Source organism: Manis javanica, chromosome 5 (genome assembly GCF_040802235.1).
Source record: "Manis javanica isolate MJ-LG chromosome 5, MJ_LKY, whole genome shotgun sequence".
NCBI lineage: Eukaryota > Metazoa > Chordata > Mammalia > Pholidota > Manidae > Manis > Manis javanica.
The window spans coordinates 7,320,200-7,594,777 of record NC_133160.1 but is presented as its reverse complement, the minus strand read 5'-3'; the positions used below and the strand labels follow the sequence as shown (position 1 = coordinate 7,594,777).

Below are 274,578 nucleotides of genomic sequence, written 5' to 3'. Positions count from 1 at the left end.
TAGACTTTAGGATGTCGGGGCACCCCCACGTGACAGCTTGTTATTTGGGTAAACTTCCCCACTGCACACAGAGAACAGTTCTTCCATCTCCTTGGTTTTATTTTTATAACCCTTTGCACACAGTAGATTCTGGGTTTTTTTTTTTCCGTTTACTTGTTTAACTGTGAGGCCTCAAACTGAGTCGAATTCGCTTTTGTGGGTTATGATCATTCATGCCAACATTATATATTTCTCAGTTTAGATCCTCTGTAATTAATCTCGGAATGGAGTGTTTCGTTTGTTTTATTTTTAAAAGACTTCTTGTAGGGTAATTTGGACACATATCCTTAAAGCTTTTGGAGCTTGAAAATTTATTTAAAGAAGAGCATTTCAGGTTTGCTGTATTTCTGGAATTTTCCGTGAAAGATTAAATTTGGAATGAGACGTTCGGGAGCTATCATTGCATTTAGGTATGTTTAGGTGTAAGCTAAGATTCTTAAAATGCCATTTCTGTTTTGCAGAAAGTAGGTCTTCCTAGCCAAACAAGGGTTTGCAAAGTCGGGGTTAGGTACTAAGACTTGCTGTTTACAAGGTTGGAGGAGCGGTGGACCCCAAACATATGAAAATTGAGAAAGGACGAGACTAGGCCTACCCAAGCTTGGGGAAAAGCAGCGGTTCTCACACGACTATTAGCATTTATCAGGACGGAAATTTTGACATGTTCGTCCTCTGGGCCCACAGGAGGGGAGAAATAAGAGGAAGTTACCGGATTGTCCCCTACTTGAAGGAAGCAGAGCCTCAGCTGTGCGAAAAAGTTTTCAGTTAAAAAAAAATGGTAGCCCAGGCATTCAGCCAGTTGTGGACCAGAACTGAGAATTTAGTGTCAGGATGCTGGTGCTTATACTTGTACACTTACCACCCTGTTCCCTTACCCTGTCTTTAAACATGTCTGAGGATGACATCCATTGATTAGTTTCAGGTGCCCCTTATGAGATCCATTTTTTCCATAAACCTTTCACTGTACAGTGATTTGTTTTACAATCAGAATGATTACTACAGAGTTAACATTATTTTTTAAACTGTATCCTTGACAAATAAATCCAAAGACTCTAAATTTCTTTAACACCTCTCTTTTCAAAACAACCCCCACCCCCCGAAGTTAGATCAAAAGTTGAGTTGGTCTCTTTGACCTTTACTTGCCTTAAAAAAACAAAGTAAACAAACTGCTTTTTTGGAATGTCCCTTGCAAAATGATAAATCATAACTTGATCAACTTCCCCAGGGGCCTTCAGAACAAAAGAAAAAAATTCAGCTACGTTCAACTGCTCTATAAACTCATCCTAGAGGGTAGCATTTTCCCTGCGACGGGTTTTGTTCTCAGGGCAGCATTTCAACGACGGGGAAACCCGCTTTACTTTTTGATGCTGAGTGAGGATTCCCAGTCTGCGGGACAGGGGCCGGCGGCAGCAGGGGCCAGGGATCGCCCCAGCTTCGCGTCCGGCTTCTTTGATTGCCCAGCTGAAGCCTGCTCTGTGTTGAGTGATCAAGAATTAAGAGTTGCCAATTTCGGGAAGCAGTAGACTCATTTCCAAGAGTCGTCTCCCCAAATTACTCCTGCTGCTAAATATGGAAGCTTCCTTTGTTTCTCAGTGCGTTTAGCATTTTCCCAGTCTACAAACGACAAAATTTCCCAGTCTCTCCCCTCTTCTCTCTTAATAATCCGAAGTACTTGAGAGCTCATTAATACTCAAGAGGGTTTTGTAGTTTACTTTGTAAAACGTCGAGAATGTCAAGAAGGGAGAGTTCCTCCAATAACATTATGGACATTTTCTGCCTCTTTTTAAAACCTCCCTGAATCCTATTTCTGACTTCTTTTCTGATTAATCACTTGGCTCACAAGATTATTCAGGAACCACGGTCTAGTGGCAGTGAACTATCTTTAGGAGACGAATTTGCTAGAATTCACTCTGTTTTATTACTTAGGTTTGCCTGTCGCGGCAGTTTCTTTTCTTATAAAATCTAGAGAGATTTCAATCCTTGCAATGAAATAGTGAGGTGGATTTAAAAAAAAAATCCAAAACACTATTTTCCCGTATCTTTCTAATCATTTTCATTTTATCTCAAAAATGGAGAATTTAAAATCTCCAGAAATATCTGGCTTCCCTTTTTTTTTTCTTACATCCTTAGTAGGTCAAAAAAACCCCACATGTAGTAAGTGATTACATTAGACAAATGTTTAAAAAATTCTGTCATGTGCAAATCATTTCAACTTGAATCCTTAAAACTTTGCTCCTATAGAACTTTTTATTGAAGTGTAATATTGTTATATATATGTGTATATTTATATATGTTTATATATACATAAATACTTAGGCAAGTGAGATTATTGAGAAAGAAGATCTGGAACCAAGATACTAAAACCACAGTGCTTGCGAACTGGAAAACATACAGTTTTGTTTATCCCAGCTCTTTGATTTTAGGGAAATGTAGGCCGAGAAAACTATTGAGCTTACCTTAGGGTTGTTTGGCTCTGGACCTGGATATGCCATATAATTTTTCACTGAACTGTAGGGACTTCTTTTCCTCATCTGTAAAATGGGTCCATTGGGAGACCTGATTTTTAAGTTATTAAATGTGTACAATTTTGTGAGCACAGGATTTGGGTCATGTGAGCACAGGATTCCATGTGACCAGTCAGCCTGGCCTTTTCACCAACGCCTAGGTTCATTTTAGCCTTGAATAGACATTCGCCATCCTTAACCCAAAGGCTGGGTACTGTCAGCTGGGGTTTTCTGCCCATTTGGGTCTGTACACTTTCATCAGCTTTTGACTCTGAAGAATCCACTTAGAGTTGATTCCTTTTGTGCAAGTGGCAGCAGATACTAGAATATCCAGAATTGTCAGAATCTCATTTCTTGCTTCCCCCAGCATCCCTGTCTCATTTTTGCATAGTTTTCAGCTTTGCTAAAAAGGGTCCATGTTGTACTTTTGGGAATTTCCTCAACCACTCACCATTTCAGGCCGAACATTAATGATTTACCCAGCAAGAGTTATTAAAATGGACGGTGGTCTCTGAAGAAGGGATATTTTGTCAAACCTACATCTTCAGACTAATTGGATACATCTTGCATGAATTGTGATTAATGCAAGGTAATTTCAGAGGATGGCTTTTACTAATTAATAAATCAATCACATTGACTCATTCTGGCGATCTAAACTTTCAAAGTTCATTATTGACTTGTTCAAAACCGGGATCCTATACGTACATAGTTTGAGTGGTTTAAGGTATTTCTTAAGAAAGCCGGCAGATTGAGCAATACATAATTCAGAAATAAGTTGCTCAATGTGGGTCCTCTGCAAATAACAAGGCTGAGAGAGGGAAACTATAAAACAAAGGCACTACACTAATGTATTCTCTGCTTCTTGACTGATTTCACATTTAACAACAAAGCTCACATTATTATAAAGGATTTGGAAAGGTCAGCGGGAAGCATCTTACTACCCGTAGAAGGATTTCTAAATAGTCTGAGGCTCCAAATTAACTTAAAACAACAAAATAAAGAGAAGCGTTACCTGTTGTTGTGTATGACTCTAAAAGTCTACAGAGCTTATAAAATAAATGCAGGTGAATTTTTTTTTCCTTCTGCCCACGGAAGAGTTTAGTTACTTAGAAAGGCACTAGAGTTATGTTTTGCAGAAAGGAAAATGAAATGGTTCGTATTTTTCTTATCATGTCCTTTCACAGAAAGCAGGAAAGGGCCTTTCAAGAACGTCTCCCTGGACCTAATGGCAGTTGGGGTCTGAATCAGGTAGTGACACACACCTAGAAGCTTTTAGGATAAAAAAGAAAGGAAGAAAGAGGAAATAGTCAATTCAGTTCCTGTGTGAATTAAACCTAAAATGCCTTTCTCAAAGAGTAATTTCTGTTTTCTGTTACTAGAGTATTTAAACAATTTCTCCATTGAGGAACAGGTACTTAATGAATGCCCTTATCAAAAGAAGGCAAAGCCTGGGGCCGAGCCCTGGAGGGGTTACCAACCACATAAACACTTGCAGAACCACAATTCTGCCCTTCTAGAATATTCACTGCAGTAGACCTCAGTGACTCTGGACCCAGGATCTTACAGACTTCTGCCAGGCCTTTCTGGATGGGGAGGCAGGGGTCAGCGAGTGAGCACAGCTGCCTAAGGTGTGCGTGGGGTTACGAGAGGTGGGGCAGAGATGAATCTAGAAGGATCCAGAGCCTCAAGAATATCTATCCACACCTGCCCTGAAGAGCTGTTGCTCACGTGATTTCTTCTGCCTTTGGCATGACAATGTGCTCTTCACAGCCAATCAGGTTCTCTGAGTGGATTACCATTTGGTCAGTCATTTTGCTTGGGGGAGGAGGAGGCAGAAAAGAGGGAGAGAGAAGAAAATGAATTTCCTTTTAATTAAAAGAAGGAAGAAATAGAGTAATAATAACAATATTGGTTAATGATCATGGCAGCTAATTCGTGTGGATGTTTCTGAGGTACCAGGCCTGGGCTAAGCACAAGCTTTCTATTCTTAATTCCTTAAACCTCCGGTTAGGTGAACCTCACCCTAGCTGACACTCCCTCAGTTTCCTAAAATCATTTAGTCATTTTCCCTGAGGGCATTTGATGTTTTTCCTACCTGAAACTCCCATTCTTGCTGAGGCCGTCTATGTAAGACAGGTACACTGTCCAGGGTGAAGTTATAAGGTTCCTAATTAAAATGTGACAAGGGAAGAAATCACTAGATTCTTCTGTGATGTCATGTCCAGGCTCCGATACCCTAAACAGTCTAGCTTTTTTTCACAAGAGTCTCCATTCTGCTACTCGAAGCTGTGTGACCTTGGGCAACCTCAGTATTGCCATCTATAAACTGGGGGTATAATAATCAAGACCTAAGCATCCTTATGAGGGCAAAATACATTAATGAGTGTGTCTGAAACGGCCCTAAGTATAGGCTGGCCATCATCTTTTTGTGGTTGTGTTTGGCTTGTCTGCTAAGAAATTACCAATCGTGTTCATGTAGAGACTTTCTTCAGCCTGGAATTGGATGAACTAATTAGCCTATAAAGAAAATATTATAAATCAGTGGTTCTTGAGAAAATTTATCTCATCAATATCAATTTACTCTCTATGAAAGCTGCCAAAAGGTAAATTAATTTCTAAACGACCCATGTTTAGAAATGAAATTCTAGATACTTGGATGCACCTTGTCTCGTAAGAATATAGTAATTCCATGAGAGAAGGAACTGCGCCCCACCACAGTTTTCTGCAGTGGGCATTTATTGAATACTGCATTGACCAAGCAGTTATGCAAAAGTAATACTTCAGGTGGAAACGGAATGCCTGATGGGCTAACTTCAGTTCTTCATTTCTTTCCCTTGACAAAGGTAGGTTTTTCCAGCCAAAGGCACATAATAGTGCCTCAGATTTTTAAAAGTGTGCTCTCTGCATGTAGTGATATGTTTTCTTTCCTTGATGGTGTTTGTAAGTGCTTTTTTCTCACTCATTCCTGCCAACAGCAATCTGTCTCGATTTTATTGGACTTTGCAAAGGACCAGTGATTGATATTAGCTGCTTTTTAAAATTCACGTCACAATTTTCTGCTTTCAAGTTTACTGATTGCTTTCTTCTACTTACATTTATAGATATTATCCATACCTACATCATCTGGAAGGTACAGAGCACATTGAGAATAGCACTTGGGATGGAAGAATAGAGAGGAGGGAGAAAATTGGAAAAGGCACTTCACAGATCAGTTCACCCTGAACAGAAATGGTTTTGTTTTGCTCTGATATTACTTTTTTACAAGAAGAATATATTCACGTATTACTTGAATTCAAGTAATACACCAACACCCTGCAAACACCCTGAGGTATCTTAACCGTCTGCTGCCTACTGGGCTCACCTGCCAGGTGGAAGTAACAGGAAGCCGGAGAGGGGCAGCCGGAGAGCGTGGAAGGGGGCGGCTGGGGCGGGAGGAAGCAGCGGCTCAGGCTGTCTTAGGGCACCTTGTTCCCAGCCTTTTTCTGTGTCCCCCACCCACGGATTTCCCCAAAGGGTGCAAGGTCCTGCGCATCTCAAAATGCCGCAGCGCCCACGATGACTGTGTGAAAGTTGGTGCACAGCCTGGGTGGGAAGAGAAAGAGACACACAGGCAGAGAGACACACACACACACACATATACAGAGGGAGACAGAGAGAGAGAGAGAGAGAGAGAGAGAGAGAAAGAGAGAGGTGGGCAGAGGGTTTAGAAATCACTGGTGATTTTCTGGACCGCACACTCACCTGTTTATTTTGATTCTTTCTTCAGTCAACTTATTCCCAAAATGTACTGGGTGAATCGGAAAGGGTGAGTTCAGTCACATTTCACTGGAAAGGGTCACTTCTTAAGTTCACATGAACTCACTCTTCGATCCTCCCTCACTGCTCTTAAGATTTACTTCTCTTTCAAATCCAATAACTTGTTTCTCATTCTGAGAAACGCTTTCTAGATGTGATTTCCTTTTTGAAAGAAAGACTTTGAAGTCTTTCTCTAGCACATCCTTTCCTAAAGGGATATGGTAAGAGGAGACAGGCTTTTGGGTCCAGAGCATTTAAAAAAAGTCACTTTCCAAGTACTCTGTCTTCCCATTAAGAGTCTTGAATTGAAACCGCCCAGCTGCTGGAAGACGTTTCCAAATGCATCTCTGTGGCTGGAACACCTCTGCTTCCATGAGCGGCTCCCAAACTTCTCTCTTTGGACTGTGGGGGCTGGGGGAATGCGAAGGTGGGCGGAGCAGAAGGGAAGTGCACTTTCATTTTTGAGTAAAGCCACTTCCATGCAAGGGCTATTGGCTTTGAATTAGCAAGGAATCTTAAATTTATTTAGTCCTGGTCTCCTAGGACTTCAAGGCAGCAACAGCCAAAATCCAGCGCTGTACATTTCCTGGGGTGTGTAGACTTCAGGCTTCTGGTCTGTGGAGTATTACCTTAATCCTGTCTGGAGAATCTATGCGGACGCTGCCAGGTTGAGCACCTGCCCCACAGTGGCCAAACGTGTAGACAGCAGTTCAAGCCTCTCAGTGCAGAATGAGATGTCTGTACACGAAGTGACCTTTAATTGTGTCTTAGAAACTCCTGTGAGATCTACATGTGGTTTCACTTATTCATCAGAGGTTATTATATTTCAAGCTGTTTTGTGTTAGTTTTCAGCCTTTAAATGAAACATTTTCTCTTTCATATATTTGATGTGGCTCAAAGAAGCTTGCTTTTTTTTTTCCTCATAGATTTTATTGTTTGATTAAATCTTTTTGCAAGTCTGATCAAGGATAGCTTTTCTTTCTTTAGGAGAGATCTTTTCTTAAATCAACAGAGCGGATTCCACAGTAAAGAGGGATTTTATTTAAAAGATTTCAAAAAGGGAAAAGATTTCAATGGGAGTGAAAAAGAGATGTTTTCATTTTTGCATTGTCTGTCAGAAAGTTCGGTGGAAGTAAATACGCAGGCATTCTAAAGTTCGGATTTACGATGGACAGACTTTTGCGGTTTCAGCTAGATAGACATTCCGTTACAGAAAACACTTACTTAGCATTTTATGATTTGGGAATATCAAAGAGTTAGTACCTACCTCTCCCCACTCTTGCCTTTAATATCGATAGATGCTGGCCTGCTGGTGTTTGCTCATGATGTTCCAGCCTCCTGGAATGTCCTTTCCGTGTGTCTTTGTTGGACAAGCTCCTTCTTATACTTCAAGAGGAAACTCAGCAGTTTCCAGAAAGCATCCCTGCTCCCACAGCAACCTGGAGTTACCTCTGTCAAGGGCCTGCCAAGTTGTACTGAAATTATGTATTTATTTGGTGGCCCTGCTATGCCTCCAGGGCAGGAAATGTGTGTTGCCCTTTGTCCCTCTCCCCTCCTTGTACTAACTGGAACTTCACATATGCCTGTCACCCCAAACGGAGCAAAGACAAAAATGTGGTCAGTATTCACTTCACTAGAAAAAAGGACGATGAGGATTATATTGGGAGTAGTTAGTAAATAACATCACACAGTAAATAACATCTGTCAGACATACAACATGGACTATATGGATGCTCCTACATAGGATGTATTATGATCTCAGACGATATGTACTTTTCTAATTTACTGCATTAATTAACATTTCACTTTAAAATGTCTGCTCCACCTCCACATTGCTAATCATCAGGGAAATGCAAATTAAAACCACAATGAGATATCACCTCACACCAGTAAGGATGGCCAGCATCCAAAAGACAAACAACAATAAATGCTGGGAAGGACGTGGAGAAAGGGGAACCCTCCTACACTGCTGGTGGGAACGTAAATTAGTTCAACCATGTGGAAAGCAGTATGGAGGTTCCTCAAAAAACTCAAAATAGAAATACCATTTGACATAGGAATTCCTCTCCTAGGAATTTACCCTAAGAAAATAGGATCATAGATTCAAAAAGACATATGCACCCCTATGTTTATCGCAGCACTATTTACAACAGCCAAGAAATGGAAGCAACTCAAGTGTCCATCAGTAGATGAATAGATAAAGAAGATGTGGTACATATACACAATAGAATATTATTCAGCCATAAGAAGAAAACAAATCCTACCATTTGCAACAACATGGATGGAGCTAGAGGGTATTATGCTCAGTGAAATGTGCCAGGTAGAGAAAGATATATACCAAATGAATTCACCTATTTATTGAGCATAACAAGCAAAAACTGAAGGAACAAAACAGCAGTAGATTCACAGACTCCAAGAAGGAACTAGCAGTTACCAAAGGGAAGGGGTGGGAAGGGAGGAAGAAGGGGATTATGGGACATTATGATTAGCACATATAATGTAGGGGGGGCACGGGGAGGGAAGTAGGGCACAGAGAAGACAAGTAGTGACTCTGTAGCATCTTACTATGCTGATGGACAGTGACTGTAATGGGGTGTGGGGGGGACTTGATAATAGAGGGAATGTAGTAACCACAGGGTTGCTCATGTGAAACCTGAGCATAAGGTTGTATATCAATGATACCTTAATTAAAAACATAATAGTGTCTGCTCCACGAGGGCAGGACTTTTGTCTTGATTTCTTTGCTGCTGTATCCCCAGGACTCAGAACAACACATTGAGATATAGTAATAGCGCAAAAATTATTTGTTGAAGGAATGAAATAATCTGTACCTCATTATCCCCCACTTCTGGTCATGATGATGGGGGAAACTGAGACAGTTCTCTAAATAATCCAAAGATTGCTAAGTAAGTGCTGGGGATGAGATGTACTGCATGGTGACTATAGTTAATCATACTGCATCGTATATTTGAAAGTTGCTGAGAGTAGATCTTCAAAGCTTTTATCATGAAAAAAACATTTTGTAACTGTATGGTGGTGGAAGTTCAGTTGACTTACTGTGCTGACTGTTTTGCAATGTACACATATATTGAATCACTATGTTGTACACTTGAAACTAATGTTACATAGATGTCAGTTATAGCTCAATTAAAAAAAATTCTCTTTTATCAGCATGTGAGGGACTTCAGTTATGTGGCTGGTGGTTACAATTCTCCAGTTGCACTGAATGTGAGGTTCAGCCTTAGGTGGCCAAATAGTACATCATGCGGTTGATGCGTCTCCTACGTGTCAAACAGTATATTCTTTTTTCATTCACAAAATCAGGCAATTCGATGAAAAAAAGATAAATCAGGAAAATGCATTATTCAGTGTCATGAAGAATTGCCAAAACTAAATTTTAAAATACTCTTTTGCTCACCTCTCCCCCAGGATTCTTCAAAGGGAAGGTGCTTATAGAACTTTCTTAACTTGACCCCAACCAAGGAAATTAAAAGTCAAAGCATTTGGTGTTTAAAACACATACTCTGATCCCAAGAACCAGCTAGGCTGTGTTCTGTAGTATGCCATCCTTTACTAGTAGAATGACTAGCACATAATAGCTGATCAAGAACTGTGCTGATGGATGAATGAATGAATGAACAAACGAACGAATAGTCTATCTCCGCTGCTGTTGTATAGATTGAACTTCAGGCACTGTGTGAGATGGTGAAAAGTTGTATAAGAAATTTCCCCTGCATTTACAATGTAGTGGTTGAATGGTTAGCCATTTAATTTGAACATTTAAGTGGCCACTTGAACGCCCAATTAAAAGTTTCCAACCACAGTTTTGCCTGTGTACACATTGCCGGTGTAATTAACCATGTGGGTAAAATACATTAGGTTTTTTGGTAATAGAAGAAATAAGAAGGAAATATATACACCTTTGGAAGCAAGATGAGCATGAAAGGAATTCTAGGAGTGAAAAACAACAGAAAAAATTAAAGCAGTTAGATAATATTTTTTCCTTCTTTACAGCATGCCCTGGCCAAAAGTAAATAAGTAAGTAAATAAATAAATTTATAAGGCCAATGCAAGGTCTGGCCACCTAAATATCTTTAATCAGTATATCAGCTAACTTTTTCTGTGTAACAAACCACCCTAAAATGTTGCACCTTAAAGCAGGCAACTGTTTAAAAAAAACTATTTTAAGATTGTATTTTTTTAGAGCAGTTTTAGGTTCACAGCAAAACTGAGAGGAAGGTACAGAGATTCCCTGTATACTCGTTCCCAGACATGCACAGCTTCCCCCAACCATTTTTTTTCTAGGTCACATTTTTCTAGATTAAACCAAATAGCTGCTGGATATTGTAGGATGTTCTTTCTCACCTGTTTGCAGGCCATGCTACTGGGTAGTCTAGGAGGCCTAGGCTGGCATGGCTTGTGTCTGTTCCATGGGGTCATTCATGCTCCATCAGGGCAGCTCCAACTTCTTCCCCTGATGGTCTCAAGGTCCCAAAGGGCAAGAAAAGTGAAATACATGTGTCTTGAGGCCTGGGCTCAGGCCCTGTGCCATATTATCAGGGCTTGGAGTTAATGCTAATAAAGTATTACTACTGGGGTAAACTGGTTTAGGTAAAACTAAGTCACATATTTAGTAAATCGACTCAATCTGGCAGACATAAACCACTGAATAGCCAACGCAGAAGAGAGGATATCACTGCTGGGGTTGCTGCATTTAGCAAAGCAATATTAGCATGCCATAGTTGGGCCATACTTTTACTAAATAATTATTGGTTGTTTATCTGAAAGTCAAATTTAACTGGGCATCCTATATATATTTTTGGCAACCCTAATGTTAACTGCCTCCACCCCATGTTGTGTTATCTTTACTTTTCCTTCAAGATGTCCAGAACTGACTGCATGACAAATGATCAAATGACCAACAGACAGGGTGGGGCAGGCATGGATCAATTGTATATCAAATAATAGTCAAGCTTAAGACCTTTCTTATTATTTTAATATAAGATATGAATAGAAAAGGAAGTTTTAATATTTTCTTTTGCTACCCAGTGGATCACCTGGCACCAAAAACTACATTTTCTACTTTGGAGACAAAGACATGCTATATTCTAAGCTTTTAAAGGCTCTTGCATTTCCATGGCTAGTTATGAGTTCCTGACAGACCATATGACCTCACACAAATATTTTAAATCTTCTCTCAGTCTCCTCATCTATTAGTGAAGTTAATAAAAGTACCTACCTCATAAAGCCATGTGAAGATCATATGTATAGTACATGTAAAATGCCCAGCACATGTCAGACACATGTAGACCCTCATTACATGTTAGCTATTATTAGTCTTACTTTCGCTCTCATTGTTATTGGCAATTGTGACTGCTCAATTCTACTACAAGAAAAACTGTTATAACAGTTTTAAAAAGGAATCCTGAAATTATTTTCGAACTCCATATGTATTTTCTAAAAAGATATCTAATGCAACCAAACATACATATAAATTGGTATTCTGAACACAGTAGGAATTTACTTATATTTCAAACTTAGCATTAAGTGGAGGTCTTAGAGCATTTTCAGTATATACATCCCACAGCCTTGAAAATGTATCTTGGACCCATTAAATTTGTAAGGAGGAGATAACACCCCAACCAACTGGAAGTATTGGGGGATTGACATGCGGCAGTAATGATAACAGGAAGGTCTTGCTTACACCTGGGTCAAGATCACTGACTGTGTGACCTTGTGCAAGTTACTTTGCCTCTCTGTGCCTTATTTCACATCTTACTTCCCTCTATGACTTAAGAGAGCTACATACACATTGTAGCTCTCTTGTAAGGATATTATTTTAAAGTTCAGTGTGCTACTCACACATTATTAAAAATTATACCTAAGAAGCATTTACTTCTTCTGAGGCTGCAGAGTATACATGCTTTCGAACTCCATATGTATTTTCTAAAAAGATATCTAATGCAACCAAACATACATAAAATTGGTATTCTGAACACAGTAGGAATTTACTTATATTTCAGACTTAGCATTGAAGTGGAGGTCTTAGAGCATTTTCAGTATATACATCCCACAGCCTTGGAAATGTATATTGGACCCATTAAATTTGTAAGGAGGAGATAACACCCCAACCAACAGGAGGTATTGGGGGATTTTCAGACCCCAAAGGATCCATTAGAATTATTCCCAAGTTTATGGTTGAAAATCTAACAAACACCTTACCTAATCTTATATCCCAGCTTCTTTTAATCGTAACGTTTTGATTATCATTGATGTGCATGAGTGAGCCTTGTGGGCTGAACACAGTACCTAGTGGACCCAATACCTAGCTTTTCGTAGGTACTCAAGGTACAGTTGCTGATGAAGAAATGAATTCATGGCTGCTTCGGGATGTCCTGAGGAAATGGACACACTTTAGGGTGGAGAAGATCCTGCCCATGTTTACAGGGTTAATTTCACTACTGCAGGTTGTTATAAGCCTGTGCTCTGTTCAGCTCCTTCCTGAGGTCCTTATAGGTGAGGCTGAAGTTCAATCTAGCCCAGAGAACCACTCCCTGAAATAAAGCAGGTAGCACACATAAGCATAATAAGAGCTGCCAAGAAAGTTTTTGTTTTGTGCCGGGCCAGGGGACTATGTTCATTGAAAGTTTTACTGGTTGAGTTTGAACTCCTGGGTGAGATGATTTGGGTTTTGCTGCTTCACACTGTTTACTACTGTGTGACTTTGTGCAATCTTCTCCCTTTGGAAATCCACAGCCCAAGTTTATGTGTTAAAGGAGTTAAGAAGTTCTGTCGGAAAGAACACAGTTTGACTTCTCTCTAGTCCAGCATTTCCTATGCTGATTTGATCACAGGAATTTTTGTTGTTCAGGGTTCATTCTATTGCTTATTAACATCGTGGCACATGGTCTGGAAACTTCCGGCACCTTGCTATGTCTACAGGAAACCCAAGCAAACACTGCGTATGCTCACCCGACTGCAAAGGTGGCTTCGCGCGAGCTGTGGGTTAGAATCCAGAGGGCACGGCAGGCCAAGGAGCAGCTCAATTCGTTTGTCAACTTGTTCCTGGGGGTGTGCACTTGTGGTTTCAAAAGCTGAATCACAAACGGCAGACCTGATGCAGAGCCGCCAGAGCTGGGACGGCAAAAGGAAAAGTGCTGTTTGTGCTTGAGAGTGTGACAGAGGCACCCTGGCCCTTCATTCTTTCAGCCAGCACCCTCCCCCACCCCCCCACGCGGGGTAATGCTGTGGCAGCAAGCTGAGGTGTGCAGGGCAGACCTGCCAGGTGCCAAGGGATGCCTTGTTCGGAGTGAGAGCTGGTCTGACCTCAGAAATCACAGTCACGACTGTTCCTCAATTTCCGGTCACCACTATCCGTTCATGGAGAAAGTTATTTATTTATTCAGCCTTCTTATTTTATGCTTCTTTGTTTCTTCTCATTCCCACTCAGCACTAAGTCCTTTCTTGACTTGATACATCGCTAATGCTTTGAAAAAGATTTGGTTGTTGTTTACGTCTCCTGTGTTCAACTTTAAGGGAAGTCCAAAGTGAAAATCATTAAAATTCTACCACATTTGGGCCCTCCTAACATTTGAGGAACACCATTCTTGACTCCTCCTACGCACATGGGAGTTTTACATAAATTCTGTGCTTTACGTCCTACACCTTATCCTGCAATGATGAACACAGGTGAACATTATCTTTTCTAAAGGCTGAAAATATTCCATTGCGTTTATTTTATGCGATCCTTTTGCCTGTTGCTTAGGGACATTCTGGTGGTTTGCAATCTATCATCATTCCAAACCCGGCCTTGTGCAAACGACCTTGTATAATTCAGCTTTTCACATCTGAGAGACAGTCTCCTTAAGGTCAATCTCCAAAGGTGGGATATCGGTAGCAGAATCTACCCACATCTTGTATTTGGTTCCATGTTGCCAAATTGCCCTCCGGAAAGGTTATACCAAATGATCCTCACACTAAACGGGCAAAAAATTGCTTTTGATATCTGCAATTTTTAAACCATTTACAGGCCTGCTCTTGGTCTCCACTTGAACACGCTACTATTCCCTAGGGAAAAAGACTACGTCTGTTGTAAAGTAGATCACTTCCGAGAAAAAAAACCGGCGACACAAAAACCAGTTAATTTCCCATTTGTCCACATACTGCCAAAAGACTAAGGGGAATGTCCCTTTCAGGGAATTACTAGCGTTGTAAGCAGGACAGAGATAAAACGTGGGCTCCATACTATAATACAAACACAGATAAGAAAAGTTTCAGCTTTTCTAAGGCCTGGGAAACCCTTAATGAGTATCTTTAAGTAGATACGAATCTATTAAATCAAATATTTAATTACTTCATGTGCAATACAAACCCTGCGAATTTAAGAGAAAATACTGCCTTTCAAACCAGCTTTAGGTAACTTCCCTGGAATTATTTCTTGGAATTATTGAATTAAAAGATCAAGGTTCTAATGCTGGATTTCCCTTGAGACAAGAGCACTCCATACAGTGCCTAGTTCCTGGCACATAGTAAATATTCAGTAAAACACAGCTGAATGAGTACATGGCATATGACAAAGATAAGAAGTAACATGTGCATCCTATCAGTCAGGATCTGTCCAATCAGACAGAGCTATTCAGGAAGGATTAGCAAGGAACTGGTAGGTGTTAAGTGCTTGCTCGGAGCAGCCTTCCTGGATTCCATGCGGACTGTAAGTGGGGGGAGCAAACTGGCGGGCACTAGCTCACCCTCACGGTTTTCTGTTTTTGTTTTGGCTGAGATAGTATTTCAACATTTTGAAATAGTTGCCAACATTTCTCAAGTAAGCTTTTCAAAACAAATCTGGATTTCTGGGTTTCCTTGACAAAACGTGAGCTCGGGCCACACCGAGTCTGAACTCCCAGCCCCGTGGCAGTGTTGCCAGGGCGGGGAGATGAGGGGTATCTTCCCCCATCCCGCCGTCCCCGGCACCCCCACCGCCCAAGGCCCCCGCCAGGCGTCTGGCTTACCCTCTCTCCCTGCCTGGCCTCTGTAGGTACCCTGATTTTGTCATACCTTTATATATTTTTAAAGTTTGGAATGTGTACCTTGGTGATTTGCTTATCTTAGATTACTCCCCCAATTCAAAGACATTTACTTGCCCCGTCTCCTCCTGATTTTTAAGACCTTGCTATTCCTGAACCTTCCCTGATAGCCTGTATTTTGTTCTTTGTCGTCATCAGACTAGCAGGGACAACTCTCCAGAGAGATTTGTCTCCCAGCAAACTCTCCACCGTAGGTTGATGGCAATCAAAGACACTGGAATACTTTCTCTCTTGCACATGGGGTGGGGGAGGGGAGACGGGCAGAAGGGGAGAGACACAAAGATTACGCAGGGTTATTGCACAACTTCCTGTCCTCGGCCAGTCCCGGCTGTCAGATGAACCCCAGCAAGACATTTACTTGAAATGTGTATATATTGTGGGGGACAGAGGGGCAGAAATCTTGATTCTGCTGTGCTTTGAGGAAAAAAAAAAAACTGTTGCCTTTCTGTTATATAATTAGACATCAAAATACAGAGAAACAGCCTTAACATTTTGCTCTTAGAAGAGCATTTTAAACAATGCAGATTACATACCAGATAAACCCATTACCCATTCCCCTCCTTCTCTCCAAATAATGTGAGAATAAATGCCAAACTTCTATTACCAATTCATAGGTAGTCTGAATGGGTTTTATTTTCTCCTCCAACAGTAGGTGTTTGGTGTCAATGTACATTTTTTCTACCACGATGTTTCCTTTCCCAAACTATTAATTTTGTTTTTATGAATAATACAGTATGTGCCGGTGATTATTTAGTTTGATTGTATGCTCGCCTCATGCTCTGCATTTTAATCTAAGTGTAACTGCTCAGGAAAAATGCAAATCTCTCCTATTCAAAATCAAAAGAAAATAAATGGATTTTTTATGGCCTAAAGGATCTATTCATTACCAAATCATTTATCTTTTCAGAAAGAACAGTTTATATATCCAGTATGCTCTAGTGCTATCTTTATTTTCTTCATTTTTTTCCTCCTTTGATAAATATGCTAGCTCTTTCAAATCTCCCTTGAATCTCTGCCGACAGGGGCAGTTTATAGCGGACTGAACAAGAATATAATTAATAGCATGAAGCAGAAAGCAAAGGTTGCATGGAAAGCTAGAACATACTGGCTATTAAAAATAATAATAATAATAAGCAAATCTAAAACTTAGATTGCCGTGTTTAAAAAAAAAAAGAAAGATACATGCCTGGCCTCATTAAAGCAAAATGACATAAAGGGGGTGGGAGAAGAGAGAAGTATTTGTCTTTTTAAACCGACTAGCTTTTCTCGAATCTTGCTGCTGATATCTTAAGAGCCAGGAACACTAATGTGGGCTCTGATTTTGCTTCTAACATTATCTGCTATTAGAAGTTTGGCATTTTGAGTGTCAGGCAGTATTTTTATTGAACACTGGTTTATATTTATATCCTGATTAAGGGAAACCAGTTTAGAGAGCATGGCTTCTGGGAGGGTGTCGGAATACACAAACAGCTGTGATTCACAAAGCGATTTCGGCTAAATACCTTTTGCTGGAGCAGCTTGAATGGCTTCTTGCTGAATTAGGAAGGCCCCTAAGTGAGAAATAGTAACGGCAAGTGTGAGTTTATGGTTTTTTTTTTTTTTTAGACATTTGCCTTTCTCTGGTGTATGGCCTTGAAAAATAATATGATTGCGTTAAAGTTACCCAGAACGTTGACTTTGTCCATTCACGTTTATGTATTAAATCGGATTCCAGGGCAAACTGAATGGATTTCTTTGTTCTGACTAGATTAAGTCCAGATAGATAATCTGGTTTGGTTATGGCTACATTGTTTAAACAGAGCCAATTATAGTGTTTACAGCACAATGGCAGAGGGGTGGTTTAAATGTTCATTTTGAAGAAAGAACAAAAAGTCATATGCTAAGCTCTAAAATATATAGTCACTCATTTCGCACCCTGAAGGCCCATTTAGACTGGTCTTTGAAGAACCGTTTACCTTGAAATTCTTACACAGCAGCCGTGCTTCCGAACACGCAGCCTGGGCATAGATCCACAGTGATCTTGGTTTTGAGTCTTAACACAGAGTGGAGCTGTGATTTCAGACGGGCCAGCAAGGGCTGCTCAGCACACACCCTCCGGAAGGGAAGGAGCAGGGTGAGACCATCCCCGCCACAGACCAGAGGGCCCTTTTTGACTGAAGGCTTCCCAAATAAAGGAGGGGGATGGTTCAGAGAGATGAAAGAAGAGGTATTTGAGGGAAGGACTGATTGAGCTGGTATTAGCAGGCCCGGGGGCAGAGCCATCCAGAGAACATCTGATAGCTAACTCCTGAAGAGACAAAAATAAATCAGGGTTTCATGAGGTGCTTTTATTAAGTGCTGTGTATTTCCTATAAAGAGAAATTATGGGATCAGGAAAGAAAGGGAAATAGAAGTAAATGTTTACCTAGGCTACTTCTTTCTAAATTTCAGGGATTGGCTCCCCAACTGTCCTCCATTTCAGGATTTATTTGGGAAATTCCTGCGGTGGGAGCAAAGGGTATATCAAGGTCTTGGCACCTCCAACTAAAACAAATAACACATTGGAATATATTTAGCAGATGATAATGCAGAACACAGAAAAACAGGTCAGGGGTGATTAAAAAGAAATAAATAGCACCGTTCTGACCTAAGAGTGATGGAATACCGAAGGCAAGACACAGGTTATTTAGGGAATGCATGTGGAATTTTTCTCTATAAATCACCTATCACCCAGGGTCTACATGACTATACGAGGTGGATAGAAATACAGCCCCTCTTGGAAAGAAAAGCCATGAGAATCCCTGGGACAAGCGAGAGCTCTCTTGTTTTTTAATGTGTCACAAACAGTAATACAGATAATACATTCTGCTTTAAAAAAAAAAAATGGGTGCCACCTATGAATAGGATCCTGAATCAGGTTTAAACACGTTTTTTTTCCGTAAAGGACATTAATAGGGCAATAGGCAAAATGCAAGTACGTTTGTAGATTAAATAATGGTACTAGATCCATGATAATTTTATGATTTTGATAATTATCCTGTGATAAGAGTAATGTCATTTTTAGACAAAAAATACACACCAAAAAGGGGACAAACAAAAAAAACCCTGGGAATGTGGGAAGAGGATTAACTTTTGTCTGTCGCCGAATTTCGTGGACTCGTGCATGACTGGAGACTACTGTGATTTCAGGAAAGAGAATAGTTTTGGAAAGGAAAGTCACCTGGCTGCTCAACTGTTGGGCTGACCTGCTTTGCTGTTCAAGATCCTGGGCAAGCATTTCCCTAAGCTAGAAAATGGGTTTCATGGTAATCCATCCCATTTAGTTGTTGCAAGGATTTGAGGACATGATGCGCATAGAACATTCAACTGGCACCTGGCTCAAGGCAGATGTCAGGAGTTGTCTCGTTTATGGCCACAATTATGCTTAAAATCATTTCTGTAGCTTCTATTTTGATGAGTTGGCTTTTGTGTGTTTGGTAATAACCGAAAATAGAATGGCTTGCCTATAAAGCCAGGTACTGGGAAAACGTTCACATGCTTTAGAAAACACAGGATTTGGAAGCTGGACTTAATTCTTACTAAGATAAACACGTTTATAGTTACATGGTTCTGCTCTCTCCTTGTGGAAAAATATTTTAGGAAAAGCCTATAAACTTGGGCTTGGAAGAATGAAGTTATACTGGTGATAGCGAGTAGTGGCTGTTTTTCGTGTGTGTGAGAAGAAAGGGGAAATTTGTCCAAAAATAGACACTCGAGAGTCATAGTAACAAGTGCCAGAATTTGAGGAGGGAGCACAGCACCAATTCCTAATCTTTGCTATAACCTTGAGGGGAAAGTTCTGGAAGTTTTACAGTTTCACCTAATTTTTTACAATCTTTATTTTTGGGGCATTGAGAAGGGGGAAAGAACATCACAAGATAATGAAACTACTCCAAATCCAAGTTTATCCTTTACTTTTTTGCCTTCTTTTGATCATAAACATACCATATGTTCAGTGCAGAAAACTGGGGAAGAGCTACAATCAACAGTATCAAGTAGAACAGGAAAAATTCTCCATAACCCTCCACCCAGATGTGTCAGCATTTTTGGCTGTTTGTTGAACCAACCAACTGACCAGTTTCCTGACTATCTACTTATCTACTTGGTGCACTTCAGGGTCATTTGAGGACAGAAGAAACACCATGGCCCTTGCTGCGCCGGGGGCACATCTCTGCAGAAGCAGCCATCCGTACTCGGAGTCACTGGAATATCAGATGCTATGAAAAGGTGGTTGGCAGAGAGGGACAGATAAGGTCTAGAAAGGACCAAGCAGGCACAGGGCTGGCAGGCAAGAAGACTTAAAAGGTCAAAAGTGGCAAGAGTGCTAACCAAAGATATTATCAACCTATGTAGCTGTTAAGAATGTGAACTTAAAATTCACCAGCCTTATGAAGGTGTCCTGACTGTCGGTATTTACAAGCTACGTGGCCTTGAGCAGCCGGTTAGGGTTTGGAAGTTTGCATTTTCGAATATGCAACATGAGATGATAATGGTATCTTCCTAATAGGTGACAAAACGATGGAATGAGAGAAAATGAATGTGCAATACCCCTGAGAAAGGACCACAGCTGTTTATATGATGACTGTTATTTACCAGTGTGGGGAGCCTGGGTGGGGTAGGGGCTGCAGACTGAGGAACAGTTCACCACCCTGGGGGCCAGATCACGCTAGCAGCCATGCTGTGTTTGGCTCCCTGAGTATTTCATCATTTTTGCAAGGAGGTGGATTCATGTACACATGCAGATATTCCCTAGAAAAGGAGGAAAGTCAGGCGACTCGAGGTCCACATTCCCCGCATGACAAAAATAGCTAAGTAACAACTTACTTTGATCCGCATGAACTTTGCTGGAATCCTTCTCCAGGAGCTCCAGGATTCTTCCCGCCCTTGAGTTTGAAACTCTTGAATTAACTTCTTTTCTCTAATACTTGCATTAAAGGTAACTGATGTCAACACAGAGGATACCAGTGGTGGAATTTCTGGCACCTCTACGAATGCATTTTGGGGTGGGCTGGTGGGCTGGGGATTCCTCTTCAACGTCCTCAGGACACAGAGCAGGGGCTTTCAGACTCTAGCCTGTACCAGAATCCCCTGGAGGGCTTGTTAAAGTGCAGGTTGCTGGACCCCACACCTGAGTTTCAGATTCAGTAGGTGTGGGGCGGGGCTTAAATATCTGCATTTCTATCAAGTTCCCAGATGAGGGTGCTTCTGCTGGTCTGGAATCCACACTTTAACATCCACGGACCTAGAAAATATAGATCTTTGTTTGGCTTTATTTGCAAAAGTGACATTTGTTTACCTTAATAAAATGCGGACAATTCAGAAAGGTATGAAGTGAAAATCTGCTGTTTTCCTACTAGGTAATTACAGTCAACAGTTACTTTCTACCCTTCTAGTAGAATTAAGAAAAAAGTTAATTAAATAATCTTTTCTTTATCAGCTGTTTATTTAGAAACTGATGTGATAAAGCCCATACCATATTTTGTTTTTCTTTTCTAGGTTGGCCTGAAGGTAGAACAAATTAAACAGAATAAATATGAAGGGCAGAAGAAAGGTAAAATGAGCACTAATGTAGACACTCATCACATATGTAAAGCTGTGCTCGGTGAACAGCTCATTTAACCCCCAGAGCAGGGTAGCATGGCTGGTCCTAGTTATTATGCTCCTTTTACAGATGAGGAAATAGAGGCTTCACAATGTGAGTGACTCATAAGCTCACACAGCTAGTGACAGCGGAGTTGGGATGTGAACGTGAGCAACTTCCATCAAGGCTATTTGCTCTCCTACCCACTCACCCACTCCTACCTACCTTTGCCAGGTAGCATTTACTGATTGTCCATTAGATGCCAGACACCATGCTAAGTGCTGGTAAATACAGAGGTCTCAGAAAACCTGGTACAGTGAGTGGCTCTAAGTCCCTGTTTTTGTAATCATGGATTCTCTATGAACCATTTTCCCAGAAAAGGCCCACAAACACATGTAGTGCACAATTTCAGGGGTTTCATAGACATCCCCCAAGCTTATTTATGAATCTCCTAGCCTCTATAGCTAAGGACACCTGACATGTAGCATAATTGCCAAATTGTATCCCATGGGCTCATAGAATTATGTGACCTGTGCATGGGATGTAGCTGAGGCCTTGATTCTGTTTAATGTCTTGTACCATTTGAGTGAGCATGCTGGCCTCAGTATTCTCATGTCTAGTATATGGAATTATCAGACACAGGGCTGGCTTCTCAGGCATGGATCCTGGGTAACCACATGGCACCATGCTCAGAAGGGCCCCAAACTTGGCATAATGTCATCTTGAAATTCTAAAAATTTGAACAAGGGGCCTTGCATTTTCTTTCTGCACTGGTTCCTGTCAATTATGTAGCAGGTCCTTATTAGACACTATGGTACCCAAAAGGGACCCACAGAGGACTGGACACTTGAAAGTAATAGTTCCTGGGTAGATATCAGTTCACTTCACTGTCACAGTGACGCAGTGTGATGGATTCTAGTTTCAGCCCCATTTTGCAGGCAAGGAAAGCATTTTGTAAATGCAGTCATTCCCTGAAATATCTAATGTTTAGTGATCAGTGAGCCTTATTAGTGAGTAATGAGTCTTAAATTTGCCTATTTGTATAAATTTCCCATCTATTTTAAGCACAAAGAAGTTGAATCTCTGGGGACCTTGCCCAGCTGCACAGATCCTTTCTTTCTGAAAACACTGAGTTGTTATCTGCAGTGTCCTCCGGCTAATTCAGGACCCACTTTGATCTTGATTCATCTACTGATCACGTCAAAATCCAGCTCCCAATAATAATGAATGTGATTAGAATCCCCCAAACTGGGCGGGTCTGCAGGCTGCTTGTTCAGCCACTGATGGCTGTGATGTGTCTGTTAGGGGTTGCCGGGGGGGTGGAGGGCCTGTGGTTTCTCACAGCTGGGAGGAGGTGGCCTTCGGGTGAGGAGGCTGTCCTTTCCGCAGCGTGTGGGCATCTCTTGTTCATGACCAGTTCTGTAAGGAAACTGGTGTATCAGGCCAGCGTGTAGAAATTCAGACTTCACCTTTACATGCCATTTACCCCAAGTCCCTTCACTGCCTGGATACCTGTGCATGGCTGAATTGGGATTATTTAAAAACAATACGGATTGTTAACTCAAAAGAGAACTGAAAGTTTTCTATTTTTACACTAAAAAAAGAAGAAAAAACCCCAATGTGTGGTACCTTTAAGTGCTAAAAGAAATACTATGTTTCCTAATTTTCTCCAATAAAATACTTTTTACAGTCTTCTGCGACAAATGGTATATTGTTCCTATAACCACTTGACTAAAAAGGAAAGAAGTTTTTTGAAAGCCATAGTATTATAATATTAGAAATGAAATTATACCTGACATTCCATGTTCTTGCCTATGGTGCTTTTGACCTTTCGCATTATAACAATTTTTTCCTTCTTTCTGTGGGAAATCCCTGTGGTCTTTCCTTCTTTCTTTTTCCCTACATCCTTCCCTCCTATGCTATCTTTCTCTCCTCTTTCTTTCTTTGAAAAGCAATAAATTGGTTCTCATTTTCATATGATATGTGTTGTTTACAATATAATTTGGAGTATGAGCTGGCATTCTCTCTTGAGTAATTCATTAATAACAGTAACACACTGCATTAAAAAATACATCTAAATATTATAATTGAGCTTGATTGCTTTAAAGATAACTTGAAGGCTGGACATTGAAATAAGTTCCCGAGTATGTTTTTAAACACCCAAATGCTACCTAGGTTTTATGACAGACACTGAACACTGAGATGATGAAAACCCAGTTTGAAAAATTACTACTTCATTCTTAACATTTATTGAAGTCCTGTGCTAAGACGTTTACATGGTTTATTTCATTTAATCCTCATGACCATCCAGGGGGATAATATTATGATCCTTCACCCATGAGAAAAGCCCAGAGAAGTAAAATGACTTGCCCAAGGATACACAGCTATTAAATAGTGGTGCTGGCTATAAAACCAGATCAGCATATCTTAAATGACTTACATCTTTTTCTCCCTGGAAATAAAACTAAAAACATGATGTCTTTTGATTTGATTCTATTTATTTTGGTCTTCAAAGAAAGAGCACGTGCTTGTTTCGAAACACTGAAGCTGTGGCATTGAACTGGGTATGTTTGGAATTGAGTCCTAATCCTAACCAGCCATGTGGATGTGTGCAGGTCAGTTCACTTTTCGGAGGCTCAGTTTCCCACTCGTGAAAATAGGGATAACACTCATGATCTCCTTAATGATGTTGTGAGGATTAAATGAGAAGATCCATGTAAAATGTATATAGAAACCGGTGGCTGTCTTGTTACACTCATGAGCTCTGCTTGATCATTGAAATTTTTTAAAAAGTTGACATATGTAATAATTAGGAGGTAGATTTATTTTTTAAGTTCTTTAAATGCCTAGCTTTTTTAAAGCAGTTTAAGTTCACAGCAAAATTGAGTGGAAGGTACAGAGATTTCCCATAGACCTTTGGACCCCACACATGCACAGCTTCCCTCATTGTCAACATCCTGCACTGTATGTTATAACTGATGAACCTACAGTGACACATCATTATCACACAATTTCTGTAGTTTACATTGTGATTCACTCCTGCTGTTGTACATTCTATGGGTTTGGACAAATGTGTAATGACATGTATCCACCATTATAGTGTCATGAAGAATATTTTTTCTGCCCTAAAAGTCCTCTGTGCACCACAGATTCATCCCTTTCCCTCCACACCACATCTGTTTTTTTTTTTAAGTCCTAAAGTTCTGGCTTCCAACATTTTATACTTGTTGAAATGAAAGAAGAAATGGACTTTCAAGAAGTAATCGGAAGATGAAATTCAGAATGCATGGATAAGGAAGAGGCGAACCAGGGTGAGAAGAAAGCGTACGAGGAAAGTCATGGAGTTTGTGTGGGTATCTTTAGATAGCACCAACTAGTTTAGAAATAACAGTGGTGGTTTATAAACAGGTTACAGAGGATCTTGAATAAATACCAAGGTTTGGGAAGCAGGAATCTGTGGCAGGGTTTTGAGCACAGATGTGGCATGATTCAACTGGTATTCTAGTTAGAATCAATTAGGGATTTACTACTGACTATTTACATTTTTACTACAGGCCAGCCACCTAGCAGGGTACCTTGGGGAAATAATGATGAGTCAAAATAGACATGGTCACTGTGATGGGCAGCCTCCAAGATGGCTCTATGACCCCACCTCCTGGTGTTCACACCCATGGGTGTGAGCTGAACCCAGGGACGCAGTTTCAGTGAACAGACTATGACAAGAGTGAGGGGATGTCATTTCCAAGGCTAGGTTACACACAGACTGATTTCCATCTTGCTTGCCTGCTTGCTCGTGGCTTGCTTGCACGGAGGGAAACCAGCTTCCATGTTGTGAGCTGCCCTCTAGGGTGGTTCACTTGGCAGGAACTGAGCAAGGTCCCAGCCAAGAGCCAGAGAAGAACTGTGTCCATCAGCCCTGCAGGCCCTGAGAAACTGACTTACTGGGCTGGAAGCAGATCCTTCCCCAGTCAAGCCTTTGCAGGAGCCTGCATCCCCAGCCGACTTCCGTTTCCACCTTGAATTAGAAGCATCCACTGAAGCCGCTTCCAGATTCCTGATTCACAGTAATACTAACTGCAGTACTGTCTGTTGTTTAAGCTGCTATGTTTTAGGATACTGCGTTATTCAGCAGTAGAAAACTAATACAGTTTCTGTCCTTACGGAGTTTACAGCCTACTGGGGATGAAAGACGTCAGTTAAATGTGATACTAGTTGGTGTGACATTACAGCTGTGCCAGGTGCAGTGGGAGTGAAACTAACAAACCACACCACCGAGCAGCCGGATTTCCTGATTTCCCAGGAAGGCAGTGAAGGCTTTCCTGGGAAATGATGGTTAAGCTGAGCTCTGAAGAGTACATTGCATTGACTTCAGATGAGAAGAGCGTTTCTGGCGGTAGGAATAAACATGCGCAAATGTCTCCTGAGAGGAGGGAACCTGAAGCATGTGGAGAACTGAAACAATAGTGGAGGCCAGGCCGGAGCCCAGATGAGGCTGGGGAGGCACTGGGTCCTGTAGCATCTTGTAGGTCATAGTAAGGAGTTTGGTCTTTATTCTCAGCCCAGTGAGAAGCGTTCTGGTGGGGTCATGCTCACACTTTCAGTTTTAACCTTTACTCACGCAGTGGAGTAGGGGGAACGGATTGTCCGAGGACAGGGGAAGACGCAGCAGGGCAGCAGTTTGCAGGCGCTGCAGTTGTTTAATCTAAGAAGGCGGAGTGGATGGGTGTCAGCGGGGAGAGGAAGATGTGTGGACAGTCTTGAGAAATTCCTAGGCAGCAAAATTGGTAGGACTTGATGATTTGGGCCAGGAGGGTGAGGAGGAAGTCCTCAAGACTGACTCACAGTGTTTTTAACTAGGGTGGCAGGAGAGACAGGAAGGAGAGAAGCTATTCAGTTATCTAGGTGAGAGGTCATGAGCTCACAAAGTCACTGACAGTAGGACTGGCAGAGGGATCCCCAGGGCATTGCAGAAAAAAAAAATCGGTAGGATTTAGCAGCTGATTGGCTGTTGGGTGAAGGCCTTGTGGGAAAAGGAAGACGCTAGAAGGATATCATCCCCAAGTGTTTTTCCTGTCTCGTAGAGAATGATTATGAATATATATCATAGGAAATACCATCAAATCTGTCCATTTACACAGAAGTAAGCTGCTCTGTGAATGGTTAGAGGGAAGCAGCACAAAAAAGAGAATAATAGAGCTTTTCAACATCAACAAAGTATTATTCTTAAAGCCAAAGGAAAAAAAAATACTGGTTTAATGGAACCATTAGACGTGCTTTGGGACTTACTGCAGCCGTAGAAACTGACCTGTGCTGGTTTCAACTCACTGCCCTATATTGTTGTTGAGACAAATTAAACTTGTAAATAACTGGGCAATTTTAACAACAAATAAAGGGCCTTCAGGCTGTTTTTGAGCTGAGAAAGATGGCCCAGTCCAGGAGGGACAATTGGTCAGCTCCTAACCCGTCTCTCTGGTCCGCTGTTGCCCTCCCGCAATCCGTCCCCCTCATGGCAGGTGCAGTGATCTTTTCAACAAGTAAATCAGATCATGTCACTCTGTCTACAAACATTCTACAGTAGCTTCCACCTGATGTGAAACAAAACCCAAGCTCCTTACAATGGCCTTGGAGCCTTTGCGAACGGGACCCCTGCCTGCCTCTTTCTCCATCTCTGGCCTCACTTCTTCCCCTGCTCACGCCCAAACCGAACCAGCTTCCTCTCTATACCTTCACATGTTAAGCCTGTCTCTGCCACAGGGTCTTTGCAACTGCTGTTCTGTCTGCCAGGAAAATGGTTTCCTTAGAGTTTCTGGCTGGCTTCTTGTCTAGGAACCACATCTGAGGTTCCTTCCTACTCCTCCGGCCCTGTCTTCTCTTACAGTCTTGTATAACCACAGGAGAACTTTCAACATTCTCTGGTATTATCTTATTTAGCTGTAAGTGAGAACTGGTTTTTGGCTGTCCTCTCACCTGGCTGCCATATCTGAAGGGGCCATGTCCACTGCAGTTTCCTTCATTGCTCTGTCTCCAGATTCTATGACCCTGCTTGGCACTTTATAGGGAGGGACTCAAATTTTTTTTTGAAATGGATTGGCCTGAGCCCCTCTGAGTGTGAAAGGCTAGCTCTGGGTGCGTCACAGCGACTGTGCTCCAGGTCAAGCTTTTAGCATATTCAAATTCATTGCTACAAGCAGAAACCATGCCACACAAAGAGAACCACATGGTGACAGGCAACTTAGCCTATGAGTCAACGGGCTTGGCGCTTGGCGGGAGAGCAGTTAGTTATGTATCGTATAGTACTGGTCATCCAACTCCTCCCAAGGAATAAGTTAGCTATTTAAGAAATAGTTTTATTGAGGTATAATTCACATACAGACTCACCTATTTGAAGTATACAATTTAAAGGTTTTTCGTATATTCACAGAGTTGTGCAATCATCACCACTATCTAATTCCAGAACATTTTTATCATTAAAAAAAATTTAGCCATTAGCAACCATTCTCCATTTTCCCCCAATTCTACTTCCCTCTAATCCTAGGGAATCACAATTCTACCTATGAATTTGCCAATTCTGCACATTTCATATAGACAAAAGTGTACACTATGTGTTCCTTTGTGCCTGCCTTTTACATAGCATTTTGTTTCCGAGGTCCATCCTGTTGCAGCATGCATCTGTACTCTATCCCTTTTTATTGCCAAATATTCCATTTTATGTTTCCATTCATCTGTGGGTGGACATTAGGGTTATTTAAATTTGGAGGTATTATGAATATATGCTTTCAGTCATCTTGGGTCTGTAGCCAGGAGTGGAATTGCTGGTCATCTGGTAAGTCTATGTTTATCCTTTTGAGGAACTGCCTGTTTTCCAAAGTGACTATGCCATCTTACAATGGTGCATTAGCTCCTGAGAGCCAGCCAACTTAGTCAGAAACCAGCATGCCCCAAACACCAGGCTGGTGTAGAATGCTCACAGGCACTGGTAAAGGAAATGGTCCCTACTTATTCTTGTAGTGTGAGTGGAGATTTGATGATATAATAAAATGTGTTTTCCTGTTTGTGGTCTGGGAGAGGATTTTAGTGGTACAGGGACAAGGCACCTACCCCAGAGAATATCAGAGTGGGAACATAATGCCTTTTTCATTGACGGGTCCATCCTTCCGATGAGTCAGAGAGAATCTCAGCGTGAAATGCTAGCAAGCCTTCAGCACCTCCCCAACACTTGCCCATCTCCCTTTGGAACCAAGAGAGCAGGTCACTGGCTCCTCGGGGGCCTTCACTAGGCAATGCTGTATGGCTGGAATTTGGCATTTATTATTATTTGTGCATTAAAAAATGGTTACCTTCTATTTATGGAATATGATATTGATTTCTCATTTAAAGCAGTGATAGAGATTCCCTTAAAATGTTATTTGAAGTGGAAAACTATTTTTTAAAAAGCCATGCTAATAATCTGATGAGGTCCATGAGGGCATTCAAAAACAATAAAGGCTATTAGCAGAATAATAACTGAGTGTTTTTGATCTCTTTACTGTGTGATAATCACAGTTTGAAGACTTTTACCAATGAAATTTATTCAGTACTCACACTGCTCCTCCTATGGATGAGGAGATTAAGGCACAGAAAGGCTAAGTAACTTGCTTAGAGTCACACAGCTAGGAAGTGGCAGAGCTTTGGTATGTACCCAGGCAGGTGGTAGTGCCCTCCTGTTATGAAGGTGGCATGTGAATGACTGAGGGTAGGAAGGCCCAGGCTTCGTGATGCAGTTTGGAATGCCACCAGCTCAGAATGACTCCCTGCCTCCTTCCCCCAACCCCTTCCACGGAGCGGGTCCCAGCCACCTGGCGTGAACGGAAATACCCTGCTCTCCCAGCTGTGTTTAATGAAACAGGGGCACAACTTGATCCTGGCAGGGCAAATCCAACTTCCAGAGACTTCCACCTCTTTATCCTGGTCCTTCCTGATGCCACGTCAGGCTGTGCCCCAGGCCTTTAGTCCTGGAGTCACCTGTATCCTTTGACAAATGTCCCCTTTCAGCCTAAGCTGGTTAGAATGGGTTTCTGCTTTGCTTCATACAAATAATTCTTAATAAGAAATGCAAACTCTATGTGGAAGCAAAAAGGGGAAGTAGGGAATTCAAGATTTTCAGGGAGAGCTTTCAGGAAACGAAATGAGTACCTCAAGAGTAGGTCATTCACTCATTCATTCATTCATCCCAGCTAGTGCGTACTGAGCCCCTCTCACATGCCGGGAACTCTTCGTGACCCTGGTGACCCAGTGGCCAATGTGATAGAAAGGCCTCTAGTCTCATGCAGCCTATCTCCTGGGGGGTTATAGACTCTTGAAGATCATAGAGTTGCTTTGGCAACAGGAAACCACCTTAGGTTTTCAGCAAGAAAATGCTTTGATCAGGCTTCCATTTTAGGAGAATGATTCTGGCAGGGATGTTTACAAGAAACGGAGACGACACCAGGCCAGGGGCAGGAAAACTGGGCAGATTCTCATCAGAGGTGGAGGAGCCCTCCAACCCCGGCGCATCTCATCAGAGGCAGCAGGGTAGCACTAGCATTTATGGAATCATTATTATGTGCCAGGCACTATGCTAAGGATTTTACTTTTATTATTTCAATTGAGCCTCTCAACACCTCTGTGAGGCAGAGATGATTATTATCCATATCTCAAATACATTCTCCAGTTAAACAGGAAGTCAAAATGGAAGTTACAGTTAGAACTGAACAATGGGAACCTGGGGGATGAGGACAGAGCAGGATTTAGAGGGGAATGTAGAGCTTCAAAATACATTTGCCCCCAAATAAAAAAAGCATAGCTAATTAACATTTTTACTCCAGGAACTTGGAAAGTATAAAAAAAATAATAATAAAAAAAATAATAAGTCAAATGTAAAGATTGATAAAATAGAAACCAAAAATAAAAAGGGGTGAGGAAAGTTTGATCATTTTACAGATGAAGCAGCCAAAGCTCAGGCTGGTTCAATGGCTTGTCCAAGGCTGCCAGTTAGCGAGGGGCAAGGGAATTGGGGCTTGAAATTAGATCTGTTTCGATTCCAGAGCCTGAGTTCTTAACTACATTGGGTTCGTATTCTAAGGGTTCTCAGATGCTGACGATTCTTATGAGTTTGGCAGAAAATGCACTTCATTTGGCTCCAGATGGCCCCTTCAGCCAGCCCTGGCACATGTGAAATAAATACTGAGGTAGGACTTCTATGAGGGGGAGCTCATTCTGCTCAGCCAGCCTAACCTGGGGAGGTAACCAGACTGTACCATGAAGGGTTGCCCACACTTCTGCACAGAAAGGAGAACTCCTGGACTGTGAGCCACCTCCTGAACTCCCAGGGGGACCAGCTGCTTCCAACTCATTTGGGACTTTCTCAGTTTTAGCACTGAAATTTCCATGTCCCGGCAAAACCCTCAGTCCTTAGCAAACGGGGGGGTTGGTCCACCTTAGCAGATTGCCCCTAATACTTGGGAATTCCAGAATGTTCTCATGGTAGAGTCCCAAAATTCTGGGCCAGTAGTCCTCAAGGGCAGACTAAGACTGAACCACATGTGCATACCTCTCCAAACCCTCCCCCATGGTGACCACTAGTCACTTCTCAGTGTCTATTTGTCTACTGCTGTTTTGTTCATTCTGTTTTGCTTTGTTTTTATATTCCACAAACAAGTGAAATCATATGGTACTTGTTTTTCTTCACCTCATTCATTTCACTTAGCATAATACCCTCCAGGTCCATCCATGTCATCACAAATGATAGGATTTCATTCTTTTTTAGGGCTGAATAATATTCCACTGCATATATGTACCACTTCTTCTTTATCCATTTCTCTACTGGTGGACATTCTGGTTGCTTCCATATCTCGGCTATCGTAAATAATGTGGCAATACATATAGGGGTGCATATATCTTTTCAAACCAGGGATTTTATATGGGTAAATGACTACAAGTGGAATTACTGAATTGTATGGTGTTTCTATTTTTAGTTTTTTTAGGAACCTCCATACTGCTTTCCACAATGGCTGCACCAATTTACATTCTCACCAACAGTGTAGGAGGGTTCCCTTTTCTCCACATCCTTGCCAACACTTGTTATTTCTTATCTTTTGCATAGTGGCCATTCCAACTGGTGTGAGGTGATACTCAGTTTTCTTATGTATTAAATGGGGGATAATTAAAAGATACAATATACACAAAGCTCCTGGCATCTAGTAAATGCCTGATCCATTTCAGTTCCCTTCCTTCAATTTTGGTGAGAATCGTTATACGAAACAGCCATAGAAAGCAATTCTGTATGTGTAGAAACTGTTTTTTAGAATATTTTCCCATTATAACCCAATTAAAAAAACAAATTTCCCATGAAGTATCTTTCAGAATTTAGCATCTGAAAAATAAAGTCTTTCCCCAGCTCCCCAGGAATTCATCTTGTTCCCTTCCAGATTTCTCTTCTTTGGCTCTAAGAAAGCTCAGTGGAACACTGAAAAGGTAAGTGTTTTAAAAACGAATCTTGAGTAGCACATATTTGTCTAGAGTTCTTTTTAATAGACTCAATATCTATTGAATTGTTCTTCTTGCATACACATTATTGATCTTCTTAATTTTTCATGTGGAAATAACTGTAGTTGTCCAGGAAGTTGCCAGGTTAGCAGGAATAGCACGTACCCTTCACCCAGTTCCCTTTGGTTACATCTTGCATTACTATCGGACAAACCTGGCAATTGCCTGCAGCCCACTGTGTGCATGTAGAGTTCCGGGCTGCTTTGTCATGTGAGTGGCCACTGTGTCAATCAAGATACAGAACTGTTCCATCACCACAAAGACCTCCCTCATGCCACCCCTTTTAATCATACCCATACCACTCCTCCTGACCCTTGGCAACCACTACCTTATTCCCCATTTTTATAATTTTGCCATTTCGAGAGGGTTATGTAACAGAAGCACACAGTGTAATCTTTTGAGATGGGCTTTCTTCCATTCAAAGTCTTGAGATCCCCCCAAGGTGTTGAGTGTATCCATAGTTGGTTCCTTTTCATTGCTCAGCAGTACTCCACACATTATTATTATTCTATAGAATATTTTAAGTGTTATATTATTTAAATCATACCCAAATCATATCCAAAGGTGAAGTGATGACTAGGATATTTTACCAGAGTCCTCTACCTGCGACTGTGCCACGCAGTGTTCACACACTGACTCAATGGATCCTCAAAACAGCTCTGTGAGTTATTATTTATCTCCCTTTTGTAGATAAGGAAAGTGAGGCCCAGAGAGGATAAGACACTTGGCTAAGGACACAAAGCCAGGCAGTCTGGCTGAGAGTCTAGGCTTTCAACCATGACCCCAGCTGCCTGCACTGCTGTTCACTTCAACTCATCTCCACACCTCCAAGCACACCCTGTAGGACTGGCTGTCCTGGGGGACTGTCAGTGCCACAACCTTCCAAGCAGATGTGACCTAACATATTTAAACCAAGCAGTAAGAGTCCCATTCCTCAGACTTACTTTCTTGACTAAAGATCATGTATGTGGATAGAATACCACACGCTAGATAATAAAAATTAAACTTTTGAGACTCACAGAACCAAAGGTGGGTGGAAGCAAGATGAAATATGTCACTCTTATGGGTACCATCTCTTTTCACATGGAAGATAGTAGATTCAATTTTTTATAGTATCTTTTTAAAAAAGATTTCTTATTATCATAAATTATATAGAACCTAAAGTTAGCCACTTTTAACCTTTAAGTGTACAATTCAGTTACCTTAATTACACTGACAATGTTGTACAGCCATCACCGCTATTTCGAAAATTTTTCATCACCCTAAACAGAAACTTTGTACTCATTAAGCAATAACTCCCATTCCTGCAGCCCCTGGTAACCTCTATTCTACTTTCTGTTTCTATGAATTTGACTGTAAGTGGAATCATACTTTGATTTCCTGTAAGTGGAATCATACCATATTTATCATTTGGTGTCTGGTTTCTTTCATTTAGCTTAATGTTTTCAAGGTTCATCCATGTGGTAGCCTGTATCAGAACTTTTGTCCTTTTAAGGGTTGTATAATATTCCATTGTATGTATAGACATTTTGTTTATCTGTTCATTTGTTGATGGACACTTAGGTTGTTTCCACCTTTTGGCTATTGTGACTAGTGCTGCAATGAACATTGCTATAGAAGTTTCTGTTTGAGTACCTGTTTTCAATTCTTTTGGGTTCTACTTAGCAGTAGCACCGCTGGGTCATTTGGTAATTCTATGTTTAACTTTTTGAGGAACCACCTGATTCAATTTTTCAACAGAATGTATCCAAAAAGGAGGAGAAGAGGTAGACAAAAAAACAAGAAACCACACCTAAACCTCACAGCCTAGCTCATAATAGGTGTTTTGCATTTGATTATGTCTTTTTCCCTTTCCTATCAGGCATTCCATCTGTAATTCTGCTAGTTAACATTCAGAAAGAGAGACTCAGAAAAATAGTTTGGGGTTTTTCTGTTAAGGTAAATCTTTTCTTCAGAAGTCCTGATAAAATAAAATTTCTCTGGAACTTGAAACTGTATTTTAAGACCGTGCTTGATACTCAAGCCAAAACAAGTCTCTTTTTTCTGAGTATATTTATTTTAATGTTTGAGCATACACATGATTAATTGTACACAGTTGCACATGCTAGACTGACATTAGGCAAACTGCAGTGAGGCATCTCTTTCCTCAAAGATGTGTTTCCTTGAATTGTCAAACTTTCTGGCTAGATCACAATTAGTAAGTCAGTTTTCCACATGAGACCTCACTTTATAAGTTGGCAAGTTTCTAACTATGTTAAATATGCAACATTTGGTTTCACCACATATGTGACTTTTCTAAGACTGAAAGTCAGCCACTGAGGCATAATCAATGGAGGAAAAAATTCTTTAGGCAACTCAAAATATTTCAGGAATCTTAAATATTCTATTTACAGACATGGTTAAATATGTATTCAATCCATGGAACCAGAGCATGTTGTAAACACAATTTCCTGAAGAAGAGGAAGAAGAAGAAAAAAATCCATCCTGCTTTTACACACTGTGCACTTTACCGTATGTATGTTGTGGAATTAAAAGTTCCTCTCTCCCAGTTCTGAGAAGCAATTTGTCATTTTCCTCTAAACCCCTTAGTTGTGGCAAGAGTTTCTTGCCAGCTGATTGAGTCCATTGCAAGAATGTGCTTGCGTGATATTTAATCCTTTACAGGGAGCCCAGATAGAGTTTCTTGCCAGAACTAGAAATTGCCTCTTACCAATTCTCCTTTTGAAGTAAGCTATGATAACCCACATTTGGGGCTGGTGGCACCCTATCAGTGCATTTTTAAACAAGAGAAAAGGGCTCCATGTTGTATCATAAATTTTAGTAACATTGTTTCTAACCACGAAGTACTGTTCACATGAGCAGAGACAATCATTTTCAGGGATCAGCAGAGACGTCTAATAGAACCACTGGGCAGCTGTGAGATCGGCGGCATGCGGGTAGACCGGCTCAGGGAGGTCGGGGGGTGAGGGAGTCAGGATATTCGTGTTTGTCAGTTTCCGTGGTGTAAATTCTCCTATGCCTGATTTCAGGCTTCTGACCTGATGTCACTAAAGGTAAAGTTGGGAGGATATGTGGAGTTCAGCTCTGCAGAGCCAGTACAAGGGATTCCCATTCACCACCCTCTCAAGCCCTCCTTTGACTTCGTCACACCCATTATCTCCGTCTCCATCACAAAATCTCAGGGGCTCAGCTAATTCTTTCCAAGTAACAGAATTTACTTAAATTGTTCCAAAGTTAATATTAAACCTCAACCACTGTTCCAATCTACAGATAAGCATCCTGAGAAAGCAAATAATTTTTGTATTAAAAAACAAAACAAAACATCCCATTAGCACCTCCCTGATGTGGAACTAATCCCTTTTAAAAATAATCATCACATGTCCTTCAGGACTGGAGTTATTTTAACAAAATGTTCTTGTCATGTTGATGTCATTCTAATGACATGCAATTGGTATTATTGCTCTCAAAATGTGGATGTCTCCCAGGAAACTGACCAGTGGGAAGGAAGGTGGGTGGGGAAGTGAAAGTGTGTCAGAAAACTGCAACTCCTCTAACTTAGTTTCAAGGGTGATTAACATTTTCTAGGGAGGAAGAACTTTCTGATTTCTTATGACCATCAAAACCCCTTCTCTGGGATCCTCTGGGCCAATCTCTGTGTCACATTTATGTAGGGTTTCCCCACACAGGATTGGTGCTATTAATTTCTCTCCTTATTCAAATAGGTTAGACTTCATCAAATGGCTGGCTTGTCTCTCTGGTACTCTCCAGTGCCCAGAAAAGCATCTGGGTTTGTTTTCAGAATGAGGGACATGAATTATTTTCAAAACCAGAGGATGCTATTGGGCTTTCAAGATTCTCACGGACTCATCTTCATGAAGTCATCCCCCACACACAGTTGAGTCCCCTTTACGCCTACTACCATTAAGGATTTCTTTAGCAACCAGGTCTACTGCAAGTTGCATAAGAGGTGGTGGTTTTTGCAAATGGCTTAAGCAAATGACAAGGTGCTGGTGCATGGATTAAGGTAGTAGGTTAATGGTGTGGGGAGACAGCCAGGATGTGGGGTTGAATCACAGCTTTGTCACTCACCGCTGAGAAAGGGACTTAATGGTTCTGAGCTTCGGTTTGTTCATCTGCAAACTGGGATCAGATCTAATGTTTAAGGGTGTTGTAAAGATGAAATGAAATAATGTATGTAGGACGGAACAGACTGACTGGTCCAGAGTAAGCTTCACTCAGTGAAAGTGGTTCCTGTTCCTCCCCTCTTCCCTCTTCCCTCCTCCCCTCCCCCTTAACTTCCAGCTTATTTTTAAAATTGTGGCAAAATATACATATTCAGAGGGTACCCCCCATCTAAAAGAGCCCCCGTGGTCACTCTTCAGCCTTCACTTAGCTTTATTTTTCTCTTGAGAGTCATCTCACTTTATTTTCTCATGAGAGTCACCTTAGGTATCCATCTGTTTATTACCTCTCTCCAGGGACCACCGTGCAAATTCCAGGAGGGCAGGGATTGGCCTCAGCTGTATTCCAACTCTTAGTACAATGCCTGCCATACAGTAGATGCTCAATAAAAAGATGCTGAATGGCTAAATACAACTGGCTGCCTTACCTCTGCTGTCTACCACCCACAACCTCTGGACCACAGGTGGCCCCCCGCCCAGTTCAAGAACCATGTCTACAAGTTGGGTGAGAGAATCAGGCATTCCTGCCCCACAGTTACTTCCCAGACACCCGTGCGGGCACTGGGGCCAGAGGCACGAGCCAAGCTTTTGAATCCTTGGTCATCTTGAACAATCCAGGTGGAGAACTGCTGACTCTCTGCCTTGCTCTTCCCAGGAGTTGGTCTGACACATGGCCTCGATCCCCAAGGTCCGGACCCAGCTCTGACTCATGCTTGCTGACAAAGGTAAGGCCTCAGAGGGGACAGTATGACACGTGACAGTTTCATTTCAAAACAAACTGACCTCATCTGCTTGCTCCCATTGTTTTAAGCAAAAACATTGCCTCGTGGTGTCTGTTGGCTCGGCTGAGTTCATTGGGAACTTTTCTGTCTGTCTGTCTCTCTTGCCTGTTCTGGAGTTTCACAAGATCCTCAGCTGCCTGTGTCCCGACTGGCTGCAGCCAGCAGCGGGAAAACCCTGCCTCCCTCAGGTGCTTAGCAAAGCAGAAAGCCCCAGGGAGTGGCTGGGATGGGAAGTGAGCCCCAGGGCACTTCACTTAGTCCCTAACTTTGTCCTGGGGGAAAGGGGCAAAACCAGTGTCCTTTGCCAGCTCAAAAATGTACTTACTATTTGGCATCGTTTCTACTAGTTTTTGCGTGTTAGAAATGACCCGTCTACCTGCTCCCCACCTCACTGTGTGAACTTGAGCCTCTGGGCCTTGGTGTCCTCATTTCTAGAACAAGCAGCTGTGTTAACAATAATAATAATAAAAAAAAGCAGCCAGAAGAAAAAATGTGTGTCATGAGCATGGATATAACACCCATGAGCATGAATTCGGTAGAAGTCACTCTGGAAGGGGGCTTTGCAGGGAACACCCAGACGTCCCAGCCTTGCTAAAATGTTCTCTGCTGCAGCGCTGCAAGAGCTCCCAGATCCACTCGGATACCGGAAGCCAGGACGTGCAGGATCTTAGAGGTGGGGAAATCGGAGGGCAGCTTACACTCAGGCTTACACTAAGTTCTCAGGGGGCATTTGCTCCCCACCCACCAAACCCCCTGGGGTGTGTGGCAATGTCTGGAAACGATTTGGTTGCTCAGCCTGGGCGGGGAGTTGCTAAGGGCATGTAGTGGGTAAAGGCCGAGATGGTGCTAAATAGTCCACAATGCACAGGGCAGCCCCACGACAGAGAATTACCCTCGGATATGGTATTTGAACTGACTGTGTCTCGGTTTCCTCCTCCGTAAAAATGGGGGAAATCACTGTCCCTGCCTTTGAGGATTTTGGGAAGGTTGACTGAGTGAATACATATAAAGTGCTCAGAGTAGTGTCTGGTGCAAAAGGGCTTGTTACTGTTCATATTTCTTTTCTCTTCTGGGGGTACCCCTCAAGATAAGAGCCTGTTTGGCTTCCTGTCCCATAAGCTGTGGATTACTGTGTTTGTTCAGAGCTCAAGACACTCCACCCATGTCTGCTTCTCCTCATTCATCCACACCGGGCTTCATCTCACCCCATCTCGTCCTTGACCCCCTGTTAGACAAGAGAGGGCCTGTGTATGGAAACTTTGCAGAAAACGCAGCCTTTTCTCCCAAGGAGCACAACACAATGTCATGAAAACTGACTCCAAGACATTTTGTTTGGCCTTCCTGGGCAGAACTGGCTTCACGGGCATACGTCCTGGGCAGGCCCCACATTCGTTCTAATGCTCTGCTGTCAATGTCTTGAAACCCTTAATAATCTTGAACCAGGGGCTCTGCATATTCAACTCACACTGAGCCCTACAGATCATGAAGTGGTTTACAAGGATGGCTGTCCCAGCTACTACTTCTTATAAAGTGTTTAACTGCATTTAAAAACGGGGAGATTTTAGCTCTTCTGAAGACACCAGCAAGCCTGGCAACGCTGAGCTGGCATTTCTGCACAGCAGAAACCTACCTGGAGCTGAGCATCGTTTTCCCCACCGCACCTCCTGTGGTCTTCAGGTCTTCAGGGCGCTGTCCCCGCTGGTGGGTTCTGGAGCCCGTGCCCCCAGCTCTTTGCAATGCTCACGCGAGCCACTCTGCAGGACGGAATGGTGTGCAAGGTGCCCCAGGCACAGAGTTCCGGCTTTCCATTAGAACCACAACTGCTCTCCGTGTGGCCCACGCACCGGCAGGTCTGCCAGCTGTTGCCTATTTTTGAGGAGCGAAGTGCAGAAATTGAGTCATTCCAGTGAAACTTTTATAGGAATTTGATACATGAACTTCATATCTATTGAGTCCAGTACAAAGTTGTACTCGTACCTCATAGGTCTTTTCTTTTTTGTGCTATTTTTTTAGCATTCAGTTCCTACTGGATTTTACAAAGGTGTCTGCAACAAATTGGAAAATTAAAAGAACCTGGTGCTGCAGCTCAGCTAGTTCAGTTCCGTATCTTTCCCGGCATCATGCTCCTCTCTGACTTTCCACCTGGGCTCCCTTCCCGTTCTAGCCACCTGCATAGGGTTACACTCAACAAACAAACGAACCACAATCTTTTGTAGACTGTGTTTTAAATGTGTTGATAACCATACCTCCATAGACTTGGCTTCCTTTGTACTCCTACTTATTTTATGTTCTGTATTAAAAAACATGATCCTGAGAAGGGGCTAATATCTGCCAAATGGCAAATAAGAAGTGATTATGGCACTAAAGAGTGTTGAGAACCTTTGTATTTAGTGTGAAACAAGGGTGGGTGGGTGACCAGTTGTGACTGGGTGGACATAGAAGGTGCCCCGGAGCTTCATGTAGTTGGGATCTCAATGTAGAGAAGGACCCAGCTACGCAGAGAGCCCGCGGAGGGTGCCTTCCTGCGGGGAAGAAGCGGCAGGGTCACGGGCCCAGGAGGAGCTCTGCGAGGACCCGCTGTGCTGGGTTCTGGCTGCAGCTGTGCCCAGACACGAATGAATGTCCTCACTGCAAAATCAAAGCAGCTCCTTCCCCTCCAGCTCTTCCTATTGGCTGCCGGTGGAGCCAATAATATAATTATTGACAGCCCCTTGACTGTCATGGATTGTAGGAGATGGAGACAGGAAGACAGTGCAATGTGACATCTTGGATAAGATCCTGGAACGGAATAAGGGCATTAGTAGGAAGGCTGGTGAAATCAGAAAACAGTATGGTTTAGTGAAAAGCATTGCATCAGTGTCAGATTTCTTCATTTTGAGAAATGAACTATGGTTCTGTAAGATATTAATAATGGGAAGTTGAGTGAAGACTACACAAGCATCCTTTGTACTACCTGTGCAGCTATTCTGTAAATCTCAAATTATTTCTATATAAAAAATACCAAAGGGGGTGCAGGAATAAAGGAAAACAGTATAATTTAGACTGTTTCCTACCCATCAAGATATATCAGTATTGTGATAATCATATATTTTACTTTGGAGGCTATGATTTAAACTTTTAAATCATAAAATCATTTTTAAGCACCCTATTTATTTCAAAAGAGCAGTACTTGCCATGATACCAAGTTCATCAGGTACTAAAGGTCGTTAATTTCCTGCTAAACCTTGTCCCAAGTGAGCCAATTCCCTTCCTTGGAGAAAACCTATCTTACAAGTTTCTCAGGTATCTTTCCAGAATTAGTCCATGAATATACAAATAATCTCTATGCTGTGAGCACTTCTGTTTGTTTGTATTTCACAGCATATTTCGGAGATTGCATCATAGCTGTGAAGTACTTCCTCTTTTCTATTGCTGCCTAGTATTCCATTTAATTAATTTATGGAGCTGGTCTACCCTGGATGAGCACTTAAATCCCTTCTGCTCCTTTGCCCTTACAATCAGTGCTGTAGTACATAGCCTTGCATGCTATTTCATGTGTGGAAAGACATCTGAGGAATAAATTCCTAGGAGTTATGCATGCATTTTAGAGGAAAGGAAAAGCAAATCTCTGCCAAATTTTCCCAATCAAGACTTGAGGAGCGAGAGAACATATTCTCGAGCAGCAGCATTTTATTTTGGAAATGCCATGTTCAAGGAAAGTCTTCATTCTGCAGCAGAAGAGGCAGGAGGTCTTGCTTCAAATGGCTAATTTGGCAAATAATAACCTCCCGACTGCAGAGAGGCAGACCTGTAGCACCAATAGTTTATTTACACAGTTGAGAAATGAAAATAACTGGGGCGTGTAGCAATCTGCTTGGTTCTTTCTTTCAAAAGTAAATATATTTGTGCTCCCCAGGCACCAGGGGAGCCCCATGTTGGCATCAGCAACAATCAGCATGCTCCCTCTTTCTAGGGGCTGTGGCAGGAGGTTGTGTGTTTCCCTTAAATCTCTCATATTCATCTCTGGGCTGAACTAGCCTTGAAGAAAGATGCTTTCCTACCTTTCCCTCTGCTGATGGGAGAACATGGCTTGTTTTCCTTGGGAGCTTTTAAAAATGTTCTGAAAAATCTTTTCCATGGTTTGTGAAATCCAATTTTTCATTTCACCTGGAAAGAAAGACTTTATTTCATCAGCTCACAAGCTTTGTCTATCAGTCCCACCTAGGGGTAACTGCTGTTCACGTGTCTGTTCTACAAAGCCCAGGGTGAGGACCCTGCCACCAGAAGAGATATGATAAGTAATAATGATAATAAAATGATGGCACTTACCATGTTTTGAGAATTTATTGTTTTAGATGCATTGTAAAATTTTAATTCTATAACGACCTTATGAGATAAAAACTGTTATGTACATATTCCAGAAAGAAAACTCAGGCCTGCAAGGGTTAAATTATGGCTAAGTTCTCACAGTAAATAGAGAGAACCTGGATCTCTGTCCAAAACAAATTCTCTGGAACATACTATAACAGGGATTCCCAACCAGGGGTGGTCTGCCTCCCAGGAGACACTTGACAATATCTGGAGATACTAGCTGTCTGAAGCATGCCTCTTGCCTCTGTTCTGCGGCACAATGAAGCCTTTCCTTGAATATGGCATTTCCAAAACAAAATGCTGGTGCTCGAGAATATGTTTTATTGCCCCTCAAGTTTTGAATGGGAAAATCTGGCTGAGATTCAGTTGTCACAACGAGGTGCGGAGATGTTACTGGTATCTCTGGATAGAGGCCAGGGATGCCGCTAAACATCCGACAGGGCCCAGGGCAGCACCCCCCACAGCAAAGATTTTTCCAGGCCCCAACTGTCAAAAGTGCAATGTTTGAGAAATCCTATGGTGTAAGGACAGGTAGTTTGATCCAAAGCTCTTCAGGTCAATATTTGTATCCTTTGTCTTTCTGGGATCCGTAAGTTCAAATTTAAAACAATGTGATCAACATAATGAAAACTTGAATTATATGAATGTAAAATAATGCTATGATACTAAAATATTAAAAATGTCTGACCACAAAATGTGATATATCGTAAATTTCCTCTCAAATTACAAATTGATCAACACCATTTTGGAGTGAGCTATATAAGTGTGGATATGGTATAGCCACATGACAGCGCCAGTAAGTTGGCAGACAGAAATGTTTTGAATTATGAGTTATTCAGGTGCAAAATCCCTTGCAGAAAATATATATATCTGCTCTGTATCGAGAACTGAGTGAAGGAATAGTGTGCAAATTTTTATGTGCCTGTAGGTACATAAGTATTTTTTATTGGTCTCAATCTATAGAGATTTGCTATAAAATTTTCTTTAACCAATACTCTAGACTTGTGCATAATTCTCACAGAAATTATTCCTCAGATAATTTGCACTTATCAAAACTCATAATTATTCTAACACACACGAAGTTGTGTTTGAATGAGACTATTTCCATAGCGTACAAAGCTGGATAATTTTAGATCGTCCCCATGTATGAGTCTCCCGGGATGTCTGTGGGCATCTGGAGGCAAAAAGCATGTTTCTTCTTTAGTGTGAATGACTGCCATTGTCGTGACAGATGCTGGAAGATGGAATCGAATCGCTCAGACCTTGCAGCAGATGCCAGTGGAAATGCCTCTTCAAACTCAGATGTTCCTTGAATGTCTTGGTTAAGTGGAGATGCAGCAGGAATGATGCAGAGACACTGAAGTCATGACAGGGGACTGCTTAGTGGCTCGCCGACTGTATTTGGGCCTATTTCATTTTGGGGAATGAGTCACACCGAGGGACAATGTGTTTTTTCCAAAGATAAAAAGGGAGAGAGTAAACAGGTTGGCAAACTTCTTCTGTAAAGGGCCAGATATTAACTATTTTAGGCTTTGGGGGCTAGAGGGCCTCTGTTGCAGCTACTAAATTCTGCCCTGTGGTATGAAAGCAGCCATAGACAATAGGTAACTGAATAACCATGCTGTTTTCCAATAAAGCCTCATCCACAAAAGCAGGCAGTGGGCCTCGTTTGTCAACCCCAGGAATAAAGCATAAATATTTAAAGACATAGACAGAAACAGATATAAACAGATATTTGAAGTGTAGCAGAGAATGTGACTGCCTGTTCAGCACCCTTTGCCCCCTTTTTAAGAGCAGAACCTCCATAGTCTTGAGACTCAATCTCCAGGTACATATATCTATATCCTAGTCTATCTTGTCAACGGGGTGCTTTTTGAAGTGAAAGCAGAAAATACCGAAGGGACGGACGTCTGGGAATGCTCTGTCAAGAGAGCTCATCAAGCTCTTATCTAGCCTTCTCCCTTTCTCTTTGGTTCCTGCCTGGAATGTGAGAATGATTGCCAGAATGCAAGTGGCCATTTTGTGACTGAGAGGCCAAGAACACGTCAGAAACCTCAGCTTGTCCGTCCTTGCGCCAACGAACCAAAGGCGGCAGCAGCTGACCTCCGGACTTCTTGCTCTGTGGAAGAAACAATCCTCACATGCTTAAGCCACTGTTGGAGTCAGGTCTCTTCTTGTCGCATAACTAGAATTCTGATAACATGTTGATAAGGATAACAGATGTATAGCTAGCTTGGAAATACTAGAAGCAGTAGTAAGTTAAGGCTATGTTCACTATGAAGACACATTTTAAGACCGAATTTATCCTATCTGGGGGCTGATCCTGGCTCTGGATAATTACTCTCTCCATGCCTCATTTTCCTCCCCTGCAAAATAGGGATAATAATATTATATAACTTACGGAATTATTGAAAGACTTAAAAGGGATAATGTATGTATAAACTGACTCGCACAAAGTGCTCACAAAATATGAGTTAATATTATGGTTACCATTACTATTATTAGTTTGTTATATAATGACCTTTCACTGCTTTGAAAGAAGGATGTAGATGAGAACAGTTCATGATGACATTGCTCTTCCCTCCACTTTTCAGACCTCCCCTTCATTATTAGAACAATACATGGAAATCCACCTGCAATGTCTGGGTTTGTAACAGTCATTACAGGTCTGGCGAGTGCTGGGTTCTGGGAGTTCCAAGATGAATAAGACACTTCCTGTCTGCAGTGGGGCAGGGACAACCTGGAAAACAATATAAAAGAAGTGTTGACTGGATGATAGAAATATGAATGGGGTACAGTTGGGAGAAACAAAGAAGGGGTTGGGTTCTACATTGTTGTGGGATATAGTCTAAACATATAAAGGCACTGGAATCTAAAATATGAGTATTGTAGAGGGTTTTTTTTTGTGTGTGTGTGGTTTTTAATATTATCTGTTATTAATAGCCAATAATAATGATTAAGAGGAATAATTTAAAAATCAGAGGTGATATATTATATTCTTCCCCCTTTCTACCTCCCAACATTCTCGCTGTAGCTTTGTGAGAAGGGACAAAGGAAGTGAGTTCTGGAGGTGAAATGGGAGTAGAGGTTGGAGGGCGGGAAAGAGCGAGCATCCTAACCTGGGGAAAACAAAGCACCTGAGCAAAGGTCCTGTGGCAGGAGGCAGCCTGGACTATTTGGAAAAGGCCTGTTTGAATGGAGCCAAAAGAAAAGACATAGAGTGGAGGGTGGGAAGTGCAGAGAGGGAGGGGGGGGTGGTCTGGCTAGGCAGGGTCTCAAAGGCTATTATGGGTTGAATTATGTCCCTTCAAAGAAATATATTGAAGTCCTAGCCCCCAATGTCTCAGAATGTGACCTTATTTGGAAATACTGTGGCTGCAGATGTAATGAGTTAGATGAGGTCATACTGCAGCGGGTGGAGCCTAATCCATAGAGCTGGTATCCTTCATGAAGGTACAGACACACAGGGAGGCGGCCATGTGAGGACAGAGGCAGAGACTGGAGTGATGCCACTCCAAGCCGAGGAATGTGGAGGATCGGAGGCCAGCAAGGAAGAGGCAGGATTCTCCACTGCAGCTCTCAGAGGGAACATGGTCCTGCGGACACCTTGATTTTGGACTTCCAGCCTCGAGAACTTTCAGGCAATATGCTTCTGTTTTTACCACCTAGTTTGCTGTGCATTTGCTACAACGTCTGTGGGAAACTACTAGAAAAGCTGCTATAGGATTTGGGTGTTTGTCCCAAGAGCAATGGGGCAGCATGGCAAGCATTTAACAAGTTGGGAGGGGCACGAGTGCATGCAGGGAGACTGGTTAGGCAACTGAGAACAACTAGTGAAGAGGGGGCATGGAGACTAGTTAGGAATTTGATGTGGTTGCCCAGGGAAGAGATGAGGGTAGCTTGGAACAAGATTGGGGGTTAAAGATGAAGCCAAATGAATGGATTTTGGATTCCTTATGGTGAGTGAGAGACACAAGCGTGTCTACAATGGCTCCTAGGCTTCTGGCATGCTCTCCTGGATGGATGGTCATGCCAATCACTGAGCAAGCAAACTCCAAGGAAGGCCAGACTCCACTTAGGATCTGACAGTCAACAGATCGAAGTTCAATACAGCAAAGCAAATACATACATAGTGAAGCCCTTTTTATTTCTATAAGTAAATACATTCTGCAATGCCTTTATTTTTACAAATAATATTTCTGGGTGCCCAGTACAAATCAGCACATGGAAATTGACCTATTTCTTACTAAAGATGGCCTGATAATCCATTGAATGGATGTACCTTCATTTATTGACACAATTGCAGTCACTGTCCATCAGTGTAGTAAGATGCCACAGAGTTCAGTACTCGTACAAGCGCAGTACGAGACAGTCCTTGTCTTCTCTGTGCTACACCGTCTTCCCCGTGACCCCCACACACACCATGCACACACACTCATTTATGTAGCAAAAAGTTTTACAAAACAAAAATTTTTCCTATGTTTGCATGACAGCAAAGAGTGATAGGTGGGATCCACTAAATTCTCACCACCTATTGACGGGTTACAACCTGCAGTTTGAAAACCACTTGCAGTGAATATTTATTAAATGACAAGGGAAAAGTGCTTCCTTATACTCTGAACATTTTATAAATAACTTACTTAATCCTTACAAAGTCTCAGCAGGGTAGGAATTTTTATTCTCCCCATTTCCCGAAATCAAAATGGAGGCACAGAGAGGTGGAACAAATGGCCCAAGGTCACATGCATGCTTCAAACCCAGGGAGTCTGCCACATTGTGTGCTGTTAACCATCAGCCCATGGTACTTCCTCGAGCCTTGGGAATTGTGGGACCAACTACCTGGAGTTCTAAATAGTCTCATTCAGTATTTCAATCATGCCTCATTCAGGGGATATTCCTTTACAAGATATTCAAAAGGAACATGACATGTGTGCGCTACTATTTGATACCTTGACGACTATGGAAGCTAAACAAAGACTCCAAAATTTACCAGCCTCCTCCAGGACCTCAGCCTTAGTAACACACACACACTCCCAAGCTCCCAAGCCCTCAGCCCCCCACATAATCAGTGGTGCCCGCTGTCAGTGTTGGACTTAACAATATTACAGAGGCATTTTTTATTCAGAGGCAGTAAGGAGTTTCCCCTTATTTATTGATTTCCCCCCAAAGTTATCAAGTTCTAAACCCTAATGATTGGTGTCATAGTTAGCCGAGATGTTGGGAGGATTGTAAACCCGTTTGGCTAATGCGCGGCATATGTCGGAGGGATTCAGCTAATTCACGTATCTGTCTGCACTATTAATAGAGGAGGTTACATGCCAATTATCCCGGCTTCCATCAGCCTGTTTGGATACAATAGAGGCAGTGTTCACACACTTGATGTGCCACATTCCTTCCTGACATCAGAAGCAGCTGGTCCAGATAAAGACCACTGGGGTTTTGATATTTAGGAATCACGGCCGTGGAAGACCTGGGACTGGAACTTGGTTGCTGCATCGACTGCAGGTATCTTTAACCTGAATTCTTCTAGAAAATGCCTAGTGGGGCAGTTCCCTGGTCTTGAAACGGCTTCCTGCTCAGACTTGTGTGGGTGGGTGAAGGTGCTGAGGAAGAGGAGAGACACAAAGGCACAAATAGCTTCAATGACAAAGGAGAGAATAATGGAATCGGGTGAATGGATTCCAATAGCATAAAGAACCCGCGCACGTTCTTGTTCCCAGTTTCGGAGCCAAACAGTCTAAAAACATTTCCCCCTAAGATTTCAAACTTGGGCGTTGGAAAAACAACAGCAACAAAAATGTGTGTGTGTGTTTTACCTCCATGTTTTCTTGTGTTACCCTTTCATACATGTTTTTCTCTGCTTCAGAAATTGCACTGGAAGTCCTGCTATCTCCTCGGGAAATGCTGCCTCCGGTAGTATTTTAAACCGGGAACAGAAGCAGGAGTGTCTGGGAACACCCGGGAAAGCCCCACCCTCCTGAGAGCTGGTCTCAAGTTTTGCTGGCGCCGAGCACTGGAGCAGCGATCCGGGAGTTAAAATGGCAGATGCGGGGGAGTTTCCTGGGGAAGGGAAGGCAATACCTGAGACTAGCGATTCTTCCTCCCCTTCCCTTTGCTACCGCATCTCAGATCATATAGTATTAAAACAGATCTGCTGCCCACGTACTTGCCTCGGTTCGCACAGCCCCACAGCGGCACAACTATCAACAGTTCCAAACAGCCAGTCCCAGGTCCTGCCTTCCGGATGTCCTTCCCCTTCTGACATTACCCAAATAGTGCAGCAGACCGGGAGACCCTCACAAAAATCACCAGCAGCTAACAGACAACAGGCCGATGCAACGTGCTAAGCCGTTGTTGGGTGCCGTTTCAGCGCACTATTTTTTTTTCCCACCCTCCCAGATGAAAATACAGTAATTAACTCCATGCAGAAGGGGGATGGGAAGGAAACTCTTCCTCCCCACCCACCCAAGACTTGAAAAGAAATTCTGGCAGATAATTTGGCTGAACATGAAAAGAGAGAGGCTGCTTACAGCCGCCCAAATAAAGTGCTAGGTTGGTGAGGCTCCGAGGGCTGAGTTAGTTATTTCACCGCATGAAAAGCAGACATTTATCTGTTCCCATGGAGATTCGTTTTCTACTAGTCAATCAGGTCAGACAATAGCTGGTAGATCCTTCTTTCATCCCGAGAGACAGTCAAGTCCCTTTTTTTTTAAACAGGTCTCCTCAATTTAAAGGAATCTAAAGGATGTCTCTGATATACCTGTAGACGCAGCCATTAGAATTTCAAGGGGTCCAAATTAACAAGAAAGTCCAGCTGCCCGCAAGGAAGACGGGCATGACAGATCCCCAGCCCCCTTCCAATTTCAAGTAATAGGTTGTTCAGTTACAATCCTTATTTGCATAAACTTGGCTACCCAACCTGACCCCTCCCTCCTGAATAAAATAATTAAAAAGGTCGTACGTGAAATGTTGACCATTTCCAAACGACAGTTGGGGAGTGAGCCGGGGCCCTCCAAACCCCCGGGGCCCTCCAAACAAACGTGATGGTAGCAGGAAACAGCTGCCCCAGGAGGGGGATCACAATCCCACCCTGTTGAAGTTGGATCGGTTGTAAACTCTGGCAGCTCCTTGCCTGAAAAGTGCACGCGCAGAAATGATTAGGGCTGCTATTTAACCTCAGGTGTTCATTATCAATCCCAGAAAACACATCCTGGCCGTTTGCAGATTATGTTTATTTCAGTAGGCGAATTGCAGTGCCTGGAAACTGGGACTCACATAAAGACTTTTTAAACTATCTTCTTTCAAGTGTGTCTTTTGCTACATCATTTTTGCACATGCCTAAGGCAGAAGAAAATGTAACAGCTTCCTAGAGCTAACTGAGAAGGGAGAGGGTATTTTCACGGGATTACATTGGAGGCCAACTATCAAATACGACTTAAATGGAAGCCCATTCATAAAGCAGCAAGGTAACAGAGAACAGCAGAGAGTCAAAGTCAGGATTTTATCATTAAGCAACTTCATTCTCCTTGATTGAGTCATTGAAGTGCAGCTGAACTGCAAGCAGGAAAGTAAATACAGGTATGACTCCTGCACACAGCAAGCCCAGCCTTTCCCGGCTTGCCCAGCCTTTCCCGGCTCTGCGCTTCCACCTCCCTGAAGGCAGAGGTTCCTGCTTCTCCAGGCAGGGTGGCTGGGACAGAGCCCCCCACTGGGCCACCTCCGAAAGCGATTTGGAGCAGTCCCAACAAACAGCGTTCAGGGGAAGGGCAGAAACTCCAGGAGACCTCCTCTCGTATGATATCCCACTGTGAAGGGGGCAAGGGACGGATTTACCTGGAAGGTTTTGGGGAGTTCAATTTCCCTGAAAAAATAGGGCCTGAATTTCTCATGTATTGTCAGTCAGTATTTGACTATTTCCTTCTTATTTCCTCATTTCAGTTTTTAAGATTTTAAATAGGAGTCTTATGTAATCTCTCCCAAAGATTCAAACAGCATAAAATCAAGGAAAAAGAGTTAAAGTTCCTCGTTCTCTACACTCACCCCTACGAGCTCATGATCTTGCTAGAGAGAGCTAATAACTACTTGTAACAGTGTGACACATATCCTACAGGCATGTTCCATGAATATGCAAGTACATAGACATCGTGTGTACACACACACACACACACATGCTTTGTTTTAAATATACCACTAGAGTCATATTTATAGACACTATTATACAACCTGTGTTTTTTTATATATATATATAATGGGCAATTTTCTATGTCTATATGTATTTTTTAAAAATTAGCTATAAATTTGGGGGAAAACATAATACAAGCTTTTTTGTGTGTGGGGGGGCGGGTAGGAGGTTGGGAGTTGGAATTCAAATCAAGGAGCTTGTGGGGAAGGGTGTTTCCCTCGTCCACAATCACTGGAAGCAGTTTATAGTGTATCATTCCAGAAATAGTCTCTGCATAGATCAGCATATATGTATATCAAATGCTCACACCTTTCTTTTTCTTTACCAAGCATCTTTCACCTTGCATTTTTCACTTAGATCTCCTGGAGAACATTTCATGTTAGAAAAAACTGACGTTTTAAATGGCGGTGTAATCTTTCTTTGAGTGGTGTTCCTTAGTGAATTCCATTTGTCTTTTCTGATGGACTTTGGGGGGCTTTCGGTCTTTGCTTCTATAGTGCTGCAGTAAATACTCCAGTCTGGTGCCCACCCAGGGATTCTCTGTGCAAACCCACTCACTCTTTTCTGTAAGCAACTCCTTTGCTCCACCCACACCTGTCCTCAAATCGCCTGGATCAAAAAGAAGAAATGATTGAACTAATTTCTTTAAAAATGTGGGTTTAAAAGAAAGTATTAATAACCCACTAAAAATCTATTATGAATAGTGCCTTTCCTGTAGTTTTTAAATCTTTCCTCCAGCTTGAGAGAGAGAAGCTCATGAAAAAGAAAAAAAATAGTTACATTTCCCTTCTAGCCCCCAGACCCCCACCCAGCAGTCAGCCATGCCAACATCATTGCGTTAGCATCCCACGCCTGCTTATTAGGAAGGCCTGCTACATACTGAGTAATTCTTTCCCATCCACTGCCTTTCATCCTAGGCTCAGAGAAAGATCGAAGCTCACTTTTAAAACTTAGGTGCAGCTTCTTGCTCTTCTTGGTGTGCAAGAGGGAAGTCATGGGGGATTTGGAACAAAGTGAGCCCTCGGAAAGAAGTGGGTGGGATCTTGTGCGTGCAGTGGTTGGGCAGGGCGCTCCCCTCCTGGGAGAGGAGTCTGATTTCATTATACAGTTGGAAACCTGGTGTAATCATGTAGACAACGGAATCTTTTTTGCTCAGCTCTTGAGGTCTGTTTGTTCTTTGTCTTGCAGTGTGTACAGCATATTTCTGTTTCGCCTGGGAAGAAGGAAATTTGAGTTAAAGAGGAGGGCAGCTTCATACGCCTTGTAATAAGCAAGGTAATTGAAACATTCAACTCAGGAAGAGATGCAGCAAGGCCAAAATGAAAGAGGAACTGGGCTTGCCAATGTTCAGAGCAGGAAAACCAAAGAAGTTACTATCTCCAAGTTAAAAGTGATGGGGGGAGGGAATATATCGCCTGCTGTACTCGTCATTGAAATTCACAGTCTTGTTTGCTGTTTATCTCCAGGCTTGGAGAGCTCTCCTGCTGGTTAGGAATAAAGAGGTGAGGTCCAGGAAGAAATGCTAGTAATAAAAAGGGAGGTATTAGAAACGCCACAAAGAATGGAGGGTGTAAATAAAAACGGGCATTTGATAGCACAAAGAAATGAGGGCAAGCCAGTTGCCCGATGCCAGAGGTCCTCAAAACTTAAGTGGGAAACACAGTCACAAGGAAAATGTCCCAAAGAAAAACAGAAAATGAAATCCTAGGAGATTTTTTTTTCCTCTGTGATGTGGTCCAATGGAGTGAAGAAGGTTGGTTTTGCCAGGATGCCCGCATGAGTGATGCTTTTGGCAAAGGAACCGGCTTCACGATATGCCTTCAAAGGCTCTCTCCAGACTAGTTTGAGCCGTAGGACAAGATGGGGCCAACCCAGGGCACAGTTTCCCTCCAGAAAGGAGCTGAGACTGGGGCATAAGGAGCCTGTCCCCAAAGAGCCCGATCTGTTTGATCACCTGCATCGCTGGGCTTCTCTCTTTTTTTTTCCTCCCAGGACTCTACCTTGAATGGAATTGCTTAGGAAAGAGAGAAAAGGCATTTTTAGCCCAAAGCCAAGTCTAAGATGTCAGAAATAAATAAAAGTTATTGGAGAACTGACTTTGTTCGGGGCCCAAGAATATTAAAAGCAAGAAACAAACCAAACCAAACTTTCCATCCTTTTCCTTTTGTCTCAAAATTTGCAAGTACTTATAGCCTAAATTTAAAACAAGCAAAAAAACCCTTCATTGTCTATTAGTTGGTCATGGGGATGGTAGTACAGCATGGAGAATATAGTCACTGATTCTGAAATATCTGGCTACACTGGTAGACGGTACCCACGCTAGAGGGGGTGAGGATTTAATAATATGGGTAACTGTTGAACCATTGCATTGTATGTTTGAAACCAACATAAGATTGTATATCAACAATACTTCAATTAAAACAAAAACACAACAGACCTTCATTGTCTTACCAGCTGTATCAAACTGCATACAAACATTTATCTAAAAACCTGTATTTGTAGGGTAATTTTCAAACTAATGAAGAAACAAAATACAGTTTTCCAGGAGACATACACTTTTTTTCCATGTATCTTATTTTCAAAACTACAGGTAAAATAAATTGTTAAAGCAAGAAATATACCAATACCAACTCTTGGCATTTGGAACTTAGTTTATAAATATAAACATTATGTAACCAAAGGGGAGTGAAAACTAAGGGCAGTTGGTGTTCCTTACCCAACAGTTATTTTCTCCTCTTCTAATAACAGAAATTGGAGATCTTGGAAATTGATTTGCATTGTCATATGAGCTAAGCTTTTCAATGTTACAATAGTAGCTTAGTTTTTCCTAGGTCTCTGTGACTGATGAGTGTAGCTATATATCCAGATTTTTAAAAAATATTTGTGCACAAAATTAACAGTAGTGACCTTCTATGTCTCCTACATGCCAGGTGCTATGGGCTGGGAGTTCTCTATATGCGGTGCTAAGTTCTCCTGATAACTGTACAGGAGAGGTGCTGTTGTTTTTATTTTCTAGATGAGGACACTGAGGTCCAGGTGTTCCAGCTAATACATGACCGAATGACCTCAACATGCTGTCCCTCACCCCTGCAGTTCCATACTCTTTCCTCTCTCAGAAGAAGTCCATCATTGTTCATTCTTGCATTCAATCAGTTCTGACCTGCTCTGGTGTCCACCACATGTCAGGCTCTGCACTTGATTCCGGGGATTCAGCAGTGACCAAAGCAGAGAACTAAGTCAACACGTCCCCAAACAGGATACTTTCAGATGATGAGGAATGCTAGGAAGGGAATTAAACAAGACAGGATGGGGAATGTCACAGGTTGGGAGCAGCAACATGGGGTGGGGAGGCCAAGGAAGGGAGTGGAACAACGAGATGCCACAAGGTAAAGGTCTAGATTCGGAAAGAAAGTTCCACGCAGAGGAAACAGCAAAGACACAGTCCTTGAGATGGGAAAGACCTTGGTACGCTGAGCAGTTAGGCTGTCTCTCTCTCTGGCCTTCACCAACTCAGCAGTTGCCAGGGCCTGTCTGAGTTGGAAGGTGCAGGGTGCTACCTTATGGGTGCAGGGTTAGTGGAGGGTGCATCCTTAGATGCAAGATATTTGGCTCTGATTTCCCAACCCTTCTGTCTCCTTCCCCTTGTCAGACAGGGGAGCAAGATGCCCCTCATTCGTCAAGTATTATTATTTGACAGGAAATAATAACATGTATATGACTGGAAAGAAGAATAATGGTTGTCAGTTCCTGAGTACCTGCTGTGTGTTACATGAACTGCTTAACTGTATTACCTCATTTCATTGGCAAAGCAGCCCAGTGAAATATTGTAGGACAGTCTAGAAGCAGGAATGTGCTGCACTGATCATTCTAAGGGAATCCATTTCTAGAATTTACTTTCATTCACTGATTCCTAAAACTGCCTGGGAATGCTCCTAAATTCACAATAACCTTTTTCCTACATTACAGAGAAGTGTGTGGAGGGGACTACTCCAGCCAGCATCTTTATGGAACATTGAGGCGGGAGAGGCTGTGATAATCTTCAAGGTAACAAAGAGATTAAACAGAATATTGGTTTTAGGAAACTCTCCTTAAGTGATTAATCAAGGCATTGACATGTGAACACCTTATATTACTTCATCTTACATGCGTTTCTAGGGAGCTCTTAGAACAACCACAGAAGTATAATACTGTTGATTCTTATAAATGTAACTGGAATGTTTTCTAGAACTATCAAATATTTTAGGGTACACTGGACATGCCTCAGAATAAAAATTTTGTATGGTTCTCTTTTAGATTTAGTGCCTGCTAGTCAATACATTAATTACAACTAGTTAGAATCATGTAATGATTTCATATAAAGGCATCAGCTTAAAAATATGCAAGGGACTATGTATTTTTTCTCAAAATTATGTAAGAAAAAAATGAGATTAGTTTAACAGATCCTGAGCTACATACTTTTAATTGCCTATTATTTTCTTTGCTGATAGAATTCAACTTACACACACACACACATACATATATATTTAATTTTAGTTTTTTACAAATTGCTATATGCTTCAGGGAAATCTGGCCCTTTGACAATCCCAGGGAGTGGAGTTTTGATTAGTCAATATCAGTGGCTATCAACCAGGCCACAAAATCAGATCATCTTCAGAGCTTTTAAAAATTGTCAATGCCTGGACTCCACCCCCAGCTATTGTGATTAAATTAGTCTAAGCAGTTCACATGATTTTATTTCTGTTGCTAATAATTGCTTAAGGAATTTGGTATGTGACATAATTCTGACCAATGATAGGTGAAGTAAATGTGATGAGGTCATGTTCCTGGAAAATTATCCTTGCTCTTGAAAATGTAAACAAGAGAAGGAATCTTCTCTCTTTCAATTTTTAGATTTTTTGTGTGTGAATATATGCCATCCGGTGCTGTGGTAGCCACTTTGTGGCCTTGAGAGGCAAACCTAAAGTTCAAAGCCAGTGCACTGAGGTGGGCAGAACAAGATCAAAAGGACCTGGGACTAGAGTCATTGAATTAACCAGTCCTGGAGCTGCCCTATGAAGGAGGACATTTATGACATTTATAGATGGGTTCTCTGTTTCCAGAAGGTCTAAACATTTTCAATTTTACAAAATAAGGAAACTAAAATACAGAAAGGCTAAACTGTCTGTCTATAGTCACACAGTTGGGAAGTGGCAAAGCCAAGGCTTGAATTTGGCCTTAGCTCTGAGGCTTTTAGTGACTACTAACATGTAGAACAGGGATTGGCCAACAATGGCTTGTGGCCCAAACCCCACCCACCACCTGTTTTTGTAAATAAGCTTTTATTGGAACACCGCCAGAACCATTAGTTTATGCATTGTTTGTGGCTGCTTTCACACTCCTATGGGAGGGAGTACTTGTGAGAGGCATTGTATGGTGTGCAAAGTCTACAATATTTACTGTCTGGCTCATCACAGACAATGTTTGCCAACCCCTGCTGGTCTAAGCCAATCATGGTAATCCTATCGTTCTTTCTCTGTGATTGTCTAGGGGTGCTGATGTAAACCAGTGTTGGCCAATGAGATTTAGGCAAAATTCTGTTGGGGATAGGACTGAGAAAGAAGTTCCATTCAGCCCATCAAAAGAGGTGTGAGGAAAGCACCTGCCTCCCTTTTTCCTGCCTCTTTTATGCATCTGCTCCATAGACCACATCTGACTAGCACTGTTCTATACTTTCTCTGTAATGGGACAGATAGTAAATATTTTAGGTTTTGTGGGCCATATAATCTCTGCTGCACTGACTCAATTCTGCTATTGTAGCAGCTTGAAAGCGGCCACAGACGACACATAAATGAGTGGGTGTGGCTGTGTTTCAATAAAACTTTATTTACAAACAAAAAGGTGGCTGCCAGATTTCACTAGTTTGCTGAGTGCTGGTTTAGTCTAATCATGGTTCATTTCTTGGTCCTGGGCCCATCTTCTTTGAATACATTGCTGACTAAAAGCCAATCCAATAGGGGTTCTTTTAGGAAGGGAGACATGGATGATGGCTGTTGGGTACCAGATAAACTGTTGTGGTCTAAGCCAGCTTGGCATGGAACAAATCTTGGGTTATTCTGGGGATAAGTGAGAGTTACTAATGCCCCGCAACCTAGCTGCAGGTTACCATAAAATCTAGACCATCCGAATTCTGCTACTCACAGCTGACCAGTTCATACTACCTGTTATGGAAGCTCTGTGTAAACCCTAGCACTCTGGTCTGACTGATATCCTCTTCACACCCTGAAAGAGAGGGTCACTCCAGGCAGGCACAATGACATCCCGAAAGCGGGATTCTGTGCTCACTGGTTAGCACGATGCAATCAGAGATCCTCCCAAACCAGTGGCTGGACACTGGATCAACTAGGGAAGCGGGAAAGGTACAGGTGAAGGATATCCTATAATGTATTCTGGTCAAGCCACATGTCATGAATGCCTTTAATCTCCCCAATGCAAATCTATTTCTAATATCATCATGTTAATTAACTAGTTTTTGGGGGAGTTATAAAGATTACAGTGGTGCTCACTAACTGCTCGCAGTGTAAAGCCTCGTTCTGTGGAAGAAGCAGGTAGATGAGGGCAGCACCTCTCACCCGGTACCATGCACACGGATCACCTGGAGACCTTGTTCAATGCGCATTCCGACTCAGCCGGTCGGGAGTGGGCCTGGGACTCCGCGTTTCTATCGTGCTCCCAGGGGTGCCTGGTCCCCACCCACACAGTGGAGAAATGCTGTTCTCGGGAAAACCTTCTGAGAGCTTTTCAGTTCTCATCTAGTTTCAATATCAATTTCAACTGCCAGCTTCTTTTCCCTTTTTCTTTCTTTTGCTGCATTTTGTGCCCCCATTTTTCCTAACCTAGGTTCCTCTGATCCTAACTGATCTCCCCACCTTCATTCCTTGTTGAATAAAGTTGAATCAAGCCCCTACTACATGCAGGGCCATTTTGAGGCTTGGCCCTCCAGGCTGGGGACTTCCTCGAGTTTTCTTTTAAAGAGCAATCTGGTTAAAGACTTTGGGAGCTTCCCATTACTGTTAGGATCAAGTCCAAACTCCATGCCTGGTTAAAAAACCTTGCTGGGCCTGGCTGATGGAGGCAGGGAGGGCCAGGGGTGGGATGGAGGAGGGGACTGTCCGTCTCCTGCTGCATGGTATGAGGCTCAGGGGAGGTAACACCTGTAATGCCTGTAGCTTAGCACTAGACACAGAGTAGGGGAACACCTGGGAGCTCTGTGTGGTTGAGACCCTCCTTGGATCTGCCGGGAGTCAGGAGTCTAGATGGGTAGATGGCTACCCAGTGGTTCTCAACCAGGGTTGTGGGGGGGCCGTGATTTTGTGCCCCAGGCACACTGGCAATGTCTGGAGAATTTCTGGCTGTCACTATGCAGGGGAGGTGTTACTGGCATCTAGAGGCTGGAGGCCAGGCTTGGAGCTGAATGTCCTACAATATCCAGGACAGCTTCTTCCGTCCCCACCCACCCCTCGCCCCATGACAAAGAATTATCTGGTCCAAAATGTTGGTAGTACTGAGGTTTAGAAATTGGATGAGGCCACCAGGAAGAACTCTCCAAAGCCTTGACCCTCCCTCTTTACATCCCAGATCAAGTCCACCACCATTTCCTATTTCTCTCCATCCTACTGCCGTCTCTCCCTCGAGCCTGCTGGCCGCCACCTCTGTCCTTTTGCGGCCCTGCTTCAATGGCTGGTTCCTGTTCATCCATCAGGGCTGGCTCAGATGTCTCCTCTCCAGGGAGCCTTCTTTGACCCCCTTGTGCAAAGCTGCTCCTGGCCCCCTGGTTCTCCCCTATTAGGCAGCCTGTTTATTTCCTCCTAATGTCTGTCATTATCAGGTGGGACACTTATTTTATTAGGTGATTCACTGATTGTCTCCTGCACTTGAATGTGAGCATCACTAAGTGCTAGAGTCCTGTCTGTCTTGACCAGGGGTTTGAACCACAGCCCCTGGGCCAACTTTGGCCCTTTATCTCTTTTTTTTTTTTTTTTTTGAGAGGGCATCTCTCATATTTATTGATCAAATGGTTGTTAACAACAATAAAATTCAGTATAGGGGGGTCAATGCTCAATGTACAATCATTAATCCATCTCAAGTCTAATTCTCGTCAGTCTCCAATCTTCTGAAGCATAACGAACAAGTTCTTACATGGTGAACGAATTCTTACATAGTGAATAAGTTCTTACATGGTGAACAGTACAAGGGCAGTCATCACAGAAACTTTCGGTTTTGATCACGCATTATGACCTATAAACAATCAGGTCAAATATGAATATTCGTTTGATTTTTGTACTTGATTTTTATGTTGATCCCACATTTCTCCCTTTATTATTATTATTATTTTTATTTTTAATAAAATGCTGAAGTGGTAGGTAGATGCAAGATAAAGGTAGAAAACAGTTTAGTGCTGTAAGAGGGCAAATGTAGATGATCAGATGATCAGGTGTGTGCCTATGGACTAAGTATTAATGCAGGCTAGACAAGGGCAGCAAGACATCCACGGATGCAGAAGATTTCTCTCGAAGCAGGGGGGGTGAGGTTCTGAGCCTCACCTCTGTTGATCCCCAAATTCTCACCTGATGGCCCCCCTGCGACTGTGCCTGTCTTAGGTTGTTCCTCCCTTGAGGAATCTTACCCGTCTCTGGCTAACCAGTCATCTTCCGGGGCCATACAGGGAAATGTAAAGTTGGTAAGTGAGAGAGAAGCCATATTGTTTGAAAACTTTATCTCTTTTTGTAAATAAAGTTTTATTGGAATACAGCCATGCCCATTGTTTCATGTATCACCCATGGGTGCTTTTGCTCTACAACAACAGTGTTAAGTAGCTGTGATAGAGGTCGTATAGCCAAGAAAGTGAAGATATTTACTCTCTTCAGAAAACATGAGCCACCCCTGATTGTGCTGCTTTGTCACCCACTCAGTACAGTGCCTGGCACATAGTGGACGCTCAGCAAATGCTTACTGAGTATTTGCTAAGTGCACTTTACAGGTATCATCCCATTTACTCCTCTTTACCTTCCACGAGGTAGATACTATCAAAGGTCCATAAACCTGAAACTCTAAAACCATCCTTTTAAAAAACAAATTTGGCAACAAAACCTGATCTGATCTGACCCAACTTGTTTGGCTGCAAAATACGACTTGAACGACTGTGAGGCCATTGACTGCCTACCTTTACCTCACTAATTCCACCCTTGTATGTCTCTCTGCAGACACTCTGATGAAGCAGATTACAGGCACTGCCACATGACATTTCTAAAATCTGAACACTCCGAATTCCAAAGCATATTCGGCCGCAAAGATTTGGATAAGAGATTTGTATTTTTCCTTATTTTAAAGCTGAATAATAATGGCAGTGAGTGGCAGAGCTCGGATCTGAATCCAGGAAGCTGAGGCCTGAACTGTGTCTGTAACCACTAGGCTATCTTGGAGGAGGGGGCTGGTGCCTGCTGACTGGATAAATGAAGGGGTAAGTGAAGCTGACTGGGTTGGTTTATTCCCACCCCCCGGGCTGGTTTGCCTGTTGCTGGGGAGATTCCTGCCTTCATCTGTCAAGAGTACCTTTCCAGGCCAAGCACCACCGCTGTAAAATACTCTTAGAAAACGTGCACGCACATGCATACGCGCACACACACACGCACACACACACCTCAGAACGGACTGCATATATACCACAGACTATTATATTTTCCGGAGCTTTGTAGATGACAGTTGTTTTCAGCAAGCTCATTTTTATGAATCAGGTGACAAAACCCACTAGTAACCAGGCAGGGGAAAGAAAGCAGGTGCTTTTCCAGCCAGGCAGGATTGAGCTGAGCAGTTTCTCATTGTTAAACCCCTGCCTCCGTCAAGGAACAGCACCTTGTAAAAAATTACCGTTTTCTCTCTCTAGCTTCGGGAGCTGCTCTGGTCCTGAAAACCCAAAGCCGCAGCTAACAGGAAAAGTGTAATTTGTCTGGGGGTAACTCAGATGAGAACAGAGCAATGGGGAACAGGAATGCTGCTTCTGAAAGCACGAAGCATTATTTCCTCCCATCAAGAGGGGAAGTGAGCCTCCCCTCGAGGGTTTGAAAGCTTCCTGGAGAAGATCTGAAGTTGCCTCTAGGAGACAGTGGAAAATTAACGTGGTTTTAAGTGAACAGTAGCGCCTTCAAAAAGGCTCAGAGGAGTGAAATGGATATAAATTGGCACAGGGCTGATACTATGGATTAAAAACCCGGTTGTAGATGGGTGAATACTATATGATTTCCTCTGTGTTTAAAAAAAAGGCCTGTATCTAGATGTGTGTGTGTGTGTGTGAAAATATAGAGAAAGGATGAGAAGAATGCACTCACCATTAAGACAGGAAGTAAATCAGAAACAGGCGGGGGTGGAGGAAGGTGCGTGTGTCCGGGAGAGAGAAGGGTAACTTTCCATTTTCAGTCACACACGCTTCAGCATTCTCCCTTAGCTTGTGTGACCTTAAAATAAAGAAAAACTAATAAAATTAATTTGCAGCAACAAACAAACAAACAAAATCCTCAAGGAATCAGCTTCCTAATAAGCAGAAAGCCTTTTAACTTTTAAGAATTAGGAAGCTCCAGGCACAAAAGACCGATGCGTCCTGGTTTGGGGAATTCCTAGTTAAATCATGTTTGGAAGCCAACTTAGAATTCTACTGCATCGTGGAACCAGGTAGGTTATTTAAAACCATTACTGAAACTTCCTGTAACAAAAGGGAAATGTTCGGGTCCCTCTCTCTCATACAGCTGATTAAAATTAGTAACACTTCTTTTTTTTTTTTCAAGAGATAGGAAGCATTCAAAATGACTGATGATTTTTATAATTTATCCTTTAAAATACACACCCTATGAGATTAAGGCTTCAAATCATACCTTTGAATATTAAAAAGAAAAGCATATGTAAAAACCCAACCCTTCTCAGAGACTAAGAAAGGGATGCTATAGATCCTGGAGCATCCTTTAGATCACGTGCAAAAGAATTTTAGTCTTTGTTTAATCTAGTGTAAAACACTACAGTTGCCTTCTTATTTTCAGATTATATTTTAGTTGAAGTTTCGCTAGATCGTCGGTTACGTTTATTTAATTCATGCCCTGTAAGTCCTTAAACAGAAAATAGGAAATGAAGGATCCAGAGGAGTGTGATGATGGTGACCCCAAATGGGCTCCGCACCCACCCCATCCATCCATCTCTGCACGAATACCAGGAATTCAACAAAATGGTGGCTGCTGGTGAGCCACGTGTAGCAGCTTTTCCAGCTCTGAATCTGCAACTGGCTTCATTTAGGAGACAGTATGCTTAATTCCTGGAGTTTTCCTTGTATGCACTGAATTCCTTGTATGCACTGAAAGAATAAATATTCAGCATGGATGAATCTTAAGATTTGTGAAGTGGGCAAATTATTTTCCCAAGGCTGGGATTTTTTACTTCACAGGATGCACCGCTGGTTGGCAAAAATTTGTCAGTATCCCTGAGGTTTTCAGACTTACCGAATTGTGTTAGGACAAGTCTATTTGCACCCACCTTTTAGAAATGTTTTTTCTATTAAGTGAGGGTCATGCAAGACGTTTTGTTTTCATTGATCAAGTGAGATAAAGAAATGGTCCTTTGAAAGCTTGATTCAAACATTAGATTTTGGTACCATCCTTTTCAAAACACTATTATCATATCATACCCTATGTGATCCTCCTAGCAACTTGGAGGCTGTCATAGTAAGCAGCCTCCATATTATGGATGAGGAAAGGGAGGCATAAAAGGTTAACTCATGCATGTAAACAATTGGCCAGAGAGTGCTTGGCATTCCCAGTCTCTTTTGCTCAACCTTTTCAGTGAAGGCAGGGATAGTTTTTATCAGGTTTTATTTAGGTGGAGTTCAGGCATTTCCTGGGTTGTCTTGGGCTATAAGGTTCTGGAAAAATCCCAAGAAGAGGTTTATTTAGGCATGATTCACTCCAAAATGCCTACTTCAGACTTTGGGGAAGGGACTTATTTTACCTTTGTCATCAGGTACACACCAGGACCTTTTACAAGCCCTGCCCGGAGCTTGTCTATTTTTGTTTTGTTTATACCCGACGTGATTGTACAGGTGTTGATCTCAGCAGACCACATGAGATTGCTGGGAGTGGGTGGTGACGTGATTCTCGAGACATGGTTAATTATCCTAGACAATCGCAGGCTCCCTTTTACTTGAGGGGTGTGCCCCTTCATGTATAGATGTACAGAAAGGAAAACTGAATCATGGAATGGAAAACAGCTATGACACAGCAGGGCTCGAGCAGGAAACAAAAGACAGACTTTGATTGTCATTTCCTGCTTAACTTTTACCCTAAGTTGTCTTAAAGGCAGAGGTCGATCCCAAACTTGAGTCCTTTTTCATGGCAACTGTAACTTAAAAGGCAGTACCGAGATGTCTACATAGATGATCTGCTGGTTTTTGCTTAAGGGAAAACAAGTACAAATAACCTGGTCCAAATGCAAAATTTGCGACTCGGGAATTTAGTGGGGAGCGTTGGGGGTGAGCAGGAAATAGGTTTGAAACGTTACCAAAGCCATGTAAAAGTAACAGTGATAATAAAACTACTAACTAGTAATCATAGCTCACTTACAGCTTTATGTCAGGCACTGCCTTAGGTCCTTTGCAAATGTTAATGTATTTAATACGTCAACCCAATAACGTGGATGCAATCATTATCTCCACCTGACCGTTGAGAAAACTGAAGTACAGAGAGGCTAAGAAACTTGTCCAAGGAGGTAATGAAGGAAAACCTCAGTCCCCTTTTCTTGCCCTGGTGATGATTATGGACACAGGTTTAGGCACCTAGTAACTCAGTCTGACTTGACCCCACCAACACAACTCCATTTGGGACCTTTCTGCTAATTAGAAAAAGGTGCTCCCTCGGGGCAGGGAGTGATCTTCAGGGACTCTGTGTGGAAAGTGGAGGAGTTTCAGCTGACACTCAGTTCTCTGCCCCAGGTGACTTTGTGCAGGGCCACCCTTCACTTCCGCGGCGCCGTGGCTCCCACATGCACTAGTTCTGAGACTTGAGGTGGCGTCCTCCCCATCTTTGAGTCTTTGGTTCCTCAGTTAAAAATCAAGGTGCTGCTGCTGGCCTCAGACAGAGGCTTGTGGTGTGGATTAAGCACTGAATTTCTTTGGCACACAGGAAGCGGTAAGAAGGCAAAATCAAACACGAAATAGTTGCATTGGGTGTCTTGCTGGGTCATAAAGTCCTGGGAGACTAGAAGTGGTCATTTAGACACTCATCTGGAAATGCCACGGACTCCCTATCACAGAAGAGGCACTGGCCACTTTATCAGCAATAGGTTGTGGCTTCCATTCTTATCATCAAAAGATGTTGGTGCTTGACTAGCTTGTACAATTAAGCTATGTTCTCGAACTCTTCTCCTTGGGGTGCTCTCCTGAGAGGACTATATTGAAATAAACAGAGTTGATACCACTAACTTTGGGGATCGCCTCCAGACTGCCTCTCACTGAGTTTGCACAGGCTCACAGATAGTATGTGTGATGTTAAACATGCTGGGGTGGAGGATCAGGCAGCCCGTCCGAGGCTTCCAGAGCTGCCACTTAAAGTGGGGGACTTTGGACACATTTCTTAGCCATGCTCCACGTTAGTTTACTCTTCTATAAAATGCGGATAACAACAGCAACTTGCTAGAGATTTGTGAAGTGTAAATGAGAAAAATCCATATAAAATATGTTGCAGCATCCCTGGCAAATAGTAAGTGCCCCCAAAATGTTAGCTGGCTTCGTTCATGGATGACGATTATTCAATAGAATGCGGCCCTAAGGGCAGCACTGGTATTTTCTGATTCTCCTACGTTCTCTAAGTTTGGCCTTATGGTAAATTGTACTTGAGAAATCTGTGTGAAAGAATTGACCTGTGTTGTCTCTCCTGCCTTCTTAGAGGATGCAGTATTTCTTCTTCAGCCACTAGATGAGTGTAAAGTTTAGCTCCAGACTTGTGAGTTTCTGTTGGTTGGAAGACACTCAAGGGCAGATGACCACTTGGCACCTTTGATTGCTTAGTTGCCAGGATGAGGGTTTGGGGAAGCCCAAAGGCCAAGGACACATGTTTTTTTTAGCTTTTTGGCTATGGCTCTTCTTTTCTGGATGCATGAAAGACCAAAGTCTAGTTTGAACTTGGAAGACTGATAAAAGCTAGTAAAGGGATTTCTCTTTCCCTCTGCTTATTTGGTTGGCTAAATGCATGAGCGATGCAACTCCACTATATACTTTTGTCCATTAAGAGGGAGATTTCCCCCCGAGCTCTGTCGAGGTAAGTGGATTAGAGAAGGTCACTTGAAGGGCTTCTCATGTGGAACGTCCAGGCACCTCTGTGTTGCAGACGCTACCGGTTGCCTAGCAACAGGCTGGCGTGGCTGCATGTAGGCAGAACTACCCAACAGTGGGTTCACCAACAGGATTTTTTTTTCCCCTTCACATAAATAAGAAGTCTTAGATTCCAGGAAGTCACCCAGGACTCAAACTCCTGCATTCCTGGTCCACCTTCCTTTGCACATGGCCCTGTGCTTCATGATACCATGATGGCTGCTCCATTGCCAGCAGGAGGACATACTCTACATGGGAAGAAGAGGAGAAGGTAGCAAAGGCGCTAACAGAATCGATGCCTTTTTATCAAGGAAAAAAAATTCTGCAAGGGACTTGAGGAAATCAAGTTTGTTTTTTTTAAGCTAGGCTTAATGACACCTTGAATAATTCTAGGATTCTGATAGGAATAAAAAGGATATTTGATGAGCAACTAACAGTGTCTACCAATTACCACCTGACTATTCCCATTTCCCTAGCTGATAATCTGTACTCCTTAGGGTGGCCATATGCTTCAGAGAATATTTGTACCAGCTCCAAGAGGGGACTCTGATTAGTTTAAGCTATTCAGGTTGATCCCTTTCCTCTTATCAATAATTAATATATGTACTGATATGTGACATCATTTTGGGCAATGAGATTGGAAGGAATGGGTGCTAAGGAAAAGGCTCTTCTTCCCAAAGAGAGAGTTAAAGAACTGAAGAGTTAGTTTTCTGCCTCTGGGAGTTGTTGTGTGAAGATGTGAAGGCTGGAGCTGTGCAGTGATACTGCAAACATGAGGGGAGCTAGCCTTGTAGGACAAGGCCTATATGCTGGAAAGATGGCAAAAACGCATGTTTCATGCAGCTTCTGAATTAGTCGGAGCTCCTTTTCTTCCAGATTTTTTTGTTCTGTGAGATGATAACATCCCTTATGGTTTAAAGCTCTTTTGTGTTGGATTTTCTGCTTCTTGCACCCAAAGGGATTCTAACTGATATTTTTGCATGATGAGACTGGTAGAATGGGTCAATCCTTTGTGTGTGAACATACCTTTAAATAACAGAAATAACTCTTTGCTCCTGTTCTTACAAGGACCCCAGAGAATATTTGTACCATCTCCAAGAGAAGGCCCAGGCCAGCATACTTGTGCTATTCCCTCTGTGTGAATTCCCTCTGCTTTCTTCCCAAATAGCCAGTTAGCTTCATCCATCACTTTAGCCCATCTCTACTCAAATACCCCATGATCAGAAAGGCTTCCCTGAGCACCGTATCCAAAGTATAACTCACTCCCCTCCCTGCCCTGCCATCTCGCTCTGCTTTGTTCTTCTTCACAGACCTTCTCCTCCGTGGACAGCACGTTGGCTCGTCTCTGCCTCGAACATCTCTTACCCACCTGCTGCGGAAGGTGCGTGAGAGCAAGCGCTTCTTTGTTGTGAACAGCTAGATCCAGTCCCTCCTCTAGTGCCTGGTACATAGTGGTCTCTTAATATACATCCAATGAATATATAGAAAAGTGTGTTCAAAGCTTCACCTCTAGAACTTTGATTTCACCAGAGGCCACATACTGAGAAGATTAAGAACTCAGGGTCTAGAGTGAAACACAACCGACTTGGCCCTCTGGCTGTGCCACTGCTGCCTCTATGGACCTGGTCAAGGTGCTGAAGCTCCGCTCCTTTCTCAATAAAATGGTTTTAAAAAAAGATATCTCGTCTACGTGCCATTAGAGACAAATAGATCTGGAGGCACCAAGGATATGCTGTGTGAGGTTCCCGGAAGCGGTCGGGGCTGTCACAGCAAAGCAGTAAAGGCAGTTGCCCGGGCAGCTGTGCGCACGAGCCCAGGACTTCACTTTTCCCAGGTGAGTGCTTCGAAACAGAGGCTGGAAATAATTCACCAGGCAAAATGGTGGGGCAATTGTGAAACATACAAAACTAAACAGAAATCTCAAAACGGCTGTCTGGTAAGAAAACGAGGACACTCTGCAATAAGCAGATGTTAGTAAAGATGATGTTTGCCAGAGCGTGGGATCACAAGCCATCTGCCACGGCAAATCCTCCCGCATTCCTTTGAAGAAAAGCACTATTTCCTCCTCCTTCGTACCCAGGTTGACCAGCATAAATACTCCTAAGAGCAATAAGGTGAAAGAATGACCCCACTTAGCTATTTTTAGCTTTCCCTTGAAGTCTTATATTTCACATTTTAAGTTTGTTTTCAAAGTTCTCTTCCAACCTAAATAAACCGAGTCTCAGAAATGAAAGGAGGTGGTTATTACTTTCTGATTCTCTGGGGAGTAGGCACTGAGGCCAACTTTCCGTGGAACGTTAGTCCAGTGTGTCTGCCTCGGAGAGGATCCTGCAGGTCACGTAAGCACGTGGCCACCTGCGGTGCTTCTAACACGGTTAGATCCTCCAGCCGTCTCCTGACAGCGGGCCCGGCTTCCTCTGACCTTTCCCAATAATCCACTAATACGTGATCTTTCAGGATTTTCTAATCAGATTCTGTAAACCCTTCTGTTTGGATTCCCCCATCTCCTGCTGTGTACATTACTGCCCTACTTAGGGAGGAAGCATGCCATTTTCACTCATTCATTCATTCAACAAATAATTATTAGATGCCTACTGCATGCTAAGTACTCAGAAGTCCCTGCCCTCAGGGTATTTCTTTTCTAGTAGGGGAGTGAGTAAAGCACTAATAAATAAAAAATTAATGAATTCATAAATCCATACAGGATCGAATACTGTTATATTTACTGTCATTATAATTAATAAAATAATCATATATATGAATATACCACAATCTCTGATAAAGTACTTACTACATGCAGGTAGCATCCCAAGCTCTTTATACAGGAACTCCTTAAATGCTTCCCTGTTTCACAAAAGGAGAGACTGAAAAACCAAAATGTCTTTTAAAAGTCCCACAGCTGGTTAAGAACCCCTTGGGATTTGAAGGCCGGCCATGTGGATTTTAGAGTGTGTCTTGTAACCGTATAACGGTCCTCTGCATGGTGTCTAAGATGGTCAGCAAACAGGTGGACAAGGTCAGGTCAGGAGCTGACAAGTCACAAAGGAGGGTAAGCTGGGTGATGGGGAGCAGGGAGACCCTCCGGTGGGGAGCAGCCACTCTCAGGACGGGTTGGCCAGGCAGAGACTGGGTCGGCAATCTGGGAAAAGCCCCGTAGGTTGAGAAGGCAAACAGCAAGCGCAACAGCCTGAGGCGGGAAGGAGTGTGGCGCATTACAGGGACAGGGAAAGGGCCTGAGGCACTGGGACACACTGCACTGTGGGGCGTGGAGGGTGCAAATGTAGGGGGATAGGTCTTTGGCGTTTTTTTTTTTTTTTGAGAGGGCATCTCTCATATTTATTGATCAAATGGTTGTTAACAACAATAAAATTCTGTATAGGGGACTCAATGCACAGTCATTAATCAACCCCAAGCCTATATCTCAACAGTCTCCAATCTTCTGAAGCATAACGAACAGGTTCTTACATGGTGAACAAGTTCTTACATAGTGAATAAGTTCTTACATGGTGAACAGTGCAAGGGCAGTCATCACAGAAACTTTCAGTTTTGATCATGCATCATGAACTATAAACAATCAAGTCAGACATGATTATTCGTTTGATTTTTATACTTGATTTATATGTGAATCCCACATTTCTCCCTTATTATTATTATTATTATTTTTAATAAAATGCTGAAGTGGTAGGTAGATGCAAGATAAAGGTAGAAAACATAGTTTAGTGCTGTAAGAGGGCAAATGTAGATGATCAGGTCTGTGCCTATAGACTAAGTATTAATCCAAGCTAGACAAGGGCAACACAACATCCACGGATGCAGAAGATTTCTCTCAAAACAGGGGGTGAGGTTCTAAGCCTCCCCTCTGTTGATCCCCAATTTCTCACCTGATGGCTCCCCTGTGACTGTGCCTGTCTTAGGTTGTTCCTCCCTTGAGGAATCTTACCCGTCTCTGGCTAACCAGTTATCTTCCGGGCCATACAGGGAAATGTAAAGTTGGCAAGTGAGAGAGAAGCAATATTCTTTGAAAAGGTTAGCTTTTTACTTCTTTGCAGATTTATGCCCTGTGGCTTCTATGCCCAGAATTTGTCTTGAGGTATCTTTACCACTTGGAAGAATTATGATACTCGGTAATTTTCAATATGAGGCACTAATTCTACTAAAGGGTTGTAATTAGGAAGGAAGAAGAAAAGCTATAGAAGTAGCAGACGGAAGAAAACATGGGAAGATTGAGTATTTCTTTGACATATCTTCTTATAGAGTAACATAAGCATGTATAGGTTTTAAACTACTAATTAAATTGCACACATGTATTAACATAATAGGAATACAGCTACATAACAAAAGCAGACCTACAATTACCAGCCATATCCAGTGAAACCAAGAAAACCAGTTAGGTACCCTAGGCATTTGTGAAAAATTATCAATGATATGATGGATGTTATCTAACCGAATTTGAATAGTTTGAGAAAAATCAGACAAATTAAAACAACACATTCCTGGGAACTGTTCATATCCCATGTGTTCTTTTAACAGTAGATAGTCTGTAGTCGCAAGATTTTGGAGCACTGCCACTTGCACTTCTCCTAATTCTTGGTTGAGTTCCGACAGTATAGATCCAGTCAAATTTGTTGTGTTACTGTATGCACAGGCCAGCTTAGATATCTCCTTCTTCATTCCAATGGCAAGTCCAGGAACCGGTGGGATGGATGCAGCTACAACTGCAGCAGTGCCAGGATCTTTGTTGAAGTTTTTTGATGATCATCTTCTGGAATGACTCTTCCAGAGAATGTTGATGTTGGAAGTTCTTCATATCGTATCTTAATTCATTTTCTGGGTAGCCAAATTAGGCTTTGATCCTCTGTATAAACTCAAACAAACCCTTTGCCCACACTTTGATATGACCTTTATACCATTGTGAAGAACCGATTGGAGATCACCACACAAGAACTGCTTTTTTTTTTTTAAGAGAAAGGAATATTATCAGAAAAATGTACTTCCATAGCTGTGGTCTTGTGGCTTTTGATTCAAATACCATTAAAAAAAGAAAATTGCTCCATGAAGTTTCTTACTCAGGGTTTTGCAGGAACTTGTGGGGTTGGCATTTGTCACAGAGCTCAGGATATGCAGAAAACCTATTTCATATCATCCCTGTGGCTGAAAGTTGTGCATTTTTGAACCTTTAAGCCTTTTTAAATCTTTCCTTCTTTACTGAGTCTCTGAACATAATTGAATTTCTCTGAGACTATTGGTGGTCTGACCTGGGTTACAACCCTGGACCCAGTGGCCCATGTTTAGCTCCAATGAACTTGTAACAACTTGAGTGGCACTTAAACTAACCTCAAGACTTCCCTGAACTGGTGTTTCCCCCCTTGTGGTTTAAAAATAAATTCTGAATATTATTAGGTCATTTTCCTACAATTCACATGACTTTAAAAAATGGGGCACAGAGGCCAAAAATAGGGAAAAAAGGTGGGCTTTAGGCAATCGGTTTCAGTGAATCGAGATTTGACTGTCTTTTGTGCAGCTTCTACAGTGGGGACTCTTTCTGGACTTACGGCTTTGGCAGGTCAATAAAAGGCTTGAGTTAAGGAACAATAAATAGCCTGGCCAATGATCAAATATATTGCAACAAAAATTTATGCACTGGCACCTCTCAAAATTGATGCAGTTGGTCAACAATCTGAGTAGAACAGTCAGAACACATGCACGGTCCTGATAGTTAAAGCACATTCGACTCATTTGCCCCTGTAAGGAGCAAGGGAAGCCCATTTTGATTGCTCTTCAGAGGGTAATGCTTGGGGATTTTCACCAAACATTCAAGAGGAAATGAAGAGCTCAGGCAGCCTGAATTAGAATCTCCAAATTCCTGATTCCTTGAGTGTGACCTTGGAAAAGTTACTTAACCTCTCTGAGTTTAATCCATATCTGCACAATGGACATAAAAAGGGCACCTACTTTGCAGGGTTCTCCTGAGGATAATTGAGACATCAATTCATAATTGATTAAAAGGATGAAAGAAGTTCGCCGAGAGCTAGGTGTGAGTAAGGACTCAGGAAACACTGCCATGTTTCTTTTCCCATCATACCCTTTCCAGCCTTTTGTGGCCCCAGCACTGCTGTCCCAGAGCACATCTCTGCATGACCTCAGGAGGGCATAGAGTGGGTACATCAAGGTCCACAGGGTAGCAGAGGGAGAAACTACCCCTGGCAGGTATGGCAGGACACCCTGCAGAGAACCTGCCCCTTACAAATGAGCGTTTTGCTCTATGGCATGGTTTCTTCTGGGACAGATTGTTCTCTGTTGTGGGGGACAGTCCTGTGCTCCGTAGGGTGTTTGGAAGCATCCGCCAGTAGTACCCACTCTTCTCCCTCCAACAGCTGGGACAAACAACAATATTTCTGGACATTGTTGAATGTCCCCTAGTGGACAAACTGCATGGTACATTTTAATTTATTGTTTAAAAAAATCTTCAACTAAATTACATACCCTCATTGCTGGGGAAAGAAAGAGACGAGGGGGAGGAAAAGGAAGGATGAAAGACACCATGCACACGGATGCACGGAGCAAAACCCAACCCCACAAGAACCAAACGCTCCTATCTATCCCTACTGAAGTTTTATAAAATATCCCTGAAAACTGGTTTTCCTAGGTGAGGATTTATAGATCAAAAAATCGGACGCAGATGTTGAGAACAGAGTCTCCTAGATAAGAAAACGATGGGTTGGGATCTCAGCCCCACCTCTCAGGTCCAAGCTGCTGCGCGTCCCCAGGCCTCAGTTCCCTCAGCAGTAAATGAGAACCATCCCAGTACCCAGCTCAGAACAGTGCCTGAAGCGTTTGCTTGCCACGGGCTCTTACTATTTGCAGAAATATGCATAGCATATGCCACGTGCCAAACACAGTCCATAAATGAACACATATACTGATCAAATAACCCCCAGAAATCACTGTGATTTTGTTTGCGTTTTGTAGGTAATGAACCTGAGGTTTAGAGAGTAACTTGTTGGGGGTCTCCCCGCTGGGAGGTGGAAAAGCAGGCGAACAGCAGAGCAGTTTGTACTCTCAACTGTGGGTTCGTCCTGCTTCCTCGGTACTGGTATTGCTCAGAATTCTAAAACCTTCCCAAACCAGAGGCGAAGAAAGTTCCATCTCTCTCCGTTGCGGGGATCTTCTTGCCTGGGAATAATCCAGGAATCTTAGGGCGCTTCCTCCATCGATAGGGACAGTTATTTCTGTTGTGTCCTGCTGAAAACAGGCCATTCAGGAAATCTACGAAAATATCCCCAAATTCAAAAAGGGGGCCTTTTTCCATCCCTGAGACCACTGCAATGCCTTTAATGACCTCATCCAGGAAGTGACATCCTATCACTTCTGTGTGTTCTGTCGCCACAGAGACCAAACCTGGGAAGACAGGAGGGAATTACACAAAGATGTGAGTTCCAACAGGCTGACGTCCGTCTCAGAGGCTGGCTACCACACCAACTCTGCTATGTAGAAAATTCTTAAAAGAAGACAGACTTTGACTGGAAGATCAGTTTTTATGAAAGAGTTAACCTCACATTGTGATGATTAGTTCACTTGGAAAGATGCCCCTTGGAAATACTACAAACCCCTTTCATATAAAAGGTAAGAAGCAGGATATATAAGGACAGCCTTTTTTTAAAAATTTAGATCTTGAAAAGTGAATTAGCTAGAAACCTGGACTTGGATGAACAGATAATCAAAGTGATCATATGTGGTTCTGGAATTTAATATATGTCTAAGAAAACAGACAATTAATAATTATTTGCATATCTAAATCCTTTAAAAGTATATGTTTGGCCAACCTTTTAGCTTCATTAGTATGGCCAGGATTAGAGATTAGATGTGTACTTTTTGAACATTACACTTATTTTTTCATACACTATTTTTAACCACAAGGCTTTATATGATTTGGCTGCTGCTTGGTGGTGAGATGTAATCACATCCACCACAGCCAAGCTACACTGGGTGATGTTCTGATTCTCAAATACTAGCCCTTTCCTACCTCAGGACCTTTGCACTTACTTTCCCTCTGCCTCTACCTGGAATTCCAGTGCTGCAGACTGCCCGTCGGCAGCCCGGCCTCCTTGAATTTCTATACATTTGTAATTTCTTCAGACAGGACTTCTTCCATTCCTATCCTTTTCATGATCTGGTTTTGTTCTTTGCAGCACTTACCACAACCTGATTTATCTTTATTTTTAAAAACACTCATCTGCCCCTCACAATACAAGCTCCTTGTCCAACATGTTCGATTGTCCATCCCCAGTACCCTAGCACAATATCTTCCACCTAGTAGGTGCTATATAAACCAAAGGGTTGCCCTTATTTGGGATGATGACACCAAAACATTTGCTCTCATGCACCGTGTGTGAGGCTGAAATGTCAGGGCACACCAGACACAGAAACAGTCATGGCAGCTCTTTAAACACACAAACATAGTAAACATGTACCTGGCTTATAGGGAATTCTGTCTGTGACGCGTGACAAGTTGGGGTTTACTGTTAAAGTCCACTTACCAAATATTTATGCTACAACGCCCTCTCCTTTGTTTCCTGTAAGTATAGCTTCATGCTCTGCCTGGATCTGAGGTCATAGAAACATGAGGAGGCTGTTAACATATCAATGGAAAGTATCTCTTTGGAATCCAGAATTGGGAATAATATTTGCATCTCAAGCTCAGAAGCTGCCCAGGCAAGCCTGTTTATTGATTGTCTTTATTTTCCTCCTTAAACCAGCGTCTGTTTCTGAATAAAAGATTAATAGAGGAGTCCTCCGTTTGTCTGGTGATTTATATGCCTTTCCATTCTGAAGAGCGCCGCACACATGTCCCCACCCCTGGGATGGTAGGATTCAGTTCCTCAAGAAAAATAGCTGCTGGGCACCCAAGCCTGCAGCTTAATTGAATTTGCCTTTGTCCACTTAATCTTCATGCTTACAAGAAGTGGAGTGGTGGGATTCATACAGAAGGACATACCTGAAAACGACAGACGATCGCTAGGAGAATGGGCTGAGGAAAGACACAAAATGCCCTGTGAAAAATGAACATGGAGTGTCATTTAGAACACCACACTGAGCTACTCTTTGCTTTAGGAACGAACAGATACAGCAGGATCGCCCCACTGTAAACACAGGGACCTGAAAAGTAAACCGTTGCACCAGCCTGAAGCAGGTCTATCATTTTTGTCTTGGCTGCAAACTTCTGTTTCCTTTTGGGGAAGAAAAAAAACCCTGAAAGGAAAGTGAGGATTTCTGTTTTGTGTAAAGTTTGGAAACCTCTTTCCAGAAGTGAATGGTTGTTAATAATAATAACATCAATAATAGCAATCATTCATCAAGCATTTTTTTTTTTTAGCCATTGTACTAAATGCTTTCTACTCTCTATTTCCTTCTATCTTGGCTCCAACACTGTAAGAGGGCCTATTAACAGTCCCCTGCAGACAGGGCTTGGAGAGGTGCAGGGAGCCGCCTGATTTTGTAAAGTGACAGATTTTGAAGTTGGGTGTATTTGACTCAAAATCCAAGCCTGCAATCCCATCAAGAGAAGTGCATCCATGTGGGGTTCCCTCTATGTCCATTTATTTCTTTGGCGGGAGGATGGGGGGATGTATGAGCTTTGCAGTTAGGCAGCCAGTTAGGACCAGAAGCCTTGAGTTGCGAAGCCTACGTCTGTCTCCTACCACCTGGACTTAACCACTAGGCAGTATCATCCCCCTTGGCCAAGTGAGATTCCCGGAGAGAGCTTTCTTCCAATGGGTTGTTGACCCTGGTCATTCTACTTATTCCCTTTCAATGTGAGTGACTTATGATGCTGCAGAGATGCAGGGAGAAAGGCTGGGTGAGTAAGTATCGGAATACGACAGTGTCTCTGCACAGAAAGTCCTCTCACCCCCGACAGGGAGGATTACATCCCAGGCACTGATAAGGGGAATGGCTAAAAGTGAATGCGCCTGCTTTCTGGTTTGGGGTAATGATCCCTTATTTCCTTGACTCTGTGACTCTCCACCTGCTCACTTACCTCTGCGATCATGACTTTACTGCCTCATACAAACAAGAAGTAAAGCCAAAGATACGGGTGGAGCACTAATTTTGGGCAGAGTCTGTCATAGGTGCCAGGCCTGAAGTAGTACACAAAACAAAGTTCTTACAAATAGTTAAAAACTGTTAAAAGGAGACACACACTGAGCAAATAATTCTACAAATCATAATTTAACTACCATTTTGATACTTGCTATGAAAAGAAATGAACATAGGATGCAACGAGGCTATTTGAGCTGTATCTGACTTTGGGCATCCCCCCTGTTCCCCTGTGATTCTCTGCTGCAATGTGATGGCTGAGCCTGTAGAAGCCACGCAGGGGCTTCAGCTCCTATATCATCACTTAGTGGCTGAGCGACCTTGAAAAAGTTACTGAACCTATCTGAGCCTTAGCTGTAGAATGAAAACTAATAGAAGTACTTGCTTGTAGAGTTACCCTTAGAATCCGATCAGATGATCTAGGTAGAGCGTTTAGCCTTAGACTAACGCTCAGCAGGTGCTCAGTTATGTCTAGTTTTTTTATTAGTCTCTGAAAGTGGTATCTACACTGCCAAATGGCACCGGACGGTTTGCTCAAGATGTGACAAGGAGTATGGTTTGGGGAGTAATTTATCAGGGTCAGAAGTCTGAGCACTGCTCAATAGCTGTGTGTCTTGAGCAATTCAGGTGACCTTTCTGGACTCCATTTTCTTCATCTACAATGGGAAAATCATAAATTCATTGAGAATCAGAGTTGATGCACATAAGACTGATTGCTAAAGGGCAGCAGCTGCTGTTACTATCTAATCATTATTTTTCTGACTCCGTTAAAAACATAGTTATCCCTAACTATGCTTTTTAATCCCATAGTTGAGTGGTGTTTATGCATCACCAGGAATTCTGAAAGTCTGTCTCTGTAGAGTGAAGTGTCTTTATCCCCTACATTTCTCCTGACAGCTCTCATTTGGTGAGTAAATTTATAAGAGGGGTGGAAGATAAGGGATTTTGTCCTTAAAACACTTCTTTAATCCCCACAGTTGCTGTGGAATTTGTGTCATTTTTGCTTGGGTGATCAGATTTTGTTTCATTAACAATATCTCTTATGTTTAAAAATCTTTAAACAGCCACTTGTAAGTGACTTGCTGTGGGCTACAGTTAATGCCTTGTTTGACTTGGGTCTTCAACTGTCTATGGGGCTGACGATCAACTGTTTATGCTGCTGTCAGACTCCTAAGTAGAGACTTACATTTTTTAGAATATCCTTTTCTTATTTGAAATGGTTCCTTAGTTTTCTGATCTCCAACAGTAGGATTTCAGTACATCGATGTCCCTTGTAACCCTTCCAAATTTTGGAATTCTGGCTGCATTTTTGGATTTCGTATTATCCCTGAGAGTCCCCTATAGTTTTCTTCACCCAGAACAAAGTAAAAATGGCCAGCTCACTCTGACCCTTCATCACCCTGAGGCGAGCGGGGAGAACTGGATATTGTATATTACATGCCTGAATTTGTTTTTAGCTACATCTTAGTTTTCAGATCGAGGGAGTAAAACTCCCCTGGCTTACTGGCGCTCCTGTTTACGGGCTGCTCCTAAGTGTGACTTGCTTGATCTGTGCCGTCCAATTGATTCTCTTCTCCACAGAGTTCTAGTGGGTTCTACCTCCAAAACATACCTCGGGTCATTTCACTAGTGCCTGCCCACCCCTGCTGCCTACCCTCTGCGGCAACCTCTTCTCACAGTGATGGCACATCTCATGGCTCTGCCCCTTCATTCTTGTCCTCCTTCCATCCATTGTTCATAGAGCGGCCAAAATGGCTTTTAAAAATGCACAGTGAATCGAGCTGGCTCCCTATTTAAAATCTTTCCATGGATTCCCACTGTGCTTCCAACAAAATTAAAATCTTCTCTCAGGGCTGTCTGGGCCCTGCTTCCCCTACACATGGGCTCCAACCACCTCTCTTTCCTCTGTTTGAGCCATGCCCCCTTCCTCCTCTTTCCTGGACAAGCTGAGCCTATCCTGGCCTCAGGGCCTTTGCACCAGCTCTTCTCCCACCTCTGGGGTTCTTCTCCCAGACGTGAGTTTCCCAAGCTCCTTCCTAACTGTTCGTGTCCTTCAAACATGTTGTGTCCTCAGAAAACCTCTGTGACACCCTCTAGTCTTGCTCTGACCCACACAGCAACCCAGGTGCCTGTCCTTCTTCCTGCTGAGCTATATCTAGAATTGTCTTTCATTTGTTTACTCTAAGTGGCCTTTCTTTTTCCTTCTGGAACAGGGTAAAGCAGGAGCTCTGAGCCCCAGACTACTGACATTTAGGGTCGGATAACTTGTTGTTGTGGGGGCCGTGCTGTAGGCCATTCAGCTCCATCACTGGTCTCTACCCACTAGATGCCAACTGCATCTTCCCCTGCCCCCTGAGTTGCAACAACTAAAAGTGTCACCAGACACTGCCAAGTGTCTCTGGGGAGCAAATTGCTCTGCTCTAAAATCTAAGGTTTTTCTCAGCCTAACACAGTGCCTGGTGCATAATTAGCAGTTAACAGTTCACTTGTTGAAGGCCTGCGTGAGCTCCCCTGTGCATAGGCGCTGTCATCCCCATTACCCAGAGCTACTGAGGCTCTCGAATTGACATGACCTGCTCGGGGAGACACAGCCAGAGTACAGGAGCTGGATTCCATCAGATCGGTCTGAAATCCAAGTTTAACCTCTTTACTTTAGGACACAGTGATATACAGAGAAAGCATTGAAAATGCTCCCTAAGTGCTTTCCTTATTGGACACTTCCTTTGAGTATTTCACTGCCACTGTGAAGGGCTTCAATTGATACTACATTCTTTGCAGGAGGTGCCAGTCTATGCACACTATTTAGCCAATTTCATGTAATTTTTACATAGTGTAGGAAATAAAAACATTATTTTAACATCTAGTAGCAATATCCTCTTAGAGAATTATCATTGTTCTAAACACCTTGATAGCTTCTTTAAAAAATTCAAGGTTTTGAATAGTTAATGCAATCACATGGTTTGAAAAGAAAGGGCTAGAATATAGTGAGAAGTCATCTTTCTGTTTCCAGTGGACCCATTACTACTTCCGTAGATCCCTTTTTATTTGTTTCTTGGATGTCCTCTCAGAGTTTTCTTCTGTGCATGAAGCGTACACACATACCTTTTCTTCTTCAATCTTTCTTTCACTTTCTTAAGACAAACTGGCATGCCACATATCCTCAGCATCCTGCTGTTTTCACTTGACTTATCCTGGGTGTCTTACCATGGCAGTGCCACCGAGAGCTTCTCCCTTCATTCTTACAGCTGCAAAATAGTCCACTTTCTGATCACACTCAAATGTAGTCAACGGGTTCCCTTTGCTGCATATTTGGGTTGTTTCCTCCCTGTCTATTACAACCAGTGTTGGCATGAATAGCCTCCATGTGCATTTCTCTCCTGAAGCTATCAGAGACGAAATCCTCATTTGATATAGGATTGCTGGGGTCAATAAGACAGTGCTATGGACAGATACTGTGATAGCTTTGAGTAGAAGTGTCCCACATCTAGCCATGGTAAGGGGGGGCGGGCGTGCAGGGAGAGGGAAAACTGATGAGGATTGGTCAGAATAATGGAATGAGAAGAAGGTAGAATTTCAAGGTGAGCAGAAGTCTCTCCAAGCTGGGTGAGAGGAAGATAGGAGAAGAGGTGAGAGATGGGAGGGTGGGGAGGTGGAGTGGTGAGAGGTAGGGTAACGAGGACCACAAATACCTAATGAAAAAGCTCCAGGGGCAGAGATTGGTGAGGGGCTTCTGGAACCACCTTCATTTCCTCTAGATGCTTGGTGAATTTCTGCTACATTCGATTGCCTTGCAGTGGTGGGTGGGGGGATCTGCAAGGTTGGGGAAATTGAGGACATCTGGTGGTATGTATAACAACACTAATGAGGTAGGTTCTATTTGTATTCCCATTTCACAGATGAGGAAAGTGAAATTCAGAGAAATTGGATTGACTCCACAGTTGCATATCTACCAAAACTTTGGAGTTGAAATTTACATGGAGATCTGTCTGATGTTAGCTGTCTCTTAAGCACTCTGCCATAGCACAACTGTCAAAGGCTATTAGGCAACAAATAAATCTTATTTTAGCATTAAAAAATACAAATAAACCTGATAAAAGATGTCTGGGTTTCCACTACTGCTACCTATGTCTTTTTGTGCACTTAAAACCAGCCAAATTTTACTGTTTATATTTACTCTGTTTCCAAAGGCTAAAGCTTGCCACCAAACAGTTTGCCTGAAGACTGTTAGCACTGAGAAACATAAGGTTAAGCTGGCCAGAGGTTTATATTATAGCCTTTCCTGCAAAATGCCCAGTGAAAATTCCAAGTATTTGCATTTCCTATTAGCAAGGGATGCATCTCTGGAAACAGCAGCCTTCCCCACTAAATGACTGTTTTGTTCTTTTCGAGTTGCTTGAGTTCATGTTAGAGCTCTGGTCCTATTTCTTCCACCTGCTCTTCAAAATTGTGAGTGACTTCTTCCCTGGCTGCCATGATGGTCATGAACCCTTTTTCCTACCCACAGGATTATCATGCCTGAATCAATCTTCCCTGTCTGCTTCCCAGGCTGTTTCCTTGCATTCTAATTTCCAGGAGAACACTCTTTTGTCTTTCTTTTTTAAATGCATGTGAAAGGACAAATGGAACTCTGGCTTGGGACAGCACTTGGGGCTGCGTCATGGAATGCTAAAATGCCCTGGCTGGAGGGGACCAGCATGGTCACTAGGAAGCTGAGATGACAAGCCAGGACTCCGCGCATGGGGAGGTGTGTGTGTGTGTGTGTGTGTGTGTGTGTGTGTGTGTGTGTGCGCACGTGCAAGTGAGCATACATGGGCATGCATTAGATTGTTAAGAATTTCTTTTGGGCATTTGTAGGAAGAGCTATAAAAACAAACAGCCTCACAAGAAATTAAATGCATCTCAGGGCAGCACTAAATAGGAGATGAGTGAATCTTTATGTATTTTTTAAAATTAAAGTTTCATTGATATACAATCTTATGTTGGTTTCAAGAATCTTTAAGTACTTTGAAAGGGATCAGTCCTGCTGGCTCAGGCTCTGATCTACGTTTAGCCAAGAGCTCAAGGTGCTTCCGTGAACTACATAAACCCACCAAATCAGAAGGCATGATGGTTGAGCTGGGTCAGCAAGCTATGATCCATGGGCCAAATCCAGTTTTTGTTTTTTTAATGTTTAGTTTTGTAATTTAAAGATCATGTTCAAGCTGCATATTTGAGTACGATTTTACCATGAAGATTTGGAAGGAAGAGCATTCTAGTATGGGCTGGGGAAGTAGAATCCATGGGCCAAATCGGGCATACCGCCTGTTTTTGTAAATAAAGTTTTATTTGAACACAGTCACAGTTTTTATATATTGTCTAAGTTGCCTTCACCCTACAAGGCAGAGACTATAAGGTCCCTAAAGGCTAAAATATTTACTATTTGGCCCTCTACAGAAAAGAATTGCCTACCCTTGGTGTTGGAATTACAAGTTAGGCTATAAATCAACAGCCTGTGGTCAAATTACTTCTGTGTAATCTTAGTTACATGCCTATAAAGTGGGAATACGGCCACTTCTGAGATGGTGTGAGAAGTGCGTGCCTACTCCGTGATACTATGACTCATGTTAATTAAAGATTTTCAGAGGTTTTCCCATATTCTTGATGCCCTAGATCATAATCATACTGAGTCTTTCCTGTTCTTATGAAAATTAAACATCAAAAATATTTGAGGAATTTGGAAAGCCACCTTCCTGTTCCAGGAATAAAAGATCATAAAATGCTTGCAGCATGTTTTCAGTATATTTGCATTGATTAGTAGAGCCATGGTGACTTAGGAATTGTCCACTGGTATGCCGTGGGGCACTGTCTTTTTGGTCTATTCTGGATATCATTTTGGTCCGGCACTGAAAAATTAAGGTATACAGATGAAATTTCTAGGAGTCCAAAAATTGGTCTGATAGAATCAAGATTCACAATTGTCTCCATAGTGTCAAATGAAGGGTTGGAAGAAATAAGAGAATATTTACCAGGGATTGATGTGGATTCTGGCATCAATTATTTAAGTCTGGGAATGGGGAGACTTGGCCAGACAGCGGTCCCTGGAAAGTAGATCTGGGGCTTCTAGTTGACCACACGTTCAATTTGAGCCAGATGTACACAGCTGCCAAAGAAATGGTCTTAAGCTGCATTAACAGATTCAGTATATGCCTTGTAGGTCCATGGAAAGTGAAGCAAGTAAATAATTTAAATGAGCTAGACAGCCTGCATTTGGAGAAGGGAGGTTAGTTATAGAGACAAATCACAAATTTGAATGGGGATGTTGCCAAAGTTGTGTAGGCTGAACGGGAAAAGGAAGGGAATAGTCAGGTCGATGAGTCATCTGGGAACTGTCACGAGGAGTGATTGACGGATCTGGGGAAATTCCCAGGAAAGAGGTAACCCCAAGGGAAGAGAGAGCTTTTTAAAAACTCTGATGTTCTTCCCTGTGGGAGAAGCTGCCTCATTATCTCTGTTGCTTTTTTAGCAAACCTCAGGGAAATAGATGTGCGGCTCTCACCTTTGTGGGTATCAGCTCAGTTCAACCTTCCTCCACCCTCCTCTGCGCCCCCGGTTTCATGTGAGGCGAGTCCCTGGAAGCCATATGTGCCCCTCACAACCCTGCCTTCCTGGTCATGCTGATCGGACAAGGGTGGGATGCCTGCTGGGAGCCAGAACATTAGATTCTCTCTCTCTGGATTTGCCGTGGGGACTGCAAGTTTGTCTGTTCACGTGATTGGATCTGTGAGTGTAGATTTGGAGCACATGGACCGCCATTGGTCACCATGATGATGGAGTTGCAGAGAAACTCAATCTACAGAGAGCGAAGAATGAGGCCGAGATGCAGAGCAGCGCAGGGGGAAGACAGGGGGTCTTGCCCGGCTGGATTCTTTTCAGCTTCCCATTTCCTGGTTTCAGTTCTTCCTGAAGCCTCACTGCCTTCCTGGACACGGGCCTCCCAAGATATTGGTGTGTCTTTGTTATAATCCCCCCTTTTTCCTTCTGCTAGTTCAACTGGCACTTCATTTGCAACTAAGTGTCTTTAACTATTTCAGAGCACAGCAGAAAGCAGTTCAGCATAAGAAAGACAAAATGATGTATCATGTTCAGACTTCAAAGAGTAGCCCCAGTAAGTAAGGATATTTCTGTTTCTGGAGTTAATTCAAGTAGAGTCTGACCCCAGATAACTGGGAGGCATAAGGACAGAGCCTGGACATGGGTTTCAGAATCACTTGGGGCTGACTCTGGGCTCTGCCACCTTCTCACAGTGGAGCATTCAGCAATGTTCCTTATGTTTACTGAGCTGACTTCTGCAGGGTGGGGAGGATGCACATTCTCCATGGAACTGTTGTAAGGACGAAACAGCCTAATGCATGAGTTTCCCATTGCTGCTGTGAGAAATTTCCACAAACTTGGTGACTTCAAACAGGACAAATCCATTACCTTCTGGTTATAGAGGTCAGAAATGCAACATGGGTTTCACTGGGCAAAGGTCAGGGTGTCGGCAGGGCTTGGCCACACGGACTCTAGAGGAGAACCCACTTCCTTGGCTTTTCCAGCTGCTAGAGACTATGTGGCTCCCTTGACTTGTGGTCCCTTCTGCTCTCTTCAAAGTACATTGTTTCAACCTTTGCTTTCGTCACATCTCCTGAGACATAGACCCCCCTGCCTCCTCTTTCACTTACAAGGACCCTGTGATTACACTGGACCCCCCTGGAGAATCAAAGATCATCTCTCCAGTTACACAGCCTTCACTTCATCACATCTACATAATGTCTTTTGTCATATAAGGTGCTGTATTCACAGGTTCCAAGGATTAAGGTGTAGACATCTTAGGGGGGACATGATCCTGTCTCCCACAGCTAATGAGAGGAAGAGCTCGCCTTTACTGGAGGTGGTCTATACATTAGGCACTGTGCTACATGCTTTTATGCAGATTGTTTTATTGAAGCACTGCCACATTTCTGGGAGACGGCCTCAGAAGGGTGTAGGGATTTCCCCTAGGCCACCCAGCTCGGCAGAGCCATGCCAAGACCCGACACTGTCATTTCACTCCAGAGTCCTCTCTTAACACCCAGTGAGAGATGGCAGACCCACAGGCCTTACTTCAGGCAAGGAAAGAGTCTGTGGTGAACCAGCTTGGACTCATGCTGTCTTATGGGGACAGTGGCTCCATGGCTCCAACCCATATGTGCCAGTTTTCCAACAGATGCCATACATCTGGATTATTCATGTGAAATGTCCCAGTTTTGAAATGTTGGAAACCAATTCAAATGTTTAAAGAACGTTATGCAGCCAAATAATATAAGCTGGTAGGTACATTTTACCCCTCTACTACCGACTTAAGATATCCACAATCTTACACTATTTTTTGTATATTTGAAGATATCTGGCTACCGTAATGGCTACGTTATGCCACGATGCTACATGCTTTAGTGTGGTATCTCACTCACTAGTATGTTCTTAATTAAGAATTTAATTCCCTAGTTGGGAAGTTATTTTCATTTTTATAGGATTCTCATTGCCAAGCATAAGACTTCCATGAAGGGTCTTATAGAGTAAAAGACCCAGTTGATTTGTGGTTTCCAAACCTATGTGGTGACTGTGTGATGGTGGGCAAGTTTCTGTGCCCCTCTGAAGCTATTTCCTCACCTGTAAAGTTTGTTCATTTTTCTGGCAGGGTTTCTGTGAGGGTATGATTGCAGGTGGAAGCACTTTCCAAAGACCATACAAACATTTCTTGTGATTCACAGATAACTCACCAAAAAGACTGAATCGGCTGGGAAACCGCACAGGGACTGTGGCCCATGCCATTCATATGAGCTTGAGATTAGATGCAAAGTTTGCAGCTAGAACTGATCACATGTCAGGTCTTCGGGCTATAGGGGCACGCCCATTACTCAACTTCAGGGGTCCTGGAGCAAAGACGGACATTTACCGGCTGGGAACAGCTCTAGTTCTGTCTAGGATTTATGGGCATTACCTTCTTGAATTTTTAATTCATCATAAAAATAAAGATCTGCTTTCTACAGTACAGACACGCTCAAAGTGGCAGCAAAGTCAGGGGCTTCAGGGGGTGTGGGTGCTAATTGTAGATGGGTCACTAATAATATGGGCTTCAGGCTTTTTCCTCTTCTTGACTCAGTTTTCCCACCTGGCAAAGGGGCAAATTAGATGAGATCACCTAGTCTATGATCTATTTTGTTATGTTACAATATGGACTGCTCAACACATCTCCTCGGGCAAGGGAAACAAAAGCAAAAATGAGCAAATGGGACTACATCAAACTAAAAAGCTTCTGTACAGCAAAGGACACCATCAGTAGAACAAAAAGGCACCCTTCAGTATGGGAGAATATATTTGTAAATGACATATCCAACATATATTTGGGTTACCATCCAAAATATATAAAGAACTCACATGCCTACAACATCCAAAAACTAAATAACCGTATTAAAAAATGGGAAGAGGATCTGAACAGACACTTCTCCAAAGAAGAAAGTCAAATGGTCAAAAGGCACAGGAAAAGATGCTCCACATCCTTAATTATCAGGGAAATGCAAATTAAAACCACTATGAGGTATCACCTCACACCAGTTAGGATGGCCAACATCTAAAAGACAAGAAACAACAAATGCTGGCAAGGATGTGGAGAAAAGGGAACCCTTCTATACTGTTGGTGGGAATGTGAATTAGTTCAACCATTGTGGAAAGCAGTATGGAGGCTCCTCAAAAAACTAAAAATAGAAATACCATTTGACCAGGAATTCCACTCCTAGGAATTTACCTGAAGAAAACAAAGTCCCAGACTCAAAAAGACAGATGCATCCCTATGTTTATCACAGCACTATTTACAATAGCCAAGATAGGGAAGCAACCTAAGTGTCCTTCAGTAGATGAATGGATAAAGAAGATGTGGTACATATGCACAATGGAAAATTATTCAGCCATAAGAAGAAAACAAATCCTACCATTTGCAACAACATGGATGGAGCTAGAGGGTATTATGCTCAGTGAAATAAGCCAGGTGGAGAAAGCTAAGTGCCAAATGATTTCCCTCACTGTGGAGCATAACAACAAAGAAAAACTGAAGCGACAAAACAGCAGCAGACTCACAGAACCCAGGAAGAGAGGAGTGGTTACCAAAGGGGAGGGGAGGGGAGGGTGGTTGGGGAGGGAGATAAAGGGGAATAAGGGGCATTATGATTAGCACACATGATGTGGGGGGTCATGGGGAAGGCAGTACAGCATGGAGAAGACAAGTAGTGACTCTACAGCATTTTGCTACGCTGATGGACAGTGACTGCAGTGGAGTATATGGGGGGACTTGATAATATGGGTGAATGTTGTAACCACAGTGTTGCTCATGTGAAACCTTCATCAGATTGTATATCAGTGATACCTTAATTTAAAAAAATGGACTGAAAAGAGACAAGGGAATTCCTTGCCAGTGTATCTTAGAACTTTTCTCATTTTCCTAAGTGGTTTCTGTTCTTGGGAGTAGAATGGTGGTTACTGGGGCTGGTGGGGATGAAGAATACGAGAGATGTTTAAGGCACAAACTTGCATCTAGTAAAGGAGTAAATCCTGGCGATCTAATGCACAGCATCATGACTATAGACAACAACAATCGACATTTCATACACCCTAAATTTACACAATGTTATATGTTAAATATATTTCAATTGTAAAAAAGTGGTTTCTGTTTTGAAAGCATATGGGCATTGGAAAAAATGTAAATGAAACTTTTACAACATTTATGTTTTAAAAATTAAAAGTTCAAACAGGTTAAAATAAAGTTTCCCTTCCTTTTCTGGGCATTGGTCTCCTCATTTGTATTTTCAAAGAAAACCACAGTTACAGGTTTCTAGTATGTTCTTCCAGAGATATTCTTTGCCAGTGGTTCTGAACTGGGGGTGATTTTGACTCTAGGGGATATTAGCAATATCTGGAAACATTTTTGGTCACATCTGAGGGAAGGGTGCCAGTGGCATCTGATGGGCAGAGGCTGGAGATCTTATGATGCCCAGGACAGCCGACCCATAGCAAAGAGTTATCTGGCCCAAAATGTCAACAGTGCTGCAGGTGAGAAACCTTGTTATAAGCATATATTAGCAAATACAAGCATACATGTACACACAAACACCCACACATGCACACCCTTTTTATATACAAGCAGTAGATATATCACACACTTTCCTTCATCTTATCCTTTCACTTCATCATGGAGATTGTTCTGTATCTGTACAAATAGATCTTTTCAAGATGCAGAAAATCCTGCTGCATAGATGGATCATTTATTTATTCAGTCCTCTATTGAGAGACATTTAGATTGTTTCCAGCTTCTCCAAACAACATTACTATGATTTTTCTTGTTCACAAATGCCCATATACTAGTGTGTCTGATAATTCCTCCAAGTGGCATAACCACGTGGCTTTAAACTGATGATAGGTGTTACCGAAGATCATCCGAAGACAACTCATTTACATTCTCAACACCTTTACCAACAGAATATGGCTATTCTGCTTGTAGTTGACTTAAGCTTCAAGTAATGATACATGTATAAAACCAATTGTAATTTCCAACCACTCATTTTTCAGCAAATATTTATTCTTTGTGTTAGGCACCAGGCAGGGTGGGGAGGGAGAAGAATAAGTCCTAGTATCTAGCCTCAAATATGCCCCTAGTCCGTTAGAGGGACTGAGACAAGCCTACGCGGTCTATACTACAGGGTGATCGATTCTGTGATGTAGACCAACACGGAAATGCATGGTATCCAGCTTTTTCTTCACATGCGGGTCCAGGGTGTGTCCAATCCTCTACCTTTCTGAGAAATGCCTGAAAATTAGATTTTTATATGACAGCTCCTCCTTTTGAAATACTGATCAAAAAATTCAAGTACTTTAAAATTATTCTGAAGGTCAAAGAAATCAGATCTCACCTATGGTCTGCCAAGTCTCCATCTCTGATGTTCAATGCACTTACTGCTTTTCAAGGAGACCAATGGATGCAAAGCCCTTCTCCACAGGCACCAAGGCTGTGGTATACATGGTTGCATGCAATCTTACCTTTTAAGGATAAATTCTCAGAAGTGGGCTTGCTCAATGAAATAAAATAAAAGGTTCCAGGATATTTGATATATACTGCCAACCTGGCTCCCAGAAAACTATGCTAATTTATACTTTTGCCATCAGTATTAACAGTGGGTATTAACTGTTGCCAACACTGGGTATTAACAGTGAAAACTTTCTTCTGCCAACTTTATGGTTCAAAAAATTCTCATTGTTATATTACTTTATTATTTGTGATATTCTCAGCTACTTAAAATAGTGAAGTTACCAAGGATTGTAGAAAATGTAGAAGAACTGGAACACTGACATATCAGTGGTAGGAATGCAAAATGGTACAACCACTTTGGAAAATAGTTTGTCAGTTAATTAAAATGTTAAACATACAGCTAATCTATAATCTTGCCATTCCATATCTAGGTGTTTATCCAAGAGAAAAGGAAATGCATGAAGTTTTGTGTACAAATGTTTATAATGGCTTTAACTACAAGAGTCCCAAACTGAAAATAACCCACATGCCCATCAGCAGATGAATGGATAAATACCCAATGGTATATCCATACAATGGCATACTACTTGATAGTGAAAAAGAATGAGCTATGTATAGATGTGCTAATAAGGACGAGTCTTAAAATCATTATGCTGAAAGGTGCCAGACCAGAAAAGAGTATATACTGTACAATTCCATTTAAATAAAACTCTAGGAAGTATACACTAAATGTGTAGTGACAGAAAGCAGATTTGGTTGCCTGGGGATGGGGGTTGTGGGAGGAGTGGAAGGGACAGATTACAAAGTAACATTAGTAATAAAGGATATGATCGCTAAAGTGGTGGTGACATTTTCACAGGTATATAAAAAGGACAGAACATAGCAATTTGTATTCTTTAAATATGGGCAGTGTATTGGATGTCTGTTGTAAGTAAATAAAGCTGCTTTTAAAAAATCCTCCCAATATTACAATATTTTGTTATTTCAGTTGATATGATGGTTGTTTACTGAGCAGGGATACGGAGTATGGTCAGACTGGCTGCAAACCCCGCAATTCTGGGAGGGCAGTCCAAACGGAGTAGGGTGTGAACACCACTCCTGGAAGTGTGCAATGGATTCAGCAGCCTTACGGATGCGCTGAACCTCATTGCACTCACTATTTCTTCGTATGGGTGTTGCCTTTTAAAAATCATCTGTAAGCTCTCTTTATATATTAAGGCTATTAGATGAGTGTCTTTCATATGAATTGCAAAGGTGCTTTCCAGCTTTGTAACTTGGAGCTGAGTTTTGACGCTGATGAACCAGTGACATTTGCTTGTGATCCGATCAATTATTTCTCGGCAAAGCACAGCCTTGTGAATTCCTGGCTTGGCACCTGTGATCATCGCTGCAGCACTTGTTAGTTTAGAAAGCAGGACTGTTGGGACACTTGTTTTTGTGATATTCTTTGTGATTTGTTTGATCGAGCCTATTATCTCTGAAGTAGGGGTGCTGCTTGCTTACAAGTCAAACGCATTAGGCTTTGATGGATATTCTGAGATACTTACCCAAACCCCCAACTCTTAATAAAATAGCTGTCAAAAGTGCTTTTCCTCCATTTTTCTTTTCTTTCAGTTATAGTGACTGTCATCATTTATGGAGTATTCACCATATCTCACCACGTGTCTGTACGTAGCTTTCCCATCTAATTCTTATAACCCTACAACCTAGGAACTGTTAACTTCATATTTTCATATAAGGAAACCAACTTTTGGAGAAATAAAATATTTTATCCAGGCTTGCATAGGGTGAGGAAATTGAGTTTTGAACACATATGGGTCAGATTCTAAAACTCAAGACTATCTCCCACTTATCACCCTGGATTTCAATAAATTGCTTCTGAGTTTGTCTTTCTTTGTCTTAAAAGATGAAGTTAGACACATGCTTCACCTTTTAACCCTATTAACAAACCTAAGATTTTGTACACTGTAGGCCTTGAGATCTATCGGGTTGAAGAGGAAAAATAACAGCCTATGTGGGGTGGAGGGAGGGGATGGGCTGAGGAGGTGTTTCTAAAAATGTTTTCAGTCTCCCACGCAAAGCTAAGATGGATCAAATAGAAGTAAGACAAGACTCACTGTCGCACACTCCTCGGCAGTCAGATTGTACGTAATGGCACGACGAACAGAGTTTCTCAAGCGAGACACTGTTGATGTTTGGGGCGGATCATTCTCTGGGGTGAGGCCTGTGCTGTGCATTCTAAGATGTTTAGCAGTCCCCTGGCCCTCAAGTTGCCTTGTTGTGACAATCAACAATGTCTCCAGACATTGCCAAGCATCCCCTGGAAGGAAGGGGCAGCTCTGGTAGAGACCACTGGTTTATGAAGAGCAAAGGCTTAACAATGACTTCTGGAGCTTCAGAAAGATACCTTTAGATTGCAGGGCCAGTCAGAGCACACTGGGACATTTATTTCTCTCCCTCTCTCTCTCTATGAGCAGAACTTCCTAGTGGAAGCTAACTGTTTGATTAGCACGCATAGATGCTCAAGAAATGTTTGCTTAGGCATGTGGTTGATTGAAAGAAAACATTTTTATCATCCATTTCTCATTACAGATGACACCTACTGAACTCAAAATATCTGCCAGTCTCAATGTTAAGGCCCTTAATGTGTCTTACCTCATTTAATACTCACAGCCTTTAAAAATAGGCCTAAACATTATCTCCATTTTACCGACAAGGAATCAGAGATCTAGAAAGATTAAATTACTTTGTCAAGGTCACTCAGAAAAATTGGTGCAGTTGGGATTGCCCCAGATGCACCATACTGATTTACAAAAATAATATTCATTCACAGTAGGACATTAAAAAGTCTAAGAACGAAAAGAAAAAAATAAAATCATGACTAATCTCATTACCTAGCAATTACTAGTGTTGACATTTTGTTATGAATCTATCCAGTCTTTTTTTTTTTTTCTCTCTGCCTTTAAAAACGTACTTTAGAAAAGATGGGACATGTTTAATATTCTACTTTTTCTCTTGATATTTGGGACTACTTTCCATTATGATGTTCAATATTCTTCACTAGCATCATTTAAAAGGGCTATATATAGCCTATTCTGATGTATCACATATATTAGATTATGTGCCCCATAATCTAGTGAGACATGTTTAAACTATTTCCCATCATCAAACATTCTGGTTGTATTTTTTTTCCTTCCATCCCTTCCTCTCTTCTCTCTGTTATTTACTCGAAATAACTTCCTGGAAGTTGAAGGCTGGAGTAGTATACTTTTAAGACTCATGATGCCTGCTGTCCAGTTGCAAAAAGTTGTATTGGTTTTCATTTGACCTGCACTGTATGGATGGATATATTTGTTGCTTCCAAGAAACTCAGGGCTTTAACTTAAATCCCTCGTGCACACACACATATGCACTTGCAGATACCATCGAGGAAATATTTGTTTTTTTTGTTTACATTTCTTTGACTACTAGTAAGTCTGAAATTTTTTTATGAAGCCTCTGAGAAACTTATTCAAAAAAAAAATAGCGAACCACGGTGTTGACAGATTCTCTGAAATATGAGGGATATCCAGACCCATTTTGAGGGAAAAACATCTTGTGGACGCCAAATGTTAACAAGTACATTTAATTGCATGCCATGCAAGAGAGAAGGCTTATACTCCTTACACTCATGGCTCTTAAAGAGTCCTAAGATCAAAGCAGGTTTGCAAATGAACACTGTACAAACAATACTATGAAAACTATTAAGCCCAAATTGGCAGCAATAATTTAATATGGTGGATGAAACAACCGCACAGAAGTGAAATCTGGAAATCTCTGCAGGCAGCACGGCCAGTCCCGGGGCTGACGCTGCAGGGACTCAGCCCGCCCACCGATTTTCTCTCGGACCAGAGAGAAACAAAGCCTTCCAGAGACACCAATGTGTCCTGTACGTGTGTCGCCTGCCTCTCTTTTCTTCCCGTTCACTCCACAATCAAAACAGTGAGGCCAATAATTGTAAATGCCCGTGCGGGAGCGAGGAAGAATCTCAGAGAGAATATGGTATGATTATTTTCAGATTATTTGCAAAAGGGAACATAAAATACAAACTATTTTTTTATGGGTACCTCAACAGCTGCACTTTACTAAATTGAAAGCGTAGAGCCAGGATCAACAGGCTATGAGCATAGTCGGAGCCACCATTTTCTCATCTGTAAAATGGAGCAAATAGTAATGACCCTCAGGCTGGGTGGGTGCGGATGGGGTAAGAGTGACTCAGGAAGGCGGTTCAAAACATGCAAACACGGAGTGAAACCTGTCCTCGGTTCCTCATTTGGTTTCTGAGGAATCCCAAAACGACTGAGACTGTTGGCTAACGTGAACTTCTGCGTTCCAAACGGGACCATGAGTTATTTAAAACAAAAAAAAAGGTTCCCCAAAGCAAAGATCCATGTTCCATGGTCCCCACTTCACCGTGCTTGGCTTAGGAGTTTTATGGTTCCTCACCAAGATCTGTGCTCATTTTCACTGGTGCATTTCCATTTGAGCAGAACACTCCTAGCTTCCCTGTTCAAATGAATGCATTCGGAGTGATTTTGTAAGCAAGGGAATTGTTGGCTTCTGTGCAGCATAAACACTCCGAACCTGATTCACAACTTTCTGCGTGAGGTCTGACTCCTGCACAAGGCGCCCGCGGATCTTGACTCTCCTTCCTGCCATCTGACCCCAGGATGGCATCTAAGCCTCCTCCAGCCAGCCGACTCCCGGGAAAATAAAGCTGGTTTCACTTAAGGCAAAGCCCCATAAGCCCAGCTAGCTGCCATGAATCTATGTGCATGTTTTGTTGATGTTTCTTGCATGTCCCTTGAAAACGTAAATGAATTATCCTGCTTTCTACAGTAGCAGGATCAGGTGAAGGCACATTTAATGTTTACACGCTTCCCTAATTTTGTGACTCATGGAGTCTCATGCTCCATGCCAGTTCCTCCAAACCTTTCCATGAAAGCCTTTGGAGGCCTGACTTTATTATTCTTATTATTAATTGGGGTCTAATTTGCATATAATAAATCGTTAAGATTTTTAATTCAGTTTTATAGTTTCGACAGATGTCTACAACCTTGTAACCACCACCCTAATCGATACAGAACCTTCCACAGTCCCAGTGTCCTCTCTCACTTCTTCCTGGTAATAACCTGCCCACCCGCGTGGTCTTGATTTCTATCCCCAGGGCTCAGGTTTGCCAAATGCCAGAGCTTCATAAAAATGGAACCAGACAAAATGGACACTTCGTGTCTGGCTGCTTTCAGTATTACAATGTTTTTTAAATGCATTCATGTTGTTGTGTACACCCTTAGTTCATTTTTAAATTATTCTGGGGTCACAGTCCATTGTGTGGATATCCAGCATTTTGTTTATCCATTCCTGTGTTGTAATTTGTTATCCAGTTTTTGGCTACTATGAACAAAGCTGCAGTGGGTCCATCTGTGTAACTCTTGGGGGCATGTATGTTTACTTCTCTTGGGTATATACCTGGGGATGGGATGCCATACTACAGAAGGTATGTTTAATGTATTATGGGAAACTGCCAACTCTCCTTCAAAGTAAAGCATTTACTTGGTTTTGAGATTCCTGATTAAACGATGCGCTTCGTTATCTACCCTTTGGTAACCAAATAGCTTGGTTCTTTCTTTGTCTGGTTAGACTGGTTGCAAAAAAAGGCTGTGCCTCTTTACACGACCTGAAATCTATGCAATGTCACTGTGTAGGCCTTCCATCAAGACGTGGGGTCTATTTCCCACTCCTTGAATATCAGTTGGATTCCTGTCTTGCTATGTCCACAAAATACAGTGGAAATAACCAGCCTATACCTCGAGGACTTCAGGTACCTCATCTGGAAAATGGGAATTGTAATGCTAACTTTACAAAATTGTTTTGAGGATTCAATGATTAACTGAAATGAAGGAACATAACAGCATCTAGTTGATAATATATACTCAATAAGTTCTTGCTATAATGATAATGATTTTTTTAAAAATTGCTTTTTGCCTCAGGACATTGTCTTGTAGCAGAATGTTCTTCCATGATCTTAGAAATAGAAGGGACATTCCCAAGATTTGTTCTTCCAGGGCTGAATAAGAGGACACTTTTTTTTTTCATAAGACATTTCATGGTCACATGATACAGTTAAGCTGTTCATTTTCACTGTTTGAGAAAAACCTAATGGCAAATGCATAATTGTAGATTCTCAAGTGCTTTTGCAGTGGATTTGTAGTTTGGGAAATTACAATAGCATTGGCAATACATTTAACACCTAGTGGTACACGACATATGAGATGCATGTGTTAAGTTGACAGACACTATTTTGTGTATGTACCAAATCATGAGATCTTTATAATTTTGTATGTTTACAGATCCATCAGTTTCCACTACCTCTGAGGATCATGGGCCAAAGTTTGGAAACCAATGATAATGATCAACAGTGGCCTATAATACAAGGTCCTGTGTGGACGAAGTTTTCCTGAAGCTTGCTTAATTCTGGCCCTTTTCATGCCTCTAAGTTCACCTACTGCCAGTATCATTTTGCTCCATCCATGCTAGCCTCTGGCTGTTTCTTAATCAGGCAAAATTCATTCTTCCCTCTTTTGCTATTATTGCCTCTGTCTGGAAATCTTCTGTCTCAGTTCCCTATACAGCCAGCTCATCCTTCCATTCTGACCAATGCTCAAATTATCACCTCCGGGAAGAGACCCTCCCTGGCCCTCCATGTAAAGTGACCCTCCTTCCACTTTGTTTCTCTCCTGTTTCCTCTCGCTTTGTTTTCTTCATGCACTTCTCCAGTTTTTATTTCGATGGCTTATTTCTTTCTCCTTGTCTTAACTTGCACCCTGCTACACCATAACCATCACAAGAAAAGGCAAGGGCTGTACCATGCCTGACACATAGTAGTATGTAGTGAATTTTAGTTTAGTATCATTTGCACATTGTGATGAAGATGTCTGGGAAGAGAATTCCAGGAAGAGGGAACAGCAACTGCAAAGGCCCAGGGGAGGAATGGGCTTTGTGAACAGGGAAAAGGCCAGTGCCTGCAGCAAAGGGCACAAGGGGAAGCAGAAGGTATAGGGGATTAGTTTGGAGTGTACGTACAGGCCAGATTGTATAGGACATCATAGCCACAATAAGGACTTTGGGTTTTAAGTGAGATGGAATAAATTTATTCCATTAAATATATAATGGAAGGTGATTATATATTACTTCCCTTAATCTTTGTAATAAAATACTATCTTACTGAATCCTTGTAATACTACTGTGGGGTGGCGTAAATATTGCTATCCCAACTGGGACACTCGGAAAGTAAGGATCAGAGAGAAAAAAAAACTTATCCAGGGTCACACGAATGGCAAACAGTAGAGTCACAATTTGGTTCCAGATAGTTTGCCCAAGTCCCCTGATATGCCCAGGACTGGTCCAGATTTAGCACTGCCAGCCTGGCATCTTGGGAAGCCTCTCCACCTCAGGCAAACCACTCTAATTCCAGGTTCCTTTGCCTCCAAGGCAAATGCAATAATGATGGCGAAGCCCTGAAGGGCAGGACCAGAACCCCGGCAGCACCGGGTTTCCTTCTGAATTCGGCCAAGGAGAAAAAAGGTATCACATTGATGGTCTCCTCGAGAGAATCTCACTGGGGGCTCAGAAGTTAAGAGAGAAGGGTGGTCCTTACCTGCTGTGACCATCTAATATATCACCCAAACTGGGATGTTTTTATGAGTGAAAAGGATGCTATTAATAAAGGACTTTGAGCATTAGTCAGGACAATCCTGGGCAAATGGGCCGGAAGCTTTGCAGTCTGCATCTTTGCACAATCTGGAGGGTGGATCTCATCAGGAGGATCTGGCACTTGTGTACGTTTCTTTTAAGCTTTTAGCTCTAGGAACTCTGATCAAAGTATTTTTCTGATAAGAAGCTCAAAGTTCTCTAAGGAGAGTCAGTTGAGATAAATGGGTCATCTGCTCTGTGTCTGTTAGAGTTTTTAAGCTTCAGTACTTGCAGGGATGGAATCTCTTTAAGTCACTCATGAACCATTTTGATGAGCTTTCACAGCTCAAAAAGAACAGTCAAAAGTAATATAGAAATAATAGCTATTATTTTCTGAGTATCAGTTACATATTGCAGGTCTACATCATTTAAGCATCAGAATATCCTATGGTGGTGGCAGCTGTTAGCCCCATTTTACATATGAGGACACGTGGGCACAGAGTGGTTAAGGAACTTGTTCAAGGCCACACAGCCTTTAAGAAGCAGACATAAAAATCTGAATCTGGGAATAGCTATTATCTAGATAGACTGGCTCTTCATCTGTATGGGTTGGTAGACTTCCCAAGCAATCCCTTGGTAGATTTCAGGATAAACACACACACACACTAACCTGAACTTTATCATTTTTCAGTATAGGCAAACCACAGTAGTATTAGCAGTACTTGAAAATCAGGTATTTGTCACCAGTGGAAATCAGATATTTTCATAGCACCTCGGAGTTACAGATGATTTGAAATATCATTTATAGTTATTGCCATTTCAAAATGATAGTTGTTCATAGATTTCCCACTGGAGCTTGTCACTTAATGTGTTAATAAAAAACACATGCATTACCATATTAAACATTCGGTTAAAATTTTTTTTTATGACTATGTTTTAATATGATTGGTTTTCTTTGCAAGTCTCTGCATTTTTTATGTATTCCACAACAATTCTGAGAAGGGGATCTCAGCAACTCTAGACTCCCAACAGGGTCTGTGGTACATAAAAGATTAAGCTCCTGCAAAGAGCTGGGAAGCAGGCCATTTATTTAATAAATGGTTCATTCTTTGGGCGCACAATTTGACATAATTTCTCCATAGTGTTACCACAATTGTGCATGGAAGTAGAGAAAGCCTTCATGGAAATATCTCATTCATTCACTGCTTAAACAAACATTAAATGGGCATCTACTGTGTACCAGGCCCTATGAGACAGGACAGATCAGAACCCTTTCATGGAGCTGATGTGTAAAGGGTCAACAACAGTGAAACGATAATCACACACATGATTAGCTAACACAAGTGTGACGAGGCCTGCGTTGGGATGCCTGGAGAACTCCCTGACCAAGTACTGCTTAGGTGAGATCTGAAGGATGGGTAGGTGACAGCTAGGCAAAGCGGAGGTGGAGAAGTCCAGGCTCAGACCACGGCGAGTGGGCACCAGCTCACACAGGCTCCTGAGAACTGGCTGTTACATTTCCAGGAGTTTTGTGAGCTGGTTGTTAAACACGGCCATTGTTAAAAATTAGGTTATGTAAATTCATAATCACATAAATTATATTAAAAACAAAGGATATCAATACTTCCAACACGGCCCTAGAAGTTGTAACAGGTGGGGCCTCACCCAGGGGTGCAAGTTCAGGCTAACTTGAACACACACTTCCTCCTTCACACTATTTATTCTCAGGTACTTTCATAATAAACAACCACAATGGTAAGATCACAATGCTAATATGGCCAGTTTCTCCCTAATTCTGGACAACTTCACCCTTTCTTCTGTTCAGCATGTGGATTGTATTTCAGGGCCACATTGCCCCGATTTTCCATACCTTGAAGAAGAGGTAAGATGACCCCACCATGCGGGGTGGGAAGGAACCGGGGCCCACCGAGGAGACCCCGGCTCACTGCTGGTCTTATGCCCACTGATGAAATAATCCTACCCTGAGACCACGTTCCTTAAGTCTTCTCCCTCCTGCTTCTGCCCCTCTTCCACCTGGAGTGTAATTTAGTGTGAGCACTTTCTATGGTGTGATTCCAAAGCATCAATGTTTTTTTGCACAATGATTCATTGTAATGTTTATCTGCTTCAGACAGCTACTCCAAGATGTGGGTCCTATTATCTTCTCTACTTTTAGAGAAGGAAACCCCTATAAATCTTAGAGAGATAAAGTCACCTGCCTAAGGTCACCAGCCAAGTTTACCATGTCCTTGAGGGCAGAAGCCAAAGTCTAGAAAATGGCCAGGCAAAGTCTCTCCCTTCCTTCCCCCCATTGCCCTCTGGCCTCATCTCCTCTCCCTGCCTGCTCACTGTCCTACAGCTGCCTCGCTGGCCCCTCAGCCTTTGCACTGACCCTCTGTGGGGGATGCTCTCACTTAGACCTTCACTGGCTCCCGTCTACTCCTTCAGGTCTTTGTGCAAACGTCACCTTCCCATTGAGACTCCTCAGACCCCCTGCCCATCTAATACTATACTGCAACTCCCTATTTCTGTGTGGTGCTTTCTTTACTTTCCCTGCAGTTTTGCTCATCTCTAATATATTACATCATTTGATTTTTCACTTTCTGTCTTTACCACTCTAAGGTTAAACTTCAGGAGGGCAAGGATTTTTTTTTTCTTTTTCTAGTTTCCTTCCCTGCCATGTCTCTAGTTCTAGAACTGTGCCTGGCATAGAAGAGGCCTCAGTAAACTTGTTGGGTGCATGAATGCTGGATTTGCACACTTGTTAGGTGTTGACGGATGATTTTAAAGTCTGTTTCCTCAACCACCATCCCTTACCTGCTGACTTAGGGGCTCCTCGGCCTGCCCTGCTCTGTCCTGGGGCCATGCTCTGGACTGACGTGCAGGTTCCAGTGCCACTTGAATCCGCTTGAAGTTTGTGGAGCTGTCTTGCCAGTGGGTTTCAGCCCCGGGCAAGTTCACTCTTCATTCCGTGAGACCGAAAAATGACAGTGGAATGTTCTTGGGGTGAAAGGGTTTATACCCAACTTTATTTCCATGGTGGCAGGTCAAGTGCTAGAATCCCATCCACTCAGAGCAAGTCAGCCTGCAGCCTGTAGGTCTCTGCCTCTGGGCCTCTCTGCCTCACAGCCACCTCGGTCTCTGTCCTTGGCGCTGCCACCACTCCAGCCTCTGCTCTCCTGCAGCCGTACAGCCCAGAACCCTGGGAGGAGCTCTTTATATAGAGTCAGTAATAATGTATTGCCCACATGTGTGCAGCAGCATGCTGACCAGGACCAGGTGAGAATTCCAGCCAGAGGCACTTCCATTTTTTCTACGTGAGCACTTCCCACAGTTTATTTTCTAATGGCAGAGAAGCTCCTAAAGTCAAGACTCTGTAATCTGTGGCTTGAACGTGAATCCCGACTCTCCATGGCAAAGAGACTAAAGATACAGACCCAGAATTGCTTTGTAGAATTTAGAGCAAAAAGAGAGAAATCAGAAATGTAACAAGGTGGATCCTAATGATTGTGTTAACTGGTGCTTGACATTAGGACTAAGCCTCCTCAAATGGTAGTTAGGTGTGTGGTCCTAGGGCAGCCTGCCTGGATTCAGATCCCGGCTGTGCCATTGGCTCTGTAACCTGGGGGAGTTAACTGACCTCTGTGGGCCTCAGTCTGCTCACCTGTCAAATGGGGTTAATAATATCACATGTCAACCGATCCAACATTATTTTATGAATCACTAAGGAACAAAAATTGTCGCTACTTATGAATCACCCATTGATCCTGAGACTTATATGGACTTTATTTAGAAATGTTAAGTAGAGTTGCAACATAAAATGCAGCATGTCCATTTACATTTTAATTTCAGATAAAAAATGAATAATGTTTTAGGGTAAGTCTATCCTATTCAGAGTATACTTTATGGGGCATATCTGTACTAGGCAATTATTCATTGTTCATTTGAATTGCAAATTTAATTGGAGTCCTGTATTTTGTTTGTTAACACTAATTATAGGGCTAAAAATGTGCATCCTAGACTCAAGTGAAATACGGTAGTGTATGTCTCATTGGGAGATATGGTTGATTACACTGATGAGGAAGAGAACCTGGTACACCATAGGTGCTCAATCAATGTTAGGTGTTGTTATAAGACAGCGTAAACCGGTTTAACAGACCCATTTCCACCAGCCTGTAGCTCTTTGAGGGCTCACCCTTCCACCCCCAGGGCTTGGGCAGGTCTTCCTACCCTGAAAGGACCCAATAATATTTGTCACTTGAATGGAGATTTTACTCAATGAATGGAGAAACCCCCTTTAAAAAATCCAATAAATGGAGAGCCCACACTTTGTTTTTTCCCCTTTGCTGTACTGATTCACCTAAGGCTGCAGTCCTTTGAAGGCCTAAGGGGCTCAGTTTGATCCAAATCTCTGAAGTCTGGGAAGAGAATACTTTCAGATAAGCCCCTGCAAGGAGCTCCTCTCCTGGATCAGGGCCTCCCCTCCAGAAGCCTTCTAGCTCTTACCTTTGAGAGCTCAGGTGTCTGCTGTGAATTACATTTCCTTTCTAGGCCTGGAACTATTGCTTAATTAGCCTAATTGCAGGTTTGCAGGCAGTGGCAGCAGGCTGCCTGGGGAGGGGTATTAACCCTGTACTTTCTACGCACATCACAGGCCCTAAGGTTTCATGTGGTCTCCCTGCCAAGTTGTTCCCCTGCAGGGGCCCAACATACTCCTGTCTGGTCAGAGTTTGTCCTTTACAAAACAACAACAATAATGTAATCATAGTAGCAATATGCACTCATGGCCAAAACTTTAAACAGGTAAGAAGTGTAAAGCAAGACCTTAAAGTTGTCTGACGACTTGTCACCTGCATTCCAGCTCCGTTCCCTAGAAATTGCTAATGATCTCTAATGGGCAAAAAAATGTTCTACACACAGACAACTGATATACATGTATAAAGTCTGTAAGCATAAGTGCATATTTGGGATATATTTAAACTTTAGCACCAAAGTGGAAGACACAGTGTTTGTACTGTTGATATTTAGTGTTTCTAAATAATAATAAGTGATATAAGTTGAATGCTGTTTACTGTCATTCTAAGTGCATTGCATGTTTTATATAGCTATATCCTCCCATAAATGTCTGTTCAATTTATTTTGTATAACAGAATTATACAGTATGTATGCATAGATGACCTGCCTTGGTTGCTGAACAATATACATCCTGGCTGTCTTTAATGCCTACACATTAGAGTGAACATTCCTTTTTATGAGACTGCATGATATTCTGTAGGAAGGACAGAATGCTCCTATTAGGAAGCATTTAGGTTGTTTCCAGATTTGTGCCAAGGAAACATGGGACCATCCTTGAGCTGGTGAGAAGGGGTTGCTAGTTTCAGCTGGTGCAGGCCTTGACCAATCAGCAGACAAACTGGCATAGGCCCTGACCAAACAGCAGGCAGCTGGCATGGCCTTGACCAATCAGTGGGCAGTTGGAAATGTGGAGCCCAGGTTCACCCTTTAATTGCTGCATCCTAGGAAGCTCCAGATGGCTCCAGGAGAGGCCAGGGAAGCAGCTGTTGGCCAACCAGTGTGGAACGCTTCCTGTATTTTACCTGCCAGTATGGTCCTCCTGGTCACGCCGGTTGAATATTGAATATTTATTTGCCCTTTTTGAGTTTGCCCACAGATTTCTAACCTTGGAATTCCTGGATCAAATGGTATAGACTCTTAGTTCCAACTGGTCTGTTATCAAACTTTTCCTTGTATGGAGTCTCTTTGTGGGGAATAAAAAAATAATAACATGACATTTATGAAAGTTAAATGCTAGCCAAGTGCTTTAGACACACGATAGCCTGCAATCCCCCTCCCACCCCAGAATGCTGTAGGACAGGTGCTTCTATCACCCTATCTTATGGATGGGGAACTGAGGCTTCAGGCTAGCTGACTTGCCCAAGGTCATACAGCAAGGTCAGAGGCAATGCTGGGATTCACACCCATTTCCGTAGGGCCCCCAGCTGCTACCCTGTTGACTTTCTAAATCCTAATGAGCAATGAAGAGGAGAGGGAAGCTCACGGTTCCCATACACAGGGTGGTGAGCACATGCGTGCACACACACACACAGACACACTCAGATGTAGGTAGAGACAAGCTGCGATAAAGCCTAAGGTGACAAAAAGACAAGATAAACGTCAGGTCCCTTTCAACAGGAATTTGTGGTATCACAAAGGGCACTTCCACCATTTGGCTGTGTACACAGACTTCACCTTTCTGAAATACAGTTTCTTCATCAATAAATGGGAATAATAATCCAATCCAGGAGAGCTATCAAAAAGAATTGAGTTAACACATATGAAATGCCTGTGGTCTGGCAGGACAGCTTGTAGTTATTCTTAGATCTGAGTGTAATTCCCAGGGCCCCTACAAACTTTGGGGAACTTATGCTTATACTGCTATAGCCAGGAAGGGAGGTGGTCCTTCAAGGGCCTATCATTCCCCTCAACAATGACCTATATCTGTTCCCAATCACACTAAAAATAGTCCAAAACTTTTTCCCAATTCTATAAATAATTTTGCTTACTATAAAAATATCAGAAAATATCATTGAATTTTAAAAAGACAAAAATAAAAATCAACTGCAATGCAGTCTACTGTTAACATTTGGCATCTATATTGACATACATTTGTATGTATAGACTTTAAAACCATTCCAGATATGCCATTAGAATGTACACACTGTTCTGTTTAGTGCCGCCTCCCCCCAGTTATGCACCACTGCAGCCCGTGTGGCCTTTCTGGGACACAACAGGGATGTTGGAATAAAGCCTTGTGTTGGCTGTCACTGCCCTTGCTTTCCATAACTGAAAGACATCTGCAGAGATCTGGGTGGTTCCTTCCTGGCCGGCTTCTCTCTTCACTCCTTTCCTCCCAACTCCACGTCTCTGCTTGCCCGGTCTTGGGCTAGCCTAGCCCAACCTCGCTTGTTGAGCCCCGGGGACACTGTGGGAATCCAGCTTTACTGCCTCTGGAAATCCTCCTTCATCCCTTCCTGGGTGTCAGTCCCCGCTCCCCCTTTCCCCCCCAGTCGCTGACCACACCTCACTCTTCTGCCTGGTTATCTGTCTCCATCATGGTCTGTGAACCGCGTGAAGGGGCCCAGCCATGTTGTGAGAAACCAACTCTATCCTCGATGTCTAACATCAATGTTGCGCAAGGATGGGCTCAAGAAGCACTTACTGAAACCACGGGCAAACCTGTGCGGCTTTCACTTAATAAAACACCCAGAGGCAGCATGCGTGTGTCTTCATACTCCACAGGGAGGTTTGGGGTGGGGGGGGTAACGGATTGAACGGGGAGTGTGTTCTGTCATTGGGTCACCTTAGACCACAGGCTTTACACTCTTCCAAGAGTCACAGAAATGACCAACATTAATATTACTTACCCTCAGCATTGTGAGTGCTGGCCCCACCACTGGAGTTCATGCTAAAGAAGATGTAGGGAAACAGAAGTAATATTGCTGTTTAATATTGCGCTTGGCTTTGTCATGTGGTACCCAGATTCCACAAGTGTTTCTCCCAGTTTCTGATGCACAGAAACCACAGTTTCGATCATACTGCTCTGCGCACAGATTTCTTCTGAAGTTCTCATCACCGCTTTCATTTTGAAAGGTGTACAAACAGGTGTCTTGTTTTACTTTTCAAACATCTGGTTTGCTGTGGGACACTGAAATTGGTGCCAATGGACTCAGCAGGCAGGGAACATCAACGAAGCTTTGAGGAAGTGGAGGAGGGCTCGTGTGCACGTGTGAAGTGTGTGGGCGAGAGCCAGCAAAGGCATCTGACGCGGTGGAGCGGCTGTGTGTTCACCCACAGAAGAGCGGATGGAGATCCGAGGACTCCCTGGCTTGGGAGGGTCCTTAGCATCTTCCGTGGGGTGTCAGTGGTGTCTGCATCTTTGAATGTGTGAACCAGCAGACACCCTTGGGAGTAGAAATCACTCCAGAGGGACTGAAGTTGGTTAAAGAAGAAACATACTTCAGAACTGAGCTCTGGAAAAGAAAATTCACACTGTTCCCACCAGCCAAAGATACGTGCTGATGACATGGTGTGTTTTCTTTAGAACTGCTGTGTGTGTGTGTGTGTGTGTGTGTGTGTGTGTGTGTGTGTGTGTGGTATCCTGTTGTACATATCATTATCTTCCCCTCCCCTAGTTTTAGTCAAATACATGTGAGCATCTTTTCACACCATTAAGTATACTTCTACTACCCCCATTTTGGGGGCTATCTAGAATTCTATTTTACAGGGTGACTATACTATGTTATTCCTCCAATGCGAACTATTTAGGTTGTTTTCCATTTGTCACTATTTATTACAGTTCAGTTTGGCATTTAAAAGCATCTCTTTACCAAATGAAATAGTGTTGGGGAAAAGGTCTTTGAACATTCAAGTTTTTAACCTTTGTTAGTTTCATTGTTGCTGCTGATGGCTCCAACAAGTGTGTTGCTCTCCGGACCCTGGTCACACAGCAGTGCTTTGAGGGTGAAGACAGTTCCGAATTCTTGCCTTGAGGCACCCCGACCCCAGCACAACAGTGAGCATGCGGTGGGCGCTCCATGGAGAGATCAGATGGGAAGTAAGCAGGGACAGGTAGTACCTGATTGCTACGGTTTCTTAAAAACATCAGTCACCATGTACCGTCTTTTAAAATTAAGAAGTAGATTATTTTGAGAACTATTTTGATATTATTTTAACTTTTAATTATGCATAAATATACCAAAGTATGTATATATCACAAGTGTACAGCTCAATGAATTTTCAACCCCTGAAAACCAATGAGATAGACACAGAATATTCTGGCGCCGTAGGAACTCCATTTTGTGGTCATTTGGGGTGCCTTTTTTTTTCTTTTTCAGATTCAGCCTTAGCAAATGGAGTTGTGCCTCCAGCCTTGGGGCATTAGGTCCTCTTAGCTGTCAGGTGGGGGTAAAAGGATCTCTGGGTAGATAAGGAAGCTGTTGATACAGGTGTAAGAAGACAAAATTCTAATGACAATGTAAAATTAAGAAGCTAGGAGCCTTTGCAAGAGCGACATCCTTCAGACCCCTTTGTACAGACCCCTGTGGAAGGACGTTGATACCAGGCATCATCTTGTTCTGTATTTGGTAATCAATCATACATTCATTTAATGTCTGTTCTTCATTCCATCCAACAAATATTTTGATTGATTACTACCACAAGTCATAGACTATTGGGGGTGCCGGGAAGACAGCGGGAATCAACGTTAATAAATCTCCTGGTCCTCAGGGACAGATAAACAAATGAATAAGACAAGCACATTTGGTGTCAAATTGCATGTCAAATGGGTATAGTGCTACCTAAAACTCTGAAGTGGATTGAGGGGACAGGGGATGCCAGTGAGTCGAGGGAGACCCTATATTCTAGAGGCTGTCAGAGGAAGCTTCCATATAAGGAAGACCTTTAGCAGATAGCCATGTGGGAAAAGCATCCCAGAAGAGGCCACAGCAAAGGGAAGGCCCCCCCCAGCTAGAGCCTATGGGACATATTCTAGGAATGGGAATGACACCCAGAATGGCTAGAAACAGGGTCAAGAGGAGATGAGGTTCGGTAGGTGGCCAGGGTGTGTGTGTGTGTGTGTGTGTGCACGCGTGCGTATGCTCAGGTATGTGTGTACAGGCTGTGCAGGTGCAGAACAGATCACAGAGGGCCTTGTAAGCTCTTGCAGGGATTCTACATTCACTTGAAGGGAAATGGTGAGCCGTGGGAGGGTTGGGAGTAAAGATGTACATGACTTGGTTTAGAACGACAAAGATCCCTCTGACTGTTCTGAGACACGGTGGGTAAGAATGCGAGCAGGAAACCCAGCTTGGAGGCTACTCCAACCATCCAGGTGGGAGAAGACGCTTTTTTTTTTTTCAATTATTTATTGTTGTTTAACAAACCACCCCAAAACCTGTGGCTTAAAACATCGAACGTTTGTTACATCTCATCGCCCTGTGGGCCGCTGGGGTAGTTCTGCTTCACGAGTGTGGGCTGGGTCATACTTTCCCTCTGCTTTTGTATGTCTAACAGTTTTTAAAAATTGTTTGCCAGGTGTGCATTTTACCTTGTTTGGTATAGGATGTTTTTACATTTCCATGAATATCCCCAAGCTGTGTTCTGGGATCCAGTTAAACCTTTGGTCCTTTCAGGTCTTGTTTTAAGATTTTCTAGGTGGGATCAGAGCAGCGTTTAGCCTCTAGGGCTAAGTATCCCCCACTCCTGAGGCAAGACCCTTCTGAGTTCCGGGCTGAGCACCCCGTGCATTGTGAGGTTGTCCCGGCTGCCTGTGTGAGCTCTAATCCTGCTGTGGTTCTTTCCGCAGCCTCGGGCAATCTCTTCTGGTGCCAGTGCCCGTAAGTGCTCAGCTACGTGGGCCTTTGCTCGTCTCTGGCGTTCTCTCTGCAGCACGCTTCTCTCCGGTACCTGTTACCTGAACGCTAGTGGCTTCGGACTCCTGGACTTCAATGCAAGAGTCAGTCTATCCTGCTCCTTCTGGGGTTCTTCTCCCCACACAGGCTGAATGTGAGCTGCCTCTCAATCATCCCAGTGGAGGTTCTTTGAAATGTCATCTGGAAGAGGTTCCTTATAAACCCCTGGACTTTCAATGTTCAAGATGAGTCAAGGACACAGGTAGGCCTCCCTCTCGAACATAGCAGCGCCTGCCAAGTGATCGCCTTGACATTTTGGATCTGACATTGGGATCAAACTGGCATCTGTAGCTCCTTAGGTTATTTCAAGTACTAGGTCTTTGATTTGGTCGATGAGCCTCAAAACCGTAGCTTTGTCTCTTCCCTGTTCAACGAAAGGGAAACAATCAATTAGAAATTCTGGTAATCTTTTATTTTAAAAATACATGGAAAAGATTTTACTTTCGACTAATGGGCTGTAGTGCTGTTTGCTATTTGTAGCAGCTAAAATACTCATGTTGGTGAACGATACGCTTTTTAAATGATTAGGTAGGAAGTATTGAAGGTATTATCACTCTCCCTCATCGGCTTCTACGTTAGCCAAGACTCTTGCTTGCAAACTGGGGGAGTCCTATTCAAGGTAGCCTAACTCCTCAAGAAAGCAAAATTCCTCAAACGAATCCCCCCCCAGAAGTGGAGTTTGTAGGCTCACTTAGCTCGGAAGCTCAGATGTAGAAAGGCAGGGCCTGATTCAAAGTCTTCAGATTGCTCTCTCTCTCTCTCTCTCTGTCTCTCTGTCTCTCTGTCTCTCTGTCTCTCTCTGTCTCTCTCTCTTCTTCCTGCTTGCCTCTCCGTGTCCTCATTCTCAGCTTGGCAGATCTCAGTTTTGGTCAGCCTTGAGGTTTTGATCACAGAAAGAAACAGAGAACGCTTTTGCCAATATCTCTGGCAACAGTCCTATCAGGAGGGGGATCCCACTGGCCAGGCTAGGTCACTGGCCACCCGTGGTGTGGGTCAGGAGAAGGCCGGCCCCACGGGGCCATGCGTCTTGAACAGGACTCCTACGGAGCAGGGTTTCTCCTCCCTGGCAGCACTGGTCTCTGGACTGTGTGGATCCTTGCTGAAGGGGCTGCCCTGGGCCTTGTAAGATGCTCAGCAGTATCTCTGGCCTCTACCCGCTAGATGCCAGTGCCAACTAACTCCCCCTTTGACCCACTGTGACACCAAGAATGTCTCCAGGTGTTGCCAAGTGTCCTTTTCTATGGGAAGTGAGGGTTTGCTATGGGAATAGATGCTGGTAGGCAGATGGGCCTGCCATCCATTCCTGTGCGCTTTCTGAGAGCGGAGTGGGGTGGACTTACCGCCGGGTCCGTTACTGTTCTGTGAAACACTGTGGCGGTTACGCTTTAGTGCAGTACTTTAATTCTAGCAAGACAGTTTGGGGCAAGGGTTCATAAAAATCGGGGGGTTCCCTGTGACAATGTGAGATATACATCAATGTCACAGCAGAACCAGAAGAGACGGAAAACTCTCTGGGGTCATGGTAAGAACTGTGAACCAAGACGCAAGTACTAGGTCAATTTTGGTTCATTCTTGTACTAGGTGTGTGATTGTTCTTAATGTGTAATCCTCAGCTTCCTCTGATATACAAGATGATTAATGATATCAGACAAACCAATTAATAATGTGTGTGAAAGTCCTGGGTAAACTGCAAATGTCATGCAAATTAGGTCTTATTTAAACATACTCTTCAATTTTAATTGAATATGGAAACTACTAGATTGTTTTCTAATTTTTTAGAATAGTCCACCCGGATGTTGTCTCTGGGTTATTTAGTCTGTAATATTAAACATCATATTATTTTTCTTTTTATTCCCTCTCTTACTGCCTTTCTTTCTTTTTTCCTTTTTTTCTACCATCTTCCCCTTCTCCCTCCTGTTTCTTCCTCTCTTTCTCTCCTTTCTTTTTGTTTTGTTGGCCAATGTAGAAATGTCAATGTTATAAGAAAGCGGATGGTTATTTTTATTTTCTAGTGTATTTCAAGAGGAAGAAGAATTGCTCACCTGGTTAATCACCAATCTCTTCTGTTTCTGCTGTAAAAAAAAAAAAAATAGGAAAGAAAAACATTTCCAGTTCACTGAGCTAACTGGTGGGTGAGAGTTCTAGAAATGAAACCGTCCTTATGAAGGCAGACATTTGGTCCCAACAGCGAACGGTGTGTATATTCTCAGTTTTCTGGCTCTGTTCCATCTTGGTAATAACCCAACTGGTTAATTCAGTGGGATTTAAGCTTCTGGTCTTTGTCTGAACAAATCAGAAATTGCCAGAAAACGTTTGAATAAACTGTGGAGCCCAGTTGTAGTCAAGGGTAGAATATATCCCGAAACAAACAAATGACCTAATCCCATGTCAGACGCAGGGGCTCAATGATTCATCTCTTAAAAGAGACTTATAGGCAGTGTTTACTTCCCAAGTTAAGGAGAGAAAATTTGCTTTTTGATCCAAACCAGTTGTAGGAAAATTTCAGAGTGTCACCTTTTGGAGCAAACAGTGTTTGACTTTTGGATTCGATTCATGATTTATTAGGCAAGACCCTCTTTAGAGTTTTCGGCGAAGAATGCTGGGTTTGTTCCCTTTCTGTTGGTAGAAACCGGCTTTTCCTGGGTGACATCCCTGCTTGCGATCCCTATCGCGGATCATTTTTCAAATCGAACAACTGCTGAAATGAACACATACGTTTCTCGAACAGTAAAATCTCTCTTAAAAGATGCTTTCTTCTCAGTGGGAAGCTGTGGAGACTTGCGGAAAGAGCCAGCCTTCTTTGAGTCAGAGACCACACTAATATTCATCGCGATTTACATGTGAAGAGTACAAACTACAGGAAATCATAGAGAGAGAGAGGGGAAAATTTTATTATGTGTTTGGCGAGGAGTTTCTGAATGTTTATAGTCTGGGAACGGATACAACGGAAGCCTTTCTGTTGTCAGGGAGGGCCCGCATTCCCGTCCCACCCCCACGCCCCCATCTACAGCCTTGACTTGGGAGTCAAAATAGCACTCTTCCTACACTTAATAGGACTCGGGGAGATGTTTTTTCCTTGGCATATTTCTACAGCTGGAAATTAAGAAAGCAAGGAAGCTGATTAATTGCTTTCTAGCTAAGCGCATTAATATTATCCTCTTTGCATCTCCCCATGGTTTCTGTTTTGTTTTGTCCTAAGGACCTATTTCCTTTTAAATGAGATTTTGCTATGACCTTGTTTGAGTGTTTGTTTCTGGGTCCTTTGGGATTCCCTTTGCTGGTGGTGTTAATTGGACCGGAGAGCTGATCTTCTGTCTGCGGGCCACTGCAGATGCATGAACCGTGGGTGCGTGAGAGAGATGGAGGTCTCTGTGGGCGCTTGGCGTGAGGGAAGGAATCACTTCTGCTTTTCCAAATGCGTCCTCGAACACACCGGGCTGAGGACACACATTGTGTAGAATTGGTTTTCCAACTACTTTTAAGTTTTGAAGTGCCAGTAATCAGAAATGATACCCCAAATCATTCTTCTTCTTTGAGGATATCTGACCACAACCTAATTTTTTTACAGCCTAACATATGAGTGACTAGCACAAAATTCTTTCCTAGGGCTCCCCTGGTTAAAACCTCCATCAAGAATGTCTCATACATGTGAGTCAGTCTCAGGAGCTGACTGTTAAGCCGCTAGCCATGCTTCTGTTTTTAAGAATCACTAGGAAAAACTGGAAATAAATTTAGAAAAGAAAGGAAATACTCTTCGTCTCCTCTTTTTCCTTCGTTTTTGGCCTTTTCTTTTGGGGGATGAGAAGAGACAGAGTCTTTGATTCATGTACAGCCAAGATCTAGGGATAAGATAAATACGGCAGAACTCCTTCCGAAGTTGTAGGCACAGTCCTGCTTCCCACGGTTAAGGGATCTGCTCCCCATCAAGGTTTTAGAGTGGAGTTTGGCGTCAACCACACAATATGATCTGTGGTATACCTAGGGTTCCCTAAATATGAAAGCAAAAACCCTGAAATGATTTATTTTATTGGATTGATAGCCAGTAAATACAGTCCTTGAGTCATGTACAAAATCTCATTGTTCTACTATCAAACAAACGTTGCATCCACTGTCAAGTTTAATTAATATGCACGCAACTGTGGCAACCGTGTATGATGGAACCATCAGCCAATGAACAGCTCCCTGGCTGTGCACACCTGACATCGTAAGGGCTTCCTGATAATTGAAGTTCAACCACATTTTGTAGTTTCGACAGTTCCATTGCTTCAATTCTTGTTTACTTTCATTTCTTCCAGGCAGAGCTCTCAAATCTGGGCTTAAATTTCTACGCTGTACTTTTGAGAGGTGCTCCAGTTACCCTATTCCAGTAATAGCAATATTCTTAATATGAGAGATTTTTTAGTGTCTCTGCCTACTTCGAACAGAATTTCCACCACTGTGCATTTATCCTGTAGATACAGGAAATGCAGTTATTGTTTGGAGTTGAACTAGACCCTGAGGGACATGAAGCCCTCGTTGTTTTTTTCCCCCTCCTATTATCAGACATGGGTTTTATTTTATCAGAATTAAATAGAAATGGATGATGTGGTTGCAAATTGCTATAGGGAAGGGAAGATCTGTAAGATCTTTATTACTTTTGCCTACAAAAGACTGTTCTCTGATCATTTGCTGACTGTTATAAGAGAAAATCATTCTTCCTGGCTTCTAAATCTAGGATCTATCAAACAAGGAGGGAGGCATGGATATTAAAACTGTTTTTATTTCCCCAGTTTACCTATCAGTGTTGATTCCATATTTTGGCTGATAATACAATGAAAAAACAGGGTCTGAGCAGTTTTTCCAGAAATCAAGATTTATCTATCTTTTTATCTATCTTTGGGTAATCAAATACACCTATATAGATTTATTTATCTATCTTTGAGGATATTTATCTATTTATCTATCTTTGGATAATCAAATAATACTTCCTCTGAAAGGCCTTCTGTGAACAACCTCTGTGAAATTTTGGCCAGTGTCCCCACCTCCCATCTCTCTTCATTTTCTTGCCCTGTCTCATTTTTCTTCAAAGCAGTCATTAATGCACGATATTATATTAATACATGTATTTATCTACTAGCTTATAAACCTCTAGAATGGTGCTACCCAATAGAAATGCAATGTAAGCCACATGTGAAATTTAAAATTTTCTAGGAAGCACATTACAAAGGTAAAAAGAAACAGGTGAAAATAACAATTATTTTATTAAATTCCGTAGCTCCAAAATATGATTTCAACATCAAATCAATATAACATGTTAGCGAGGTTTTTTAGATTCATTTTTTTGGATTACATCTTCAAAATCTGATGTCTATTTTAAACTCACAGCACATCTCAGTTCCAACTAGCTACATTTCAAGTGCTCAGCGGCCACAGGTGGCTTGTGGCTGCCATACTGGCCAGCACAGCTTTAGGATATAATCTCCAGGCAGGTAGTGGCTTTGTTTCATTCACCAGAGAAAATGAACACTGAGCCCATGCTAAGTACGAGGTAAATAGTCGATGAAATAGCAAATGAATTTTGGAATCACAAGGCCCACCACTATTTAGCCCGAGTCCGAGTATTAGAAGTCATCCAGCATGCTGCAGTTCTCCTGGTTTCTCTTTTTCCTAACATTTCCCTCTTGCCCATGGTAAGAATAGCAAAATGCGAGAAATGTCCCTGTAATCATTTATTTCACCTCTGAGCTAATTTTGCTGGGAAAAGCCAGATGCAGTAGCCCGTGGTGACTCTGCCCACACACCCCTCAGGATGGACCCATTAAAGTTCCATCCTACTTGTCTCCTGCCAAGTACTGTTCCTGCCCTCTAAGTACTGTTCCCGAATTGTTACTCAATTGTGAATTGTTAATCAATTCTTGAGCACTGGTTAATGTGCCTAATGAGCACAGGTTCATACCATTTTTTTTTAAAAGAAGATTGCACATGCTTTGATATTTTGGCAATACCTTGCTAGTTTCTCTTCCCTCCGTCAAGTCCAGGACACAATGCATGCATTTGGTGCCTTCCTTCTGCCCAGATACCATTGAAGCAGGTACTGCCAATACACCCCAGGGGAGGGCAGACACTGGGCCCTGCCTTTGAAGAGGTTCTAGTTCAGTGGGGGAGAAGAACAAGTAGAAAGTAATTACAGTGCTAACAGAGGGTGTGGTGGCAAAGGCCCAGCTCTGGAGACAGACAGAGGGGGTTCAAATCCCAGTGCTGCCACTGACTAGCTGCTTCAGCTGGTCACAGTCATCTCTATGCCTTAGTTTTCTCGTCTGGAAAATGAGGATAATAATAGTCTGTGCCGCATGGTGTCGTGAGGATCTAAATAGATATATATCTACATCTTCATGCACCATTACACCCCACATAAAGGGGGGGTCCTTGGATCATTGCCAGCTGTGGTAAAGAGACAGATATATAACATATTAAGACTGGCATTGGCATATAGTAAATTGTGTTAGCTATTAATACCATTATTAATACTGGAAGAAGATGGCCCTTTAAGTGAATTCAGGGGGGCACACCAGCCCAGACACTGAAAGGTCAGGTGATATTTCCTGGGGGAAACACAATCACTGCTGAAACCTGTTTTTTCCCTTGTGGCCAGAAGTTTAAAGGAGTTTCAGGGGGTCAGAAACTGTGTGTGTAAAGACCTGGTAGCAAGAGCTCAGAAGGCAGTTGGAGGAGCTGGCGAAAGCATGAGCCCAGAGGCTGCTGGGGACCAGGTAGAACATGTGAGGCTGACCCATGTGAAATCGCTGATATCTGGCTATTTCCAGACCATAAGAGTGGCAAGCGACCATGGTTTAGCTCAATATGGGGCTAAAGTGTCCTGTGTATTAAAAAAAAAAAACCCAAAACATAAACCAAAACAACCACAAACTGCTTGATAAAGGGCATGGCCTGGGAGACTGGGTCTCATTGGACACCTGCGGCCCTGGACTGGTAGGACTCGTGGAGAAGAGAGTACTTATGCAAAGGGGTGGCCTTGATGTACTGCCAGCAGCGATTGCCCTGTGGGATTGCATATACTCAGTGATGTCCATTTTTAAACAAAAGTCCAAAAAGTGAACTTGCACACGTTGTCTGTTGATTGTAAAAAGTTAACTCAATTTTTGGGGCAGGGGCTATTACATATACATGCACATATACATATGTATACACATAGATACATATACATGCACATACATATCTACATATGCATACACATACACACACATACATCTTTACAGCTGATTGAGTCCACTTTCAAATAACACTGTATTGCTTCATAGGTAGTGCCAGTGCCTTACAGTAACAAAATTATCCTAATCCCTTGAGCCCATCTCGTGTATCATTGTTGTCATTCATTTCAAGTATACCTAAGCATATATCTATAAATACATAAAAATACATAATTGAATATATTGTTGTGATTATTTTGAGAAAACTGCTGTCAGATCAATAAAGAATACGAAAAATAAAAATTTTACTTTTTCCTTCTTTGATCCTCTTCCTTGCTATATATAGATTTGAGTTGCTGACCTATATTATTTTCCTCTTTTCTAAAGAACTTTTCCCCTAGTTTTATTGAGATATAATAGACACACAGCATGGGTTAAATTTAAGGTATACAGCATAATGATTTGACTAACATATATCATGAAATGATTGCCACATTAAGTTTAGTAAACATCCATCCTCTCATATAGCTACAAAAAAAGAGAGAAAGAAAATAAGAGAATATATGTTTTTTTCCCTTGAGATGTGATCTCTTAGGATCTATTCTCCTAACGACTTTCAAATATACCATCCCCCAGTGTTAGCTGTAGTCACCACAGTGTACATTCCATCCCTGCTACTTATTTATCTTATAACTGGACAGTTACACATCCTTTGACCATCTTGATCCAAAAAGAAGAACTTTTAACATTTCTTGCAAGGTAGGTCTACCGAGAACAAATCCCCTCCATTTTTGTTTGTCTGAGAAAGTCTTTATTTCTTCTTCATTTTTGAAGTCTAATTTTACATGGAACAGAATTCTAGATTGGGAGGTTTTTCTCTCAACACTAAATATCTCACTCTTGTTTGCATGGTTTCTGAGAAGTCAGATGTCCTTATTATCTTTGCTCTTCTCTAGGTAAGGCATTTTCCCTCCAACTTCTTTCAGGAATTTTCTTTGTATTTTATTTTCTGCAGTCGAGATAGGATATGCCCAGATACATTTTTTTTTTTTGCATTTATGCTTCTTGCTGTTTCTGAAGTTAATGTTAGGTTTGGCATCTGACATTCATTTGGGGGGAATTCTCAGTCATTGTTGCTTCAAATATTTTCTCTGTTCGTCTCTCTTTCTCTTCCTTTGCTGGTATTCCCATGACACAGACGTTACACCTCTTCTAGGGATCCCAAAACCCCTGGATATTGTTTTGTTTTTTTTTAGTTTTTGTTCTTCTCTTGCTTTCCAGTTTTTAAAGTTTCTGTTATAATACCCACAAGCCCAGAGAGTCCTCCCTCAGCTGGGCCCAATCTACAGGTAGGCCAATCAAAGGCATGCTTTATTTTGGTCACAGTGGTTTTTTTTTTTAGCATTTTTTTGGGGGGTGCTTTCTTAGGAGCTCCATCTCTCCACTCACATGGCCCTCCTGGTCTTGCATGCTGTCTACTTTATCCACGGCAGCCCTGAGTGTCTTAATCAAGGTTGTTTTAGATTCCTGGTCTGATAATTCCAACATCCCTGCCACGTTTGAGGCTGGTTCTGATGGTTGCTCTGGCTCTTGAAACTGTGTTTTTGCTTTTAGTGTGCCTTGTAATTTTTTACTGATAGCCTGACATGATATGCCAGGTATAAGGAACTACGGTGAGTAGTCCTGTAGCGATGTGGCGTGGGGTTGAGGGGCCTCGGGGGGGCGGGGCAGTTGCCCTATAGCCTAGGAGTAGGTCTCAGTCTCTCGGTGAGCCTGTGAACTCACAAGTGCTCCTCAATCCACCTGGTCAGAGTGGGCTGGAACTAGGCATTCCCCTTCCCCTAGGCCAGTTAGGTGCTGATAAAGCCACAGCGGGCAACTAACCAGCTTAGGCACTACTTACTCCTTGTTAAGTGTGCTCTGAGCTATTTCAACGTAATTCCTTTTCTCCTCTCCTGCTGGAAGCACAAGGAGATTTCTCTGGTATTCACTGTGAAAATCTGGTCAAGCTCCTGGAGGCAAAACTCATAAAAGTGTGGTGCACGCCCCCCGCCCCCCACTCACGCCCAATGACTGGGTGTTTTGAAGTCTCTGCACACTGAGCTTCCAGGAGAGCGTCCCTATGGTTCCAGTTTTCCTGTTCTGGAGCTGGTTTCCACAGCGGCTGAGGCTCCAACAAGGTGTGGCTGGCTGTATTTACCTTCCTACTTGTCTCTGGGAGGCCGTGGCGACTTCTAAGCTCCTCACAAGCCAGACCTTAAGCCAGAGGTCTGCCTGCCAGTGTTAAGAACCAGGACAGTGACTGCCTGAAAATGTCAAGTAAAGGATTTTTATTTTTATTTTTTGGCATTTGTTGGGTTAGAAATGGAAGTGTTGGGCTTCTGCTAGGAACTTCAAAGGTGCCTGAGAGAAAAAGTTGCGACTGATGGGCTGGCCACCTGCAGGAAAGTGGAGCTGCAGCAGGCACGGGGCTGCCGGGGCCAGCCGGACCGGAGCCAGGGTTCTGCTGCCCTCGGTACCCAGGCCAGTTACTTCACTTTTATAAGATTCCTTTCCTTACCCAGGAACTGGGTGCTGGGATATTTATAGGAAGTTGTGGTGGGGATTAACAGTAATCTGTAGGAAGTGCATAGTGGAAGGCATAGTGTATACATAATAGAAAAGAAACATAGATCATTCTAGAAGTACATTTTTTTCTTAACTATGAAAAGAAACTGAAAGAATATTCACTTACTTCTACAAGAACACAGGAAACCATTCAAGGTTAACACAAGGCAAATTGAGCTGACAATGTTACGTGGAAAGCAGACTTGGCAACATAGAAAATATAATTCATCATTCAAATAAAAGATTCTGGGCACATCTGGCAAAGTACGAGAGGATGAACTTTCTTCCTGGAGCCTTGTCTTTACTGGGAAGTTTCTTGAGGAATCATCTGGTAATACAGCAATGAGTGGTAAGAGAGAAATCTCTTGCTAAAAGCAGTAAAGTAAATGGCTGGGTATCAGATCTTAATCAGTTATCAGAAACACCACTAAAAAACTCTATGTACTGCGCCAGGGTACCCTTTTGTGGCTGGGAGAACAAACTTACACAAGGCACAAAGATGCCCCCTCTCCATTTGAAAATCTGCAACTTCTGCGGCCTCCTCAGTTTGAGGGAAGTGATACACTAAAATTAAACAAGTGCTGGCCTCTCATCGTGATGAGCAACATGAACTTGGAGGCTGGCTGCCCTGGATTCGCAGCCTGGGTTAGTCACTGCTTACCCTCCTGTGCCCTGTGGGGAATTAACCAGCTTCTCTGAGTCTCCTATAAAGTGACAGAAATAATGATAATCCCTGAAAAAAATCTAGCTCAGCTCATGGGGCGAAGTTAGCTGTCATTTCTAGAAAAGAGCTGGTTTAATACATTTTTGAGGTCTAAATGCTTATCTGATACAGAGACTGAGAAACGCTGTGTTGAAATTGAAGAGACAATTCAGAACAAGTTTAAATGGGTGGGAAAATAAGGGACTTGGGATGATCAGGGGTCATCCTGCCACCTGGAAGAGAAGCCCACGCCCTTCTGTGGTTTTTGCTTTCCCAGGATCACTTCTGTATTTTGCCTGTACGTGGACAAAGATGGAAAGAGATTGGGGAAGAGCAAAATGGAAGTGGGAAAAGACTTGCATTTTCAGGAGCAGGGGGCAGTCCTGCTAGGCAGCCTCTCAATTCTGGAGAGAAACTGGAGGCCAGCATGTAAAAAGCGGGCTGGATGAGTGAGCGCATGGGACATACTCACGCAATGGCACACCAACCCAGCCCTGCTTGTGCTGTGCAGATGCTGCCTGTGCCACCATGCCTGCCGCCCACATTCTCAAGGGGGAGTGAATGGCCCTCAGGGGCGTCACGCTGGTTCTAGGGGGCAGGTGCTTGACATATCTGGTACTCCTTTCACAGATAAAGCACACAGGTATGTATGGCGCACAAGCAGATGCACAGGACAGCTGTGGTATTAACATTTCACGGGGCATGTAGAAAACCAGGTCTAAGAAGGTGCCTTGGCAAGGTGCCAATGGGAAACGTGTTGAGTTACACTGGCTAACATGGCTACAACGGGATGGGGAGAGTGTGGGAGGGGGCAGCACCCAGTGTGAGACTAGAAATGGAGGGAAGGGAGCGGTGCATGGTCAGAGAAGGGATTTTGTGCGTGCACAGTAAACACATGTAATAGAGGGTGGAGTTTCCCCTAATGCAGCAAAATCATCCTCTTCATCCTTTCTCTTGCCCGTGCGGAAGGCTGTGCTGCAGAGAGAACAGAAGCAGCACCTTGGGAATTCTGGCTCTGCCGTTTATGCTCCGTGTGGGCTTGGCCATGCCACGGACCTCTCTGAGCCGCATCTACAATCTGGGGCAAGCCTTGTGGGACTGTGTAAAGTACCTGAGCAACAGTGATGTTTGGTAAAGGTGAAATCATCCCACAGCCTCCTCCTGGTCAAGTCAAAGGGCAGATGAGGGCAATAGTGGTGGAAATTTGGGGAAAGAGGAATCAATTCCTGAAGTGAAATCTACACCCTGACATTTGTTGTCAGCTTTTGGTCTCCCCCCGCTCTTTACCAGCCCCCTCTTTCCCAGAGCTCTGGCTCTTGGTTTTCTTTTGACATTTCCAGTAACACACATCCTGGGAATGCAGCCTGCTGCACTCGGCACTCTGATCCTCAGAGCTGCCCCGTGGAAGTTGGTGCTTGACATACCCATTTTTAAGACTTTTAGCTTTTCTAACAGGTGTGTACTGGGATCTCACGGTGGTGCCCAGAAACACTGACCATCATCTCAGTTGCTTGTCATCAGGTATATACTTTCATTCACATTTGTTCAAATCTTTGGTCCATTGAAAAACATTTTGGGTGGGCTGTTTTCTTATTATTGAATTTTGAAGGTTTAAAAAAATATTCTGGTTGATAATAGGGGGGAATGTAGTAACCACAATGCTCCTCATGTGAAACGTTCATAAGATTGTATATCAATGATACCTTAATTAAAAAAAAAAAATATATATATATATATATATATATTCTGGGTACAAATCTTTTGTCAGATAGGTGATCTGTAAATATTTCTTCTAGTGTGTGGTTTGTCTTTTCATTTTCTTAAAAGTATCTTTCACAGAGCAAGTTCTAAATTTTGATGATGTACAATTTATGAAATTTTTCCTCTGTGGGTGGAAGTTTTGGTGTCGTAGCTGATGTTCTGAGCCAATTGAAATGCATCTGTGGGTCCCGTTCACCTTGCAGGCCCCACATTTGGGTAGGGTTTTTAGACTCAGGGAATACAGAAGTGATGAAAATATGCCCCTTGGGTCTCCCCCACCTGGGACTGTGTTGACAAGTCACTAGGTGCCACGCTCTGAAGTCCATGTTTGTGCCCAGGCCATGTTTTCTCAGGTTGTCCTTATGTGACTGCATGAGACAGGGATGCCACAGCAGGCTCGTTTCTGGAAGTCACGGGGCTTCCCCAGAACTTTCTTAGAATGGCGCCACAAGCTCAGACTTTTCCTGCCCACTGATTCTTTCTTCCTTTCCTCCTCTGTGGGTGTGAGAGTAGCCTGGGGCCTAACCCTCCTCCCAGCCCCCTCTGGCATCCCCCCATAGGGTCCTCCTAGGAGTTCTCCCTCAGTGAATGTCTTATATGTCTTTTCCCAACTTGGCAACTGCTAGTCTGCCCTCAAAAGAGGCAATCGAATACAGGGGAACACTTGCTTCGGGAGTCACTACCTCACCTGCCATGCCTGGCAGGTAACGTGAATGAGTAAAGCGGTTCAGTTGAGGACAGAGGTGAACTGAAATCCCACACCCCGCTTCGTGAGGACAGCTCCTACCTAGTTCTGGCTGACTGTCGCCAAGTTGGAATGTAAGCCCGGGGTTGAACATCATTAGATTTTTAAAGAGACAAACTATAAGGAATTTCAATCCATAATTCAACCTTTGATTTGACGAAGAAGAAATCGGGGCAGGAAGGGAAGTGCCTTCCCTAGATCACCCATGTGTAGGTGGTAGAATGTGGCCAGAATCTAGAGATGCTCTTCCTGACCCAGTTTCTTCCTTTCTCCCTTTCTATTCATTATTGATGGACTATGTGGGTCTGTATTAGTTACCTATTTTTGTATAACAAATAACCAAACAAAAACAAAAACAAAGTCAAGCCCCAGCCCCTCATAACAAGACATATTTATGCCTCACTGTTTCTGTGGGTCAGAATGTGGACCCTGCTAGCTGGGTCTCTCACAAGTCTGCCTTCGAGGCGTCAGCTTAGGCTGGGGGTTGCCTGTAGGCTCCCCTGGAGAAAAGGGCAGGCTCATGCGGCTACTGGGAGGACTGGGCTCCTGGGGGGGTGTTGGTTTGAAGGTTTCAGGTCTTGTCCTGCTGTTGGTCCGAGGCCACTGGCAGTTCTTTGCCACATGGGACTTTCCAACATGGTGACTTGCTTCACGGAAGTGTGCAAGCTGAGAAGGCACAGCAAGATGGAAGCCAGATCTATTGTAAGCTAATCACAAAAGTGATCTTCCAGGGTCTTTGTTGTATTCTACGTGTTGGAAAGTCACTAGGCCGGCCCACACTCAAGAGGCGAGGTTCACCCAGGGAGGTGGGGATCGTGGCGCTGTGTTGGGACCCTGCCTTTCTCAGGGTCCTTCTTGGGAAACGGGAAGACCCTGATCATGCTTGATCTTTCTCGTCTAACCCAGGAAACTGTTTTTGAGGGGAGAGGTCAGGGATCTGACTTAAAGCATAAACAAGAGCAAGGGTAGCCACAGAAGAAGATTGGGAAGGAAGAGGATGGGGAGAACCAGGTCAATGAAAACAAGAAGGAAAGGAGCAGCCAGGGGAGGAGAGGGGAGCTCCGAGCCAGGGCAGCCACGCCCTCTGCTGTCTCCCCCGCGCCCTCCTGGGTCCCTTTCCACGAGTCCTAAGCCATGGGTGTGGAAGACTGGCCAATCGCTTTAGGCGAAATTCAGGACACAGCTTTGGCAGAGATGCTCTCCGGGGATGACAGCTGCTTCTTCCAGTACTGGGAGTACGTGACGGAGAAACACCGGCTCGACACAAAGAGAACTGCCTCCATTGCCTGTAAGGAGGAGGTGTGGGACAGCAACTAAAATGATAACCTTTTTCAAGGGCTGACTGGGCAGCCTGCCTCAAGCCCCACAGCTTTGCCCCATTGAGTTCTTCGAGCAACTCTGTGAGGTTGATATTAGTATTATCCCATTTTACAGAGGAAGAAACTGAGGCTCAGAGATATTGTCAGACTTGCCGAATGTCACAGCTAGACGGGGCTGGAACAGGAACGGACCCATGTTTATTTCACACTGCTGTCCACCACCAGAGCTCTCCCCAACTTTGTTCATTCATATATAAACTGTCATAGTCACTGCCATGTCCAGTATCACTTAGTCTACTATCGCATACGGGATACATTTTCCCACTGCTTCTCCCTGACGTCCAATGGCACAGGCTCTGGGCTTGCAGAGCTGAGTGTGAACCTCCTCTACCAGGAGCTGAATCATTCTGCACAAGCTACTTAACCTCTCTGGGCTGCAGGGTCCTCATCTCTACAATGAGGTGCATGGGTTCAACTTCCTGGGTGATAGACTGAGATGATAGAAGTAAATCATGAGGCACATTGTGGGTGCCCCATATTTTGTGGAAGGGACCCTCAAGGAATGGGACCTATCTTTATTCACTCTTCTAAAAGATATAGCCATGGTTGGCCTATGTCCATCATGACCATTGGTATTTAAGGAACTCTTGAGTACTTTCTTTGACCTCCCAGAAATTTGCAGGTAAGTATTTGCTAAAATTGGCATGTAGATTTAAGGTCTTATACTTTGAGCCAATATCAAAGAACCTTGTTACTTGGCTTGGATCAAACCAGAGAAACTAAATAAATACCTTAGCTACAGTTTTTTTTTCCCCTACTTGTGGAAACCATAGTGACAATATAACATTATTTTGAAGATATAATTTTGGGGGTCAATAAGATCCGGTTTTGATTTCTGATCACTCCATTCATTCATTCACTTTGTGATCTTGGTCGTCTAATAGTTCTCTACTTTGACTTCATTGAATCAGTTGGGAATGCTTTCAGCTGTGAGTAGCACCCACCATAGCAAAAAGCCAACAGAGACTTACACAAACATGTTATTTTTTCCCTTAAAAGGAATGCAGTGGCAGGCAGTTACTATCATGCTTCAATGGCTCAAGTGTGTCAGAGCTTTATGATTCTCTTAGCTCTTCTTTATGTTTGTAGGATGTCTCCCCCATTTCACTCTCAAATTGGGGAAAAGGGGGACAAATAGTATCAGGGACATCTTCCCCTTTCCAAGACCATAAACCTGCCCAGCAGCCTCTTAGCAATCTCCTGTCCATGTGTCACTGGAATACTATTCAGGCATAAAAAGAAAGGAAATCCTGCAATTTACAACAGCATGGATGAATCTAGAGGGTATCATGCTCAGTGAAATAAGCCAGATGGAGGAAGACAAATACTGTATGACTTCACTTATTTGTGGAATATAAGAACAAAGCAAAAAAGAATAAACAAAACAGCAGTAGACTCATAGACACTGAGAAGTGACTAGTGGTTACTAAGAAGGAGGGTTTGGGGGCATGGTCAGGGAGGGTGAGAGGGATAAAGGGACACAATAATTTGCAATCACAATGTAAGGTAGTCACAGGGATGGTAGTATAGGATGGAGAATATAGTCAATGATTCTGTAACATCTTTCTACATTGACAGATAGTAACCACACTAGAGGTGGTGAGGATTTAATAATATGGATAACTGTTGAACACTGTGTTGTACATTTGAAACCAATATAAGATTGTGTATCAATGATACTTCAATAAAAAACAGAAACAAACGGGCATGTCTTACCGTGGTGGGTAGAAGTGTGGGCTCTGACAACAGACAACCTGTTTGAATCCCAGCTTCATCATTTACAAGCTGTGGGTGCTTGGGTGAAGTCATGTATTCTCTTTGGTTCCTCAATTTTTCTCATCTGTAAAATGGGGATAATCACAGTAACAGCAATATTAAATTTTGAGGATTAAATAAGTTGATGTACATAAGAACAGTGCCTGGCTTGTAGCAAGGGTCCGTTATTCATACTCAGCACTGTATCTTCAAGGTCTAGCACAAAGGAGTTCAATGAGTGTCTCTTTAAAGAGTGAACGATTTTTTTTTGGAACGAAGCATTTGTGCAAGGAAGGCTTTATCTGCTGCTGAATAAATTAAATGAGGGTCGCATTAATCTATTTAACCATATGCTGCTTCATTTAAACTTCATGGGCCTCAAGTTTCATTTAAGTACATGAAAAACTATAATTGACCTTGATTTACATAACAAAGTCACATCAGTAAGGCAATTATTTGAAGCATTTTAAAAAATTAAATAGACTTTTCTTTTCTCTTCCTCATTTAGTATCTGTACCCGGGGTGCCCATGGCCAGATGAAGACCTATACATACATATTATGGGGCCTACATCAGTCAGCTATGGCCGCAATAATGCCATGGAACAAACCTCCAACGACTCAGTGGCTTCATACAGTCATTATTTAACTCCACAAAAGCATCTGCAAGTCAGCTGGTGTCTGGGTGATCTAGGCTGCCCTGCGCCTGGCTTCAAGTTGTAGGTTACATCCAGGTCGCTACAGGCATCTTTCAACCTAGGGATGAGCAGGCACATGTTTCTCACAGGCCTCCAAGCAAGGCCCACTGTTCACACACCATTCAAGGCTTGGCTTGCATCATGCTTGCTAACAGCCTGTTCGCCACAGAAGTCACATGACCAAGTCCAATCTCAGCAGGGCAGGCAAGTATATTTCACCCAAAGCAGGAAATGTCTGAACAATTATTCACACTATCCCAGGAACTGTACCCAAATAAAAACCAAACTGAAATGAAATTGTGGTTTTCAAAGAGTTAAAAAAATACCATGTGTGTGTTAAAATTAAAAATAAATTTCTGAACTTTCTGGTTGTGTCTGTGGCAGGCAAGGAGGGCTTATGGTGGTATCCCTGCTTTTCTGGACTTTTCAGTGTGTGTCTATTCTACACATTGGCCAGTCCAGCATTGATGACTATTATTCTCTCCTAGAACCTGGCACACAGGAAGTATTTGATAGTAGTTGTGGAAGGCATTTGTTAAATTCTATAAACGTATAGTGATGGCAAAATGTGCAATGGCTGTATTGGCTTTACTGAAATTCAGGAGCATTGTAGCTCTTGCATGTTTCTACATCAAAGCTTCAAAAAGAGTTACAGGGTGTGGAGGTGAACACAACTTCTAACCCTGATACAAGTACCTTACAGACCTCCAAGCAAACCACTACCTCTGGGTTTTTCATTGTCTCTCTTCTTCTCTGCGATGCAAATGAAATCATTTTCTCATCTGATATTGCTCAAGGGAAATGTAGGCCTGGAAAATAATCAACAGAGAGGAGAAGTAGACAAGTAAATAAACAGTTTAATGAACATAAGATAAAATGTGAACCAATTCCAGCTTTCAGAGCCTCATGTTCCCTTTCATCCACTGTTTATTCAATAATTACACAGTCAATTACAACTTGCATAAATGATTTTATATACCTAGTAGTCTATAAATATCTGCAGTATATACATATTTATAGATAAAGAGGGAGGAGATGACCATGATTGAGAAAACGTGTTCTGACACAGAAGGGACTTGGCAAATACTATGAAATGCAGATTCGACCAATGCTAGTTTTTCCTGTCCCAGGAGAACTCACATAGTTGCTATGAATTTTAATAATCATAACTGCCTTTAACTGAGAACTTACCATACACCACATGTTAATTAGGTTAAGTGAGATATATCTCTGTCTCTAAATCTCCACATATATTGTTCCTAACCAATGTAACGGCAGTGCCATATTAAAATGCATCCCCATTCTACTCAAGGGAACACAGAGACCAAGTAGCTTGAGCCTGTATTCAAACTTTAACATGCTTCAGTAGAAAATAGGGCTGTGTTGAAAGTTGACCCCCCACCTCTGTAGAGAGAGGGCCATTCGAGGACAAGGGAGGGATATTGATATCCACATAGCCACCACATACTATTTCTTACACCAGAATTAATGTAACAGAAGATCCAATCTGGGGAGCCACATTGAGGCCACCCAGCAAATATCTGTTATCTATCTCCATTCTCGTTTCTTTCAGTTATTTAATGCACAGCTCCCTCTTTCTGATGACTCGGGGAGGCGTCGTAAGCATGCCTGCAACATCAGGTGCCTCTGGTGGAAAAGGTTCACTCTCAGCGTCATCAGAGAAACCCAGAGAGGAGATCTCACAAGCTGGTGATAAAGCTCCAAATAGACCTCCACTCTGAGAAGGGATTAATGATGTGCGATTTTTCAAGCAGTATCTGTAGATTAACCAGATAAGATGTCTCCTTTCTGTCTGGTGCACGCCTTGCGCTGACACCTTGATTGAATCATGACTGTCAGCTCTCCTTGGCTGTGAATTAGGGCACCAGAAGCCTCATTCCAGTTTAACCACTGTCCACGCTGAGCTCCTGATTGCTCTCCTGGTGGACACTGGAAGGAAAGAACAAAGATTCGGAACTGTGCAATGTCAAGGGAGTAATTTGGTTTGAAAAGTCTCAAAAAACCACCTAAAAAGGAAAACCTTGTAGGACATTGCTGCCTTTCTGAAAAACTAAATTTAGGAGTATCTTTGTTTAAAAAAAAAAAACAAATCCACGTGGGTTTTGGCTTTTCCAGTTAAGAGCAATCTTTCTAAGCATCCAAAAAGAAAATGTTGGCTCTGTTTTCTGCATTGCCGGTTGGGAGGACAAAAGCAGCACGGGAAAGTCTGACTTGACTTTCTCTGCAATTTGTTTATATCATCAGAGCAGAAAGAATCTCAGGGCTTGCTGGCCACTTCCTGACTGAAGACAAGAGACATAAATGCCTGAGTATCGGATTCACTGAGTTGTGCCCAGCGAGCAGCAGAGATCCCGACCGACAGGAGGAGCCCGGAGAGCAAAAGACCGTTTCTCATTCCGCTGCAATCTGCCAGGAAAACTGCACGAGCCGAGGGCGCGGCGCGTCACCAAATGCTTCCTACCTGGCCTCCCAGTGGCCGCGGAAAGGGCAGCTCGGTGGATGTTCAGCATGTTGCTATGGCGTTGGCTTCACCCAAGACCATGTGTCAATCAATCCAATTCAGAGATAGCAGCGGCAGCCACGGGATAGCATCAAAATTATCAATATTTACTTGAAAATAATGCCCAAGTCAGATGTCACTGAAATGATAAGATTTTGTTTATCTCTCCTGCTAGGAGCTGCTGAAACAGTCAAACCAGTCAGGCAACTTTCCCGCCCCCCCCCATTGCCATGTACTGGACCACTGGCAACAAACTTCAGGGATTTTAGGAGCAAGGTTTCCTCTCTCTCTAGGTTCTCCCGGGCAGAATGCCCAGATTTCTCCCCCTGCCTCACCTTTAAAAAAAAAAAAACCAATTCAAAGCCTCTGAGCTCATTTGATTACGGCTGTTAGATTCCTGCCACTTGTCTTTCCAGGCTGGAGCCAGGCCTAAGGATTTAGATGGAAAACATCAGACCGCTCTCTGCTTCGTGAAATCCTCTCTGTGCTCGTTTTCCAGCTTGCCTTTTCATAATTTTATTCAGCTGAGGTCTGCCGTAGCTGGCCTATTACGGACAAGTTTGAAATCAGTGGGTAAAAGGCTAAGAAAGAAAAATACAATTAAGCAGGGAATATACTTGGCTGAGAACCCTTATTGGAGGCTGATTTCATTGGCTTTTGAGACACTGGCTGGGGGATCACAAAAATCCCAGATGGAAAAGGGAGAGAGAACAGAGATAGAAAGGAAGACAGAACGAAGAGATAAAGAGGTTGTCCTGTCCTCTGAAAGGGTGGCTTCTTCTTACTAAATAAAGCACCTTTCCTGGTGAATTGCTGCGGCAGCTCAGAAGCCAGAGAAAATGCCATGCGTTCTGGCTGGAGGCCATTTGAATGATGAATGATACCACGCAGTGATTGCAAACCTCACAGTTTCTTAGGGGAAGTTTTGTTTTCCTCCCCACATTTGGAAGGTAGGTTTTGACCAATTCTCTTGTCTAATTCCTGCTTCCTGCAGAGCTGCTGGTGCTTCCAAGAAAAAACCTGGGTCATCATCCCAGAGCTTCAAACACTCAGTGTTCAATTAGCCTTCTTTTGAATCCCTTCTGAATCCCTTCTGACGGCTGGTTAAATAGGGGTTCAAAGTGCTTTTCGGAAGTGGAACTGATCTCGGGGTGAGGAAACAGAATCTTCTGAGTGTTAAGAAACTGAAAAATGCTTTCACGACTTGGAAATTGCATTTCTAGTCCATTCTGCTCAATTCTATTTTATAGATGTATGAGCATTTCCAAGTACAAAGGGCTATTATATAAAAAGGACACTTAGATATTCTTTATAAAAGGTTCCCTTGTACTTTCATAGAATGTTTACAAGGTTAATAACTATGCTTTTTTTCATCACTGTATATTTAAATGGCTTGACTATTGCTCCCACGTTTATTTGAGAATCATTGAAACTGCTTGAATGGAGTGAGGATATCCTTTGTTTCCCATTGATTTGGAAACAAAAGACTCGGAAAAAAAGTTTGCTTTGCTGCTGAATGCCGTATGCAGATGAATGTATTGTTGATTAAATTAAACCAAGGATCTGAAGACTTTTTTTCAAGTCTTACAACAGAAAGAATACTCTTCGAGGAATGGCACATGTTTGAATTTGCCCTCCGGCTTTCAGTTACCCCGTTGTGCTTGGGTCTAACAGGGACTGTTTCAGTCACACACCCAGGACGTCAGGAATTACAAAGAGTGATCAGCAGAAGAGAACAGCGCCAGACAGGCAGAAGCCGCTGTGTTATTTCTAGTGGGAAATCCCACACGGACATCATACGTACACAGTGCCCTCTGCTCGTTTTCTCCCTTCTTTCTCTGTCCCAATTTTTTTTCTAGACCTGAGGTTCTCATCTTTGGTGCTAGTGACATATTGGACTGGATCATTCTTCATTGTGGTTTCCCGTGCTTTGCAGGGTATTTACCAGCATCCCTGGCACCTACCCACCAGATGCCAGCAATACCCTCTGTACGGTTGTGACAAGTGAAAATGTCTCCAAATGCTGCCAGATGTCCTCTGTTAGTGGGGTGGGATCACCTCTGGCTGAGAACCATCGCTCTAGGTCAGCCTACCTACAGAATACTCTTTGAATAAAGATGAGAAGATTAATTTCATGCTGAACCAGGTATAGTCAAAATGACTGGTTACAAAGTAGCGATTTTAGCTAGGGTTAGAAATGAAAGTATGAGACAAAGGGAAAGAGAATAAATCAAAGGACTTTGAGATAACTTAATAGCTAGCCCTTTATTGTATAGGTGGGGCCCACAGCAGAAAGGGCATTTCAAAGGACACAATCAAGGCTCGTTATATTACTATTTTTCTTGTAATTTTAAGTGGTACATGGCTTTACTCAGCTATCATGGTGCCCCTCCTACTGGTAACCATTTCAGAGCAAGATGAAAACAACAGGTCTCAGAATCCTTTTTCTTAAGGTCTTGAAAGTAATATTTGCTAATTTAATTTTCGGTGATAAAAATGGGCATGAACTGCAATAATAAAATACACACATTTTTCATGAGATCCTGTTAGGGTAATAGATAAAAATATATTGTAATGACTGAAAGAATGTGGCTATCTATAATTTTAAAGATGTTTTGATATATAAAGATATATGTTTCTCTAGTATGTACAGCACACATTGACTATTTTTATTAAATATCTAAAAAAGAGAAGCAATGCCCAGAACCACATAATCTGAGTTCTGTGTACACAAAGATAATAAAGCTATCAGTGTTTAACGTTTACCTTAAAAATAAGTTTTAAATTATGAAATGTTTTCAATACTGTGACAAGTGGACAGAAGAATGTGACAGTTGTGTATTCATTTCTAGAGTTACTGGTTTCCAGTTCTCCCAATTCAGAGCTTTACTGGCATAGAACATTCCTCTCTCATATATCTACATGGCTTTGTTTTCTCTACCAATGCCCAGAATAAAGCCTGGCACACAGTAGGTGCTCAATAAATATATGTTGCATAGAAGTGGTATTATCTGGGGGATTTTGTGGGCACGAGCCAGTTTGGTAACAATTTGGTGTGGGTTGATGAATTCTTGCATTCCTGTAAGTGACCTTTGCCTTTACAAATATAATAATATCATATTTAATATTTAATTGGTTTGGCATGACAAGTAAAGTATTTTAAGCAGTTAATCACTTATTTCAAATAACATGTTTTATTTTTTAATGGAGCAAAGTCTAATGAAGAAAATAGAAATGGATTTTCAACCTACTGATCATAGGACCTACTGATATTTTAACATACAAATAAATAATAAAAGCACATGCTTATATTTAGAAACTTCAAATTTTATAGAATGTTATAGAATAAAAAGTAGAAGACATTCTTCTATTTATTTTCTGCTTTCTATCACAAAGAGAAACCCGTGCAACCAATTTCTCATAGACTGTCCCAGAAAATTTTTCTATGCCAATAGGTATAAGTTTACTACCAAAATATACCTGCTCTTAAATTGCTTTAAATACACATACACCAGAATTTCTTCCATAGTCCGTGACCAGTTTATACTTAGATATTTATTTGTCCAACTATATGTTGTACTTGTGTCTCTCCACTTGATTCTACCTCCCTATCCACCATTCAATCCCCGTGCCTGGCACACAGCAAGACTTATTACGTATTCATGGAGTGAATGGTTAAACTGTTACACACCTCTCTCACAGCAGGTACTATGCTTTCATTAGGGTGCCTTGACAGAATTCTTACACCACTAGAAGTTCTTTAAAAGATGCATATTCAATGAACATTTATAAATTTTTTAAAAAAATTATATTCTAGGTGTTTTCACATGAATTACCTCGTGCGATCCCTAGGCACATCTTGTTTTAATTCCTGTCTGTCGAGAGAGGAGATGGGACTCAGAGAAGTGAAAGCCAGACTATAGATTGAGATTTTAATATTAGGGAAAATTCTAGGCCTCTGTGCCCTATTTATATTTCTAAGTAACTTCCTTTTCACCAGTCTCAAAAGTCAGAAAGCTGTGAACGTTTAAGCTTAACTCCTAATGCCAAATGTTTCTGTATGGTCTGTCAGGCCGCAAAGATACATTTCTAATTAGCCCAGCAGATAAAGCAAAGAGCTGAAGAACAGACAGACAGACAGACAGACAGAAAACCCCTGTAATGCAAAAGAAATCTCTTGACAGTACAAGAATTCATCAACAAGACTTCTAAGACACAGGCCCGAGCAGCTCAGAATCAAAACACAGGAAGTAAATTGTAAATGGCATAATGAATAAAACAACGATTTGGTGGCGTGTGTGTGTGTGTGTGTGTGTGTGTGTGTGTGTGAAAGAAACCATCTGTTCTCTGCTATTCAGATGTCACCTTGCAAACTGGGGAGGGGGCATTTGGGGTCAAAATGTTCACCCAGAGGCTCCCTTTTCAAAAAATAACAGGCAATACACAACCTGGTAAATAAACTGAAAACCACTGAATTACATACACACTTCAAACGGGAGGGTTTCATGGCATGTAAATTGTATCTCAATTAAACTGTTTCTGAAAAGGAGCAACAGCCAAATTAAAAATTAGAAGTTGTTTTGTTTTGCCGGCAGCCGGCACAGAGTTCAAACGCATGCTCATGTGCGTGTGTGGTGCGTGTGCTGGAAAAACGTGGTAGATGAGTCCAGAGCGCACCAGGATGTGGGAGACTCAGAGGTTACTATTTAATATTACGTAGAAACCATGTGCAGAGCCGAGGAGGTGAAAACAGTTCTTTAATAAGAAGATCATGGGACCAGGGTCTTCTGAGGAGTAAAGATGGATGAAAAAGATGGACCTTTTGTTTCAGGAGGTGTTCCCACCTCCTCCGAGCAGGTCACAAATGGAGAGGAAGCCTCGCGGCTCCCTGGCTGCTGCCTGTTGATCCCATTCATTCTAGTAGCAGCCTTGTTCCGTCTGCTGGGATTTGGAGATTATGGAGGCAGAGTGTGCGGGGAATGATCTCCAAAAGAAAGAACCACAGGAATAGTGAGAGGGAGGGAGGGAGGGAGACAGAAAGAGGAACAGAGGAAGGGAGGGGCGAACAAAGACATTATTTTTTAGGAAAGAATAACGTTTTCTGTATTTTCATTAAAACATTACAATGAACACTGCAAAAGCTATGCCCTGACCACGAGGCCTTAAGAAGAGCCATCTGGTAGGGCCGGACCAGAGACGTGAGCCCCTGAAGGGAAGGAGAGGACAGCGAGGCGGCCGGCGGGCTTGGGCAGGAGGGCTGTGCGGGCTCAGCGCCCGCGGTGGTCTCATGTCCCAGGCGCAGTCTGGGCGACCTGCTGGCGGGCACTTGGGGAGGGGGGAACGATGCAGCGGGGGGCACAGGGGGACCTCTAGGATGCTGGGCACTTGGGGAGGGCACCTCCAAGTCACCCACCGTTCTGCATGTATGTTATACTTTGCCAACATTTTAAAAGAATGCCAGACCGCATCTCCCTGTTCCTACTTCCTCCCTGATGTCAGACTCCATGTGACCAAAGAGAGCCTGCGTCCCCCGCCTCGGCTGGCGGTAGCCTTCAGTCACCCACTCTGGCAACTTCAGCATCAGCCTGGATTCTTCATTCTCTCCTCCCCTAGACCGAGCTGTAGAATCTGTTGACTCTACCTCCAAACAGGTCCCAAATCTTCCGGATTCACCCCATCTCCACCGACCTGTCCGAGTCACTGTTGTATTGTGGCTGGACGACGGTCACAGACCCCCGATAGGTTTCCCTGCTTCTCTGTTGGCTTCCCTCTCTCGTGAGTCCATTCTCCAAAGTCACCCTTTTTAAAAATGGAAATCAGGTGACAAGGTTGTCCTTCCTTCAAAGCCTCCTGCTGGCTTCCCATCCATTTCCAGCAGGATCAGGCTGCCGATAGGCCCTCTGAGGAGGGTGCTCAAATCCCATGCCACTGTCCCCAACTTCGTTTGTCTCCGTCTTACGCACTGTCTCCCAGACTGGTGTTCTTTCTGTTCCTCAAATTCACTAAGCTCACGCCTTCCACAGGGACTTGGCTTTGCTGTCCCCTGTCCTGGGTCTCTGCGCCCATGTCACTTCTCACAAAGGCTGCCCCTGCTCACCTGTGACACTGCTGCCACTCACCATCACCTTCGTCTGCCTGACAGACGATGTTCTCTCTGTTTTGTGGTGGGCTGCATTTCTCCTTCACTAGGTCATAGGTTTCCAGAGGGACAAGGACTGTGTCCGTCTTGTCACTATCTCCACTTAGATACATAAAAATAGTTTCAAATGACACATGACAGTACCCTCCCACTACAGTGGAAGTTCCATGAGGTGGGGATACTTGTCTGTCATGGCTGGATCCTCATTGTCCACATCAGTGACTACCAGCCTGGCAAGTAGTAAGCACTCAGATTACTAATTGACTATTAACACCTAACTGAACGGACTAATGATGGTTGTCACTGAATAGCACGTGTTAAAGATTTAAGCTCTCACTGAGCGAATGAATGGTAATGAAAATTTACCAAAGTCATTAAATCAACAAAGAGATGTAGAACCTCTATTGTAGGTATGGAACTGATCTGCCCTTATCTCTAGGAGAGATACAGCAGACAAGATCTCTGATCACCTGGACCTCACAGTCTACTGGGGAAGAGCCTCTGATCCAAAAATCACAGAAACATCTCATTATAAACATGGTCCTGCTGCGAAGGAAAAGTAGAGAACACTCTGAAGGTATAGTTCCATTTGGAGATCTGGGAAGGCTTCTTGGAGGAGGTGACATGTGAACTAAGATGAGAAGACTGAGGTGCCCAGGGAAGGAGGGAACAGGGGAGCTGGGGAGAACATTTGCAATTGAAGAAACTTCCAGTGCAAAGGCCCTGAGCCCTTGGGAATGGCTTAATTAGTTACATCTCACTGTTTCTAAGACCCTAGCAAGTCTTGGTATTCGGCTTTTGATGTTTTACTATTAAGTTCACCTTTTATCGGCCAATAGATGGTTGCTGATGGTTTTGATTCTTTTCCCGATGAGATAGACAACACCTTTAGGCTCAGGATTCTGGTTAGGTCTTGGAGACCTCAGAGTTTATGCAGTGTGTGGTTGGAATTTTACATCATCCTTGTTTGTTTTCTTCTTTTTCCAGTCCTTTGACACTGGCTCCTACAGTTTAGAGTGCATCCTGGGCTGGGGGCGATTTCCTGGAAAACAGCTGGTGCAGCTTCCCCCCGTGTGCCTCTGAAATAAACATCCCCTTCGGAGGAGGGCTTGCTCTAGTGCCTTTCTGCTCAGCATCTTTTTTGCAATTTACATTCTTGTTTGACTTGACTTCTTAGAAGAAGAATCACTGAAATAACAGCCAAAGGTTATGTGCTTTACTTCACTATGCTACCAGGTACTATTATCCCATGTTCACAGAGGAAGACCCAAGGCTTGGGATGTTAAGTGATTGATTCCCACCACGTAAACAGTGTCCCATACCAATCGATCAACAAAAAATGGTGGACGTGGGCTTTTTATCTCGGACCAGCTGGCTCAAGAGCCCGTCCTCTTAATCAGTGACCCCCCAGGTCTGCTTGACCCAAGTGTGAAAGTTTCCTCTTAACTTCAGTATCCCCAGCTGCCAGATGAAGGTCTTGACCCCAGAGTTCTAATTCTTACAGTCTATGTGCAGACATACTGGTATATTTTCTTGCAAAGGCCACCAAATTCTAACTTGTGCAGAGAAAAGTTTAGTGGACTAATTTGAGTAAGTTGCATTTGGGGAACTGAAATAGAAATAAAGAAATAGGAGGAATAGAGAAAGGGAGGGGATGAGAGGGGGATGAGAGGGGGCAGCACCCTGTGCCTAAGGAGCGAGCCATCTTTGCAAGGATGTTCTGGAATGGGTGCGCTGTGACGGGCTTCACCCTGCAGCCCTCGGTCCCAGTGCTAGAGTCTGATGACTTATGTTGGCCATGGATTCATCCCCCAGTTAGGGGAGGGCAGGGTGCCTTGACTGACAGTCCCACGGGGGTGGCTCATCATGGAAGGTAACCCCTCAAAGGAAAATCAGGGTGCTGTAACCCGAAGAACAGGAGATGGATGCTGGGCTCCCCAGAAATAGCTGATACCCACTCTAACTGCTTTTTGCTCACCTCCCTTCCGTGGTGGGAGGGGCAAGGGAGATGTCTGGGGTCTCTTTTATAAGGGCATTATCCCATCCATGGGGGCTCTACCTTCAAGACCTAATTATTTCCCCAAAGCCCTGCTTCCTAATATCATCACCTTGAGGATTAGGTTTCAACATATAAATTTCTGGGGATCACAAATACTCAGTCTACAGCATAAATGGGAGCCGAAATGTCACTTTACTTGCTAAGAAGTCCAGATGCTTATGGGCAGCAGGCTTCCCAGCACTGACCTGGAATACAATGATCCCTCCAAACCTCGGGACAGGAGCAGAGAACCCAAGCTTAGAATAGTTCCCTCCTTCACAAGGATGCAAGGAGCAGAGGACAGCCTCATTCTTCCTGAATTTAGCTACCAGATACACCACCCCTCCCCTGGAGTGGAATGGGTGATGGGCAGAGGGAGACCAGGAGTTTTAGGAGCTGGTCTCTCTTCACAGGGAGGGAAGCCAGGATGGGGAGAAGCCCTTGCCAGCCTCCTGCCCAGGCACCATGGGGTCTGGGGAAAGTTCACAGGGCTTGACATCCCTGAGCTGATAAGAATCTGCTCTGTAGTCACGTTCATGTTTTTGTGGCTGTCTACGGACTATGTTTCCATGGCTGTGACCAGAAGGATTTCTATCACCTAAGCCATCACGTCAAAACACCTGGTTTTGAAAAGTAGACTTTTGTTGAAGGACTGTGTGAAAGTTCTCTTAAAATAGAAACTTTAAAAGCCTCAGTAAGGGAGGAATAATTATCCTCATCAACTCAGTGGCAGTCAAAGGCCAGTTTACCTGATGTCAGGAATAAACTGACAACCAGGCCAGGAGAACAGCAGCTAAGCTCCGGAGTCCGATACCGTCGGAACAGCTGCTCTGCTCCTCGGCTGTGTAAACTGAGGCTTGTGAATGCCTCTGAACCTCCTTTCAGCAACTATAAACTCAGGATGGTAATAGCCTCCATTGCATAATTTCCTTGGTGAAGGTCTATTGAGAAAATGAATTTCAAATACACAGGCCACTACCTGGAATATGGTAAGCTCTTAATAAGCACTGGTTAATGCTGTTATATTATGGTTTTTGTCATTGACAGTGATTGATGCTTAGGGTTCTTGTATTGCCATGAAATACAGATCTATTCACTTGCATTGAATAGATGTTCACTTCGTCTGGTTGTCTGCTAATGTACAATAAAAAGAGCACTGGGAGAAGAGTCTGGGGTCCAAGTTCTAGTCCCAGTTCCAGTACTTTTCAGCTGCATGATAATTGACAAAAATCACTAACCCTGTGAAGCCCATAGATCTCAGTTCAAACACATCTTCTGCAAGGTGGCCTCTCTCCATCCTACTGGATATGTCCATTGGCTTTACACACTTTAACAGGCAGCTCTCCAGGCTGCCAGACAATGTTCTAGAATCAGAGCGACAAATGAGCAAGATAGGCCCTCAGGCTTTCAGAACTGGAAGGGAAAAGTCAAGGGACTCTGGTCTGTGTCGGGTCCCCCAGGGTGAACTTCTCGCCCCAGTCAGGCCTGTTCTCCGTTGTGGACACAATCCACATATGATCCCGACCTAGAAGCGCACGTTCACACACACACACACACATACCCTTCTCTGGGAAATGCTTATTGGATTCCAGCCGATAGCATATTGCATTTCCCCAGCCTCAGGCCTCCTTCATCCCAGGGTGAGACTATTCCAAAGCATGAATAAGCTTCCTTGGAGCTCCCTCTGAGCCATGATGGAGTTAAAGGGATACCAAAGTTCTGACTCAGTCTACTGAAAGGCACAGATGACTGTGGGGCCTCGCCATAGGCAGGCAATTACAGAGAACAAAATGAAACAAAACTACCCAGAAGTCGGCACCACACCCTTTCTTACCATTCCTGTCTGGGCTGTCGTTTCTGAGCCTCCCTGGGAGAGCAGGCTGGGGGTGAGCTTGGGCAGCACAGTGCCTGGGCCCCCCATACTGACACTTAGTGCCAGTGTGGCCATGGGCAAGCAACTAACTCTCTTTGGGCCTCAGTTGTCTCATCTGTAAAATAGGGATGATGGCATTTACCTCCTGAGATCATCACGAATGTTAATGGAGATGAAATATGAGAAGCACTTAGTAACATGCTTGGGGCATAATTGCTCAAGAAACATTAGCTGCTGTTACCATTAGGACACATGTCATTACTTCACACAGGAAAAAGGTCAACGTGGTTTGATAAACACACATGACTAGTGAAATATATGACCTGGAATGCTCTCCCCTCCCCCCTGGCTGCCTCCTGTGCAGTTTTGAGGTCCGGGCTGACATGTCATGTCCTGAGCGAAGGCTGCCCTTTGACGTAGTTACTCTCAACCTTGGCTGCACATTGGAGGCATCCGGGGGAAAGTGCAGACCCTAGAGGCAGACTGCTGGGGTTGGAATCCAGGTTCTGTAACTCACTCGCCGTGTGAATTTGAGCAAGTTATCAAAACTCCTAGTGCCTCAGTTTCCTCATCTATAAAATGGGTATAATGATAATGACAGAACCTACCTCATAGTGTTGTAAGGATTCCTTGAATTAATATGTGGATTAACTGAGTACATGTGTGAAAACTTAGCACAGTGCCAGACAGACTGATAGTAAGACCTGTTCTTATAATTTCTTCTTAAATTAAAAAGATGTGTTTATTGTGTTAAAACATACCTAATACCGAATTTATCATTTTAACCAGTATTAATTATACAATTCAGTGGCATTCAGTATATTTCCAATGTTGTGCAACCATCACCACTATCAATTTCCAGAACTTCCTCATCATCACAAACAGAAACTCTGTCCCCATTAAATAACACCTCATTCCCCCTCCCTGAGCACCTCATAACCTCAATAATACTTTCTGTCTCTATGAATTTGCCTAATCTATGTACTTCATATAAGTGGAATCCTACAATATTCATCCTTTTGTGTCTGGCTTATTCACTTAGCATCTGTTTTCAACTTCTTTCCATGTTCTAGTATGCATTAGAATTTCATTCTTTCTGAAAAAGTGGGCAGTGGATCTGAATGGATGTTTCTCCAGAGAAGATATACAGATGGCCAACAGGCACATGAAAAGATGCTGCACATCACTAATCATCAGAAAAATGCAAATCAAAACCACAATGAGACATCATCCCAAACCAGTCAGAGGGTTGGTATCAAAGAGACAAGAAATAATGAGTGTTGGTAAAAATGCAAAAAAAGGAACTCATACACTGTTGGTGCAAATGTAAATTGGTGCAGCCACTATGGAAACAGTACAGAGGTTCCTCAAAAAACTTAAAATGTAAACACCATATGACCCAATAATTCCACTTTTAGGAATTTACTCAAACAAAATCACTAATTCAAAAAGATATATGCACCCCTATGTTTATCTCAGCATTATTTACAATAGTCAAGATATAGAAACAGCCTAGTGTCCCTCAATAAATGAATGGATAAAGAAGATGTGGTATGTATATACAGGGGAATATTACTCAGCCATAAAAATGAAATTACCATTCATGACAGCATAGTTGGAGCTAGAGGGTAAATAGGCTAAATGAAATGTCAGAGAAAGATGATTGCTACATGATTTCATGTATATGTAGAATCTAAAAAACAAAACAAATGAACAAACAAAACTAAATAGAAAGATGAGAGAACAATTTGGTGGTGGTCAGAGGGGGAAAAGTGAGGGAAGGGGAAGGAACAAAATGGGGGAGGGGATTAAAAGGCACAAACTTCCAGTTATAAAGTAAATAAGACATGGGGATACAACATACAGCATGGGGAATATTGGTAATTAATAGTTAACAACTTTGTATAGTGACAGAGAGTAGCCAGATTTAGTGTGGGAACCACCTCATAATGTATAGCATTGAATTACTATGTCATATACCTGAATGCTGACATAATAATTGCATGCCAACTACACTTCAATTAAAAGAAAAAAAATACATTCTTTTTTATGGCTGAATAATATTCCACTGTGTGTGTGTACCTGTTTACATCTGTTTATGTACTTTTGGGTTGTTTCCATCTTTGGCTACTGCAAATAGTGCTGCTGTGAGCCTTTGTGTACATCTGTTTGAGCCTCTGCTTTCAATTCTTAGGATACATGCCTAGAAGCAGAATTGCTGGGTCATATGTGTACCGTTGTCCACAGTGGCTGCACTACTTTTTACTGTTTACCTTTTCACTGTCTTGCACAGTGGCTGCCCCATTTTCCACGCTCACCAGCAAAGATTCTAAAATCTCCACATCTTTGCCAACACTTGTTGCTCTTTTCTTTTTTCTGTTGATACAATAGCCTTCCTAATGAGTGTGAAGTGGTACTGCCCTGAGGTTTAGTTACAATTCCTTTGATCTCATGCAAAGTGGATTATCCACTGCCTATTATACTCCCACCCCCAGAACAGGGCTCTTTACTTTCATGCTGTTCTTACAGTGTGTACTTCTGTTTCTTGAATGTTTGCCTTGCTGAGTAGCCTAGGATTTGGCAAACTATGGCTTGAGGCTACAGGTCAAATCTAGCTGATGTTTGTTTTTGTAGAGCCCACAAGCTAAAAAATTTTTACATTTTAAGTGGTTATTAAAAAAAAGAGAAAGAATATTTCATGACATGTAAAAATTATATGATGTTCAAATTTCATTGTCCATAAATAGTTTTACTGGAACAGAGCCACGCCCTTGTGTTTACATATTTATGTATTGCCTATGCCTGCTTTTATGCCACAAAGTCAAGTTTGAGAAGTTGCAGCCGGAGCCATATGGCCTGTAAACCTGGAAATGCGATCTGGCCTTGTTTCTATGTAAAGAAGAGATTTGCTGAATCCTGCACTAGACCCTGAACCTAGGAACAATCATCCTGATGTCTCCCCAGTACTGGCCATGGAATTTATTGGTCCCTTTCCCCTCCACTCACTTTAGACACAAAAATAAATTTGTTATAGATTACAGAACCGAATGTCAAAGATAGAACCGGAAACCTTCTAGAACATAGAAAAATGTCTCTGTAAACTTGAGTTGGGCAAAGATTTCTTAGTAACAATTCAAAAGCACTAATCATAAAAATAAACTGGACATTAAAAATGTATATGTTCGCTCCTCCAAAGGTACTATTAAGAAAATGGACAAGCCACAGATTGGGAGAAACTTTTGCTATACATGTATGTATCCAGAATATACAAAGAACTCCTACAAATAATACTAAAAAGATAAACACACACATATTAAAAATGGGCAAAAGACCGAGACATCTCACAAAAGAATGGCCAATAAGCACACGAAAAGGTGGTTAACATCATTACTCATCAGGGAAATGCAATTTAAAGTCACAAGGAGATACAATTTCACACATATCAGAGTATCCAGAAAAAAACCCCCATAAATATAGTCATTGTTGGTGAAGAGAGAAGCAGCCCAAAGTCTACGATGGTTCTGTTATTTATTTGCTGAAGGAAGCAGACATATTTTGGGGAACTGCTTGGCAGTGTCTTATAATTCTGCTACTAGGTATTACCCAACAGAAATGAAAACAAACGTCCATACAAAGACTTCACATGAATGCATACAGCAGCATTATTCATAACAGCCACAGACTGGAAATAACTCAAGTGGCATTAATAACAGAATAGATTTTTAAAAATAAGGTACATCCATGTGATGGAATATAACTTCGTAATGAAATGAACCACTTGATACACACAACAATGAGGATGAATCCCAAAATTATGCAAAAGGAAAGGAAGTAGACAAGAGGGTCACGTGCTGTATGATGCCATTTATGAACAATTCTAGAAAAGACGGACAGCAGGTCAATGGTTGTCTCTGTGGGGCAGATGGTGGTGGTTGGTACTGCCTAGAAAAGGGCACGGGGGAGCTTTCTAGGGTTACTGAACACGTTCCATAAGTTGTTTTGGGTTAGCATTAGTTACGGAGGTGTATATAATTGCCAAAACTCAGAACTCAACACTCCAGATCTGTGCATTGTATTGTGCACAAACTATACTGCCATGTGGATAATGAGAGTGGAGCCACCGACCTTGAATGGTAAAAAAATACCCCTTTAAGGATGGACCAGTGTCTAAGTGTCAGCCTCCCTCTGCCCATGAGGGGCCAGTCGGATGTGCAAAGGAGAGGGAGAAAGCATGGTGCACTGCTGTCTGTCAGCTGCAAGTGGCCCAACAACCCATTTCCTGTTTTATTTAACTGGAGCTCTCCTGTGAAGGAAATAACAGCTCCTTTGAGCCCTGGAACGCCATTTCCTGGCCTTGCGAAATGACAGCTCCCTCTGCTCAGCTGGGAACGGCTTCCACCTGCTCCTGGCGGCAGCTGTCTGAGGCTGGGCCACCTGAGGGCCATCCCTCGTCTGCCTGGGACCAGCTGGATGCCGGCTCCGGCCAGCAGGCTGCCTAGACCCCCTAAGTGAGCTCAGCACCCAGGCCCTAGGGCACCAGGAAGGTATTTTTAGAGGCTGAGTGAGACAAAGCTGCCTCCATGAGGCACGTTGTCAAGCCTCTGATTTCCTTGGAAACCTGAGACCCGAGTCTGAATGTTTCCTTGATGTACGAGTTTCCTACGGCTGCTATAACAAATGACCTCAAGTGGAGCAGCTTAAATCAATATAAACATATTCTCTTACGGTTCTGGAGGTCAGACGTCCCACACAGGCCTCTTTAAGCTAAAATCCGTGTTGGCAGGGCTGTGTTTCCTCTGGGGGAGCCAGGGGAGAATCCGGCGCCCGGCCAGCTCCAGCCTCAGGCCTGCCCCCAGCCTCCCGCCTAGTCTCGGGGCCCCACTCCTCCCCTGCTGCCCTTGTCTGCTTCTAAGGAGTTTAGGATTGGGTCTTTAGGATTGCACTGGGCCCACCTGGATAATCCAGGGTCATTTTCTTACTTTAAAATCAGCTGACGAGCAAGCTTAGTTCTATGCAGCTTTCCTTCCCAGGTGCCATTCCTGGCAATATAATCCCAGGTTCCAGGAACTAGGATTTGGGCCTCTATGGGGAGCCATTATTCTGCCAGCTACACTCAAGTCTGACTTCAACCCACAGTCTCCTCATTCTCTTAAAATGGATGTGGATTGACAGTGTGGTCCTGAGTTTTACAAGTTGTATCATGAGAGCAATCTATGGCAACAGCAAGAATTACAGTGACCGCACATTGAGGACATGACATAGAGGCACAGCGTCACATGGTCTCATTTGATCTTTGTAGGACGTCTGTGGAGTGGACATCACTATCCCCTTTACAGATGGGGACACTGAAGCCCAGGTGGTATAAATAACCAGCCCGAGGTTGCTCAGCTTTTAAATGGCAGATCCCAGATTGGAACCCTAGTTTGTCTGACTAGCGTCTTTGGTCTTAACAGCAAATGTCTTACCAGCACACGTCTACTACGTCTCCAAGTCACCCTTTCCCTGAGCAGAGATTTCCTATGAGTATTAAAGAAAATGTCTGTCCAATGCTTAGCAGAGAGGAGAACCTGAGACAGGGAATTTTATAGGAAGTTCAAAGGTAGTCTTGCCTTTATGCCTTTCCTGTTTCTTCCTAACGTCCACCCTTGCTTGCTTGCTTGCTTGCTTGCTTGCTTGCTTGCTTGCTTGCTTCCTTCCTTCCTTCCTTCCTTCCTTCCTTCCTCCCTCCCTCCCTTTCATCCATCCATCATCCACCCAGGGCTTTGTTTAAAGTGGATGCAATGTGGTGTGATAGTTAAGAGCCAGGTTCAAAGTTCAGGGTACCTGGCTTCAGCTCCTAGTTTTTGCTGCTTCCACTGGGCCCACATCACCTCTGTAAACCTCAGATTCTTCTCCATTTGTAAAAATTGACATGTAATTACATCTACTTTACTAAGCTTTTGGAAGGATCAGAAGCTATCGTCCACGCATACAACCCATGGTAAACCATCATGATTAAGCCACTTCTGTGCGTATATTACTGAAGAAGGTAGTGTAAGGAGAGAAAGTATCACCTTGGTTCACAAGGATCCCTCTCTCTCTTTCACACACACAGACACACACACACACACACACACACACACACACACACACACACCTGTTAATGACATGGAATTATGAAGGACTGAAAGTTGGAGATGAAGATAGTTGATAACACGATTCTAATTGATGGTTAAGAAATCCATGGATGATGAGGTCACTGTGCACTCACAAAAGAAGGATTCACCAATAAAGAATGCAGGGTGACTCCCTCAGACCACCATTGCCTGCAGCCCCCAAGAGGTCCCTTGACCATCTTGCTGGACTCTTCATCACCAGATGTGGTCAACTACGATGTGTCTCACACAGCTGTTCATATAAGAACTTCATGGTTTTCACCGTATCTCATGCTGCCTTGTCTAATATTTACTTAATATTTTCTTTAAATGAATCCAGTACCTTACATTTATATAAAAAGGAAACTGTTTGTCACTATAGTAAATGGGAGACTGATTTGCTTGCCACAGGTAGAAAGAAATTGGAAAATAAATAATGACTATTCAAAGTAATACATAATCTTGTCCATGCATTTCCGAATGTCCCCTGGTTCCCACCTGTGGCCGACATAACGTACTTTGGGATGCAGCACCTTCATGCAAAGAACGGAGGATTCTGTACCTTAAGTACTTACACTCCCCGTGATCTTTCTGCTTCTCTATTTTTCATCATTAGGATGTGATGTTAATAAAAAATGGCCATCATTATTGGGAAATGACCCAGCTGAGCAGTGTACACCCAATAGCTTATACAGTTTGCACAACATTTCCATAATGATGTATTGTCCCTGAGGTTGTATCTATAAGGAAACTGAGGCATACAGAGGGGAAGTGGCTTTGCCCTGTCACACAGCTCGGGACTGGGAGATCAGAGAGGTGAACCTAAGTGCATCTGAATACAAAACCCTGAGTCTCATGCAATCCTGCCTCTCTGTGCTGAGGGGCTGAGAGTAATCAAATTAGCTAATGCTTAAGAAGTTGGAGGGGGCAAGACTGAGGGCAGGGTATTTAATGGGTGCTTAATCTGGGCCAGACACTTTCCTAACCATTCACCTTGTATTAACTTCTGTCTTCCTCACAGCAGACCTGTGATGGAAGTTTTATTTTGATTCTTATGTTACAAATGAGATTGTTGAGGCACAGAACCTTTCATCAACTTGTTGCTAGTAAATGGTGAACCTGGATCGCACCCAAGGGATCTGGCTGTAGAACCTTTGTCCCCACTACTGATAAAGGCCCTGTACAGACGGCACAACAGTTTATACCACAACAGTTTATACAGTTTCCACTCTGCAACTGAACATTTATCAGTCGGCCCCAGGTCTTATCTAGACCCTGCCAAGCCACACCTAACTTTATTTCCTGTTTAAGATGGAAATCAAATGACCTTGGCCTTCTAAGAAATAAGCCCCATGCCAGGAAGGTGCTTGTCCATTCATTCATGTCACCCACATCATAGATGCCTCCTCAGTGCCAGGCACTTTAAGGAGTCACGGAAACAGGAAGGTGGCTGTGTGTGACGGCTCAGATAGGGACATTGAACTCATACAGCCCAAGACCTGTGCCTGGGGCCAGGGTTCTCCAGCTGTGAGACTTTGGGGTCAAAACCTTCTGAGCATCTGCTTTTTCATCTGTAAAACAAGAAGACTGCAACAGTCCCTAACATATTTTTTTTGCCATAATTGACTTCTTGGAGAGAATTTTTGGGGTGTTTACTTAATAATACATCCTTAATTCATTTTTTGCCATTGAACATGCTTTGCGTATGTTTTTTGTTTGTCTTGCTGATTGTAAAAGTAAGACAGTCCCATGATCCTATGTTCCAAAAACTAGAGGCCAGATGCATTCTGTAGGCCAGATTTTTTTTTTTTTTCCAGATTTTGGATGTGTTTTGCTTATACTGAATATCAAATAACACATTAATACATGTTCAGATACATGTGTGAATATTCACACCATGTAGATCATTAAAGTCCTCGCATACCCTCAGAGTTTGAGTCCAGATTTGCTGTCAAATGAGCTTTGTGGATTTTAGAATTGAGGGTTATGTTATGTTGGAAAATTTGGAAAAATACAAAAGAAAATGCAGTTGACCCTTGAACAACACAGAGTTAATGGTGCCTACTCCCCACCTCCTCCACCAGCCCCATGCAGCAGAAAATCCTCATGTAAGGTTTGGGTCTCCTGAAACGTAGCTACTAATAACCTGCTGTTGAGCAGAAGCCTTGCCAATAACATAAACAGTCAATTAACACATATTTTGTGTATGTATTTTCTATTGCATTCTTATAATAAAGTAAGCTAGAGAAAAGGAAATGTTTTTCTGTAACAGTTGCAAAATTGTTGCCAGTGCCCCCCGAAAAATCTTCCAATGTGTTTTTGAGAAACATCTATCTATAAGGGGACCCATGTGTTCAAACCCTTGTTGTTCAAGGGTCATCTATAATTATACTAAGAGACAACTACTGACATTTCCATGTATCTTTTCTAATTAATTGAACTATTCAATAACCTTATTGAATATCTATTGTATGTTCTAGACCAGTAGATCTCAACCAGGAGCAATTTTGTCCCTCAGGGGCCATTTGGCAGTATCTGGAGACATTTTGGTCAGCATAGCTGAGTGGGGGGAAGGGTACTACTGGTGTCCAGTGGGTAGAGGTTAAGAATGAGGCTAGACATCCTACAGCATATAGGGCGGTCCCCACAACAAAGAAAGATCTGGCTCCAAATGTCCAAGGTGTCACGACTGAGAAACCCTGGCTGGGTTCTGGGCGAGCAGCAGTGAGAGAAACAATGAAACAGTAACCTGTTTGCTATGCAGCTATAAAATGCATATGATATATATACACACAAGTGTAAGTGCTTTACAAATTCGGTATTATTCAGTATATAATTTTCCCTTACTATTGTTTCATGAACACTTTACAGTAATATCAAAACCTCTTCAAGCGCATAATTTTGATGCCTACAAAACATTCCTTTAGAAAGATGTGCAATTATTTTTTAAGCCATTTCCTTATATTAGAATGGACTGTTTTTCCCATTTTCCCTAGTATTTAAACTAATTCTGTGATGAATATTCTGCCATCTACATTGCTGGTGACATCTCTGATTAGAATCCATTAGATTCTAAGGCTTGGGGTTCATTGTGGAAGCAAGGTGACGGGGGCACATTTTTAAAAAACTGCTTGATGTACATGATGGAATTGCTTTGTAGAGAGGTGGTCCCAAGTTGTACTTAGTGTAGGAGTTTACACTTAAAAATCCAGGGGTCATACGTATTAAGCAGCAAACACAGTCATTCAAGCTACTAATAACCCATCTAGAAAATTCTGGTGACTGGAAGAAGCTTCCAGAATGAGGAGAATAGTATGTTGGGTTCAAATTTAACTTGTCATTTGAACCTGAGTGGATTGGATGTATTTCTTCTCAGTCAGTCCCATGGTACTCATTGTATTTAATCATCTCAGAATACAAACAGATTGGATATAGTTCAAAGACAGGGCAACAAAACATAATTAAGAAGCCACTCACTGGTGGGAAAAGACGAAAAGAGGTCACAGTCTGAAGCAGTGTGACAGAAACTCTTGGAAGAAGTTGATCACTGTTTCCATGCATTGAAATTCCGTAAATAAAAGGCTAGAAGAAGAACTTCTTGGAGGGGGTGTGGGGGGTGGGGGCAAGGTTCAAAAGGTAATGGGATCTACTTGAACAATGAGACTTCCAGAGCGAAATCTCAAGAGGAAACTTCCTTGTGGTTCTCAAAAAGAATCATCTGTTGAGGAAATGATAGAATTCCTTTCAAGAATCAGTGGGTAAACCAGCAAGCAAGCAAGCAGGCTAATCAGATCATGTGATTTTGCTCTCCGGTGACTGCTGCAGGAGAACTTACCAGAGCAGGTAAGGTTCCCTCTTCCTCAGAGGGTGAGCAGTATACACCACCACTGCCATAAACCACAAGCATAAACCTCGCTTGTGAGGAAAGAGAATTCACATTTTCTCTTTATGTGAGGCTAAAGAACAACAACAAATAATTCATCATTTAGGGGTTGGCAAACTTTTTCTATGAAGAGGTGGGTTGTAAATATTTTTGGCTATGCAGGCCTCCGGGCTGTGGGTCGCCGGCTGAACTCTGCCGTTGTAGGCTGCAAACATCATAGACAGTATGTAAATAAAGCCCATGGCAGTGTGTTTCAATAAAACTTTATTTACAAAAACAGATGGTGCCCAGAGAACATGGCTTGCTGACCTCTGGTCTAGAGAAGTGAGAAAGAGAGAAGGAGGCTCTGAGAGATCTGGGTTCAAATCCCTTCTCTACTACCTACAGGTAGTGTGACGCCAGGCAAGTTAATCAACCTTTTTGAACATCCCTTTTCCTGACTCTCAAAAGGGGGTTCATGAGAATGAACAAATTCTCATGAATTTGTTCTTAGAATCAAATAGCACAATGCCTGCAAGAGTATTTAGCATAGGCCTGGGCACGGAGAAGTATTGTAACAAGGTAAAACCCAAGAACGTAGGTTTTGTTATGGCTCTTACGCCCTTGTGTTTGATGTTCTGTAACTGTTTCCGCCACTAGCATGAACTCCTGAAGCTCAGGGACCATGTTTTATTTAACACGTGTCCCAAGGCCTATGCCTGGCGCAGAGCGGCGTTGGGTCTGTAAAAGCAGAGCGGGGATAGGGACGCGGGTGTGAGGGAAGCTGAGTGGGGCAGCGGAGATGCTGAGCAGAGACTTTTCTCAGTCAGAGTCCCCCTGACTCTGGGTCTCTGCAGAATAATTGCCCCACAGCATCAGTTTCACCTGGAGGCAAAGGGGCTGGCCTTTCGCTCCCGGGACAGTCAGTTACTGGCTGTGGGCTGTCCCCATTCAGGGTGAGGAACAATCCTCCAGGTGACGTGGCTCCTGTCGTGCTGAGCGCAGCTCTGAGAAGAGCAGCTGGGAGATGTTAGCTGCCTTGACGCAGCAGACACAGACTCGGGGAAGGTGCTCTCCCGGCAGGGAGGCATGGGCCACAGGGACAGCCTTCCAAATGGCACCTGACTGTTGTGTGTCATGTAAAAGCCTGTGTGTGCTGAGGTTATTAGGCGCTAACCCTTCCCCGAAACACAGCTGACTAATCAGAACAGGGAGAAGGGCAGGGTCAGGGTGACTGAGTCATCCTCTGTCACTCCAAAGGTAAACGGCGTAGCTTAGAGGCTGCACCAGGAATGGCAGGAGCTTGCTGGTGATGTGCTTGGTCTGCAGGACAGGAAGTAGCTTCTCTCCCCGTGGCCTGTGGCGTTTCCTTTGCCTAGAGGAGTAAGTGGCATCATCCTGAGATCTAACACTGAGCTTGGCACAAGTGTCAGTAATGTCACAGGCAACACCTGCCCGGGGCTCTGGTGTCCAGTGGCAGTGGGGCTGAATCCTAGTTCGGCCACTTTGGCTATGCGACCCTGAGCCTATTGAGGAGCATTACTGAGCTTCCGTTTCCTCATCTGTAAAATGGGGATAACAAAGCTTCTTAATTCATAGGGTTTTTGTGAGGATTAGAGTTAATGCTTATAAAATACTTACAGTGTCTGGCACCTAATTAAGGCTTATTACATGTTATGTTATTTTTTCCCCTTTTTTTCCTTTTTTTTTTTTATAGATGGTATTGTCTCAGGTACTGTTTCTCAATCATTTACTCATCCCTTTGGATTTTTGCCATTAAAAAGTTTTATTTATTGTCATTTACAACATTTATTGATATGAAGAGGAAAAGGGACACAGAAGAAAGTGGAAGACTGTCAATAAACTTTTTCTTTAGGCTCCAAAGGGATGTGCAAATGATGATTTGCCAGCTGCTTTGTTATTTATGTAGTATACATTGACTGACGCTAACAAAACCTTAAACTCTAAAACTGTTGGATAAGATCAGTGTAATAATGATTCAGATGAACTAGTGTCTACAAATGGCAAGTTGGCTGAAAATGAGGGGTGTTATCTCCATCATCACTGAGGCTGAATGACTGTGTCAGTTCTCTATTCTACCTGAGAATGTGAATTGGCCCACTTTATTCCCTCCTTTCAGAATCAAGGTTCTTTCATTTCCTCCCGTGAATGAGATCACATCTTTGCTCTTGTATGAGCTCACGAATGTGTTCTTACACTGGCTTGCTTGGCTAGGAATTTTATGCATAATAGGGGATTTTTTTTTTTCTGTTAAATATTTCAGGCTCTGACATACCACAAGGAAGTGGTTACTCAGAGCGGAGTGCTCACAACTGATTACAGGGAGCCGTGGAAATTCCCCTTCCTTGCCTAAAATAACTGAAACTGGAACACGACAATATGAACTTTGTCCAGGCTTGAAATAATATCCTTTCCAAGTGAAGTTTGTACGGAAATACTTACCAATATATGGTGGTAGTTCTCACTGACAGGTTGGAAAAAGGTTAGCCACTCCGTGTTTCATAGCTAAAAGGACCATTGTTCGTAACCATGATCCCACAGGAGTGAAATGTAAGCATGTGGGCATGGTAATATTGGACTCACCTGACTTCTCCCTGCCCCTTACCCCCATTTGATGTCTTTACAATCACAAAGTTTAATTCTGGAAATAGACATGCTCTGATTTAATTATTTCTATTGCAAGTCTGTTCATGGCAACCCTCCCCAGGACACTGCCGAGCAGATTTTGAGAGAATGAGAGAAGGAAATGCCCAGATCCCATGGTACAGCCGAGTCCACAGCAGCTGAGTCAGGACAAATGTCTGTGAGTTCAAATTCCACAGCAGTTTTTAATCCCATGTCTTGAGCTGGGTCAGAAGATCCATAATTAGAACAAGGGCAGGTGTCCAGCTTGTGTCTGACTCAGGATGAAAAGATCTGGGATTTGATCTGGATGAATATCCTAACCCTGAAATGTTATTCTGAGTACTGTAGACTTAAAAAAAAATAAAAAGATGGGGCAGGATCTCGAGAGGTGCTTCACACTCTGGTTTTTAAAAAGTTTCATTTATTGTCATTTACAAAATTTATTTATATGAAGAGAAAAAAGAGGGACAGACGAAAAGTGGAAGGCTGTTAATAAACTTTTTCTTTAGGCTCTAAGACATTTTGTTATTCCTGCTCATATTAACCAGTGTTAAGATATTCTCGAGACCTGAAATCTAGTGCATAGAATTTGTCAAAGTGAAGCACCCACTTCAGGGACAATTTTCTTCTAGAGGAAAGGGGCAGAGTGTAAAGGTCATTTTTTAAAATAGAAGTGTCATTTATATACAGTAAAGGTCATTTGGACACATGTGTCCTGGCTGAGGTCTTTATCTCCCAGCATTCTTGACACAACTCAGGGAGGGCCATCCCTCCCACGGGTGCAGAGAGAAGTACTCAGAGCAGTGACTTGCTCCATTCACCAAATGAGGCCCAGGACTTTGGTATCTAACAAAGGGACAGGGGGACTTGAGAGCTCATTCAAGGCTTCTCTCTCCTTTCATATTCTTCTCATTAATGCAACAGAATTGCATCATTATGCCCATTGAACTTACATAACTCCAACTCTGATCCCAGGGTTGGCCAGGGGCAGTAATAGGAGAGAGCAAAATAATGATCTCCATGATTCTGGCAGTGGTACCTGCCAATTCTCAAGGGAACCTGAGCTGGCAGGACCATGCCTGCTCTCCCCTTAGGGAGAGAGAGCTGTCTGCTCCTTTGTATGCAAATATGGTTTATACATTTATATTTTTTTCTTAGACAATGGTATCTAAATATAAGCCAACTACTGTGTCACAGAAATAGTTCCTCTGTACTCTAGAGTAACCTTATCTGAATGCCTAGGGAAACCTAGAAAAGAATCATGGCAGCCTGGTTTGTGATGGTAAAAGATTGGATATACATGAAATGTGTATACATATACATATATACATGATGTATACATATATACATGAAATGGCCAACAAAGAGAGAATGTATTATGGGTTGGGTATGTCCTCCAACTATAGTCAGTGGGATTTTTTACCCAGAACTTTTGTTAGAGCTATTGCGAAAATGTGTGTGTGTGTGTTTTCTTTGGACTTACAACCCATGAGGATCATCTAGGTCTGAAGATAATTGCTTTTCAGTCACATGGAGAAAGGCTACCTGAAAATAATGCCAAGGAAAAGACAGCCAAGAAATGGAAAATGACCTGCAGCTGCTATAACATTTGACACCTGGATCCAGCTGTGCCTGAAGTCAGATGTAAATTTGGATACTTCAGTTGCATAAGATAATAATTTACTTTTTATTCTTAAACCTCACTGAGTTATGTTGCTGTCACTTGCAACTAAAGTAGTCTGGGCTACATGCTCTTTCTGATCTGAAGTCTAAATGGATAGGTAAATGCTTATCTCAGTTAATTAGCAAATTTTGCAAGAGAGAAAAGGCACTAATCCAAGAATCACGTGCTTCTGAGGCTCATTTGTGCTCCAGGTTGACTTTCATTTTAGGAATTGGCCTGTTTTAATCACAGATGATTTGTCCAAGGGAAAATAAGAAGTTATTCTAATTGCTATTGAATAGTCACTTATGGCATAACTTGGGATCAGCCATGCTATCAAGTGTTGATATCTGTTGATAAAGGATTTCTTTAAGAATCAGTTTTCATCATAGAAGTGTAAATTCACCCTCTGAGTCACTGCGTGGCTAACAGTTAACTCCTGCCCCCCCCCCACTTTGTATGGCTACTCACCCACATTTTGAGTTTATGACAAACACACACTCCCAAATATCTGTCCTTAATGAGCCTCCATGTAATACTTTGGCACGTGGGATGTTGTCTCATAATTCTGTGACTTGGGTATAACCAGGTACCCATTTCCCATGGCTGCCCAATGAGTAAGTGGTGATTGCACCATCAGGGGCATAAGCCTTCGACTTGTTTTTCCTGTAGAAACAATGCTTCATGCTAAGTCATCAACAGAACAGCATGCAAACAGGGACAGGGCTGAGCTGCCTAGAGATGCAAAAGGAAAATTTTGTAAGCCAGTTGCATAACCATCATGTCCTGTTAGAGCTTGTGCCCGAGAAGACTATCTTCATCTCCCAGCCTTCCAGATTGCTGTGTGCTCCCAGGGAGAGAGTATGATGGGGATATGCTTCAAAGAATGTGCACACAGTTCAGTTACACTGAACAGCTCAGGATCACACAGAGGCTGGGAGAGGCTATGCCCACTCAGGGAGCCTTCCGGAATCTCAAGATGTAAGAATGAAGAACTGCCGAAACAAGGGTTACCAAAAGTTATGGAATAGTTTCAGTGTTTATATTGAACAAAATAAAAGCTTAAACACACACACAAATTACTCTTCATTGTAATGACACTGTGCTGTATATGGGATTGTAGGATTTATAAGACATGCTATTTTAGAATGAACTATAGGCAGCATGATCTGTGGACAGGATGCAAGTGAATAAAATTGTCCTGTTACTGTTTATCCTGAAGGCCTATGACCTTCCTGGAGATGACATTGGAAGGTCGCTATGAGGCTTAAGCCAAATGCCTTGTAGACTCTCACTGCCACCTCCTTTACATACCTTAAAATTAATTTTTAACATTAAGATTAAAAAATGATTAAGTTGTGTCATATGCCTCCTTCTATCTTAGACCTGGAAATGAAGGGCAATGTGAAGTAGCAGAACCATCACTTGATGGGGACCCAAAGGAATTCAGTGCTTGCTCTGTGGCTTTGCCCTAATCAGCTGTGTGACCTTGGGAAAGTCACTTAACCTCTCTGGATATCCTTATCTAGAAAAATGCAATTGTTGGATACTTTTCCTGCAGGCTCCTTCTATAAACTTGTAACTGTACCAGTTCTATGTGAATGGTTAGTGATGCAATGGTGGAAAACAGCCACAGCAGAAACAGCACTCCGCAGAGATCCAGTCCCTGCCTAGAGGAAGCTTACATTCTACGTGGGGTGAGGGGTGGAGAAGGGAATAGGGAGGGGGTGTCAGCTGACGGAGAGGGTGAATGCTATGAACCCCAGAGCAATGCAAGGAGATACGGAGCGGTCACAGAAGGCCTCTTGAGGGACATGCCCACGAACGTTTTCCAGCTGATGCGATGCTGTTGTACCAATCGAGGACGGGCCCTCGAGGTGGGTGGAGGACCGAGGAAGCAGAAGGATTATAGGAGGACCTAATGGATACAGGAAATGACTCCTTGGTGAGTCAAAAAAGGAGAGGGCAACGAAGAGAAAGGAGAGAGCCGGGGTGATGAGGATGTGATTCCTGTGTCACCCGATTCCGGCTTGAATGCCGACTCTAACCACCTACCAACCAGGTGACCTTCCGTCCCCTCACCAGCCTGACCTTCTCATCTGTAAGTAGGAAATAGGGAAGCCCCGCCTTGGAGGGTAAAATGGGATAATGTCTCCAAAGAGCTTAGCACAGAAGCAGACCCATTAATAAATGCCCAACCTGTAATGAGTATAGTGCTTGCTAATATTTACAGAGCGCGGCCAAGTCATACTTAACATGTATTACTTCGTCTCACCTCTCCCAAACGAGCCTCGCAGGCAGGCACTATTATGACCCCGTTTTACTGATGAGGAGGCTGAGATGATTCAGGCCAAGGCATGAATGCTGGTCACCATTATTATGCCCTCTAGCAACACCAGAAGGTGACGATGACCCCACAGCTTAACAAGAAGGTCAGCCTAGCAAGGTAACTGTTACGGAGGCAGGTGCTTTTCTGGTACAAAGTGAAGAAATCCCATCTTTGACAGAAATGCATCTTTTCCCCCCAGGGGGCATGTATTTTATTGAGTTACAATTTACAACACAGTTCACCTATCTTCAGTTTCGTTTTGAATTATGACAAATACATGCAGCCACGTCACCTTCACTGCGATCATGGCCATCACTGATTTCCTTTCTGTCTCTATAGTTTTACCTTTTCTAGAATTTGATATAAATGAAGTCATACACTTCTTTCACATTTTTGAGATTCACCTATGTTCTTGAGCCTATTACTCATTCCTCCCCTTATGCTGCTAATATTCCACTGAAAGGTTGTACCACAATTTGTTTATTTATTCCCCAGTTAATGGACCATTTGGGTTATTTCTAGTGTTGGATTATTATGAATAGAGCTGCCGTGAATGATGTAGACACATTGCTTTTCTTTCTCCTGGGTGACACCTCACAGGGGCATTGCTGGGTTGTAAGCTGAGTGTATGTTTCACTTTATAAGAGACACCAGACGGGTTGACAAGGAGGCTGCCTGTTTTCCATTCCTACCACTATTGCTTATAAGTCCCAGTTGCTCCATATCCTTGCCAACAAATGGTATTATCAGTCTTTTAAGTCTTAGCCATTCTAGGAGGTATGTGGTAATATCTCATGTGGTTTTAATGTGCATTAAAACCTATTGACTGATGATATTGAACACCTGTACATTTGCTTATCATTTGATATTCTTATATCTTTTTTGTGATGCATCTATTGAAATATTTTGCCCTTTTAAAAAAATAGTTTGTCCCCTTCTTATTGATTTGTAAGGAGTTCTTTATATCTTCTAGACAAGGTTTTCCATCAGATATATGCTCTGCAAATATTTTCCCCATTTGTGACTTGTGTTTTTAATTTTTTTAATAGTCTTTTAAAGATCAAAAGTTATAATTTTTATGAGGCTTATATCCATTTTTCCTTTTGCATGGATGATCTTATATCCTAAGAAATATTTGCCCAACCCAAAGTCACAAATATTTTTCTCTATGTTCTTCTTGGATTTTTGTAAGTTCATCTTACCCACTTAGGTTAATTAGCTCTGTGGTCCATTTCAAATTAATATTTTATATGTACTGTGAGGAAAGGGTCCAGGTACACTATTTTTGCGATGCATTTCCGATCGTTCCAGCATTATCTGTGGAAAAGACTACATTTTCCCATGAATTAACTTGACAACTTTTAAAGAAATCAACTGATCATATTTGTGTGGATATATTTCTGGGGGTTCCATGGATCTATATATCTATCTTTACACCAGTAATGCTGGTTGTCGTATTACGATGGTTTTGGTTATAGTAGCTTTATAGTAAGTCTTGAATTCAAGTAGTGGAAGTCTTCTGATTTTGTTCTTCTTTTCAGCGTTTGTTTATGGAGTGCCAACTATGTGTCCCTGTTCATTTGTTCACTAATTCATGCAAGGAATATTTCTAGAGTGTCTGTTCTGTGCAGACTTGGCTTTAGGTGCTGGGATAGAGTGGTGATAAAAATATACAAATGCCCTCCCCACATGGAGTTTACAGTCTACTGGAGGTTGGGAGTAGGGAGTTGAAATGATAATCAGTAATATGTATATATATATACATATATATATATTTACATACAACACAGTTTACCAATGTTAGAGAACTGTGTGTGTGAGAGAGAGAGAGTGTGTGTGTGCATGCGTGTGTGTGTGTGTGTAGTCAGTAGAAAGTGCTATGGAGAAAAACGTGGCAGAGGAAGGAGAACAGGGAGGGAAAGGCTCTCTGAGGACCTGAGAGCTGAACAGGACCCCAGAGAAGGGGAGGGGTTGAGCCACGTGACATATACTCTTCAGGGCAGAAGGGAAAAGAAGGTCCCAGAGAGAGAAATGCTCAGATGAGGTTTCTATATTTGTATGGAGGACACAGTCCAAGTTTTAACAAATTCCTCTTAGTGGTCCTTCCTTTGAACTAAATAAACAGAGAGCTGGATGGCAGTTCAGTGACGTGTAAATGAGGAGCTAAAGGCAGGTAAGCAAAGCAACGGGGCATGAACTTCCCAGGAGAGGGCGCAGCAGATGTAAAGCCCTGGTGTGGTCAAGAACCAGCAAGCAGGCTAATACGGGAGAGTCTCTGAGAGGAAGGCTGACAGTTAAACAGAGACCGAATGCCCCCAGGGCTTTGTGGGCCGCTGGAAGTTTGGGTCTTAGTCTAAGGGGCAGGGGATACCTCTGGGAGCTTGAAGGAGGGGGAGTGACAAGACTGATTTCCGTTCTTAAAGGGCTGTGTGCTTCAGTGTCACTTTGTGGCCTGTACTTCAAAACCTTCTAGAGTCCTGAGAAACTGCTGGGGTGTGGCTATGCCATCTGGCAGTTTCCTGTAAACCCCCTAATCTGGGAGAATTTATGAAATGTTCAGGAATAGTTCACATTGTGACTGTTGACTTGTCTTGGGTGCAAACAGGAACTCCTCATTTTATTAGCGTGAGGAAGGAGTTTTGATATATGGTATGTGTGCGTGCATGTGTTTGGAATTCTTGACCTTGATGAGTCATGCAGTGTATTCCCACTTTTCAACTAAATGATCATTCTGTTTATTGTTGATAGTCTTTCTCTGTCCCCAGCTTCCAAAACACTTATTTGAAAATAATCTCAAATTTATCAAGAAAGTTACAAATATAGAAATAATATAAAGAATACTTGTATATCCTCTATCAGGTCTACCTAGTAATATTTTACTCCATTTGTTCAATTACTTGGATATTCTCTCTCTCTCCACTTATTTTTTTTCTGAACCATTTGTGGTTGTTCTATTCTTCACGGTCCTTTATACCTAACATTCCAAGTTTGTATTTGCTAAAAATGGGATAGTGTTTACATTACCCCAGGAGAGTTAACAATTGCATACATGTACACAGATGCAACCCTTTGATCTGATTTATCACCCCTATTCCAATTTCATCAGTGAACTTAGTAATCTTCTTTACGACATTCCCTCCTCTAGGGTCCAGGGGCAGGATTTGCATTTCATTTTCCTGTGTTTTTAGCCTCCTTTACCCTGGAACATTTCTGCAGCTTTTCCTTGTCTTTTGTGATAATCGTTTATCTGAAGAATAAGGGTCCTCCCCTGCCCCCTGCCCCATCATAAGGGGTGTTTATTATTTGTATTTCTCTGCTGTTTTCTCATGACTATGCATTCTTGGCATAGAGGATGGTGTATCCTTCCTAGCATATCAATTCTGGAGGTACATGATATCCATCTGTCTGTCACTGGTGAAGTTAAATACCCCCAAACTTTTATCCAATGTGTGTGGACAACATGAGGTGGAGGAGGGAGGAAAAAAGTTGAAAAAACCAGGAAGCATATGACTCAGCACTAGTCAAGTTCCGGAGTCATCGTGTTACTGATTTAAGCACCCAAAGCAAAGTTTTGTGTAATCACAAGGGGCAAGGCGCACACACACACACACACACACACACGCAGGCTCACGCTCAGCTCCCCTTTGCTTTTTCTTAGCTACTACCAATGCCCTGTTTTAGCACAAGGGGGCATTGCAAGAAATAATTTGGAGAGGTTTTCAAATTCTGCATTAAGGCTTCACATATAGTTATGATTTCTTAGTGATTCCTGGGGTCTTAAAGGATTTGGCATTATGGGTAGAAGGTTTGCGGGCACTACCCAAGCATCTGCATTAGCTTAAAGTGATGGTTTTCCACACTGCCAGCACATTAAATTCTTCTGGGTGCATTTAACACCCAGTACGGCACGGACCCCACTCCAAATCAACTCAGTCAGAACCTCTGAGGGTGGTGCTCAAGGGTGGGGGAGTTTTAAAGCTCTTCAGGAATTTCTAGTGTCCTGCCAAGGCAAAGAACCCCCAGCTTATTCCCGAGCTTGAGGGATCCCCAAGCAGTCTTTAACTTTTGGTCAAATGATCCCTTGAATAGCTGAGGTATAAAGAGCACTTGCTGGGTGACATGGAGATCCGTAGATTTGGTTTCCGCAGCACCCACATTCTCTTCTACGGGTTAAAAAGCTCCCTGGATTTCCTTTGGATGATTTCTGCTCCTGCTTCCCCCTCATATGGTTCGGGGGGCTGGCCCTGAATCCTGGCTTAAGGGGTGGGCGCTGATTCCTAGGCTTGGCAAGGTGATCAGTTCTCCAAACTTGCAGGAGTCACAGCCTGTCTTCTTTGCTCGTGTTGCATGGAGTGTGGTCTGCACCCCAGCCCTTACCTTTCTGGCCTGTGGAGTTCTTGGTATTTTAATGACACACAGCCTCACAGTTGGTGACAGGCTGGGCCTTAGGTACATCTGAGAGGCCTTAATGTACCACTTGGGGCCTCTCCCCGGGCCCACATGTGATGCACAAGGAAAAAACATTAAACCCTACGATAGAAGGATATTTTTCTAAATGACACACAGCATTGTATGCTACATTTAAGTTCTTTAGAGATATTCTTTTTCTTTCTTGGGGAGGTGAACCCCTTCTTTGCCAGTGCCTCAACTTCCCACTAGTTGTCTGTTGACTACCGCTGAGCAGACTGCTCCCGTGATGTGTCCACAGGCACATGGCCGCTCGGCCCTGGAGCTGGGATTCCAAGTCAGCTCTCTTTATCTCCTGTCTGCCCATCAATCATCCATCTGTAACCCTCTCTTCTATCTCCCCACCTATCATCTGTCTGCGTAAGTTTGTCTCTCGCCTCTGACTTTGAACTTACCCAGGGCTGGTGTTATGGGTTCTGTCGCATGACCTTATTTGCCATCCACTGAGGACACTGGGGACAGAGAGGAGGTACCCTTAGCACTTGGGCATTCATGGGCACTGCCCCAGGCACCTTGGGATGTGCAGAGGGGGCGGGTCTTATTTCTCCCCAGTCCTTAGTTCATCACAAACACTCCATAAAGGTGTGTTGAGTGTGTTTTATCAGGAGTCTCAGAAGGGCTGGTAAAGAAAACTCTTTGCTTTATTCGGAGAGAAACTGAATCACAAAGCGATGACTTACAGAATCACTGAGAGGAAGTCACAGGCGAGGTGCGGCCCCAGCCTCTCCCACAGGATTCCTCTGTTCGGGTAATACAAAGCTCCCTCTGGCCGGCATTGTGCACAGAAGTAAGCTTCAGGCCTCCTGGAGGGAGCTCACGGCAAAGAAATAAAATAGTAATAGCTGGTGTTCACTGACCCCACGCCATGTGCCTTCGCTAAGCCCTTTACGTGCATTGACTTATTTAGCCCTTAAGGAACTTGCGATTACTAGAGAGAAGAAAAATGAGGGCACAGCAGACAGATCGCCCGCAGCTACTCAGCTCTGGGGCCCCAGAGGCCAGCCACACATCGTCTTCTTCCCAAAAGGTGCAATGTGGGAACATCCGGCATTTGCCATTATGAAGCCTCTTCAAAAATTTTCCTGGTTATCTCAAGAAGAGCAAACATCCATTTAGAAAGGTGCTTTTTAAATCTCTTAAATATGTTCAATGCAACAAAGTAGGCAAACAGAATAACTGGATGTCATCACCTGCTTCAGCACCTCACCCCTTAGATACATAAAAGCAAATCATAACCATGTTCCAGAGTGAATCAGCCACACCCAGGGGCTGAGAGCCCAACGCAGGGCAGCTGGGACTTGAGCCCCTTTCGTCTCCATGGGGGAGGGGAAGACGCCTGCAGAGGCTAAGGTGGGAGAATGAGGAGAGGCCAAGGACAGGCAGGCAGACCGTGCCACGGAGCCTGTCGGTGCGGAGAGGGCAGCTGAGCAAGGTGCATGGAAGTCCACCTCTGGTCCCTGCAGCCCCCCTTTACAGTCCCCACCATTTTGTTGCCTGGCAGGCACGTGAGATGCAGGTTATCTCCAGAGCCCCCCCAGGAGCCGTGCCATCCACAGGGGAGCTTCTCGGGGGGCCGCCCTCTAGCAGTCCAGGCCCGACTTGCCAGGCGGCAGAGATTGTATCAAACACAGCTTAGACCTCCTTTCTTAAGAGTTCTGCAAAATGGTGTCTGCGGTGTTTACACCGGCGGCTGCTGCCTCCCCAGCCGAGTTGGAGTGAGTGTGTGTGGTTTCCTCATGGCTGAGCGGCTCTTATCTCCAAGTTTTGACGACATGTCCTTAAGATGACCTATATTGTCTGGCATCTCAGATTGCTGCTCACAAAAAGAAAAAAGTATTGCTGGAAGAAAAAAAAAATCCCCTAATGATTGTGTAAATATTCTTTTCCAATTTAAAACTCAGATGCCCTCTGCTGGGCAAGACAGGTAAGGGGGAAAGGCTGGTGAGCGAAGGCGCGCTGGTGGCAGCCGGGCACAGAGCTGATGCGCCCTGGACCACAGGCCGAGCCTGGCGATCAGGGGAGAAGCCACAGCGGGGCGCTGCCCTCTCCTTGAGTGGCTCCCGGGTATCATTCAGGGGCAAAGGGGCCAATCTGAGCTCTTTCAGTGAGTGGGAAATGAACAAAACTGAAACTGCTTACGAGTAAGTCATTCACTCGGGGAGTTTTTCTCCTGGATCTTGTTTTCCCCCCTCACCAGTGGTGTTGGATTTGACAGGTGGGAGAGAATCAGGAAAAATGGGCAGGGGGCTTGCTGACCTGGCCAACTTTTTCCTGAAGACAAAGGGCTTGGGGGCTTGGGGAAGTCCTGGCACAGACTGTGGCCAAGTTCATTTTCATTATTAAATTATATTCCCCAATCAGAACACTTTGAGAGTGAAGGGGTGCCATTAATGATTGTACCAGGTCCAAAGGTGTCATCTAGTAGTGTCCCAGGCAGACCAGACTATTAAGTCTAGCAGTGTTCAAAGAACTTTCCAAGATGATCAATACGATCTGGCTCTGTGTTGTCTGACATGGTAACCACTAGCCTCCTGTGGCTATTGAGCATTTGAGATGTGGCTAATGCAACCAAGGAGATGAATTTGTAGCCTCTTTTCATTTTTGTTAATGTAAATTTAAAGAGTTGCATGTGTCTAGCGGCTAACGTATTAGATAGTAGAGCTCCGGTCATATTATTCATAGGAAAAGACCAGAACCCTGGATGACAGGAGGTAAGGTCCCCAAGGCATAGGACATGTTGAGAGATACCCTCAGTAAGAATTGGTTGAACAAAGAAAAACTTAGTATCAAAAGTCCTTGGGCTCCATCTCCAGAGTGGCAAAAATTCAAACCACTTCTTGGAGATTTCCAGGAACTTCCAGAAACATAACTTTGCCTGGGGAGAACTAAGAGCCCAGTGACATTTCCTGTCAAGTGTCCAAGGCTAACCCCAGGTCTTGAGTATGCACCCTGGCATGTGGCTCCAGGACCAGCACTTGGAAGGATTATTTGCCACTTGCTTCCAGTGCTTTCCTGGTGGCATCCTGAAAGCCGGTGGAGTCTCTGCATGGTCAGAAAAGACGTGTTTCATCTGGGGTTTCACCAGCCACTTTTTAAATGTCTCCATTCGTCTCTTGGTAGTATAGATTTGAAAAGAAACCTTTTTTTTTTTTGTTTCTAATTATAAATTCCTGGGTGATGTCATTCAGTCCCCAAACACCCAGTGGGGCTCTACGAAATAGGGAGACACAATATGCGAACAAGTTATCTGAACGTGTCAGAAAGAAATGATGAAAAGCAGCGCAGTTTGGGGAAATGTTTTCCAGCCGGCTTTCTGGTTTTAGCAACTGCACTGGAAGAGATAAGATACACATGGCTTTTATACGAAGGCAGCAGAATCTCCAGGGGACGTCAGGCAGGAGAAAAGAATCAGGCTGAAAACATCCAATCATCACATATTCACTGAGAAACAGATTACAGTACAGCAAAGGGAGCTCTTCAAGGAAAGACTCCTACAGGGACCTCTGGGGCAAAGATTCAGGGGGTTCTGGGACAGCTTGAGCTCAACTTGATGGTATTTGAATAATCTGCCACAGAGAACACAGATAGAGCACACACTGTCACATTTAGTGCGGAAACTCTCAGTTTGACCGAGTAACGTTCAGCCATGTCCAGAGGTCAGGCCTACACTCACTCAGAAACAAGTGGGGAATTGAAACAATTATTCAGATATCTGCAGACACAGCTACTGGCCAGGGGTGCCTCCCTGATTTAACCCAGAAACAGTAACCCTATTATAAGCTGTCTGTGATTTGTGAAGGGATCTTGAATTTATTAAGGAAAGGAGATTACAGAAAATCCAGAATGTCAATGGGAGTGCATTCAAGTTGAGTCATACAGAGTGAAGCGGGAAATTGAGAGCCTCCCACCACCGAAAGGAATATCTTGCTTTCAGCCAAAATGGAAATTAAGATTTGGGTTTGAATTTTTCAGATGGTTCAGGTCTCCACCACGCTGTTTATTACATGCACCACTGACTCATTTCAGGTTGGATTGCATTTGGGCCAAAAGACAGAAAATGGTAAAACAGCACATTAAGACTTTGGAGATAGTATGAATGAAGTTATATTATTTACAGCTGTCTCTGAATTAGTTCCTTCCTGTGATTTTTGGTGGGCAAGCCAGTGGGGGAAATGTGTTTTTTTCTTCCTCAGTTGTTCAAAGCAGCTTTGAATGGAATATAGTTTACCTGCTTGTAAGAGAAAACCCCAAATGTCAACAGCTTAAGTAAGATTTATTTTTCCTATTCAGTAAGAACTCCAGAGGCAGGTAGCTGCTGGTTTGGGTGTGGTACGGATTTTAAGGCCAGACTTTCTCTCCTTCTTCCCATTGTCGTACAGCCTTATAGGTAGCAGAAAAGGATAAGGAGAAAAGAGATCTCTCGAGTCTTCGCCTCCCTATACACACCCTTAAGGGGCCTTTTGGAAAGACCACTCAGTGCCTTCTGACATCTCACTGGCCAGAGCCACGTTAAATGGCCACCTCTGTTTGCAAAGCGGGCTGCAAGATGTAGTTTTAAAGCTGAAATTCTTAAGCCCAACCCCACCCCACCCTTTAAAAGCTGATATTTTATTAGTAACAAAGAAGGGAGATTGTATATGGGGTAAGGATCAAGACTTTACTATTTCAAAGAATCTTAAAATAAAAAATTTTTAATCAAGTTTTGCAAAAAGAATCCTAACTCAATAGTCTTTCTAAACTATATTTATTTATAGCTAGTTACCATGTAGTAAAGCAATGATCGAACTAAACTAAATATGGATATCAAGTTACCAGGTAGGTCAGGGGGGTGTGTTTGTGCGTGTTTTCCACGAAGGTGAGCAACCTCGTACCAGACGATCTTCCGTACCTCTCCCTGGGCTTTAAATGAATTAGGTGTGACTTTGTCTGTCAGCTGCTCAGCCTCCCTTTATTAGAATCTGAGGTGAATTAGGATACTCCTGAGAACTAAATAAGGAGCTTCAGGAGGGGTTTCTTCAACCTGAAACACACTGTCTGGAGCAAGTTCAACTTCATTAGTGATTGGAAGAGAGATTTATTGAGGCAAAGGGAAGACCTTTCCAAACAGTGTATGTCTCCCTTGATTTAAGTTACTAAAACAATCACTAGCGTCGAGTGGTGGTTAGGTTTGGGTCTGAAACGATTTCTCTGTGAGTCAGCCATTATTAGTGGCCGGAAAAAGAAAGAGGGTGAAGGGAAGGGCTGAGAGGTGAGGCTCTGGGGACGGAAGGGTCAGATGCCCAGGCTCTTCTGTGCACAGGAACAGGATGAATTCTAGTCTGTGGCTTGGGGGCTGCAAACTGCTTCGGGGCCAGGCAGCCACATGGGAGCATGAGGCCGGCCAGGGAAAGGAGACCAGGAAGGGGACAACACTCCTGGCCCCCCGTGACGGCTGGTCGCAACCGGACTCCGACTCAGCTGCCTCTATGTGCACCCGTAGGCTCCATGCTGCCAGCCAGTCAGATCCCTCTGGAAAAGCCCAACATCTGAAAGTTCATATGAAATCTGATTTGATAGTGTTGGATTAAATATTGTAATGCTGGGCCGAGTATAAATCAAATGCGGCCGCGGTGGGCAACTTTGCATTACGGGCAATACAGCTCTGATAAGGTGGGCTGTGCAGGAAAGGGACGTGCTGACGGCCCCCTGCTTCTCCTCCTGTTCCTCTCTCTCTGGCAGCCACAGTGAGAATGTTCTAGAATGGAGAGGAGGGTAACACAAAGGTGGAAGCAAGGAGGGATCAGCTCATGACAAGAAAGCCAGTAAGTCATTGTGATGCTCTAGTCGCAGCCAGGATGTGATCTGGTGAGTGCTGGAACTAAGGCGACGGCCTTGAGGATGGAAACATGGGCTGAATTCTGGAACAATCTCTCAGGTGGCATCAGATGTTTAGTGACTGACTGGATAAGGGACAGGCCTATGTTAGGAAATGGGGGGATCTATGGAAGGGAGTTTGAGATAGAAGTTAAGATCGTGCATCTTGGTGGCTGAATCTGTCCCCAGGTGGGTTTTGTGGACCACATGGGATTAAAATTCCTTTTCAGTTTAATTTCCAGCTCTTAAAAAAAAAATGAGCATTTACATGCACATCTAGATTTCCAGCTCCTTTTAAATAAAAATCAGGTATATATCCCAAAAGAGTAACAACGCTGGTGCTAGGGTGGGTGGTAGGGGCTTGGGTCGGGGAGAGGTATGGGCTCCCTAGTATTTATTTTATCCTTGTGGTTTTTCTATGCAAAAAATCAGTATTTGTGTGTGTGACCTGTAAGGGGGCCAGTTGTGCAAGCCGTAGGGATATACGAGGTCACTCAGGCAGAGCAAGAGGGGAAGAATCCCAGGCCCCACCCACGTTTCAGGACCCAGTTCCCATTTCAGGGAACCTTGCAAAGGGGATTTAGATAAAACAAACAGGGAGAACGGGGAGGCCCCAGGAGGAAGTGGAGCAGGAAACAGGAGAAGCAAGCCCACTCAAGGCTTCCCAGGAGTTGGGAAGGGAAGGGACTGGAAGAGATGCTCATGGAAGCGTGTGTGCCTGGCTTGGAGGGCACCCGTCAGTGCCCATGCACGTTACAAGGAGAAAGCACACTCCATGGCCTGGAGGTCCAGGCGCTGCACCTGTACCTGCCCTAGAGAGGGGAAATTCCCATGCAGGCACTCGGAGATGGTAAAGGGGGTCTTTGTTCACCCTTGTCTGTTACAGCAAACCAGAAAGCGCCTTCATGTCCATCAGTAGCATTTCAGGTAAATAAACAGAGTTGATGGCATATGGGTGCTGTGGGGACCTGAGGAACAGTTGAAAAGATGGGACACTGAAAACCTTCCAAAGAGAACAAACAGTCCCCAGCAGGTCCCCCTCGCCCTTCCCCTCCTTCCTCCTTCTCTGTCTCCCTCTCTCCCTCATTCTTTCTCTGTAGAAGTAGGGCCAGAAGGCACCCCACCACACTTAAAACGCCAGATGCCTTTTTCGAAGGCGAGTTTCCAAGATTGGGGATAAGTGGTTGCAGGTCCTCTACTTTTAAGTTGTTAATTAGTCTAACCAGGAAAATGCATTTCCGTACTTGTGCAATTGAAACTCGATTGAAAGCACAGGACAATGCGTTTGGCACTTTGCAAGGACCGTCTCAGCAGCCCTGGGAGTGCTGAAGAGATTACAACATCCTGAGGAGTAGAGGGGAGGGAATGAGGAGGAAGCCAGACGAAGGGAAAGGCCTGGGGGCGGGGGAGAGAAGCGAGGGAAAGTTGTTGACTGGTTTACTTTTAAATGGGGGTGACTGAGAGCCTCAAAATAAAGGGCATTTTGGCTTCTCCTTCCAGAGCATAGCTTCTACAGTACAGAGCATGGGGTTTGCCTCTGAGCCCTTTTTTAGAGCAAATTACAGAGCACACATCCAGACTCTTCTGATGTAGAAAAATCAAGAAGGATTCTGTTGGATGGGAAATCAAAACTGTTTACATTTTAAAACATAGGGAAATGCTGATAATACCAGACTGCATGCTACAAAATGTTTTGTGCAGTCAAGTTCAACCGCCCTTACAAAAATAGTATATATGCATAAGGGAAACAAGAAGGGAAGCCTCCATTGGTTGGCAGTGCCTCTTTCTAGGTGGTGGGGAAATTGGTGATTTTGTTTTTTGTGCATTTCTGTTGACACGACAGTTTTCTATCGAAAACATTATTGCTTTTATAATTCCCCAAAGGAACTGTTTTTAAAACTGTAATTTGAAAATCATTTAAGAGGGAACTCAGCCAAGGAGGGATTCCTGTTTGGCAAGGAGGCAGGCAGGCAGGCCCCAAGCAGCCTGTTGGAGATTTTTTTTTCCCCTTTTGCCCAAATGTCAAATGTCAGGCTCTCACATGGTTAAAATGACCTAAAATGACCATGTTCCTCAAGGCTGGGTGACAAATGTCAATTTCTCCCCCCTCCCAAACCAAAGCCTGTTGTGGGTTCTTAAATTTAAGAGAGAAAACATAAAACTCGAACGGGCTGGAGACACCACTGGCACGGAGGTCTGTCCCTGTCTCCGTAGGCTGACCCTGACAGTCACGTAAAATGCAGACAGGAACCCTGTCCCTCTCCCTCTTGCCCGATCCCCCTTCTTCCCACCAGCATCGCAGGAAGCAAAGCAACCTCGTGATTAAGCCTGTAACTCTGGAATCAGACAAATCCATGTGGAATCCTTGCTCTTTTACTTAACAGCTCAGTGGCTTCTGGCAAATTCTGTAACTTTTTTGCATTTCATTTCTCTCATGTGTGAAAAGGGAATGAAGGTCCCTACCTCACTGGGCTCCTTTGGATGCTGAATGGAATAAAACACACAGCGTGGACGTGTGACAATCACTGAAATAGGGGGTTGTATTCACCAGGTCATCTAAGTTGTATTTTCTTCCAGGTTATCTAAATTGTATTTTCTTCTCACTCTGCCTTAAGGCCATAATTCATAGGAGGGATGGACTCCGACAGGACAGTGTGGAGAGGAAGGTACTCTTTTCAATCTGTAAATATTCCCTCTGAAAAGTGAAGCCTGCTCATTCTGGGTTGGTGTCCCTTTGGGGCCAATGAATGAATTTGTTGAGCACTATTACCTTCCAGTCAGGGTGCTCTCAGTGGCGGGACTACATTTCACACAGATTCTATCATCCTGTCATGTTTTATTCAAATCAGTCCTGAAAACAGACACTTCTTGCCACCTCTTCAGCAACCACGCCAGTTTACACTACCATCCTCTCTTCTGAAGACACAGAGTGGCCTTCTCCTTGACTTGCCTACTTTCATTCTTTTTTCCAGGGAACTTTGGAATTCGCCAAAATAGGAACCAATCTGAAGAGAGGAGCTTTATGTGTGCAAGCCCAGGACTTGGGAGGCAGGGAGACTTGGGACTGAGGCTGCCGTGGTAAGTAACTTGCGTACAGCCACAAGGTAGCAAAGGGCAAAGCCCTTCTTCATGCCCCTGGCTGCCTGGCTCTGGAGCTTCACCATCACTGCTATGAGACGGCAGCTCTAGTGCACAGCTGGCTGTCTCTGCATTACTAGGTAAGTGCCTCTCACTGAAACAGATCGTTATGATCCCTTCCTGTTTTACCAGCACCAAAGGGGGAAGTTTATCCATTCCACACATCTTAGGATTTTGGAGGTACTGCCTCAGGAAACATAATTTGTAGCTGAAAATCTTTCCCTGCAGCTTTTAAAAGCCAGTCTTTATATTAACCAGAGGCCTTTTAGATCTTTCTTTATGCCTATCTACCAAGAATGATCGGTTTTGTTCAGGAACACATCAAAATACTATCTTTCACTGATCTGTGTTGGAGGAGTTGTGGGTTTTTATGAGTGTGAAAAGCAGTGCTTCAGAATGAAAATAGGACCACCATGTGATTTTATCATCTTGTGGGATTCATTTTATTCCAACCTGATCTCATGGAAGGCATCTCATTTTGGTTTCATCTTTTTTGAGCTTCCTTCTCAGCTACCTTAATGGTCTAGCTTGGACTGTTTAGTTCCATATTCTATGATCATCTTAAAAAGCTTTACGAAAGGGCAAAACACTATGTATAGACTTGTTCACTGTGGTGGTGTCTAAGGTAGTGTGGTCTGTGGTAACTCTATGTACAACAGCACAGCAAAAAGTGGCATAGGTCACACATTGGCACAACGAGATAAAGCCATAAAAATTATGAGCATGCAGCTTATGAAAAACTGTAAGGGGAAGGTATAATACATAGTTATAGTATCATACTATAGTAGAATGAAATATAATAACTTGGGCACACGAAGCCTAAAACAAAAGTATTTGTGTTGAATCAGACAGTCAGGCAGCCTGTATGCATTTTATTGATCATCTGCTATGTGAAAGGCACTTTTCTAACTATGAAATGATCAATTTGAAGGGGCTATATAAAAATAAAGTTGAGGCAGGGAGGTGAGATTATGATGGACTGTTTTTCTTTATTCTCCCCTAACATTTAACAAAATATGTTTTCAGAATAAAAAAAGAGGAAAGACACATTTGCAACACCATAACAATAAAAGGTATAAATGCTAATGTTGTATGAACTTACTCCCAGGCACTGCTCTGAGCAGCCTGTGTATATTATCTAATTTACTTATATGATGATGGTATTATCTGTAATATCACTGTCATTTTACAGTGAAAAAATGGGGACATGACATTTTATGTCAAGCCCAATATCTTAAAAGTCGTTCTTGGAGAACTGAGTTCCAGATGCTTTTGACCCCTCCAAACACACCACACAAGGAGACATAGTGCAGTTTGGCATGTGGGCTTTCCTACAGTATTTTCTGGCCATCGGAGGGGATGCCTCCTCATCTAAATTGGAGTGTTGTCTGCTTTTCTTGTTTATTACTGTCCCAGACTCGGACTTTCAGCTGATACTCAGTTAGTTGATAAAAACATCCAGGACTTGGGTTGTCCGCTTCATTTTTTTCAGAAGTATCCATCAACGCCCCAGGATCCTCACACTTTTTTTTGTGCACCCACCATTCCAAATAGAGGTAGATAACCCCAACCCGGTTCACAAGTCAGGCAAACACTTAAACGGAGAAGACAGCAATGAAAACAGGGAATTATTTTGCCCTGGGAATATTCTGGAAACTAAATTTGAATAATTGCTTCATGTTCAATTGGACACAGGTGCATTTCCATGTTGACTCACACGTGTAAATACTCCTGACTGATTTGTGTGTCACACACATGCACACACACATCCCGTCTTTCCCAAATGCTAACTATGCAGATGAATCAGTCACTCTTGACTTAAGAGCACAGAGTTCTCCGTCATCAGCTGTGACTCTCTCCTTCTCTAATACTCACCTCCCATCCCACAGCAAACCCTGCCTGTCCTGGCTCCTAAATCTGAGAACCTACTCTAGGGGCCAGAACATGGCAACTGTGGTCAACGTTCCATGTGCATTTGAAGAAGAATATATATTCCACAATTATTGGTTGCTTTGTTCTATAAATGTCAATTGGTCAAGTGTGTAAATAGTGTCGGTTACATTTCCTCTTCCTGCTGGTTTATTTTTGTTGGTTTATTAGTTAACGGATGAGGAATGTTAAAGCCTATGATTATGATTGTGGATTTCTTTATTTCTCCTTTTAGATCTGGTGGTTTCTGCTTTATATATATCAAGCTATCTCAGCAAGTGTTGCTAGATGTAGAATTGTTTTATCTTCCTGGTAGGACTGACCCTTTTTGTTATTATAAAACATATCTTTTTCTCTATTACATTGCTTCTTACCTTAAAATCTAGTTAATCTGATCTAGAGTGACTAATTAGCTTTACATGTCAAACAGCTCTGATTTTCCCCACATGATGTTGGAGACAGCAACTGCAGGTTCGGGGCATGAGAAGCACAGAGAGGTTAAGATTGAAGTAGCAATTTTACTGAAGAGGAGTGGCCCCTGGAAGATTAGCAGCAGTCCATGGCCAGAGGAAAGATAGAGGGGACAGGATGACACTTCCTGAAAATAAATGGTCCCCGAACTTCAGAGACTGTGATATCCAATATTACATTTTTATGTTTCTCTTTACTGTGTTATTTCCTTGAAGTAACAGATCCAGAGAGGTTAATCAACTTGCCTAATATTACACAGCCTGTACACTTATGAGATTTGAACCCCTGTCAGTTTGAACCCAGGGTGCACACTTTTAACCAAACTAAATTATACTGAAGCCCAGAGACTTTAAAACTTTTCTGTTTGTAAACCACAGTAAGAAATACATCTTGAATCTATATACACATATCAAAACATTCACTGATCAATATTACCCATATTACCTTTAATACATTATGAGATATTCTATTCTATTCTAATCTTTATTCTCCTATCCTATCCTGTCTCATCCCACCACATTCTTCAGGCTGGACCAACATTAATGGGTTGGTCCCTAGTATCAGATAAGAATCACTGCTAAGGACAATGACTTGCCTTAAGGATTAATAAAGTGCATGGCTCTGGTTAGCCAGGAAAAGCTCAGAAAGTGAGAAAGAAGAGCAGAAGGAGCCACGTATTATTGTCTTGCAGAGATTTTAACAACAGAATACCTCCGGGTCACCCACTTCCTATTTTCATAGTAGGCAGCCTCCAAGAGGCACTTCCAACTTTCAGCCGGCAGTGAGCAAACGGAGGTGTTATTTTGCCGGTCTGGGAGCCTAGCTTTGTCCTCTCTGGGGCCGAGAAGGCACTCAATAGATGTTTGCTGCCCGAGGCAAATCAAGGGTCAGAGGTGGCCTCTGCTCTAATATCCTCTATTTTGCCGCTGAATGAAGAAAGCTAGGAGATTTCACTGTGCGCCACACTCAACTGCGAAAGAATCTCCCAGCAAGCTCACTTCCCCGGAGCTGCTCTGCCAGGCGGCTGCAGCGCCGAGGGGTCAAGATGCCCCCTCCCCGCATTCCAGGACGTCCCTTCCCATCCTGCGGTCGACTTAAACCATTTCAGACCTCACCTCCTTCTTGCTCACCATCTCTTCTTCATGGTTAAAGAGGTTATAAAATCGCAAAGGAAATGATTAAGCAAATCCAGAGATCTTGGCGAGAGGACCTGATTTTTCAAAGCCCTCGTTTTGGAGAGCTGAAGAAATCTGTTTGAGGAAGGGTTTGCACATGAGTGTTTAACCTTAGTCAGGAGTGCTGCATAATTTCCTGTTTTTGTATCCTCAACACAGCTCAGCTGCTTGTGAACAACTGTGCAGTGAAGATAGGCAGGGGGTGCGGGTTGAGAAGAGGGTTGTGAACCGAGAGGAGGCGAAGGTCATTCCCCCTTCACTTCTGGCAGTACTTCTGTGAACGTGGAAAGATTTAAAAAAAAAAAAAGGCCATGAAACAGAGACTAGGGGCAGATTCTAGACACTGAAGCTGGGGCTTTGAGTGGTAAAGGGGAGAAGGAACAAGTCTGAGCAGGAATTTTAATGGGCTGCCAGATACCCAAAGAGCAATTGACTCTCCGAATGTTCTGATAAGCGGGAACATTTATTAGGGGCTTACGGTGCAGGCACAGCGCTAACTGCTGCGCAAGGAACACGTCGTTAAACCCTCAGAGCGGCTCCACGGGCGGATTCCACCGTCATTGGCACTGACAGACTGGGAAGGGAAGCTGGGGGAGGTTAATGGCTGCAATGCCAACCAGTTTTGGATCCAGAGGTTGTGGTCCTTAACCACTGCTCTGTGCCCACGGTACAGGTGACGGGGTGGTCACTGGGACCACAATGTACATGTTCACGTATCTAGATCCCAGGCAGGAGAGGCTACCTAAATTGCCCCCTGATTTTTTTTCTCTCAGAGCAGGGCCCCAGCTTGTGCAGGGCATTTGTCTGTTTGCTTCTAGTTCCTTTTTCTATTTTCCCTTCAAACTGCCTCTCCCAGGTTTCATCACCAACCGGTTCCTGGTTAGTTCAGCTGAGGGGAGGCACTGGCCCGAAGATACTTTTCCTGTGAGCTCCTGATCGCAGAAGTGCAGGGCTTCCGGACAGCCCCCTGGTCCCGCTGCTCCTCGGGCTGCCTCCGCGACCCCTCCCTGTGGTGCCCCATCTCCCACAGGGCACCCAGCCTCCATGGCTCCCTCACATCACCTCTTCCTTTGGCCTGTCTGGTCCTGACGGTAGTTGCAGCTTCCTTCTGGCCTAATTTCTGGATGGTCTCCTTGTCATGTGCTTGACTTTTCAGCACTTCTAGCACCTTGAAAACTAGTGCCCACGTTTAAACCACTATTAAACTACTTGGCACAAGCTAGGTTTCCGTAACAGGACCCTCAGTGAGACACAGATGTCTGTGCCTTAGACACAGACCCCGGCACAAGACCTTGCATACAGATAGTTTATTTTGGGAGTAACTCCAGGAAGCACAATCGAGAGAGAGTGTGAGTGTGTGTGTGTATGTGTGTGTGTGTGTGTTCGTTCGTGTGTTACTCCTGTGGGCAGCTCGGGTTCAGTCTTGTGGGGGCCCCTTGTGGGAACACCTCAAAATTGTCCATCTGAGAGAGGGGGAAGCTGAGATATTTATCTGCTATCTTCTTTAGCTGCTTGAGAATTGCTCCTGGGTGGGGGCATACAATTTCAGGCATTTCTAGAACGCCCTGCAGCCTCTGCAGAAAGTCACCAAGAAGGAAAGCACATAGCAGAGGGACCTTTGAAGTGGGGGTGGGGGGTGCTCTCTGTGCTGCAGGTGAGCTCAGAGGGGGGTTGAAGAGAAATGAGGGGGCACTACAGCAGCCTGCCGTGACAACCTGGTGCCTCGTACAGCAGATCCAAGCAAAGCTGAGGGCAGAGCCACGTCTCCTCCCCAGAATTCTACGTCACTTGGGGTGGGATGCACAGCAGAGAAAATCGACAGTTTCCTTTTCCTGCTCTCTCCCATCCTTTCTCTTTTCTTGGATAAGTCGACCAGTCAGCTGGTGACCAGGATGCAGAAAGACTGGGACACAGTTACAGGGGTATCCCAAACATTGGGTGGCCTTTGAGACCATGACAGAGGAGACATACAATCAACCTTGGGCACACGGCCCCTGTCCAAGATCCTCCTCGATGCTTACTGAGCCCTTACTACTCGTTGGCATTATACTGACAAGCTACAGACACATTGTCTCAGTTACTCTTCTCAGCAGCTCTCTGCAAGTACTGTTCTTACCGCATCCTACAGAGGACCAAACAAAGGCTCCCAAAGGTGGAGTACCTTGCTCGGGACCTCACAGTCCTGGGTCACCTGGGTGGATCGTGGGGCCAAATTCCATCTACATTTATGACATTTGCAAATGAGCATTTACACATCCTTTTAAGGGCTAAAGCCATGCAGAGGTTTTATCTAAGTGCATATTTCTTATACTCTTTAACAAGGTGTGAAAGAGAAAATGATTACACTTTATATCTCACAGAGAGTTCAGGGCAATGTAACCAATAAATAACAGTTGAATCGAGTTAGTGTCAGATCCTGCCTGCAACCAAAATGCACATCTGACTGTCCCCATCCAGCTCAGGTTGCTCCCAAGGCTCCCTGTTGCCCTCTGCCCTTGATGGTCTGGCCTGTGCCTCCTCTCCAGCCTCCTCCACTTTACCTCTCTGTCCTCCCAGCAGCCTCATACCAGCTACGCTGAACTACTTGCCATTCTTTTCGTACACTCGGCTTTTGCACTTCCTGGTGCGCTGAGAACCCATCTGGCCAACTCACTGATTCTTTGTAAGTTAGCTCAACTGTCGCCTCCTTGAACGGCCAGGCTCCAGCCCCTGTAGTCCTATGTCAGTACCTTCCTCTGAGTCCCGCAACACCTTGTATTTACTTTCCTTACCTTACCTTGTTCTTGTCCTTTGCCTGCCTGTCTCTCCCACGGACATGAAAACATGCCTTTAGGAACTCAGGTTGGGTTTCAACCTTGGCTCTGACACATGTCCTTGGGAAAACTTGCTTCTCTCTGACCTTTAGTTTCCTCACCTGTAAAATGGGTAGGAAACAAGGTAAGTCGTGTGACGTGCAATGGTTGGCAGGTAGCAAGGTCCAGTGTTAGCTGTTAGTATCTTCGTACCTTCAAGTCTGCTCTTTTTTAGTTACTGCTCAGTGAAGTAACTCTACCCAAAGCAGTAGTTTTAAAATTTTCTCGGCAGCAGGACTGCTTAGAGGGCTTGTTCAAACACAGATGGCTGGGCCCCAGCCCCAAAGCTTTTGATCCAGTGGGTCTGGCGTGGTGCTTGAGAATTTGCATTTCGAATTCGTTCTCAGGTGATGCTTATCATCATGGGACCACACTCTGAGAACCACTGGGCTGGCCACCTGCGGACTATGGATGTCTGATGAGAGGGGTCAAACGGTGCTAAAATGAACTCCTGCTGGAGCATAAGGCAGCCCATTCTCAATGGATGTGACCATAAAATATTTATCAGTTCATCCAACCAGCCAATATTTATTGAGTATTGCTCTGCCTGGGCAGGCGCTAGACATGGACAATAGGCCCCTGAGGTTGATGAGTCACTGGGGCATTGTGACCACACATGTCTTCAATTCAATCTGAATCAAAGAGATGTGGTTGGTCTGGGGAATGGCTAACTTGAAGAATACTGATATTAATGATTGCTTTACTGTGTATTGTATCATTGTAGTTGTTTTCTCCATTTCACCAAAATGATAAATCAAGACCGATATGGTAACCCCATAATCCCCTTGTCTGGAACTGTAGCCATCGTTTAGATGCAGATGACCCATATAACATGGCAGAGCCCCAGAGCGTTAGAGCCAAGCTGTGACATGACACCTGTTATGTGACATAATAAATACTCTTACTGTTATTATCATTGTTATTAGCCAGTTTGAGTAGGATTTTTCTGTTACTGGGTGCTAAAAATTCCCTATAATAGCTCTCGTTTACCAAGTGCTTATTATATGCCAGCCACTGTATGAAGTGTTTGGCATGCTCTCTCTCTCCGGGCTCCCAGCAAAGCCACCCAGTATGCGTCATTATCCCATCTTTTAGGGAGGAAGTGGAGAGTTTGCGTCATTTGCCACCTGGCGGGGTGCGTACTCATGAGAGGTAAGGCGGCTTTGTAGAACACGACGAGCTGCTCACGGTGACTTAAATGCTTTGCAAGGACACCGGTTGGCAATTATGCTCTCCTTCCTTAAGCACCTTCCAAGACTGAGCAGATAAGGATGGAAAAATCAGATGTCCCACTTCCTCACTGTTTGGGGGCTGGGAAACACAGAAGGCAAATGACTTGCCCAGTCTGGCTCTCTTGTTCTCTTTTTCTTCATTAAATTTGACCGTGTTCTAGAAGTTAATCAACAATCACATTGTTAAGAGCTTGCTGGCCCAACCTCCAGGTGAGGCGATCAGGGTAGAGGGCCCAGCTAGAGACGGTAGGACCCTCGGTCCTGCAACTCCCCCATGTGGCCGGAGCTAAACAAAAACGTCCTTCTTTGAGAGTAAGTCACGTAAGCGATGAGCTTCTTCAGTGGCGATCATTGCCGGAAATGCAGCTGGGAGCCATTTTGTGAAGAAGCGCTCCTTTGGAAAAAGAAAAATAAAAAGCCATACGGGTGCATTGCAGCCCCTCATAATTGTAACAAAGGAGCCAATTCAGTTCAGTTAGGGGCATACCGCTTTCAAGCAGACAAGGTATTCAGAAAGCATTCTATAAACTGTACAGTGTGATAATATAAGAAATTATTATTATCCTCACTTCTGTGAAATTGCATGGGGTACCACGTGGCTCTGGCAAGTTAAAGGGCCAGGGGTTGGGCAGGCTGGAAGGAGGAGCCCTCTGGGGAAGGGAGGCAGAGGCGCAAGGGTTAAACTCCCCCAGAAAACCAATTTATGCAGAGGGCTGGATCCTGGCGGCTTCCAGGCCAGCGTGCAGGATCTGAATTACAGATTTACAGAATCTGCTGCCCAGTAATTTCTTTACTTCCTAACGGAGCTGGTAATTTTCAGGGCCCGTGCACTTGATTTCCACTGATGGAGTGAACAAAATCTGGACCGCAGAGGAGCCTAATTCTACTCACGATGCGAACTGCCATTTTAAAAGGCTTCAAAAGGAACCTTGAGAGGATGGCTGAAGCGACCCTCATCATTTTACAGTTCTACACCGCATGCCCTGCGTCTGCAGGTTGGGTGAGTTAATAATTGAAATCATTTTCCTTTCCATCTTTTTAAAGTAGGCAGGTTAGCTGACTTTATTTTTGTGTGGCTTAACATCTACTTGGGACTATTTGACGTAAGAAATGACATTAGTCAGATCCGGATGATAGAAATCTCCCTTCCAGGCACTTTGAGAAGGAGTCAGGAGGTCTTAGATTCTCGCTTCATGGAGGCTAATTTGATGGGCCCGCATTGCATCTGGACTGTTTGCAAACAAACAGGGACCATCCAGCTCGAGTGTGTGTGTGTGTGTGTGTAAATCCCCTATCATTTGTTTAAAGAGCAGGGCTTCAACAAAACCCCGAGAACTTCATTTTCCTCTTTTCTGTCTCTTTCTGGCATTTCTTTAGGTATGCGGCCCCTTCCCCAAGATGATGAATTCACAAGGGGCCGCATGGGCTGCTGAGAACAACTTGCTTTTGAATGAATTCTCGTATGGCTCAGTCCAAGCATCACCATCAGCTGGAACTGGAAAGCAGAATTGTTTGTGTTTTGTTTTTTCCCAATGGCATCCATTTCAGCTCAATAGCTGAGTTCTTGGAAAAGCCACTTCTTCTTGACACTGGAGAAGATACACTTCCCTGGACATCTAAAATTGAATAAGTAAACAAGTTAATGAGTATATACATTTTTAAAGAGGCCCCTGTGACCTCCCACCCCCACCCCAACTTCAGTCTTAATTTCTCTGTCTGTTTCAGGTGTTTTTCCTGTTTTGCTGTCTGAGTAGTATTTCTGGGCTCTGCGTTATAAGGGGCACCAATCCCTGTGAATTCTGTGCCCCAGGAGCTTCCCTAAGCTCATTTGGAGAGTTTCTTTTCTGCTCTTTTTGCATTATTTCAGCTAAAGAGGAGTAGAAATTGGTATTTACTCTAAATGCTTTGGCCATGGGCTCTCAACTAAGCAAGCAACCCCTCCCCAACAAAACTAAAAGATAGAATTTTAACTTGCTTTAAAGGTTACAGTTGGGTTTAGAATCCCCCAAGTAAAGTCATTTTTTCACTCTGCTCTGACTTAAATTTTCTTGCCTTAAAAAAACCCCAAAACACAATTTCATTAAATGATTGCTCTCTTTTTTGGCCAGGAGGATAGGAAACCAGTTACAGAAACTGTTGGCATGTTTTGCAAAGAGAATCTCAGCAAAAAACCTCTTTTAAAGTTTTCTCCAGGGAGATAGGGAATGGGAGGGTTCCCTGTGCATTAGTGACCCAGTGCTGCCAGGAGGCATTTCTTATCTGGGCAAAAAGCCCCTATGTGCCGTGTGGTGAAACTTGCAAATGACACTGTCACCTTTCTCAATGGACTGGTATGGCCCAGAGCTCACCAGCTCACCGGAGGTTGCCCCACATAACCTGGCTAGTGTTTGGAAACAAAGGAATAACCAGCTGCCTGGCTTCCTTGAATTATCCCATGTTCTTTGATGGTGATGGTGGAGAGAAAGCCATCGCCTGCCAAGAGCTCCCCTGAAGGGGTTTTTCCTGATTTGTGCCAAGTTAAGCATTCTGACATGAAACAGCACGAGTTCATGCTCAACTGCGTGAGTCACAGACACTAAGCCATCTCCAGGTTTGGGCAGAAGGGCTGAAGAGCTGACGTAGCTGCAAGGACACGACCTGTGTATGGTCTTCATCTGAAACCTAGCACCCGGGCAGGGCAAGCTGAGAACGGGCAGGCACCAGCTACCTAAGGGCCCCCCAAATCTGGTTTTTTAGAGAGATTTTCTTCCTCCTGAACCCGTTTTCCAAACACTTCATTGCCAAAGCCATGGTTTTATTTGCCATAGGTGCAGACTTGTCAAGAGACTATAGTCAGTGTTCCTTCATTCACATGTGTGATGGGTTTGTAAGCCAGTGCGGATGTGTGGATCTGTGTTGTCCATGTGTCTGTCTGTAAGTGTGTTATTTGAATGTGTGCATATACCTATTTATTCCTGTATATAATGTATTTATATGTATGAACGTGTTCCTGCTGGGTATACATACATATCTGATGATATATATGTGTATTTGGAGTGGACATTGGTGAAGCCCTTATCCTCCATCTGGAAAGGATCCCAGCTTCTCAGCTCCAAGCGAGCAGCTTGCCTGTCCCACCACCTCCCAGTGTGCCCCATAACTCACCGACAAGGTACAAAGGCTGGCCCGCTTTCTGCAGGGTAGAACCAACCATATGGTGTAATGCATGCTCTAAAGATCAGGACATAACTCGACTCCAGCTGAGACCAATCCTTGCTCAGCTCCCAGCTGACCTGTTCGTTTCTTCGTCTCTGTCCCCTGGGAGCCCTCCCTAAGTGTATTTCATGCATCAGAATCCCTGTCTCAGGCTCTGCTCTAGGCAGCCTGGCCTAAGGCAGTACTTTTATATATGTGTATGTGAGTGTATATGTATATATATATGTGTGCACACATGCATATGTGTGGGTGCCCACAAACAAGGAAATCTAGGAGGATCTGGAAGGGAAGACAAGATGGGGGAAGAACACTGATTTTACAGTCAAAGATAAAGGCATGTCAAAGAGTACAAGAGTACTGTTTCCAAAGTTGAAAATTAAAAGATGCTTTCAATATAAATGCATTTTTTTATTAAATCAGAAAGATACAGTACACATGATATAATTCAATCATATGCTACTTTGAATTACATTTTAATAGACTCGAGGTCCTGTTTATTCCTCTGTACAAGTATTAAAAAAAAAAACCTCAGGTATTTGAGTAATCTGAACATTTTTATTAACTAGGGGTTATGGGGAGGGTTTTATCGGAACACATCCTGAGAACATTAGGAAATTACAGACAGACTTGAGGTAAGTGTCAGACAGAACAGATGAAGCAAGCCCCTCAGCCATCTGAGAAACATTAATAATGTAAGACTGCGGAGACCACATCTTTGTTAGGGATACAGGATGGAGACCTCAGCGCCCCCTTGTGTCGAAAAATAAACTTGCAACTTCATTTATTTTGGTGCGTTTTGTTCTGAAGTTGTAATCCTTGCCCCTGTCACTGAGCTTCAAAACGCAATTGCTTCCACAAATCCAGTCAATCTTCTCCCTCCCATCAACAATTTTCCAGGGCCCTATGTGAAAAACAACTTCTAAGAATTCCTTTTCATTCCCCACACATTCCATTCCAGGAAATTGGCAATCTCCCAACACAGAGCCCATATTCTCCCCCCTTGAAACTCAAATTTAGGCAAACTTTTCGTCTCTCCTCCTCAAACTTAGAGGATGAGCACGAATTTACTGCAACGCTTAATTCCTTCCAGCAGGCATTTTTCTTCTGCCACATACTTGTCACTGCTGTTTTCACAACTTAACCAGAATGCATTCCTTCACCCCTTCCCTCCTGTGCTTGACAACCTTCAACTCTTCTGACCTGCCTAGTTAACCTGCTAAGCCATCTTTACAGTATTTACCAGGAAAGACTGGACCAGAGACGTAAATAATACACCTCAATATACAACAGCTCAGGCTTAATTTGGAGGCAGAATTTCATTCAATGGCCATCAGAAGAAAAATATATACATGGAGTGGGCTTGGGGAGGAGGTGGATTGGGAGAAGACATCTTGGTGGCAGGAGAACTTGGTGGGAACTGTAGAGGTTTGTTTACTTGGGTTTGCCAACGGGTCCAATGGATACGGGGTCTGTTTGCACTTGAGCGTCCAGCATCCGCTTTGGTCCCTGGAGAAAAAGAAGGTGCATCCTAATGAAGATTCAGGGCATCACAGCTACAATGTCATTTACTCAGCACTTACTCTGTGCCGGTGCTGTGCCAAATTGCTAGCCCTTGCTCACAGGTGGTGGATAAGACAGTGGTCTCAAGCACATGCCCGTGTTCAGTACCCCAGTTATATTACTTTCTAGCTTTGTGAAATCTTGTGCTTTAATTCTTTGTGCTTCTGTTTCTTCATCTTTAAAATGGGGTGATATGCCTTATCTCAGAGGGTTGTTCCTACATAAAGTGAGTTCATACATGTGTTGCACTTCGAACAGTGCCTGGGGTGTAGACCTTCCACAACTATAGCTCACGTTAGCCAGCCTCTCTGACCCCTTTCTAACCAAACCACCCTCTTTAATTTTCGTATGAAACATATCGTATCTGAAATGATATTATCTATGTAATCTGTCTCCTCCACCAGAATGGAAGCTCTGTGGACTCTGTCTAGTGTTTGCTCAGAGCCTGGCAGGTGCCTGGTGCCTCGCAGGTACTCGTTAGTATTGACTGAGTGTGGTTGAATAAACTCAATGAGTCAAGAACTATTATCACTATTGTTATTATCATTTTACCTTTTCTGTCCAGTGTAATTTACAAGCAGTAAAATTAACTCTGTGTGTGCAGGTCTATGAGCTTTGACAAACACAAATGGTCATGTAACCAAAATAAAGATGTAGATCTGTTCTTCATCCCTTGAGTTTTGCCTTTTCCGGGATGTCACATCAATGGAAGAATCTACACAGCCTTTGAGTCCAGCTTCTTTCATGCAGCCTGATGGACCTGAGAGTCGTCCATGTTGCTGTATGTATCAGGAGTACTATCGTGGCCCTGTTTTACAGTATGGCACATATAGATAGGGAGGATGGATAATATAGGGTAGTATATACAGTACAGTAAAGCATATATATGTATATATTAAAGAGCAGTATTATATAGTAAACTATATGTAGTTGTATAGTATATAGTATAACATATAGTGTAATAAGTATATATAGTGTATGTAGATGGTATAATTTAGTATATGTGGTATAGGATAGTAAACCTATAGTAATAGCACTGTAATATAGGATATTATAATATAGGATGGTATACATTGTACAGTATATTATATATATAGTGAAGCCTAGAGTGCTAAATAGAGCTAGTACAGTGCAGCATAATATATATATAGCATATATTACATAGTATATATGGTATATTATAGTAAATGCATTTTACATAGTATATATGGTATATGTATATACTATGTAAATCACATATACACAGTATATACATACAGTGTCCTGTAGTATAGCACAGCATATATAGGATAACATGCAGTATACTAGTGTACCATAGTGAATACAGTATAGGTGAATATAGTATAATATATATGATGTCTCCAGGTAGATATAGTACATATGTAGTATCCTGTAGGATAGCATACACAGCAGAGCATAATACAGAGCAGTATAGTATTAACTATGCACTCTATAGTGGCATGTTATGACGTGCAATTTACCACTGGATTGCTGGGTTTTGAACCCCAGGTCTGCCACTTCCTAGCTGCCTGACTGTGGTTGAGTTGCTCAACCCTCTGCACCTTGATTTTACCACTGGGAAAATGGAGATACAGAGAGTGGTTGTGAAGATTAAATGTTAGCATATGTGAAGTGTTCAGAGTGTCATTTGTCACAGTGCTATGAATGCATTATTGTTACTGTAATTTGTCATTGTTATTCATTCATCAGCAACATGTATGGAGTGTGTGCTCTATGTAATGTGTCACGTTAGTCTTTGGGAGCGGAAAGGCGACCAGGACAAATGGGATGTTGAGAGTGTGGGCTCAGGGGTCAGCCGTAACTGGGTCTCAGGGCTGTTTGTCGCTCTCAGGTTTAATGACCTCTAGTCAATTCCCATCCTGTTGTTCCATCCGTGTCACGGGTCTTAGAGCTGTGACCACACCAGGTCCTCACAGCACCCTATGAATTGGCGCCTTATGACTCTCACTGTCACTGTGACGAGAAAGATCAGCGAGCACAAGATACTTAAATCAGGTTTTTCCACTAGTAAGTGGTGGATCTGAGCTCTGTCTCCACTTTGCCTGAATCGTGAGCTCGTCTCCCATGTACAATATCCCTTCTGGTTCAGAACCATGGCATTAGATCCATCCCGTTAGATCTAGGGATTCCATGGGTAAGGAGACAGGCAGAGAATGCCCTGTGGGCCTCTGACACAAAACACCAGAACAAATGAACAAAAAAACCCAACTGAGAACCACCCAAGGGAGAGAGGATTGGGGCTTATGCACCCAGAGCCTTTCTGGAACAGCGTCTCCTCAGGCTAGATGCCACCCAGGGCACCACAGCTCGGCAGGTAAGGGTTCAGACAAAACTGTAGGCACAAAAATGTGCAGGTAGTTTGGAAATGTCTGAGAAAAGTGTGATCAGGGTTTACGTTCCTCTTTAAGGAGCCAGAGCTGAGGACAGAGACAAATCTGTAAATCGACCACCCGAAGTGTGCCCAGTCTTTACACGCCCGCCCCTGTGGATGGCCAATCTACCTCCTTCAACGCATCTTTAAAGCCCAAGAAGGGCCTTGTACCTGGGGCGTTGGGGAGAGCCAGGGGTGCTCTGTGCTGGGCCTCAAATTTTCAAACAAGCTCACATCATGACTTTAACACGATCTCAAATTGTGGCTCTACCTACACACATCCTCAAGCACCCAGAGGCCAGACAGAATACGATGGCCTTAATCATATGACTTTAAACTTGGGGCCTGAGATTCTGCATCTCCACTATGGTCCATAGAGGTGCTGGTCTGGAGACCAAATATGGGCCTCAGGAATCAGTGCCCTCACCTGCCCCACCTGTTAGAGGTCACCAGTGCCTCCAGGTGTTCACTGAACGGGGTAATTCCGAACAATCAGGTGGGTGACAGCCGTGTGCTTCAGCAACTACCCCGTCTTTATTGCCAACAGCAAAGTTAGGCCCAATTCCCTGGCTGCATAGCTGGAATCCATGTTATTTCCTTGCTTTGTCCTTCTGGCTCAACCCACAGTCCATGGGGCCTGCATATGACTTCATCATTTTCTCCTCTTAGCTGATGTTTGATCACCTTGCTTATCAACTGAGTGATGACCTTCACACTCTCCTTGTTTGCCAGGGTTTGTATTATGCCAAATATAAGGAAAAATTTACTAGTGTCATATTTCACTCCATCCATTTATTCATCCAGCAAACACTTATTGGGTGTCTACTGTGCCGTAGCGGCCACACGGGGGGCGGGGGGACAGCAGGTCTGCCCCATGACAGGCATGGCACCTGGCCTCCCAAAGTGAACAGCCTAGGGGAGCCGACAGAAAGGAGCAAAAAGGCACAAATACAGGCACAAATAATTGTTTAATGCCTCTGGCCTCTGCTCACCCCCAGCTGGGCGTCCCTGGAGGGAAGGAGCTCCGTTTAACCTTGTCTGTGCGCACTACCCAGGGTCAGGCTCAGAGCCGTTTGCACAGAGGGACTCCTGTTCCTGCCCACCTCTCCCCGTGTTCCCCCTTCTAGCCCTGCTGAACGTGAGCTCTGTGCTGTCTCTCCCACACACCTATGCACCTGCTGCTCCACCACCCGGCATGCTCTGCCTTCAGGCCACCCCTGCCCTCTTCCACAGGTTAGTGTGAGGCCCACCCTGGAAGGAACCTCCTCTGGGAAGCCTTCCCTGGCAATCTTCTCAAACCCAACCTAGGCCACATCCTCAGTCACACTCCTGCTCCTACGCCCAGCAGCCCCATCCCCTCAACCCTGCGCTGACTGTCAGCGAGCACAGCAGTGCCTGCATCCATCCTGCTCTCCGCTTAGCACAGCGCCTGGCACACAGTAGATGCTCAACAAACGTTTGTTTGACAAAAGTCCAGCCAGCCTCTAGCCGGTCCCCTTCAGAGGCGGGAACGTCGTCCCTGGCCCTAGAGCCCAGATAGAAGAGGTGAGCAGTCCACCTACCAGGCCCTTAAAGAAGCCCCCCAGGGACTGCCGCCGCTTCTCGGGTCTCCTCTGGGACTTCTCTCCGTTGGGCAGCGAATTCACCTCCGCGTTCAGGGGCTCCGCGCTCGGGGCTGGTCCTTGGGCTTCCTGCTTGGTGTTCTTCTGCTTGCTCGCCTCTGCCGCCGCTTTCTTGTCCTTAGAAGAGCTTTCTTTGCCCTTCGGGCCCGCTCCGGCTGGTTCAGCCTCTGGTGGTGTGAGGGCCTTCTCCGCTGAGTCCGATGTCTGCAGCAAGTTCAAACGAAATGCATTTTCAGTGGCTGCAAGACAACTCTCAATAGCAGGTGAATAAATATGTTAAAATAGAGATGTTCAAATGTTGGATGGCGTTTTCATGAGTCCTGGGTGAAATGAAAAAGAAATAAGAAAAATGTGCAAATACTTATTATGGTACAAGGCCACAGTAGGGGACATTTGTTTGTTTATCTAATAATTTGTCAATTAATGTATGTTTTCCTAGCAAGCATTATTTCCTACTTCGTTTGGAAGTAGAACCTGGGTTTTCCTTGGGGAACCACCCTTCTGTCATCCATTCCACGTGATTTAAACAAACTAATTCAACCCCTGGTCAAGGGCATGTGAATCAGGCCTGGCCAATCAGAGCATTGCCTGTGATGGGGCTGCTCTGACTGGTTCAGGATAAGACTGATATTAATTTCAGATCTTTGTTAAAACAAGGAAGACAGAGGTCTGTTCCTTTCTGTTGGATTTTAAGTGTGAATATACAAGCCTGGAGCTTCCAGAGCCACCACCATTTCCAGGAAAAATCTGCCTGAAAAGGAAGACAACACAGAGAAAAGCAGAGCTGAGAGATATAGAAGGGGGGAAAGAGCCCATGTACCGGTGGCACCGTGTATGCCCCTGGATCTAGCTGTTCCTGAAGACCTTTTGTGTCTAAGCCAGCTTTGAGAAGGTTTCTCCCACTTGCAGTCACATGTGACTTCCCTTGGGGATGCCTGTTCTTTCCTTCATGATTATGTCTATCTTAATTTCTGGTTTGAAAGTGTCCTTTCACTTCATAAAAGAATAGCAAGAGAAAATGACTATTTTAATTTTAGTTTTGAACATACATCCTTTCATGCTGAAATGAAATGTCTGCACTGCTACTCTTGGTTCCTACAATTTGGAAGGATGGAGCTGCAAAATCCAAAATTCTAGAAAATGTTAGGTAAATTATAGATTATAAAAAGCTTGTTAGGACATAAAAGCCTTTTCCCCATAATTTGTTTGAACTGAAACAACTATGGGGGCCAGAGAGATAAAATAAAAATACAGAAGATGTCATGGGCAAGAATAATCACAATCCCCAGTTGTGGAAGCAACCGAAGGCCAAAGGAATATTTCTCTAGTGAAGGAAAACACCAGTTCAAACGAAGCTGGTTTTGATGTTTGGGAGCCAGTTTGGAGTAGAGGGGATTGTGGTTCACTAGACGTCATGTGCCCTGCCTAAAGCGGTGACAGCTGCTCAGACCCAGCTGAGAGATACTATGTACAATTATAGCCCCAGTGCTGTCAGATCTTCTATGTCTTCAATATAAACTTGAAATTGAATTATTTTAAATGCAAAATATATCCCTTTTTAAATATTGGATTCAAAGTTGCAAAGCCCTCTTCATAGCAAACAACTACCCCACAAGTACCCCAGTGCACCACCTTTGACCCACTGGATATATGTTTACAACTGATGAGTCATAAAGTCAAAAACTGATGAATCTTGTCCCCAAATCAAAAAGTTCTGAAACAAAGTTGCAGTTTTGATTGAGAAGGCAGTAACCAGAGAACTGTCATGTCACATAAATGAGTCGAGCACATGCCTTAGAAATAAGCAAGAAGATGAGAAGATTTTCCCGTCCCGAAGACCCCCATAGACCGCAGTGTCTGAAGGGCAGAGTTCCTTGGAGAAAGAGGCATCAGACATCCAGGGAAGCCCAGGGAGCTGGTTTGAATGGCACTTCCTGGATATTCTGTCAGGTCCCAGCTCTCAACGCTGTAGCGAATGCCTAGCTACGGATGTCCAAGTATGATACATAGCCCAGAGCAGATACTCACCTTTAGAATGAGACAGAAACTCACACCAACATGCTGTTCAGAAACGCCAGGAACTGGGGATCCCCTTTCAAACACTTTGTTAACTGTTTTTTTGTTGTGCAGATTTTAAGATACAGTGCATGGCTAAGAGCTTAGCAACCAGAGTCAAAGGAACATGGTGTGGATCGGGGTCCTCTCTCCATGCTGGGTGACTTGGAATAGGTTGTTTTATCCCTCAGCTTCCTCAGCCATTTGGCAGTAATGAAAGAAATTGTATGTCATGACATCGTGAGGATTGAATTAGTTAGTAATGGAAAACCTATTTGACTCGGTGTCTGGCTCATGTGAAATGCCAAACATAAGGGAACTGGGAGTGAGGGGGTCCCAGGATATAGAACTTCCATGTTTACAACCAGGAATGTCCTAATCAGACTGGGACGAGTTGGTCATCCTGGCTTAACACCACCAGTGGTGACTCCTGCGAGACTGCACGGATCCGAGTGCCAGGTGCAGACGGGACAGGAAATAGTTGCTGCATTGAGTGCCCTGTACCTTTCCAATTTGTCTCCTACCCCTTCCACCTCTGCTCATTCTGTTCCAGAAAAGCATCCTTTTTGTCCTTGAACAAACTTCCTCTCAAAACAGAGCTTCACATTTGCTGTGACTTCTTGGTATGTCTCTAGGTTTTGGGTGACTCCACTGATTCCCTATCAAGTCTCTGCTCAGCTGTCCCTCCTTGGAGATGCAGTCTCTGTGCAGATGGTCTCAGGAAGCCTGAACCCTTTTCTTGGGGACATTACTGTGTTTTCTTCTATTTCCATTCACCTCAGTGATTTCTTTGCTCCCTTGAAAATGTTCTGTCTCCCTCGGGTGGAACGGGAGCTCCAGGGAGCAAACTCTTCTTTCTCTTTCACCTTTATCCTCAGCACCTCGCTTGACACATAGCAAGTCTGCATCGAAATGGGTTGAATGAATGGCTAGCAGCTCACTTTCCAAATGTTTCCAAAATAAGTCCCTTGGCAAAATCACTGTCGAGTGCGAAGTTGGAAGTACTAACTAGCCGATAGCTGTCATTGGACACTGATTTTTTTAAGGGGGCCACTATAGAGCTGGCTCTTTACCTTGAGTAAGCTAAGAATTTGAACTGTGTGATGATTGCTTTGTCATTAAAATCAGATGACTTAACATCTGCTTGGGTTTTGCCTTGGTCTCAAAATTTATAACAAAAGTTATTCATATCTGAATCATCTGAGTGTCTCCTCTCCTAGGACCCGGTGATGCAGGTAGGAAGTTGGAGGACAGGGTCATGGGAATCACCCATTTGACTCAGATGCTAGAAGCCAGCTTCATCCAGGGGTGTCTTGGGTTTCTAGAAACATCAACTGAGGCTTTTATGTCTGAGAAGGCAAATCTGAAGGAGCAGAGAATGTCTACTCCCACCCCCCAAAATTAAACTAAGCGTCTTCCCTGTCCCAAAGATTGCACATCTGTCCTCTCAAGTTTGGACTGAGGCTCTGGCAATAGAATGGATTCTCAACACTCCCAGATAAGTGTAACTAGGACAAGGTTTCCAGCTCATTCAGATTTTCACCAACTTCCAGGATTCTAGAATCACCCAAATTACTGGCATAACTGTTTTATACTCAGATTCTAGACAAAATGTTTAATCATACTTAAGTTCTTCATGCTGAATAAAATAAGTTTATCATGTTTCCCAGGTAGTAACCTTTGGGATTTGGGGTTCCAAAGTGGTCTAGGGAATAGGTTTGGGGGACAGACATGGTAATAAGTTAAAAAAGAGGAGCAAAAATAATTCAAATGCAGTAAAAATCAATATATTCCCTGTTGATATATATATATATGGGATAACCCAATTATTATGGAAATAGAAATATAATAATTGATTTACAGTCATTGCTGCCCATGTGTGTGTGTGTGACATGAACATTATAGGGTGCTAACTTCCTGTCAGTAGCATATAATAATAGTAACCAAACAATAACTATTTCTATGGCATCCTATTTTGATGGCCTAATCCATGTGAAAGTGTCTGAAGCAAGGAAGTAATTAAGGTTAGCAGAGGTCATAAGGATAGGGCGCTGACCCAACAGGATTAGTGTCCTCGTAGGAATAAACACCCAAGGGCTCCCTCTTTCTTCATCTGCAATGTGAACGACAAGAAGGCAGTTGTCTGAAAGTCATGAGAGCCTTCCTCATCAGCAACCCAACCCTCAAGACATCCTGATCTTGATCTTGGATTCTCCAGTCTCCAAAACTATGAGAAAAAAATTTCATGCTGTTTAAGCCACTGTGATATTTTGTACGGCAGCTCAGCAACTAACATTTATTGATCCCTCTGTACCAGGCATGTTCTGAGTGCTTGACATGTATTGATCCATCTAAGGAGGACAACCCTATCAGACAGCACTTCTCCTCGCTCCCTTCCAGAGATAAGGAAGCAGGCATGGAGAGAGTGGGTAATTTGTCTTTAGTCACATGGGCAAAACGTTGTTGAGCCAGGATTCGAACCCAGGCTGTTTGAATCTGCAACTCATGTTCTTAACCGCTTCACTATATGGCCGAAATATGTAGAAGATTTTAATGACATTTTGGTGGAAGTATATTTTTAAGTTAAGAAAGAGTGCAGGTTGTAAGTTAGGGTATTGAGCATGAGATGGTTCCACTGGAAAAAAGAATACATATTATTATAAAAATGTCACAGCTATGTTTCTTTAGAATAGAGAAAATAATGGAAAAGAAGCATGTGATCCCATATCTTTCACTCATGCACTCAAGAAATAGCTCCTATTAAAGGGTCAGGCACCACATAGTGTGATAGAAAAATAGACGAGGCTCCCGCTTGCTCCACAGATGCTCCCGAGAGGGCAGGAAGGGGCAGGGGCACAGAAAACTATTACACAAATGACTTAGTACAATGCGTGACAAATGCCGTGAAGTAAGAGCATGACACAATGATCATGTATGGAAATGATGATCATGTATGGAAATAGAAGGTCTTTTTGAGGAGGTGACATTTGGGCCAAGACTTGAAGGACAGGAAGGACTTTTCCTTTGTAGAGAAGACAGAAGAGCATGTGTAAAATGATAAGATATAATAAGAAATAATAAAATGCATAATAATAAAAAATAAATAGCTGAGGAACCCTAGCTTGTTCATGTTTGTATCTGCATGGCCCAAGAGAGGGCCTGGTGTATACAGCAGATGCTTGACCCGAAGATGTTAGGTCAGTTCGCTGCGGTTGAGAATTGCACTGGAAATAAGCCTGGAAAGAAGGGAGAAGGTGCCAGCTGAACCCACCACCGAATCGAGTTGACAGGTTACTTACTTGGCAGCTGGAGTCTTTCCCATTTATTTCTTCTGAGCGGGTGATCCCTTCATCCCCTTTCACTGACTAAAATAACAAACAGACAATGGGCTTTCAGCTACTGCAAGCACAGCATGGGGAACGCAAGGGAAGTTCTGGAATGGGTGGCCTCACTTGTATGCCATTGAGTTTGGGCTCAAGACAAATGGAAGGAAGACCAACTAGAAACGTATCACGCATGAGACACATGATTTCCATGCGGTCTGGGACCAGAGCAGGGTTAAATTCAAGCACTGGTCTCCAAGAACAAAAGTCGTGACCCTGGGATTGGGTAATTCTGGGGCTAAATGGCTGAACATATGAACGAATGAAACATGAGTGAGCAGGCGAACCATTGATGGTCGTCTACCAGCAACATTTGGGTGGTGGGTGTTCGTGTTTTTCTGTTAGAGGAGAGATAGGGTGAGTTGAACATTCTATTTTCTCTCAGTAGCGCCCCCCTGCGGCCAGCGGCACTAAAGAACCAAGCTGGAATAGGTTGAATTCACAGCTTTGGCCCTTAAGTGCACACTCTGAGTTAATGGTTCTGAAAGTGTGGTCCCGGGACTAGCAACCTTAGCATCCCTTGGGAATTTGTTAGAAATAAAAATTCTTGAGAACTACTGCAGATCTACTGAATCAGGAACTCTCAGGGTGGAGCCCAGTAATCTGTGTTTGGAGGCCCAGCAAATCCTCCAGGTGATCCTGACGTGCATCACTGCTTTAAGCTAACGGGCCATGGACAAGTGCAGACCAATACTGGGGCTGTAGTCTCAGCGGTGGATTCAGTAATGTTCTATGCTTGATGACTGATAAAATACCTAAGAAACCTAGTAATGGATTGTTCAGTTCTTCTCAATAATTTTGACTCAGGTCTTTTCCTCCCATATTTGAGCATTGCTGTGGAGGGGAGTATAGGAAATGGGGGTAAGCACGCAGGGCAAAGAGGAGGACTTCAGATCCCTCTGTTATCTTAGCTGTTCTGCTAGCAGACAGCAAGAACCTGCAACCCTGGCACTAAGAACAGTTAAAGAAAAACATTTAAGAAACTCGAATATTTTTTTGATTAATACTATGTGTCTCTGTAAGTTGATGAATGGTACTCCTATTAGTAGAGATAATAAAAACTATTATTCTTGAAGGCTGACTTTTAGCAGAATGCTCACCAAGGGCCAGGCACTGTGCTAAATGAGATAACAGCCCATGGTCATTTATTCACCACATAGAACCCTAAGACAGAGGAATACTTTTATTTTCCTTATTTTACAGGCAAGAAAATGGAAGCTCAGAGAAACATGGGTCATGGAACTAGCTGCTAAGGAAGTCGGGATTTGACACCAGGCAATGGCTCTGTATTCTACACTCTTAACCACTTCCCCATATATCCCCTACGTGGTGGGAGGTACCGTTCAGTCAACAAATATTGACTGACCTTTCTCCCATGAAGCTATCCAATTAGGAAAAATACTAAGGGCTTGGATAAGAGCGATGCTGATATTTTTCAAAGGGATGTTTGTGGAATATGCCCATTCTTGGAGGTCAACCTTGCTTGCCTTTAAACATTGCGCGGTGCTGTCTCTGATTCAGGGGACTGGACTGCTTCTGTTGATAGTGTGACACAGTATGGGAATTTCTACACCTTTCCTAGCCCCAAAGCAACCTTCACAGAGCCTGGCCTAGGGTAGAACCTCAACACTTGCCTCTCCATTGGTTAGGAATGGAAGAAGCCTTTCTTTAGCCTGAACTGGTGCCTGAAAGTTCTATGTATTTTTCGTAGGGACATCATTGTCTTGAGTTTCACCAAAGTGTTCAACCCAAAGGCAAAAAAGGATCTGTCTGTCCTTTTTTAAACTTTAGATCCATTTATATGGAAGGTAGCATCTTCACTGTTTGTACAAGGGCCAGTCTTTCTTGAGAACATTTAGAAAAAGAAATGGACTCTCTCGGTTATTATTTCTCTCCTTACAACCAGCTGTCAGCCTCCCCATCTCACCCACAGGTTTTGCCTCTTTGGGATTTCTTAAGGCCTCCAGAATTTCACACTGTTGTAAGATCCCTTCCCACTCAACCACATCCCCCAGCGTCCTTTAGACTGCGGTGTCACGTCTTCATTAGCTGCCCTTGAGGAATGCTGAATGGCAACAACCAAAGAAACGAAATGGCTTTTTAAGCCCAACCTGAATGGAAACCAGGGGTCCTGCACAGCCCTGTTGCCACCTCTGCCCCCTAAAAGAGAGAAGGAGTTCTGACTTCTCTTTACTTGTTTCAATCCGGTGTCTCTTAGGTACACTGCAGTGTAAGGCTTAGATCTGCTTGCTTCCCCTCTCTTTCTCTGCTAGTTCTTGGGGGGAAGAATTTGGGTCAAACCAAAAGGCTCTTGTGAAAACAGTGGGTCTAGTTGGCATCCAGAAAACAGATCCTCAGGCTGAAAGGGAGAACACTCAAAGATTTTTCAACCTCTTTTGAAAAAAAAAAAGGAGAATATCTCAAGCTTTTCTATGGTTTTTCTTTTTTGTTCATTTTGAGGCGTGCAAAGCTAATTTATCAAAGGTATGCCAAGTTTAGATGAAGGGTCTTATTAAGTCCATCTGAGGTCTCATCAATCGCAGCAGTTATTAACAATCCCTCTCCTTCTTCCTCTATTTCCCCTCCCTACCGTCTTTGTTGCATTTTTTTCTATCCCTCTTCTTTCCTCTTTGCAAAATCCTCTTTCAGAGACAAATCTGAATAGTTTATGTTGGGTTTTGCATTCAAAGAATCATAACCACAGAAGCTTATTTTTTCCAGCTGTCAAAAATAGCAGAGTTACTGTTTAAAGAGACTAAAATTCTTTCAGAGACTATTTTATACTTTTAAGAACAGTATCTCTCCAATCTCAGAGATCTTTCAGTGTGATACTGGGCATCTTTCTTTGTGGAGTTTATTCACGAGCATTGACGGCGGAGCATCTTAGGGCTTCCAGCCTTCAGTGTTGTGATGGTATCTAGTTGTAACATCCAAGCCTTGCACATTAATAAAGTCATTTTTATGTCCTTTTTTGTGTCATGCATTCCTATAGCTTGATACTCTGAGGAACATTGGAACCCTCTCCTGTGTGAGTCACTTGGATATTCAGAATTCCTGTGGACCTGTTTGGGGGTCAGCGCACATTTCTTTCAAAAGAATGTAAATGTATTTGAGATGATATTTTAATTTAGTGTGAGTATATCAGCAAGATTGTTTACTAGATTGGCCTCAGTGTAACAAATCCAAGGAACCACTAGACATTTCCGGGATGAACAAAGGCTAGGAGTCCAAGCTTTGTGTTTTACCAAAACACTTACTTGAAATGGAATTGGACAATTCAGACCAAATTACACAGAGGAGGTAGATGTCATTTTAGTGACAAGTATATTCAGAAAACTTACGCCCAAGCTTTACGTAAATCGTGTATTAATTCTCCTCTCTTTTGCCATGTTGTAACTTCAGAGAAGCCCAACACATAAAAATGTTCCCGCACAAAACAATGCTAAAAGAATCTAAAAAATGGAGCTCTGGTTATTCTATCTCCAATGACCCTCAAAACAAACCAGCTGCTGATAGCATAAGAAGTAGCGATAACCTGAGTACAGGGGTGAGCTTTAGAATCAACAAAAACCTGAGTTTGAATTCTGGCTCTGCCTTTTACCGGCTCTGTGACCTTGGGCAGATCACTTAAGCACACTGTCTTCATGTGATTATCTGAGCAGTGAGGCAGTGACATGCCGCACAGGGTTTTTACATGAATAAATGAGATGATGCATGCAATGTACTCAGCAGGCCAGCCATGACATTTACACGCAATAAATAATGGGAGCTATTATTATTAGTATTAATAATTGAGAAGTGCCAAGTGACCACAGAATCCCCTTAAGAGCAGAAAGGAATGCAAGCTGCTGGTGGAGACGAAAACTCCCCAAACAGATGTTTCCTGAAATCTTCCCTTAAAGAGCAATTCAATATTCATATTTTCATACTCAGAAAAGGTTCTGAGATCAAGAACTTTGGCTAGAAGGGCCTGTTTTCTATTTTATAATTACCATTACAAACCACCCTCTTTTTTCCTCCAAGTCAATTTCAACAGGTTTTATTAGACTTATTAGGTTGGATGTAATCAACAAAAAACTCCAATTTCATGGATGTCTCCTCATTTGAATCTTTAATTTGCCCATTATGAAAGCTCACAGTCTCTGAGCCTGTGGACGTTATTCCACCAAAGAGTTTCTTATAAAACTAATGGCCTAAAGAAAGAGACAGGGGGAAGATTAAATGAAACAATATGTGACAACAGTTCGGGGGAGGAAAGCACTTTTCAAGTACAAGGTGTTATTAATACTGACAAATTATAAATCTATATCTCTGTATTTCTCTCTACCACCCCTGTGATTTCATCAATCTACCTGGTCTGTGGGTACGTGAATATAGGTCTCTACCCACTCATGTTATAAAAATATGCTAGCACTTCAAATATCCAATTTCTTGACATACAGTCGAATTAATACATATAAGAATCTTTTTCTATTTAAGGCATGACAGATGTCTTAGCTATTCCTTGTAATTATTTTGAAAATCTGCAGGAGCCCATAGGATTTTTGTAAAGTGGTACCTCTACACGTGCCAAATGCAGTGAAAGGGCTTGTGTGATGCTATTTTCTTTTCCCTAAAATGTAATTATTTGAAAAATAATATTCTTTCTATTTTTATTTTTAGAAGAGGCTAATTTCTGGGAAGAAAAGGATCTCTTTAGGAGGAACTGGGCAATGCACTCATTAACAAAAAAAACTCAGCCAAGAGTTACTTGTTCATGGGATAGTAAAACAGGTTTCCTGAAAGAAACTTAAGGTAGGTAAAGGCTGGCAGGTAAAAAGTCCACGATCTGATGAATGGAGACACTGATTACAGCACAAGGTGACGCATTTGCAATGGAGTTTTCTCTTCTATTAAATCAGTTGTTTTTAAAAAAACCCAACAACCTGTATTTTGCTAACAATATCCTAAATTGGTTCAAAACATTCACTTATTTGGCTCAAAAAAGTACTCATAGTGGTGGGCCAGATGCTCTCTCTATTTTCAAGCCTTTAGAGGTTCTTTTTTTTTATTTTTGTGTATATGCATGTGTATGTGTTTATTTGTTTTCCTGCATAATCCAAAGACTTTAAATGAGTTTGGAAGTTATGACGTTAACCCAGAAGAGTGTCCTGAAAATAATTTGCTGCAACTGACTTTTGGGAATCTACTCTCTGGGACTGTCTATGCCTCTGCATAGATGTAGCTGTGTAAGGATGTGCTTGCTGGTGAGGGAAGCAACTGGACCGTGTGTGCAAGACACATGGTGCATGCTCACTGAATATGGTGCCAAGTTAAAAATAAGCATCTGTTTTTCTCATTAGGCTTTCTTCTTCTTGAGGATAGGGACCACATCTCATCCACCACAATAAATATCTCAATGTCTGGCATGTAGTAGGTGCTCAATAATTATTCATTGAATAAGTGAATGAATGAAATGCAACACATTGGAAACAAACTAAATGTCCTTAATAGAGCACTGGTTCATCTGAGTATGATAAATCTAGACAATGTGATTCAATGAAGTTGTTATCAAGAATGAGGTGGCTTTATATCGGCTTGCAAACTCAAATACCACAGGGATAGGGCTAGTAATATAAATGAGTGAGTTGGGCTGCCTGTGTTAATAGGGAGTGGTAGGGATTGTAGCAAACTGAAAAGTCCATGTCTTTGGTGTATTTGAATTACTCACAATGGTAATAAAATGTTACTGTGAAAACCAAACAGAATGCCAGCCAAGCATCATTAGGATAACCAGAATTTTAGGGGAAATCCCGACAGTCATGGAAATTTTGGAGGTTCAAGGAATAATGTTTAAGCTCCCAGGCATAACTCTTTCAATGGAAAACAGGTCATAAGAACAATGGACGTTTGAAGACCTGACTCTATGAATCCCTTGATGGTTGCTTGGGAAAAATGTGTCCTCTTCTACCTCTATTTCAAACCTAAGGGGAATCAGTTCCAAAGAATTCTTGTCTGTAATTTGTTTCCCTAACAGTTAAATGTACCCAGTTTCTACTTCTAGATAATATCCCCAAGCAACTTCCAAGGGCTAGCTCTGGAACATGAGTTTAAGTGCATCAGTGTACATTGAATGGATGCACTGGGTGGTTTAGACATCTTCCATGCTGGATTTGGAGTCTTTTGTATTTTCCAATCTTTTATGTGTAGTCTCATGTTGGTCATTTGGAAGAGAACGTCATTCTATTTGCTTTTCTTTGTTTTTTTAATCCCTCAACTCCATCCAGAAATGAGAAAGCTGCATCATCAGTGTCATGATGAGCTATTTGGGGATACAATTTGGAATGTACATGTGCTGCCAGAAGCAGGCTAAATGTTCTTTTCTGTCCTGATATTGTGTAAAAAGTGGTTGAAAAACTCAAATCTTGATTCCCATTTTCAGTGCCAAATTGCAGAGTAAATGGCCAGGAATATAGAAGAGGTTCCAGCCATACAAACCTCCCCCTCCTTACTGTATGCTGCTTACTCCACGAAAACCCAGTGAAGAAAGAGAACAATTTTCGTAAACAGTTTCTATCACAGTTATTTCTCATATGCCTCAGCACCACTGGCAGGGATTTTGTTTTGTTTTGTTTTGTGGACTAGAAAGGATTCCTTAATAGGCCGGGCCTGTGAAATTAGAGTCGCTTTCTCAAAGGATTAGCTTCCCAAAGACTCCTGAAAATAAAAGCTCACTCTAATGAAATTCTTGTTTTTCATTAAAAGAGAATTAAACCAATGACCTCTCAGATGGGTTTTCGTTTTCTGTCTTCCAACCAATGTGGGTTTTGTTGCATTATATGATTTACATTCCTGGATGTTTAGGTATTTAATGTATATGACTCTTCACAGACACTAAAAATATGTCTATGCACATTCTTTTCATTCTATATACACTAAAAGCACAGCAAATTCACCAACTCTACACAGTCACTATTAGACAATTATATTGTCATTTCCTTATGGAATGATGTGTAAATCAGTTTTGTCCAAATTTGTGTCACTCACATGTCACCTTCAGAATTTTTTTCAATGTCAATATATATCTTGGAGTAAATTGCTTTGCCCTTTAAAAAAGGCCTTATGGTCTTTATGTAAATAAATGTACTTTCAAAAGAAACTGCCTATCATTACCATAATGAGCAAAACAGTATGATTTGCCAAAAGCAGAAGAAAACTTTAAACATAAATAAAATTAAAAGTAAACAGTACTACTAACTTCTAGGTGGCTGCCGCTGTCAGCCAAAACTCAGGACCCGAGGCCAGCTCTCTCTTTGTTAAAAAAGGACTTAGCAGGAGGTAAAGAAAGATTAATATACCTTTGCAATAAACTGAGACTCTCCATTTGAGTCAGAAGATGAAAGGGAATTTTCTCACTGCACAATTCGTGTTCCACTCAAATTCCATGTCTACCTCCTACAATTATGTCTCATACCACCGGTGACACAGGTCCTTTATTCTTGGAAGCTGACCTAGGCATGTCAGCTTTCTGTACCGGAAGCAAGCGGCTTACCATTTGTCTGAGAAACGCCATCAAGGAGGTTCTCCGTGGTTTCTGCTCTTCTCTCTTGAGCTTGGCTTCTGCGGGTTCAACTGTGGCCTCTCCTTCTTCATTGAGATCCACTGTTTGTAAGGCTGATTCTATTTCCTTGGACTTTACCACCTCTACTGGTGATTCACACACCTCCTGGATGATTTTGCCAGGTAATAAGACAGTGAAAAAAAAAATGTTCCCCTCAACATATTTTATAAAGTGGGGTTCCAGTTGCCCCCTTGTTCACATACTAGCTATGGGTTTGAATCTATGACCATTTCTACACAGGCACGTCTTCACCAAGCAGGGCTCATGTCATAGAATGTGCTTTCAAACAGCCAGTTTCTGAGCAACTGTCAAATACACTGACTCAGGAGAGGCAAAATTCCTCTTTGGTTGGCTGTAAAGGTCAATTACACCTGGCCTGGGTCAAAATAAGGAGGTGGTGGCCATGACATGTTCTAGGCCATGTCCTAGATCCCCTGTGTCTGCGGAGACACTGTCCTCTTTGCAGAAAGGATAGTGCGAAAGCCACGTGACTTAATGGACTTGACTTCCTCGTTAGCCCATCACCCCTCTCACCCAGACCAGCCATTTGCCATCGGTACTCAACAGAAGTTCACACTTTCAGAAGAAAAATGAACTTGGTGAGAAAACTATAGCTAAGTTCCTTACGACCCCCTGTGGGGTACCCAGTGAGCTCAGCACCCTTGAAAATCTGTAGGCAGAAGGGATGGCCAGCAGGGTGGAGTTTGGGTGGAAGGGCCCATTTGCCTGAACTTGGATTCCAAATTTTTTCCTTTTGCATTGCGCCACTCCTGTCATGCAGGGCCCGTCACATCTGGGCCAGTTTCTGCATTTGCGCTGGTCTCTGCAATGTGACAGAGTTAATTGGCCTGGAGAGGGTTTTATAATGTCCTTTTTGTTTCCTCAGGCAGGGATTGGCAAACTATTAGCAAATTATCCCAGAGCCTGTGTTGGAATGGCCCCTGAGCTAAGAATGGATTTTACATTTTTAAAGCATTCTCATTTTTTCTTAATGTTGAAAAATGTGAGACTTTATGTGGCCTGCAGAGTCTAAAATAATTCACTATTGGACCCCTTACACAACAAATTTGCTGTCCCCGCCTCCGAGGAAAGCACTTTAGAGCCAAAGGCATCTTCCGCATTTGTCTTTGCTGGTGCCAGACCCCAGCTTCCTCAGAACCTTGTCCTTGCTGCCAGGGGCTAGGGGAGGGGAACTTAGGTATTTTCAAAAACACAGGATGCTTCTGGAGAAATCAGTTTCCTTTCCTTCATACAGAACATACCATTGGTTTGCAAATGACCCAAGCGATTCAGATTGAGAAGGACTCTTAATTTCTGTGTTGTCAACCAATACAGGAAGGTTCCCGTGACAAACCCTTTTCTCCCGTCTTTATCAACACCACTTCTGGTATTTTTCCTTTGTAAACAAAGATCTTGGTTGGGGAGTTATAAACTCAAACATCTGCAGGAGGCAAGGCATGTAATAGCAGCCCGGACTGACCAGATGCAAGACAGAAAAGAAGAAGTGGTGGCTGCGTCAAGCACTGTCAAGGGGCCTCATCTGAAGACGCTGAATGAATGGCAGCCCTGGAACGGCCAAAAAACAAACGTGCATGGGGAGGCTTCTGCCCTGGGCTGCCTGTTCTTGACCCTGGCTTACACTTAGGAAACCGGGCTGAGACAGCAGCCCAGTAAGAGTCTGGGATTGGTGGTCAGATGAGGTCGTGGATTCCCCTATCTAGGCCTAACTTAATTCAATTGCCTTGCTGAAAAATGAGCTTCACCCACAGTGTCCTGGGGGCAGGCCTGAAACACAGGAAGTCTGGCATATGATTGTGAGCACAACCTAGCTGTGTCAATCTTCACTCTGCCCCTACAGGGGCTCTACACCAAGGCCCCTACTCAAGTATCTTTCTGGCCGTGTTTTGGCATTTCTCAGTGGGACAGTATACACATCAGAAAGTCATGTTTAGAGTTAAATCAGGCAATGCATGTAAAGGTCTTAGAACAGTGCCTGACACATAGTAAGTACTCAGTTAATGCAAGTGGTTGTTACTTGGGCTATTGTGAGAATTACTTACTTCATGGGCATGAATTATCTGGAGTCACCCACTCTACACATGTCTACTTTTTAGCACTGATATGAACAACTCTCTCTTACTATGCCCAACATTGTTCAAGTTATTTTTAATGTATTACCTCAGTAAATAGTTACTGAGTTACTAAAGACAGTTCAGAATACACCCCATTGTCCCTATTCCACAGATGAAGGATCTGAATGATTTAATGATTTGGCCAAAGTCACACCACAGGTAAGTAGCCATTTCAGTGAGGATGGAATTGTCTACTAAATATTTAATAGTGACTTAATCAATAACTATATGGAACAATGAGTCTGAAAGCAGGAAGTTCTGGGGTTGGTTCAGTGGCTCCACAGTGTCTCTGGAAACCTGGGCTCTTTCCATTGGCTCTGCCATCTCCGCATGCCAGATTTTCATCCTTTGATTTGATACCCCATGGTTATAATGTAGCTACCACAGGTCTAGGCATCACATCCTCAACCCAAAGTCCTGGAACAAGAAGGAAGTTCACAGCACAAGATTTGCTCCAAATAAATTTCTGTAATTTTGATCCCTTACCTCAGGATATATATCTTTGGCCAGAAGTGGTCACATCCTTGCCCCTCAGCTAATTCTTGGTAAAGAAAATGGGAGTATTTGTTTAGCCGAATCATGAACAAATACTTTGTGGGGTGGTAGTTGCCCACCTTGCCTGAAACCAAGGGAAGGAAGGTGGAGGGGTGGGAAGGGGCTCAGTGGGGAGATATGAACAGAGTCCGACTTGCTGACTCGGGGCTCAGAATGACTCTGTCTTTGAAGCAACAAGGGTTTTGTTTTTGTTTGTTTTTTTTTTGTATGCAGGGCCTGGAGGGATGATTATTTACATAATAAAATAATCAGTTGTGTGGCAGTAACTTTGTCAACCAACTTTAATTGCCAAGGGTTTTCTTGGTGGGCCTTTACAAATGTTGAGAGGTGTGAACTCATAAATCCCAGGCCTGAGTCCATTCTTCAAAACACAACTATTTCAGTAGGAAAAATGAAAAAAAAAGCAGGGGAGGGGGAATTTCTAGAGACTCTCATTAGCTTTGAAGTCAGGCCAAGAATTTGGCTTTCACCAGCCAAGGAAAATCCACTGACATCCAAGGAGGAGATCTGGAAGGATGTGAGCTAAGTGAGAATCTGATCTGCATACACAGACATAAGAATTTGATTTCTGTTAGGACAGTTTTCCAATTTCCTTCTAGGCCAGGGCTTTGGAAAAAGTCGCTCCTTATTTAGAATATATGATTGCATCTGTACGTTTTAATTTTTGGTATGACAGACGTAATGAAAGTCAGATTTGGGCTCTATTTTAGAATTAAATCCCCTCTGCTTGCTTTCAGTAGGCAATACCGTACATCCCATGAGAATGGCTAGTCCATTTAACATAGACAGGATGTATCTCAGCAAGAGTTTTCACTTTTTGCCTTAAATATTACAGCATGCTTACTCTTGAAATTCGGTTTAGACATTTTTCACTAGAGTGCTGAGTTTTGAAAATCCATTTCCAGGGAAATAGATTTCTTCTGCTTAAACTTCACCTGAAACATAACAAGACTGAAAGTTTTTATTTTAGAATTTTTTAGGTTCATTCTGGTTTGGTTTATAACATGATTATTTGATTATAAAGACCTTGTAAAGATTTTGTTTTTCTACCCAGTAACTATTCTTGGCTTTTCCCGAGTTTTGCTTTGGGGGAAACAACCTTAACTCGAAGAGCACACCATCTGGATGATGCTGGTTGGGCGGGTCTAAGCCAATCAAGGTCTAGCCCTTTGACCTCGTGGGTTCAGGGATGGTCATCTGTGGCTGAATGTATATTTTCCCAATCATTCACTCTGCCTTCCTGTAAAAGAATTATACAACTGTGCCCATTGCTATGTGACTTCCTTTGACAAATGGAACGTGAGGAGACATAACATAAAGTACAACTGAGCGGACACTTTTAGCACCACTGAGTGGTTCACCCACGGCACTGTCTTCTCTCTGCCACTACAACTGCACAACCTTGTTGAAAGGTCTGCTTTTCTCGGTCCAGATCAGCCACAGCCAACATAAGCTGACAGGTAGCAAAAGTGAGGAAAAAAGACCCTCTGCTGCTGAAAGCCACTACAACTGGGGGCTTCACTGTTACTGCAACACAACCTGCAGAAGCATGTGAACCCATTCTAGCCAATGAAAGAGAACCAATTCCAGGACATGCAGGCTTGCCACTGGACCAATTTCTCCTGTACCCTGGACTGGGTGATGTATTGTGGGAAAACTGGAAATGTAACCAGGCCAGAGGCTGAGCCAAGGGAAATCTACAGAATGCCAGTAAATTCCATTCTCTGTTTCATCCAGGTTGAGTTGGGCTTTCTCTCACTTCCAACTGAGAGATTATTTATTAAGAGAGAAAGAAGGACCTATTTCCTTCATCTTATAGGTAATTGGGAAGGAAATTTCTTTTTCTCCGTTAGTTAGAGCAGTAACTCAATCAATGGCCAAAACATTTTCATACTGCAATGGAAAGATCCAGTAATTTCTGTGGCTAAGGCAGTTGGATTTCAATTCTTATAGGAACTGGAAGCATATTCTGGGAAAAGCACTAAGTTTCCATGGGCTTTAAAAGCCTTATTTTTCTTTTCATGAAAATCTTTAAGAAATGTTGAAATCACTCTGTCTTTTGCTTTGCATTGGCTGATACATTGGTTTTGGAAATTTGGGGTAGAGAAATTAAAAAACCAACCATCATCATAGTTTAGCCATTGGTTACTAAAGACTCATAGTATGGTTAATCACACATAGTTATCCTGTTTTGAAGGTTTAGAGTATTATATGTTGTTTTGATTATTGCTACCTCTCTTATTTGGGAGGATTAAACTAATTGTTTTAACTGTTCCTTCCCTCCACCTGGGCACTGGCTCAGCTGCGAGATGTGTGATTTCACAAGAAACTATAATCACTGATTACCGGGAGGCACTCACTTGGAATGTTACAACTCCTATGCAACAACCGGTCCTGCAAAGGGTGGCACTTTGCTTGCATTCTATCCTTGAAGTAGGAAAGCAGCCATAGACAGTATGCAAAGGAATGAGCATGGCTGTATTCTAATAAAACTTTATTCATAAACACTGAAATTTGAATTTTGTATCATTTCTACATGTCGTAACATATTCATCTTCTTTCAATTTTTTCCAACCATTTAAAAATGCAGAAATCATTCTTAGCTCTTAGCCTACACACACAGGTGATGGGCTGGAATTGGCCCAGGAACTGTAGTTTGCTGACCCCTGAATTATGGAGTTCTTTCTACATTTCAGTTGCTGAAGTATGCACATTATGAACATTATTCATTTAATTCTCATAAGAACCTTAAGGTATAGATGATAATATTATGGCCATTTAAGAGATGAGTGAACTGAGGCCTAGGAAGTGGCAGGGCCTGGGGATAGTGGGGCCAAGATCATAAATTTTTGCCTCATTCTCTCCAACTAATTAGCTATTAGAAGATGAAATGTTGAAGCTTAGAAATAGAAATGGTATTTGTAGGGCTGAGCAATTTAAAGGAAATCTTAAATGCTTCTTTATTTTCTTGAGAAAATATTTTGTTTTTCTGTACAGCTTTTATGTTATCTTTTGGTATGGATAATTTAACTTGAATGAATCTTAATTCATGTTTATATTTCTGCTTTACATTTCACACTCAAAAACGAAACACTTTTCATTTGCCTGTTAGAGATCAACTCTGCGTTTCAGCAAGTGATGTGCAAGAGATAGAGGGTTTCTCAGGCAGGCAGCTGCACACGAATATCTGAAAGGAACCTTCTCAAAAAACCCAAAACCTCAGAATCTAATGATGCTCCAGATTAACCTGCAAGCTTCAAACTTCAAGTTGAGGGAAGAAGGTTCATAGAGTCCCTTCTCACAGGTTGCTGAAATAGAGATTTGACTTTCTAGAAAATAGACAGTATATTCATGAGGATTTTCTGGAATTAGGAGACCTGAGCTTGTTGAGCTACTAAGTTTGGCTCAGAGAGGGAGAGAAAGGGAGAGAGGAGAGGAGTGGAAAGAGGGAAGAAAAGAAAAATAATAACAACAAAGCAGATTCAACGATCTTTCTCCTTAACCAGAGTTGTAACATAGACATTCTAATGTTCTTTCCACGTCACAGACAACGTTTCTGGAACATATTTGGATTTTCAACATCTGTTCATTTCCAGAAATTAAATAAAAATGAAAGAAAAAAAAAAACCCAGGCCTTATCCATGACAAGCACACAAGAGCCACCTAGAATGAGCCATACGTATTTTGCTTTGGCGAAATGATGATCCGTTTCTATCTTAAGGAGCTGTGAACTCACTTATCCCCAATGTACAAAGTTTTCCAAAATCTGTGCCTCTGTCAGAGCAGAAAGCTACGATCTGGGTTCTGAAACTCCTGAGGCCAGTTTCCTCATCTGCCTGGAGATGTTCTGGCAAGATGCCTTTTCGTGGCGTCTCCTGCGGAGCCCTGCCCTTCGGACAGAAAGGCACTGTCTTGACAGTTTCGGCAGGGGAGATCAAGCTCTGTCTCTCAGTGCAGAGACCCAGAGTCTCAGGCCTAGACCCCCTCTCTGGCCCACGGCCAACAGTCTCGGCATCTAGTGCAGCAAGATGCTCTCACGTCTGATGCATTGCCTGTCCAAGGCCCGACCCCAGTTAGTAGAGAATCTGAGTTGCCATGGAAAGAAAGGTGAAGGAGCAATCAGGGCTGAGGGAAGCCGAGGAGGCAGGGTCGCTGCCCCCTCGGGAGTGAAAGGGTGTGCTCGTGTTCAGTAGAGTCTTTCAGCCCCTGTGATTATAAAAAGGCATGCTTCAATTTTGTGTCTGATCAATTCAATGGGGGTTACAAATATTCATCCAGTGTTATTCCCCAGGGGTGCCCAATCACGTGCGAGGGTGAAAGAGCCTACAGCAGATGAGTAAGGCTTGGGGCACGCAAGAGCCGGGGCTCCCAGAGCCGGAATGCCCAGTAGCCTAACAGCCAAAGATGAGAATAGAATGATTCCGTTCAATGCAGGACTTACATTCTCCTCTGCACCTGTGGGGACTGAATCCTCTTTAACGGACTAAAGGGAAGATAAAAACAAAAGTAAGATTCAGGATGTTACCCCCAAAATGAAGGGTTAGTTGGGCTAACAGCCCGCTGGTGCAATTCTTGGACATCAAACTGCTTATGCATACCTGTTGCAAAATGAACTAGCAGGAGGCTTAGGCACATGTCAACAGTATAACAGGATAATATAAATTATGTATTTTAAAATGCAGTAAAGGGAAAATAAACACACCGATGCAGCCAGCACACACACGGAGTGAAGAGAGCGGCTGCTACAGAAAACACAAACCACCGTTTTGGCTGTGGATAAGCATCGCATTTGCCTGGACTTTTCTCTGGTAGCTGATGAAAAGAGGGAAATGCGATCAATCGCACAATCCACAGTCACTGTTAGGTAAGAACAAATGAGTTGCTCAGGAAAACGCTGTTAGTAAGTCCAGAGAAATTCACCCCATGGTCCTCAGAGCAATCAGACACTAGTGTAATAAGCAGCGACCTCAGCCTTGTCCAGACGAAAGCACAGTAGCCGGCATCAGAAGCTGCTTATTTTACTGCGCCAAAGTTCAATTTGGTTAAAACCTTTCTGTGGAGGGCCAGCCGGCTGGGTTCCAGCATTACTCCCTGCAGTAATTCTGGCAAACACAGTCCTGCCCCACAGAAGAGAGCAGTTATCCCAACTCTACTGAGGGTCAATGTCACAATCATCAGATCAGTTTGCAAAGGTCCAACGTTGGAGATCATCTTGGCGTTATTTCCTAGAGTCATTCTTAAACTCTTCTGGGTGGTTACAGTTGACAGATCTGGACTTTCTTCCCAGGAAAATAAATTTAAACAAAATATTTTACAAATAATTCCAGAGTTTTCATAGACCTTGCATCTTTTCTCCGGGATTCCCGATTAAGAACTCTTCTATATATCTGTTTTGTTCCAAGCTTTGCCTTTATTTTTGTCTTTGAAATATCCCTTGGGAAGGGGAGAAAAGAACTGGCCTCTACAAACATATCCTCTTCATTAGGAGATCTGTGTACCCCAACTCACGGTATGGTGAGCCTCATTTACACAGTAAAAAATGGAGGCGCAGAGAAGTGAAGTTGCTTGCTCAAGGTGGTACAGCTACAAAGAGGTGGAAAGGGTTCCAAGAGCCAACTTTGCCCCTGCTGTGATGACGTCAAGGATGAGGGACACATTTTTTGGTGACTGTATGGGTTTTTTTTTCCACAACCAGGACTGCTTTCTCTCTAGATGAGATCTTCAGCTCAGACCATTTAGTGCTATTTATCTTCTCATTCTGAAGCTTACCTGGGCTCAGAAATGTCCCTAAAATGGATTGTGGGTTTTTTTTTTTTTTTTGGAAGCTTCTGATTGTCAGGGAATTACAGAGTACTCAGAAGGAATTGCAAATAGTCTAGCTTTCTTGGACCTCTCTGTTTCTGTGACCAGTTGGATGGTGTTTAACACTATGAACAGGTAAAGAATTAAACGGTATTTTAAAAGCTAGATTTCTTCAAACTTGACCTCCAAAAGTTTCAATGTACTGTCTGCATGAGGCTGAGAAGACCTTCTCCCTATTTCAGAATAGGATCTTTTGTTTCTCAAAGCCTCTCTTTTGTTCCAGTTGGTTGTAATGTGTCTTTGGTTTCCTGTGCCTGGAAAGTTCTTGACCATCAGTTGCATACTCATTCCAGAGGACACGGGGACCTTGGTGTAGGTGGTGGGAGAGAATCAGAAGGAGCTACTTTGAACACTGATGTTTCCTTGATCATCATTGTGGTTTCAGACTTCCACACCTTTCTGTTGTTTCAAAAACTGGCATTATAAACATTGTCTGTACCAAAAAGAATTGCTATTTCATATTTTGAAGATTATACCACCAAGCAAGACATTCCTTATTTTAGGAATTGGTCCAGTTGAGCATTTTTCAAACTTCAGCAATTTGCACACCATTTGCATGATGCTTGACCTGTCCATGTACCATCTGTATTTACATGATATTTTTTCTTTAAATTGACTATGTTTTTACTGAAATAAATATATTTTAAAAAGAAACACCTTATCATTATTGTGACTGTAACATGGGCATTCTTGCTGTATATAGAAGTATGCATTAAAACAACTATCAACAAGCAAAGCAAAAATGTTCATTCAATTCTAATGATTTTAAGTCTTTGTTAAGGAAGGAGATCAAGTATTAGCACAGAGAAAAATGCTTATGAAGAGGGGTTCTTTCTGATGTTGTTAGAGAAATTGGGGTAGAATGGAGAAGGAGATAACTTTGCACTATGTGATCAATTAAATTTTTAGGGCTGTATCCAAGAACCACTCAAAATTGTTTGTACATTTTCATATATTTGCACACTGGTCTATGGGTGTAGCTTTATGTCAGCAGTGGCTGAAATATCCAATTAGTTTAAGGACCCCAAAATAGGTAATAAGAGGCCAGCTTCCTGCCCCCTTTTAGTGTTTGACACGTGTAAGAGAAAACCTGCTTGGAACCCGGGTCCGAAGCATCCTGGTCTGCGGGATCAGGTTCAAATTCACTGTTTTAGCTGTGCGACCTTGGGTGAGCTGAGGACACCTCTCTGAGCCTCAACCCAAAGGCTCACTATTAAACTGTTTACCAATCATAGGGTATTTTTAAGGAATACATAAAATAAAGCATACAAAGGGAAAGTCACGGCCGAAACAGAGCTGAGCCCTGGACATCTGGTGGCTGGGGTCCAGCCACACCACCCCTCCTCACCAGGAGCTGGAGACGCTGGGAGGCATGGGTGTGGTGCGGGGGAGCTACACGAACCCTGTCTGTCATAAGCAGTCAGTGTCTTTGGTCTTTCTCAACAGTCAGGCATATGGGGTGGAGCAGAAATAAAGATTTTGAGAGACGGACATCAGAAAGAGAAATCAGGTGGAAATAAGAGCTGGAGGTGAAGCAGCTGCCTGCAGCATCAGCATGGGGCAGTGGTTCTGGGTGGGGTGCTAGTACTGGCAGAATAACTGGGCCCACCTGAGCTACCCATGAGCTGAGTGTACCCTGGGGAGACAGGGGTGCTGTGGGTGCCAGGGACGGGTCTGGTTAGGTGACATCTGTGGCCCAAGCAGGAGCAGCGGGAGTCTCTCCCCAGAGCTGACGTACACGGAAAAAGAGCTTTGTCTCCCCCGCTTTGCAAGCGGCAGGTTTGTGATGACCCACAGCAGTGACTGGTCAGGGGAATTAGCATGGATTTATTTTCCTTGGTGGCCCTCGTATCCATGGTGTAACTCAGGAGTGACCACCCAGTAGGGACGGATGATTCATGATCACCTTTCTTAGAAATTCCTAGAATTATCTGGGTGGGATGAGTAGGGATGTAGATTTATTTATGTCCATCCATCTAGAAAAGCTGCTGCTATTTCCTTTATATACATAAAGCACTTAGCATGGTGTCTGCATATAGTATGTGTTTAATTAATGGTGGTGGTTTTTATGCAAGTTAGAGAGTAGTGCATAACCTAGCCCTCTCAGACCTAGTCAAAACTTTACTGCATGAATTCCATGTTGCTTTTGCATTTCCTTAAGGCTGCTCAGGCCAGATATGCTGGCTCCTGAGACCCTTATGAACAGACATGTTCCACACTGCTTTCAGGTTTTATTAGGTTCCAAAGCTGCAGTGGGGTTGGGATGCTGTGGTTCTCAGTTAAAATCTTGAGGACCTGCTCCCCAGTGCAAAGTAGCCCACCGACCTTTGTAAATCAAAAATTCTAGAACATGCTCAGTTCAGCCCATAGTGCTAGTATTTTGCAGTCTTTGGTGTTTATGTTTTGGACTGAATTTATGAGCCCGGCCAGCTTGTAAACAGGATAAGTATGCTTTCTAGCTCATTGACCAAGTTACTGATACAAACTTTGAATAAACAGAATAGAGGCCAGATTCCAGAGAGCTTCCCAGAGAGAGTTTCTTGTTATGTAGCTTTGATCCTTTAATAAACATCCTTTGTTGGCTTGCATCTCTCCTTCTTGTGAATATGCGTTAGATGCAACTCTACGGAAATGAAAAGAACAGTAATGCTGACAAAGATACTGATGATAACAGCCTGTGTTACCTGGTCATGAGTAAGGCAGTGGGTGAATGCTTTGCATTCATTTTCCGTGTCAGTCTTCAAAGTGGAAGCAGATCTCTCCTAAGTTTTAGGCCTGAGCTCCAACATCTATTACACTTGCGCTCCTACTCTAAAACCGTGCCTCCCTTTGAAGCTGGAGGTGTGTCTTTATTCTCCTTCAAAGCCAACTGATGTATTACAGCATCCCTATGAACCAGTTCTCTGAACCAAGCCTGGATCTCACACTTGATGTATATTTGTACCCAGTATGGTTTCCAGGCCCAATGACAAATGACAAATGAAGACCTCAGGCAACTTGTTCCTTTTCTCCTTACGGTTTCCACCCAGCAGAAAGCCTGTGAGCCTAGGAGCCAGCAGTTGCAGATTCCAATTCATGATTTTCCACTGGCGATAAGTCCATTGTGATGGATAACCTCTGAAATGGACGGAGGAGGACTTGAACCTTTCACGTCGGGAATGTGCTCAGGAAGGGAATTTCAGAGACAAGAAGAAAAATTGGACAGCATTGCTGACGAAGCAGCTCACTTCAAAGAAATGAGAGGATGATTTTAATGTGCATGTTCCATTTCTGCAGACCAACATGCATTTATTAGGTTCTCAGGCTCTCCAGTCAGAGGAACTTAAGGAATGGGGCTTGTCAGGAAACACGCAGAGCATGGGATTCTCATTCAAACCTCAAAACCAGAAACTTCCAATCTTCTTCAGCGACCTGGTCATCTGGCTGTTATCTGGTGACTCAAAAAGTTATCCAGCCTCATTAACAGCCATAAATGTCCAGTTGGAAATCTAAAGGATCCTATTTGGATATTTATATTGCTGAGAATAGGGTCTAAACAGCACGTAAACTTATCAGGGTAAACTTGAATAACAAGGGTTCCTTTTTTTGAAGAGCACATTCAACTCTTAAGGGAAAATTTCTTTGAAATACCATCACATGGTAACACTTAAGCCAAGACATCCTGTTAATAGCTGGTCTCCTGGAAGCATCATTTTGATCATGTGACAGCTGCTCTGAGTTCATTGACTTCTCTGTAGCCCTGAGACCTTTTTTTTATCAAGCCTAGATATTTCATCCCATCTTTCAAGTGTGCCCATAACTGTCCAGCCATATATACCAGGCTTTCTTAATCAGGATCCCCATGGATTCTGGGATCAAATACAAGGCTCTGCATTTGAAACAAATAACCCAGATGATTCAGAGGAAATCATAAGTTCTGTTAGTCTATTTTGACCTTTGGTAATTGTTTCTTTCTCTAGACACTCATAGCATTTGCAATCTGTACTTTACAGATTCACATGGGGTTCTTGTTTATTGTTTTGGAACAAGGCCACCAGTCACATTGCATTCACCTCTGACTCAGTCCTCCCAGTAATCGTGAAGGGGAGGTATCACTGCCTACTCTCCGAGCCAAAGAAAGTGAGCCTGGGGATTTAAGTCACCTGATCAAATTCAAACAGCCAGTAACTGTCAGAGCTGAGATTTGACTATGTGTTTCTTTGATTTCAGAACTCACATGGTTTTTCCACTCCATTTCTTTCTCCCCAAAGGAAAGCAGGAAAAGTGCTACTTTGAAGATATGCCATATGTATCATGTACTGATTGCGTGCATTGCACACACATACAAGCATGCATGTGCATGCATGTGTGTATTCCTTGTTCCTACAAATGGATTTCAAGTATTCCCAAAACAGTAAATGAGTCTTACACTTATTTGTACCTAAAGTGCTGTTGGCACTGAAGCCACACGTGGATATTTAGATGATAACCGGCAATTGCTCATACTTAAAGAAATGGTAACACCATTCACTGAGCATTTACTGTACCATGGGTACTCCCTATGTATGGTTATTGGATTCTCATAACAGCCCTGTGAGATAAACATGTCCCATTTTATAGGTAAGAAAATAGGAGCTCTGAGTGGTCAAGTAATTTGTTCAAGGTTACACAGCCCATCTTTCTGATTCTAGCTGTTAGGCAAAACTTGCCATATACATGACTTTTCAAGATAATCTATCTATTCCAACCCTTTCATTTAACAGATGAGGAAGAAGAAACTCAGACAGGGTAAGTAACTTTTGTGAGGTCACAGAGCAAACAGTATCCCAGTGAACCCAGAACTATAAAGGGCATTGTTATATGTAGCTGGATTTTAAACATTTTTTGGCAAGGACAACATAATTTGAAATTAATTTTCTCAAAGGTTATTTTTGTTTTTGTTTTATAATAAGAACTACTTCAGTAAGAAAATAAATCAAATAAACACAGTTTCATATCCACAGCCTCTTAAGGAAAATATTCATTTCTGATGTTCATAACTGTAGACTTATAAACTTCACAGCTAGCTTGCTTAATAGATTCTCAATTAAAGGAGAAGAAAGAGAGCTTAGGATTAGTTAGTGAATATGTCAGAATTTTCCAGCACTCCTCTTTGTTTTTCAAAATTTTTACAAGTGATTTTTATAACCAAAGATTATTTTAATTTAAAGGAAACAAAAGTCTTCATTTTGTTTCCTCCTAGAATATAAGCTCGCTGTGAAAATGTACGCTGAAAGGTCCATGACCTGTTCACTGTTGTCTTCTCAATGCCTAGTACTTAGCACAAAGTATTTATTAGCACACAAAAAACTCAGTACAAAGGAAGAGATTAAAAGTACAATCGAATGAAGGGATTGTCCCTATTTCACGTCCTTACAGAGTTATTCTTTCTGATTGGATGAAGGAAGGAAAAGCAAGATTTACAGGTGACTTGGTTTTGTGTTTCTCTTAACTTCATTATTTTTATAATCAACTAAAGAAATAAAGCTAGAGAGTGGTAAAGAGCAGTGAGACCAAAATACATGAAATTCTACCATTAGGGAAATGAATGTCAAGGGATCCTGACCTTGATTTCCAATGGGAAGAACCAGCCTACCCGGTAGAGATGCCAGAGATAAGAAAGGTAAAGTATGTGAGCCTTAGAAGCTTCCCCAAATGGGATGGTACCCAAGGTGAAGATGTAGGCATGGTTATGCCTTAACCCCTCTGAGCACACAGGATATAAATACAATGATTTACTGGTCATTTTTGTGCTAGGCACAGTGTTAGGGGTTTTCCAGGCAGTATTTCATTTAATCCCACTTCATCTGCATGGCATTGGTGTTATTATTATTTGCATTTCACAAATGAGGAAACTCAGGCTCATCAAGGTGGATTGGGACTCAAAGTCAGGTCTATCTGATGCCAAAATTCTAGCCCTTAGGTTAGCATTCCTCAAATGCCAGGCATCTGCCCACCTCCTCTGTGGTTTGGACCGTATTGTAGGTACCATCCGTGCAACCATGAGGCGTGTTGCTCAGATTTCCCTGCAGGAAGGACAGCCTCCGACTGACACCTGCAGGGCTAATGCTGAGGCCGCGCCCTCCCTGGCTGCTCCCAGGCAACGGCTGAGCACCACAGGATTCCGGCCCAATGTGGGGCTCCTAGGGGCAAGTTCTGCTCTTCGATGCCCTATGGGCTCAGCACCACCCTGTCACAGGCTTTCTGACCCTCTCCTCCTTACCTCCCTCCCTTCATAGACATCAGGCCCTCACTGTGGTCTGAGTGCTCTCCACCCACTCCTGGCCCTTCCCACCACAGCTGCTTTCCTCCAATTCATCTCTTGCACATCAATTCTGTCTTGGTGTCTGCTTCCTGGAGGGCCACAGTTATGACAATTTACTTAAGATCACTACCATTAATTTTGTAACACTTTCCTTTTAACTGGATTGCTTTTAACACTACATTCATACAGTCTCACCTTGAGCAAAGTAAACATTGAATCTTGGGTTTCATGGGCTAGCTCAATTTTCCTAATACACTTTGGAAATACATAATTATTTAAATTAGTATGTCTGATGTGGGTTTCCTAAGTCCCTTGCCCTGATATACACATATAACTCATTTGGGAGTCACTCCCTACATTACATTGCTGATAAAAGACTTTTTGAAATGAGTTAAGTGCTGGTTGGCGAGGAAGAAGGATTAAAACAGAATGCCACAGGACATCATCCAAAGCTTTCACTGAGTTTTGGAATCTGTGTTCTGGGCAGAGCCTAGAAGGGATATTCCTGTAAAACAGGAAGGAGTTTCAGAAATCCAGCTAGATTCTGGACAGAAGAATAAAACCCCCACCACAGTGGCATCTGTCATCGTCACCTGCCTTGCCCGGTGAGCCAAGTGGAAGGATGTTTTGTTGAAATTGCTAAATCAGTCTTGCTCAGCTCGCCGAGTTTGACTCCACCTGCTCACCCACGGCTTCTTGCTCATCTTTTGGCCGCATTTAAACCAGGCAAGAGTTCTGAACACGTGTGGCAGCTGGGGTTTGCTCGGCGATGGTGATCAAGGAACAGCTCTCAGAACTACTCAGCTCCCTCCAACCCCCTTCCTTGCATGGCACCTTCATTCTAGAGGGGAATCAATCAGACAGCGGCTTGAATTTTCCTATCACAGAGCCCACTGCATGCTGGTCCTATGGTGACTGGTGGACACCTTGGTTTTCCAAAGGAGACTGAGCTCCGGGGCTCATGGCTGAGATTATTGTGCCGGGGGAAGGGCAGCAGTGAGCCCAGGAGTGGCTCGTCTCGCCAGGGTGGAAGCGCCCAGAGGGAATCAGTCAGAAGCCAGAGCGAGAAAGCATTTGAGAAAGAAAATAAAATCATGAGAACACCACAGCCCTCTGCCATGAACGAGGCTAATTCCAAGAGCGAAACATCCTACTTTCTCATTTCCTTTCTTTCCCACGAAACATATTTATAACAGGTCAGGCATTTCACCCTTCCCCGGAGTAAATTAGAAGTTTTCAACTCAATGGCTAGTTGAATCATTTTGGAGAAGGAAAAGAATCTTCACACATTGTTGAGCACATGCATCAGCCCAACTGAAACCATTTCTCCTGTCCTCCTGGCCCCAAACACTCTGCAAATCCTGAAAATAGGACTTACCTTTTTCCAGAACAGTTTGCCCAGAGGCAGAGAGGTGGGTCCCCCCTTTTCCTTGGCCCCTTCCTTTGCTGTTTCAGTGGGTGTAGGTTTCTTGGCTGCCTCTTGGGTCTCCTGGGGTATAAAGTTGGCTTTGTCTGACTTGAGGTCAGCTGAAGTGGTGGGTGACTTTTCGGCACCCTAGAGAGTTAAACAAGTTTTAAGTGATCTCAGGGTTTCCAAAGTGAGAGATTTCTTTTTTATACATGTGAGCTAGGGTTTTCTGCGTGTTAGTTTTCTTCATAATTTTCTGTATTTTCTTAAACACTCTATGCAAATGTGGACTTGTATTGAAATCCTGGAAACACTCAAGATATTTTCCTTTTGCAAAGACATAGAAGCATTATTTATCATGCTCATGTAAGTAGCTCATTAGGAACAAAGGGGATGGTAAGAGGCACTTGGCTATTAGAATGTTAATTCGTATTGAGTCATTGGTCCTCAAATGATTTTGCTCATCTTCCCATGAGTAAAATCATTTAAACGTGCACCTCCAATGTAAGTATATTTGTTTATATTAGAAATGTGAATTATTTTACTAATCCAAATCAGAAGTTAAACAAGGGCTAAAATAACTATGATTTCACATAGAAGTTCTGAAAATTTCCTCCCACTCTCCACTTAGTGATCCCTGATCTTGGCTATAAAGTACGTGTAGGGCAGCTAGGCTGGAACTCAGCGAAGGGCCCTTAAGCTGGAAGGGTACCCACAAGCCCTATTTCTTCACTTTCAGATGCAGCCTCTACATCAAAACTAGATATAACTGGATAGATGATTGACTTGAAACTTCAAATCATATCCATTTGATCCCTATTCTCTTTCTCTCCCTCTCTCTCCTCTCTCCTCCTCTCCCCACCCCTTCCTTCTGTCCCTTCCCCTCTGGCCCCACCCCACCCCATCGCCAGGCTGAGGTCCAATTCCAGGACATCTGACTTCCGCGGTAACTGGGCTATTACTCCCCAAGTTCTGCCACCTCCTGAGTCATGGAATAAAAGAAGAGTTAGGGGGACTAGAGTCTCAGTTTATCACAACATGAATAACTATTGACATTGAAAATGTTCCTAAGTTCACCTCACCTAACCTCTTCATCTTACACATCTTTGTCTTCTGATTTTTGCTCTGGAGACTCGTGAAACAAATCTTTAAATTCCAGGGATGTCCCATCTTTGACTATACTATCTGACTAAAAGAAAAAAAAATTGGATGTAAAAATGGGGTGTGGAAAAATTCATGAAGTTTTATAGTATTTTTAATGTTGGAAAGAGTCTTACAGACCATCTAGTCCAATGCCTGAATTTTCGTGGATGGGGAAACGGAGGCCCCTAATCTGCCCAACATTAAATCAGGGGCACAGCCTGGCCTCCAGTCTAGACTCCTGGCTCCTATCTGATGCTCTTCCCACCCAGCACATTGCCTCGCAAAAGCGTGTTTGCAAGTGACATGAATTTTAGTCTTAGAAGCAACACACAATCTTTCCTGTGCTGGCTTTTTTGATATTAAGATGGAGTCTTTATCAAGCATGTTTCAAGTTTGAATGGGGAGATAAAGGGCCAAAATATGGAAATCACTTTTGTGGTAGTTGATCCTGGAGTAACCCTAGTTCCATTTAAAGAGTACATAACTACGTAATAGCAGGATTTGAGATTAACTTCTGCATTTTATAAACAGTGACATCAAAGGGACCGAGCTCACATGTGTATGTTACATGTGTCCAAATGGTCGTGGGCACCGTTGCTGTTCTTGCTCTAAATGCTAATTAAATTAAAGAGGACCTGCCGTCCGCTGAGTAGCTGGCTTTCTTTTTTCAGAAAATATGAGAAAGTATTATTTGTTCATTTAGTCAAGAAGAAAGGATTGTGTGCCTTCCAAGAGCTGTGGTGAGTATTAAATTGTGGGACTCTGTGTCCTCATGGAAGGAAAGATTCTAAACAAAATCCCACAAATAAATGTAAAATTTCAACTGTGACAAGTGCTGGGGGTGGAGATGGGAAGTAGGATTTGGTGCTTAAAAAAAAGGTCTAGCCCAGGAAATGAGATCAGTCCAGACCAGCCAGGAAGGTGCTCCTGAGGAGGGGACAGCTGCCTGATCTGAAGGCGATGGGGCGCTAACTGGGAAGGCAGGGTGTCCCCCACACAGCGGACCGTGGTGAGCATCTGAGGGGCAGACAGAAGCAGAAAGAGCAAATGGCCAAGGCTGGTCACCTCCCAACATCAGCCTCCCTTCTGCCTTCTTGGGAGAATCGCCATTCGCTCAGGGGTCCATTTTGGACCAAGAACCTGGAGGACTGGAGCTGATCTCATTTCCTTTTCTAAGAAAGGAGAGGTTTAAGTCAGTCTTCCATCTTGCCAATTCATTGCAGTAGATGCTCCATTGCTCAGTGACCCCACGCTGCTGTGACTTAACACCTGTTGCTTGGCTTTTGACACGTTAGATGCTGCGGCATCTGTCCAGCTCACGGCTGCCCCTTCATGTGCTCAGCCTACTCAGCCAAAGCCCTGTAGGGGTCACAGAAAGAGCCTGCCACAGTTCTAGAATTTTCTCCAGGACAGGGCCAGTTTACCTAGTCCATCCCACATATCTGGCTTGGCTGATGTTAGCATTTTCTGCTGCTGCCCTCAGCCTCCTATCTCTGCTTAGTCCCTTTGGACTGTAGTCATGTTTTCAAGACATAATTTCCAACTTGTAACTTTGATTTAATAACAACAATAAAAGGTGCCACCAGTGCCAGGCACTGTTCTGAGCAACTGGATATTCTACTAATAGTCTTATGAGGAAGGATCTAGTCATCATGTCCATTTGGGTCCCAGGTGGTTAAAAAACTTCCCCAGGATTGCACTAATAGACAGAGTTGATATCAAAATCCAGGGAGTCAGATACCCAAACACAAATTCTAAGAGCTCCTCTAATCTCCACTGCCTCCAGCCAGCCAAGGTCTCCCCACTCCCTGTGCTATTCTTCCCACGGAAGGATAGAATCCTCTGCACCGTGCATGCCGACAGGGCAATACTATCTTCCAGCGGGGGGGAGAATTGGAGGAGATATCGCCCTTGTTCTTGGGGTGTATTATGAAAAAAATAGATAATAACATTGTCCATGGCACTTCATAGGACATGAACAGATGTACAGTGTATGTGTTTCATGAAAATATCAAGGGAAAGGGCAATTCAGAGAAAATATCCTAACAAACCTTCATGGTAGAGAGCTAACAATGAGAAAATGATTGAGAAACATATCTACTCTTCTCAGTGTCATTTGGAAATGGACAATTCTCTTCTCTTTGCTCTAGGAACAGACTCAGAGACCCTTAGAAAACCTTACAAGGACATAACTCTTTGATGTATGGGAATATGATGCTGATGTATTTGTGTAGTTGTTGTGCATCTCAGGTAAGAGCTATTACATCTCGGTCACCATTATATCCCTAGAGCCCATCAGGCTCCGTGTCTGGCACAAAACTGGCATTGAGAAGATGATTAAATAAAAAATTGTATGAAAGGGAACAGAGACAGACACTCAGACAGGATTCTGCCATGTTCCATTTCCACCTACCCATCCCCTCCTTACTGAGCTTTGAAGGCAGAGGCCACCATCAGCTCTTTCTCCCCCTGCCCACCGGAGGAGTGCCCCAAATGGTGCTCTGCCAGCACCAACTGAATTACCACTCTGTCTGCATTACTGAGGAGACCACAAACATTCTATCCAGGTTTTTTGGAGCCCGTCTCGTGGGTAGGGTTGCCAGATTTAGCAAATACAGGCGAGGATACAGGATGCCCTGTTAAATTTGAATTTTAGATCAACAAAGAAGAATTTTGCTGGGACTTAGTTCTGTTTATGCCAAAAAACGATTTGCTGTTTATTTGAAATTTGAATTTCACTGGGAATCTGTATTTTACCTGGCAACCCTACCTAATGTATTCATTCGATTTGGAGATTGCAGATCAAGTGACCTTAGCATCTTCCCTAACAAGGTTTCTTCCTGTTTTCACACTTGGCTGTGGGAGAGGGGAAGGATTAGTAAGATGTAAGCATTACACCGAGAACCAGAAAGCAATGAATACGTGGCAGAGCTTAGGAACCGCATGAGCCAGCTGCTAATATTTCAGCTGCCTTTCAAAGAAGGTGGGCGTCAGGAAAACCTGAGAGGGCACAGGAGCATTTCTGGACATGGCAAAACCATTCTAAAACAATGCCTTGCCTGTGTGCATGTTGTCATGTCAAGTGTTCAGAGGAAGTGTGATGTGTGATTCTGAGGCATCGCATGTAATTAAACCAGGAGAAAGAGATTCAGACGCAGCAAAGGAACGCTGGTGCCCTTATTATTTATGACAATAAACTTACGTATTAATTCCAGGCCTCCCCACTTTTTTAAATTAAGAAAATGCTTTTCATGGGAAGGAAAATTGAGATCTAAAGAACTGGACCAAAGAGGTAGCCAGAAATGGTAACTTATATTTTTTTTAATGTAGCCAAACTAGAAGATAATGTTTCATCTTTGGATTTACTCCTTTCTGTCACAGCTTAACAGTGAAATCAGGATGAGTATTACACTTCCTAGAATCAGGCAGATCCCACCATTGATGGAATCAGGCCAGTCAGTTTTAATGGCTCTCTTTTCCTATTGTTCTGTATGACAGAATAATCAGTGAGGGAGGAAATACACTGCCGTGGGCATGGAGGCGAAAGGCAATGAGCTCTACCCACCTCTGTATAAATGAGAATTAAGGACATTTGGGGATTGTCCCCTTACTTTACTTTTATGTAGAACATAGACCAAATGTAACTCAAGGCAAAATCCTAAATTCCTCATGTTGGTATTACAGAATCCCAGAAAGGGATGCTTCCTGTCTGTTTTCCCAGTATTTCCAGAATCCTATCCTTGCCCCAAATGCACCTCAGTGGCAGGATGTGATGCCAATGACCTGGGGCGGCCCTAGGACTATCGAATGTGGGTGGTCCACTTAGGCAAGCGAAGAGATTCTGGAGACACGACACTTTGCAGTGCATGAAATGTAAATATGAGGGGGAAATATCACACTTCTTCAAGTCTTGAGGCTTCCTATTCACGGAAGCTGCAAACGGGAATCAGCTACATTCCTTTGCAGGAGATCTATGATGAGTTTCGCTAGCAGTTACCAAACTGTCTCTCATGTGCAGTGGAGCCACTGTTTTTTCTTTTTAATTTTTAAATTTTCCTTTCCACTTTGTAATATCAAATCATTCCACCCACTTCTCTGTTCACAGAACAAAATAAGCTTGGATGGAAACTGAAGGTGGCTTCAGAAGATAGTGTGTTTATGCAAAACATAGATTCAGCCTGTAGATCTCTTTATGGAATTTTCACTTGCATACACAATGCTGGGGCGCTAACATCTAGCTGGGGAAGGGTTTTAATAAGTCCATTCAAGTTAGTGGAGAATGGTTGAAAATTTAAACAAATTTCTTGTTGGCCCAGTTCAGGGATCATTTTAATTGATGGTTTCAGACAAACACTGGCATCTTCTTAGACATTAGAAGTGTGAAATATCCCAAACTGACTTCCATGCTGTCCCCACTTCCCAAGGGCATGGACATGGAACTGCGCTGCCTTCATTCATTGTTTTGTTCTGCCTGGACTTTATTTGGGTTCAGTATAAGCTTAGTTAATACTGAGAATGGATGGAACAGATTGCAGAAAGATAAAATTGTTATCCTGAGGTTAGAAGAATATTTCCCAAACTGTGGAAAGCATACCATGGGTGGGACCAGAGATTATTTTAGGTTGTGCAGAAATATGACAGCAAACATTGAAATAGTGAAAATACTTTTCCTGTCTCAACTGTCATTTAATCCTTCTAAGAACATTTGGGAGAAAAGCTTGGTCTGGTGCTTGTATGTCTTTAAAATTTCTTTACTGCTGGCCAATTACCTTTTAATAAATCTAGAAAGGGCATTAGGTTGGGGGCTTAACACAAACAAGGTAGCCAGAATGGCCATATTAATGGTTATCTTCTTCTTATGAAAAATGAATCTGGTTTTCCATGTATGCTATAATGCAAAGCTTCCTCTAGCGAAGGCTTTACAGCCTTTACATAGGAAATGATTCTATTTCATATAAAAGTATCAAGCAAAGAATGTTCTATCTGACAAAAATGGTGAAGATGGTATGCATGATTTTGACATTTGGGAAACACTGGGTTAGAATAGCAATTTCAGAACCCTGGTCCACACTGGGAAGAAACTATCCTGAAATGTTTATTTATAGCTATGGAGACTTTAAGAAAAATGATTGACAGTTGATTCACTAATCTTTAATTGCCCCCTAAGGATCCCAACCACCTGGGGCTCTGTCTTGCAGGAGCAGAGCTGGGTGGGTTCAGGATGGGCAGCGATGTGAGGACCAGGGCTCTTTTTATCCCCCTCATCCTTTAACAACATACAGACCTTATGCCTAAAGAATTGTCTAAAGGCGAATCCTAGCCTGGGGCTATGCAGGTGCTTTTTCTTGGTGCTTTTCGCCCGATTCTCGGAGGTCGTGGGCCCAGCTTGTCCATCACAGACACTTTCTGTTTTGGATGCCTTTTGGGCAACAGCAGTCACAGCTTAGAACTTTGTTTTTAAGCAAAATCCATTTTTTCTTCCTGTTGTTTTTAAGTGCATTAAAATACTTCGACAATTAACTGCTGGCACAGTACCTCCACTCCCCAACCACAAGACATCATGGGAATGTTTATCTTTTTTTTAAACTCTGAAAGGCAGTTTGCTGAAGAGTATATTCACCATCTCCCAAGTGCACATTGATTTCCAACAAGGCGACCTATTTCAGTGACCCGGAAGAATACAACTCCATTTGCTAAAGAAAATGACAGGACGTTGAAACTCTGTCCATAGGACATAAAATACACAGATGAAAGATCTAAGAAATAAAAAAGATAGCACAGTCCCTACTTGATAGTTTTAAGTATCTAAATGCCATTACTACATAGGAAAGAAAAAAATACCTGATGACAAACGATTTATTTTAGCATCCCAGAGTCAAGCGACATACTGCCACTTAGTTGATTTCTTTCTCAAACGGATTTCCTTTTATTCAGCAATAGAAACTTAAGGGAGGCAGCCTCACCCACAAAAATTTCAACTGACTTCTAGATGGTCATTTCTCCCACGCAAAAGAAGTTTCTAGTATGAATGAGTGCACTGAGCCAAAGAGGAGGGAGGGGAGTGGGAACTGAGATAGCCCACCTACAATCCTTCAGAATTGTTGATTCAAGTTACAATTGGTAGAGGATTTTGTGGGGGGCATGTAGTGCACAAAGAATCACCCAGGGCCAAATGGGAAGATGGACCAAGGGCATAGATGTTTCAAAAGTGTGACTCCAAAACTTTTAGTAGAAAAGATGTTAAAAAGGCAGGTTTGGAAAAAGAGATCTGTTTGTGGGTGTCATCAACAACCTCCATTCCCAGAACCTTCTCTGAGGCTCGGATCTGCTAGCAGTGACCCACAGCTCTGTGGGCAGGGCAGGGAGATTTATCAGCGAGGTGTGTTCCATCCGGACCACATTCTGGGTGGGCAACAGTCTGTATAAGCAGCTGATGAGTGTTAAGTGTATCAGGTCATTGGAAAGCCATACAACACACCCACATACCCACACTTCTTTTAGCCTATTGTGCTATGTGACTTCTAACAATGCAAGACACACAATCAAAAGAAATGTTTGGACCCAACCATTCACTGAATGTGACCTTAGCTGCCTTGTGGCAAATGAATAATTTTATAGGAAAACCCGGGTCAATGCTTCAGATACATGTATTTCTTTCCAGTGGAAGAAGAGAATTCTAGAGGAAACAATCACTATAATACAAATGCATTCATGGTGTTCAACCTGTCTTGCAGTGATTATGGAACTAGCGATCACCTGCCTTGGTTTACCAGACATTGTCACACCTTCATTCGACCCTGGGATCAGGGAGATAGAATTTTTATTTTTCCGGTTTTATAGATGTTGAGTTTGGGGTTCAGACCGGTGAGGATCCTGCAGCTATCAAGTAGCTCAAACACAGGTACCCTCAGACAAATTTCAGGACCCTTTCCACAGTTTAACCCCTTCAAATACAGGTAACAGATGTACTGGGCTGGCCGAGCCATTTATTTGGGCCCAGTGTCTTCTGAAGCACTTGCAGGTACCGAGAGAAGGATGCAAGACACTTCTCTGTCGCCAAGTTAGACTTTGCTCAAGATTCTCATGAAATTTAAACCACGTGTTCCACAAGAGATAATCAGTTCTGTCAAGTATAAAGGGAAAACGTCTCTAGGATGTAGTTGTTCCAAACAAAATTTACTTGGAAGGGAAAACTGGCTGAATTTCTAGGATGACAGTGGAAAACTTCAAGCTTTCTAGGGCATCCTGACTCCCCTACAGGTTCCTTTACTAGGCAAGTGTCCAAGGGTGACCAGTTCATTTTACCAAACAATCGCCTTTGCGATTGACATTTATTTTTTTTAATTACATTGAAAACACAAATGAACACATTTTTATAAACCACAAATACAGCAGCTTACTTCTACCATAATCTAAGTCTCACCTCTTATTCACAGAAATTTAATTTCCAGTGGCTAATATTCCCTGGGTCTCTCTACACACAACTAAAAACACTAAGATGATATGTAATTATGAGTATTTTCTTCCTAGTCAATGTAATAAATTAGTGATTGTGCCATTATTGAACCTGAATTAGCATGTATTTCAAGCTTCCAGCTAAAAATTTCATAGAAATACCATCAATGTAAATGAAACATTTTAAAGACAATCTAATAGCACTATTAAATTGCTAAATATGTATGTGTGTACACACACACACACACACACACAATCCAAGAAACAAAGAAGCAGATGCAAGTTCATATTCAATTCTGTACACAAACTCGAACAATAAACACACTTTGAACTACCTACCGTGTCTTCCAGATCTTTTTTTGGTTCAGCTTTGTTAGGTGAAACCTTAAAAGTTTGAGAAAACCAAAGGTTAAAAATCATAGCGCCTTAGGGCGATTTTATTTCATAGATACATAGATATTTTTAAGGTGGGCTACGTCACTATACAGATAAATTTAAGAAGTCCTTTCAGTTCAGGAGAAACCCATGGACTTCTGGATACTACCTAGGTATGCAAAAGTTTAAAAAAATTAGTGTTTTACAATGAAATGAATCAGATCTTATACATTCACCACAGAACTCGGCCACATTCAAAATCGGTTCCTGGAAGGCCAAGGCTTTCCATCAATTTTACCACTAATCCAAACAAACGCACAACCTTTGGTGCTTGTGGTATATTCTGATGACTTTTTTGCTTTATCTTTTAAGTGAGTCCTTCTGTTTGGACATAGCCCAAACACATTTGGAGCCATCTGTTTAATTATGCATTCATTCACTGGGCCCTTTTTCAAGTGTCTGGCATGTGCCAGGCTGTGGGCTCTACACTGAGGCGTCAGAATTAAGCTAGCAATGCCAGACACCGATCCCCGCCTCCTTCCAGCCAAAGTAGTAGATTTCGATGTCACAAGATCTAAACGATGATAAGGTTTATTTGCCATTTGACCGTCAGAACCACTTTGATAGGTCAACAACTCATGGAGGTATTTCCCAAGTATTTTTATGACCAATGACCAAAAGACATCAATTGCAATAGAGTTCCATTAGGACAGCTCATGTCGCACAGTTTGGACACCCGCTGTGCACACCGTGGTTTCCAGCTCCCAGGGCCCCCTCCCTGCCAGGCTGATGTAACCCTTCCCTGACAAGCACATTGGTCCCTGCTCTCCAGTGCTCACTGCAGCAGGCTGATATTCTACTCGGTACAATAATATCCAAATACGCATTATTCTTAGAATTCACATATCTTTTGAGCAATAGAATTGAGAGGAAGAGGAGTAGGAAATGACTTACCAGAGTTTTAAAAAAGCTCATGATGGAAGTATTATTATCTGTTGTACTTCTTGTCTGGGGGTCCTCCTTTGCAATCTCTAGTTCTTCAGGGTCCCCTGAGGCAGAGCAAGTCACAGCTGTGATTTCCTTTCCTTCTTGCTCCTTGCTGTCAACTATGTCCTAGGAGCAAAACAGGGTTTTTACAGTTGCAATGGTTGAATGCGGACTCTCAAAGCAATATTTTTGCCTCGTGCCTCTTTCTCCCTTACCCCCTAATTCCATCCATATTTCTTCTGCCCACGGGTGCATAGAACAATCAGGAGCTTATGAGAAGTCAGGCTTCCTTCCCCTCCCCTTCTTTCTAACATATTCAGCATTTGCAGTTAGTTGGAGGGGCAGAGGGTAATAAACACAGCAGTGCACGTTGCATTCCAAACAAAAACCCATTTCTCCCAATTCTGCAGAGAGGTTGTGTATGATGCCAGTATTTTCCATCTTTGTGGTCTCCTAGTCTAATGATTTGTACGTTACCCCCAGAGACGCCTCTGTTTGATTTCCTCCACAATCCCCACAGTGGTGAATCATGTCAACTTAAAAAAATGTACTGATGTTCTAAAATAATTCCGTTGCCGGGATCTGGGAGTTGATCGGTGCAAGGGACGTGATACAGGGACTGATTTGCTCCCATAGCTCCCCTGGGAGGGTGGGCTGAATTCTGAATCTGTGCTCCTTTCCCCATCTCCCCTTCTGTGACTCTGGACCAAGTCAGGTCACTCAAACCCATCCATTCTTCCGCCTGGAGCTTGAGTGTACTTCCTGCCACTGAAGTTTTTCTGGCTCCAGCCATCCATGGAACCAGTTCCCTTCCCTGCGTTTCTAGACTCCTGTTCTCTTCCGCACCCACTTGGCACATAGGTCACGGAGCTACATCAGCCTAATGCCAAAGACCAGGCCAGAAGAGTAGGCTTTAAAAATGGGGCTTTTGTGGAATGGCTGTAAAATTACATAAACAGTTTTTGTGGATATTTTAAAAGGTAATAATAACATGAAGGTTTTCTAGGGCCCCATGTACTTTCTAAATGGGGAAGTGCTTTTTGTGAAATGCCTCATAAAGAGCTGGAACTCCATAAAACTAAAAGCAGGTAAGGTCCATGACCTTAACAAGCTCGTAAGGTTTCCTGGTTAATTTCAGGCAAAAATCCATCCCTTTGCTTTGGAAGAGATGCACTTTTAAACAACATTTTCAAATAATGACTTGACCTTTTTGTTATTCCAAAGTATAATTCGGATCCAGGTGGTTAAGTTGGTTGATAAGAAAGATGGCTGAAAATCCTATTTATAGCAGAGGAGCTGGTATATCTACTGGTGCAGTGATTCTAATTTCTGTGGTGCATTCATGCACACACACACACACACACACACAAATGAGGTTATTCTTTCAATGTGCTTTAGAAAGGTATTTATAGCACTGAACCTTTGGTACTGTGGGTATTTTTGCTGAGGTGCAGCTGAGTAAAAGGAAAATGTTAAGTTTAAATAAAAAATATTACATAAATAATCAAACCTGTTTTGAAGATGAGCTGTTATGAAAGTGGTACAAGGAATAAATATAATTGAGAAATGCCCCACTAGTCCTAATTGAGGTGCTGAATAAGAAAAAGTGATTTATTTCCATCCCTCATGTACTCATCTTCACTCAGTAACTGCGTGGAGGAAATCTGCGTATGCATCAGCCGTGCAGAGGCCACATGGCACTAGCACAGGTTCTGGAGCCGGCTGAGCGACTCCGCTGGCGCTGAACCTTTCCCCACAGCGCAGTCCTGGGCATTCTCCCTAGGTCTGTGCCTCAGTGTGCGCGTTTGTAAAAGGAGGATAATGAGTAGCAACTGCCCCTTAGGGTTGGGGAGCAAATGGGATAACCCACATAAAGGAGTTAGGCCAATGTGTAGCCCTAAGTAAGCATTTGATACATGTTAGCTGTTACTATTTTTTTAATTGCCGAGCACTACAGGGAGCCCTGAACGATTTGCAAAAATGAATCAGATGTGAGATGCTAACAGTCTCATCGTGGATAAGGGCCAGAGGAGAAGGTAAGTATTCTCCTAAAAAAATAAGTGAATGTCACTTGCCCACAGGCTCTCAGGCTGACTGCATATATATTAGAATGACCTGGGCAGTTTTTCAAACCAGTGCCCACACCCAGACCCACTTAGACCAACTAAATGAGAATTTCTGGAGGCGGGGTGCAGGTGTTGACAGTGCAGAGCTCCCTAGGTGATTCCAGTGGGCACCGGGGTTGGGGACAACATCAGTAGAGGGTTGAGGAAAGGCTTGATGATGAAGGATTGTGTGCCCTTGGCCATGAAGCTCAGTCCAGGTGGACGTGCAGAGGGGGCGGGGATGGATTTCAGTCAGAGAGAGCACATGAAAAAATGTAGAGACGATCAAGCGGGGCTGGGGGTGGGGAGACACTGGGGTTGGGTTATTCAGTTCAGCTTAGGTGGAGGGGGCACGAGAGGCATGTGGTGAGAAAAACAGCCCTGGGAGGCAGATGGAGAAAGGGAGCTGAGCGCCTGCTCGTGAAGGAGGTGCCGTGGGAGGGCGGCGTGCAGGACCGCAAGGCCCCAGGGTGGAAGGTGGAGAGCCCTGCAGGGACCCTTCTGGGGGTGACGGCTGCAGCTACGCCCGGAGGGAGACAGCGTGTGGGGGCCCCCAGCAGGGAAACCGTCAGGAGGGGACCGCGGCACCAGCAGGGCAAAAAGACGAGGGCTCTTTCCCCTCAGCCCTCCCCTCGGGACCCCCGCAAACCAGCAGGAAGGAGGAGGAGCCCCGAGAGAGCGAATCCTGCTCCCTCCAGACTGCGGGCCTCAGGCCGGGTCCGCCAGAGCCGGGTTCCAGAGAGAACTGGAGGAAGTGTTTAAATAGACGTGCACTGGAGTTCTCAAATGGATCTGCGCTGGGCTTTTGAATCCCTGAGAGGTTTGGGGGTGAAGGATTAGGGAAGGAGCTGCTTGTCACACACCTACCAGGCCCCTCACACTGATGGAGGCCCTGGAAATAGAGCAGCGAATGAGCCAGACACAGACCTTGTCTTCAGGCTGAAATCCCAGCGGGGGGGGAGTGGGGGGGACCAGACCGTCCAAAATACAGACAAATCGCTAAATGCAACCAGTTCAGGGGGTGAAGACCGCAGGAGAGGAAATGACCAGGGGCAGCGGGGAGACCAGGGTGCTGGAGGGCAGTGGGTGAAGTCCCCTAAGGAAGGGTGCAGGGGCGGGTGGTGTCTGTCCTGGGGGCTCCCCAGTGCTCACTGCAGTGGGTGGAAGGGTCTGCATCGGGGTGTGCCCCAGCTCCCAGACCGGGGGTCCCCTGCAGGGAGCAAAAGGAGATAGATGACTGTTTTCTGCGACCCCAGGGCTGGACACACAGGGGACATTTACTGACCTTCCTGGACATAACGTGGAAAACAGCCACGTGAGCTGAAGGTGGAAATAAACTGGTAGGACGTCGGGTGGTCCCTGTGAGGGAGAACCTGCCCCACTGGGTCTCCTCTGAAGAAGGGAGACGACTGTGAGTGCCTCCCCACTGGGACAGGGGCTCCGACTGCAGCAGGCACAGAGCAGAGGGCCTCCAGGAGTGGGGCAGCTCCCCAGCTCTCTGCTCGGCTCTGCGGCATCTTCTCCAGGAGTCTCTGAGGACGCTTCTGGCCTTCGCTTCCTGGATTTCCCTAGCACAGCGCGTCTCAAGCTTTGGAAGGACAGCAGCTGCAGGATGACAAGACCTGCAGGCTCAGTGCAAGGAGACTGGTTGTCTGCCTGGGGCGCTTCCCCCCAGGGAGAGTTTCGGTTTTCCAAATGGAGATCCTCAGCTTGAACTGGAGCCCTGCCCTTGAAATATTTTTTCATCTTAGACAGGCTTTTAAAAAGAACATAAGGCTTCTGCTTCCAGGAAGGTAGAGAACACGTACTTTTCCTTATCCTCCCACTAAGCACAATGGAAAATGTCGGTAATAATATGGAAAACAAACAAAAGGACTATGAAAGGTGGAGAGAAGGCAGACAAGGGAGGGACTGGAAGAATAACACGATGGTGAGCTCCTGGGGTCTCTTTGCCTATATATCTTAGACCTGGGGTTGAAGAATCTGGCAACCTGGAAACACTCAGGCCCACTGATGTGCACCCCCCCCAACATCTGCACCAAAAAAAAATAAATAAAAACAAGTGCTGTCAAGGATGCAAAGAAACCAAATCACTTATGCATTGCTGATGGGGATGTAAAACGGGACACCAGCCTGGGAAACCAGCAGCTAATGACACAGACAGTTCTTGTCCTCAGAGAGCTGAGATTCCAGCTGTGGATGCGGGTGGGGGAGGGGGGGTTCTTACCTAAATGTGCAGCTACAACACGACTCAGCAGTTGCACTCCTGGGCATATTTCCCCAGAGAGATGAACACTTATATTCACATGAAAGTCTGTGTGCTAAGGTTTATAGCAACTTTATTTGTAGTAGCTCAAAACTGGGAACAGCTAAATGTGTTCCAGTGGATGGATGGTGAAACAAAATGTAGAACACCTATTGTATAGAATAGTACTCAGCAATAAAAAAGAAGGAAAGGAGTGATATGTACTGATACTCTCAGACCTCTGTGAGTCTCCAGAGAATTATGCTGAAGGAAAAAGGATGACTAAAAAGGGGACAGAGGCTATGTGTCCATTTATGTAACATTCTTGAAATGATCCAACCATGCAAGTTGGATGAACAAGGAAATCAGATGCAGGAAGAAGTTACCAAAGGGGTGGAGGTGGCAGGGAGGTAGATGTGCCTATAAAAGGGTAACGTGAGGTGTCCTTGCCCTGGTTAAATTGTTCTCTATTGGACTGAATCAATGTCAATATCCTGGTTGTAATTTTGTGCTACAGTTTTGCAATATGTTACCACTGTGGAACAATGGATAAAGGGATTTCTTTGTGTTATCTCTTACAACTGCATGTGAATCTACAATAATTTCAAGATTAAAAGTTTAAAAAAAAACATGCGAGGGTAGTTCTAGAAGAGTAATAAGAGCCCTTAAAAACTCTAAAATTATGGAATAAATTAGCATGAGGTATTAACATGTGAAATTATTCTGTGATCATGTGATGGAATATTTTACAGCCGTGAATTCTTTGAGGATTGTATAATGAGAGGGAACCATGTTTATGAAATAATAAAAACGACCAACTTCTATGCATCAGGTCAACTCTAGGCTAGTTAAAAAGATCCCATTTCATTCTTACAATGATCCCATGAAATATGTACTGTTTGCAATTCCATTTTTACTGATGAATAAATCAATGTATAAAAAGAATAAATAACTTGCCTAGGGTCAAGTGGAGTGGGGATTTGACCCTAGATCCAAGTAATTTCAGAAGCAAAAAGCATTTAAGATCCATGCTGTACTGCCTTGATGATCCCGCCTTCCTTCTGGTGTCTACTCAGATATCATCTCACCAGGAATTTTCCTATTTTAATTTCCCTCAACTCTATTCCTGTTCCCTGCTACATCTTTTTCCATTTTTGTCACTATCCTCATATGAGCCACTTTACCCAAAGATGTAGGAATTCAGTGTATGATGAAGGTGAACCTCAAACCTATCAAAGTAAAGGACTTCTTAATAAAAGACATAGGGACAATAAGTTGGCCATCTGAAAATAAATTAATTTGGTGTCATAACTCAGCCCTCTACCAAGATAAAATCCAAATGGATAAAAATACTAGAAAAAAACAAGAATCCAAATGTTTGAAGATATTAAGTTATGAGGCTGACTGGAAAAGCAGGAACTCTCATACATTGCTGATTGAAACAGGCATTAATTCAGTCTTGATGTAGGGAAATTTGGCATCAGCCACCTTTTTTTTTTTCTTCTAAGTAGACTCGTTTACCCAGAAATTCCACTTGTAAGAGTTGATTCTAAACCTCAATGCACACATTTGTGAAATAGCAAATACATGAGGTTATTCACTGCAGTGAGGTCACAGCAAATGTTTGAAAACAAGCCAAATGTCCATTAATAGGATCCTGGCTAAATAAATAATGGTATATCCATGCAATGGAATGGTATGCAAGTGTACAAAAGAAGACACTATACAGATATAGAAAGTAGTATTAACTCAAAAAAAGAAAGGACTAGAACATTGCCTTTTGTGTAAAAAAGAAGGAATAAGAATTTATGCTTGTATTTACTTGTATATGCCCAAAGGAACCCTAGAAAGATACATTTAAAAACACAAACAGTATTTATCTATTGGGAAGGGGCACTGGTATACCATTTTACAGTTTCTTATTTTAAGCCAGGTATTACCTAGAAAATTTAAATTAAAACAAAACATGGGTAACTAATTCCAAATTTTAAAAAATGTCCAGAGGACCAAACTAAACACAGGAGGATGGCCCAGAACAAGGCTACAAGCTTGTGGCCTATGCCTTAAATATAGTTATTTGCACAACGATCTTTGTTCTTAACTACAAACATGTCTTTGCTGTTCTCATCTGGCCTCCAGATCATTCTCAGCAAAAGAAATTTTAGATAGAAGCACAGACGTTCTTCAGGAAATATCCAGAAACTTCCTTTACACAAACAGGTGTTCATAGTGCCAGCTTGTTTTTTTTATCTGTGTGAAAGAAGACTATATATTTTTTCTTTCTGTTGGCTTCAAAGGACACACAGCCAGGAACATCAGTTAAATGATCCCAACATGTCATGTTGAAAAATAATGTTGCCTTATCATAATTTGATTGTCTGTAATAGAACCCATATGGAGCTTCTGGCACTTTCCTTCAACTGTAAATTGTCAACTGGATTTCAGCCTCCTGAAGCACAATCGTCAAAGTGAAAATACAAGTGAAGGCAGGATGATCCAGGCTAACAAAGCCTTGTCTGGAACTGTTTCTGGTGAATGTCTACCTCGCCTAGATTTCCTCATTGATTGCACATCGCTGGTTTCGTTTTGAATCTTTGCACCAAGAATTAGTGCCTAATGTACAGTTTAACATAAGAAAGTTGGTCTGAAAAATACTGAACAGTACGGAAAACCATTACTCCACTGCTCTCCATCTGTTAGAAATTTGAGCTGCACGCTGTCCGGAATAAAAGGGAAAGCTGTTTCCTCTCCCACTCGATGCCCCAGCAGCACAAAGGGCATCATTTGCCAGGCAACAACGGACTCCAGACAGTCACTAAGTTTGTACTTTTCTTCTTCTAGGAGCACCTTCACCTGCACACAGCTGCTGTCAGATTTAGGAAGAAAATGGGGTTTGGTTAATTCTTGAAGACAGAATTTATCTTCCAGTTTGCCTAGAAGGCAAAGCAAAATAATAAGCAAGCCGAAGGACTCCAAAACCACAGTCTATTAAGAATAGTTTGTGTGACTTCAAAATTGCAAAAGCAAATCAGGATTTTTTTTAAACTTAGTTTTACCCCCAAGCTCAAAACCATATATAAAAAAGGAGGGTTTATGACTGTAGCTAATTTTTATGTTTCCCACTATTCCCACCAATTCATAACAACTGATAAGAAAGCATTCACATACTTTAAGCCTGTGGCAAAAATAAGGAAAGAACACGAATAGCACAACCGTAAGAAATGGCACGAAGGAAAGAGCTTCAAAAATTGCCCATTCATAACAAAATTTCTCTTTCCAATCTTACACTAACTATAAATGTGTTTAAAAGTCAGTGTTATTTCTGAACAGGGCATTACCATTGCCAGCTTTGGATTGCATAGCTCTGGGATTATTGTAAGTGAAAAATAACCTCTTGTTGAAGCTGTTACTGGCAGCCTACTGCCGTCTCTAATACAACTCAGGATGTCACAACTTCATAGCGCAGTCTAGTGGAGGAGTCCAGGAATTACCTAGATTCTAGTATTTTCTTTGTTTTGCTTAGCTAGGCAGCATGCTTTATTTGCTCCTTTTACAAATATATATATATATAGATACTCAAGGGGTATAAAATGCACCCAATATTCCATTACTGAAAGAAACTACTGCTGACAATTTGCAATTTTTCACTCCACACCCCTTTGGGTGGAAGGGTGAAAATGCATGGGCAGGCAGGCGAACATGATTCTTACCCAAAAGGGATCTTTCTGTATATACTATTTTGAAACCTGCTACTCTCATTTAACATTTTTATTATGACAGTCTTCACATGTCAATAATTCCATTACTATGTCATCCTTGTTTATGAGGGCCAGTGCACCATAATCAATAAAAGTCCTCCTAATGGATCTTTTAGATCTTTTGTAGACAGTGCTGGAATTTAAAAAAAAAAAAAGTCTTGTGGATAAAATTGGCTCATTTTCTCAAAAAATTCCTAGATGTCAAATTTCTCATTCAAAAAGTATGCATGTTTTAAGGCTTCAAGTTGTGTTCTGCCAAACTGCTATGATCGAAACAAGTTTTCTAGTGACCCAGGTAGTTGATTAAGAAAGGCAGTAAAAGTAACATAAAAATATTAAAAGGTGAAACCTAGATTTTCATTGTCTTCTGGCATGTTTTCTAAGAGGGGAATTTAACCTGCATGACACAGATCTAAAAATGTCCCAGTTAGCCATTTTCTTTCCTCATTTTATCTGCATATATTAATTGAATCAAGGTAGGCTGGACCAATTATGCAGTATGATATTCTTTATTACAGTCACAAGATCACCACCTCTTTTAATACTTGGTGGACATAATCCCAGGCTATTAAATACTCATCCCATATCTTAGCAGCGGAAGTCCAGCACAGCACATTTCCATAGTAGCACCTTATTAATCCACAGTTTTGGCTGATGCAGGGATGTTATATTTATAAGATTAAATAAACTAGCTGTTCATTGTGGTCCTAGGTGGAGAGTGGAAAGAAATCTATCAGAGAAAGCAACTCACACTTGCTTCCTATAAATAAGGGTTTTCCATTTTCTCTCTCAGCAGCTCCTCCACTTGAGAGGTAGGGGAATTTGTCAACTTGATTTCCAATGGCAAGTGAAATGTGGAGAGAGAATTAAGCAATAAAATGTTCTTTTCTTGCTTCTTCTGACTTTTTTTTTTTTTTTTGGCAAAGTCATTACTTGGGGGAAATTCCTAAGAACATACAAGTTGGCACACTCTTAAATAAAGTCCTCTGAGTGTGATATAAAATGGCAAAAAATCCGTTGCTGTGGGCAAAGAGTGGGTGGAAAGTGATTCCCAGGGGTAAGTCCCATCATGCAAAAGAGATGTGTGAAGATTCTTCCGTTCCATGATTAGTTCCAACATGTACAACCCCAGACAGGTAACGGCATTTCACATTTATCAGAGACAAAATCTCCAACATTAAAGAAACGAAACAATTTCAAAATCCAAAAGCTGATAACCCTTGGCCCAGAACAGGCCATCATCTTGCTTAAGAAGTACATTCAGTAGTGAGGAAAGTGTTCTGAATGCTGCCAAAATGCGGATGCAGACCTTCTAAGGATGATTTAGACTTGTGCAGAAAAAGACAAAAAGTCATATCCTTTTCCCTGATTTTTTAGATGAGCCCAAACACCTTCCTGACCCCAACCCTACTCAGTTTCCATTATCAGCCTTCCCTCTCGTTTCTACCTCAAAAACTCTATATTCATGTTATTCATAGCTCTTTTCATACCCCGGAGCTGTTTTATTCATTCTCTTGTTTATTGTTTATAGAATGAAAGCTCCCAGCAGGTACATCATTCTATCCACCGCAGAATCTAAAACCATTCCTGGCGCAAAGAAAGCCCTCGCATGTTTGTTGAATGAATAAATGAAAGTATTCATGCCTCCTATTATTGTTCAACACCTGCCAACAGATTGACTCTTAGACTGGATTTGCAGTTTATTAACCAGATGGTCACCTAAGTAGCTTTGAATTATCGTTAAGTGCTATGAAGGAAGTAAAGTGGTCTGTGACGGAAACAGTTAGTTTTTTTCTCAACTCCACCATAAGAAGTAGCAATGCCAAGTGTTATAATAGACCATGCACATGCTGCACTGCTGGGACAATAGGGAGGCGTGGGGGGCCTTGGGTGAACTGGTGAGTGAATGTTCCATCTCCAGAGGCCGTCCCAACTCACATCCCATCTGGGAATATAGGATGAAACTTCCCAGTTTTCAGAAATATCTGAAATACGGAATTGTAATTTCATAGTTCTAAAATACTGTCAAATGAAAAGCATCATCCATGTATTAAAATATTATTTAAAATACTGTGTAGGTCAAATAAAATCTGTGGTTTGATGTATTCTGTAAGAGGCAATTTCTCAACTTTGGTCTATATGCCTAGCTTAGCATTTCCTAGAAGAACCGCTCCTTGGAAGCTATGCTCAACTGGTCAGACAGCTGGTAGTTATATGGATAATTAACTCTGAGAAACACCCAGTTGAACTGAAGCAGGCCTGCGTACTGTAGGACTTCTCAGAGCCTTTAGTGGGCTGATGTCTATTGTGAATCATCGGGAAAGAGTATAAAGCAAGTAGCATTTACCAAGCTCTTTGTTGGTGCAGCCCAATTTCTAGGCTAGGCTTACTGGACAGGTGTTCCATAGAACATTAGTTTGGGAAATTCTAGCCTCAGCAAGTCTAAATAGAAGTATGATGTTTCAAAAGGTTCAGCGTATTCCCTTTTTGAACCTAGAGGTGCAATGGCTAAGTGTGTGGGCACTGGGGACAAATTGCAGCTCCTGCAGCTTTCAAGCTGTATGATCTTATGCAAGTCGCTTCACCTCTCTGTGAGTCTGTAAGCACTCAGTACATTAGGGCTATTCTTATAAACTTGAATGGAGTGAATCAAACTGGATAACACTCAAAGGAAAGTTAACTCAAAAAAATGTTTTGCAAATTCACTGCAAAACACAATTCACTTGCTATTCAACCATGATGGTCAGCACCATGGCACGTCAAAGACTGAAATAGAAATAAAATATATGATTCATATCAAAACACATGATTCTACACAGTTTATCTAAATGACAACATCTATGTCATACGTATATTCTGAAAACATTTTCTATTTAGGCAGAGCTGATAATTAGATCATGATAATCAATTCTAACATTCTTTGAAAATCTGTAACATGATGTGTACCATCTCTACTCTTGTCAGGTCAGCTGATGAACATCACTGCATGCCCACATGTGCCAGGCAGTGTGCCAGGTTTGGGGCCATCCAGTTGCCTAAGAAACAGTTACACCTCTTCAGACCACCATTTCCTTCTATGAAAAAAGGGTGATTATGATACAATAGAGTTTTTCAAACTTCAGATTGTGACAACTAGTGGATTAGAAAATAATTTAGTGGGTCACAGCCAATATTAAGAAAACAGCAAACCAAACAGAATAGAAAATACTAGTACATGTTACATGCTGTAAGCACAGTATTAGTTTGTGAATTCTTTGTTTCACATGTGTGCATGTATATCAGGTTAAGATGTACTTGCTGTAGGCATGTAAGAACACTAGTGCGATAAGTACCTTCCAACAAATTACCATGAAGGGAAACTGTAGTGGCCTCTACAAGCTCTGTTCACTCTCTGATTTCCTGATACAATGTCAGACAGAAAAAATGTGTTTGATTTCTCTCTGTGGCATACCATCTTTGCTAGCAGAGCCTGCTTTCTACTGAGGAAACTTTCCAAACCTCCTTTGTATCTTTACACAGACATGCTACTCAATTTCACTAAGGGTAAATCTTGGGAAAATCCTCCTTTGTTTGAGAGGACATTGTGACTTCACTGCTTGGAACCACGGCAAACATCTGAAAACCGCAAGGGGCCGAGCCTGTGAACCAATACAGAGAGGGCACTGGGGCCTGACCCATCCTGGGGCAATGAAGGATGAACCGACCTAACCTCTGTCTCCAGAAGTCTTATTATGTACAAGCAAGACTACATGCTCCTCATTAACTAAGCATTATTGATCTTTTTGAAATTGTTGCAGCCAAGGATCCTAAATGATGTCTACCTGAACTCACCATGTGGAAGACCATTTGCTCTATTTCATAATTCTCCATTTCTAAATTTCTGGCAATTTAGAAAATATGCTGTTTTATTTAGCATCATTATTACAGACTGCCTATATCATCCTGTACCCTGACAGCAGCCCCTAAGGCAGGCAGGATCTTTCTTTCATAGATGTTTTCACAAGGTTTGGAAATGACTGAGTGTAACCAGGTTTGGCAACTGATGGATCTTGATCCAGTTCTGGCACTAATTTAGTCTTGATCCAGTTCTGGCACTAATTTAGTTGTGTGTGGGCAAGTAACTTAACTTCTCTGAGTCCCGGTTTCCTCATCTGTTGAATGGCAATAAAACATCTACCTTGTTACATTGTTGAAAGAATCAAAACAGATCAGCTATGCAAAATGTGTACTGCACAGCTTTGGAATCATGAATCTTTAAAACTGGGCAATTGTGCATATTTGACTCCACCACCTAACTAGCAAATGGTAGAATCCAGACTCATACCTGGGTGACCTGGGCTCCTAAAACTTGTATGTCAGTTGTGCTGCTGCAAACATTTCGTGTCAGATTCATACAGCTCATAAAAAACCAGTGTTAAGGCTGGAAACTTTCCTTACTCTGCAACAATGTATAATTTAAGATAGATTTTCCCTCTGTCCTGACAAAGTCTTTTGGCTGGATAGTTTTCTTTATTTGTTGAAATGGCATAGCCTTGTGGTGAGCAAAACAAAATAGAAAACACACTTTATAATTCTAATGTTGGAATTAGGTGACTCTATTTTTTTATTTTTTCACTTGAGATTAACTTGGTATTTTCAATTTTGCACGTACTAACATTCTTGAATAGCACTTCCTCTAAGTGATATTTAATTTTGCATGGTTGCAATCTTATCATACAAGTTTCAACTAATTGGTGAACACATAACATTGGGTTCTCATTATGGGCAATTCCTGTTTAGTGGTGTAGCTTGGAGTAAGTGGTTTCTCTAAAGCTTTGATTTCTTCATCTCTGAAAGGAATTCTGGCACAAAGAAAGCCCTTGCATGTTTGTTGAATGAATAAATAAAAGTATTCATGCCTCGTATTTATTGTTCAACACCTGCCAGCAGACTGACTCTTAGACTGAATTTGCAGTTTACTAACCAGATGTTCACCTAAGTAGCTTTGAATTAGGAATTCCCTTGTAAGTCTGGATGTTTCAGTGAGATGGTTGCTTCAAAGTGCTTTTATCACAGAATTTGACCTACTACATAGCATACAAAAGAAAAAGAAGAAGGAGAAGGAGAAGAAAATATGAAGGGATTCACGTCACTAGAAACCACCCAGGAATGGGGACATCTGGCTTCACGGAGAACTTGGCACTTGAAGGTGAAGTCAGTTTTTGCAAAACAGCTCAGAGAAAGATACAGGCAGAGGAATACTGGGAAGCAGATGGCATCTGCCCAGGTCATATGCTAGCCATTCAGATTGGACAGATTCAAGGGAACAGTGGAAAACACAGTTGAAAAAGTAGACAGGGGAAGGCTTGTGGAGACGCCTGAATGTCAGACTAAGAAATGGAGCTTGTGGGCGTGGATGTTTAAAATCTGTTCGTAAAACAATTTTACAACTCAGTACCTTTTTTATTTTTTTAACCCAAGTTGCCTTTGGTTATTCGACTTAAAAATCAGATTTAGCTGCGCTACCTCTGGGAGTGTGGTTTAGGACTATGGAAGGGTAAAAAGATTAAAATGTGTAGTAGTAAGGAGAAAATGCATGACTACGGCCACATTTTCTCTTTCTCAAAAGCTAAGCACGTCACATGGCTTATCTCATTGAATTTTCCCAAGTGTGAAGAATGGGAAAATGTGCTCACTACTATTATCATTCCCATTTTACAGATGAAGAAACTGAGCCCCAGAGAAGTCAAGGAACTTGCCCAATGTCCCACAGTCAGTAGGAGACAGAGGCAGAGTTGAAATTCAGGCTACTTGATCGCCATACTTATGCTTTCATTCCCTACTTTATACCATGCAGAAAAGAGTCCTGGAGATCTTGGCTCTTTAATTCCCGTTCTGCCCCTAAACAGCAGCAGCAGGGTGCAGTTACTGCTGAGCTGAGGAGGCCTGTGGATTTAACGGGTGGGCATTTTGTGGCTGCTGTTGATGTTAGGCGGGCACGCAGGGGTCAGTTTTGCATACGCTGAGGTTGAGATGCTCCGCAAACGTTCAAATGGAGACGCTGAAATTCAGATGGACATGCTGAAAATCAAGCAGACACATAGAAAAAGCAACAGGATAGCTACGTGTCAGGGTCCAGCTAGGCTAGAGACAGAAATTTGGAGCATGTCCGCAGAGAGTTCTATTTAACCCCTTGGGACTGGAGAAGCCCTCCATGGAAGGAAGTACAGTCAGAGAAGATGGCTGAGAGCTGACCTCTGGGGAGTGACCGCATTTAGCGGGTAAGATCTGGCAGAGAAGATGAACCAACAGCGGCCAGGGAGATGGGGGCAGCTGGAGCCCGGGAGAGGATGACGTTTCAAGAAGGAAGGGGTGGCTGCTGTGGGATGTGACGACAGGCCAGTAGGAAAAGGACTGAGACTTATTGATTTGGCAACGGCGGGGAGGGGTGGCGGAGTGTGGGGTGCGGAGTGGTGGCAACTTTGACAAGAGCAGTTTTTGTGGAGGACAAAAGCCTGAATGGAGTGTGTGCAAAAGAGAACAGAGAGGAAAAGCAAAGACACTGAGTATTTCTCTTAGTATCTGTAGCCTGAGTGAAAACGAGAATCAGTGCATTTATCAACCTCTCTTGGACAAACATGCCTCTTACAGAAGATGCTTTGAGGACTAGGACCATTGATTTATCTTTTAAATGCTTTGCACAACGTTGATGTTTACATAACAATTGCAGAATTTAATGAAAGTTTTCAACGAAAAGGCATATTTTTGCTTAAATCTTCTCAATCTATGCTTGGTAACACTGAAGCACCTCTCCCTGCCCATCTCACAAAGACACTTCTGGAAGTACCAGTTGACAATAGAAATTTTTTTTTTTTAACTAGTGGAAGTCAAATTTTGATTATGTCACCAATATTTTTGCATTGAGTTTCTTAAAAGTATATCTGATAGCTCTGGTTCAATTGTTGGGGGGAGAGAAAAATAAAAACCAAAAAAACTCAATCCTGCCAACACGTTGGTTTATGTGAACTGCAGCTCAGTGAAACCTTTCAGGCATATAATTTATCTTTTCTTTGGCCCATGTCATAAATGCTTCATTTGTTCATGAATTCTGGCCTTGTTTTAATTATGCTATGCTCTGAATGTAGTTTTATAAGGCACAAAAATAAGATTGTGGTTCTGAAAACACAGAAGATTTGTGTGTTTCCCCCAGAATGAAATGGTGGCATCTTTTTCCCAATTCACATCTCTCTGAATTTGTAGCTGGAATGCCGATTCAGTAAGAGGCAAGCAGTGAAATGGGGAAAGGTTTGTGTGGGTGGGAGGGAGGGCCAGCTGACAGGCAGAGCCCAAAACATAATTTGCCCTAAGAATTCTGAATCAATACATTGACAGCCATTTATGCCCAACGTGGTACTCCCACCAAGAAAGCCATTGATTGAGAACTTGTATTCATGTTACTGTCTGAGGACTGGATTCTCTCATTACACTTACAGAACAATTGATGCCCCTACCCCCCAGTACAACTGTGAAGCCAGGCATCAGATGAGAAACCTTAACAATCAAAGGGCTGTTTTTTGTTAAAAATCTTTGCAGTTGTATATATCTGAATATCCACAAGTTCACAGACTGAAGAAGAAAATGAATGGCTATTTCATAGCGTTTCCCTGTTTTATAGGCCTATAGTGCAAAGTGGGCACTCAATAATTCAAATTCCAATGATCTACCAATCAAGAAAATGGAAATTTACAGTGTAACAAAAACAGATGCAAATTTCACTGGTGACTGTAAGGAAGCTAACTCACTTATTCCAAAAGGAAGATAAGTTACAATTTTGGAGTCTTCTGAGAGGTTACTCTAACTTCAAAATACCACCTATGGGCTTGACCATATTAGACACCTGCCGTGCTCCAACACAAGTCCCTCTCTTTGGAATCACATCTCATTATGGAACTCATTCCACTCAAATTGAGGGGCTTTCCCTAAGAGACTTCCATAAGAAAGAGACTGAGTTGATAAATCACAACTTTAAAACTTTTCTTAGAATAGGAATAGATTGTGTTGGGGTTTTATGGTTAAATACATTCAAGGGTTGGTTATCAGATGCTGAACTGGTTTACTTAGTTAGGATGGGGATTTGGGTGAGTCACTAGACACAAAGATGGGTAGAGCCCAGTCCTTCGCTCTGGTCCCATAAATAACTCAAACTGCTCTTAACTTAGGCAATGGGCTGGCTCTGGATGCCCATGCAAATCGAACATGTGACTATTTAAAAATCACAACCTCAGTATGACCAATACTGAGAATTCAACAAGAGTTTTTATCTCCCACTCAGAATAAAGTAGTAAATAGTTTCTCAAATATTCATGAATATTAATGACCCATTTATAGCCCCAAGACAAATAACTTGCAGGCTCCAGATTTATACATTTGAGGGAATGTTCCCTGGGCCAGGCAGGCTAATTCTCCTTGTATCTAGGCACCTTCTCCAACACCCAGTCTACCCCAGTAGAGCACTTGGCACACTGCATAATAATTGTGGGGTTTTGTACCCCTTTTCTGGCTGGACTGCACACTCTCTGAGGCCAGGGACTCTGTCCTGTCCACTGGTCTTGCCTCACCTCACCTTTACCTGGCAGTGTCACTCCCTGTAAAACATCTGGTGCCTGGATGCATTTCAAGACTTACTGTGAATTATGCAGAAAGCTATTCAATTGCCTCCTGAGGTGGTACATTTGGGGAAGTGGCATTTAAAGGACATTTTTTTGAACTTTTAAAAGATTTGAAAATCAATTCTTAGAGTACAATTTTACAGAAACAGCAAGAATGCTGATAGTAAGAGTTTAAATACATGAGCCTTTCTACCTTTTCCCAATTTTCACTGTTGAGAAAATTCAGCTGGTATAATATTTATGATATAATTCTTGATACCACCTGGGATACATTAAAACTGCAGATTAATGATACTTTTTCTCCATGAGAATAATATATGTACAGAGCTTGAAATATTGCTCAATAAATGACCACCAGTATTATTATTAGCAAACTGGCAGTGCAATTAGTTGTTATCAAGGCAAATATATTGACAGCCACAACATGTGACCATGTAATCAAAAATTGAGCCCATCTAATTTTTCCCTGTTTCTCACTTCAACTAGAGGCGCTTGACTTTATTCCCAAATTTTGAAAACCACTGTTCTTTAAAGCTCAACAACTAAGGTTACAAGTGTCTTACACTACAATGTGCCAGCTTGTATTTCCTTCTTCATTCAAGAATTCTGTACCAGAAATACAAACTCTCAAGGTTAAAAGCAAACGCCCTTTTTAAAATCAAATAACTTGCCTTTGTTTGCACAGGAAATAAAAGCAACTGATTTGGGATACTTCCTTTAAAAAAAATCTAGTTTTTACAAAGGTTTTACTCCAGTTTGTTGGGAAATAATTAGTACATAAAAGAGTACTAAAAGCTCTTTTATACTTTACCCACACTTCAACACCAAAGACAGAGATCAATCCAGGCCATGAAAAGTAGGAAATGTAATGTGTTAACAAAAGCCTTTAAACGTACTTTACGGAAATGGAGCTCCTGATACTGGGTAGGGTACGTACATCTTCAGGAACCATTTTTATCTGCTAAATGCCTTTCCCTCCAGACTTAGCTGATCATAAATACGACCTGTCTTTCTCTACCTTTGATAAATAGAAGGACGGATTCATCCGCATGTACCTCACCTCCTCTTTGCGTTTACATAAAACAGATGCCACAGCTGTTATTGTTCTTCAACAGATGTTTTTGCTCACAGAAACATGGGAGATGCTGTGTGTGCTGTTCGTTCCAGAGGGGTCGATGGCTTGATACCTTGTCAGGGCCCCTGGGTGACTGTAGGGCAGAGTGTGTGTGCGTGTAACCGTTCACCCCACCCATGCCCCCATCCCTGGAGCTGGCAGAAAGAGCAAAGTGGGGTGTCCTTGTTCAGTACTTACCCTCTCTGCAGGGACATCCTGGGGCTGCCTTGATAATCCAGGGACTTTGTGAGCCAGGTCTGGATGCTCTGTGCTCCTGGCTTCCTGGTGGCTGTCACCTGGCACCTCTTCCCGTCCCTTGTCCAGTTTGAAGAGTTTGTCAAAAAAGCCAGAGTCCTTAGGCTTGGAGGGGGCTGCTCCCCCTGACTCAGGGGCCAGAGGCGCTGCTTCCCAGGTGGCCCCGAAGGCTTGGTCTGCGGCCTGGGCGGGCCCCCGGCTTTTATCGGGGCCGGGCCCCTGTGCAGCTGCTGCTGGAAGTCCGCGGCTCTCACTCGGCTCTTTGTTCCCTGGAGCTGTATTGGAGCTGACATCAAGCTTCCCTGGTCCAGTGGATGAATCCGTGGCTTGGTCTCCGGTACGTCCTGGTACAGGCCGAGAGAGTGTCAAGAAAAAGCGAGATTTAGCAGCTGGTGCCTCGGCTTTGGCCTCTTTCCCAAGATTCTTTCCGTTGGCATCGGCCACAGCGCTTATCTCCATTGTCTTGGGGGAAGAAGTGGCTGCATTATCCTCCTTGATGCTTATTCCCAAATCGACTGCAAACACAAATATGAACAGTGGTTATTCCATCAGGCGAGGAAATGCAAGGATGGCTGATGGACTCCAAACCTTTCATAAACAAAGGCCCTAATGCCAGCTGGGACTCGGTGGTCCTCCGGTCACTCTGTAAAGCAGGAGCCAGTCATCTAGATGACCTCTGACCCAGCTTTTCTTCGGCTACAGGAGCAGAAGGTTAGTGAGGAGGAGGCCAGCTGTTGGAAAACACACACCAGGCACTGTGCTGGTGACACTCATGTGAAGTATCCTCTATCATCAGAGGCACCCTGTGAGAAGCCAGCTGTCAGGACGTCCACTGGGAGGCAGGACAGCGGCTAGGAGCCAGGGTTCTAGAGCCACAACAAGGTTTCTCAGCTTTGGGACTATTGGCATTTGGGGCCAGATTATTCTTGTTAAGTGGTGGGGCATCCCCCTTACGCACTGCAGGGTTTAGCAGCATCCTCTACCCATTAGATGCCAGGAGTTCCCCATGATGTGACAACCCAAAAAGTCTCCAGATATTGCTAAGTGGCCCATGGGGGACAAAAATCACTCAAGTTTGAGAACCACTGAGATAGACTGTCTATTTAAGTATGAGATGCTTCACTTTTCTGGGTCTCAATTTTCTGATAAAATTTAGCAAAGAGTAGAGCCTACCTCATAATTTTGTTATGCTAATTCCATGAGGTAATATGCAAAAAGCACCCAGAACCGTGCCTGGAATTTAGTAAGTGCTCACTAAATATCGTGAATGTTAGCTTCCGTCATCATTCATGTGAGAAAACTGATAGCCAGAGATATTGCCCCACCTTTCCATGCAGCCCAGTAAGCTGGTTATGTAGCAGAGTCTGGTTATGGGCAGAAATCTGCTGCCAAAGTTCATGCTTTCTCTACTTGAACACCTAGATTAGCATAGGCTGTAAGAATATTAGATTTTTAAAGTAATACTCAAAAAGTTTCCCATTTGAAGGCTGGCAGAACAGATGTCCACACAGGAAGGCAAATCAGGCCCCAGGCCCGCCTGGAATCAGCGGGGTGGTGTTAGCTGTCCAAGGCTACATGCGGATACAGGCTGGGCCTCCTCCAGGGAAGGGCACTCTTCCCAGCACTCACCTCCTTCTGCTTTGACCTCTGCATCGACCTAGCTGAACTGCTTTCTTTTCTAAGTCCCTTTTATGAAGCAGTGCAATATTTGGGAAAAAAGATATGCCACAAATTTTGGAACCACAATTAAAGGTCAGGGCTCTCTACTGATTAGCTCTGTGACCCAGGGTAAGTCACTAAAAATCTTTGAACTTCCTTAAAATAAAATGGAAATAATAGTAGCTCCCTTGCAGGTTTGTTGTTTAAAGGAGAAGCTCCTTCAAAGGATCTGGCACACTGCCTTTTTCAAAACAGGGGCTTAATAATTTGACAGACACCATGATTATTTTTAAGGTTTTGTCCATTCCTTTGCCAACACTGCATTTTGCTTATACATTTGTAGTCAGCCACTCCTTAATAATCTGTTTGCAGGGAGACAGACAGAAAGAGAAAGGGGAAAACTGGGGTTTCTTTTGGTCTGATATGGCTTATATTGCTAATTAAAATGAGTGAGAAACATACGCAACATCCATCAGCAGTCGTTTTTGCCAAACTCCTCTATCTCCCAGTGTGTAGAGTCAGGAATAAACACAAAGGAGAGAAAGCTCGCTGGATTCCTGTGCAGAATGACCACCTCCTCATTAAGTATCGAGGAGAGGAGAAGAAACAGTACAGAATCCAGGGACAAGCAGTAGGTTTCCCTCCTAAACTTGGACTTCAGGGGAGTCAGCCTGTACAAACGTGGGATATACCTTCTAAGCAAATATTATCCTGAGGGAGGGAGGGAATGGGAATAAGGAAGGGCAGATGGATGGTCAGGATTCCAAGGAAGCAATTGAGGCAGCCCAGGTATCAGGGCGAATGTCAATGAATCCTGGGATGGTCCAGGCCAGGAGGAGAGGGGACTGTTGACAAATAGGGAGATGCAGCGGTTCAGAACAAGGAAGGGCTTTTTCCAAATGCAGAGAGCATCAACTGATCTCTTTCAGTCTCTTTCCTGTCTTCCTTATTATTCTCTGCCTGGGAACCAAAGGAACTAGTAGTAAGACTGTTACAGTCAGAGACAAGTCTTTGGAAAAAAATCTGCCCATGGATAGACTTTTTTTTTTAAGTGACAATATATTGCTTTGATAAAGGATACATTTCCTACATCCAGGTCTCTAGGTTACACTTCAGAGATTACAGCAGATGCAGTGCGTAGCTCTTGAGAGCAGAGAATGGGTAAAGTGTTTTTAACAACTTGTAAGAACCAGGACTTCTTAGATGGGGCATTGCATGACCGTGAAGTTCTGCCCCCCCAAACTTGATGAGTGCCTACTCAAGTCCATCATTTGGAGCTTCAATTTCCCTTGCTAAAATGCTTACCTTCAAGAGCAAATTACCTAAGCTAGACTAATAAACATAAATCCTATGCCTTTGGACAACCTGAGAGTCACACTTTTTGTGCTTGGGTTGGCGAACCTGTTGGGGGTACATTTGGAACCAGCGGTCTTGACCGTCGCATCACATCATGTTTGCCTGAGAACCAACATGGATGAAAGCAGAACCGAGAGGTCCAGGGAGCAGATGCCCAGTGATAGCATTTGGACCAGCTGTGTTGGAAAGAATTTCAGGGAATTGGTCAGTACCTATGTCACTTGTCAAGGAGTAGCGGTCAATCCTCTCCTCAGGGGGTTGTCTCCGGGCCCTTCAAGTCTGTCTAGGAGGCATTTAGTATGGAAGGAAGAAGGATGAAAAGAATGAAAAAAAAAGGAAATGAGTTCTGGGAACTAGATAGAAATTTAAAAACCAGGCACCGACACCTTGTCCTCTCAGCAAAAGCAAAGGAAAAAAATTCACTTTGGGAAAGAGAACACAGTCATTTGAGACTTCAGATAAACAATCAGAACAAAATATATTCTAAAACATATACATACACAAATTCAGTTCTATGTGAATGAATAGGAGGACAACCTATTGGAGTTATAGGTTTTATACTCTTGAAAAGATGAGGCTCATTTACACATCTTCCTCGTGTTACTGAGGAAAGAACAAAAGGCTTTTTCTGGACAGCTGGAACTAAGCTCTCAGTTCCTATGAAAAATATTGGGAGAAGCCACCTTAAATCTGGTTTCAATAAAAATTTTTCTCACAAAGGAGACAAGCAGATGACATACCAAAGAGATTTTTACTTTCCATGACAGAAAAATGTCTAAGAGTTTAAGGAAGATAAAAAGAAATCAAGTAAGAATGCAAAAGACAGCTCCCAAATACTTAGGAGTTGAAAATCTTGATCTCCTTAATGCAGAAAAGATATTTTGTACTGTGTGTGTGTGTTTTAAAGAAAGTCATTTTATCTTTGTGACTGAGTGATTGGGAACTTATTTCCAGTGGCATCTTAGTGTAATTGTTAAGAACTTAAATTGTGGCTCAGAAGACCTGGGTTTATCTCCACAATATTAAATACAGATGGTTCCTGACTTATGATGGTTCGACTTAACAATTTTTTGACTTTATGATGGTGCTAAACTGACATACATTTAGAAGAAACTGTTCTTGAAATATGTGGTCCATCCCTCTCTCCTGCTGGGGGCAGGGCAGCGACCCGCGGCTTCCAGGCAGCCACACGACCACGAGGGCCAGCAGCCGATACACCGATCACCATCCTGTCCAGATAACCTTCCTGTTTTTCATCTTCAATGCAGTATTCAATAACTCACATGAGATAGTCCCCACTTTATTATCAAATAGGCTCTGTGATAGATGATTTTTCCTACTGCAGACTAATGTAAGTATTCTGAGGATGTTTAAGTTGAGCTAGGCTAAGCTCTGATGTCCAGTGGGCTAGGTGCATCAAATGAATTTTCACCTTATAATTTCAACCTACTATGGTTTGTTGGGACATAGCCCCATCATAAGACAAGAATGATCTGTCTGCGATGTGGCAAAGTTCCTTTCTTTCTCAGTCCTCAATTTTCTGATCAAATGGGTGAGAAAATAGTGCCTTCTGCAAAGGGTGATTGTGAACATTAAATGCAGTTCTCCCTACAAGGTACCAATCACAAGCTGGTATGTGGTGGACACTTGATAAATATTAATTGTTTTTTGTTATATTTATATATTACTACTACAATTGATATTTTATATTCCTAAAAATGAGTCATAAGGAAGGCAATCATTCCAGTGATTTAACCTACAAGGCTGTGTTCTGGAAAGACTTTTAAAAATAGTAATGATATGAATTAATTTCCTTAAAAAAAATCTAATATCTGGGCCAGAGAAACTTCTGGAATGCTTATCATTTTTCTAAGCACAAAGAATCTTTAGTCAAGACAGGCTGCTCCATCAGACCTCTATTGTATGTTTAAAGAACACACACACACACACATCTGTGTTACAACATTCACTGCTCCTGAGGAAGGACTGATTGGCTTCTGCTTTGTCTTTTTCATGGGCCAAAGCTAAAAGTTTCACTTGGTTCAGTGGTAAACACAATAATCAGTTAACATTCACTGAAGGCTTCCCAAGTGACAGGCTTTATGACAAATGCTGTATATAGTAAGAAGCATTTTAGTTCTGTATCACAGCAGATCTGCTAAGTTAGGTACCATCATCCCTTCCAAGTTACGGGGAGGAAAACTGAAACCCTGAGAAGTCAAGTCACTTTTCTAACATCACCCTGCTCATACATGGCGGAGTCTGGAGCTGAGCTCACGTTTGCCAGATTCCAAAACTCCAACTCTTGACGTAGGGTAGACACAAGGGCAGGAGAGAGGGACAGAGGAAAGAAACAAAGCAGAGTTTGGTTAACAGAATTTGTGGATCTTGACGAAAAAAGAAATGCATAAGAGAAAAAAGCCTGTGTTTTCTCACATCTAGGAAGCATTGGTATGTGACTTTCTGTGTGTTTTCTTTAAATAAAAATCAGATCTTGTCATTTGTCTGCATAAAACTACCCAAAAAGAACCTTGTCACAATGAGGATCAAGTCCAAACCTTACCATGGGCTACATCCCGTAGAACCTCAGCTCATGCTGAATCCTTCTCAGCTCTCAACACACCAACCTGCATCCCACTCGGATCCCCTGGCACTGGTTGCTCCTTCCCTGGGGATGCTTCCCCTAAGCTCTTCCTTTGTCATCTTGCAGGCCCCAGGCCAGGCCTTTGTTGACCATCCTCTAGGAAATAATCCTTCCTACTCACCCCCATTCATGCCTTGGGTTCTGCAGAGCATGGCGTGGTCTCTGAAATATTTACTCGTTACCTCCAACTAGAATGGAGGCCCCAGGTGGACCATGAGTTGGTCTGTTTTGATGCATCTCCAGTGCCCCCAGCAGTGTTCAATAGGATTAAATCCGGGCTCATGGAAAGGCAGCCCAGCCTGGGGCACAGCAAGCACTCATCGACCACGTGGGTAATAGCAGTGAGGATAGCAAGCTTTGTCATAAACGGTGGGGGCAGAGGTAGCGTTCTTTTCTTCTAAAAATTCATTGTCCAAATCCTCCTAGTCCTTAAGGTTCAAGAGGGAAGCATAACTGCCATCTTATTTTATTCACAAGCAAAATGTCCACTTCTAACAGGTACTCCTCACTGGCACATCCCTTCTTGTGCAACGCTGCCCTGTGTGTCAACATCCTGATTCCCCAGGATAAAGGATCAAGTGGAAATAGAGTCCGCTTTCATTGCAAAGGGAGATCGCAAACCTTGCAGAAGATACAGAAGTTATCAGAGTCACGTAAAGTAACGGCTCAGGTCACACACATGGCTATTCCCATGTGAGGATCCAGCAGCGTTAAAGGAGCTCACCAATGAAGAAGAGAAAAATCGATGGGAAAGTAGATCAGGACACGCTAAGTTCCTCAAAAGAGCGTTATATCTGAACACCAAAGGATTATGACAGGCCCTTGGGAAAACTGATGGAGACCTCAGAAGGTTTTACAAAAATGACCCTTCTGCAGTCCTGCTACACGAGTCAAATGACACTTCAAACAACCGAGGCTTTCTGCGTTGTGAAAATGCATTTGTTGTGCTCAAGGTCTTGAAATAAGGATTCATGTGGCAGATGCTTATGCTTGAAGGAAGATGTTAGATTTGAAACTGTCATTGAGTAATCAGGTTTCATGCTTTCCATCTCAATATTAAAAAGCTACGATGTCTTTGCCAAGAAATTCTAGCATAAATGAAAGAAAGGAATAGGTTTGGGGGGCATAGGGAAAGAGTTCTTGATATCAGCTTGATACACACATCTGAACATTGAGATGACAAGGCTGGGTTCAAATGTTATGTAGGCAGAATAGGTGCCCGCCTACCTGGCGCACTCATGAAAGCATCCTCTAAGGTCAGTGGCAACTGTCCCTCACTACAGGACAAGACTGTACTAATGACCCTCATGATTGCCACTCGCCACTTTACCCACGTATTTCTTATCATTCATAGGCCTACAAAAGTGTAGAATTCAAATGCAAAATCAGCTTTGCTCCAACATGGGCAAATATTGTCATTCAAAGACACATAGGATGTTTGATGTTGGTTCTTGGTTTTTTTTTCTGTTTGATAAAATACACATTTAATATGATTAATGTTACCCAAACGATTAATCTCTCAATGCTTTTCTCTCCCTGCCTCTACCCTTCACCCTCATTGCCGTGTAACTAACAGCCACAGCTCAGCACAGCTGCAAACATTGTCCCAGCTCACACAAGCACATGCAAGCTTTCTGGGTCCGCCCACACAGAGCTTGTATTTGTCCTTGTTGGTTTTAATGACACTTGCATCATATTAGGTACAGGTTTTGATTGCTTTTATGTATTATTGCTATAGAGTGAAAGTTTGCATCCCCACAACATTCATATGCTGATAGTCTGACCTCCACTGTGATGGTATGAGGAGGTGTGGCCTTTGGGAGGTAATTAGGTCAGGAGGGTGGAGCCCTCATGGATGGGAATAGCACCCTCATAAAAGAGACCCCAGAGCGTTGTCTCCTTCTTTCCACCACATGAGGACACAATGATGAGACAACCTCCTATGACTGGGGATGAAGGCCCTAACCGGAGAAGTCTGCCAGCACCTTGACCTTAGACTTCTCACCCCAGAACTCTGAGAAGTAAATGGCTGGTGTTAAAGCCCCCTGTCCACAGTATTTTTGTTAGACCATCCTGAGTGGACTAAGACAACCATAGTTATCCGTCCTGGTCAGTATACCCAAATCTAAATTTTTAATAGCTGCATAATATTCCTTAATATAGATATACTAAAAGATATTGAAGCCATTGCCCAATCAATGCACATTTGCACAGCTCCCAAAGAGTTTTTTTCCATTTCTATTACAAACAACGCTGGGATAAATGTCCACATTCAAAATTCCTGAACTAGTGCTTTATTTCTACAGAATAGATGCACAGATGTAGGGTTGCTTTTCCCAAATTAATGAGCATTTACTATTAAAAATCAACACTTCCCCAAAAAAGTTCTATAGATTCGCATTTCCGAACACAGTGTGATATAGGGTCTCTCCTCCCTCCCCCGAGTGTGGCAAGGACGTGAAGAAGCAAGGACATTGGTGAGACATACAATATAATGCACCTTTTAAATGTTAAACATGTACAGGGAAGGTCATATATCATTCCGTTAGTGCCCTCAGCTGTTAGCACACAGAGGGTAAGCTTTGGAGATGGCAGGTGGGGGTAGGACGAATTTGTGCCACATAGAACACTGCTGATGAGTGACAGTTTTTAGCTTGGAACTCCAGGGCACTGAGAATAGTTAGCCAGAAAGTACTTTGGGACAAGGGGCTCAGGGAAGGAGGATGGGGAAAAGCAGTCAAAACAAGAAGGCACTATATTCTCCAGAGTAGACACAAATGATTAATGAGCACATCAAAAGATGTTTAACATCCTCAGTCAGCAGGGAAAGACCATCAAGACCACAACACGAAGCCACTTCACACCCGCTAGGGTGGCCCTAATCAGACAGACACAGTCACTGATGTTGGTGAGGATGTGGAGAAATTGGAACCCTCACACACCTTGCTGGTGGGAATGCAAACTGGTGCAAGTTGCTTGGGAAAGCAATTTAGCAGCCCCTCCAAACGTTATGCACAGAGTCACTATATGATCCAGTAATTCCATTCCTAGGTATATAACCAAGAGAATGAAAACTACGTCCACACAAAAACTTGTACACAAATGCAAACAGCAGCTTTATTCATAATCGCTACAAAGTAGAAACATCGCAAGAGTTCATCAGATGATGAGTGGAAAAATTAAATGTGACGTATCATACAATGGAGTATTATTTAGCCACAAAAAAGAATGGAATATTGACATGTGCTACAACATAGGTGAACCTTGAAAATACACTAAGTGAAAGAAGCCAGACACAGAACGCCACATACTGTATGACTCTGATTATAGGAAATGTCCAGAAAGGCGAATCCATAGACATGGAAAGTAGATGAGTGGTGGCCAGGGGCTGGCAGGGCAGGGGTGGGGTGGGGGCCAGAGAGAAAGCAAACTGCTCAACCAATTCCTTTCTGGGTGACAAAACTATTCTGGAATTAGGTAGCGGGGATGGTTGTGCCACCTTTTGAAGACACCAAAAAGTACTGAATCGTATCTTTTTCCAAAAGTGAATTTTATAATATGTGCATTACATGTCAATTTGGGAAAAGATATTCTACAAACAAACATCAACACAGGCCTGAGACACCAACACAAAACCTGCGCAAACAGTTCGCAGCAGGGAACTATAACTGGTCAACCTCGTGAATTGTAAACTTCAAGCGAAATAAAATTCCAATGAGAACTAGCTTTCCAGTTACCAAACTGGTGAAAAGGGAGACACGCAGTGACTGCGGTGGGGGGAGAACAGGAGAAACAGCTGCATATCCCATTGGCGGGCGCATCACTGCCAATGTCCTTGAAGGAGAACTTACAATACATACCAAGGGTTGAAATTCACCAATTTGGTGAGCTCTCGTTTCTACTTCTAGAAGGTTATCCTTGTGTAGCGGCACAAAGATAGGGAACATACACACTGCTGGACTCCTGCTATTGTGGCAGAGGACCGGAAGTGATCTAACCCCATGTCCACAGGGGCCTGGTCCCCTGTCATTTGTCCATACAGTGAACTACGCCCCAGGCAGGGGCACTCTCCAAGACCTATGGTGAGAAAAAGCCGTGACCAGCTGTACGGATGGTGTGCTCTCCCATTTGCTTTAAAAAAAATGGTGTTGAGAAGATTTCAACATATACACACTTGGAATACTTCTGGCCACAAGAGACCGTAGGGTGTTTGCCTCTAAGGAAGGAAATTTGGGGACAGAGGTGAGGAGCAGAGTTTGGGTGGGGAAGTTTAAGAAAAAATCAAAGGCAAGGAAAGGTCTAAAAGGCATCGAAGGCTGACTGAAGGCACAGTTCACTCATCTGCCATTTGCCTGGGGCCACCCAGGGGTGGTGGCAGGCTCGCTACCGAGCGTGGGCCACATGGGCTGCATCTTGCGGGGAGCAGCAAGACCCCGGGGGCACCTCCAGAGTCCAGAATCTGACCCTCTGCTCAGCAAGCTCAGAACCTTGACCTATTAGGTCACCTGGAGTCACTGTACCTCTCAGAGGTCATTTTCAAAAGGACTCATGAATTAACCACACAGGCAGCTTTAAAGGGGACAGGATGGCTGGTGACGTCCCACCCACACGGTCCCTCCCTGTGGGAAACACACAGGAGCACATTCCCAAGAGCAGGATGCCTGGGCAGCCCAGGAGCCAAGCAAGCCCACTCAGAGTTGGCTATAGATTTCAATGCTGATGGTAATGATGATGATGAAAAAAGATAGAAGCAAGCAAGCTATCTTTGAGAGACGTGAAGGGAGAAAAACACGATGAATCTGAGGTTGCCTGTGAGGCCTGCTGATGAGACCAGCACGGTGTTTGTACAGCTGAAAATTTAGATTTTTTGAATTCGGAAACTTCATTTGAAAATACTAAAATCAGGCTTTCATTGAAATACCTTAATATCTACGGAGGAATTCCCACAGGGCAGCCATGTCTGCACAGGGGGTATCCAGTTCCACGTAATGTCACCATCTCCTAAAGCCCCACACCAGGTACCAGTTGCAGCGTCCTTGTGCCTAGGCAGTGCCAGAATCTTCTGGAGGGCTTGTGAGAATTCAAGGTGCACTCCTTGAATTTAGGAGGCCTGGGCTGCGGCCCTGGAATCTGCAGGGCTAACTAGTTCGAAGTGAAGGGATGCTGCTGGTCTGGGAGAGGCTCCTTCCCTGTCACCCATCACAGCTCTCTGCCTGCAGGTGGAGCTGGACTCTGCTTAGATGTTCCATCTCTGAGCCTCAGAAGTATTTGGTCTTTGAGGTAATGCTTTACACGTATCCGAGCTCACCCACTATTATATTGCTTTTATTGTTAAACTTCCAAAAACTTGTAGGGCCCCTTACCATTTCTTTGGTCTCACTGATTTATTATTTATACTTCTGTTAAATGAGAGTGTTGGCAGGTTTTGAAACAAATGTCCCCTCCTTGGACTGCAACTGGGGTGTGTTTATTCCATTTTAAGGTCTGGTTAAAAGGCACTCTGGGGAAGAGACATGAGATAACATGCAGTTGTCACAAGACAGTACTGTTTCCCTTTATTCTGTTTTTCACGTTTTCCCTTGGTCTCTCCCTGGCTGTCCTGTTCTTCCCTTTAAGAGAGGGACAGGTGGATATTGCTCACGTTCCTGAATCCAAGCTGATTTTGTATACTTAGGTGTGTGCTGCTTTCTTCTCAGTGCAGAGAGGCGGGGAGCGGGTTGTGTTTCTCAACAGCAGCCGTACGGACATTAATGAAATCAGACTGCACGCTCCTGGAACAAAAAGTTGTGTCCAGAGTGTCAGCCATAATTAGGGACAAAAAAGGCCTCAAAGAATTTAAAACAGGAATGTCCCTGTTTTATTTTTGAAAAATGTGAATTAGCAATGTTTTACTTAAGTGCATTCCAGATGCCTGTCAACCTTGGCTGAACATGAGGAGCTTTAAAAATACTTATGCCCAGGGAAACCCGAGAAAGACTTATGCCTGAGTCCTACCCTGCGGAATTTCTAACTTAATTATCTCAGGAAGGGGGGGTGGGGCAAGTACCGGGATTTTTAAAAAATTCCCCAGGTGATACTAAACGTGCATTCAAAACTGGGAGCCACTATTTGCAGGAGTCTACAAAAGTTTAATGGCCTTCATTTACTGTTTCAGGCACCAAATAAAGGGATTTGCAAGTAGTATCTTATTTTCTCTTCATCGCACCCTGAGGTGAAGTGCAATCCCTCATTTCAGCTCGCACAGCTGCTAAGAGGTGGAGGCCTCAAATCCAAGTGGTTTGCGCAAAAGCACTTAATCTACCCTCCTTATTACACAGCTTCCCTCCTGAAGAAACTGTCTGAAATGCAAAAGATAAAACATATATATCAGAATATTTATTGCAACATTGTTTGGAGGGAAAAAAAATGAATGCACAACATCAGGGCTATAACTGAATGAGTCATAGCATATCGACACCTTACGATATTCTGTAATTGGTAAACAAACAAACAAACAAAAAAGGTAATTAAAGACATACCAGTTGAACTGGAGGCATTTGCAAATGTTTGTGCAGCTCAGGGATTTGTCCTGCGCTGAGACAGCTGGAATGTTTGGGGACTAGCGAGGCATCTCTCACTCCCTTGCTACACGGCTTCTTCGTGTGACTAGCCTGGGCTCCCCCTCAGCACGGCAGGCTCAGAGCAGCTGGGCTTCTACGTGGTGGACAGCTTCCCCCAGAGCCGGCTGCAAGAGATGAAGGCGGCGGCTGCCAGGCTTCTTAGGGCTTAGCCTGGGGTGTGTCACCCCTTCCACTAGTAGTACTGCTTATATAAGGCCAGCCCCGTTCAAGAGGAGAAGGCTACACAGAGGTGTGAATACCGGGAGGCATATGGATTCTTTGGGGAGGAGGCAGGAGTGTGCCTGTCTGGAGGCTGTCTACCACAATAGTGTGACAGAGAGGATAGTTTTATCCACCAGAAATTCCCCACTACGTTTTCCGGTGAGAAAAAGCACTAGGAGTTTGAGGAGATTAGATTTTCCAGGGACTCTTGCATTCTTCCTGGGAGGTAGAGGGGCCCTAAGGAGCCATCAGGCCCTCTGGAGAGCTGGTTCGGAGAAGGTTCTGTAACTACCTTCTGTTGAGAGGGGATGCCATGCGCAGGAGGGGAAGGAGGAAGGGAAAGGCCTGCCTGGACGGGTGTGTAGCAGGGCTTCCGCATACAGAGCTGAGGGTTCAGAGCTTGCGAGGTGAGAAACTGACAGCCAGATGACAGGAGGGGAGTTCAGGGAATGAGCTAGGCCCCTTTCATGTCTTTTGAAAGGCCTGAGTAGAGATCTGTGCTACTTTGGGTTGCTCAGCTGGAACTCCTTGCCACCCACTCTGGCAGACGCTGGTGGCCGCCTCTCCACCAGCCAACCCACTCCCGCCCTGCATTCTTTACTTGCCGCCCACACAGATGCTTGGCTTCCCAGCATCCCGTGCGGCTAGTGGGGCCAAGGGACCCAACTCTGCTGGCGAGACCTAAGGCGACGCCTACTTAGGGGCAAGGCCTTCTGGAAAAGATGGTCCTTTCTTCCAAAAGAGCATTGATTTAGGGTTATAATCCTTGCAGCTGCCACACTGGGATCCAGAACCTCCCTCGTCAGCCTCATTTTCTAGATCCTCCATGACCCCTGGTCTGAGATTCCACCATTAATTCATTCAACCATTTCCAAGCCCTTTGTGTACCTTGGGCTTCTATCCAAGCTCTGGAACTATTGCATCAATGAAGGACGGCAAATGCTCTGTTCTCAGGGGATTTTATCTGAGGGGAAGAAACAGATTCGCAAAGCAAGGATGAATGGTGGATGCTGAAAGGACACATCTATTAGCTCCCCTCCCAGCCACACATGTTGGTCTCATATTTTTCACCGTATCAGGTAGCTGTGAGTTTTGGCACTGGGTCTCCCCCTGACACTTTGCCCAGGCATCACTATTGGCCTCATTCCTGGCATTAGAGCCTGGGCAGGAGCACTTTGCTCAAGGAAGAATTTTCAATCCAAAAAGATGATTCCACTTATTTTTTTTTAAAAAAAGCAAAATTCTTCCTTTTTATGAACAATTGACTAGAAACAAAAAGGGAAGACATTCACTTTTTAAGAAACTTCTTATCCAGGTGGACCAGAGGCAGTTTTCTGTTTCTGAAAAATGATGTGCTCGGGCAGATAAATCACGCATGAGGTCCTGCCATCCATCAGCAGCGAGGACTGAACACTTTCTTTAAGGAGGGAAATAATGTTATAAATTTGATAGACAGGAATCAGAGGAGGAGAAAAATGAGGCACTTTCATTTCCCCAAAGATCAGTGAGGTTTTAGCCGTACATACACAGGTGCGAAAACCCAGTCAGGTAATTTGACAGGAGGCTGTTGGCGAAGGACACGCATGGTAACCGACTCTGAGTCTAGCTTCCTCCGTCTCTGCAATTTTGTCACGTTAAGTCTGTGCCAGCCGCCGTTCTTACAGTTCCCCTACAAGGTTTAAGTTATGATTCTTCCCATTTCACAGACGAGTCTCTGAGAACCCAAAGTCCCTTGCCAAGGTTAGGTAGGCAGCGAGTGGCAGAGCCAGGACTAAGCCCAGGTCTGCTGCGCTCCAAAGCTTGAGTGGGTTCCTACTGCTGCTGGAGCAAATCACCGTTTCTGTGCCTTAAAACAATATGAATATGTTATCTTACAGTTCTGAAGGTCAAAAGCCAACAACGGTTCAAGTTCTGGAAACTCTAGGGGAGAACCTGCTTCCTGGCGTTTTCCAGCTTCTAGAGGCGCCTGCACTCCCTGCCCACAGGCTCTCCTCCCCTTCAAGGCCAGCACTGCAGCCTCCTGAAGTCTGGCTCTCCGTGACGTCTGCGCCTATCCTCACATTCCTCTGGCTCCGACCCTCTGCTGCCCTCTTATAAGGACCCCTGTGATGATATTGGGCTCACCCGGGTAACCCAAGTTCATCTCCCCATCTCAAGATCCTTAACGTGATCACATCTGCACAGTCTCTTTGGCCATGGCAGATGATGTGCCCCAGGTTCTGGAGGTTAGGATGTGGGTGTCTAGCAGGGGGCCACTGTTCTGTGCACCACAGACACTTATTTACTCTGAGTCTAATAAATTAATAAATAGTATAAATAAGTTTCATTTCTTAGGGCATGCATCCCCAAAGGGGCAACATTGCCCCAGATGGCACAAAAACGTCCCGGGGGACTGAGGAATAGAGCACAGACACACGTCATACACAGCAGCTATCCCACGGACCCGTGATAGGACAGTTTCATGGGGTGGGGAGTGATTAGGGAAATCAGGACTCCTGGCAGGAGTGATGATTAAAAAAATAGGTTGAGAAATGCTGTTCTTGGGCATTTAAAAGCGTTTATAGACATTTCCTTCCCCAAATCTGCTGAACGTCTACCCTCACTTTCAGCTTTGGATTACGTGGGTGAGAGGGCTCTTGCTGCTCCACTTCACAGTCGGGAGAGTCACGGGAAAACAACCAGTGCACATTTCCGCTGCCCAGAGAGAACCGCAGGGGTGGGAGACAGGGGTGCTGGCCCTGAATGAGGCATTATGCCTCCTCTTTCTCCTCTCCCTCTTCCTCCTTTTTAAAGAAACTTCTGCACCACCTGCATGCTGGGCCGAAAAGCAGCCTTTCAGAATGTGCTTCCGCATCTAGTAACACAGCCGAGACGTCTCGGGCCTGCATCCTGTGAAACCCGCTTCGGACTTAGCTCTTAATCCACACGGTCATCTGGTCCTGGGAGCCACCTGTAGCATCAGCTGTCCTGCTTGCTCACCTCCCTTTCTGGGCTCCGGTGTCCACCCCTTGCCGCACCCCCGGGGCCCTCTTCTCCCTCCCAGTCCTTAGCCAGAAAGTGACTGGGGCTCCCCCTCAGTAACAGCTGTGCCTCTTACCCTGTGTTTTTTGTTATTGAAGAAGAAAGTGCTAAGTGAACCATCTCAGCATTATCTATGCTCTCACAGAGCTTGGGTACATGCTAATGCTTGTCATATTGTGATTTCTTTAGGATCTTTTTGTAAAAAATAAACTAGAAAACAACTATTTTTTCCCCAGGTGGTTAAAAGCCTCTTCTGGCATTTCCTCCCTAGGACTTCCGGGCTTAGCTTGTACCTTCTCCGTTTACCTTTTGGATGGAGGGGGTGAGCAGTGGCTGCCGTTATCCCACCGGACAGGGCAGAGAGGTGATGGCTGACTACTGATGGGGGTGTGGCCTCTCTGCCACTAAAGTATTTCTAAATGGAATGATGTGCTCTCTTTCTAGGATGGCTGGTTGGGTCTGGCCTGCACGTGGGCATGAGGGACCACACGCTCTGTCCCTTGTAACTGCGTGGCCGCGGAACCATCAGAGATTTGGTCCCTCCTCCACTTTTCACCGAAGTCTGGGTGTAAGCAGAGCACACAGGGCATCTTTGCATTTCTCGGGAGGCATGATGTGCCGGGAGGCATGATGTGCCGGGAGGCATGGACCGGAGGCTGGGAGGCGGGATCCACGTCAGACTGTCTGATGCAATGAGAAGCAATGCATTCACACATCCCACACGTGGGCAGGAAGCTGAGAGGCGAGGCGTCAGTGAGCGCCTCCTGAGGTCCCCTCGCCTGGGCTGTGCACAGGGGCTGTGGGACAGCGTGATAAACCAGCTAAGAGATGCTGCCCTTCACAAATACCTTCCTCTCTCCCCACTCTCCTCCCTCGTCAAGTTCAGGCAAAACAATGGAATGCGGTGAGCAGAACACACCCCACTACACCATCAAATGATCCTTTTTTGTTTTATAGAAAAGATCCTTATTGAGTTTAACTTTTTCTGTCTTCACTTGATATGACTTGCTTTTGACAATGTTGATTTCTTAAGACCTCGTTGTGCCTTGCTAGTGTTTTAAAATCGGATTTATCTGGTGGAGGTATGATTTACATACGATCACATTTGTCAGCTTTCTGTCACGGTGGTTTTGCCTTTTCTCCAATTTCATTTAGGCAGAATCATGTAGTAGATTGAATTCTGTGTCTGGCTTCCTTTTCCTAGCGTAATAGCTTCCTCCGGCAGTACTTCATTCTTATTTACACTGTGGAGCATACCTTCGTGTAGATATGCCCTAACTGATTCAAGCGTTCTGCAGATGGACATTTTGCTCTATTAGAAATGTTTCCTTAGCTATTTTGGAATTAAAATCAAGCATCTACCGGGAAAACAAAGAGAGAAGTAGAAGATATGAGTTTAAATAATTATGTTTTGGCTGACCAGACACATTAGCCTCTAGCTCAAAGTTGTAAGAAAATAAACAGCCCTAGAAGGCATTGCAGGAAATCACATTGCATGTGGTTTTGACCTTCATTAGCAGCCCTCCCCAAAACAAGACTTTCGAAAAGCAGCTGACATTGGCAAATTAAGTTAGAAATAGAATATGGTAATAAAAATGAGAGGCTTTGATTTTCTAAGATACTGTTATTTAAGATGAATTATACTGCCAAGCTTCTGAGACAATCCTCAATGTACCTGAGTTGTACTCCGGTACAAACAAATGTTCATTTGATATCAAAATTCCCTGGGGTCTCTTGCTTTGACAAAGAAAAAAAAACAATGCATGAAATATGTTTACTTCTAAGAGGAAACAAGATGTAATTTCATGGATCAATTTAAAAGAAGACTGTTGCCTGATTAACATCTCCCACATGGTATCTGGAAGACTAAAAATTCAAAAAGTATAAGGGGATGGAGAAAAGCAACATTTTAACATCTGATTTTACGTTTGCAAAAGTTGTGTGAGATAACAGAGATCGTACAGTTAAGTTCAAACTACAACGAAAGACTTGATGATGATGAACATTATATCCAACACAGAGAAAGCAACTTTCCTCGTGTGTTTAGCACACGCCCGACACCACTCTAAGTGGTTTAGGTGTATCGGTTCACTTAAGCTTCACAGCTCTCCTAGAAGCTTGGTCCTACCATTGTGACGGCTCCCACTTTATAGATGAGATCTATCCATCTCAGAAACTTGCCTGAGCTCACATAGCAGAGCCGTGACTCGAACGTAGCTTGCTGGCTTCCTAGGCTGAGTGTTCAGCCACGAGCCACCACTGCTTCTCAATTAGCCTCCTGAGGAGCTGCTCCTGCATTCCAGGGAAGTGCTTCAACTAGATTAGAAAATCAAGTGGGGAAAGTAGGGATAAAAAGAAGGGAAATAGTCACCCAGAACCCCGTTCATCTATTTTTTTTCCAGTGACGGTTCTTTTTATGTGTATACATACGTGTAGAGACCAACAGAAACAAATACAGATGTGATCAAAGCACGTGGTCAGCGAATTCTGTCCCAGAGATTGAAAAAGGCCCCCCAGAATCTTTTATGCCCCCTTAAGAACTGCACTGAAAATTCTAACTTAGTCAGTATCCTGGGGGAAAAGAGTGTTGGGGTGATAAGAAGCAGCCTTCCTCATTAAATGGGCCACTCACTCCGACGCGAGTTGCACAGGGCTAGAGCTGTCGATGAGTGACAGGCAGAATCCTGACCTCTCAAGGATGCAGGGAAACTCTAGAGGTTCTCCAGCAGCTGCTGAGTAAGTTGCAAGCAAGGCTTCAGGGTACTGGGGCTGCGGGCCACCTTACCCACGGCTCACCCAATAGGATTCTCTTTTCCCTGGTCATGCACGGGCAGTGTACCATTCCAGACTTCGTCATTTCTGTTACCTGCTTCCCTTCCTCCAGGAAGACATTTCATAGACATGCTTACAAATGTTAGAGGTTGAGGAGGAACAGAGAGAAATGGAGAAAAGAGGGGAGAATAGAGAGAGAGAGAGAGTGGCTTTCTCAATTCTCAAACTTTTTTCCTATGTTTTTCTTCTTACGGGCTCCTTGTCCCTGGATCCTTTATTAAAAATAGGGGAATACTGATAAATATAAGGATGATGAAGAAAACCATTTCTATAGGGTGTTTTAGATTCTCAATGCCTCTGAATTTATTGAGAACACACACCTACAGTTTGCAAATTACAGAAAATGAAATGATCTGCATTTCAAAGCCTGTGCATCTCAATGCTCAGATTTTACACTGTTCTCGTCAAAGGCTGCTGCTGTACGTATGATTGGTTTTGTGTGCATCAAAGTGTAAGTCTGACCCACATGGTTTAAAGGCAGGAAGAGGCCGGGGACATCACCTCATCCAGTGGTTGCCAATCCTGGCTGTGCATCAGAATCCTCTCAGGAGCTTCCAACAGTTCAGGTACCCAGGCCCCAACCATAGGCTATTATTCCAGACAGAGGCTAGGGGATGGGACCTGAAACCTAAGTATGTAATAAACTCCTTAGGCATGATATTATTGTGACATAGAATGAAAAATGTCTATTTGGTCTTCTTTCCAGTTCCTGGCACAGGGCTCCTAAAACATCCCTGATAAGAGCCATGAAGATGTCTTAACCCAGCCCTTTTAAACCTCATCTGCATTTATGTTAATGAGGTGACTTTTGGAAGCCTCTAAGGAAGGGGGCCCTGGTTGCCAGGGAACTTTCACCCCTATCGCCCCCATCTCCAGGGAGGAGAGAGTGGCTGGCTATTGAGTTAACCACCAATGGCTAATGATTTAATCAGCCATGCCTATGTCAAAAGGAACCCACAAAAATCCCTAAAGCGTGGGGTTCAGAAGGCTTCTGCGTTGGAGAACATGTAGAGGATGGGGGGATTTGCAGAGAGGCCATGGATGCTCCCCCAAACCTTGACCTATGGAGCTCTTCTAGCTGACTCTGGTGAGTTGTATCCTTTCATCATAAACTGGTGATCTAGTGAATAAACCATTTTCCTATGTTTTGTGAGCCATTCCAGCAAATGATTGAATGTGAGGAGGAAGTCATGGGACTACCTAATTGGTAGCCATGTAGGACAGAAGGTGTGGGTAACCCGAGGACCCACCAGTGGAGGTTGGCACCTGAAGCCGGAGGCAGTCCTGTGAGGCTGTGCCCGGAGCCCATGGGACCTGATGACAACTCCAGGCAGACAGCATTACAACTGAGCCGAACTGTGGACACCCAGCTGGCGTCACAGAATTGCTTGGCACAGAAAACCCACACAGCTGACATTAGATGTGCTGTGAGGAGCAGAGAGATGGGCAACAGTTTTTCCCTTACACTAGGAAATTCTAAAACCTCTGGAACCAATGATATGACTCATTTCCTCATTCAGCAGAGGAAACTGAAGCCCAGAATCTCACGTGCAAATGACAGTAACTAGAGCCGTAATGATGACAGCTAATAGAGTGCTACCTCTGTGGCAGACACTGAAATATGTGCTTTTATTAAATCTGACACTTACGCTGTACGTGTCACTATGATTATCCCACTTTGTAGACAAGGAGGCTGAGGTTCAGGGAGATTAAATTACTTGCTCAAGGTCATACAGCTGGTAGGTGGCAGCCCAGCAGTTTGATTCTGGAGTTCTTACCCTCAATCATTAGACCGTATTTCCTCGTGGAATGGAATGGAATGGAATATTCTTCACAAAGTAGAACCCACTTTTGATGCACTGAATTTATGGTCTTATGCCACAGGATAAAATAAAATAGATAAATATATTGTCCCATTTTAAAACTGCCCTCGTGCAGGGAAAATTCCGCTGTCTTGTGTACTTTCCTAGATTCTCTGGGGAGTTCCTAAGTGCTACATAGAATGTAAAGTGCTCCATGAATGCTGTCCTTTAATCCTCTCAGCAATTCTGGGCTGTAGGTACTCTTATCCCCACTTTAGAGACGAGAAGCCAAGGCTTAAGCGGTCAAATGATTTGTTCCAGGTCCCACAGCTCGTAAGGCAGAGAGCATGACGTCAACCTAGGTCTTCTGACTCCCAAGGCCAAGCTCCAAAGTGCTTTGACTCTTGCTTTTGTCTCATCAGCTGTCAGTCCTCAGCCTCGTCCAGCTGTCAGACATGCTCAGAAGAGATGAGCATTGTCAGGCACTGAATTATAGAGACCCCTGCTTCTGGGCCCCAGCAAAGAGGAAGCCCTAACCTCCCGTCCCTGTGACTCCATTTGCAAAGAGGGTGCTTGCAGATGGCCAGGTTGAGATGAGATCCAACATGGCTGTGTCCTTAAAAAAGGGGAAATTTGGACACAGAGACCAAAGGAAGAGGTTGTAAAGACAGGGAGAATAGCGTCTAGAAGCCAAGGAAGCTCAGATGGAGGCAGGGAACAGGTTCCCCTGCTTAGTTCTTAGAAGGCACCAACCCTGCCGACGTGGTACCAACAGGGGCCGAGGCTTGTCCGTGGCCATGAGGATGGATTCTAGCCGGACTATCCAGCACTGTCACTGTGTGAATCTGTTTTCCCCTACTTGGCCATCTCCACATTTTCTTGTTGTCTGTGCATTCAAATTTTTTTTTCTGTGGTTTTAATAAAAAAGTTCAAAAAAAATAAAGGGGTTCTGGCCTCCTGCACAATAAGACAATAATTTCTGTTGTTCACGCCACCTAGTTTGCAACACTGCTACAGCACACACATACGGGAAACCCACACAAATGTTTCCAAAGTGGGCCTGTGGCTTCCAGCCTTCCATTCATAGGATCAGCAGCCCCCTTGCCAGCATGGCACTGACCTTCGTCATACAGCTGAATCGTGCGGGTTGATACGATCACCGGCATCCCGTTTTGACCACACTCATGCTCAGATGCCACCTGGAACAGAACACGTGTGGTTAAGTCTTCCAGGAATCTGTGAACTCAGAGAAGAACCTCAGGGCTCACAGATACACACACACACACACACTCACATACAAGTACACACGCGCTGAAAGAAGAGCTACCGAAGAGGTCATTTAGGGAATAAAATAATCTAAATTACAGGAGCAATATTTGACATTAACTGAATACTGATTATGTGCCAAGTACCTCGCATAGCATATCGTATTTTGCTGATACTATTAGGAGTACCAACTGTGTTAACTGCAAAGAAAAGAAAAAAGACTGAATAGCAGCTCCTAAAAGTGGGAACCTCCTGGAGCGATACAGAAAACACTGACTTTCTTTACATTTTTGTAATGGTTTTCTTTAAAGTAAGCCTGTGTTCTTAAATATATCATTAACTCTCCCAAGAAATTATAAAATTTATACATCAAACCCATGTTTCCATTCAGCCCTGAGGTCACAACTGGTATTTCTGGGACAATACTGCGGCATGCTTGATTTATTTGACGCACAGGGTTTTTTTTAAAGTATTTTGGGACATTTAAAAATCAGATTTCATTACCACCATTTTCTAATTCATGATGAAAAATAAGACTCTTGCAACATCCTGTGGGTATATGAAGCCAGAGCCAGCAGTCTGTGAACGGGCCATTGATGGCCATAGTTCCACGGGGTCCACCTTTCTGCTTTGCTCATTTTTGCTCCTGCCTGACCCCCAGAGGCCAGAGGCTCCCAGTCTTGGAAACATTTGGGGTGCTTGAGAAGCTCCCACTGCTTGGGCCTACGGCTAAAAGTTGTGTTTTTGTTGGTTTCAGCTGGGGCTGGGCGTCAGTTTTCAAAGCTTCCCAGGTAGCTCTAATACATAGTCAGACACCCACTATGTAGGCAATTGAGTGTTTTGAAGCCCATTTCTTCAAATTCAGCTTTCTATTCTGAGCAGGAATTCCCTGTGTGATATGATCACTATTAGTTCCCTGGTATACCCTCCTTCTGTAGGGATTAACATTTTAATGGTGTTTTGCCAATGGATTTCAGCCCCAGGCAAGTTCACTATGGATTCAGTGAGACGGAGGAATGACAATGGAACGTTCTTGGGGTGAAAGGGTGTGGATAAAATGAGAGTTCCTGTGGCCAGGATTCTCACCTGGCCATGGTTGACTAGCTCACTACACACCTGTGGGCAATACATGGCTGTTGACTCTGTATAAAGAGCTCCACCCAGTGCTCACGTGCGACACGGTGGCAGGGCTGCAAGGCTTCAGGAGAGCAGAGCAGAGGCTGGAGTGGTGGCAGAGCCGAGGACACAGGCCTAGAGGATGGCTGTGTGGGACGGCTGTGCAGGCAGAGACGCCTGGAGGACGGCTGTGGGGACAGAGGTGCCCAGAGGCAGAGACCAGCTTGCTGCCTGCAGACTTGCTGAGTGAACGGGATTTTAGTGACTGACCTGCCACCTGGAAATAAAGTTGGGTATAACCCTTTCACCCCAAGAACATTTTGCTGTCAGTTTCTCTGGTCACACTGAATCCATAGCAAACTAGCCAGGGGCTGAAACCCACTGGCAAGACAAGGGTTTATTACCCAACTTTATTCCCATGGCAACAGGTCAATCACGAGAATCCTGTCCACTCAGAGCGAGTCTGCATGCAGCAAGCCGGTCTCTGCCTCCGGGCCCCTCTGCCCCTGCAGCCATCTCAGTCTCTATCCTTGGTGCTGCCACCACTCCAGTCTCTGCTCTCCTGCAGCCTTGCAGCCGTGCCACCATGTCACCAGAGCACTGGGTGGAGCTCTTTATATAGCATCAATAACAATGCATTGCCCACACGTGTGTAGTGAGCCAGCCGATCAGGGCCAGGTGAGAATCCTGGCCACAGGAACCTTCACTTTATCCACAAATGGGCTCCAGGTCTTAAACTGACCTGATTTTAGAAGCACACATGGTGTATACAACTTTAGACTTTCTGCTACAAGCTGGAGATCTAGGCGGAGGCATTTGGGTGTCCCAGGCCTCAGCCCTCCAGAGCAATCTTCTAAAAGAGGGGCTCCTGACCCAGTAGTTCCCCACCTCATCCTTGCTCCCACACAGATTCTGACTTAATGGGTCTTGGGTGCAACTCCGGCCTCATGAATTCTCAGTTTCCCAGATGATTCTAATATAGCCAGGGCTGCAAATTACTGATCTAAACTCGGGATTCCCACCCTTGGCAATACTGACATCTCGGGCCAGATCATTCTTTGTTGTGGGGCCATCCTGGGTACTGTAGCACATTTAGCAACATCCTGACGTGTACTCACTAGACCAGTAGCACCACCTGAGTTGTGACAACCAAAAATGTCTCCAGACATTGCTGAGTGTCCCTTGGGGGAGGTGGAGGGTGGCGGCAGACCACATCACTCACAGCTAAGAAAAGAGGGTCCAAACCCACCAGGGATCAGGTACCAAGTTGGCCCAATAGGCTGCACCTGTGAGGTTCTTACAGATGCAGATTCCATAGGCTCCCAGCTCTGCAGTTTGTCTTAGGTGGGGCCTTAGAGTCTGCATTTTAACAAGGTCCTTGATGAATTCTGGAGGTTTGAGTGCAATGCAATGGGTTCCCATGGGGACAGCAGAACATCCTCAATATTATCTGTGTGATGAGCCTGAACAGGCTGTTTACTCTGCTGTCACCCCAACTCTACCTGCTAGTTGCTAACAACCCGGTGACTGTGAACTACATTACCTTGTATGTGTCTGTCTCCGAGTCATTCTCTTGATCTTCAATTCTTTGCAGAACACTCATTTGGTTACCCATTGTTCCTGCAATAGAGAAAAAAATGAGAGAAAAATTAAGCTCTGGAACAAACAAAAGTCTTACTCCTGCCTCTGAAGTTCAGGTGCACATCTAACAGGTTACCATGGGTGTGTTATCACAAGCCCCAGTTAGACAAATTGCTTGTACTTATTTGGGGGAATGAGAGGATATTTTGGGCTCGTATATTCAACAGAAAGTCCAACACAGCCCCAATTTTCAACTGCATTTCATTGCTCAACACTGTTTGTGTTTACCAGGTGTTAAATGATTGCATAGTGGTTGAAAAGAGGGGATAACTATGGGTAACTACCCCTCAGCGCAGGCACCGAGCTGGGCAGGTACCCACATCACCACCCAACCTCTCAAGGGCCTCGATACAAGTCAACAGGTATTTCACATCTTCTCAGCTCCCTGTACTGTTTTCCAAGGATGTTTCCTGTACCTCCTGTAGCCGTCGCACCCTTGAGAAATGGACTGACGTCCTCATCATCTCGTTCTAGATTTCGAGTCACAAGGGCGTTTACTTTTCAAAGTTTGGCAGGTTAATGACGACAGAGGCAAGATCCAAGCAGAGGCCGCCTGTGCTCCTAACCACGGGACCGTCCTGCCCGTTTACCATCTCCCTTTGGAAAGGAAGGAACTGAGCTTCCCAAACTCACTATCTTGCCAATGGGTTTCAGCCCCGGACAACCTCCCTATGCATTCAATGAGGCCAAAGAAATGACTTTGGAACGTTCTTGGGTTGAAAGGGTTTATACCCAACCTTATTCCCATGGTGGCAGGTCAGTCACTAGAATCCTGTCCACTCAGAGCAGGTCTGCATGCAGCAAGCCAGTCTCTGCCTCTGGGCCTCTCCACCCCCACAGCCGTCTCAGTCTCTGTCCCCGGCATTGCCACCACTCCAGCCTCTGCTCTCCTGCAGCCGTGCAGCTGTGCAGCCACCGCGTCACCCAGAGCACTGGGCGGAGCTTTTTATATAGAGTCAATAACAACGTATTGCCCACATGTGTGTAGTAAGCCAGCCAATCAGGGCCAGGTGAGAATCTTGGCCATAGGAATCTTCACTTTATCTATACTCACCCAGGACACAGATTCAGAAAATGCTGACAGGATTTGACCCAGAGTAGGTCTGGTTCCAGGAGTAAGGCTCTACTGATAACTCCGAAAACTTGTAGCCTTGCTACTTAAAAGTTTCTTTTTCACACACACAAAGGATGGTAATGTATCCCATCTCCAAAAACCTGGCCCCTGGCTCATCTGCTCTGGTGACTTTCAGAATAAAAGCCAAGGCTTTTGGTTTCTGACTGAAATCAGCCAATGCACCCCTTAGGAGTCCCCCATGGCATGAGTCTTTAATGCCCAGCAATAGACACACTCAGAAATCAGAAATTACAGAGGCCAAAAAGGGGTCATGGATCTTACCACCTGCTCTCTTGGAGGAAATTTGGTAAATAACAGAATCTGGGGATTTTATGTTTTCTAACATACCATGCAATAAAGCTGTGCAGGACTAAAACATAAGGACACTAGTTATTTTGCAATATTTTCTATTTATAAAACCCATGATATTCATACTTATGATAGACCATCACTCCCATCTATAAACGGGGCATTCTGAATAAAATACTGAGTCCTCAAGACCAGGGTGGGCAAACAACAGCTGCAGGACAGACCCAGCCGGCTGCCTGTTTTAGTACAGCCGGTGAGCTAAGAATGGGCTTTACATTTATAAGTGGTTGGAAAAAAAGCAGAATCATAAGTTATGACACATCAAAATATACAAAATTCAAATATTGGTACCCATAAATAATATTTTATTGGAAGACAGCCACACTCTATCATTTATATATAGTCTACATGCCAAGGGATTAAATGTTGCCTGTAGTAAAATTGACCAGGATTTGAACCTACTGTGTATAAAAATAGTGAGGATAATAATATAACAAGAGAAATGACAAAATAGTAAAAACTGCAATAACAACAAATTGGGTGAGTGTTTACCACCTGATGAGAAGCTGTTCTAAACAAAATTTACTTGCAGCGAACCAAGGAGACAGTGGTGCCATCATTCCAATGTTATAGATGATAAAACCGAGGTACATAGGTTAAATGCCTTGACCAAGGCCACGTGCAAGAATATATACACACTGGACTATGTCTCCATCGAAATCCTGCTTTTTGCAAAATTAAGTTATTTGCCAATGGTTTTACAAACTTTTAATGCTCCTTTTCTTCCATTTAAATTCAGTCCGATGTGGGGGATACTTCTGATAAAGATTTTTGAAGTTATGAAAAATCTGTGTGCTGGAATAAGTGTGACGTGTGCAGGCAGGAGAGAAACATGAAACATTTTCATTCCACGGAGTGGGGGGTTACATTTTCCCAATCACTGCACCTTTTAAGTAGCCTCCTGGAAAATTTAGGGCCAAATGGACTGAAAGATGGAAAATCCATCTACAAATCTTTTGCAGAAACAGTCTGGATTCAGGCAGTATTTCTTTTCCCCGGCAGTTGTAACGTATGTGTTGCGAAATTGCTCCTGGTCTTCCTTCTAATGTAAAGAGCTGGGTTTATACGGCACAAAGATAAAGGCTTACTGCCGCCCATTGGCTGATGTCTGTAACAGCAGAAATGAATACATTCAGCCTTCTCTACTAGCTCATGATGCCTGGGAATATCAAAGGGAACACTTTAATGTTTAGCAATGAAACCTTGGCAAGAGAATGGCAAGTCCTCCAATAATGATAATCACATCTGACATATACAGAGAGCTTGCTCTAGGCCAATCCAATGCCGAGCCCCCTGGGTTGAGAGCAGTTGGCATACAGGATACCAGCTCCAGCTCTGGAGACAAACTGCTCAGACCAGGAGTCCTTGATCAGCCACATAGCGAATAAGTGACCCTGGGAAATTTACTGAATCTTGCCGGGACTCAGATAGGGGTAGTAGCATTGACCCTAAGAGGTTGTTGTGAGAATTAAATAAATTACTATATGCAAGGTGCCCTGAGTAGGGTCTGGCACACGATAAGTACCATGCCAGTGTTAGCCAGACTAGGGTTATCATCATTATTATCATTGCTGTTTCCAGTCAGCTCCCCCAAGAGTCGCCTGGCAGAATCAACTGAAGAATATGGCATTTCTGATTTCCATGATCTTCTCAAAAAGTCAGGTTGGGCTCTGCATTTGCATTTTTAGCAAATGCCCAGGTGACATCAAAATCAGGCACTTACTGAAAGTGGGGCATGATGATGCGTGTCTGTCTTGGTTGTTCTGGGAATGAGGGTGTTCTGGGATGCCAGATTTTCATGTTGCAACTAGGAAAGTCCTGGGCAAACCAGGATGAGCTAATCACCTTTATAAGCTGCTCAAGGACTCCATAAGGCAAAGCATCTTTTTATCCCCATCTAACAGATGGCAACACTGAGGATCAAGGTGGTTCAGACAATAATTCCTATCTGTGATGAAGTTTTCTCCTGTCTCCAACAAACAAAAAAAATAAATCAGATAAAGAGCATTTTGGAAAGAAAAACATATTCATTTGAAAGAGCTAGCTTTTATTTTGGAAAAAAAAAATACATTTGGAGGCAATGTCAAAATGCCCCTTTTTCATGAACCGACAATATTAGTTGTTTTGTTTTTAATGACCTTATCTGACATTAAACACCAGTGGCCATATGGCAATCAGTGGGTTTTGTTTTTGAAATCGGACTCATAGGTGAGCTCTCAGCCTTTTGAGAACGTGGGGCAAGTCTTTTGCTGGGGGTCATTCAGATGAGAAAATCCCTCAGCTCTGCTTCTCGGCTGTGTCCTCAAGGCCAGTCCTCAAACTGGGCTGCATGTTAAAGTCATCACTCTGGGTTCCCAGGCCCTAGCCAAACAGATTCCATCAGAATTTCGAAGGGTGAAACCCAGGCATTGGTATATTTTCAAGATCTCTATGGGATTTCCGTGACACCTGAGGCTGACAGCCATAGTTTTGGGTATTTTGGGGTGAGTGTCCCAGGGGGCCAGGGGTCTCTCCTGATGCTGCCTACCCTGCCACAGAGAACCAGGCTGGGGATTCTCAGATGGCGGGAGGGCCTTGGCCTGCAGGGCCCGCGATCATGATCGGCACAGGCAGCTAAAAACTTTTACAACCCTTTCAGGGCCCTGCTTTGAGGCCTTCTGTTTTTTCAGCCTGTAAACCAACAGAAACCTCCTAGATCTCCAGGTTTCCTTTCCCGGGAATGGGTGTGCAGGGCATCCTCACCTTTCCAGTTGGCTGTTGAGAAGTGAGGTGTGCATGCCCATGGCAGGTGGGTGAAAGACTTCCTGAGTCGGCACAATTGCTGTCCTTGTCTGGGCCCCTTTGCCCCCCGAGAAAAAGCTCTGGAGTGAGACATGATTGTGAGGTTTTGGGCAAGGCACTGAAGGCATTTTTCTTGTGGGAAATGTCAGTGTCCATGAGGAGAATAACAAGCACCTCGGAGCGTGTTCTGGGCAGTGCCCCTCCTGGTTTGTGTCCTGACCTCCCTCGGCCCTTGCAACAACCATCTGGGTCACATGCTATTATTTTCTCAATTTTCTGATGAGAAACTGAGGCACAGAGATGTACCTAACAGTCCTTAGCAGGATGGTGGGGAAGCCTCAATGAGGTGGGTGCGTGCCTGGCGTGAGGGAAGCATGTGACCAGTGGGCATGAGATGCATATATACACACAACACCTGGGTGTGTGGTCCCAGTTAGCCAGGACCATAATTGATATTTCATATTTTAGATATTGTCCTTTTTCTGGATGAGTTACATTATTATATTAAAATATGCTCTTTAAAAAGATACTTCTCTTTGCTTCTTATAGTAAGTTGAGAGTGGTCATACCCAACTTCTGGAGTGGTTTCTCCAACTGGGGGTAGTTTTTCCCTCCAGGGTCACTGGGAAATGTCCAGAGACATTTTTGATTGCATGACTCAGGGTGGGGGGCTGTGATTGACATTCAGTGAATAGAAGCTGGAGGCGCTGCTAAACAGGCTACTGGGCACGGGAGAGCCCCCTGCAGAAAATGGTCTGGCCCCAAATGTCACTAGTGGGGAGGTTGAGGGACACGCTGTAGGGGCTGCTCTTACTGACTTTCTCATCACGCTTATGGCCTCGTGTCCCCTAGTGATCTAGAGGACTTGTCTACAGAGGGAAGCCTAGCAAACCCTCCCATCTGGGCCCCATCCTGCTGACAGCGGCTGTGTGCCTGAGCCCTGCTCCTGGGCTGTAAGGTGAGGGGAGGAGAAAGGACCCTCCACATCTGTCTCATGGGAAGATGAAGAGAGTGCAGCACACTCAGTGTTCAGGCCAAGAGCTGGTGTGTGGCAGTTGAGGAATAAGGATTAGCTATGGTTATAACTGAGGAAACAGCATGGAAGCTATGCTTCCATAATGATAATGCTTGTATTGCCACAGTGCCTGTGCTATGCCAGGCACTGCTCTCAAAGCTCCCTGTACTTACCCATTACATCCTCATTAGAATCCCATAAGGCAGGTATTTCTATTATCCCATTTTACAGATGAAGAACCTGAGCCCACGGAGATTAAGCTCCTTGCCTGAGATCACGCTGTGAATTGAAGTGCTTTCCCCCAAATTTTCCAGCTTCTAGAACTGTGAGAAAATAAGTATCTGTTGTTTAATGTATGGTATTTTTGTTACAGCAGCCCAAGCTGGCTCATATAGACCCTCTGCTAGTAAGTGGGTGACTCAGAACTTCACCCGTGGCAGCTCGTTCCAGAGTTCAAATTCTTTCATTTTGCTTTCTTACCTTCTAATGCCTCCTCTGCCATATAAGTTATGCTGTATTTTGTTAATAACTATTTATATGTAATGTAATACAATATGAAATATAAAATATTCATTGCATATTCTGTTTTTGCAATAAGAAATGAAAGTTGTAACTAATCAGACCTAAGATTTTTTGTCTGATCTAAAGTGAGGAATGCATAATTAAAGAGTCATCAGTCGTCGCTTAAGGATTTGGCACAAAGGCATAGCAATAGTGAGGTGAGAAAATGTTAGTTCTGACTAATGCTGCTTATTTCTCTTATTACTGTTACAGCCCATTAGCTCTGTGTTCCAATCTGCAAGCTGCCCACAAATCTCTCTTCTTTTATACAAATGATGGGTGTTCATGTGGCCTCACTTTCGTTACAGGTTAATGCTAAGCCTTCCTCCTGAGAACAGATAAAATACTGACACAGCACAGACTGCCCTGGAGAAAATGCGTGCATTCTAAGCTGCCTTGCCAGTGGGCAGCTAAATGACTGTCAAATGGAAGGAGAGGTCTGGAAGGGTGGAATGGTGACAGAATGAGTCACTGAGCAGACAGAAACACCTTCGATCAATGCAATGTAATGCAGGCAAACTGTGGGCCGTCCCCACCATCCAGTTGAGGACAGTGCCGCCATGGCCAGGCTGGCACACCCTGCACAATTCCTCTGCCCCCCAACTCCAGAGGCAAGGCCCCTATGAGGGAAGAAAAGAGCCCTGCTCTGCTAGGTGCCCTGGTCCTGCACCTCCCGTGGTCCCCTGCAGAGTGCTGGGGACATGGTAGAGCCTGTGAGGGCTGCCATGGGTACTATGCAGGCTGCCCTCTGCACAGGGGGGCACATGAGGACTGAAATCCGTCCTTCGCTGCACTCCCCAAGCCTTGTGCCCCGGTGTGGGACTGTGTGGGCTCAGGGGAAGGGGTGAGACACTGTATCCAAATCATGCTGATGTTCTAGGAATGCTCGGTAATTGGTATCTTGCTGTCGGAACACTCAATTATGTCTGTATAAATGGTTCAGGTTCCTAGAAGGTTTTGAGCTCACTATCTTATTCTTCATGTTGCACCAAACATCTTTAAGCTCATAATGATAGCAGGTAGCATTAGCTGAAGGTTTATGAGCCTGGCAGAGCCAGGATTGGGGTAAAGCAAGAGAGGTGCCCAGGGCACAAAATGCAAGAAGGCACTTCTCCCAGGACGGGGCAGCTTCAGAATCAGCACCCAGGGCCAGGCCTCTCGCTCTGTGCTCCCAGGACCCTCGCTGGCTTGCTTGCTTGCTCCCCCCACTCACCTCCACCCTGCCCGCCCCGTCCTGGGGCCAGGTACTCTACTTACATTGTCTGCCATTCTCCTTCCTGCAGCCTATCGTTTCCCCATTACAGAGATAAAGAAACTGAGGCAGAGTGATGCCGTCCCCTCCCCTAGAGCGCAAAGGTAGTGAGGGCAAGCACGTTGAGCATCCCCAACTCACACGTGGTGATTAGGTGAAGGAAGAAGAGTAAAGATCCCGGATTAGAAGGCTAGGAAGAGACAGAGCTGGGCTTGAACCTGGGTCCACGTGACTCAGGCACTTAAGTCCTTAACCAAATCCCCGCCCAGCTCTGGGAGCAGAAGAAACAGCCGACTCAGTGACACACTCAGTGAATGGCCATCCCTCCGGCAGGGCCAGGACCACTCACCCTCCCTGGGCTTTTTCCAGCCCTGTTCCTGTGCGTCTCTTGTCATGGGAAAGCAGACACGATGGGCTCTTACAGGCCTGTTCCTCTCCAGAAGCACATGCCTTTTCCCTAAAGCCTTTTCCTAAAAAAGACAATCCTTCCCAAGTTTCAGAAGTCTTGGGAAGAAAGACTCCCGCATGGTCTGGGACGTCGGCTTGCTCCCAGCTCCCCCTTGCATTGAAGATACTTTGACAGGCCCCCTCTCTTGGCTTTTATTTAGAGAAAAGGCAAGACATACACCCCAGGCCCGGAAGCTGGTGCTGAGAGGAGTGGATGGAGGAGGCATTTGGCCCTGGCGCAGAATTTAAGGGGGCATCAAACACTCAGCCGCCAAGAGAAATAACGTGCTTTAACACAACACTTCAAAACCAAAATGAGTGTTGTTACAGATCTTCCCTTTACTGAACATGGGGTTTTGTCCACCATAGATGTCTTGGCATTACTTTTACATTTTTGAAATATTGCCTTCAAATATGATTTATTTTGATGGCCGAGGTTTTTGGTGTCTTCTGCCTGAGAGGTGAGTGGTCCCCTCCAGTCCTGACCGTGACTGGATCTCAGTTCTACGGCTTCCCTTCTGTGCAGAAGGAGCTCCTATCCCGTCCCCCGGCCTGGTCTCCCTAGTGGTGAAATGGAGGGACAACAGCTGAGGTGTGCCCCATGCATTGTGTTTGGGGTCGTCTCAGCCTCTCGGCCCTCACTTTGATCTCAGTACTGAAGCCCAGAGGGGTGAAGCAACCTGCCCGGGACACCCAGCCACTCACTGACATCCAGTGTGGCTCAAGGGCACCCCCCAATTCACCTTGACTCTTCAAGGCAGGCAATGGAGTTTCAGAGGTGATGCAAATTTCTGGAGCGTACGGCTGGAATTTGAATCCAGCACTCAGCTCAAAGGGGGGCTTTGAATGTCAAATAAGACAGTTGGTATGAAGAACCAGATTCACGAAAGACACTCCGGAAGTCCTTCTCTCTATTTGTACCCCTTCCTTAGATTGCACCTTAGGGCAGACGCAAAGTCAGCTTTGCTGTAGGGTTCCTGTGCTGACAGTGGTCCCTAAATCACATAGCACTCCCCTCCACCTGCTGACTTTTAACCCCAGTTTTGCACTTGAAATGACCCACGAAGTTTCCATGCAAACAAGAGTTATTCTGTTGCTTTATACCTGATACCACCCACCCTGTCATTTAATCCTTACATAACCCATTTAGGAAAAGCTCTCTTTGGGTCCATTTCACAGATGGTGAAACTGAGGCTCACATATATCCAAGGCTACACAGTGAATCGATGGCACAGCTGGGGTCAGACTCAATCCTCTCTGCCCCCAGCTTCTGTATCTCACTGTCTGCCACAAACAAACCTTTGCATCATGCTTAAAGGGTCTGGGGGCCCTTACCTGCTGAGCCCCTGGGGTGGGTGTGGGGGCTGTCTCCTGTTCCCTGGTGTCTCCCGGAGCTGCTCCTGTTCACCGTGCCCGGTCTCCAGCTGGTGCTGCCCAGTGCCAGGCTATCAGCTGAGCCCAGCTCCCTGCCCTTTGCTTCCTTCTCTGGAGCCTGCTGGCTGAATACACAGAGCAGGGCAAACACAAGTCTGGGTGGAGCCCTCCTCTCCCCTGAGCGTCCTGTAGGAACAGGTTCTCTTCCTGGATTTGGGGGCTGTTCTCGCCTCTCCAATAAAAACTGAGCACCGGATTTCTCTCACGCGAATGCCTCCTGGGCACTCCAAGCATGCTGTCTAGTCCCCCTCACCCACTGTTGACGTTCAGGTTGACCTGTGCAGCTAATCCCCTTCCCCAGTAACCATGGGTCACAGTCAGAGCAGAGAAAACATGTTCTGTAAGGTTTTGCAGCTCTGTCTGCCTTCCACCTTCATTTACCCCAGAACACCGCCTCCACCACCCCCTAGACACCTAACTGGAAGGAAATGGCATCGACCTGCTGCACCGCCCCCAGTCACGTGAACACCACTCCCCAAGGTCTCTGGACACCAGAAAGCAGGTAACCTAAGGGAAGCTTGTTGCACTGGAGACAGACCATGGCATTGGAAAGGGCATTCTTTTTCTCTGCAGGCTAGAAATTCAAGACAGACTGTTTAATTTCTTTAATTACAATAAGGATATTTATTCAAGTGTCTCACAGGGACATATGTAACAGAGTATTAGAGCATCAACTACAAATAGCAAAAGAAGCTAGGAAAACAAGAAAGGGTACATCAATGGGAACAGGAGCAGAAATAAATATGCATGTTGATTTACAGACCTTCTATGAAAGCTTCACAGATATGGCTTTGAGCTTCCTAACAGTCAGGGCAAAAAGGGAAACATGGTAAATTATACTACTCAGTGTTCTGAGGAAACATGCAGGAGAAATGCAAACTAGTAATTATTATGGCTTTATTCATTAATTAATATGCTCATCCAAGCACCCATCATGAATACCTGTTGAGCATCAGGCTATAAATAGGCCTGAGTTTGGAGAGGGGAGGAAAAGGGGCCCTATCTCCCACCCCTTCCTGGGCTCATTGTAACTGAACATAGAGTCCTGTAAGTAAACATAGAGTCAGAGTGTGATCCTCAGTATGAAACAAATGCCAAGGCTGCTAAGAGAGAGAAATAGAGCCAGAGAAGGCCCCTTTCGGGAAGCAACATTTAAGAGACAAAAATACTATTTAAATAAGTACTAAATTCACAATCGGATGCACCTTCATTACGGCTGTAAACCTGATTCCAGCTCAGTGCTGCACCTTTAAATCTGGAGTGTAATCAACACAGTTATTAAGTAGCTATCATGTGCACACACCCTGTCAACACTAGTGCAAAAGCAATCTGTCCTGGGCCTGGGTTCAGATTTTGACTCTCAGTGACTGGCAATGTGGCTGGGAGCCGGCAGCTTTACTTTCCTAAGTCCCCATCGGCCCCTCTTGCCTGTGAGTGCCTTTGTGTTTAGGTCATGCTTACTCTTGTGTCCCCGTCTCCCAGCAGCCTGCGAAATGAGATGGCATCTCCCTGCAGTGGGGCAGGTGCTGGGCAGCACTTCCGGTTGGACTGGCTCATTTTTAATTGCCTGTGACAATAGCTGCCATGTGGATGGCATTTAACACTTTCCAAGGCATTTTGCATCCATCCATCTCAGTGTGAACCACACTGTATTAGGATTTTTGTGCCCATTTTACAGAGGAAGAATATATGAGACTTAGGGATTTGAGTGACTCAAGCCACGAAGACACATCATTCAGGGGCGGTGCTGTGCATCGAAGACTCCCAGCAAGTGTTAACTTTATAGTGGCAGTGGGGGCAGGGCGGCTGCATGATTTGCAGGACCCAGGGCAGAAGGGAAATGCTGAGCCCCTTGTTCTAAAAGCAGGGAAAAGTGCTGATGGAGGAACTAAACCGTGAAGCATTCTCTTGTCTTCCAGTCTCTCTCCCTCCTTGTCACGCAGTTTACTTATTCTTCAGAGTCATTCTACACAGGAAAAATTAAAAATTTTGATTTTGCTCTTCTTCTGTGTACTATGCAATGCCACTTTTAAATGCAATGAATTCATGTACAGAATCTCTGAAATCACACAGCTGCTATTTTGTAGCTTGTAAATGTGCACACGTTTTTCATTCTTATTAAAACAGTCAATGGCACACAAACTGACGCCACTGGTTTTATTTCATGTCTAGATACTCACACATTCCACCAACACTCTCTGCCTTCAGTTCATTGATGAGTAAGGAAGGGTTGAAAGGAAAAGAAACTGTGGGTTGCCTGTCTTGTCTTCCCCTCTCTTGTCGTTTTCAGCACATTGGCTACGGCAGGGAGGCGACATGAGCAGGAAAGGATATGAGGGAGTTCTTAAGTCGTTCTTGCTGTTTAGGGGGCATTGCCTTCTTTCTGCATCTGAGATGATTTCTGATTTGAATGGAAAGCATGGCTTCTTGGGGCTGTTAGTGCCCCTGCACACTCAGATGTAGACATAGCACAGTTCCTTATACTCATGTTGAGGCTCTCTGAACACCCAGCCCTCATGGGGCCCTGGAACTCTGCCTGTGGGTATCACAAATGCTACCTGCACACAGGGTGGTGATAAACATGTGTACTGCATGTATCTCCTCTGCTCACATCCATGCCTGCTTGTCTATCAGAATGTTTTTAAGACTTAACTTTTTAGGTTCACAGCAAAGTTGAGAAGATGGTACAGAGATTCCCCGTATCCCTCCTGCCCCCACACATGCACGATGTCCCCCTTATCAACATCGCCCACCAGAGTGGGACATTAGTTACAGTCGAGGAGCTTACACTGACATCACCATCACCCAAAGTCCAGAGCTTACAGCTGATGTCATTATACATTCTATGGGTTTGAGCAAGTGTATAAAGACACGTATCTGCCATCCTAGTATCATACAGACTAATGTTACTGTCCTAAAGATCCTCTGGTCCTCCTTTCCATCGCTCCTTTCTCCCTAACCCCTGGAAACCAATCATCTTTTTTACTGGATCCAGAGTTTGCTTTTTCTAGAATGTCATGTGGTTGGAATCATACTGTATGTAGCCTTTTCAGATGGGCTTCTTTCACTCAGGCATTCACATTCAGGCTTCTTTCATGTCTTTGCATGGCTGGAGAGCTTGTTTCTTTTTAGCACTGAGTAATACTCCACTGTCTGGATGTACGAGCTTATTTATCCATCACTTACTGAAGGGTGTCTTAGTTGCTTCCAAGTCTTGGCAGTTATGAGTAAAGCTGCTATAAACATTTGCGTCCAGGTGTTCGCATGGACATAGGTTTTCAGGTCCTTGGAGCAGGATTGCTGGATCATGTGGCAAGAGTATGTTTAGTTCTATCTGACGTTGCTGAACTGTCTTTCGAAGCGTCTGTACCATTTTGCATCCCCACCGGTGCTGAGTGTGTGCTTCTGCGGGTCCACATCCTTGCCACCATCCGGTGCTGTCAGGGTCCCAGATTTGGATGTTCTAATAGGTTGCCCATCAGATTTTGCTTTGACAACACAATCCAAAGATAAAGTTATTAAGAATTTCAAGAAGGTGACCACAGAGCATGAAACCAAGCTCAGGGTCCTGGCTGGAGGCAGCCATGAGGCCTCAGATGTGTAAACTTGGTGGAAGCATTTACTTCCTAGGGTCCACACTGCAGGAGTCTAAGAATAGTTCCTTCAGCCATACATGCTCTAGGTGATGTTCAGCATCCCATCTCCTGACTGGCCTCCTAATCTTCTCACTTTATGATCTCCACCCCGCTTCAAATATTGACAACCTCATGAAGCTGTCAGCTCCTGTTAAAGCCTGCTTCCCTGGGATCTGGGCTGGAGCTGGTGGGCATGTGGAGGGATCACTGGAAATCTGAAATCTGAAGTCTTTTCAGCACCACTTTGCAAGCCTCTCCCCAGCCAGCCTTGCAGACACTCCTTCCTCCTCCTTTCAGGCTCCTCACTACTCTGAGCCAGTTCCAGCCAAGTTCTTGGCCACGGAGCCAGAGGCTGGCATAACCAAGTCAGTACGGTGTAGCCATGCATGCCCACCCTGCCTTGGCCGAGGGAGTAGCCCCAAGATGTACCTTTGCTTTTTGTATCCGCCCATCGCCTGGTATTTTTCAGACCCTTCTCTTACACGTGACCCAGAGATGCTCCTTATTATAATCCTACAACATGAGTAAAAGAGGAAACAGAGGCCAAAAGAAACTTGCCCCAAATTAAACCATGGCCTTATGCCAGAATCAGTCTCTCAAGGCTAAACCCAGGGCCCTGCCTTGGTTAGGAACCAAGGCTCTGGAGTCATACAGTCTAACAAAGAATCCTGGCTTCAGCTGCTGATGAGCTGGGTGACCTTGTGC

General features: G+C 43.4%; 1 protein-coding gene and 2 long non-coding RNA genes across 17 annotated transcripts; 2 read left to right on the top strand and 1 right to left on the bottom strand.

Moving 5' to 3' along the window:
* Positions 1–46,013: 46,013 nt before the first annotated feature.
* LOC118970239 (uncharacterized) lies at positions 46,014–65,650 on the top strand. 2 transcript variants are annotated; one of them, XR_012131260.1, is made up of 6 exons: positions 46,014–46,398; positions 46,760–48,471; positions 50,264–50,350; positions 53,042–53,119; positions 58,315–58,571; positions 64,763–65,650. It is a non-coding gene; the product is annotated as an uncharacterized lncRNA (long non-coding RNA). The 2 variants fall into 2 exon arrangements; XR_012131259.1 differs by lacking the exon at positions 64,763–65,650 and adding an exon at positions 58,995–60,472.
* An 83,849-nt stretch (positions 65,651–149,499) lies between these two features.
* On the top strand, positions 149,500–174,430 carry LOC140849443 (uncharacterized). The gene is made up of 4 exons (XR_012131258.1): positions 149,500–149,630; positions 163,151–163,256; positions 171,796–171,975; positions 172,353–174,430. It is a non-coding gene; the product is annotated as an uncharacterized lncRNA (long non-coding RNA).
* Positions 174,431–174,557: 127 nt separating this feature from the next.
* On the bottom strand, positions 174,558–270,637 carry BCAS1 (brain enriched myelin associated protein 1). 14 transcript variants are annotated; one of them, XM_073236419.1, is made up of 14 exons: positions 270,140–270,635; positions 264,594–264,714; positions 261,168–261,244; positions 258,363–258,441; positions 237,051–237,622; positions 218,950–219,108; positions 217,960–218,004; positions 215,450–215,584; positions 208,993–209,169; positions 199,911–199,952; positions 192,714–192,887; positions 185,099–185,164; positions 179,685–179,948; positions 174,558–175,676 (listed from the first exon to the last, which is right to left on the bottom strand). In XM_073236419.1, the coding sequence occupies exons 3-14, from the start codon at positions 261,237–261,239 to the stop codon at positions 175,602–175,604; spliced, it is 1,860 nt and encodes a 619-aa protein (XP_073092520.1). In that variant the 5' UTR covers positions 261,240–261,244; positions 264,594–264,714; positions 270,140–270,635; the 3' UTR covers positions 174,558–175,601. The 14 variants fall into 14 exon arrangements, with proteins under 14 accessions (XP_073092520.1, XP_036862210.2, XP_036862211.2 ...); XM_037006315.2 differs by lacking the exon at positions 264,594–264,714; XM_037006316.2 differs by lacking the exons at positions 199,911–199,952; positions 264,594–264,714 and having other exon boundaries at positions 270,140–270,636.
* Between the last annotated feature and the right edge of the window lie 3,941 nt (positions 270,638–274,578).

What these genes read in the sequence shown, in the direction of transcription:
- BCAS1 (XM_073236419.1), bottom strand. Translation starts at nt 261,239, where the DNA reads ATGGGTAACCAAATGAGTGTTCTGCAAAGAATTGAAGATCAAGAGAAT. An exon ending in TGGCGTTTCTCAGACAAATG is followed by an intron (nt 185,165 to 192,713) that starts GTAAGCCGCTTG and finishes TTGTTATTTTAG; the next exon opens with TCAGTGAAAGGGGATGAAGG. An exon ending in GGGGCTTCTTTAAGGGCCTG is followed by an intron (nt 175,677 to 179,684) that starts GTAGGTGGACTG and finishes CTTTTTCTCCAG; the next exon opens with GGACCAAAGCGGATGCTGGA.